This window comes from Antedon mediterranea, chromosome 1, assembly GCF_964355755.1.
Source record: "Antedon mediterranea chromosome 1, ecAntMedi1.1, whole genome shotgun sequence".
Classification (NCBI taxonomy): domain Eukaryota; kingdom Metazoa; phylum Echinodermata; class Crinoidea; order Comatulida; family Antedonidae; genus Antedon; species Antedon mediterranea.
In genome coordinates, this window is record NC_092670.1 from 35,516,381 (window position 1) to 35,752,410 (window position 236,030).

General features: G+C 33.9%; 16 protein-coding genes across 26 annotated transcripts; 6 read left to right on the forward strand and 10 right to left on the reverse strand.

Moving 5' to 3' along the window:
* Positions 1 to 1,104: 1,104 nt before the first annotated feature.
* Positions 1,105 to 15,343, forward strand: LOC140044910 (uncharacterized). 2 transcript variants are annotated; one of them, XM_072089649.1, is made up of 20 exons: positions 1,105 to 1,231; positions 3,179 to 3,355; positions 3,874 to 4,101; positions 5,187 to 5,354; positions 6,327 to 6,512; positions 6,944 to 7,045; positions 7,570 to 7,818; positions 7,951 to 8,184; positions 8,309 to 8,533; positions 9,532 to 9,759; positions 9,908 to 10,138; positions 10,231 to 10,461; positions 10,554 to 10,784; positions 10,876 to 11,106; positions 12,016 to 12,246; positions 12,339 to 12,569; positions 12,652 to 12,882; positions 13,486 to 13,707; positions 14,131 to 14,364; positions 14,718 to 15,343. In XM_072089649.1, the coding sequence occupies exons 2-20, from the start codon at positions 3,179 to 3,181 to the stop codon at positions 14,835 to 14,837; spliced, it is 3,990 nt and encodes a 1,329-aa protein (XP_071945750.1). In that variant the 5' UTR covers positions 1,105 to 1,231; the 3' UTR covers positions 14,838 to 15,343. The 2 variants fall into 2 exon arrangements, with proteins under 2 accessions (XP_071945750.1, XP_071945822.1); XM_072089721.1 differs by lacking the exon at positions 10,231 to 10,461.
* Positions 15,344 to 19,001: 3,658 nt separating this feature from the next.
* Positions 19,002 to 27,402, reverse strand: LOC140049573 (dickkopf-related protein 3-like). The gene is made up of 4 exons (XM_072094477.1): positions 26,981 to 27,402; positions 25,297 to 25,471; positions 20,839 to 21,034; positions 19,002 to 20,435 (listed from the first exon to the last, which is right to left on the reverse strand). The coding sequence occupies exons 1-4, from the start codon at positions 27,182 to 27,184 to the stop codon at positions 20,375 to 20,377; spliced, it is 636 nt and encodes a 211-aa protein (XP_071950578.1). The 5' UTR covers positions 27,185 to 27,402; the 3' UTR covers positions 19,002 to 20,374.
* Positions 27,403 to 30,423: 3,021 nt separating this feature from the next.
* On the reverse strand, positions 30,424 to 34,713 carry LOC140049580 (glycoprotein-N-acetylgalactosamine 3-beta-galactosyltransferase 1-like). Its single transcript, XM_072094489.1, has 3 exons — positions 34,667 to 34,713; positions 32,831 to 33,957; positions 30,424 to 32,170 (listed from the first exon to the last, which is right to left on the reverse strand). Exons 2-3 carry the CDS (start codon positions 33,842 to 33,844, stop codon positions 31,994 to 31,996), a joined length of 1,191 nt encoding a protein of 396 aa, XP_071950590.1. The 5' UTR covers positions 33,845 to 33,957; positions 34,667 to 34,713; the 3' UTR covers positions 30,424 to 31,993.
* A 979-nt stretch (positions 34,714 to 35,692) lies between these two features.
* On the forward strand, positions 35,693 to 45,618 carry LOC140045058 (apicoplast pyruvate carrier 1-like). The gene is made up of 11 exons (XM_072089823.1): positions 35,693 to 35,875; positions 37,810 to 37,877; positions 38,203 to 38,324; positions 38,854 to 38,980; positions 40,029 to 40,177; positions 41,519 to 41,627; positions 42,258 to 42,551; positions 43,028 to 43,150; positions 43,704 to 43,861; positions 44,395 to 44,549; positions 44,959 to 45,618. The coding sequence occupies exons 1-11, from the start codon at positions 35,776 to 35,778 to the stop codon at positions 45,012 to 45,014; spliced, it is 1,461 nt and encodes a 486-aa protein (XP_071945924.1). The 5' UTR covers positions 35,693 to 35,775; the 3' UTR covers positions 45,015 to 45,618.
* On the reverse strand, positions 44,947 to 77,213 carry LOC140045326 (uncharacterized). Of its 2 annotated transcripts, XM_072090296.1 has the most exons (9): positions 77,100 to 77,213; positions 59,165 to 59,234; positions 56,310 to 56,326; positions 56,136 to 56,210; positions 50,384 to 53,624; positions 48,937 to 49,014; positions 48,225 to 48,241; positions 46,765 to 46,845; positions 44,947 to 46,473 (listed from the first exon to the last, which is right to left on the reverse strand). In XM_072090296.1, the coding sequence occupies exons 2-5, from the start codon at positions 59,222 to 59,224 to the stop codon at positions 53,465 to 53,467; spliced, it is 312 nt and encodes a 103-aa protein (XP_071946397.1). In that variant the 5' UTR covers positions 59,225 to 59,234; positions 77,100 to 77,213; the 3' UTR covers positions 44,947 to 46,473; positions 46,765 to 46,845; positions 48,225 to 48,241; positions 48,937 to 49,014; positions 50,384 to 53,464. The 2 variants fall into 2 exon arrangements, with proteins under 2 accessions (XP_071946397.1, XP_071946318.1); XM_072090217.1 differs by lacking the exons at positions 56,136 to 56,210; positions 56,310 to 56,326; positions 59,165 to 59,234; positions 77,100 to 77,213 and having other exon boundaries at positions 50,384 to 50,528.
* Positions 77,214 to 82,124: 4,911 nt separating this feature from the next.
* On the reverse strand, positions 82,125 to 85,081 carry LOC140044589 (uncharacterized). Its single transcript, XM_072089163.1, has 7 exons — positions 84,974 to 85,081; positions 84,622 to 84,641; positions 84,434 to 84,499; positions 83,456 to 83,521; positions 82,772 to 82,837; positions 82,540 to 82,617; positions 82,125 to 82,287 (listed from the first exon to the last, which is right to left on the reverse strand). The coding sequence occupies exons 1-7, from the start codon at positions 85,058 to 85,060 to the stop codon at positions 82,125 to 82,127; spliced, it is 546 nt and encodes a 181-aa protein (XP_071945264.1). The 5' UTR covers positions 85,061 to 85,081.
* A 7,775-nt stretch (positions 85,082 to 92,856) lies between these two features.
* On the forward strand, positions 92,857 to 95,993 carry LOC140049586 (CMP-N-acetylneuraminate-poly-alpha-2,8-sialyltransferase-like). 3 transcript variants are annotated; one of them, XM_072094514.1, is made up of 5 exons: positions 92,857 to 92,863; positions 93,383 to 93,543; positions 93,900 to 94,103; positions 94,503 to 95,042; positions 95,524 to 95,993. In XM_072094514.1, exons 1-5 carry the CDS (start codon positions 92,861 to 92,863, stop codon positions 95,783 to 95,785), a joined length of 1,170 nt encoding a protein of 389 aa, XP_071950615.1. In that variant the 5' UTR covers positions 92,857 to 92,860; the 3' UTR covers positions 95,786 to 95,993. The 3 variants fall into 3 exon arrangements, with proteins under 3 accessions (XP_071950615.1, XP_071950625.1, XP_071950605.1); XM_072094524.1 differs by lacking the exon at positions 92,857 to 92,863 and adding an exon at positions 92,961 to 92,964; XM_072094504.1 differs by lacking the exon at positions 92,857 to 92,863 and having other exon boundaries at positions 93,345 to 93,543.
* Positions 95,994 to 96,111: 118 nt separating this feature from the next.
* LOC140049598 (uncharacterized) lies at positions 96,112 to 99,022 on the reverse strand. Its single transcript, XM_072094530.1, has 4 exons — positions 98,944 to 99,022; positions 97,778 to 97,864; positions 97,368 to 97,611; positions 96,112 to 97,080 (listed from the first exon to the last, which is right to left on the reverse strand). Exons 1-4 carry the CDS (start codon positions 98,948 to 98,950, stop codon positions 96,978 to 96,980), a joined length of 441 nt encoding a protein of 146 aa, XP_071950631.1. The 5' UTR covers positions 98,951 to 99,022; the 3' UTR covers positions 96,112 to 96,977.
* Positions 99,023 to 99,326: 304 nt separating this feature from the next.
* LOC140045139 (uncharacterized) lies at positions 99,327 to 103,671 on the forward strand. Of its 3 annotated transcripts, none has more exons than XM_072089943.1 (5): positions 99,327 to 99,396; positions 101,272 to 101,578; positions 101,766 to 101,939; positions 102,343 to 102,472; positions 102,599 to 103,671. In XM_072089943.1, exons 2-5 carry the CDS (start codon positions 101,347 to 101,349, stop codon positions 103,401 to 103,403), a joined length of 1,341 nt encoding a protein of 446 aa, XP_071946044.1. In that variant the 5' UTR covers positions 99,327 to 99,396; positions 101,272 to 101,346; the 3' UTR covers positions 103,404 to 103,671. The 3 variants fall into 3 exon arrangements, with proteins under 3 accessions (XP_071946044.1, XP_071946203.1, XP_071946128.1); XM_072090102.1 differs by having other exon boundaries at positions 101,769 to 101,939; XM_072090027.1 differs by lacking the exon at positions 99,327 to 99,396 and having other exon boundaries at positions 100,656 to 101,578.
* A 2,615-nt stretch (positions 103,672 to 106,286) lies between these two features.
* LOC140044597 (late histone H2B.2.2-like) lies at positions 106,287 to 106,664 on the reverse strand. The gene has a single exon (XM_072089176.1). The coding sequence runs from the start codon at positions 106,662 to 106,664 to the stop codon at positions 106,287 to 106,289; it is 378 nt and encodes a 125-aa protein (XP_071945277.1).
* Positions 106,665 to 110,402: 3,738 nt separating this feature from the next.
* Positions 110,403 to 111,032, reverse strand: LOC140045886 (histone H2B-like). The gene has a single exon (XM_072090570.1). It carries the CDS (start codon positions 110,949 to 110,951, stop codon positions 110,577 to 110,579), a length of 375 nt encoding a protein of 124 aa, XP_071946671.1. The 5' UTR covers positions 110,952 to 111,032; the 3' UTR covers positions 110,403 to 110,576.
* Positions 111,033 to 111,136: 104 nt separating this feature from the next.
* Positions 111,137 to 112,177, forward strand: LOC140046046 (histone H2A-like). The gene has a single exon (XM_072090600.1). The coding sequence runs from the start codon at positions 111,333 to 111,335 to the stop codon at positions 111,705 to 111,707; it is 375 nt and encodes a 124-aa protein (XP_071946701.1). The 5' UTR covers positions 111,137 to 111,332; the 3' UTR covers positions 111,708 to 112,177.
* Positions 112,178 to 112,329: 152 nt separating this feature from the next.
* Positions 112,330 to 159,840, reverse strand: LOC140046287 (rho GTPase-activating protein 18-like). Of its 2 annotated transcripts, XM_072090909.1 has the most exons (18): positions 159,552 to 159,840; positions 152,389 to 152,534; positions 148,562 to 148,627; positions 147,999 to 148,216; positions 139,651 to 139,798; positions 133,934 to 134,046; positions 128,576 to 128,647; positions 128,032 to 128,200; positions 126,310 to 126,401; positions 120,802 to 120,879; positions 119,537 to 119,696; positions 119,210 to 119,292; positions 118,669 to 118,875; positions 118,258 to 118,332; positions 117,292 to 117,348; positions 116,742 to 116,938; positions 115,955 to 116,040; positions 112,330 to 115,297 (listed from the first exon to the last, which is right to left on the reverse strand). In XM_072090909.1, exons 1-18 carry the CDS (start codon positions 159,596 to 159,598, stop codon positions 115,206 to 115,208), a joined length of 2,106 nt encoding a protein of 701 aa, XP_071947010.1. In that variant the 5' UTR covers positions 159,599 to 159,840; the 3' UTR covers positions 112,330 to 115,205. The 2 variants fall into 2 exon arrangements, with proteins under 2 accessions (XP_071947010.1, XP_071947085.1); XM_072090984.1 differs by lacking the exons at positions 152,389 to 152,534; positions 159,552 to 159,840 and adding an exon at positions 150,368 to 150,642.
* Positions 157,562 to 227,622, forward strand: LOC140046139 (sterol regulatory element-binding protein cleavage-activating protein-like). 2 transcript variants are annotated; one of them, XM_072090794.1, is made up of 24 exons: positions 157,562 to 157,737; positions 205,381 to 205,588; positions 206,189 to 206,336; positions 206,678 to 206,835; positions 207,359 to 207,567; positions 208,059 to 208,173; positions 208,449 to 208,545; positions 209,135 to 209,213; positions 209,498 to 209,624; positions 209,860 to 209,972; positions 210,625 to 210,719; positions 211,511 to 211,609; positions 212,055 to 212,297; positions 213,136 to 213,467; positions 213,642 to 214,011; positions 214,234 to 214,349; positions 214,770 to 215,448; positions 218,195 to 218,280; positions 218,742 to 218,842; positions 219,197 to 219,354; positions 219,612 to 219,692; positions 223,873 to 224,088; positions 224,643 to 224,705; positions 225,249 to 227,622. In XM_072090794.1, the coding sequence occupies exons 2-24, from the start codon at positions 205,470 to 205,472 to the stop codon at positions 225,423 to 225,425; spliced, it is 3,981 nt and encodes a 1,326-aa protein (XP_071946895.1). In that variant the 5' UTR covers positions 157,562 to 157,737; positions 205,381 to 205,469; the 3' UTR covers positions 225,426 to 227,622. The 2 variants fall into 2 exon arrangements, with proteins under 2 accessions (XP_071946895.1, XP_071946815.1); XM_072090714.1 differs by lacking the exon at positions 157,562 to 157,737 and adding an exon at positions 202,906 to 202,969.
* Positions 164,751 to 179,878, reverse strand: LOC140045464 (uncharacterized). 2 transcript variants are annotated; one of them, XM_072090420.1, is made up of 6 exons: positions 179,635 to 179,878; positions 172,397 to 172,963; positions 171,473 to 171,505; positions 167,875 to 167,958; positions 167,314 to 167,620; positions 164,751 to 165,750 (listed from the first exon to the last, which is right to left on the reverse strand). In XM_072090420.1, the coding sequence occupies exons 1-6, from the start codon at positions 179,704 to 179,706 to the stop codon at positions 164,753 to 164,755; spliced, it is 2,061 nt and encodes a 686-aa protein (XP_071946521.1). In that variant the 5' UTR covers positions 179,707 to 179,878; the 3' UTR covers positions 164,751 to 164,752. The 2 variants fall into 2 exon arrangements, with proteins under 2 accessions (XP_071946521.1, XP_071946604.1); XM_072090503.1 differs by lacking the exon at positions 171,473 to 171,505.
* Positions 180,144 to 201,012, reverse strand: LOC140045621 (phosphatidylinositol 5-phosphate 4-kinase type-2 alpha-like). 2 transcript variants are annotated; one of them, XM_072090562.1, is made up of 10 exons: positions 200,748 to 201,012; positions 197,965 to 198,062; positions 192,768 to 192,864; positions 190,826 to 190,978; positions 190,337 to 190,522; positions 189,599 to 189,712; positions 188,811 to 189,057; positions 187,214 to 187,317; positions 186,151 to 186,243; positions 180,144 to 184,506 (listed from the first exon to the last, which is right to left on the reverse strand). In XM_072090562.1, exons 1-9 carry the CDS (start codon positions 200,865 to 200,867, stop codon positions 186,163 to 186,165), a joined length of 1,200 nt encoding a protein of 399 aa, XP_071946663.1. In that variant the 5' UTR covers positions 200,868 to 201,012; the 3' UTR covers positions 180,144 to 184,506; positions 186,151 to 186,162. The 2 variants fall into 2 exon arrangements, with proteins under 2 accessions (XP_071946663.1, XP_071946658.1); XM_072090557.1 differs by having other exon boundaries at positions 180,144 to 186,243.
* Positions 227,623 to 236,030: the final 8,408 nt, after the last annotated feature.

A 236,030-nucleotide genomic window follows, 5' to 3' on the forward strand; every position in this document is an offset into this window, starting at 1 on the left:
TCTTCCCACCATTTTATTTATGTTTCTGGTCATTTCTTATGGAATCAATTAGATTCCAGTATTGTTAACTCTTTTTCTCTCTCTGAGGTTTTCGTTGAAAACTATAGATCACTAAAAATCACCTGTATAATTAGACCTTTTTAAATATTTATAATTTTCATAGACCTTAATTTCTTCAAATGCATTTGAGACGAGTAGGGGGTTACTCCGGTGTATTAGTACATCACAGCCACTGATCACCAACTGGGCCCTCTGGGAGACCAGTCTTTGACTGAAGAGGTTACCCAGTATAAATATATATTTCAATCAATCAATCAATCATCATTTGTTCTTTTTGTGTATTGATCTATCTTCTGAAAATTAATGGTTTTAAATGTTTCTGTTGAATTTCATATAATATTTAATCGCTTTGACCAAAAATTACAATATATAGGCCTATATATATGAAAAACTGTAGGGCCTAACTTAAAGCAAAAATATTGATATAATTTAACCATTTATTTATATTAAGTTTTTTTGTAAGTGAAAACATTATTTCTAAAGTTTTTTTTCTACGGAAGTGATTAATAACATTATTAAAACTGCGAAATGGCATAGGCTATCAAAGTATTTTTTTCATCAATCTGCATTTTTCACGTTTTTTTATTAAATCTTTATTGGTATTGTATTATAATTATACAATTGTTGTATTGTTGACCATTAAAATTAATAAATGTTGAATGTTGAATTATAGGCCTTACGTCTACAGCATTGACATAATAATAACACTAGGCCTATACTGAAACGGGAAGCAGTAAAAACACGCGATCTTTCTAAGTAAGTGATTTTTTGTACTAATTCGGGTTACTATATTAGAAAATACGATTTGTTTTGTCCAATGATAGCAGCTAGTGACTATGATTTTATATTTTCTTTTGCGTTGTGTTTGTTTAATTTGTTGATTTGTATATTTTGTAAAATGTATCTTTTGCCTGAATAAATAATAATAATAATGATGATGATCTGTGAGAAGGCTGCTGGTGGCGCTAATCCCCGCCATGTGTACTCAGTAAAGCGAGACAAGAAATTTAAATATGTAATCCCACGTGGTTAATCAGGTGACTAATCCGGTGTCACGCGCTTCGGTTTTTACATGGTCCAGCTGAGTTGATCATTTACTACCACCACCGCGGTGTTTTAGTTCTTGGTCATTTGCAAGTTATTAACGTCTAAGAACAGACGTTGCTGAAATGTAAGTTATTGCAACTTTAAATACCATTTATATTTTCTGCATTGTGTGTATTTTTGACGACTTTAGCTGCTAGTCTTTCTAGGGAGAACGATTCGCATAGAAGGCCCAGCCTATTATTATTAGATTGCATTTTTGAAGAGGGAGGTGATATGTATTTGACCGTTTATGATAACTGTATTTGTTAAGGCTACCCTGCCCTCTGTAAATACTCCTTGCAAAACCGTCTAGGCCTCTACAATTATAATGCAAATAGCAGATTAGAAGCCTAGATGGTTTATTGTCACATTTTTTTTACTCTCTTTGTACATTTTGCAGGTGATTTTATCAAGTCTGCAACTAATTAACTGTTTAGTTACTAAGTTTTTAATCGATTTAAATACACCGGTAATATGATACAAGCCCTGTGCTGTGTGCATAAGTTTCAGGCCTATCCGGCATAAGATCACATTAAATTTAAATTACTGTACATGCATCCAGTTTCTGATGCAGAAGAATTACAAAAAAAATGTGTTTTAACAAATTACATAAATAGGTCTAACAAATTAGGCTCGGGTTAGTCGAAAGTCAGTGACAAAACTGATTATTGTATAATAGGCCTAGTATTGTAGTATAATTACTTTGTTCATGGCTTATCAGATATTATGATTGTTCTCGGTTATTAATAAATGACAATGGGCTGGCAACTATAAAATTGTTTGTAATAATTTTTAACCAAATAATCCCCACTGTAGCTTTCTATTGTTTTTATTGCATTTATTGTTTTGCATAGTTGGCAATTTGCTACGAAAATTTTAAATCAATTTGTACGGAACAAAATTTAAAAAAATGTACAGTACTTAAGTCTCAAATTACATACTGTAGATTGTAATGGAGGAAGTAGTTATTCACCTAGTAGGGATTTCCCCTTTTGGGTGAACTCTGACCTGTGGTGTCAATTGATGATCACAAGACATTGAGTACTATAATCTGGTATACATTTTGATAATTTTATCTTTTCTAGGTACTGTTTGGGTCATACCTCTCAGATACTGTAGTAATTAATCCAAAAGACCAATAATTATATCTACAGTATATTAAGGATAATTAGTAATTTACGTATAATTAACAATTGCATTGTTTTGCATAACAATTGATATTGAATAAACAATCATGTGAGCTGTGGACAAGAAATTCAATTGAAAACCTTCTGTTCATAAATTGTTTAATTGCTTTTATTTTCGTTGGCTTGTTCCTTTTTATTGTCATATGATTTTAAATGTACTTATTTAAATGATATTGTAGCAATTGTTTAATCGATGCAGGAAGTGGTGCTTACTTTTAAATTAAAGATTTAAACCCGAAAAACATGAAAAACAAAGATTGATTAAAATGGCATTTTTGCTGTTTTAATAAAGTTATTCAATTCTATAGGGAAAAAAATGAATATATTATTTCACTTGAAAAACTGTTAATTTTAACCAAAAACTCAAATTTAAAATTGTTTGCTTTTTAATTAAATTAATTAAATTTTTTCAGGTACTGTAAAGTGTAAGTAACATTTTTCGATCCCGTTTTTGGTCAAAGTGAATAACTATTATCGGACATTAAAATGACGTTCAACAACCAATAAAAAAAAAAGGGGACAATATATCTTTAAAGATGTAGTTATCCACTTTGACCAAAAATGGGATAACAAAAAATTAAATATAATTTACACAAAAAATAGTCAAATTGGCTGCCAGCCAATGGACTTTTGGTTGATTTTACCCAATTATTTTATCGTATTTTTATCTACGGAAGTAATTAACTGTATTAAAACTACAAAATAAACTATTCAAAATCGGATTTAATTAATCTTCATTTTTCATGTTTTTGGGGGACAATACATCTTTAAAATTAAATAGGATATAAACTGTTAATTATCGTCCTTTTAATCTAGTTTCTGATCAAATACCTTTTCTTCTTCAGATGATATTCTTAATGGTACTGGCCCTGCTGGCCAGCGTACATGCAGACCCTATTCTGCGATTCAAGCCCAATAACCTCAACAACCAGATCACTTGCCCAGACAAATCGGTTTGCGATGATGACAACACATGTTGCGAGCTAGAATCTGGGGAATATGGATGCTGTCCATACGTCAAGGTCAGTATAAAATAATACAAAGGATATAAAAAAAATATATTCAAGGATAATTGTAAGCCTATGAAAGTACTGTACTAACATTAAGAATAAGTATCAGTTTCTGAAATCTTTTCCTTGTATAGGTTTTTGACCACAATACAGTAGTTTTCCAGGACAATAGAACTCATGATACTCTTCAACTACTTTAAATACACTTAACATTATAATATATATATACAATCCACTTTATAAAAATGATTTTGGTATCATTATTATTAAAATTACTGGAAACAATGACAATTCTGTGTGTATCAGTGGCTGGATCTCATTGGAGATACAAAATAAAATAAGCAAAAAGCTAAATCAAAACGAAAAGTAAAACATCCAGAAAAATTAGCATACAGTGCTGTCCTTTTGTAAGTTGTACAGTAGTGTTTATTTGTCCAAAACCATTGGAAAGTAGTGTTGGTTAAAAAATGGTGGGTAAAAGTTAACCTAGACTTTTAACAGTTTTAAAATGCTTAATATCAAATCCTTAGGCAACTTGTTGTTCGGATAAGGCACATTGCTGCCCAGAAGGAACTACATGTGACATGGCGGAATCAAAATGTCTAAAGGGAGACATTTCTTTTCCATGGATGGAGAAGACAAAGGCATCTCCTCCAGGAACTATCATGTGCCCAGATCGTCAATCCTACTGCCCAAGTTCACAATACACATGTTGCAAAGCGAGCATTGGCAAATATGAATGCTGCCCTCAACCTAAGGTTTGTTTATTTAATAATAATCTTCAGTATTTATAAATTGCCTAATGTAATGTACACACAGACAGAGGCAAAGAAAAAGTAATGGGAATGCGCCCTCGTCGCTATTGAGTGATCGGCCAAGTTGTGCAGCTTATTTATCCATGACTTGGGAGCTTTCCAACCCTAGTAAATAAAAATAATAAAGAAGCTCAGTGCAGTACATAAGTGAACAGATGTGTTGATTCGATCTGGCTGCAAGAGTGGAGTTGTGGCTTGGTGGTTATGATGCTTGGCTACCAATTCAAGGGTCCTGGGTTCATGTCCTGTCATATGTCAAGTTTTCTTCTAATGACAAATTTCAACTCCTAAAAACTTGTAATAAGACTTCGTTTATGTAGAGCATCTTGTGTATGTTTGTCATGTGAACAGGATTGCCGTGAGGTGGTTTCCCGAATGATCGTAAAATCAAAACGGTACTGGGTATGACCAACTAGCGTTATTGTCACCGGCTAGTCATCCATTCATAGAAGTACTAATGTAGTAGCCTACCTGTACGGTGACCATAGAATGTGACCCGAGGCATGACTAACTACGACTTTTAGATGATAGAAAGTTGAGAAAACATGTTACGAGTAGTTGTACGACATGAAGATGTTTATGAAATTATGTCAATAATGTTTACACACTAGGCATACAAATAGTAATGTTTGTTAGTAAAAATAATTTTGAGTTAATAAGAATAAGATATAAGGAAGAAAAGCAAAGAGACTATGGAGCGGCTATTCCTGAATATACAATACTAAGTATCGTAGATTTAAATTATAAATTTTAGGCGATCTTGTCAAAGAAGGATAGTGAATGAATTTGCTTATGGTTATCCTTGGCAATTTGCCTAAATATATAAATAATAAATAAAAGAATTCTAAAGTGATGGAGCTGTATACAGCTCCGTCTTTTGTACACAATACATTATGAAACCATAAAGGTGTAAAGCTCAATAAATGCTCGGACAAACTCCTACTGCGTCTGAAACAAATTATCTACAGTACGTCTGGCTACTTCTTCAGCTACAATTTATTATCGCAAATGATATTTTTTACCTACAGGCAACCTGCTGCAGCGATGGTCAGCACTGCTGTCCCACTGGGTATACTTGTGATGAAGCCACGTCAATGTGTACAAAAGGCAATATAGAAATGTTTTGGTATGAAAAGTTGCCAGCACAGAAACTACCGAGTCTGTTTGAGGTACAGGATGTAAACTGTCCTGATGGGGTGAGTCACAGTCTAATAATATTTTATGCAATTTGAAAATTAGACTGGACTGTATGGTGGTCTATTGTAATGTAATTTTACAGTTTCCAACAAAGTACAGTGTTAGTGAGCACAATAGATATGCCATGTAATAAATGTTTTACCTACAGTACTGCGTGCATTCATTTACTCATTCAATTTTTATTTCGGATTCTCTGGTCCATAGAAAGCAAACATTACATAAAAATTAACAAAATTATAAATAAAAGCTGATGATATCGGCCTGGAGAGCATCTTTTACATCTATTATCATTGAGACTAAATCATTTTCACTTGAATTAAGTCTACACATGTATCTATTTTCGTAAAAAGAAGGAATTCTACATTCGGTAAACATAAAGCGGACACTACAATGTCAAGGCCTTTGAAACAACATTCTTGACTCATTATTGTAGCATGCCTAAATAATAAATTTACACATAGGTGTTTTTGATAAGGAGGAATTGCCACTGTGACAAGCAGAAGAATGACTATCTGGTTACTGTTCCTATGTATCTATTATGTTGTGTTTATTGTTTTATGTTTTTATGTAAAAGGGTCCTGCGAAAACAGAAGTGTAAACTTCTCTATGCAGGATCCTTGCCATCATTTATGCTATGAAACTATATTTATAAAGGATGAGTAAATAATAATTATAATTATTTAGTCCGGGACATACAGTACAGTACCCAAACTTATATCTGCCATTGTGACAGCCAGTTCATCTCTCTGCATACCAGTATTCGTCTCTAGTACATCAATGTATGCGAGAGCTAGCCTTCCTTGTTTTGCAAACCCATGTTTTGGCTGCCACAGCAGAACATAATTTCCTCGTTACTGTACTGTGAAGAGGGTCCAGAAAAGTTCATTCTTATTGTTTGTTATTTTTGGTATGACCAAAGAGCCATAGTACTTTGTTATCGATTCTCTCATGTCATTTACTGTACTTTTCAGAAATCAACTTGCCCTTCCGGCTCATCTTGTTGTGCATTAAAAGATGGTTATTATGGATGTTGTCCTTTCGATGGTGCCGTTTGTTGCGATGATAAAAAACACTGTTGTCCATCAGGCTACACTTGCAGTTCTTCATCCTGCATCAAAGGCATTGTTACACTATCATTTACTGAAGTAATCACAAAGGTAATAGAAATATAGAATCTTATGACCACTATACACACACAACGCAGATCGGACAGGCGCTTTCCGCTGAGGATTCCATGGTTGTCAGCTTACCGTTACCGCTCGTCTGTGTAAATTGGCGTTTAGGCGTATTCTACGGTTGATTATGAGCTCCTCAAATTATTTGCACTATTTGGATAGAAATGGCAAGCTACTGTAGATTTACTTCGTAGAAATTATTTGTCAAAATAATTGATAACTATTACTTTTACATTATTCAATTCCTATTCAGTAATTTTTAAAATTCTTTCGTTTTTATGACAATTGACATAACACAATTTGTTTTTTTTAATAAAACATATATTATAAATAAAATTGGGTAGTTAAATTTTATACAGAAATTTTTCTGTCTATTTTGAAATCATTTACCATGTTTATTCTCTTTTAAAAAGAAAATTGGTAATGTTAAATGTCAGGATGGACAGTCATACTGCCCTCCAATGAGCACATGCTGTAAGCAAGATAATGGGTACGGCTGTTGTCCCCTGGAAAACGTAAGCAATTTATGCATGATCACATTAATAGTTATGCTAAATCAGCCGATTCTCGGTACTGTATCTATTTCCGAAGTATCAATAGAGAAGGAATCTTTGGTAATACACCATCTCATGTGTTTCACATGTACAGTACAGTATCTAGTAGTCGGCAGTATAATTAACTTACAGGATTCAGGCAACGCAAGTGAATGACATGCTGTATTTAATACCAAATATATATATACAGTATAAAGATTCAGCACTGGGAATCTGGTGGCAAAATAGTAATTTGTATAATTAAAATAGGAGGAAAGAGAAAGGTAGAGGGTTTGCATTTATTTTGATATAAGTTTCACAGATTTTCTGTTCTGTTTTAGATGTTTATTTTTTATTCCATTTTAACTAGCATTTATATGTTGGTATTTTAATAGATTGAAATTTCATGACAGTGAATGAGTGATTATGAATCTAATATCTATCTAATATGTATAGTGCATTAAGGTGTAATACAATATTTCAAGTGAAAATTATTTTCAATGTAGGCTGAATGTTGCAGCGATGGCTTGCATTGCTGTCCAGAGGGCTACAAATGCGATATTGCTGGTGGTACTTGTGAAAACTACTCATCAACTGTTGAACTAATAAAGCACAGCCCTGCTCAACTGACCTTTGAAGCAAATCCTGTTACGCTTGAGGCGGTGATGTGTCCTGATGGTCAGTCTCAATGTCCAGATGGCAATACTTGTTGTAAACTAAGCAGTGGTCAATACGGATGCTGTCCACTACCTAGCGTAAGTGTCATCAAATATTCGTTAATACAGGAGTTATTTTCTAAGATACTATATAAAACGATAAGGTAACATGCATATTTGAATTACATCTTTTTGCTTATGTGTTTTTGCTTATGTTAATTTGTATTTTAGGCCGTATGTTGTAGTGATGGTCTCCATTGTTGTCCAACTGGCTACACATGTGATGTCTCGGCAGGCACCTGTGCAAAGAGTGCCCTCACTGTCCCATGGACGATCAAAACTGAAGCTAAACAAGTTGTAACCACCAAGAACCCAGTTTGCCCTGATGGTCACTCACAATGTCCAGATAGCTACACTTGCTGTAAGATGTCCACAGGATTATGGGGATGTTGCCCACTACCAAATGTAATTTTCATATATATTTTTTTCTTTCTACAAGAAGCCAAATATAATAAACAGTAAAATAAAGACTTGTAAAGCATTCTTTTTACAATGAATTTCATCTTGTGCCTTTTTAATCCGAATGTAGGCAGTATGTTGTGAGGATGGAATACACTGTTGCCCAAAAGACAACATTTGTGATGATGCCACGCCAGGTTGTATACATGGTGATATCCACACACCTTGGTACGAGAAAGTTCCAGCACTTTCTGTAGAATCTGTTGTATGTCCTGATGGTCAGTCTCAATGTCCAGATGGTAATACTTGTTGTAAACTAAGCAGTGGTCAATATGGATGCTGTCCACTTCCCAAAGTAAGATACGGTCTTGTCACAATATTATTGCCCGACACAAACACAAACTAGTAATAATATGTTTAAATGATTTAATAGTCCAACAAATACAGTTCGTTTCAAATGGATATATTCAATGCACAATAACAGTCCACGCGACTCTGATCGTGTACTTCGGCGCTCACAATGAATTGTTCCATAGTGTTCCAGTTCCAAGGATCTGTGAGTGAGTGGCCGAGCGGTTAAGACAGTGGAACCGTAATTACGTAGCCATAACATCGGCAGGGGTTCGAGGCTCACTCACTCCATGGTTCTGGTGGTAGAACGAGTCTCCTCGGATAAGGACTATAAACCGTAGGTCCAGTGTAAACATCTAGCTCGTGTGCACTTTAAAGAACCTAGTACATCTTTCGTGACTGAAGAGGTCACCCAGTATAAATATATTTCAATCAATCAGTGCCTCTACACTACTTATTACAAATAGATCAGCTTCTCCTCCGACCATCTATAGTAACATAAAACATGCATTTTCTAATATTTAGGATTCCATAAGTAGAACACACTAATATATAAATAGTTTACAACTACTCTTATAACGATAGTAGTGCTCATGGTCGTTAGTTCCCCACTTTGGCTTATTTGAGTGCACAAGTTTAATACCTGCTGTCGCATAAGCTACCTTTTATTTACGTACTCTGAATAATGTGCCTTAGCTGAAGTGTACATCAACACTCGCTTAGCCCACATCTATTCTATACCAGTACTGTGCAACTACTAATCTAAACCTGTGGTATAACATTCTATCCTGCTAATTTGCATAACAAGTGGTACCGTGTGCGCAGGTGAGCATCCAATCAGAGACTGCCATTTGTTACATACATACAGAAAAGTGTTCTACACTAATTAACTTGTATTGTAACAAGGGTGTAATGTAACTGAAAAACATAAATCTATTTTGTAGAACTTATTTTCTACCCATTACATTTTCTTACGGTTATTATACAAAAATCTGTTTACAGGCCGTATGTTGTAGTGATGGTCTCCATTGCTGTCCAAGTGGCTACACATGTGATGTCTCGGCAGGCACCTGTGCAAAGGGTGCACTCACTGTACCATGGCTAGAAAAAACTGAAGCCAAGTCTGTTATGCTTGAGAATGTCCAGTGCGATTCAACCCATTACTGTCCAGATGGCTCAACTTGTTGTAAACTAAGCAGTGGTCAGTATGGTTGCTGTCCAATTCCAAATGTAAGTTTATATTTTCATCTTCTCGCATCAAACATTTATTTCTTCAAATTATAATATAAAATCGTGAGTAAGAGTACATCAAATTGAGATAAATCCTTTATCAATAGTTTTTGTGAAATGTAATATTCATTTACTGTCTTTGTTTCAGGCTGTCTGTTGCAGTGATGGTCAGCATTGCTGTCCAAGTGGCTACACATGTGATGTCTCAGGAGGCACTTGTACAAGAGGTGCCCTCACTGTACCGTGGTTAGAAAAGACTGAAGCAAGATCTACTACTTTGGAATCTGTAGTATGTCCAGATGGTCAGTCTCAATGTCCAGATGGCAATACTTGTTGTAAACTAAGCAGTGGTCAATATGGATGCTGTCCACTTCAAAGCGTAAGATAACTTAGCATTTTTAAATTAAAACTTATTCAATACAATTTTCAATTGTTGCAAGACTGTTAGTATACGTTAATTTGTATTTTTAGGCCATATGTTGTAGTGATGGTCTCCATTGCTGTCCAAGTGGCTACACATGTGATGTCTCGGCAGGCACCTGTACAAAGGGTGCACTGACGGTCCCATGGCTAGAAAAAACTGAAGCCAAATCTATTAAACTTGAAGCCGTTATGTGTCCTGATGGTCAGTCTCAGTGTCCAGATGGCAATACCTGTTGTAAACTAAGCAGTGGTCAATATGGATGCTGTCCACTTCAAAGCGTAAGATAACTTAGCATTTTTAAATTAAAACTTATTCAATACAATTTTCAATTGTTGCAAGACTGTTAGTATACGTTAATTTGTATTTTTAGGCCGTATGTTGTAGTGATGGTCTCCATTGCTGTCCAAGTGGCTACACATGTGATGTCTCGGCAGGCACCTGTGCAAAGGGTGCACTCACTGTACCTTGGGTAGAAAAAACTGAAGCCAAATCTATTAAACTTGAAGCCGTTATGTGTCCTGATGGTCAGTCGCAATGTCCAGATGGCAATACCTGTTGTAAACTAAGCAGTGGTCAATATGGATGCTGTCCACTTCAAAGCGTAAGATAACTTAGCATTTTTAAATTAAAACTTATTCAATACAATTTTCAATTGTTGTAAGACTGTTAGTTATGTTAATTTGTATTTTTAGGCCGTATGTTGTAGTGATGGTCTCCATTGCTGTCCAAGTGGCTACACATGTGATGTCTCAGCAGGCACCTGTGCAAAGGGTGCACTCACTGTACCTTGGGTAGAAAAAACTGAAGCCAAATCTATTAAACTTGAAGCCGTTATGTGTCCTGATGGTCAGTCGCAATGTCCAGATGGCAATACTTGTTGTAAACTAAGCAGTGGTCAATATGGATGCTGTCCACTTCAAAGCGTAAGATAACTTAGCATTTTTAAATTAAAACTTATTCAATACAATTTTCAATAGACACGTTTCGCGCTCGCGACCAATCAGAAATAGTGGGTATAGATTTGTAAACAAACCGAACACCTCTCGCCTAGTGCGTGTTGAAGAATAGCGAAATGGCGACTGCCGAGTGCTTTTGTTGCAAGGTACATCATAAATGTTGCATATGTTGGATAAATCGTGAATTTAACTACACAAAATCACTGAATAATATTCCTGTTTTTAATTTTCAAACACTTGCTGAGTGGTTTGCGTCGGCTCCGAAGGATAGTGGCGCAAAATCTTGGAAATTTTTTAAGGACAGTACGTCCACGATGTGCTCGTGGCTCTCCGCCCGCCCGGTGGCGTTGCCTGATGCGGTACTTCGTCTACTAAGCCTAGGAGGCTTGGGTGTCTGTTTAAGCGCCGAAGAACATCACATAATACATGGAAGATGCAATAGGAGCATGAAGAAGAATGAAAGATAATAATTAATATATTTACGCAACATTTGTAAATAAAATCAACAGTTAACATGTATTAAATGCACTGATGTAGTGTAATACTAATAATATATATATGTGTCAAACCAAAAATGACAATACATAAATAAAGTCGATGATTCCGAACCAAATGCCCAAATAATTCTACAGTGAATATAAAACATAAGTTTAGAAAATAAATAACATCCTTACCATGCCATTCCATCAAAAGGCTAGTTTTGACGATTGCTTTTTAAGATGATCATCTCTCAGTTCTCCCATGCTTTAACATACCTCTCGCTGTGTTTGTTTACCATTGTATACCCACTAAAAGGTCAAACTGACGGTGACCTCGCGACCGCGAAACGTGTCTATTGTTGCAAGACTGTTAGTATACGTTAATTTGTATTTTTAGGCCGTATGTTGTAGTGATGGTCTCCATTGTTGTCCAAGTGGCTACACATGTGATGTCTCAGCAGGCACCTGTGCAAAGGGTGCACTCACTGTACCTTGGGTAGAAAAAACTGAAGCCAAATCTATTAAACTTGAAGCCGTTATGTGTCCTGATGGTCAGTCGCAATGTCCAGATGGCAATACCTGTTGTAAACTAAGCAGTGGTCAATATGGATGCTGTCCACTTCAAAGCGTAAGATAACTTAGCATTTTTAAATTAAAACTTATTCAATACAATTTTCAATTGTTGTAAGACTGTTAGTATACGTTAATTTGTATTTTTAGGCCGTATGTTGTAGTGATGGTCTCCATTGCTGTCCAAGTGGCTACACATGTGATGTCTCGGCAGGCACCTGTGCAAAAGGTGCCCTCACTGTACCATGGCTAGAAAAAACTGAAGCAATATCTATTAAACTTGAAGCCGTTATGTGTCCTGATGGTCAGTCGCAATGTCCAGATGGGAATACTTGTTGTAAACTAAGCAGTGGTCAATATGGATGCTGTCCACTTCCAAAAGTAAGATACTGTCTTTAGATTTTAACTTATTTTCTACCCCATTACATTTCGTTAAGGTTATTATACAAAATTCTTTTTACAGGCCGTATGTTGTAGTGATGGTCTCCATTGCTGTCCAAGTGGCTACACATGTGATGTCTCAGGAGGCACCTGTACAAAGGGTACACTCACTGTACCTTGGGTAGAAAAAACTGAAGCCAAGTCACTAAATCTGAAATCCGTAACATGTCCTGATGGCCAGTCTCAATGTCCTGATAATCATACATGCTGTGAACTTACTACTGGTCAATATGGATGTTGTCCACTACCAAATGTAAGAAACGATATATTTATAATCCTCTATCATGCCTCTTATCTTAAAACATGATTCTTTTCTCTATTTTGTACCATTCTGGAACAGTAGGTTGGGTTTAAGGGTATGTTCAGATCCATGGAATTATGCTTTCGTATCGCAAGCAATGTTATATTATAATTAGCGTCGTAACAGCCAAGTGTTCAGATTTGAGCAAACATCTGGTATTCGGGAGTAAATTGATTGGTTAAAGGTAAAAATCATGCATGACTTTCGTATTTTAAGCGTTGAGCTGTTTTAACGAACGAAAGATCAGTGTCGTAAGAGGTGGCTTCCACGAATCTTTTCCTGATTCAGACCCGTACACTTCGTACAATACAAAAGCATAAATCAGTAGGTCTGAACAGGCCCTTAGAGGCATATCGATATGGAAATGGATTGGTATAAGGTCAAACTAGGCTGGTGTGTGTGACGGCGCTGCACTGTGGCAATCAGGTTGATTTATACAGTATTTGTCTGAAACCCAATAAATACTATCGTATCGTTAGCTGACAACTTTCATGTTACAAAAGTTACTTATCCATTATGAATTTGTAAAACAATTGTTATTCATTTTAATCTTAGGCCCAATGCTGCAGCGATGGCCAGCATTGTTGTCCAAAGGGATACAGCTGCGACAGCATTACAGCGACATGTCTCAAAGGCCTTCACACTGTACCATGGGTGTCTAAACAGCCTGCAAGTTTAAGAAACGTGATTTGTCCTGGTGGAAGAGCAGAGTGTGATACTGGGAATACATGTTGTAAACTCTCTAGTGGTGAATATGGGTGCTGCCCATTACCAAAGGTAATAATAATTATATCGAAATACTATTGAGCCAGTATGAGGCAGCCAGTATAGTTGCCTTCTATGAAAAATTCAATTTATATTAATAAGTAATAAATAATTATTAACTTCTCGCCCATAAAATAGTAGGCCTGACTATTTTGAAGGCACGGGTGCTGTTTACCATACCTTAAGAGCCAAAAATATTGTCATGGGGTAGAGTCCGACTCGCTTCTAGTTTTGGTAGTGGAACAAGTCTTCTCGGATAAGGACTATAAACCATAGGTCAACAAGTGTACACAGTTATAAAATGTGTGCACATTAAAGAACCAAGTTCATCATTCAAGATGAGTAGGTGGTTACCTCGGTAAACTGCTATTACTATTGGTAATCCTTGACCATGTGCCTTAAAAAATGAATTATTAAATTAAATTGTTTCTGAAGGCTGTATGCTGTAGTGATAAGCTCCACTGTTGCCCAGAAGGACAGACTTGTGACACTAGTGAAGGAAAGTGCTTAAATGGTGACCAGAGTACACCATGGCTTACAAAGACAGCTGCTAGACCTGTCACTGATATACAAGCTATTGTCTGCCCTGATGGACGTTCACAGTGCCCAAATGGAAATACCTGCTGTGCGTCTAGGATTGGAACATGGTTATGCTGCCCTCTACGCAATGTAAGTATTTTTTTAGCTGCCATAAATCAAATTAATACTGACTAAAAAAGTTGCCATTTCTTTAAAGAGGTATTGTCTCCCAAAAACATGAAAAATGAAGATTAAATCAGAATTTGAATAGGTTATTTTGTAGTTTTAAATAATCACTTTCGTAGGAAAAAAAACCAAAAACACTAATAAAGTAACATAATACAGTATATGGTAAATTCAACCAAAAATCCATTGGCTGGCAGCAAATTTTTGCTTTAAATAATTTTTTTCAGGTAAATAAATTTTGTTTAGATCCAATTTTAAATAATTATTATATATGACAATACATCTTTATTAATCATTTTTATTAATCATTTTTATAGGCCGTTTGCTGTTCCGACGGCGTAAACTGTTGCCCATCTGGCTACACATGTAATGTGGTGCAAGGAACGTGTGTACGACAATCGGATATTGCAGAACTAATTTCTTTAATAAGTAATTAATACAACTCTCTACATTCCTAACATTTTGGAGCTAATATTTAAAATAAATTGTTAAAGCAATAGATATGTCGTAATCCTGATGTGCTACGTGTAAATGCAAAATAAATTTGGTGATTTACTAAAAATTAGTTTTGTCTTGAAATGACTTGACATATATAGGTGTACATTAGGCTTGAAGTATCATTGTTGCAATAGGCCTTATACATATTGACAGCTGACTAGACAAAAAAAAATTATATTTAGCAATTTTTATGCCCAAGATTTATATTTCCTAGTTTTTGATAAGTGTGTTAGTTTGTATGGGTCCAACCGACCAGGGTTTTTCTATTTAAAAACTTAAACCAGAGCTCTGTAATAGAATTTTTACATATCTGTTCAGACAGTTAAAATATCAATGTTTTGTACAAATTAGGTTTATAAAATCATGTTCAAATTATTTTGTTGTCGGAATTGTTAATTGGAATAAACGGGCAGAGCAATAATTTTGTAAAAGCCCATAGATCACACACGTTTCTGGTTATGTCATTTATTTATTTTTTTATTTCAACAATATTTTATGCGGGTGGTCCATCCAGCCGAAGCTGATCATTAGGGACCCTCACAAAATACGACGAGACATAAACATGTAACAATAAAAATTAAAATAAAAATAATTTATAAAGATAAAATAAAAATAAATAAAATAATAGGAAAAGGAAGCAACTAAACAAGAAGATGGTTTGATAGTATGGAACGCCAAGGACCAAATTGTTTCAAAATAGAAATATTGAGCCACTAAACTTAGTTACTTATCCACTGCATAATTTAATGTCGAATATTTCATCAAATTTGAATCCAGCAAAATCCGCGAATAGAAAGTGCATTTTAATAGACTAAATACATACATTACCGGAATGCAGATAATTTTCTCCGGACATGATCGTAAATTACGGTGCCATCGTAACTTACACAATTGCATCGTAAACTTGAAACCGTAAATTAAAGAATAATAAACATGTTTACAGAGCGTTTTACTTGACATGAGTATTGGGTCTGTTACAGTTAGAAAGAAACCGTTTTGGGTGATATCGTCTGGGAAGTGCAGTATTAGCGGGGGCGGATTTCAAGGCGTGGAAACCGGCCCGGGCCCCCTCTAAATTTCACAAATTTTAATGCAAAAGATAGGACGTCAAAATTCACTACGTTTAGTACTGTTCTGGCCCCTCTTCCCCCTCCAAATCTCCGACATCTATAAAAATGATACTTTTTGGAAACTAAGATCAACTTCGAGAATATTTATTACGGGTTTTTAGTTTGGAAACCAAAATCTTCATCTGTCGCAAAAACCACACAAAGCGTACATAATATTTACTTTAAATATACGTTTTCAATCCATTATTTTAATTCATAGAAACTGAATTAACGTGGAATCCGGAAGTTATGTTTAATTATAACAACTCGACACGACACATATATTAAACTGTTTGTTTGGTGTCAGCCATAGAACAAACATATGTACCAAAATGAAAAATGCAAGTTGAAAATCTTGCTGAGACGAAATGATTGACATGACGCATTTACGGATTCAACCTAAAGTTATGACATCCAAGTGCTAACAAAACGAGAAGTGATTGCATCCGTTCTAAGGAAAACAAGAACCGGAGCCTGATCCAAGTGTTTAACGTCGACTCCCCGTCGCGGACCACTCCCGTTTCAGCCAACCACGTACGTCCCCGACTTGACACGTCACTGGTTATGCGGTCTGCACATCACCAGGACCAGTCAGTTAGGTCGCTTAGCTATGCAAACATTATTCTTGTGTGTTAAGCCTATTGGGAGGCAATCAGTGCTACTCGGTGGTCTTGAGCAGGAATACTGATGGGCAGATGTAGACAAACCTACATTACAGGTCCGTCTTTATCGCAGCGGTATTGTTGCTATACCCGTCACGTGTCGAATTAGTCACACTGAGATACAATGTACTGACAATTTATTCCTAGCTATACCGTTAACATGAGAGAAATTTCGAAAAATCGAAAAAATATATATATTATTTTCATGTTTAAAAAAACATGAACATACTACTTTTTTGTGTCCATTTTTCGTCAAAAAACCCCGATGACTTGGCTCATGACGTACGTCTATGCCCTATATAAATCTTAAATAAAGGTCGTTATTTTTTTTGTTTTGCCTTTTAACTAAGCTATTGGTTATCAATAAGGGACTTTTTGAAACACCTCAAAATAGGGCTACCATATTCACGTGTAAGTCCTAGCATTTCGTACGGCAGTATCGAAAGTTTTATCAATATGAATTTGTGGTTTAAATATTATGTACAGTATTCAAGGGAACAATTAGAAAACGACCCCATGAACCAGCAAAGTCTCCACTGAATAGGGATTGGTCGTATTAGTGTTAAAACATATTTCCCTTCGTTCACTTCACGGTAAAATGTCCTCTTTTTAGGTGGTGTGTGTCCCTTTCCCCCTCACAACAGAGGGTTTTACTGAAGATGCGCTAATTTTTCTATTTATAAGCGCGTCGTATATTTCACCCCTCCCTGAAATATTCTACGTGAACTGGCATACTTTGGAGTTCATTGGTGACACCATGTCATCAGTGATGAATTTATGGATCCGGTTAATAGACGTTGACAAATTGACATGACTGACAGTTAACGACTGCTGAGAGTCTAGATATCCCGTTGCTATGAACTTAAGCTATTCGAACGTACGTCGTTTTTATAGCCTTAAGAACAGACTACCACAAGAGAACTTTATTACACATGTTATGTTATGGCATGGTAGACCTGAACTCATAAGCTGCACGTAATATGAAACAGCTTGTCACTATTAAAAACACAATGATTTTATGTCAACCCGTTCATCACCAACATCAGCACATAGGCCTAATGTCATTTAGGCCCGCAGTATGGTTAGATGCAATATTTTACACATTAGCACGTTTTATAGCGCAACATAACCCTTTCCACCCCATTCCATTCTTTTTAACTTTTCCTCTATTTTTTACGTTCGTAAAAATGAAAGTAAAAACAAACATGAAAGTCCCAGTGGTCTAATATAATGGTTAGGACATCTGCATATCAAACAGAAAGTTTGGGTTCGGTTGTGTCGAATTTTTTATCATTCTCACAGATTTTCTCATCTTATCGTTTTAATTTAATTATTTAAATTTCAGTATGTCAGTGGTGTTTATATTATTGTTATATTTTTGGGGGGTTATGGGTTTTATGTGACAAGCATTTTCTTCTTGTAAAATCCACTGTTAGGCTTAATGGTATTTTCTTGATTTAGTTGTTGTTATTATATGCACCAATTATAAAAATAAATGTTAATAATAAATGAAATTATATTTTCTGCAGCTGTCACTAAGGAGATGTTAACTGACTATTGACAGTCATCTACATACGAGTCTGTAGCGTTATTCACCAATCACTCTAATACCCCTTCCCCACCAAACCTCGCAGTGATCTCCAGCGACACCCTGACCATTCAAATGCCGAGAAACTCCGGAGATACCCCATTCGCATCAACCTAGCAACACCGAAGAACATTCAGCTGTTCAACCCCGGTGTTTTGAACTCCGGAGTTCATAAATAATTAAGCATTTCCTTTAAATTGTATTCTCAGATAAATATTTGTGTGTTTCCCCTGGCCGGAGTGTAAATGGTGAATACGGCCATACACTGGTGAAGTACCGTACCCAATGGAGAGGTACTTATGCACGTTAAAATGTGAATGGGTGCCGAGGGGGAGGCCACTATAGCACGTAGAGAGTGTTGGCGCTATACCAAACATTAGACCCATGCTAATAGCACGGGTATAGGGTTGGCGCTATAGTATATGAACTGATGGTTTATGCATTTAATCATGGAAGAACTTTCCCTGGTTAAATATTCCAAACGGATGTGTTTTAAACAACAAAAAAAGTGTGATGTGCATGCTCAAATATGGTAGTGGTATACCCAAATATGGTAGTGATATGACATCATCATGTCCATGTATGGTGTCACATCACTTGTTTTGTCACATTTGATAGTGTAGACAGAGCTTACTGTTTACTGTTTAGTCATCTCCTAAACGGTATAAACATGTTCGATGTAAACCAGCAAATTAAAAAAGCACAAATATCACATTTTTCTTTCAATAATATTCTCTATTATTTCTCATTAAAATAAGTATATACAGTACAAGAGAAACAATTGATTGGATCACATATTACATTTCTACAGTAATTATATAGATTTCTTTCAATTATTTTTGTTCGAATTACTGATACCCCTTTCACGTTGTTTCACACACGGCCAACGTAGTGTACGCCTATTGTGCGTTCAAACTTCGGAGTTTCACACACGGTCAACGTAGTGTACGCCTATTGTGTGTTCAAACTTCAGAGTTTCACACATGGTCAACGTAGTGTACGCCTATTGTGTGTTCAAACTTCGGAGTTTCACACACGGTCAACGAAGTGTACGCCTCCTAGCGCCTATTGTGCGTTCAAACATGGGAGTTTCACACACGGTCAACATAGTGTAGGCCTATTGTGTGCTCAAACTTCGGAGTTTCACACACGGTCAACGTAGTGTACGCCTATTGTGCGTTCAAACTTGGGAGTTTCACACACGCTCAACATAGTGTAGGCCTATTGTGTGTTCAAACTTGGGAGTTTCACATACGGTCAACGTAGTGTACGCCTATTGTGTGTTCAAACTTCGGAGTTTCACACACGCTCAACATAGTGTAGGCCTATTGTGTGTTCAAACTTCGGAGTTTCACACACGGTCAACGTAGTGTACGCCTATTGTGCGTTCAAACTTGGGAGTTTCACACACGCTCAACATAGTGTAGGCATATTGTGTGTTCAAACTTGGGAGTTTCACACACGGTCAACGTAGTGTACGCCTATTGTGTGTTCAAACTTCGGAATTTCACACACGCTCAACATAGTTTAGGTCTATTTTGTGTTCAAACGTCAAATGTTTTGTGGGCATCAGTGCAAGTAGCCCAATCATGTGGGCCTTCTTTATCATGTTTAATGTTCTATAAACTCGTGCTCAATTCAGTCAACGATTAATTTGTACCTTTTCTATAATTTACATAATAGTCTGATATATACAACTATACATACAATTGCTTAAAGCGTGTATATTTATAATAAAGTACGAAATATAATAATAATAATAATAATATACTTTTTATAATTGATAAAAATATCAACAATTTATATTTTAGCCTTGCTTAGCAAGATTTGTGAAAGATATATAATACAACTGATGACGACTCTTGGGATTTCCAGCTGTTTTCTTCTCCAACAACGAAAGACTTTATTTCATCACAGATTTCATCGTCTTCGCTGTTCGTATATTAATATTCCTCTTATTAAAATAGTCCAATACACAAATAGCCGATTTGCCTTTAAGACCACATCGGTGTAGTTCGAGTTCACACGTCGTCGTCGCCGAGCAACGTTTTTATCGTTCGAGTTGTTTCGGACACACACTTCGTCAACTTTGTGGAATCAAATACAAGGCTAACGTGTCATATTCGTTGGCATCGCATGTGATCGTAGTCAGTCCAAAATCGCCATGCAAATTCTTCCCTATAAAAAAGATAATAAGAGTGAAATAATATGTAGGAAAGCAGAAAAAAATATCATAAAAAACGATGCATTAAGTTTGTTAGGGAGCATATAGAAGGCATATGAAATAACCCAACTCTTAAACTTGGTTCCCACTAGCATCCAACGCCAGGACGCAAGCGAATTGACCAATCAAAGCGATGGATCATTCGGACCGTTCCTTGTGATTGGTCAATTCGCTTGCGTTGCGGCTTACGTCCTTGTGTTGCGTTATAGTGGGAACCAAGCTTTAGTATGTACTGTAGGCGTATGCACTTGAATACGTAAACGCGGACTACTGGATACTCCCCATACAGGGGGTGAAGGTGAGGGTTTTATTGCAATCTAGTAGGCCTAATACTAATAGAGATTTCAGTCAACTCACTCTCTTAGTGGACGTGTTATCCTGCAGACATGACCGTCCTCACAGGGACAGATACTATCTATCGTATAATCTACACCTCCTTGTGGTACAAAACACTTTGTGTTCACTTTCAACTTCATTTTGCAGATTGATTCGCCGTGCTGTTTGGCACAGCACATATTGCTTCCACAGTCTTTATCATTCTTGCACCTTGCCCCTGAAACACACGAAAACAATTAGGAATAAGTTTCAATCTAAAAAATAAAAACATTGCGGATCGGAAAATACGTCTACATCTTCTTGCACCTATTTATGTTTGCAAAAATAACTATGAAAAAACAGGTCACGAATATTAAACGTCATAAAAATATGAATAACTATATACAATTATTATGTCTTTCTATAACATTAAATGAATTTAAAGTTGGCCTTGTTAGCTGTACATGCTTACATCTTCTGTTATAGACATAGACATAGACAATTTTAAAATACGATAGTGTGTCTTTTAATGTTCTGTTCTGTATGAGTGAATGTATATGGTTAGTATCCAAACAGAACCAACAGATTAGTATTTGTGCTTTTTGTAAATGTGTGTAAAGATCTGTCTACACTATCAAACTAGTTTGACAAAAAAAAGTGTGATGTGGCCAAGTATGGTAGTGATATACCCAAATATGGTAGTGATATGACATCATCATGTCCATGGGCACATCACATATTTTTGTCAAGTTTGATAGTGTAGACAGAGCTTTAGATGTTATACGGCCGGCTTTTTTGTGCGCATACTCATCATTTACATTAAATAAAATCATAGGCCGTGAGCCTTGGGAATAATGTCGACTCCAACATAGGCCGTGAGCCTTGGGAATAATGTCGACTCCAACATAGGCCGTGAGCCTTGGGAATAATGTCGACTCCAACATAGGCCGTGAGCCTTGGGAATAATGTCGACTCCAACATAGGCCGTGAGCCTTGGGAATAATGTCGACTCCAACATAGGCCGTGAGCCTTGGGAATAATGTCGACTCCAACATAGGCCGTGAGCCTTGGGAATAATGTCGACATCATCGCAGCTTGATTGTAAAAAGAATAGCAGCTTGCATCTGCTAAAGGCACCTTTGGAATGTTCGATCAAATCAGATGTCGTATTAAATAATAAAACAATGGCACATAATGTGGACAATGAGGATTTTACCAAGATTCGAGGAATCTTACTCTTCCTAGATTTATCATTGAAATTAAAGAAATTAACTTAACAATTAACAATAATTAAAGCAATCTTAATATAGGCCTACTTTATACAATTTGAATTTATTTTAATATCTTGCAATATCACAGCAATATTTCGTTGTTTTCTCATCTCACCCGACATGATTATAAACTAGATATAGGCCTACTATGGACATGTACATTTGTTGTGTAGCGGTATTATTAAACTACTGTAAGTTCGAAATGACATATAGGCCTAGAAGAGTGGTGTTTTCACCTATCAATTGCAAAAACAACGTATTATTTTTGTGAAAGAATCGGACAGTCTTGCAAACAACAATTACCTAAATATGACACGACACATTTAAAAAGCCATTCCTTTCTGAAGAGTTGTAATGAAATTCGTTCTGTATGATTAACGATTGTAGATAAATACTCAAAGATAGAAAGACATGGTTTTAATGGTGATTTATTGTACCAGGCTGACTGGTCTCATAACTCACAATACAATTTCGATGGTTTAACCTTGCTTTTATTATACTAGCCTTTTAAAGTCGAGGAGTAAATCTGACAGAAATGTATGAGATCGGCTTTAAATTAGACGTCAATCAAAGTGATTGGCGGGGAGGAATGCCTGAGCCAGTTTGAGGTCTTGTCAGAGTTGTGTGTGATCCAACGAATAGATTAAATAGCAAAATACATTTCTTTTTTTTTAAATCTTTAATTTAAATATAGATATTTTAGCTCTAAAGGAATATCTTTGCTTTTGAGTAAATATTAAGTGTTTGTTCCGTAGTGTAATAGGTTTTGGCAACATTTTCTAACTTGATCTGTGGTAATATAGGCAGACAATAATATCATTTTAATACCGGTATTACCCCTGGCAAGCTATCCAATTTCTTTACAAAATAATCTATCTGCATAATGCTCAATCATAATAGAGCGATACAGTAACATTTATAAAGGTTACTATCTTCTTTTTCCTCTATATTATTTAGTTTATCCTTTGCTATTATTTTAATATATTTTGGTAACGTTTTACTTGAATCTAGCCCTATATTTACAATTCAGTCTGAATGGAGTGTTCTAAATTAGTAATACATAGAGTAGTTTCTTGTTCTTAATGCACAATGGAACAGTCTTAATAGGCCTACAACATAATATCGATCGAATGCTACCGGTTTGAATCCGTTTTAATTACAATTGTCCTAAACTTCCTAACTAATTCTCCATCTAAAATTAAAGGATTGAAATCATGTCACGTGATCTCAGACTCATTCAATTACCAAAACTTATTTTATGCCAATCGTGGTAGAAAATATAGACGTATTTATAAACTCGTTAACTTATTTTGATTCCATTAATGGTTTGGGGTAATTAGTGTTGACAGTTTTGTCTGATGAGACAAAAGGTCTTTACACGCGACACGCGCAATCCAAATCAACGTACCAACACCTAAACGGGTGACTGGCTTGACTACCACCTATATTAAGGGTAGACCTGGATGAAAAACTGTCTTTTGTCTGACCGGAAATAAGAAGAAAAGCATGGTATTTTTTAAAGTATTGGTGGTCTAATGGTACCAAACCGTAAGGCGCCTATTTTAAAACACCTGAATTTCACGTGTCTTCTGCTGCGCCATCTTAAAAACCCGTTAAAACACATTATAACTTTACTATAATTAATCACGGTATATATAACATAATCATCATCGTATAATATTTATACCGTACTAATTCTTTCTTGTTTAGATTTATATAGTTCAGAATAATTAGGTAAAACCGGTTAGAATGTAGGCCCTATTGAAATGCTTGGCAAGCAAGTCCCATTACATACAATAGAAACTGGGTATCATGGACAATATTGATAATAGCGCATTCTCTAGGAATTACGTTTGAGGTTAAAAGCTTTAGCTGTGTCTAGGCCTAGATGCAAACAACAACAACAACATAAGAAATAATGGTGATGCTACAGTAATCTGGTATTGCCACCTGTGATTTGTGTGCTGTTGGGGTGCTGTTTTCAAAGTTTTCTTTGGTAAATCTATAGAAACTTTACATGGCTATTTAGTTCTGTAGAGGAGGCTTGAAGTTTGAATAGACGAGACTTAGAATAGTGTCTCGCTTAGCACACGATGCTTTTCAGCTACCCTACTGTGTAATTAGGCTTGTCGTATTGTAGGTTTAATGGTCAAAACAGACAGTTGTACTCGTGATTGATTGCGACCACACAGTTATATAGCAAGATGACGAGTGACAGCTAGCCATTCTTTACTACGCGGGGCCATCGGGTTGGAATTCGTCAGAAATATAACTCATCTTTTCACGTGTCATTTGCAGTTATAATAACTATTCATATTATTAATATAAGATGGTTCTTAATTAACCACAAATTATTATTACAGATAATATAAATCGAAATATAGATGTTTAGTTTGATTAGCAATTATTGCTAAACAAAATTGTGAAATGAATTTTTTTCAATTAGCCATACTGTACTAAAATCATATAATGGTGGTCTCTCACTCAGTAATTTTGCGAATAACATTTTCTAAAATTATTACTAACGTTAATCGTTTACGAATAATGATGATTATTTTTGTTGGAATCTTGTACGATAATTTAGAGTATTTTCAACAGTCAAAATACATGCATCATGCAAACTTTTGTAAACAATTCCACGCATGCGCAGTCTCTCTTCTCTTGATTTTTTTCGTTGCCAATGTTCGCGATATAATCATGTGAAATTAAGAAACATAACGGCTTTTTTTCCAAAATGTTTCTGTTTAAAAAGTGTATGGTTTAAAACATTGCGCCGACCGGCCTAAGCGCTTATACGTGTTATCGTTAAAAACAATTATGGTAGGGCCCAAGCCTGTCAGTCCTAATGCGATGAACAATTGTGAACGTTTTAAATTATTGCTCTTAAACATCACTCAACACAAACACTATTATTTGTTGATGTGTCTGGTAATGGATAGTTTGTCACGTGTATCTTTATCCAGTCTTATGATTTACAATCCGGGACATTAAAGACCCTAGATATTGCGACGTTATGCCACATAGATTTATGTTCCATCGATGACCAAAGAACACTGAAACATACAAATCATTATCTTTAATTTCTAGAATGATTGATGAGAACATTGGTTGTGATGATAGAAAGATAATAAGCTTATGTGTATTGCATATCCCGTATGCAGTAGCTGTTCAAAATCAATAGTCTTCAGAAAATTGATTTACAATTTTGAATTGGAAAAATAATGCTTACCAACTGTTCCAGGTTTGATTGTTTTCTGACATTTTCCAAAACGACAGTCCAGACCTTTTCGACAGTGACTATCTCGTCGGCAGAGGGCGTTTTCTAGCTTGTGATCGAGACAGTTACCATAATGTTGATCACAGAATTTTCCGCGTCCGCACGCTTTATCGCTTCTGCAAGGAGCCTGGGAAAAATAAAACAAATTGGTTAATATTACCTCCATGATTAAGTTAAATAAATTAATTGTTTTTAATAAATCAATATTTATAATTGGTAGCAGATTGGTTCTAAAGTTACACATTGATATAATGTAAGGCCTATGATGAAATTCCGATGCAAGAAAAACAATGCGTCTATCCTCATAACATAAATTGTTCATCAAGTTTCATTATTTTGTATAGTGACGAGTGTTCTTCCGTTTAAGAGGACAAGCATTGTAAATTTAGAAGACGTCAGCTGTTTCTACAGTTGGGCTACGTGGGTGTTGATTCCAAATCAAATTAAAACAAAGAAATATCTAGGCCTAATTGAATATATTTGGCACATTATGAATCATTTATCATTTTTGAAAAAGGCAGGTTCAACCAATATCGAACGTACTCGTATTATTAGCAATCTATACTCAACAACAGTGGGCCTATGTACACTTTTATAACTTTGAATGCTGTTAGTGTTGCTTCAATAAACAAAATAGGCATAAATAAAAATATAGGCTATTATACTGTTTATTATGTATGTATGTATTTTTTATTATCTTTTAATAAATCGAGGTTGGTTGTTTTATTCAAATCCATCATTCATTAGGCCAATTATTAACATACACAAATGTAGTAGGCCTAATTGTTGTTTAATTAATCAAAATGAAGCATTAGAAAACGATATGGTAACATCACTAGTACTAGCTAGTATGCCTCCCTCCTATGCAAGGTTAATAAAACATTTTGCAATGATAAAAAATCACATAACATAACCTAGATGATTTATATACAAGGGTGTTATAAGCTGCTCTATGTAGAGATTTATCCGTATGACGAGTGATATCTACTTTGAACATTATGCTGCACGAGTTTTCTCATTGCACTCGGAACAAGCGTTCAGTTTTCAATTCATTTATTTACTGTAAAGCCCAACATTATTTTTCGTGGCCCTAAATTTTCGCGATTTTACATTTCCAACTATTTCGCGGCCTTTTATTTTCGAGATTTGAGTTTCTTGTCGTCTTAATTTGGCGAACCAAAAGTCTGGAGCCTAAAGATTCAATGAAGCCCTACTTACAAGCCACAAGTTAAATTTCATTAGTATGACTTTTTTTCTTATTATTTCTAAAGAGTTTACTTTTATTCTTTAACAAGTATTATTAGCCTCAGTATAGGGCCTAATCAATTTCTTATCATTCATTAAAATCGAGTAAAATATTACGTCATCGTAGTAGGCCTACCTAACGAGAAGTGTTACGGTACTTACACCTACAGATATCGAAATTAAAATGAGAAAATTATCTGCAACCTTTTTAGATAATTCATAATATTTTGTAATAATTATATTGTCTAGAATAGATAACGCTACAGTTAATTTTTTTGTTATGTTCTCGTTTGACACAATGTGAATAGTGTTCAATGGTGGGAAAATATTGGAATTAAACAATTAATTAGGATTGCTACACGTATGTACAACAAACAAAATTCTGCCTTACCTGAGCATGCAAAGTCGAGTTGACGTCAGTGGATACATTTCGTTTCTTTATGTTCAGATTCCTCGGATGGCTAATAGCCTCGTCCGATTGTTGATCCTGATTCGGGTAAGGTAAACTCCACATCCATGGAAAAATGACAGCAGCAGACTCTTGCACTAAAACCGTGAATGAAATGACGACGAAAAAGCCTTGCAACGCATACATTGTGATTGGAAATTTCCAGGTCAGATCCGATAAAACGGTTCCTTCGTGTTAATTAAAGAATCGGTTGGTATCAGATATACTGTACTCAGTTAATGAGATAACGAAAGCTCCGTTTCCAAGTGTCTCGTGTCTGTGAAGATTATGTTTCGAATGACTCTCCAACAATCATGAGATTTCTCCCAGGTCATCAGTGTTGCCAAAAACTGGTGGTAAATGATCAAATCCTTGTAATGGGACGTTATTTGACATACGTCCATGGATGGAGATGTCCCACTTCTGATGATTGGCAAGTGTCACTCTTCATCTAGCCTCATGAGCTTTACGTTTCAGCCAATCAGAGGAGAGTATTAGCTGTCAATCAATAGGATAATCCTCATTTACGCCCAATTGTTGACAGGAGCCATTGACTGGGTGTGGATTCCTGCTGTGTATGGTTGTTTTCATTGCTATAACCCTACTGTGATCTTTACACGATTGGGTAAACATTACGAGATCCTTCAGTCTGCCTGACATCTGGATGGTGACAGGACGATTCAACTATGTAGTAGGCCTACCACTTGATTATTATAGCTTAACCGAACATCGCCGAACTTAGCCGAACATCGACAGTATAATAAGTAAAAAGTTGAAGTGTTAATTAAAATAGGAGATCCTATGTATAATTGGGTTTCTTTTCTACATTTTTCTATTAGTAAACTTTGAAAATACCCTCTAGTAGTAGGCCTATTAATAAGTATAGGCCTACTAAATTGATTAGATCAATTATAACTTTGGTTTAATTAACATCTGCAGGTAGATCTATATAGGCATTTTCTCATTAAAATATGAGTAACATTGTTTATGTGTTTCTTTAAAAAATGAGCCTGATGTTAAGTATGGACCCTCTAGTAGTAGGCCTATTAATAAGTATAGGCCTAAATTGATCCGATCAGTGATAACCTATCATATATATCTAATAACTTTGGTTTAATTAGCATATACATGTAGGTCTATATAGGTCTATTCTCATTAAAAAATGGGTAGCATTTGTTAATGTTTTGCTTTAAAAATGAGCCTGATGTTTACTATGGATCCTCTAGTAGTAGCCCTATTAATAAGTATAGGCCTAAATTGATCCGATCAGTGATAACCTATTCTCATTAAAAAATGGGTAACATTGTTAATGTTTTGCTTTAAAAATGAGCCTGATGTTTACTATTATGGATCCTCTAGTAGTAGCCCTATTAATAAGTATAGGCCTAAATTGATCCGATCAGTGATAACCTATCATATATATCTAATAACTTTGGTTTAACTAACATCTGCAGGTAGCTCTATATAGGCATATTCTCATTAAAATATGAGTAACATTGTTTATGTGTTTCTTTAAAAATGAGCCTGATGTTACTATGGATCCTCTAGTAGTAGGCCTATTAATAAATATAGGCCTAAATTGACCCGATCAGTGATAACCTATCATATATATCTAATAACTTTGGTTTAATTAGCATATACATGTAGGTCTATATAGGTCTATTCTCATTAAAAAATGGGTAACATTTGTTAATGTTTTGCTTTAAAAATGAGCCTGATGTTTACTATATGGATCCTAAGTAGTAGCCCTATTAATGAGTATACGGTAGGCCTAAATTGATCCGATCAGTGATAACCTATCATATATATCTAATAACTTTGGTTTAATTAACATCTGGTAGGTCTCTATATATGCCTTTCTCATTAAAACATGGTAACATTTGTTAATGTTTTGCTTTAAAAACAAGCCTGATGTTACCATGGACCTAGGATAATCTATTTTATATAGGTCCAAGTTACCTTTTTGGTCTAAAATGGTCTTTACTTGGAGACGTGAGCCGTTGATACATTCCGATAATATCCATTAAAAAATAATACCCACATTCACATTGGCATGTTGAGACATCTTAATGATGTCTATACGTTAATTAAGATAGAAGTGTGAACAACTAACATGTCAGGCCTCAACACTAAAACAACTCTGTTCGCCGATTTCGATTGAAATAAGTCATAATTAAAATAGACTGAATTTTGTTTTTATTATGTCAACATATTTTTTTTTCATACTCATCCAACAGCGAGAGAAAACTCGCTAATAGGACGGATAACTATTTTATAGTTTATCGTACTTTGAAACTAAGTCTCATTTGAGGTTTATGGAGTGGAGTTGAAATAGTTGTTACTTACAACCCTGGCACTAGGTTAGAATTGGGACTGGAAGGCAAGCACGTTAACCACCAAGCTACAGCTCTCAAATTTGTCAATAAATTTGATTATTTGTGCCAATCCAAATAACGAATAAAATGAAAATCATTCGCTCATATTAAAATAGACTGAATTTTTGTTGTTCAACATATTTATCACGTCATTAAATTGGATTATTTTGGGTCAAGACCAAACGACGATATCAAATCTTGTTTGTTTTTTAATTTATTCATTTTTGTTTGGTTTTCGTTATTCACTATAAACCAAACTTGTTAAGTACTGTATGTTCGGATTGAAGAGAAAATTGCATTATACAACAATCACACGGACATACCTTATTATAGAGGGCGCAAAGCATTATTTAAGTAAAAGTTTATATTCGGTTTTTTAGGTTTTCGCGTATACAGTATTAACTTCTGTCTAAACCATTAAACTAGTTTGACAAAAAAAGGTGTGATGTGTATAAATATGGTAGTGATATGACATCATCATGTCCATATATGGGCACATCACATAAGTTTGATAGTCTAGATAGTATGCTTTACAATATTATTAGTCTTCGGTTTCCATCAGTCTAGCATAAAGCCCTGTCTACACTATCATCAAACTTTATGTGGCAACAAAACGTGATGTGCCCATGGACATGATGTCATATCACTATCATATCTGGGCATATCACTACCATATTTGGGCATATCACTACCATATTTGGGCATATCACTACCATATTTTGGCATATCACCACCATATTTGGGCATATCACTACCATATTTGGGCATATCACACTAGTTTGATAGTGTAGACAGAGCTCTAGAATGGGGGATTATGGTTTTATTTCCCAAAGAAGATGATTGTTATCTGCAGTTCATTAATATGTAGAGGAATAGGCAGTCATTAGAAGAACTCCTCACACAATATAAAGCACTGTTTTTTAAAGCTGTAATATTGAATGAACTGAAATGAAGTAAAATATAATTGAATTTATTTTGTTTTTAATTAAATGTATAATTTGATATAACATGATATTACTATTACATAGTACATACTAGGCTTAATTTATAGCTCTAAACGGCATAAAAAACACTGTAAAATAAATAGATTTAACAAGAAAGATAGTGATAGTGAGAAATTCGCTAACTAAACTCTTTTTTTTGGTCTTGTTTATCAATTATTGAAAAAGTGTGCATATCATGCAGACAGTGTACAGTACTTAGTTTAGACGACACAGTGTTTAATTAGGATTTCATAATTATGAATAATTCAATGTTCATTGGATAATAAATGATCACAATTGCATAAAATTTACATAACAATACTAATTAATTCATGATTGTTAAAAAATTAAGTGAAAAAACAATATAATACTGTTTGTAAATATACAACCTCCATCATTGGGGAAAAGCAACGCATTATTCTTAGACGTATCCACTTATTGTGTCATTGTGTATGACTGGCCAATATTGTACTAAACACAGAACGACCATAATAACGATATTGTAATCATAGTTATAGCAATAATATACTATAGAATAATAGTATATTTGAATCATTTTTAACCCAGGTTAACTTTAAATTTACAACCAATGCAAACCTCTCTTTACATCTCCTACAATTGTTTCTAAGCATCATGCACCCTTTGTACAATAGCACCCACCCAAAGCCTTACATAAAATACTCTTTTAACACTGCTACTAAAAATGGGGCGTTGCATAATCCAATACTGTGTAACCCTGGCCATACCCGGAATGTTGAAATGCGGAATTGTAGGCCAGCGTTACAACGTAAACATTTACTGAACCACTCGGGTAAGTGATGTGGAATGCATTCAACATCAAGCCAACCTAGGTGTACTTGTGTTCGCAATGTAAACAGTCTTGTGTTAGCTTTACCAATTGGTTATTATCTTCCGTTACTATACTTTTTAATTTACATACAATGATTATTGGTTTCGTTTGCTTATATAAAATAAGGTTTTATTTTATTCATTTCAACAAATTAGATTCTTCAAGAGTAGATTTAGTTTTTATAGGTATATGAGTTTTTGTTTTGATTTGTTTTTATATATTTAGGCAAATTGCCAAGGATAACCATAAGCGAATTCATTCACTCTCCTTCTTAAAGGTGGCAATCCTGTTCACAAGACAAACATATACACAAGATGCTCTACATAAACAAAGTCTTATTACGGAGTTGAGTTGTAAGACTGTTGTTACTATGTATAAAAGTAGGAAATATTTTTTAAATTTGACATGGGTTTCATCCGACAATGTATTACAAATCCTGTGTCATTAGAAAGTTACTGAATCTGATGTAAAAATGAAATTTATGTGGATGTTGTCACAGGTTAGTTTTAGCTTGGCCGTGTAAAGAGAGTAAATTTCATACACTACTAGAACGTACACGTCACAGATGTGTTTTAAACTCTGTCATTGTCAACACTATCAAACTTTATGTAACAAAAACAAGTGATGTTCTCATATATGTCATATCACTATGATATTTAAGTATATAACCACCATATTTGGGCACATCACATTTTTTTGGTCAAACTAGTTTGATAGTGTAGACAGAGCTTATATAACAATACTGTATCTAGTCTGCGTTAATGCCTTTAAACAAGGAATCTAATTGGATATCCTTGTTGGCAGGGCAGTTGTAGTAGCCGATCCCGTATGGTCGCATGTGATAAATCATGTATTCTAGTAAATACATATTGTTGCGTGAAGCGTACATGTAAGAGATGGCGTAGTCGGAGCAACAATCGGGAAGCTGCAAAAACAAAAAAATACATCTTTGATCAATGTCACTAAATATTACAAATTTTAATTCATAACAATTTAAACAAGATTTTAGGTAAATTTGTGAAGTGAAAAATAAGAAGTTAAATTAAGCACTTGGTATTTTGTTATAATTTTTTCCATAAATTATCTTTTCAGATATTCTTTCTGTTGAATGTTCAATTAGGAACTATGGACAGCTACTAGGATTACAATTCATATTAAGGAAAGGAAATGACTCGGTAAAAATAGTAAATTTTGTTCATGATGATATAATTCTTTTTTTTCCATATACATCCAGTAGTGAGTACAAACTCAACAATTACAGGCTGGATAAATTATTTTATTTAAAAATTTATCGTGCAATTCAGTCTTAGGGAGTGGAGTTGAAAGATTTGTGAGTTACAACCATAGCACTAGGTCAGGATTGGAAGGCAAGCACATTAACCACCAAGCTACAGCTCCACTACAAATCTACAGCTCCACTACAATTTACATTATTCAAATGTTTTACTTAATTTTTTCTCAGTATGTTTTTATCGTTTGTAATACTGTACTGATAATGAAGCTTACTTAGTAAAAATTAAAATTTTCGATTACTGTTCTATTTAGTACCTGTAGGATTGTTCAATAATTAACTGGCATAACTTACCTTTTGACCCGGTTGCTTAATAAACCTCCAATACCACACGACAAACTTAGCACTAGTCACTGGCACTTCATGGTTTGGAATCAGCAATTGAAAACGGTTTTCACCGGTGTAATCACGGCCATCTTCACGTGGATAAACTTTGACCTTGTTAAAGCAGTTCTGTAACTCCTCATCATCATTTTGTCCATCTTTTTCAGCTTCACACAATTGAATAACCGGACTTAATTTAGTTAAACCTTCGCGACTTAACGCTATCGTAGAGGCTCTTCCTTGCTTACCGGCAAACACCTGCCCTATGTAATCTTTAATACTAGTACTGTGCATGATTAGCATATATCGTAAATTCTCAAGAATTAAAAAAGTGTCGTACTCTACTTTAACAATCCAATCATAATTATCGAGGTTTTGTTTTAAACACCACTGTAGACTTGATTTTAATCGATTCCAAGAATGTTGTGCCCCGTTCGGCAAACTAATTACTTCAACATCATTTCCTGTTTTCCCTCCCGATGTTAAAATAACAAACTTATCGCAATGCTTTCCCCACGTTTTTAACTGGTACTGTGCCGTTGGCAGTTGATTCTGTGGCGTTATTGTGAAACACAAAATCCGCACTTTGGAATTTAAAATCGTTGAGTTTAATCGAGGATCGAAATCGTTTCTTTTTAAATAGTTTACAAAATGGCTATCCAATGCGGGATTTGATTTTGGCGCTCCTAGTTCACTGAGGAGTGTACCTTCCGGTTCATTCTGCTCACTAGCTTGAAAGAAGTAACTTTTCCCATCAATTGAATATTCAACTGGAAGACTTTCATGACTTCCGGAAGGATAACCTATATTATCAACCGTATCAGCCGTAACCTTTGAACTTAGGTGGGATGATGATGAGCCTATTGTCATAACTGGCATGTGATTCATCATGTTAACAATATCAACATACCTATTGTAAACAACGACGGAACAACAACCAACAAACAGACCAATGAACAACGAGAACAAACCCCGTTTCTGCATTTTTGCTGGATAAGATGATTGAATGGTGAATTACCTTAAATAATGCTTGCCCGAAAAGTATCGTCACATTATTATAGATTGATGAGCGCCACCAACTGTACACATACAGTAACCTGTAATATAATTTAAATCTTTTTATTATTCTTAATTGTTAATTGAAATAAATATTCCCCTACTCCAACTCTAGTATTAGCCCTATACATAGTTAAAACACCGATACTGGTTGGAGTGAGTGTAATTAATGGATAGGCCTACTGTATGATTCCTGGGCAACCATTTTCAAGGCCTACTATGGCTAGAGCCATGGGTAAGATTAGCATACAGTTGGGTAAGATTAGCATACAGTTGGATAAGAATTCTATAAAAAGTGCAACTAAATTTTAATTAGGCCTAGACCCATAACTAAATATAAAACATTTTGTTTTGTTGAAAAAAAAAAAATAATAGCCTAGGCCTAATTAAAAATAAGTTCAATAACTTAAATAATTAAGCATAAACAGCCGCCTACTATATAGTAGGTCAAATCTAGCAGTAGGTAAGCACTAGCTAGTGGTAAATTATATTAGTTAGAAAATCCTATCTCCTGCTTACGAGGTGCGCCTGCATATTCTCCTCCTCCCAGTCCTACAACTCATCATAAAAGTAGCTAGCCTAGGCCTAGAGGGCCTAGGCCTAGCCTAGCCTAGAAGTAGCAAGAGGGCTAAGAGTTTTGTCCCTTCTTTTTTATCATTCTTCTTAATATACTATATTTGGCGGCCATAATTGGCATTGACCAGGCCTTTTTTTTCTGTCATAAAACATTGTATTTAATAAAATACTCACAAATATTAAGACACCAACTTTTTTTCCTTCTTCTCTTCGTTTTATAAGAAACCAAATCAATATTGCGCCCTCTATATCCAACACAGTTTTTTCTACTTGTTTTAGGGCCGGCGTCTGTTTTGTTTTTATATTCAATATAATATTGTAAGGGATTTCACGTTCAATAATATATTGATTACTAACGGATTACTATTGCCTTATATGGGATGTTCAACCAATACGAATAACCTGAATGTTATTAATTATTATAAATATTAGGATCATTTAGTAGTGGCGGTATGCCTACATGGTGGCTGTAGGCCTAATGATAATTGTTTATATTTGAAAAATATCAAATAACAACGTTTAAAACGACGACTGTATTTTCAATTATATTATGCTGCTGTTCCACTAGATTGTTATTAAACGACCCCATCACAAGAAAAAGGTCCACAGTTTATTGCTTTTCTTGACACCATCCCAGGCCCTTTAAACGCAATATTTATCTTAAGTTCGAGAGAGATCTTTAGAGCACTCGACCACATGGAGAAATAAGTTGATGGCAATAATCGTGACTCAAAAGCTTGGTAGGATGTATAATGATCTTACGTTATTATATTAATTTTTAGAAAGGTAGCCTTAATTTATTAATATAATTATTAAATGTTAATGCTTAGAGGGACTGAACTTGATTAGTTTTAACTGTTTAGCCCTTCCCTTGATTTTTATGTTACAATGTTAATTTCCTTAATATTTATGGGTAAATAAAAGAAAGAAAGTAACGTTGCGCTTACGTCCTTTGATCCTATTGGAAACCAACATTGCATGGTAAAAAAAAAGCTGCACATTGTATTGTATTTGTATTGGACCTACAGTAGGCCTTTTAAGTATTTTGACGATCTATTGTATTTTAGGCTACAGACAGACTCAGCGGATTTGTGGCAAAATCAGTCGCTTTTGAAAATTATCGATTCAATAGATCCAAACAAAAGAATCTATCACAGATGGTACGTTCTCATGTCACTTTAAACGGAAATATCATAACGATTTAGTGAATCACTATAAAACAACAATACACGCTATGAGAAGGGTGTAGAAGTGCCCAAAACTTGCTTCTTAGATTTTCTGAGATGATGACGTCACGTTTTGCGAGCGTCCGATGGAAGGCATGGTTAGTTATTTTAGGCGGAGTATTGATACATATAACGTTAGGCAGTCGTTACACATTTGGTAAGTCTAAAATAAATCAATATTTTGTCGTCCATTACTAATTAGACAATTATAGATGAATAGGATAATAAACAATGTATAGTCATAAAATTAAAGAGCTAAACGCTTAAATACATTTGTAAAATTCATTAATAAACACCATAATGTAATTCAGATGAAATAAACAAAAAATGTTTTAAAAAAGGATAGTATAGAATAATGCTTATTCTACCCAATTCCACCACAACTATCAACCAGGAATTAAGCTGTGTTGACGTGAATTGACCATATTGCTGTTGATCTACCATTAGGCACTTGATCTATAATTACATTTACCCCATAAAAACTTTTTTTCTCGATATTTTTCAAAAACAGAGACCTCCTTTATTATTAGCGAAATATTATGTAAGGGGTTTTTTTTGGGGGGGGGGGAGGAGGGGGCTCTGTTTTTTAGATTTCAAGAAAATAGAGACCCCTATATAAGGTAATTATTCGTTTTTGTTGGGGTCTCTGTTTTCGATATTCCAAAAAATAGACACCTCCTATGATATAACGTAATGTTGAGGATAGTTTTAGAGGAGGTCAGAGACCAGAAAGAGGAAGCCAGTGACAAAACAGAGATCGTGGGTACCTGTTCTCTGGCCTCTGTTTTCAATCGAGGTCTGCAAGTATAACTTTTAGGCCTAAATGGCTTCTATTGGATTGTTTAACTAGTACAATAAGTATAGAATCACTATCATCTATAGCTATATGCTCTATTTGTTAACATAAGAATTTCTATGCAATTATAACCCCGTGACCATAGTATAAATGGGGATGATGAAAATCAAAAAGCCAACTGAATTGCATATAATTGGTTATAAAGCAAGTAAATGTCATAAGTTTATCAGGCAATTATCTGACATCGCATATAGGCTATGTTGAAAATCAGAATGCAGTCAGGGACCATGGTTAGGACCATGGAGTAAAGAATGAGAGGAACATGACTAGATTAGTAAATTTATATGTTTACCGCTTCTTTAAGGCTATGTCGTTACGTACAGCAATAAAGCTTGGTTCCCACTAGAACGCAACGCAGGGACGTAAACGCAACGCAAGCGTTTTGACCAATGACATGCGACAGTTCGAATAATCCATCGCTTGTGATTGGTCAACTCACTTAAGCGTAGTTCCCACTAGCGACGCAACTCAAGGACGTAACGCAACGCAAGTGAATTGACCAATCACAAGCGAATAAGCCATCGCTTGTGATTGCTAACTGTCTATAACTTCACTTGTCATTGGTTAAAAAGCTTGCGTTGCGTTTACGTCCTTGCGTTACGTTATAGTGGGAACCAAGCTTCACGTTGCGTCTACGTCATTGCGTTGCGTCTCTAGTGGGAACCAAGTTTTAGCAAATTACAATGTTTACTCCATGGTTATATTTATAGGACAGAGGAATAATCCTGAGAACAAAATGCATTACTGAGGCCTAGAACGAACATTAAAAACAAATTCAACGTGTAGTTACTGTAATAAATATCGAATATACAATAATTTGATATACTTTGTGTCTGAGTATTATACTTATAAATACCATTTTGGGCGACGTATTGACTATGGATCTTATATCTCCCGCTTTATAAGATAAATATTAATCTTATTTCTGTCATCCCGGATGATTTTAAAATTGTTTATATTGTATTTTTTCAATTATGCCTTCATATTATATTGTCTGTTATGCGGATATTTGCCCTTGATAGCATCGTTAGCTAATACAATTGAATTTAATTGAAACATTTGAATTGAATTTAATAATAAAATGTATCTAATCAATCATTCAATTTATTGTTATATACCACCAATAGCCTAGGTGGAGTATTACAATTGCATATGTATATAGACCTTTCAGGAGTCTCACATCCGAAATTGTTTTATCTTTGTTATGCTTCTAAATTAAGATTTCCTCTTTTCAGGTAACCTTACGTCATACATCACTTCCTATCTTCGAGAACGAACACCATCAGAGGGAATAAGATACAAGGTAGGCCTACGTTGTTTTGTTTAAAGGAGAACGGTCTATAAAATTTAGGCCTACGCGGACAATATGCCTTTAATTTAACCTACTATTAGCCCAATTTACACAGAGAGTGGTAACGGCAAGCGGAAAACCGCGTAGCTTGTCCCACGTAGAATCCGTACCTTTTCTGAGCGGAACTTTGAGCGTTGTGTGTAAATGGTCATAAGTAATAATATAGATTCTATATTTATAGCACTGTTACTGCTCGTCTGTGTAAATTGGCTTCTATGCCTGCATAACAGTCATCGTTATGATCATTATGTGATGAACATGAATTTCTATCTTGTAGGATACCACTTCTATCTTTTTGTTGTTAATAACATGTTATGGAGCAACTGTTCCGTTAGGGGGAGTCCTAGACGAGCGTGTAGGTCCACGACTGGTGTCTATCACAGGATGTTGGTTGGCCAGGTACCGTCTTTTTTTAAATGTAATGTTTGCATGTTATTAGTTTCATGCTTTAAAAATACTCTATGCTTTAACAATACCCGTATATGTATTTGAATTCAGAGATTTAAAAGAAAAAGTAATACCGTTTTGATTACATTTTTCATTGTAATTACAAAATATCTACCTAACCTGCCTACCCATATTTAGTATTTGGGGGAGGGGATCGGGGATGGCGGGTGACTGTTTATTCTTTATTCTTTAAACTAATGTTCTCCCACAGTGCCCGTATAACATATAACAAAAGCAGTAACAAGAAAAAGTCGAACAAGTACAATATAAAAGTAAAACTACTAAAGGTAGTAACGCTTCATAGTAATACACTGTTAAACTATAGTATACACTCTTAAGCCTATGATTCACTGTTAAGCCTAGTAGTCCTATACACTGGTAAACGTTGCACTCCAGCAAACTCCAAGTTTTTCAAGAATACGCGGTTGCGGCTCTACATCAATGTTTTTGTTAAACTTTTAGACTGAATCTTTCTCCACAGCTTGGGTGTATTTTTGACTTACTTTAGTATACAGGACTCATTTTATTCAGTACTTCTAACGTATGGATTAATCTTTGGTATTGGTTCTGGTATAGCATACATACCGGCGTTGGTGTGTGCTATGAAGGTAAGCAATACGTTTGTGTAGGTAATCAAGTGATGACTTTTTATGAAAACTATCCATAAACAATAAAAAAAAAAGGTGGGGAGGTGGGGGGATGAATAGGTGAATTAATGTAAATACCCAGAAAGATGACAAAATCATTGTGTTGGATATTTCTTAGATTGAAAATAAATTAAAGGAAAGAAAAAACACATTTTATTAGGCGCTAAGAAACTTTCCGTAATCGCAAAATCAAAGAATTTTTTCTAATCTTTCGCAAAATGCAAAGAGCGACAGATAATAATATTCGGCCCATTTGGATAATACAGATGACGCAAGATTTTAATAAGCTTTTGTGATGTCACCAAATAGTATAGATCTTCATGAAAATCAATAAGTACGGTTGCATATGGTACATACAGTGTCAGTATATAAATTCAAGAGAAATACACATTCAGGACGATAACTTTAATTGTGAAAGTTACTGTAAAGCAAGTAATTTCGTTGGTAAATTATTACGCCAATTAATCAAGAAAAAACAAGAAAATCGGTCTATAGCTTCATTTAAAAAAAAGTAAGCTTAAACCCACTAGTTCGTTCTGTTAACAATTTAACTTTTTTTAAAAGGGGATGAGCTTTTGTTTTTTTAGTGCTAAGTCTATATCTGTAATGTAAACTTTTGTCAGATTGTTAAGTAACTTTTGTTTATTATGTATGTTTATGTATATGTTCTATGGATATGAAGACCAAAATATAGAAGAAAAATTCACCCGACTGTTGTATCTTCACATAACTATCTATTTCCGAGGTATCGTATTTGGTAATACAGCATCTCATTCATATCACGTGTGGTGCCTTTATCATGAAAGGTTATGTATACATGTGATGTTGTATTATCAAATATTCCCATGATAGGTACCTCGAAAATATATGCAGTACCCAGAATCGGCTGAAAAATAAAAGAATGGCATTATGTCAATAGAATGAGTACCGTATAATTATAGGCTTCGCAATTTAAACGAATAACGGTATTACAGCGTTTCTAACCACGATTTTACTCAATTGTATTCAGTGGATGCCGGAGAAAAAAGGACTTGTAAACGGGTTGATAACTGGAGGTCATGGGATTGCAGCAGTTATCTGGAACCCAATAGAAACAGAGTACATCAACCCAGATAATCTATCTCCTAATTCATCACTGAAAGAAGAACCTACAGAGAAGTACGTAATATTCTTCTTTTTTTAATTTAACGATGTATTGTCCAACTGAATTTGTTTAAATGTTTTGTTGAATATGCCATTTTTATGTCACATAGTAGATTTAAAAAAATTATTAACCTGAAAAAACTGTAATTATATCGACAAATTGACTGGAAGGTTTAATTTAACTGTATATTTTGTCTTTTTACAAGAAACTTCTTTTTCTACGGAATTAGTGATTATTAAAACTGCGAAATGGCCTATTCAAAGTCTTTCCTAAAGATATATTGTCCCCCTAAACGGATATTTTTTTAAACATTTTTTGTTGAATTTTAATAATATAATAGTAAAAATACCTAAATAGTCAGACAATGTTTGGTTAAAATTAACCGAAGTGAAATCATTATATGTGTTGGTTTTTTTAGTCGCGTGGAAGCGACTCTATAGTTCACTATGTCGGTCGGTTGGTCGGTCTGTCTGTCTGTCTGTCTGTCGGTCCGGTATCACTATGCGTTTTCAGTTTAATCTAGCTAGGTCAATTTTTCACAGTATATTCCTTATGGCCAGGAATCAATGTGGTTATGTTTTCACGGTGCGCAATAAAAAATTACGCGGTCTACGCACGATTTAACGAAATCACGTTTGTAATCATATCTTCACAACCATGAATCACAATTAAATAAAATTTGGTACTCATAAATTTCAGGGCATAAATCATCATATGGCAATACAATTACGTGCGTAGCGCATGTAACGCATGCGTACGCGCGCTTAAAATTTTCAAAATTTATTTTCGATGAAATAAGAGTACATTTCAGGCAATTTTAAGCGTTTACAAAATTGCCATGAGTGCGCATATTTTTGCGTTAAATGTTATTGCGCACTCTTTTTGCCCGATTTCTGTTTTCTTGACTTACTTTTCAACTCGAAATTACGTTATACGAGCACGTCGAAAGTGACAGGCTACGCACGTGTAAATTAAAAAAATATAAATGTTTTTAAACATTCAACATTTTTAAACATGTTCAGTAATTTCGGTCAGTATAGTTCACTATGTCGGTCGGTCAGTCTGTCTGTCGGTCTGTCGGTCTGTCTGCCGGTCTGTCTGTCGGTCTGTCTGTCGGTCCGGTATCACTATGCATTGTAGCACGCGACTTAATGGCTGTTGGCCTTGTTTATCAAGTAATTAACTTTTAAAACTACAAAATAACCTGTCTAAAGTCTGATTTGATTAATCTTCATTTTCATATTTTGATTCTTCATTTTCGACACATCTGTAAATCCACGTGTTGCTGGTCATTGTTTTGTTTAGTTAGTTTTAACGAAATTGGAAATAAAACGAGTATTAATTTCTATCTTCAGATATTTTGCGGAAGCTGCCGTTTTGGACAGAGTGCCGTCTTGCTTTCTTATCCTAGGAATTACATTCGCATGCATTCAGTTTTTCGGTGTGCTGTTATTATTTGATCCGGTTAGTACCTACTATAATGGTGTGATCAACTTAAATGATGATCTTATTGCAATAAACTTGAATGATCAGGTGTAGCTAACTATGTAGCACCACACTAAACAATGTAGGCCTAAGAAGAAATTATAGCTTTAGACTCAACTTATTGCAATGCCTTCCATACGATTTGATCCGGTTAATACGTATTATTGATCAACAGGTCTTATTCTAAAATTGAAAAAAAAATACAGCACAATAAACTATGTAAAGATAAATGTTAGCTTTAGACTCAATTATTGCAATGCCTTCGATGATAGTGCTTGTAATGTCTATTTGACCACTATACTGGCTTTAAGGACAAATATCCATTTTTGGGTTCTAGAAAGCCTGACTTAATGGACTGTCCTTCTTACCAAGACAATTAATCTATTATAGGCATATCCACCAACCAAATAATAATCCTTTCACACCAAAACGCAGTTCGCCCCCCCCCCCCCGAAGAACGTTCAACTGTTCAACCCCGGTGTTTTGAACTCCGGAGTTGTTTGATTCTATACCTTTCACACCAAAACACACGAAGCGTCAACTCCGGACTCTCTGTAAAAGGGGTAAGTTACAATCGGTTTTGAGCGTGACTCCATTTCTCCTTTTTAGCCCATAGATGAGCCAAAATCTAAGGAACCTAGCCAGGAAGACGAGAAACACCTGACCGATGCCGATGGTGGAGAACCTCTGCAAATTGGTGGAGAGTATAACACGTTTGCAGTCCAAGAAGGAGATTCAGACAAAGAGATGGACACCGAAGAAGAACGTGACTTAGTGGATGAGAAATGGACGGGTCTTGATATACCGCCATTTGAAGTTTATACAGAAACATCATTTTGGATTCTTTGGTCGACGCATCTGATAACTGTGTTAGGAATAGTTTTTATAATGGCTTTATATAAGGTTTGTTATAGAATACATACACAATAAACATTGACCTAAAACTTTTTCCAACATAATTGAAGCTTAAATTGATAGATTGATAGAAACGGACTAAGGGCCCATTTACACTAGACGATAAAAATAAATAAATAAAAATTCATTTTTCATACATAAAACAAAAGAAATCTAACAAGTTTTCATCCTATAACTATAGGATAACCACCTACTCTATGCTTTCCATTGATGAAAATGATATTTTCACACACGTCCAATAAAATTACATCTTGATTGATAAGAGCAATATTATCGTGACAATAAAACGATTTTATTGTTTATTTTAATAATGACGTCATTTGATTGGGTTTTAAGAAATAATTGACCAAATGAGTGGCAAAACTATCCAGGTTCACTTACAAACTGCCCAAACCGACACAGTTGTTAATTACCCACCTATAATTTTATTTACTGTTTAATTACATGTTTGTTTTCTATTTTAGGCATATGGACAGACGATGATTAATGATGATTATTTTCTATCACTAACTGGGTCCATAAGCGCTGTCTTTAATGGCGGTGGACGAATATTTTGGGGCTGTATGGCTGACAAATTCTCATATAAGGTATGTTTACTCTAAAAATATATTGGACTAATCGACTAAAAATACAGTGGCCGTATTCACCCATCAATTTTTCCTTTAAATATTAAGTATTTCACTTAACTCAATAAAATTAGTATTTTTAAGTATTTCCCTTAAATTGTATTCAATTGGATAGGCGATTTTTCTTTTATTTTAAGGGTAAGTATTTCCCTTAGCCTGAGTGATTTGGTGAATACGGCCACAGGTCTTTAGGTTGGTGGACCTTCTTGGTTCCTACTAGTACTAGTTCAACGCCTGGCAGGCAAACATTGCAGACATGATTTTCAGATTTAGATCACAGAAAGGGCCGGCCTACTTTACTTAATTAAGAGACCATTTGTATGACTGCATAGACCTCTTTATCTAAACAAACAAACAACAAAGTCTCTGTTGAGTTTGTAACAATGTATAAATGTTGCATGCAGGGCCTCAATGAAAACCAGTTTAAACTGTTTGGGCTACTCTGGTTAAAGAAATGTAATAAATAATAACAACATAATCATAATTGATTAATTACTTCTTTCAATTTCCACAGGGTTCCACGTTAGCCATGTGTGGCTCTATGATTGTGTTTCTTCTGACACTCGACGTAGTGTCGAGAAGTGGGGGTCAGTATGCCTATCTTGTGTGGATATGTTTGATAAACATCAGCATGTCCGGGACCTTTTCATTAATACCTACAGCCACTGCAAGGTAAGTAGGAATAAATTAAAATTACGAGCGGTAACGGTAAGCGAAAACCGCGTTGTCCCACGTAGAATATGTATCTATATATCCTCAGCGGATTTTCGCTCAACCGCCCATCCTCTCCGCGTTGTGTAAATGGTCATAAGAATAACATAGAATTTTCGCTTACCGCTACCGCTCGTCTGTGTAAATGGACATTTATGATAAAATGGAAAAAATGATGGTTAGGTATCCAGCGGCATCATTGGTTTGAGCTGCTGGTCAATCAGAACAACAGCCACGTCGTGTGATAAGGGGAAAATTACATTGACAAAAGACAGATATTTTAAAGGACATTTTAAAAAAGAAGCTCTTTGTACAATTTTCGTATTTTGGAATTTATAGCGCCCTCAAAACAAAAATCGCGTATTTGGATTAGTTTACCGCCCACAAGTTGACATATTGTGGAAACAATTATGCGTATTTTTTACTGATGTTCATCAACCCAAATAAAATATATAGTTATGTTATGCTATTTTTTGTTCTATGTGTTTCTACAGAGCATTTGGGGCAAAACATGTTGGTGCAAACTACGGGCTTGTATACTCATCTCAAATTATCACGGGACCATTGGGGGCGCTTTTAGCAACAACGCTTACAGACCGAATTGGTTGGTTCGGCATGTTTATTCTATTAGCTACTTTTTATTTGGGTGGTAAGTATTTTATTATATTTACTTTTTAAAATAGCTTTGGTAGTGTTAGGCAAAAAAAACATATTTAAACAAAAGCAAAAATTACAATTAAAATTAGAAAATAATAAAGCACCCATAACCCACTACCCCCGCCAGCAAACAATTTTCTTAAATCTGTTTAATATGAACTTAAGGCTTTTAAAATAAGGTAGGCCTACATTATTTTTTATTCTGTATAATTATAATATTTTGTTTAAAAGATAAAAGAATTTTCAATATTTTCGATCTTTGTCCCCCAAACTAACAATTTTATTGTTTGGATTAATTAAATTTCCTGTCATTTCAAATTTAAGGTTTTTAACAAAAATCCATAAAGGATGGCACATGTTACAATACACAAACATATTAAGTAAATGCCTCTTTTTTTCAGCTTTTATTATAACATTATTGTTTAATGTGAAGACGAGGAAAGGTGAAAACATCTAAAGCTCTGAATACACTCAAACTTTATGTGATGTGCCCATATATGGACACGATGACGTCAGATCACTACCATATTTGGGCACATCACACTTTTTTTGTCAAACTAGTTTGACAGAGCTTTACAATGGTTGATATTATAACCTAAAGAGGGGAAGAACGTAAGCCTACTGTCTTTTCAAAATGAAAATTGCCCTACAGCTATTGCAGCCGACAGCCGACTCTCGCACAACTCTACGTCTGGAAGGTTATAGTCAGGAGACAAGAACATAGTACGGTACCGTACGAGTGTCGGGTTCAGCTATTATTCCGTCGATATCAATCAATACAACTGTATGTGCTATCACAGAAGATGAAGCTACACAGGCGTCACCTATAGCCACAGAATCAAAGTCAAATCGAATGTTGTTAGACCCTATGGGTTCAAAAGACTGTGTCGAGAAGGGACGTTTTTAATGTTTAAATAAAGAAAAAGTAACTTTCAAAGTTATTTCAAAATTAGCAATAATGTGTCGTATCACAATTTCATTAATTATTAAGGTATTCTTGGGACGTGAGTACTTCTTGTTTAATTGTCTTAATGTATGAAATAAAACATCTTCAGTGATAATGCGTTGTGCTGAGTATGATTCTATGAGTTTATTATACAACCAAAACAGTCTTCTGAAGATCTGAAAAGTTATATTGCCTTCCTATTTTTTTTTTAAACCTAAATTTGATTGTCCAAACAATTATTTTTTTATTTTTTTTTGTGGATAAAATAGTATGTTGCTCATAAGTCTACGTTATAGAATCGCTTCTTTGTATTCATATAAATCCAAAGGCAAATTACTGAAAAATAATGGCAATGCTCTGGGTATCAGTGGCTGGATCTCAATGAAGCTAAATCAAAACGATAAAGTAAAACAGCCAGAAAAAAGTAGCAGAGCCTTCGGGCAACACTAGCCTTTATATACATGTTGCACAGCAAACGATATATACCGCTGTGGCTGAATACAATACATTGTATAATGCATGCTAACGACTGTTAGTATAAACATACATGCAAAATTAAAACAATACGCATGAAATACGGTGATTCAAAACTTGGCTTATTTTGAACGTAGTATGTCGCGCGACACAATTTACTCCGCTAAACTCAATGATTTTCAATGATTTTCGAACGGATTATGTATAAAATGTCTACGGCAATTTATCCCGCCGCCGTATAAATTCGGTTTGCGATGGCTTGTTTTGAAACCGTCGGGTTTACTGTATATCGCGCAAAATATGACAATTCTCTCCGTGTAAATAGGCTTACAATGGTTGGTTTTGGAACTGATTGTAACCAATTGTACTTGGATTGCTTGGCTGTACTACAATCACCCTTTCGTTGTTGTCCATCATCCGCGGTATCATCCGACAACAAAGGCGGACACAAACTCCTACGATCGATGTGGAAAAGATGATCACGAAAAGAAAAACCCTGCGAAGGAACAAAAATGACATAGAAATGCATTAGAAAAATGGCAGTTGTTTCAAATGTAGTTCACAGTATGCGTACAATTCCAGTTATGTTCGGGTACCGCATTTTTATAATAGATGCTTAAATATTTCTATATACCGAGAGGTGCCGCATTTACGCGATATATTTTCGTAGGCCTCATAGGTACTGTTAGTGCATAAAGTCTAGAAGTGGCTGCAGCTGCACCCCCTCGCTGTTTGGTTTCTATGCTTCTGATCCAGAGAATATGACACAGAGTAATTGTATACATACCACATAATCCCATTCTGGGAGGATGAATTTTCAGCCTTACAACACGTTTCCCAATGACAGCAATATTCGTCATCAACGCATCTAGAATAAAAAATAAAACAGGCCTAGTATTAGTACGCCGCGCCTTTAGGCAGTTATATTCAAGTGGAAGGAATAATTAGGAAACTGTATTACATTTCATTTCAAAAGACATTTATTTTCCTCCATAGCAAAACAATACAAAATAATAAACAGAAATGGTAAGGTATATTAAAAATGAAATAGATGATTGTTGGATATACAAAAGAAAAGTGAATTTAAGAAAATTGGCTATGGAGGAAGGCATAATCCCAAGAAGATGAGGAAATCTTGTGCTGGGTATGCCTATGCAAATAAAATGGATAATTGAATAAGAGTGGAAATTAAGAGAAACAAACAAGACAAAAAAACGCACACAAAAGGAAAAAAAAATAAAAAATAAATAAATAAAAATAAATTAAAAAAATTAATAAATAAATTGAAAAAAATAGATCAATCAAATTGTAGAATCAGAAAATAAAACTCAAAAACAGCAGCATAAATCAAATTGCGATATTCGATTGTTGTCTTTTTAATAGTTTAACATGCATTAGGTGTTGTTTTAATTTTTTGGAAAATAAAGAAATTGAAACAGCAAAGAACATAGAAGCTAATAGTTTACTATGGCTGAAAAAAAATGGGCATGCGCAAATGGGCATGCGCAAATGGGCATGCGCAAATGGGCATGCGCAAATACCAAAGCATGTCTGTGAGAAGAGTGTCTATGATGTATGCAGGCTGTCGTCTGTAAAACCTGTTCAATAAACAATGTTTTCGTTTGGCTGTAAAGTATTATCGAATAATGGTCTAACAATCGTTCCTCTACGGCGAATTATTTGTAGGCCTATATAGTAGATGAAGAATATTATTTGATTATGCTGTACGACGAAGGTTCGTGGTAAATTAGACATTTTTTTTACTGGAATGTTGAGGGTGGGTAACTACGACCCTAACTTTAGAGTAATTCCTCTACCCTACGAATATGCCTATGCAAAATACAGTAGGCCTACTGTGTGTATAGTTTAGTTTATAATTATTTTTGTTCTGTACAGAGTAGAATTTGAAATAAAAACGTTGCTTGTTTGATTGATTGATTGATTGATTGATTGATTGATTGATTGATTGATTGATTGATGATAGCTTAATCAAATCCGGTACAGAAAGAAACCAATATTTATGTATTGAATACCCGATAGACTTTATAGACTTATAGGCCTAGACTTTATAATTTTTAGACTATATTTATCGTAACAAAAAATGTTTACTACCGACTTCACTACCAACAAAAAAAATATTATTTCTTATATAGGCCTATATAGAAAGAACAATAATAATAATAATGTTTTTAATTAATAATAATAATTAAAATGTTTTTTTATGAAAATGAAGAAAACAGTACTCACGGTTTAGAAACACAGGACTGAAAAATACAAAGTAAAGTGAAAGAAAAGTAAATATACGTTTCTAACATATTCTGCATTGTAATGAAAATAATTTTAAGCAGAAATATTTAAACGAACTATCGGCCTAATAAATTTAATGTATAACTTAATAAGTTTAATTATCTACTATTCTTACGAGTTGCAAAACACAAAATTGTTTGATTGTAGTTGGAGATTAGGGGTGTCTAGAAAACTTAAATCTAGAAAACTCAGATCTCAGAAATATCTGTTTTGAGTTTTCTAGTAAACTCTAATCTCCCTTTACAATCTTGCATAGGTACCCTTAACCTATACATGATTTTGCCGAATGAAAAAAGACCTATTAGATTCAAACGTATCGGTTATACGTGTTGTAACGCGGATACGTGTGCGTATACGTAAGTTTGCCCAAACTTCCAAGTCAAAAGTCTATGTGGCTTATTATATCATGGATGTATTCATTATTATGTTGAACCATGGAGGAAAAAATAAAGGAATAATATACGATCTGCTTGTTTATTCCAGAATTTTAAAAAAAGAAAGAAAGATAAGATAGTTTATGTTTCTAGTGCGGCATTTAACATTAAGCTTTTGATCACAGGTTTGAGAGATCTCATTTTATTTTTTCCTCCATTGTTGAAGTAAACCACGGTTCACTGGTTCCCCCCCCCCCCCCACCCCAATAAATACTTACAGGATCATCTGCAAGAACGGCTGGTAAGACAATTAACAATGTGAAACAAAGTCCAAACATAGTTAATGGTGTGAAGATCTGAAATTATATATTTAAGACAGATTTAATTATAGGCCAACCAAATAAAGAAAAATTATACCAAGATTAGCAAGGCAATTTAAATGCTACGAACGTGTGTATTACGTTACGTAAGTTTTCCAGAAAAGGTGCGCGCTAAGTTCGATTTGCGACTTAAATTTTATTAAAAATTCACAGATATGTTTATCATCAATCAAGTTGTAATTACGGCGTCATCGTTATATTATGATCACACTCTGAGGACCTCACATTCAGGCAGATTTGCCAGGATAAAAGTAACGTTATTTAGGTAATATCATATTATTGTGTTCGTGTCTATATCCCACTTCATCTTTAGAGGCCTATAGAAAACATTAACCTGTCATTTAAGCTCTAATTGTTTCTTCCTGAACTTAGGCCTACATGCTCAAATGCTTGTGTCGGAGTCCATCCTCTATAGTAGGTCTACACGCTTTATCCATTTTTACAATAAATCATAGGCCTACATTAATTAATAAAACGTTTCTTATGATTTCTCGAATTTTAACTCAATTTATTCTCAATTGTTTTGCAATTATTAGAAAAGTGTAGGCCTAAAAACTACAGATGTTACATTCTAATCTATGAACTTAAGTAAGATACCGTATTGTTTACAAATCATTTGTTGCATATATCTAGGGAGGTTTCGCAACCTTACGAATACGATAACGAAAACGGATACGTCACACATTTGTGAAACCATGGAGGAAAAAATTAATTTATTTTTTCCTCCATGGTGAAACTTTTGAGCTATTTCATATTCGTAAAGCGTATTCATGTTGACGAATATCACCAGTCATATTCGTAACTACAAAACGAGTATAGTTTTTGATCTATTTTGCACATTTTGTATTTCAATCAGGAATGATTCATGATTATAATATAATGATACTTTTATTTGAAAGTAATTTACTAAAGTAATTTACTAAAATGCCAGGTCAATTATGATAAATAGCAGTTTTTAAAGTCCTCACTCGCTTTGATGTTACGCTAGGCCTAGGCAGCCAAGCACCAAGCAACACGTACCCGCGCTTCGCTCAAATTTACCGCAGTCATATTTTGAACGGGGCCCTCAATAATATTTCGTTGCCATGCGAAACAGATTTTTACTGGCTTACGAAAAACGAATACGTGTGCGTGACGTATTCGTTTTCGTTATCGTATTCGTAAGGTTGCGAAAACTCCCTATCGTATACTACACTATACTGTAAACACTACTGTATGCAATTTTTACTATTTTTTTTAGCAGCCCTATCTAAAATTCAAGAATACAATGAACAAAGAGAGTGTTAACGAAACATCTAGTCGAATAAATTGGGAGTTTACACCAAAAGATAGAAAAAAAACTTACGTAAAAGTTTTGTACAAAGTCAAGTTTGCTGAAATCACATTCGCTTGCAGTCAGCAAACATAAACAACAAATACGGTTTTGCGAAATAAAATGGACGACAGACGGTATAAGTTACAGAACGAAGTAACCGGAAATGTTTGGTTGATTCACTGGTTCAAAACGTTGGCATACAGTCAATTCAGTGAGTTTATAGTCTCCCTAAAGGGGAGAGGGTGAGGGGTTCAGCTACCGATTATAATTTGACCTAACTTAAGACTAAGAGGGTGCACCATTTATCATCTTCTCTCAATACCGTCATCTAGTTACGTCACTGATATCTTTAAACATATTTCTGTAAAAGTATACATACCATACCCTGCTGCTGTTTTCTTCTAAATTATAAGTTAGGCTGTCGGTACTTCAATTTAATTTAATGGCAATTTTTTTAAAAACTTGACGCTCCAAGTTTACGCACAATATTTTTATTTTATCATTTCTTTAATTAGGTGATCATTTAGAATAAAATGATCACCTATTGTTATTGTATCAAATCTTTGTTATTATTGTTTCTGGGCACTATTTTGTGTAACAAATATCTAAAAAAGTTTAATGTCAATGATTACCAAAATTTCACAATGTCTTTCAAATACTGTAACTTAGTCCTAATAAGCTTTTCAACGTGATCACTCATCCGTGACGTCACGTATACGCCATTTTGTGAAATAACATTATCAATCATATCTCCATAATTCATTATCACATATTAATGAAATTCACTATACATAAACTTCAGGTCAAGGGTAAAAATATTAGCAAATAAAAACGCGCGTGCACGTAGGGTCATGCGCGTGAAATTGCGCGTTAAAAATTTAAAAATCTCAAAATTAAGTTTTGATCAATTTAGAGCATCAATTAGGCCATTTGCGTGTTTCAAAAAATTACTGCGCAAAAATGCGTTTTTGCGCGCGCGATTCTTAAAAAGCGTAAAAATACGATTTTTTTTGTAGAAATCGCATTCTACTCACCATCCTTAGTACATTCACCAAATTTGAGTCTGTTCCGACTTAAAATAACGCTATACGAGCATGTTATTTTTAAAAATGACAAAATGCGCACATTAATTGCATAAAAGTGCTGAAAATGATGAAAAATAAGGCATGTTTACAATGAACGTTATTTGAGCCCGATTTTCGCACACATTTTAGTATGTGCTTGCTCAATTAATTATCTTTCTCATGAGTTGTCAACAATTTCATTTTGATGACGTCATCACGTGTAAAAACTTGAATAACGTAGGCCGTGTAATTTCACCTTCACTATATATTTGAATATTTGACAGCTCTTCAGAATTAAAGGTGACCTTGAAGATTATTACTTATTATGAAAGCTGATGAAATGTAGATATGAATTCATATAAAAATTAAGCCTATCGGATGTTGTGATGTTATCACATGGCCAGTTGAAGTTAAAAAGTAGTTTTTAAATTTCTTTAGTCAAAGTTATACAAATTTCAAAGAGCGCGCATTGCGCTTCTACGTGTCAAATTCTCTTCCAATCCTTATATTTATTTGCTCAATTCATTATCTTTTGAAATTGTCATCTTAGAGTTTATTTTGATAATTCCATCATACCAAAAATTTAGAATATGATGTGGGTCCCGTAATTTCACCTATGCTACACTGTATATAGATATAACTGTTGGTGTGGGTGTGTGTGTGTGTGTCTGTTGATCTTTATGTGTATGTGTAGTTATATGTTTACATTTATATATATAAGTATATAATCTTCTTACATGGCTTCCCAACATACAAGTTTCAATTGGATTTTTGTTTCCAATTGATCGATACTTTCTTGGGTTTTTTTTGCCTCTTTCATTTTGTATATAACTGAATCATCTTTTTATACATTATGACTTACTGTATTATATCTCTAAAAAAAAATATTTATTTAAAAAATATCAGAAATTATAATGTTTTTTACTCAAATATGAATGAAAGAAATAAATGTTTATTTGAATTTGAATATACAGTATATACTGTACATATTGTATATGGCACATAATAGGTACAACTCAGCACTATAAGTGTATATGCATCATGTCATAGCATGGCGTACATCAACTTTTTACGATCGTTAATTTCATTAAAATGATAAAAATGATCACCTATAATTCTTCAAAGTGACGAATTAAATTCTAGTTCATTTTAAATCGTTTATTTTTATAGACATATATGTATATTGTATTGTTGTAAACGTGCTAATATATCTTATTATTATTTCGTGTTTGTCGCTTATAGATAACGATATGCGATGCGTCTATTTTACTGCATTCTATGCCTATATAATATAATATATACAGTACAAACAATCGACCAGGTGTTCGAACTTGAAAGTAAGTCTCTAGAACACCGCCACGAACTAAAGTTACACTCGGCTATCCGCAATTGTAAATTCACACTTTCGAATAAATAATGATATGTTTTTTTCTATTGTTTATTACGTTTATTACGGTGAATTGTTAGTTACTCTTAAAGATGTATTGTCCTCCTGAAAAGATAATTTTACATTTTTTGTTGTTGAATATTCCATTTTAATGTCACAAACTGTAATTTAAAGCAAAAAATAGTAAAACTGGCTGCCACCCAATAGGATTTTGGTTGAATTTAAGTGAAAACAATTTGTTTTCGCTTTTTTGTACAGAACTGATTAACTTGATTAAAACTACAAAATAACCTATTCAGAGTCTGATTTAATTAATCTTAATTTTTCATGTTTTTGGGGGAACGTATATCTTTAAGCAATAACAGCGTTATACTTCAATTTAAACAAGTCTTAATTACCAATTTTACAACAGCTACGCATAAGTATTTGTTTCAAAAGCCCCTATACTAGACACACTGCAAGTCTACACAAAGTTGCAAAATAGAGGTAGGCCTACTATGGCCCTGAACTTAAAATGTATTAATTTAATAAGGAAATAATTAATATTAGAGGAATCGATGACCATGACAGAAACTAGGGTTGGCAGAATGTATTCATTTCTTCTGAGTTTACAAAACATATTTTCTCAAAAGCAAAGTGCAAAAGAAATTTCTTTTCACTTTACACAGTTTTGTTTTCGAATTGGTTGTAACCAGGAGGTACAGTCTGATTGGGTGACTGATGAATCACAACAACACTATCTGGTCTTCGTCTGCAACAGCAATAACAGCAAGCGATGCATCCACCGATGCTAGCCAATATTCCAAAGGTGAATAAAACCCTGGTAAGAGAAAAAAGAGTTTAAATAATGTAAGATACTCTCAGGAAACATATTTTTCCGCTGCACAAAACAATTCGGTAATTCGGCTCAGAGATCGGTAATCATCTGTTACATTATTCGGTAATTCGGCTCTGAGCTCGGTAATCAACTTTTACATTTCGGTAATTCGGTTCAAAACTCGGTAATCAACTTGTATTCGGTAATTCGACTCAGAGCTCGGTAATAAGATTGTACACTATTCGGTAATTCGGCTTAGAGTTCGGTAATCAACTTGTAAATTTCGGTAATTCGGCTCAGAGCTCTGTAATCAACTTGAAAATTTTGGTAATTCGGCTCAGAGCTCGGTAATATGACTGTAACTTGGCTCAGAGAGCTCGGTAATTAACTTGTAAATTTCGGTAATTCGACTCAGAGCTCCGGTAATAAGATTGTACATTATTCTGTAATTCGGCTTAGAGCTCGGTAATCAACTTGTACATTTCGGTAATTCGGCTCAAAGCTCGGTAATCAACTTATGCATTAGTCGGTATTTCGGAACAGAGCTCGGTAATCAACTTGTACATTAGTTGGTATTTCGGCTCAGAGCTCGGTAATCAACTTGTACATTTTGGTAATTCGACTCAGAGCTCGGTAATCAACTTGTACATTAGTTGGTATTTCGGCTCAGAGCTCGGTAATTAACTTGTATATTTCGGTAATTCGACTCAGAGCTCGGTAATCAACTTGTACATTAGTCGGTATTTCGGCTCAGAGCTCGGTAATCAACTTGTACCGTACATTAGTTGGTATTTCGGCTCAGAGATTGTAATCAACTTGTACATTTCGGTAATTCGCCTAAGAGCTCGGTAATCAACTTGTACATTAGTCGTTATTTCGGCTCAGAGCTCGGTAATCAACTTGTACATTTCGGTAATTCGGCTAAGAGCTCGGTAATCAACTTGTACATTAGTCGTTATTTCGGCTCAGAGCTCGGTAATCAACTTGTACATTTCGGTAATTCGGCTAAGAGCTCGGTAATCAACTTGTACATTTCGGTAATTCGGCTCAGAGCTCGGTAATCAACTTGTACATTTCGGTAATTCGACTCAGAGCTCGGTAATCAACTTGTACATTAGTTGGTATTTCGGCTCAGAGCTCGGTAATCAACTTGTACATTTCGGTCATTCGACTCAGAGCTCGGTAATCAACTTGTACATTAGTCGTTATTTCGGCTCAGAGCTCGGTAATCAACTTGTACATTTCGGTAATTCGGCTAAGAGCTCGGTAATCAACTTGTACATTTCGGTAATTCGGCTCAGAGCTCGGTAATCAACTTGTACATTAGTCGTTATTTCGGCTCAGTGCACGGTAATCAGTCAATGTAAATCATTGAATAATTTGGCCCACAGATTATTTTTAACTTCCACATTAGTTTATTCTACATTGTTGCTTATTTCTAATTTGTTTCCCTACTGCAGCAAACGGATAAAAACAACTTTTAGTTATATTAATATTTATTATTCTACCAGGGAAGAGTGAAATTCAATATTTCCTGATTCTACCAATAGCGTGACACCTTACGTTAAAGTTAAAAGATTATGTGATTTTGTATCATTTAAAAATAATAAATAACATATTGAGAGAAAGATAACTGTTTTTATGAAATAATATTACAGTAGGCCTATTAGTTGAAATTATTGTGACATTTTGTTTCCTTCAATTTTGATGAACCGCTGTTTTCTTCAGTTTTTAGTCGCGTGAAAGCGACTCTATAGTTCACTATGTCGGTCGGTCGGTCGGTCTGTCTGTCGGTCCGGTATCACTATGCGTTTTATCGCTTTCTAACCTTATCTTGATATCAGTTTAATCTAGCTAAGTCAATTTTTCACAGTATATTCCTTATGGCCAGGAATCGATGTGGTTATGTTTTCACGGTGCGCAATAAAAAATTACGCGGTCTACGCACGATTTAACGAAATCACGTTTGTAATCATATCTTCACAACCATGAATCACAATTAAATAAAATTTGGTACTCATAAATTTCAGGGCATAAATCATCATATGGCAATACAATTACGTGCGTAGCGCATATAACGCATGCGTACGCGCGCTTAAAATTTTCAAAATTTATTTTCGATGAAATAAGAGTACGTTTTAGGCAATTGTAAGCGTTTACAAAATATTGCCATGAGTGCCAGGCTACGCACGTGTAAATTAAAAAAAATATAACTGTTTTAAAACATTTCAACATTTTTAAACATGTTCAGTAATTTCGGTCAGTTGGTAGGTTGGTCGATCGGTCGGTAAACACTAAGCACGCGACTGCAGCCATCTATATGGCCTTGTTAATTTGCATATACGTTTTTGCACATTTTGGCTCTGATGATTCACCTCTCCCAATCTCAGTATAGCTTTGTTTGAGCACCAAGTACAAAGGTATATGCGAGTCAAGATTCTTATTAGTAGGAAATGAACTTGTCACTTTACCGATAATGAAAATTTATAAAATTAATGTAAAAATTATACATACCACACCCACCACAATACTCCGTCGCCGGTGGAACAACACGTTTCATATTCGCAGCAATATTCGTTACTGAAACACCTACAAATAATGAAACAAAAAATTATTTAAGGAGTGAACTAAATTCATTTTAATTTGGTCTTAGCTAAAAACAAAGTTATAAAAAAATGATTTACTCACTGGTTTATAAGGCATACCTGAAAAATAAAACAGTGTATTCAGCATATTATTATTCATTAATTTTTCAGAAAGACATATACAAGATATACATGAATAAATTAAAAGATATTATTGTAATGTTTTGCATTGTTATATGTCACCCTTCAACTTAAGGCTAGTAGGTTATATTCAATGGAAATACCCTCTAACATTAAGGGCCTTTCACACCTGTTCCGGCACGGTTCCGGTCCGGCGAATCGAACACAAAATGTTTCGTTGTTACGACGCTCCACGCGGCCAAGCACCAATCGATATGCGCGTAGCCGCGTGAAAACGAAACATTGACGTTCGATTGGATTTGCCGTCGCCGGACCGGAACCGTGCCGGAGCAGGTGTGAAAGGCCCTTAACTGGCACCGACGTTAATGGTTTTTAATTTGCACAGCGCATAATACAAATAGTCTCTATGCGCTGTGGACTCGTGTTACACTTTTCAACATGCTTCTCCCCAAGTCGCGATTTTGTTTTCGTACATAAATTGTGGAACCCCTTATGTGAAAGATAGCCGAACTATACTTCCTAAATATAACTAAACCAAACTGTGGGATTTATAGAAAATCAGTTTGTAGCGCGTACCCAATAACTACGTCAGTTGCTAACCCGGATGTTGAACGAGTGTGAATAATGTCGTAGATTGAAAAGGACTGTATAGGCCCTAAAGAAACTTAATGAATGCTAATCAGTACCAGTATGATATTTTACAACTCCCTGGTATGATGTATGTTTAGTTAGTAATGATTGTATTTTGACTGGTCGAATGTATGACAGTAGGCGTATGCTAGGGATTTGCCTGACAAACAGTGAGTTATTGAACAAATGTTAAACAATAATGTTATAATAGCCGTTCAGTCATAACGTGTAAGTTATGACTTATATTTAATGCTTTCAGATTTGAATGAAATCTTTTTTCTGAATAAATCATCTCAAACACAGGCGAATCTCAGTGCTTATTGTTCGTTATAAAAGATACTTTAATCCTTACACTAACCCTCTAAATAATCTCTATCTCACTATAAAATAAAAGAAGTTGTTCATGAGATTCAAACCCAATACGTCGACATTCAAATTGTCTGGACTACACAGACGGCTCGAATTGTAGTTAGCTCAATTCTTACGCACACCTTATGGATTATGACTAAAGAATATTCATTCATATTTTGTGACTTTTCATGAGGGATCCCCAACTTATGTACGAAAAGAAATATCTCCCCCTGTGCGAGGAGGCCTATTCTCCTTGAAAACAATGTTGTTAAACATTAATTTAACAGCAAATGACATTAAATAAGCCATGGAAAGGTCACGTGCACAAGAGGCCTACCCAGGAAAGGAAACAAGTGGAAAAAGTTTACAAGAAACTGGATGTGCCACAATGTATGCAAATCTACAGACACATTATTAATAATGACGTATACTTTCCACGAGCTTATCAGATAATCTAATAAATTCTTCGGAGCCAACAGTACCAAGGAAGAAACGTTTAACCTCTTTAATTCTCTGAGGTGTGGGGTTATTTAATTCTACGAGAAACTTGAATGTATACAACAATGCAAATCTACAGACACATTAATGACGTGTCATGACATGACATGACATGACGAGTTTTATCAGATACCGTAATCTATATTGTTTTGACAATACTTGTAACATGACCACACAGTGTTGATTTTGACATTTTGACCCTAAACCAAAGAATATATCACCTATACAGGTACTAACTGTTGAAGCATTGAACAGAAGGAGTTTGAGGAAAGAAAGTCGGGAATATCGAGATATTTAATGAACGGAGGGAATACATAATAATAATATTAATAAAATCTTTATTTTAAAACGGAGACTCGTTCACAACAAAATGTCCTTCCACGAGGCCGTATGAAAGAAATAAAACTACAATATCACAATTATCAAACTGATAAACTAACAAGAAAATTATACATTTTTATATTAATGAATTAATATATTTTCTAGTTAGTAGATAAAATTAAAACAGAAAAGCTAAACAATTATAAAACTCACCACAACAAAACAGGCTTAAATTAAGGAGAAATTAATCTTTTGAAATTGTTTAGGGAAAGAGCATTTTTTTGTATTACATGTATATCAATTTCGTTCCAAATTTTTGCTCCACGGTAGGAAAAACTTTTTTTTATATTCTGTGTCTGGCTTTACTAGACATAGGTCATTTTTAGATCTTGTATCAGTTTGAACACACTAGCCTGGGAAACATGATCTGGAGAAACTTCTTTGGATAAGATTCAATTTCTTGTAGATACATTATTATTGATATTATATTGTTTAAGGTTTTACAGTATTTTCATGGGGAAAATAAATACGTTAATATAAGTGTTTTCGATCATACTCATGAGTGCTGAGGATCGGAGAGGACGATCAAAGCATATTGATCCGAACGTCAAGAAACAATTCTTTTCAGCATATAAAATTGGTTGTAACCAAACGAATCTTACTATAGCAACAATCAGATGGTTCCAGATGAGTGATTTGTAGATGACACCAAATGCATAGTCAATTTAAAATTATATTGTATAATTATGCACTTTTTTTAAAATTTCACATGGAAGTAATTTAAAGCCAGAAAAAGAATATTAGCTGGTTTAGTCAGAAAAAAAATGCAAACTTCGTTGGTAGAGGGTTTGTTTTCGTTCGAGGTTTCTGAATTTTATGTTATAGTGAGGAAATCGAATATACTATACTACTTTACTAGAACTTAATCATAATCATACTAATTAATTTTATATTCTATATATAATGTTAAATTAAAAGATCTCGATGTGATTTTAAATAAAATAAAATTAGTCTTACGTAGTCTCCAAGAACATTTGGAATACAAACAACCATAAACAATGTCAACAGTCTGAACATCTTGATCAGTCTAAAAATGAATTGACGGAAGATTAAAGGGGTGTCTAGAAAACTTAGATCTAGAAAACTCAGATCTCAGATATATCTGAGTTTTCTAGATCTAGAAAAATGGAACTAGAAAACTCAGATCATCATTGATTGGTTGGTAGGTCATTTGGATCGTTCCATTATTAATCAGCAGGTAGGTCATTTGAAATACTAGAAGTATTATTAAAACTGATTACTGTGTACGTTTTCTTACTAATATTATTGTAACATGTAGAAGCCGCCTACGGCTTAAATCATAAAGAAAATACAGTGCATGTTACCGTTAAAATGTAGGCATGTACGAGTTGGTGTGGGTGGGTACGAGTTGGTTGAGGTATGAGTTAGCCAAGTTGGAAATAGGTACGAGTTATTTTGGGTACGAGTCGACCACTTCTAGTCTAGTACTGTAGGACCAGGCCTACTCTTCGCGATACATCGCGATAGCGCCCACACGTTGAGCCTTGAATTGAGTTTGCTTAGCTAGGCCTAAATGCTAAGCCTACATTTTAAAAGGTGTATAGTATTATTATTAGTAAGAAAACGTATAATACTGTGTAGTATTTAATATATGCTACCCCTCTAATAACAATGGAACGATCCATTTGATGATCTGGGTTTTCTAGTTCCATTTTGGAACTAGAAAACTCAGATATTGAGATCTGAGTTTTCTAGATCTGAGTTTTCTAGACACCCAGATTAAAGGGGTGTCACGAAACCTAAGACCACGGAAGCTAAGACCCCCTAAGACACAAGATTTACTCAACGAGCGAAAATAATGTGAGTTTATCTATGTTTTGCGGTAGTATTTAATTATATTTATGGTAATAAATACTGTGTTTAAAATTATGTATGGATAAACAAGTATTGTTTTTAAGCTGTAGTATATCTTAGAATTTGTTATTTTAGGTCTTGGGTCTTAGCTTTCGTGATCTTAGGTCTTAGGTTCAGAGACAGAGAGGAAACCACAAACCAAACGAAAGTTGCCTAAGCTTCTGGTAAATGCTTTGTAGCATTCACAAATTAAAGATTAATTAAATCCGACTTTGAATATGTTGTTGTAGTTTTAATAAAGTTAATCACTTCAATAGATAAAAAACGAAAAAAAATCATGTTTTAATTTATAAAATAACAAAATAAATTTTAAAATTCAACCAAAAATTCATTGGCTGGCAGCCAAATTTGACCATTTTTTTGCTTTAAATTAGATTTTTTCAGGTAAATACATTTGTTTGTCGTTGAAGAACTATTGTGTTACATTAAAATAGAATATTCAACAAAAAGAATTATTTTTTCAGAAGGGCAATACATCTTTAATAATAATAATAATGATATTTATTTGGCAAAAGTTCTTAAAAGTACGTTTTACATTTCATATTGCCAGGAGCAAGTAATAGGCATGAGCCCAAACAGAAAACTGCTCTTACTCCATCAATACAAAAAAACAAAACAAAAAACAAAACTATCTAGCTTAGTACAAATTAATTAAAAACAAAACAAAGTTATAATGAAATACACCAATTAAGAATAAGCTGCATTGAATAAACATCATAAACAATTTAATATTTTGAGATCAAATGTTTGGTGAGTTGGGTTTTAAAGTCTGAAATTGTAGCTCATTGTTTAACTTCATTCAGAAGTTGATCTCATAGTCTAGGAAAAATAACAAACGATGAATATAAACATGTATTGACCTATAGTCTTACAATGTATTAAACGCCCTTCCCACCTCTGACGCTTGATCTCACAAGCTCATTAAAGGAAATGGGAGGGTATACACTTTAAATATATCTTTTTCAATTTAGATTGAATGAACTCTACATTACATTCAACACCTTTTCTGTAACTATAGTTAAATTATGTTTTAACGTTTACTCATGGAGGTGTAAATTATTACCTCCATGGTTGATTTTTGTTATTTGATACTCAGACTTTTACATATTATAGCCTACTTAATGTTCGGAGAGAGTCATTCAGATTATTTTCAAAGAGTAGGCCTATATAACATTAAACCTAGACCGGCGTGAAGTTAGTTACTTATTCCTTATTCGATATTCAATTTTTTTTGTGAAGTTGGATCCTTATTCGACATTCACATTCACATGTATGGGGCGCAATAATGTAATATTTTAATTAAATAATTTTATACTTACGGCTTAGATTAATTAGGGCTATGATTTATAGGGCTATAACTTCGTTATAAACGGCATGGTTCGGGATGACGATACATGGGTTCGGGCTAGTAGGGTCCAGTCGTTTCAGAAAAATACCACTTGCCCCGGTCCATGTCGTCTAGCTGCCATTTTACGCCATTTTAAAACCTTACTACAATTTAACGTTTTTTAAAATAAAAAATGCAATATAACCGGATGATTTATAGGGCTATAATTACGTGATAAACGGCATGGACCGGGATGACAATACATGGGTTGGGGCAAGTAGGGTCCAGTCAATTCAGAAAAATACCACTTGCCCCGGTCCATGCCGTCTAGCTGCCATTTTACGCCATTTTGAAAAGTTACCACAATTTAAGTTTTTTTTTTATAAAAAATGCAATATAACCGTATGATTTATAGGGCTATAATTACGTTATAAACGGCATGGACCGGGATGACAATACATGGGTTGGGGCAAGTAGGGTCCAGTCAATTCAGAAAAATACCACTTGCCCCGGTCCATGCCGTCTAGCTGCCATTTTACGCCATTTTGAAAAGTTACCACAATTTAAGTTTTTTTTTTATAAAAAATGCAATATAACCGTATGATTTATAGGGCTATAATTACGTTATAAACGGCATGGACCGGGATGACGATACATGGGTTGGGGCTAGTAGGGTCCTGTCGTTTCAGAAAAATACCACTTGCCTCGGTCCATGCCGTCTAGCTGTCATTTTACGCCATTTTAAAACGTTACTGCAATTTAACGTTTTTTTAAATAAAAAATGCAATATAACAGGATGATATATAGGGCTATAATTACGTTATAAACGGCATGGACCGGAATGACGATACATGGGTTGGGGCAAGTAGGGTCCAGTCATTTCAGAAAAATACCACTTGCCCCGATCCATGCCGTCTAGCTGTCATTTTACGCCATTTTAAAACGTTACCGTTACTACAATTTAATTTTTTAAAATAAAAAATGCAATATAACCGAATGATTTAAAGGGCTATAATTACGTTATAAACGGCATGGACCGGAATGACGATACATGGGTTGGGGCTAGTAGGGTCCAGTAGTTTAAGAAAAATACCACTTGACCCGGTCCATGCCGTCTAGCTGCCATTTCACGCCATTTTAAAACCTTACTACAATTTCACGTTTTAAAAAAAATTGCAATATAACCGGATGAAATATAGGGCTATAATTACGTTATAAACGGCATGGACCGCGATGACGATACATGGGTTGGGGCGAGTAGGGTCCAGTTATTTCAGAAAAATACCTCTTACCCTGGTCCATGCCGTCTAGCTGTCATTTTACGCCATTTTAAAACGTTACTACAATTTAAGGTTTTCATAAAAAATGCAATGTAAACGTATGATTTATAGGGCTATAATTACGTTATAAACGGCATGGACCGGGATGACGATACATGGGTTGGGGCTAGTATGGTCCAGTCAATTCAGAAAAATACCACTTGCCCCGGTCCATGCCGTCTAGCTATCATGTTACGCCATTTTAAAACGTTACTACAATTTAACGTTTTTTTTATAAAAAATGCAATATAACCGAATGATTTATAGGGCTATAATTACGTTATAAACGGCATGGACCGGGATGACGATACATGGGTTGGGGCAAGTAGGGTCCAGTCAATTCAGAAAAATACCACTTGCCCCGGTCCATGCCGTCTAGCTATCATTTTACGCCATTTTAAAACGTTACTACAATTTAACGTTTTTTTTAATAAAAAATGCAATATAACCGAATGATTTATAGGGCTATAATTACGTTATAAACGTAAGTGGTATTTTTCCGAAATGACTAGACCCTACTCGTCCCAACCCATGCATCGTCATCCCGGTCCATGCCGTTTATAACGTAATTATAGCCCTATAAATCATACGTTTATAGTGCATTTTTTAATTTTAAAAACCTTAAATTGTAGTAACCTTTTAAAATGGCGTAAAATGACAGCTAGACGGCATGGACCGGGGCAAGTGGTATTTTTCTGAATTGACTGGACCCTACTTGCCCCAACCCATGTATCGTCATCCCGGTCCATGCCGTTTATAACGTAATTATAGCCCTATAAATCATTCGGTTATATTGCATTTTAAAAAAAAATAAACGTTAAATTGTAGTAACGTTTTAAAATGGCGTAAAATGACAGCTAGACGGCATGGACCGGGGCAAGTGGTATTTTTCTGACACGACTGGACCATACTAGCCCCAACACATGTATTGTCATCCCGGTCCATGCCGTTTATAACGTAATTATAGCCCTATAAATCATTCGGTTATATTGCATTTTTTATTTAAAAAAACTTAAATTGTAGTAACGTTTTAAAATGTCGTAAAATGAAAGCTAGACGGCATGGGCCGGGGCAAGTGGCATTTTTCCGAAATGACTAGACCCTACTCGTCCCAACCCATGCATCGTCATCCCGGTCCATGCCGTTTATAACGTAATTATAGCCCTATAAATCATACGTTTATAGTGCATTTTTTATTTTTAAAAACGTTAAATTGTAGTAACGTTTTAAAATGGGGTAAAATGACAGCTAGACGGCATGGACCGGGGCAAGTGGTACTTTTCTATAATGACTGGATCCTACTCGCACCAACCCATGTATCTTCATACCGGTCCATGCCGTTTATAACGTAATTATAGCCCTATATATCATCCGGTTATATTGCATTTTTTATAAAAAAGTTAAATTGTAGTAACGTTTTAAAATGGCGTGAAATGGCCGCTAGACGGCATGGACCGGGTCAAGTGGTATTTTTCTGAAACGACTGGACCCTACTAGCCCCAACCCATGTATCGTCATCCCGGTCCATGCCGTTTATAACGTAATTATAGCCCTATAAACCATTCGGTTATATTGCATTTTTTATTAAAAAAAACGTTAAATTGTAGTAACGTTTTAAAATGTCGTAAAATGATAGCTAGACGGCATGGACCGGGGCAAGTGGTATTTTTCTGAATTGACTGGACCCTACTTGCCCCAACCCATGTATCGTCATCCCGGTCCATGCCGTTTATAACGTAATTATAACCCTATAAATCCTATGTTTACATTGCATTTTTTATGAAAACCTTAAATTTTAGTAACGTTTTAAAATGGCGTAAAATGACAGCTAGCTAGACGGCATGGACCGGAGTAAGAGGTATTTTTCTTAAATGACTGAACCCTACTCGCCCCAACCCATGTATCGTCATCCCGGTCCATGCCGTTTATAACGTAATTATAGCCCTATATTTCATCAGGTTATATTGCATTTTTTATAAAAACGTTAAATTGTAGTAAGGTTTTAAAATGGCGTGAAATGGCAGCTAGACGGCATGGACCGGGTCAAGTGGTATTTTTCTTAAACCCTACTAGCCCCAACCCATGTATCGTCATTCCGGTCCATGCCGTTTATAACGTAATTATAGCCCTATAAATCATTCGGTTATATTGCATTTTGTATTTTAAAAAATTAAATTGTAGTAACGGTAACGTTTTAAAATGGCTTAAAATGACAGCTAGACGGCATGGACCGGGGCAAGTGGTATTTTTCTGAAATGACTGGACCCTACTAGCCCCAACCCATGTATCGTCATTCCGGTCCATGCCGTTTATAACGTAATTATAGCCCTATATATCATCCTTTTATATTGCATTTTTTATTTAAAAAAACCTTAAATTGTAGTAACGTTTTAAAATGGCGTAAAATGATAGCTAGACGGCATGGACCGGGGCAAGTGGTATTTTTCTGAATTGACTGGACCCTACTAGCCCCAACCCATGTATCGTCATCCCGGTCCATGCCGTTTATAACGTAATTATAGCCCTAATCATTCGGTTATATTGCATTTTTATTTAAAAAAAACGTTAGATTGTAGTAACGTTTTAAAATGGCGTAAAATGATAGCTAGACGGCATGGACCGGGGCAAGTGGTATTTTTCTGAATTGACTGGACCCTACTTGCCCCAACCCATGTATCGTCATCCCGGTCCATGCCGTTTATAACGTAATTATAGCCCTATACATCATACGTTTACATTGCATTTTTTATGAAAACCTTAAATTGTAGTCACGTTTTAAAATGGCGTAAAATGACAGCTAGACGGCATGGACCGGGGCAAGTGGTATTTTTCCGAAATGACTAGACCCTACTCGTCCCAACCCATGCATCGTCATCCCGGTCCATGCCGTTTATAACGTAATTATAGCCCTATAAATCATTCGGTTATATTGCATTTTAAAAAAAAATAAACGTTAAATTGTAGTAACGTTTTAAAATGGCGTAAAATGACAGCTAGACGGCATGGACCGGGGCAAGTGGTATTTTTCTGACACGACTGGACCATACTAGCCCCAACACATGTATTGTCATCCCGGTCCATGCCGTTTATAACGTAATTATAGCCCTATAAATCATTCGGTTATATTGCATTTTTTATTTAAAAAAACTTAAATTGTAGTAACGTTTTAAAATGTCGTAAAATGAAAGCTAGACGGCATGGGCCGGGGCAAGTGGCATTTTTCCGAAATGACTAGACCCTACTCGTCCCAACCCATGCATCGTCATCCCGGTCCATGCCGTTTATAACGTAATTATAGCCCTATAAATCATACGTTTATAGTGCATTTTTTATTTTTAAAAACGTTAAATTGTAGTAACGTTTTAAAATGGGGTAAAATGACAGCTAGACGGCATGGACCGGGGCAAGTGGTACTTTTCTATAATGACTGGATCCTACTCGCACCAACCCATGTATCTTCATACCGGTCCATGCCGTTTATAACGTAATTATAGCCCTATATATCATCCGGTTATATTGCATTTTTTATAAAAAAGTTAAATTGTAGTAACGTTTTAAAATGGCGTGAAATGGCCGCTAGACGGCATGGACCGGGTCAAGTGGTATTTTTCTGAAACGACTGGACCCTACTAGCCCCAACCCATGTATCGTCATCCCGGTCCATGCCGTTTATAACGTAATTATAGCCCTATAAACCATTCGGTTATATTGCATTTTTTATTAAAAAAAACGTTAAATTGTAGTAACGTTTTAAAATGTCGTAAAATGATAGCTAGACGGCATGGACCGGGGCAAGTGGTATTTTTCTGAATTGACTGGACCCTACTTGCCCCAACCCATGTATCGTCATCCCGGTCCATGCCGTTTATAACGTAATTATAACCCTATAAATCCTATGTTTACATTGCATTTTTTATGAAAACCTTAAATTTTAGTAACGTTTTAAAATGGCGTAAAATGACAGCTAGCTAGACGGCATGGACCGGAGTAAGAGGTATTTTTCTTAAATGACTGAACCCTACTCGCCCCAACCCATGTATCGTCATCCCGGTCCATGCCGTTTATAACGTAATTATAGCCCTATATTTCATCAGGTTATATTGCATTTTTTATAAAAACGTTAAATTGTAGTAAGGTTTTAAAATGGCGTGAAATGGCAGCTAGACGGCATGGACCGGGTCAAGTGGTATTTTTCTTAAACCCTACTAGCCCCAACCCATGTATCGTCATTCCGGTCCATGCCGTTTATAACGTAATTATAGCCCTATAAATCATTCGGTTATATTGCATTTTGTATTTTAAAAAATTAAATTGTAGTAACGGTAACGTTTTAAAATGGCTTAAAATGACAGCTAGACGGCATGGACCGGGGCAAGTGGTATTTTTCTGAAATGACTGGACCCTACTAGCCCCAACCCATGTATCGTCATTCCGGTCCATGCCGTTTATAACGTAATTATAGCCCTATATATCATCCTTTTATATTGCATTTTTTATTTAAAAAAACCTTAAATTGTAGTAACGTTTTAAAATGGCGTAAAATGATAGCTAGACGGCATGGACCGGGGCAAGTGGTATTTTTCTGAATTGACTGGACCCTACTAGCCCCAACCCATGTATCGTCATCCCGGTCCATGCCGTTTATAACGTAATTATAGCCCTAATCATTCGGTTATATTGCATTTTTATTTAAAAAAAACGTTAGATTGTAGTAACGTTTTAAAATGGCGTAAAATGATAGCTAGACGGCATGGACCGGGGCAAGTGGTATTTTTCTGAATTGACTGGACCCTACTTGCCCCAACCCATGTATCGTCATCCCGGTCCATGCCGTTTATAACGTAATTATAGCCCTATACATCATACGTTTACATTGCATTTTTTATGAAAACCTTAAATTGTAGTCACGTTTTAAAATGGCGTAAAATGACAGCTAGACGGCATGGACCGGGGCAAGTGGTATTTTTCCGAAATGACTAGACCCTACTCGTCCCAACCCATGCATCGTCATCCCGGTCCATGCCGTTTATAACGTAATTATAGCCCTATAAATCATACTTTATAGTGCATTTTTTAATTTTAAAAACCTTAAATTGTAGTAACCTTTTAAAATGGCGTAAAATGACAGCTAGACGGCATGGACCGGGGCAAGTGGTATTTTTCTGACACGACTGGACCATACTAGCCCCAACACATGTATTGTCATCCCGGTCCATGCCGTTTATAACGTAATTATAGCCCTATAAATCATTCGGTTATATTGCATTTTTTATTTAAAAAAACTTAAATTGTAGTAACGTTTTAAAATGTCGTAAAATGAAAGCTAGACGGCATGGGCCGGGGCAAGTGGCATTTTTCCGAAATGACTAGACCCTACTCGTCCCAACCCATGCATCGTCATCCCGGTCCATGCCGTTTATAACGTAATTATAGCCCTATAAATCATACGTTTATAGTGCATTTTTTATTTTTAAAAACGTTAAATTGTAGTAACGTTTTAAAATGGGGTAAAATGACAGCTAGACGGCATGGACCGGGGCAAGTGGTACTTTTCTTTAATGACTGGATCCTACTCGCACCAACCCATGTATCTTCATACCGGTCCATGCCGTTTATAACGTAATTATAGCCCTATATATCATCCGGTTATATTGCATTTTTTATAAAAAAGTTAAATTGTAGTAACGTTTTAAAATGGCGTGAAATGGCCGCTAGACGGCATGGACCGGGTCAAGTGGTATTTTTCTGAAACGACTGGACCCTACTAGCCCCAACCCATGTATCGTCATCCCGGTCCAAACCGTTTATAACGTAATTATAGCCCTATACATCATACGTTTACATTGCATTTTTTATGAAAACCTTAAATTGTAGTCACGTTTTAAAATGGCGTAAAATGACAGCTAGACGGCATGGACCGGGGTAAGAGGTATTTTTTTTAAATGACTGGTGGACCCTACTCGCCCCAACCCATGTATCGTCATCCCGGTCCATGCCGTTTATAACGTAATTATAGCCCTATTATATCATGCGTTTATATTGCATTTTTTTTTTTTAAAACGTTAAATTGTAGTAACGTTTTAAAATGGAGTAAAATGACAGCTAGACGGCATGGACCGGGGCAAGTGGTATTTTTCCAAAATGACTAGACCCTACTCGTCCCAACCCATGCATCGTCATCCCGGTCCATGCTGTTTGTAACGTAATTATAGCCCTATAAATCATACGTTTATAGTGCATTTTTTATTTTTAAAAACCTTAAATTGTAGTAACCTTTTAAAATGGCGTAAAATGACAGCTAGACGGCATGGACCGGGGCAAGTGGTACTTTTCTATAATGACTGGACCCTACTCGCACCAACCCATGTATCGTCATCCCGGTCCATGCCGTTTATAACGTAATTATAGCCCTATATATCATCCGGTTATATTGAATTTTTTATAAAAAAAAGTTAAATTGTAGTAACGTTTTAAAATGGGGTGAAATGGCCGCTAGACGGCATGGACCGGGTCAAGTGGTATTTTTCTGAAACGACTGGACCCTACTAGCCCCAACCCATGTATCGTCATTCCGGTCCATGCCGTTTATAACGTAATTATAGCCCTATAAACCATTCGGTTATATTGCATTTTTTATTTAAAAAAAACGTTAAATTGTAGTAACGTTTTAAAATGGCGTAAAATGATAGCTAGACGGCATGGACCGGGGCAAGTGGTATTTTTCTGAATTGACTGGACCCTACTTGCCCCAACCCATGTATCGTCATCCCGGTCCATGCCGTTTATAACGTAATTATAGCCCTATAAATCATATGTTTACATTGCATTTTTTATGAAAACCTTAAATTGTAGTAACGTTTTAAAATGGCGTTTAATGACAGCTAGACTGCATGGACCGGGGTAAGAGGTATTTTTCTTAAATGACTGGACCCTACTCGCCCCAACCCATGTATCGTCATCCCTGTCCATGCCGTTTATAACGTAATTATAGCCCTATATTTCATCAGGTTATATTGCATTTTTTATAAAAACGTTAAATTGTAGTAAGGTTTTAAAATGGCGTGAAATGGCAGCTAGACGGCATGGACCGGGTCAAGTGGTATTTTTCTGAAACTACTGGACACTACTAGCCCCAACCCATGTATCGTCATCCCGGTCCATGCCGTTTATAACGTAATTATAGCCCTATAAATCATTCGGTTATATTGCATTTTGTATTTTAAAAAATTAAATTGTAGTAACAGTAACGTTTTAAAATGGCTTAAAATGACAGCTAGACGGCATGGATCGGGGCAAGTGGTATTTTTCTGAAATGAATTGACCCTACTCGCCCCAACCCATGTATCGTTATCCCGGTCCATGCCGTTTATAACGTAATTATAGCCCTATATATCATCCTGTTATATTGCATTTTTTATTTAAAAAAACGTTAAATTGTAGTAACATTTTGAAATGGCGTAAAATGATAGCTAGACGGCATGGACCGGAGCAAGTGGTATTTTTCTGAATTGACTGGACCCTACTTGCCCCAACCGATGTATCGTCATCCCGGTCCATGCCGTTTATAACGTAATTATAGCCCTATAAACCATTCGGTTATATTGCATTTTTTATTTAAAAAAACGTTAAATTGTAGTAACGTTTTAAAATGGAGTAAAATGACAGCTAGACGGCATGGACCGGGGCAAGTGGTATTTTTCCAAAATGACTAGACCCTACTCGTCCCAACCCATGCATCGTCATCCCGGTCCATGCCGTTTATAACGCAATTATAGCCCTATAAATCATACGTTTATAGTGCATTTTTTAATTTTAAAAACCTTAAATTGTAGTAACCTTTTAAAATGGCGTAAAATGACAGCTAGACGGCATGGACCGGGGCAAGTGGTACTTTTCTATAATGACTGGACCCTACTCGCACCAACCCATGTATCGTCATCCCGGTCCATGCCGTTTATAACGTAATTATAGCCTTATATATCATCCGGTTATATTGCATTTTTTATAAAAAAAGTTAAATTGTAGTAACGTTTTAAAATGGGGTGAAATGGCCGCTAGACGGCATGGACCGGGTCAAGTGGTATTTTTCTGAAACGACTGGACACTACTAGCCCCAACCCATGTATCGTCATTCCGGTCCATGCCGTTTATAACGTAATTATAGCCCTATAAACCATTCGGTTATATTGCATTTTTTATTTTAAAAAAACGTTAAATTGTAGTAACGTTTTAAAATGGCGTAAAATGATAGCTAGACGGCATGGACCGGGGCAAGTGGTATTTTTCTGAATTGACTGGACCCTACTTGCCCCAACCCATGTATCGTCATCCCGGTCCATGCCGTTTATAACGTAATTATAGCCCTATAAATCATGTTTACATTGCATTTTTTATGAAAACCTTAAATTGTAGTAACGTTTTAAAATGGCGTATAATGACAGCTAGACGGCATGAACCGGGGTAAGAGGTATTTTTCTTAAATGACTGGACCCTACTCGCCCCAACCCATGTATCGTCATCCCGGTCTATGCCGTTTATAATGTAATTATAGCCCTATATTTCATCAGGTTATATTGCATTTTTTATAAAAAAGTTAAATTGTAGTAAGGTTTTAAAATGGCGTGAAATGGCAGCTAGACGGCATGGACCGGGTCAAGTGGTATTTTTCTGAAAGTACTGGACCATACTAGCCCCAACCCATGTATCGTCATCCCGGTCTATGCCGTTTATAACGTATTTATAGCCCTATAAACCATTCGGTTATATTGCATTTTTTATTTAAAAAAACGTTAAATTGTAGTAACGTTTTAAAATGGCGTAAAATGATAGCTAGACGGCATGAACCGGGGCAAGTGGTATTTTTCTGAATTGACTGGACCCTACTTGCCCCAACCCATGTATCGTCATCCCGGTCCATGCCGTTTATAACGTAATTATAGCCCTATAAATCATATGTTTACATTGCATTTTTTATGAAAACCTTAAATTGTAGTAACGTTTTAAAATGGCGTATAATGACAGCTAGACGGTATGGACCGGGGAAAGAGGTATTTTTCTTAAATGACTGGACCCTACTCGCCCCAACCCATGTATCGTCATCCCGGTCCATGCCGTTTATAACGTAATTATAGCCTTATATTTCCTCAGGTTATATTGCATTTTTTATAAAAACGTTAAATTGTAGTAAGGTTTTAAAATGGCGTGAAATGGCAGCTAGACGGCATGGACCGGGTCAAGTGGTATTTTACTGAAACTACTGGACCCTACTAGCCCCAACCCATGTATCGTCATCCCGGTCCATGCCGTTTATAACGTAATTATAGCCCTATAAATCATTCGGTTATATTGCATTTTGTATTTAAAAAAACGTTAAATTGTAGTAACATTTTGAAATGGCGTAAAATGACAGCTAGACGGCATGGACCGGGGCAAGTGGAATTTTTTTGAAATGAATGGACCCTACTCGCCCCAACCCATGTATCGTTATCCCGGTCCATGCCGTTTATAACGTACTTATAGCCTTATATATCATCCGGTTATATTGCATTTTTTATTTAAAAAAACGTTAAATTGTAGTAACATTTTGAAATGGCGTAAAATGATAGCTAGACGGCATGGACCGGGGCAAGTGGTATTTTTCTGAATTGACTGGACCCTACTTGCCCCAACCGATGTATCGTCATCCCGGTCCATGCCCTTTATAACGTAATTATAGTCCTATAAATCATATGTTTACATTGCATTTTTTATGAAAACCTTAAATTGTAGTAACGTTTTAAAATGGCGTATAATGACAGCTAGACGGCTTGGACCGGGGTAAGAGGTATTTTTCTTAAATGACTGGACCCTACTCGCCCCAACCCATGTATCGTAATCCCGGTCCATGCCGTTTATAACGTAATTATAGCCCTATATTTCATCAGGTTATATTGCATTTTTTATAAAAACGTTAAATTGTAGTAAGGTTTTAAAATGGCGTGAAATGGCAGCTAGACGGCATGGACCGGGTCAAGTGGTATTTTTCTGAAACTACTGGACCCTACTAGCCCCAACCCATGTATCGTCATCCCGGTCCATGCCGTTTATAACGTAATTATAGCCCTATAAATCATTCGGTTATATTGCATTTTGTATTTAAAAAAATTAAATTGTAGTAACAGTAACGTTTTAAAATGGCTTAAAATGACAGCTAGACGGCATGGACCGGGGCAAGTGGTATTTTTCTGAATTGACTGGACCCTACTCGCCCCAACCCATGTATCGTTATCCCGGTCCATGCTGTTTATCACGTAATTATAGCCCTATATATCATCCTGTTATATTGCATTTTTTATTTAAAAAAACGTTAAATTGTAGTAACGTTTTAAAATGGCTTAAAATGACAGCTAGACGGCATGGACCGGGGCAAGTGGTATTTTTCTGAAATGAATGGACCCTACTCGCCCCAACCCATGTATCGTTATCCCGGTCCATGCTGTTTATCACGTAATTATAGCCCTATATATCATCCTGTTATATTGCATTTTTTATTTAAAAAAACGTTAAATTGTAGTAACATTTTGAAATGGCGTAAAATGATAGCTAGACGGCATGGACCGGGGCAAGTGGTATTTTTCTGAATTGACTGGACGCTACTTGCCCCAACCGATGTATCGTCATCCCGGTCCATGCCGTTTATAACGTAATTATAGCCCTATAAACCATTCGGTTATATTGCATTTTTTATTTAAAAAAACGTTAAATTGTAGTAACGTTTTAAAATGGCGTAAAATGATAGCTAGACGGCATGGACCGGGGCAAGTGGTATTTTTCTGAATTGACTGGACCCTACTTGCCCCAACCCGTGTATCGTCATCCCGGTCCATGCCGTTTATAACGTAATTATAGCCCTATAAATCATATGTTTACATTGCATTTTTTATGAAAACCTTAAATTGTAGTAACGTTTTAAAATGGCGTATAATGACAGCTAGACGGCATGGACCGGGGCAAGTGGTATTTTTCTGAAATGAATGGACCCTACTCGCCCCAACCCATGTATCGTTATCCCGGTCTATGCCGTTTATAACGTAATTATAGCCCTATAAACCATTCGGTTATATTGCATTTTTTATTTAAAAAAACGTTAAATTGTAGTAAAGTTTTAAAATGGCGTGAAATGGCAGCTAGACGGCATGGACCGGGTCAAGTGGTATTTTTCTGAAACTACTGGACCCTACTAGCCCCAACCCATGTATCGTCATCCCGGTCCATGCCGTTTATAACGTAATTATAGCCCTATAAAACATTCGGTTATATTGCATTTTTTATAAAAAAAACCGTTAAATTGTATAATAATATAATAATAATAATAAGATTTTTATAGCGCACATACCACTCCAGAGTGCTCAAGGCGCATAACGTTTTAAAATGGCGTAAAATGATAGCTAGACGGCATGGACCGGGGCAAGTGGTATTTTTCTGAATTGACTGGACCCTACTCGTCCCAACCCATGTATCGTCATCCCGGTCCATGCCGTTTATAACGTAATTACAGCCCTATATATCATCCGGTTATATTGCATTTTTTATAAAAACGTTAAATTGTAGTAAGGTTTTAAAATGGCGTGAAATGGCAGCTAGACGGCATGGACCGGGTCAAGTGGTATTTTTCTGAAACTACTGGACCCTACTAGCCCCAACCCATGTATCGTCATCCCGGTCCATGCCGTTTATAACGTAATTATAGCCCTATAAATCATTCGGTTATATTGCATTTTTTATTAAAAAAAACCCGTTAAATTGTAGTAACGTTTTAAAATGGCGTAAAATGATAGCTAGACGGCATGGACCGGGGCAAGTGGTATTTTTCTGAATTGACTGGACCCTACTTGCCCCAACCCATGTATCGTCATCCCGGTCCATGCCGTTTATAACGTAATTATAGCCCTATAAATCATACGTTTACATTGCATTTTTTATGAAAACCTTAAATTGTAGTAACGTTTTAAAATGGCGTAAAATGACAGCTAGACGGCATGGACCGGGGTAAGAGGTATTTTTCTGAAATAACTGGACCCTACTCGCCCCAACCCATGTATCGTCATCCCGGTCCATGCCGTTTATAACGTAATTATAGCCCTATATTTCATCCGGTTATATTGCAATTTTTATAAAAACGTGAAATTGTAGTAAGGTTTTAAAATGGCGTGAAATGGCAGCTAGACGGCATGGACCGGGTCAAGTGGTATTTTTTTTAAACTACTGGACCCTACTAGCCCCAACCCATGTATCGTCATCCCGGTCCATGCCGTTTATAACGTAATTATAGCCCTATAAATCATTCGGTTATATTGCATTTTTTATTTTTAAAAATTAAATTGTAGGACCGGTAACGTTTTAAAATGGCGTAAAATGACAGCTAGACGGCATGGACCGGGGCAAGTGGTATTTTTCTGAAATGACTGGACCCTACTCGCCCCAACCCATGTATCGTCATCCTGGTCCATGCCGTTTATCACGTAATTATAGCCCTATAAATCATCCGGTTATATTGAATTTTTTATTTAAAAAAACGTTAAATTGTAGTAACGTTTTAAAATGGCGTAAAATGACAGCTAGACGGCATGGACCGAGGCAAGTGGTATTTTTCTGAAACGACAGGACCCTACTAGCCCCAACCCATGTATCATCATCCCGGTCCATGCCGTTTATAACGTAATTATAGCCCTATAAATCATACGGTTATATTGCATTTTTTATTTAAAAAAACTTAAATTGTGGTAACGTTTTAAAATGGCGTAAAATGATAGCTAGACGGCATGGACCGGGGCAAGTGGTATTTTTCTGAATTGACTGGACCCTACTTGCCCCAACCCATGTATCGTCATCCCGGTCCATGCCGTTTATAACGTAATTATAGACCTATAAATCATACGTTTACATTGCATTTTTTATGAAAACCTTAAATTGTAGTAACGTTTTAAAATGGCGTAAAATGACAGCTTGACGGCATGGACCGGGGTAAGAGGTATTTTTCTGAAATAGCTGGACCCTACTCGCCCCAACCCATGTATCGTCATCCCGGTCCATGCCGTTTATAACGTAATTATAGCCCTATATTTCATCCGGTTATATTGCAATTTTTATAAAAACGTGAAATTGTAGTAAGGTTTTAAAATGGCGTGAAATGGCAGCTAGACGGCATGGACCGGGTCAAGTGGTATTTTTTTTAAACTACTGGACCCTACTAGCCCCAACCCATGTATCGTCATCCCGGTCCATGCCGTTTATAACGTATTTATAGCCCTATAAATCATTCGGTTATATTGCATTTTTTATTTTTAAAAATTAAATTGTAGGACCGGTAACGTTTTAAAATGGCGTAAAATGACAGCTAGACGGCATGGACCGGGGCAAGTGGTATTTTTCTGAATTGACTGGACCCTACTCGCCCCAACCCATGTATCGTCATCCCGGTCCATGCCGTTTATCACGTAATTATAGCCCTATAAATCATCCGGTTATATTGAATTTTTTATTTAAAAAAACGTTAAATTGTAGTAACGTTTTAAAATGGCGTAAAATGACAGCTAGACGGCATGGACCGAGGCAAGTGGTATTTTTCTGAAACGACAGGACCCTACTAGCCCCAACCCATGTATCGTCATCCCGGTCCATGCCGTTTATAACGTAATTATAGCCCTATAAATCATACGGTTATATTGCATTTTTTATAAAAAAAAACTTAAATTGTGGTAACGTTTTAAAATGGCGTAAAATGGCAGCTAGACGGCATGGACCGGGGCAAGTGGTATTTTTCTGAAATGACTAGATCCTACTCGCCCCAATCCATGTATCGTCATCCCGGTCCATGCCGTTTATCACGTAATTATAGCCCTATAAATCATCCGGTTATATTGCATTTTTTATTTTAAAAAACGTTAAATTGTAGTAAGGTTTTAAAATGGCGTAAAATGACAGCTAGACGGCAAGGACCGGGGCAAGTGGTATTTTTCTGAAACGACTGGACCCTACTAGCCCGAACCCATGTATCGTCATCCCGGTCCATGCCGTTTATAACGAAGTTATAGCCCTATAAATCATAGCCCTAGTTAATCTAAGCCGTAAGTATAAAATCATTTAATTAAAATATTACACATATTGCGCCCCATACATGTGAATGTGAATGTCGAATAAGGATCCAACTTCACAAAAAAAATTGAATATCGAATAAGGAATAAGTAACCAACTTCACGCCGGTTAAACCTAGTGTTCTGTATGTAGGCCTATTACAATCACACTGAACTAAAAATAAGTTATATTAAACATTGCTGATAATTAACCTAATCATTAACTGTAGTTAGAAACCTGATAATAACACCTAACTTACGTTTATCAGCTTTACAAAAGAACAGTAAATACGTAAGTTTAGTTCTCGACTGCAAGTGAGGAACAAAGAAAAACGTTTACACTAGAACTTGGAAATTCCAATTCGTTGTGCTTTATCACGTGATGTTTTTCTTTCAGAAACGTCACTAGAATAACGACCTGTGATACGTCTAGTCAGAGGCAGAGGGAGGTGTAATATGTTATTAGGCCCTATATATATGTTATGTATTATGAAATAAATGCCTCTTAGATATGAAATACCTGTAATAGAACACAATTAATATCAAGAAGTGACAAATACAGTTAGGGGCCTACCAATTGTATCAAAATGCAGGATGCATGCTTGATAAATTGCAGATCACACATTCTACTACATAGAAATGTGGTATAATACTATAATATTATGTATAATGCATGTGGCGGGGCGTTCAAATGACGTTGTTTACTGTTTCGTACATTACCGTATCACAACGAAAATGAATGTTTAGTATCTAGCAGTAACAGCTGTGTAGCATACATTGTTAAAACTGTAGTTATAAAACCGGGAAAAACAAAGGCTTACTTTCGTAAGTTCAGTTGAGTCAAATAAGGTTTTACTATGAATATTAGTTTTGGTAGAGAAATTTCGATTTTGTTTTTAATTTACCGATTTCAATTACGCATGATATCTAACGTGTAATCTTACGAACCTTTCTAAATGGTTATGAATTTTTAGAGCGTAAAAACAAAAGTATTTAAGCGCTGTGAAAACACGTGAAACGGAGTATTAAGCTGAGGTTAAAGTTATAGAAACGGTCTTGAGCAGGCAAATGAGGTTTTAAAAATACAAACAAAAGAAGTAGAAAAAATAATGCTAGCGAATTCTACAACTTTGGTGGAGAAAACTATCAATATCGTTCGCCGTGACTTCATACAGGTGATAAAGATAATGTGAAAGTTCAGACATTTAGCGAGTGAGCGGTAGACAGTGGACAGTAGCCATGACATCGGCAAAGGGTTCGAGGCTCACTAACTGGTTCTGGTGGTAGAACGACCAATCTTCTCGAATAAGGACTATAAACCGTAGGTCCAGTGTACACTTAGCTCATGTGCACTTTAAAGTGTGCAATTAGGAATGGACCATTTACCACCTGTTGGTACAGATCCTTCACTATAAGAGTTAGTGAGAAGTTGAATAATTTGTGTGTATTTGTAACGTTCGTCATTGGAAAATGATGCCATAATATGATTACATTTATGAAAATGGGTACAGAGGCGAGGTAACGAGAATATTGTTCTCAAAATAACATCAAACTCGGCTAAAACATATAAGCAATATAACATGATATATAATTTATAAGAGGGAAATAATGATGAAATGCAGAAATTCTTACAGTTTCGACAAATAATATTTATTTTTCTGACTTTACATGTTTTTAGCCTAAATTAAACAAGCAACACCGCAGCCTAAAACGTCTTTCTTCAAAATTTACAAAGGACTGTTATGGAATTGATCGTAACCAGATACATTCTGATTGGGTGGTGGCGATGTTTGAACCACCACAACACTCCTTCCCCAGCGGCGACAACAACAGCAATAGCAGCACGTGATACACATAAGTACTACCAAACTGACAATAAACCTGTGGAATGAAGTAGGGGGAGACAGTGAGAGGAGGAGGAGGAGGAGATATAGAAATGAGTTTCAAGTAATAAGCCTTCAATAATAATGTATTCATATGAATCACATATTTATTTTTGTATCATTCTGTTTAGAATAAACTCGAGAGAGCACCATACTCTCCCAATTATCCCGTCATCTTGTAACAAAACGTATTATAAACATTATACATACCACACCCACCACAATGTGACAATGGAACAACACGTTTCATAATTGCAGCAATATTCATCACTTGAACATCTAAAATAAACAGAAATTGAATTATTTCATAATTTGACTATTCTACTTCCTCTTGGATATAAATAAACTCTTGACAAATTACTAAACGATAAATATACTCACTGAATTATAAAGCAATTCTGAAAAATAAAACAGAGCTTATATTAATAATTACATTTTGACTCAGAAATATTATCTTCCATTGGTGAACAACATTAAAATCACAAGTTTGGTAGTGTTTATCAATTGTCGGTCGTTCCTTTTTTTTTCATTCAAGTTTATTCAAAAAAATAATCACAACTGGCAGTAGTAAAACTGAATTACATGTGATGTACAAATGATAAAATATTTAAAAAGGTGAATATAGATAAAAACATGTAAAGTTACAAGTGAAAAACGCCAAAACACCAACAAAGTTAATATAAAAATGAACATATGTAAAAGAGGCAACATTAAAAAAGATTTTGGATCAATTTGGATACTTATACATTGGTTGTTTACAATTTAGACATAAAATAGTTATTATTAAAAGTTGCTTTGTCTTTCATTGCATTGGATAACTGGTAAACAAGCAGTAGACACAATATTTTCACAACATGTATCACATCTCTGTCATACTATTCAAAGGTTACAGAAGTACTTTATGGCAAAATAAACGGATTGTTTTCGTGCGATTCTTTCTAAATGCTCTTATTCAAGATTCAAGAAATGTTATTTGTCCATAAAAATGGAAATTCACTTGGCTTGGTAGATTAAAACAACAATATTGCAACAATTTAAAACGTGCAGTATTATAACAGATTAAAAAAACAAGATAAAAGTTAAAAATACTGTTAAAAATGTAAAACTATTTAAAAATTACATTGTCGTCTTACATTAGAATTAAAAATATGAATGCTATTTACAACGAAGGATTTTCTAGTTCTACAAAGATTTGCTCTTGGAGGTTGTAGCCTAATACCTGATCTATTTAAGTTATAACAGTAATGTAACGGATAAGTGGGGTCTTTCATAATATTGTTTACTTTTTTCATAGATAAATGAACAAGGCGTTAGATCAGCTTTAATAATACGTTGTGCAATTTTACGTGGTCATATCCTCACACCAATTAACAAATCTTCCAACTTCATTAACAAATTCATTTACATTATGCTTACTATCGCAAAGAAAACCACTAATTACAGTATCGTCAGATAGGATATGTTTAATTAAGCAATTGACGACTAATCAATATAGATCTTACTGTTGAATTTATGAAAGTAATTTTTGAAAATACTAAACTTACGTAGTCTGCAAGAACATTTGGAAGAAAAACAACTAGAAAAAGTGTTGGCAGTTTAAGCATCTTGATCAGTCTGAAAAGAATAATAATAAATCTGATAGGCTTATACAAACAGGCATATAGGTGGTGGAGAGATTAGAGAAATAGAAAGTGTAACATGGTGGGTCCAAACCCTATTAGTCACACAGGCTATTCACCCCTTACTCTCCTCGATGTTTACTTAACTTGGAACACTACTACTACTACTACTACTACTACTACTACTACTTTGTGTTGTGTCTTTCAAAGAAAGTCAAACAGGATGTGATACCATTTAATTAGTCATCCTTCCTGTGTCCCCTTAATATAATTTTTTTTAAAGTTAAGTTAGTTAGGGTATTGATTTCTAAGACTATAACATCAATCAGAATCACTACATTTTCACATTGTTTATAATCTTGCTGTTGATTAAATAAATATTATTTTGATGCATTTAATAATGTTGTGCTATCGTTATTGTCTTGACCCTCGAGATGAATTTTACATCGTTTTAACTTAAGAGGCTTTTAAAATGTTCGATTAAATTGAACATTTAAATGATAAATAACTACAGTTAATTCGGTTTCCGCTATTGAAATAATTCATCTAACCATAGAAGAATAAATCATAGCCTAACCCATAACAACATATTCTATAATTTAAATTACAATACTGATAATATGTCAATCTAAAATTCTAGTTAGGCCTATAATATATAATTATAATAATAATAAATTACTTACGCCTCATAAAAACTAAAAACCAATTGATACAATGTTAACCTGAATACTCAACTGTGAGGTTCAAAGATGAGAATGACCAAAAAAAGAACGTTGTACTTGGAAATTCCAATTCGCGCTGCTTATCACATGATGTTTAATTTGTTTAGATAACGTACGTATACTCTACTCTGATACGTCATGAACCAGCTTACATTTTTTTAAATAAATTTTATAAGTTGTTTGTATTGGAGAATAATTTTCTAACCTCTTGCATTTAAAACGGACCGAAACATAGACCATAAGTGAATGCAATTTTCGTTTCGTGGAAAATTCGTTATACATGTTAGTATACACTATAAAGAATTTACAGATAACACACATTGAATTTCATCGAACTATACCGTTCAGAATTCTAAGATGTTTTTAAACAAGGTCATAATCATACACATGGCTGCAGTCGGGTGCTCAAGTTAGTGTTCAACGATTAACCGATCGACCAACCGACCGAAATAGTGAGAAAATAACAAGGAATTGCACAGCGTTATCTTGTAGTAAATTCTATCAGCTGTATACCTTTCTCATGTTTAGTACAGTAATCTACCATTTCAAGAACTAACTCGGAATATATATATTAAAGATATTTCTAATTATTGAATATTAAAAATAAAGTCGTGTTTTAAACAACCCGGTGATGCAACTTGTTTGCTGATAATATTATTAGCTTGGTTAGTGATCCTATGAAACAGTTTGCTTTTGTGTGTTTTGTGTTACAAATTCCTTTGTGTTATTAAACTCTATTTAAGATAAATTAATTATTAACACAAGGTTCAGTTTTACATTTCTTGTTTTGCCGTTTTTACATTTGATTTACATTTTGTATAATTTCACCAAAAAAAAAAGAAATGCGTTATCTATAATTTTTAATAAATCTTTTATTTAATTGAATAATTGAAGAACAATTGGATTTAGACAGTGTTTATGAAATTATTTTAAAAGTAGTTTTTATACAGTTATTATAGAAATATCAAGTCCCAGTTGAAATTTTAATAATAGCAAAATAGATGCATTATAGTGCAGACGCCATTTAAGACTAATAGAGCAAATCAACCGTGGACATTTAGTTAAAATTTCTCTGGACATGTCATCTCGTTTTCAAAACGATGATAATCGTTAGCTTCCGATCTGTATATCACAACTTCTCTTGGCCTGCTGTAGCAACACGTACGGCAGCAGACGGCGATGCAAGAAGACAAGAGAAGCAGAAATCCTAGACTGCTTATAGCCCTGTGGAATCGAACGAAAAATGGTTATACTCTATTTTACAAACCATGGCAAATCCTTCTCTATTAACAACCTCGAGTTAAAATCATTGAGTACGGTACAGCCTACAGTATATTCTTTCTTTTTGAAAATAAAAAATGCTGATAAGCAAGAGTATTAATTGCGTCACAGGTGCAAGCAATTTGTAATGCCCAGTTGTACTAATATAAATAACTTCACGTTCTGACGGCAAGAAAAAAATCCCGGCATACGTACCACAACCACCACACTGTATACCATAGCTGGTTGGCACAGCATAAGTCTGTACCGCAACAAAAATGATCATCATCGCACCTTAAAGTATAAAGACATATTATATTTTAAGACTAATCTACAAAAAAATAACGTATATGACAATACTTTGTTTTACTGGGTGTCTTCATGACCTGAACAGGATGCTCGAGCACACTATATTTTCCACCATTCCACCAAAGCAATCTTAACTCACCCGCCATGACATTTGTATTCGCAACATTGGTTTTCTCCACAGCAGTATTCGTTCCTAGGATCGCAACTAAAGGAAATGACAACAATAGAGTTGTCAGTATTACATAGTATGGTCAAGTGTGGAGAAACAAATAACCAAACATTATCATATGTGAAAATCAATGATACTGTAGATCTTATAACAACTTTCTGGTAGAGACTAACAGAGTGATTACAGTGCATGGAATATGATGGCACAATACGTGTGAAGAGTGGGATGGGCGTAAGTCTCTTTCTCAACATGAATTAAACTGTTCCATTTTCCATGATTCCAGGAACACGGTTGAGATACAACAAAATAACCCTAACCCCTGGGTTAAAGATATTGTCCCCTAAACAATGTTTTTTTCACATAATATTCATTCACTTTGACCAAAAACTGGATAAAAAAAAATTGTTTACCTGAAAAAAATATAATGTAAAGCAAAAAATGTTCAAATTGGCTGCCAGCCAATGTTTTTTTGGTGGAATTTAAACCATTTATTTTGTCATTTTATAAGTGAAACATTATTTGTTTCCGTTTTTTCTACGGAAGTCTATTAAAACTACAAAAAAAACTATTAAAAGTCTGAATTAACTAATCTTCATTTTTTCATGTTTTTGGGGGACAATATATCTTTAATGTTTAAATGTATAATATCCTTACTACGAAGAATGACATTCGTGGTCACAACATCTCTCGTTACCGCAACAATATTCGTCAATTGCACAACTGTTGAAAAAGAAACAGCATATAAGTTTATACCATCGTACACTCCACAAGCAAAGTGAATTATAACATAACAATGTGTACCACTGTGTCCTTAAACATTCAAAGTAATACATTATTAGTTTATAGCCTATACATCACAAGTACTTCCTTTTAACGAAGGATGTGTTATATAAATGTTGGTAGTTTTCAAAGTAATAGAAGTGTTTTAGGATGAATGTATATTGTTTCTATGGGGTAATTAAAAAGTGAATGTTGGTCAAAGCAGACACTTTATCAAAGTTGTTTTATTTTACTTTTATTTCTGTAGACCAACGGGTATATCTAATAGTGGAACAACAAAAATGTAAAATAGGCTAATTTCTAATTGACAACCAATGAGAATTCAGAGTGTTTTTAGTTATTTACTAAGATGCATACTAGCACACTTCATTGTTAGCCTTTCAATAGTTTAATACTTTTCAATCTTCCCACTCATCCCCCGGTACCACCCAACACCTAACTTCAAACAGGCGCTACTCATATGGTACTAATTTTATTCGCTCATTTGGCTGGTATAATTCTGGGGAATTATTTTGCCCCCAAATTCTACAATTACCCAACGGATGTCACTTACATCTTTACCGATATACTTAATAACAACCATTTGATTTACTGACTCCTGTCTGGACCTTTAATACAGCGATGTCATATGAGTGGTGGCCTCCAAGAGGCCAAACTGTAGTTTATTAATCTTTAGTATTAATTATTTAGCATTGCTTGTACAGTATCAGTAGAAATAAATAGTATGTATTGTTAAAAATGTCTGAATAAACTGGGGAAGCTTAACTTACTTTTGTTGTGTAAATTGTAAATGTACGGTTATGTTTTTCTTAGACTTTTTTAAATAAATGTGAATTAAATGAAAGTACTTACTTTGTTGAAGAACAATCTGTTAAGCAGCACTCGTGAGGTCCACAGCAAAACTCTGCAGGACCACATCTAGAATAATAATAAATGATTATTTACAATCATTAGGCCTAAGATAAGAGATAAGCGTTTATAAACAATTCCATCTCTGATTATTTTTCATAATTAATTTCTTTTTAGTATGTAATACTTACTCATGTTCAAAACATTGAGACTGAAATAAAAAGAATGTAATATTTTAGTTTTTAAATCAAGTAACAACAGGCGGATCCAAGGGGCAGCCGCCTCTTTCCCTAAATTTCATCACTTCATTTTTACACCTTTTGAACATAGGCCTATTTAGTTCTAGATACATTCCTAACTTTCACATATAATTGAATAGGCCTATTTTATTTACCAGTTAGAATGTTATTATAAGATTTAGGTTACATTTGTGAAAATCATTCATGTCAAAGAAACACCGGTAAACTAAATGTATGATCCTGAATCTGAAGTAATAAACAGCAAATACATGTAGGAAACCACTTATGAAACCAATGTACTTACACTTGAGGAATAGTGGGAATAAGCCACGGGCAGGATACAACAGAGTACTATGAATATGAGTTGTTTCTCCATCTTGCTTGTTGTCATCGATTGAAATGTTCAGAGTCCACGGATATGAAATCAAGTTTGTTGATAAGAGAGGATTATCACCTCGTTATCAAATCAGTTCATATTGGTTTAAGCATGTAGAAATCATTTAGATAATTCTTCTATAGTTTAAGTATATGAAAAGAATATGGTATGCCAGCGTACGTAACGCGACCAAAGAATACGGTATACCAGCTGTGTACGTAATGCGATCAAAGACTACGGTATGCCAACAAACGCAACACGACCAAAGAATACGGTATACTAGCGTACTTAACGCGACCAAATAATATGGTATACCAACGTACGTAACGCGACCAAAGACTACGGCATGCCAGCGTACGTAACGCGACCAAAGAATACGCTATGCCAGCGTACGTAACGCGACCAAAGAATAGGGTCATGCCAGCGTACTTAAGTTAACGTGACCAAAGAATATGGTATGTCAGCGTACGTAACGCGACCAAAGAATACGCTATGCCAGCGTACGTAATAGACTAGTCCAGATTTGAGAAAAATGAAATGCTGTAGGCATTTTGTGTTAAAAGCAGATAAACATGTGTTTTAGGGTAATTTTGGGGTGCTGAATTCAAATTTGCTGTTTACCCGGCTCAATTTTTAGATCTTCACCCTTAAAATGTGAAAAACAAAATGGCCACCATTTCAGACTTATTTTGGCTTATAACTTGACTTTTAAGTGACGTAGCAAGTTAAAAATGGTGTCTATACATATGTTTGTGATAGTGAAGATTCCAACTATATTGTTATTAAAGTTGAAAATATTCTATTTCAGCCGCCATGTTGAAATCCAAGATGGCCGCCATTTTAAACGTATTTTGGCTTATAACTTGACTTTTAATTAACATAGCAAGTTAAAAATAGTTTCTATACCTATGTTTGTGATACTGAGGATTCCAAATATATTGTTGTTGCAGTTGTAAATATTCTATTTCAACCTCCATGTTGGAATTCAAGATGGCCGCCATCATTTTAAACGTATTTTGGCTTATAACTTGACTTTTGATTAACATAGCAAGTTAAAAATGGTTTCTACCTATAGTCCAGTAACAGTATGGTTGAACCTAGAACAAATTGCAACATAATTTGTTTTTGTTTTGTCTGGTTGATATGGTCCAAATTAACATCATATCCAAAGTTTACCAAAATCGGACATCGTGAAGTGGGTTCATTAGCATAAATTAAAAATGGCCGAACGGTTGGTTTTACTTATAGACCACCTACTGTAAGTGAATTACTATTAATTATTATTAATCAGATGTCTTGTTAATTTTGGACTGAACCAAAGATGCATGTTTCGAATTCATTCATAATTCATATCTTTGTTTCTTTGCAAGTACAGATCGTTTCTCATTCGAAATGCCATTGAAGATGTTGCCATGCTCCCCAGTGTTTTCTTTAACTACAGATTTTCCAATATATTGCTTCTTTTGTCTTAAAATATTTTTTTAATAATGGCAAAATAATAGTAGGCCCCTAATAGATTTAATGCTCCATCTGCATTCAAAGTTTCGATTCCATTTCCTGAAATTTTTTGCCAAGTAGTTAAGTTAAATACTGCTTGTTGTAGATATTTAAATACTGTAATTAAGTACCAATTATCAATTTATTTACCATTTCAAATTCATAAAGATTTATAACAAATGCTGGTGTGGATGACATAAGAACAAAGCTTGTTTACCGGTCACCGGTAGTGATGGCAAGTTAGAAAATTACCCAAACCCTTTGAATATGCAGTATCTTTAACTGATGGTTCTTCATCCTTGTTGGCACAATATAATGTCCTTTATGCTCGATGAATCTTGGAAACAGCATTATAATATAAGCCAAAAAATTTGTTGACTTGGTCACCAAACAGGTAAAATTCTGGCAATGAAATAGCAACTTTGATTGCAGATGAAGATGCTCACTTGTTATACCAAAAACTGCAATATGACATTATTTATTTCATGTGTCATTTCAATTTTGGATGTTTCCATACACGTGTGATCCAATAGACTGGGGTAATAATGTTTCACAACATTAGGCGCTATATAAATCCACGATATTATTGTATGAAAACTATTAATTTGATATCTAATTATTATACTATAAATTAAATTTATATTTATGTGTGTAGGCCTACATATTACCACTAATTGCAAAGCATATATAGCTTAATGTTTATTGCGTAATAATTGTTTAATGGGCTAGGCCGGGTAGCGGCGGCCGGGTATGTGCAGGTGTTCACAGGTCCCCAGGGCACAGAGAACTACATGCACAACAATCCTAGGATATGCGCAAAAGCAAGGCAAGTCAGAAATTTATGCGAGGCATCGTTTTACCATCATCAAAAAATGCGAGGCATCATTTTATTATTTCCCAAAATTTAGGATCGATTATTATTCTTTGAAAACAGAACAGTATCAGCAATAACATATTACAGCATTTTTATTGACAAATTAACAAATATATTGAGATTAAACGTGTTTTTCACCAATAAATGCATGAGAAATTGACGCATTCCACTTTGTTTTAGTCCTCTATTATCATTTTGGCCGTGAAGCTAGTTAATTCTATTTCCTTATTCTGAATTGAAGGCATTATATATAATACTGTAGATGAAAAAACCTCAAAACGAAACCTCTACTTCCTCTGGTATCCAGTATCATTTACTACTATGGCTAATGCTATCATCTTACACTATTGATAATTTTATAAATTACAGTACCTTTTTTTTGTAAGCATTTTGTACTGTACTTTTATAAGTGTTACCCCAAATGTCACAACAATCATTAATATATGGTAATATCAATGCATAAATAAAATAAATTATACACTACTTTTCATCAGTTTTCTCAATTTATATATTATTATTATTATACTGATTTCTTTATCAATTATTGTTTGTATACATTTAACATGTTTGTTTTTTTACCAATTTTACAATCTATTTCTATTCCAAGAAATGTTTTGATATAAATACGTTGTTGTTGTATTGAATTGATTCTGTGAAGTCTTTTTGACCAACTCTTTCATTATCATTATGAACAAACAATTTGAACATTGTAGTCAACTTATACCAGCCACGATATGACTTGAATGAAAAAAACAATCGTTACATAAAAATAAACAACATAGCATGATGAGTGTATATACGAATCTATTTCGATACGCTAGGCCTATTTTAAAAATATAAATAATTGATTATTAGGCCTATAATATTGCATAATAGCACGTTAAGAAATGCCTCGCACCTTTTTGAAATTGTAAACTATATGCCTCGCACCTTTTTGAAATTGTAAACTATATGCCTCGCATGCCTCACACTTATATTTGGTGTGTCTCGACGTTGCCTCACACAATCGAATTGGAACAATACAATGAAAACTCCAGTGGTCTAATGGTTAGGAGATCTGCATATCAAGCAGAAGGTTCCGGGTTTGAATCTCGGAGAGGGCTTTTTCTCATTCTCACAGGTTTCGTCATTTTTATTTTCTCTAATTAATTAAATTTCATTATATCGGGAGGATTAGAATTTATTCTGTGATGTTTATATACTGTATATATATATATATATATATATATATATATATATATATATATATATATATATATATATATATATATATATATATATATATATATATATATATATATATATATATATATATATATATACAGTATAAACATCACAGAATAAATTCTAATATATATATATATATATATATATATATATATATATATATATATATACTGGTATACGTTGTGTTGTTTTTGTATTTAACATTACGGAATGAACTATTGTGTGCGTTATATCTGCATTTAAATGTGTTTTCGGTTAGTCCGACATATGTTTCAACTTTATCATCATCATTTGTTGTTACTGTAGCCTGATAAACAACACCACTGGTTAGGCATTTCCCATCTAATGGGCATTCATTTCGACAGTTGCATTGCTTGATGTTATCACAGGGCATATCATTACGTAATACATTTTTGTTGTGGGCCGATATTACAGACCCTATATTAGGCATACAACTATAGCTGATTTTAATGGTGTTTCTATTAAATATTTTTCTGGTGGTATTGGTCGGGTTGTACTTCAGATTGTGGTCGTATCCACTTTCATACAAGGCTTCTTGGTACGGTTTCTTTGATTCATTGAAAACAGTTTCATTCGAAGAAATGTTTGATAATCTTTTGTTTATGCCTTCAGGGATGTTCTTAATTATTGATGCTGGATGATTACTTTTGCAATGAACATAGCGTGGTTTGTTGTTTTCCTTTAAATAAGGCTTATAGCTTCCATCGTTGAGATTAAGCGTTACATCTAGGTAGTTTATAATTTTCTTATTCGCTTCGATCGTTATCTTTAGATTATGTTCTTTGAATGTGCTGCAGAGATCTTTTTTTATTTTTTCAATAACATGAGGAGTTTCATTAAATGCCGCGAGTCCGTCATCCCTGTACAATCCTATGTTATTACCGTACTTGGGCTCCAGTTTGGCTAGCAGAAACAGACCAATTAACTCGCATGTTTCAGCACCGTCGTAGCTACGAGCTATATAGGTCTTATATATATATATATAAATCAATGATGTTGCGTAGCACTGTGTAAATTATATATAAATCATACTGTAAATTATAGAAACAGTGCTCATATGAGCACTGTTTCTATAATTTACAGTATGATTTATATATATATATATATATATATATATTCTCTTTTGTGGCGCAAACACTACTATAAATGGTCCAATGATGTGTCCGGTCTTTGTACTTTATGTGGGAATGGTGAAATTGAAGACATTAAACATTTTTTATTAAACTGTAAAGCATTTGATAATATTAGAATGAAAGAATTATCCAATTTACAAAATAATCTTGTACTCTGTAATGATTATGACACATGGAATCGTTACACAACAGCAAGTGCTGATGATAAATTACAGTATATTTTAGGTGGAGATTCTATCGCGATTTGTAAAGAATCTGAGACCTTTTTTGATTTGTTTTGTAAACAATACACAAGAGCTGCATGGGAGAAACGGTCAGAACTTAAATCTCCCAATATATAGATTGTTTTTCTTTTGTATTGTTGCTTTTATATATGATTTGTAAATATTATACACCTGTGATAACAACTATAGGTCCTCAGTACCTGATGTTGAAACACAATGGTTTGTATTGTAAACTCTTTACTATATTTTATGTTTATTTTTATATACCTTTTTATCAACTCAAACCTATGATACTGTCGGACAATTTAATACAGTACCTATATTACCATGTTGGTAATGATTTATCTTTTATATTTTTACAAATAGTTTAAGAACCTGTATCCGTCATATAATGTATTGTTTTGATGTATTATGTTAAATTGGATGCACCACTTCTGTGTGTGCCACCGATGCAAAGGTGTCATTTCCTAATAAATTATTATTATTACTACTTTTATTCACATTCCTATTATCTCATGTCATTAAATCATATTATTTAACACATTTTTGTTAATTCCAAATGTCATCAGTAACATTTTTACATTTATGAATTCCGTATTACCTCCTTTTTTCATTAATGTTCTTATCTTTTTCTAAACACTTGACAATGATCATCATTATCATCTATCTCGTTTTAAAATATTTTACACATAAAGAACAATCCCTTTTTGAGTTTTTCATTTTCATTTGTTTGTTTGCCTCGCACTTTGTTACTACCCTGTGTGTGTGTGTGTGTTTAAAATAGGCGCCATCTTTGATTTCAACATGGCGGCTGTTTACAACTTTAATAACAATATATTTGGAATCCTCAGTATCACAAACATAGGTACTGTATAGACATCATTTCTAACCTACTATGTTACTTAATGTTAAGTTATAAGCCAAAATACGTTTTAAATGGCGACCATCTTGAATTTCAACATGGCGACTGAAATAGAATATTTACAACTTTAATAACAATATATTTGGAATCCTCAGTATCACAAACATAGGTACTGTATAGACATCATTTCTAACCTACTATGTCACTTATATGTTAAGTTATAAGCCAAAATACGTTTTAAATGGCGACCATCTTGAATTCCAACATGGCGACTGAAATAGAATATTTACAACTTTAATAACAATATATTTGGAATCCTCAGTATCACAAACATAGGTACTGTATAGACATCATTTCTAACCTACTATGTCACTTATATGTTAAGTTATAAGCCAAAATACGTTTTAAATGGCGACCATCTTGAATTCCAACATGTCGACTGAAATAGAATATTTACAACTTTAATAACAATATATTTGGAATCCTCAGTATCACAAACATACTGGTACTGGTACTGGTTCAAATAACCGTCTCACAGAGACATCTGGTAGCCATTGACTTGAAGTTGGCATTTGGATGTGTTACTTTTAAATGTAGGCTTACAGTATGAGAGTGACTACTACCAAATTACACAGTCACAAAACAACTTATAAAACAGTTCATATATACAGTTAAAACATTGCTGGGAATTATAAATTTCTGTTGAAGCAGGCTCTAATGAAGTTGCATAGGTACTGTATAGACATCATTTCTAACCTACTATGTCACTTATATGTTAAGTTATAAGCCAAAATACGTTTTAAATGGCGACCATCTTGAATTTCAACATGGCGACTGAAATAGAATATTTACAACTTTAATAACAATATATTTGGAATCCTCAGTATCACAAACATAGGTATAGAAACTATTTTTAACTTGCTATGTTAATTAAAAGTCAAGTTATAAGCCAAAATACGTTTAAAATGGCGGCCATAAGTAAGTAATATTTATTGCTTTCCAAATACAGTACAAATAAATAAAACAGAATAATGTAAATGAAATAAAAAGAGAAACATAAAAATATAAAAATACAAGACTAGACAAGAAAATAAGCATGGAAAGCAGGGGATGGCCCTTTAAGCCCAGAGGCTTGTTTCCAAAGGGGTCCCATCTTGGATTTCAACATGGCGGCTGAAATAGAATATTTGCAACTTTAATAACAATATAGTTGGAATCTTCACTATCACAAACATAGGTATAGACACCATTTTTAACTTGCTACGTCACTTAAAAGTCAAGTTATAAGCCAAAATAAGTCTGAAATGGCGGCCATTTTGTTTTTCACATTTTAAGGGTGAAGATCTAAAAATTGAGCCAGGTAAACAGCAAATTTGAATTCAGCACCCCAAAATTACCCTAATAAAAAAAATGTATTCGCTTTTAACACGAAATGCCTACAGCATCTTATTAGAGTGGACATATGACTATCTGGACTAGTCTATAAAGCGAGCAATTAAACACATATCAACACAGATATATGCATTATGGTTTATCAGCAGAGGATTTAATCATTATTTCTAAATAATTCCTCCTTGTTAATCGGGTAACTAACTAAACTCAACAAAGGGGCACATCATCCCATCATAGACGGTACCGACATGGCACTTTTTTAGTAGTGATATAGACGGTACCGACATGGCACTTTTTTAGTAGTGATATAGACGGTACCGACATGGCACTTTTTTAGTAGTGATACATCATAACATACATACTATCAAACCATTTTAGTAAAATTCGACCAATCATTAACAACATATTAAAGGCCATCAAAGGGTAATAGTAATGTTGACGAAGTTCTCACGATCATAAATATTTTCCGAGATTTACATTTTAAAAGATGTTGGTTCTGCTTGGCTGCTTCTGAATCTGAATGCATGACTAATGATCTCTAATTTTAACTAAAATTTAAAACTCGACCGGTACAACAACAGCAGAATGGTAAGTTTATACACAAAACAAACTATAGTTATGCCTTTTTCGAATCGATGTTATAAGCATAGATTATGACTCACTCTAGTTCTGAGTTGAACAAAGTGACAGTTAGGTTTAATGAAAACACTACGACCATTATAGATTATTGTTTAAAAACAAATAATTAAGCCTAAATTCCAATGACGGGGACTCAGTACAATTCCACACGTGTTTTCTTCAAAGACGAACATTAGGCCAACTGGTTCTATGGGCGAGTTCAGGCTTAGCAATTTACACGGATAAGTTGGTTACTGTCCATCAATAGCGATAATGCTAAAGCTTAGTAAATTAACTAAACTTGAACGTGTCCTAAAAAGTCTGTACACCTTAACTCGATGATCGATTGACGAGAAGGCATTTATTTATTAGAACTTGGCAGCAGACTTCCCCAAAAGGAATCACACAGAATAGGAATCTCTTGTTAAAAAATGTAATTTTCTAATATTTAGTAAATTATTATTACATAAAAATAATGTTATGTTGCAGGTTGTCAATCGTGGCCGATGCTGTGTTGCAAATTCATTAAAATCAGTAATAGTGTTTCTTCTTTTGTGGGGAATAATATTAGGCATCTATGAATTGTCTTCGATAAAAAGCAATCACATCAAAGTTAAAGATGTGTGCATAACTTGTCGAAGTATGAGTAGGTGAGTTTGAAGTTTAACAGGTCATAGATACAGTAGTTTCCCTTTTAGTTTAATATTTGTTTAAATTATATTGAATATATTTATATTAAACATAATTGTTGTACAATCTTTAATATGTCTAAAGCTCTGTCTACACTATCAAACTATTTTGAAGAAAAAAAGTGTGATGTGGCCAAATAATGGTATTGACATGACATCATCATGTCCATGTATGGTTTGATAGTGTAGACAGAGCTAAAAAAGGAATGCATCACCACATCGTCGTATCAAGTCAACAGATAATTCTTTGTTTTCTCTTGTTAACTGACAATACCATATGATGTAAAACTATAACACGATTATTTTTCTTTTTAAAGCTCCGTCAAACTGAATGAGCTTCCAAAACTTAGGATGGCCTCGTCGAATCGACCATTATTACCGACAAACCGAAATGAATTCATCAATAGGCGTACATCGAAAAAGTCTAAATTGAGTAAGACTACCTTACACACAGATGCACACAACAGCCTCAACTCAGTATTTCGTAAGCAAATCAACGCTACAGCTGTATCACTTATGCGGTAGGCACATCTTTGATATAATAGCTTTTAAGTGTGTGAGGTGGTAACGATTGACTTGTTGATTATCTACCAATACAGTATAGTTCGGTCTTACCATTGCGATGGGGGTTTACCAACAATGAGGTATTGATATATCGGTGATTGGTGGTAGTGAATAGTTATGGTAGTGGTGTTGATTATGTAATTATTTTCGGTTCAAACCGAGACGACGCATTTTGATTGGAGGTTACTGGTGGTGTTGAAAATTACCCTAACGATGACAATTGTGGTGATGGCAGAGCGATTAGCCACGTATGGATATGCGACAAAACCATTATTTGAATCATCAGCGTTTTCACGCACGTGGAAGATACGTGTTTAGAAAGTCTGCAGTACTAAACAATGTTTTTCTTTTTTTAGGCAAAAATTAATAACCAACGGCTTTTCGCCAAGGGATAGTGTACACATCTATAAAATAACCTACAGACGTGGAAAAGGCGTAGCCGGCGTATCGTTCCCGGAACATTCCAAACACTGGACGCGACCAGATGGATCACCATGGTTGTCTGAAGCTGAAACATGTGCTGTTGTGGGAAACAGTGGGATATTGAAAGGAAGTAAATGCGGTAACGAAATAGACTCGCACGATTTGGTTTTTAGAACTAATATGTCGCCTATTGACGGTTTCGTTAAAGACGCCGGACGAAGAACGACTCTGAACACCGTGAACAGAGTGGCAGCTGACAAGATATTCAAGTGCTTGATAGTTAAACAGAGACAATGCCGCACGCCGGCTTTGGATTATGCGAGTAGCCACTTAACTGATGCCATAATATGGATGCCTAAGATGAATACAAGAGCAAATCAGTATTACAGAAGAGCCATATCGGAGTTCCAGAAGTACTTCAGAGGATTCGTATTTGGATATCCAAATAAAAACCTGGAATTACCTATACGCAAGTTAGTATAAATTCTCTTTAATACTCATACATAAACCGGATATGTCTATACTATCAAATGCTATGTGACAAAAAAATGCTATGTGCCCATGGACATTATGATGTCAAATCACTACTATATTTGTGCATATCACTATCCTATTTGGACACATCACACTTTTTTGTACTGTTAAACTAGTTTGACAGCAGAGCTTTAAAAGAGACAATTTTTGTTTTGTCGTCTTACTAAACTGAAAGTTTACAATAAATTAGATTTAACTCGCACTTCGGCAATTGACGCAAGGCAGAGAGTTGTTGTTTTTTGATTTCTAATTAACAAATCTATAGAAAAACGACAGGATTGAAAACATTTTGGTAAGGTCTAATAAAAAAAAATTAGTAATATGCTTATATGACCATCATTCACAATAAATCAAGCAACGATATAAAAAGGTATTTTTAGGTTTTCTGTAACCATATGATTTGTTTTTGTTTTCTATCAGGCTGTGGAACCTAACTGATGTGCCTACGTCGGGTCTCTATCTATATGCTATTGCAGGTACGGTGTGTAAAAAGATATCCTTGTATGGGTTCTATCCGTTCACACATACAGAATCTGGACGAGCATTAACATATCACTATTTCGATGAAGAAACTATCGTGGACAGAATCATACCTCATAACATGACAAGGGAGTATTTGGAGTTATTAAAACTAAACGAAGCAGGTGTCGTACGATTAGTTACTGATAATTGTAAACAATAGCCGGAATGATTGATTCCGCAACGACGTCTGACGCAAGCGCAAGACCACTCTAGAGCTTGGTGCCCACTGGAAATGATGCAAGGACGCAAGACCAATCAAAACCGATGGATTATTCGAATTGTTGCTTGTGATTGGTCAATTTGATTTCGTTGCGGCTTACGCCCTTGCGTTGCGTCCAAATGGGAACCAAGCTTGACTTTCGAAAACAACCGGGATACGCATGTTGTATGGTCAGTAACGTTTAATTTCATAAACATAACATTTGGACGATCTGCTATTTAACAGTTGATTTTCTTTTAAAAAACCGAAATGGAAGATTAGATCAGATCTAAATATTATATTTATTGACTGAATTGTGTATGAATCTTGCTGGCTGTAACAACATGTAGTAGGCCTAACATGCCTACTCTATTAAAATGGAAAATGGAAACAAAGTAAATTATTGTATTTTTTCTGTACAATAACATATTTATTGAACATTATAACTTTGAACTTGATAGTTCCTTATCAGGTACTGCCTCTGTTTAATGGTTCCCACTAGCGACGCTACGCAGCGACGTATCGACGCAAAGTGCTGTATTGTGTAATTACAATTGGGAACCGACGACGCAACAGTGCTTCCAACATCGTTGGTGAGGTTTCACGCAGGCGGGGGCAAACTCAATGATTGGAAGGGCATTTTCTTACGTTGCATAGGTTGCGTTGCTAGTGGGAACCAAGCTTTAGTGACATGATACTGACGACGATGTTTTTCATAGCGCTTTTGTCGTTTGATGATATTCATATTTTTTAAGTAGTTTATATCTGCTGCTGCTTTTACGGATTTTTTCGAGAGCTTTTCCAACTTTCGTTAAGTCCTTGCCGATAGCGTAGAAAAAGTAACATAAACTTGAGTAAAACAAGCAGCAGCTGATATAAACTACTTACAAAATTGTAAAACTTTTTCAAAATGTATAATACAATAAGCAATTGTTAATGATGTTGATAACGACGACGATATCATCTGTGACAAAGGTGAAAACCATCTGCGTTTATCAATGGGTCAGTTTACTCAAACTTCAGGTTGGCCGCAAATCGAAAAAATAACCATTATTAATCATTGTATTGAATAGAATATTATTATACAATTTAATTTCCTATACAAAAATATTATACAAACTGAAATACAATAACCAACGATTGTGATGTACAACTACACTTCCAGCTTAAACTTAAGACCAGGAGCAGCTCGATTTCGAAACGTGCCAACCCAAACTTGTCTGTTCGTATCTGTAAAGGAACCATCGCCCTCCATTCTGAAAAATAGGAAACAATGACAATAATAATAAATCAGCAGTATATAATAAAGCTTTGTCTAAACTATCAAACTTTATGTGACAAAAAAATGTGATCATCATGATGTCATATTACTACCATATTTGGGCACATCACACATTTTTGTCAAACTAGTTTGATAGTGTAGACTTTACATGGGATATGCTTTTCCACTTACTGTTAACGCTGATCTGTGTAAATTTGCCTTACAGCTTTGTTGATGAATGGATGGAATGAACAAGTAGAGTAGTATTTTGATTATTCTCACCTATTTTCATTGAACTCTCCTTCATAAAACGAGCCATTAGGCCATGTGTACTGGCCTCTACCATGAAATTGATTGTTACAAAAATGCCCTTCATAACTGCTTCCTCCTGGGTGTGTAAGAGTCCCATGTCCGTTCATCTTATCTTTTTCCCACTGGCCTTTGTAACATGTACCATCTGCTGAAGAGTGAATTCCTTCTCCTTGCCTCTCAATTGACCCATCATCTGTCAAGCAATACTCCCCTTCTGAAAATCGTATATTTTTTTATAAAATTGTTTAGTATAAAATAATTATAAAACATTTCCATATTAATAAATCTTTCAAATTTACAGAAGAAAAGATGCAAGGATTATATAAATAAAAGTTTTCTGGGTATAGCCTTGGCCTAGTAGTATTATACAATATACATACCATATTTATCTCCATTTGGAAAAATGTAAATTCCTGATAAAAGAACCTCTTTTACGTCTTCCTTTGGTTCACTCTTTTTCCCTTTAACTGAAATGAATGCAAACAAACACACTATAGTATAAAAATGAATTCACTCACCTTGCATCATTCTAAATGAGTGGTGCAAGAGGCTGGTGGGCCAGTCGTGGCCCTCCATTATTAGCCTCCCTCCCTCGTCTTCTGAAATTGTCTTTTAAATTTTTTGTTTATAGTTGTGTCGACTTCTACTCTGTACTGGCATGGCAGGGAGAGCATTCCATCATCGCTAACTAAGGCCTAGGCCTAGCCTCTATTTAGACTAGGCCTAGGCCTAGACCAATTTTATTTTATTATTTCGTTAATATCAAGTCTTTAATTAATTTTACGCCGTTGCTAAAGATACGGTACCGTATCCATGCTTTTAAAAACTAAAGATACGGTAAATATAGAGGGCGCTTCCGTTTGCTAAAAGTACGGTAAAATTGCATTCCTAAAACTCGTACCTAAATATAAAACTCATTCCTAAATATAAAACTCGTTCCTAAATATTAAACTCCTTCCTAAATATTAAAAACCTAACCCTCTAAATAATCTCTCTTAAATTAAAAACTAAAAAAAAAATTAAAAAAAGACGTCAAGAAGTGTATCGAACCCCCTACCCCTTAAGCCAAAGCCTCATCACATGCCCACTAGGCTACACAGCTGGCTTGCAGAAACCCAATGCAATAACCTATTTGATTAACATCCACATTACATAGCGCCCTCTATAATTACCGTACCTTTAGTTTTTAAAAGTATGGATACGGTACCGTATCTTTAGACATAACGTTAATTTTAATACTTATAGTTATACCCTATAGGCTATTACTAATTTAGGCTAGGCCTAGGCCCTCCTCCTATAGCAAAAGTCTAGTTAAAGAAGCCCCGGGTAGGTGAGGCCCGCCTAATAGTAATAGGCCTACACTATCTAGGCTAGGCCCTAGGCCTATATAGGCCTAGGCCTAGTCCCACCCAGGCTCAACTCAACACCAAAGTCAAACGAGGTATAAAGGCTAACTAAACTACGCCTAGCCTAGGCTAGGCCGAACACCTAACTTACTTAACGAGCTTTGATTTAGCCTATTACTAACAATTTGGTCTGTAATTACCTGGCATTTCAGCAGCACAATATGATTATGTTCTTCCAATAAATTTCAATTTAACTGTGTCAACTTTGTGCTTGATGTATCTTGGTTACGTTTCTATGACACGCCCATGGTGCCTGGATTTTAATTTTTTGTTTATGTTTATGTTTATTTTAGATATAATGGGTAAGTTTAGGCGTTTAAAGTTTATATTATGAAATTACACTTTAAAAGGTAATATAATTACTTGTTTAGATCTAATATTAATTAACCTGGAATTACTAGGCCTAGGTATAATATTCCTATTTATTCGACAAACATAAGGCACATTCATCACACCATAGCCAGTTAGAATACTGCCCTCACCCTGTAACAAAACGAAATTATACGTACTCGTTTGTTTTGTACACGACGTACGTGTATGTGATGTTGTTCATGCGTCAAATTTTAGCTGTCATTTGTGTTTTTGGTATTCATGTAAGTTATATATACGAATAAATAGGATTTCCTAAATTAATACAAGATTAGGATATCCTCAATACATTATAGGCAATATACTTTTAAGCAAATAAAAAGCTAGGTTACTAAAAGAAGGCTAAGCCTAGGGCCTAGCTAGGGCAAAATCTCAAATACAACGTTTGCAGCGCTTGCAAAATATGGCAGCTAGAATTGTAACTTATACAAAATCAAACGCTCACATAACTCCTGTCCTGATGGATTTGCATTGGTTGCCTGTTCAACAACGTATTAAGTACAAACTTGCGTTGTTTGTATTCAAGATCCTAAATGACAGTGCTCCTGCTTATTTATCTGACCTTGTGGATCGTTACGAATCATCCCGCAGAGGCCTACGATCATTGTCACAAAACCTTCTTCAAGAGCGTAGAGCGAAAAATCAGTGGGGTCAGAGATCTTTTTACGTTGCGGCCGCAAGTGTATGGAACAGCTTACCAGCAACAGTTAAATGCTCAACTAGTCTAAACAGTTTCAAGACCAACCTAAAGACGTCGCTATTCGCTGATGTTCTCGCACGTTGTTAATGCACAAAGCGCAATGAGCGCCACATGGGTGGAGGATACCGGCGCTATATAAGTTTTCATTTATTATTATTAGGCCTAGTTAGGCTCTAGTCTAGGTTACTAGGCCTAGGCGGATGACGGTCGAAGCGGCCGCCAGTTCAATAACGGTAATTTGTATGGAACTCCGTGTGTGCTTTGATTGTCGTTGTTTTGTAATTTTTGATTGTCATTGTTTCGATCGACAGGTTTTCTTTTCCTCGGACGTAAATAACAACCTACTGTACATTATTAATATCTATAGTAATTTATTCTCTTTTTTTACAGATTGAATGTGATACGTTCTTTTAAACGAAATGGCGAATCGATGATTACTTCCTATAGGCTATATGTTTAATAAAGTCAATAAAATACATTGTGGTGTTTGTATTGTATATTAATATAATATATAATAAGCCAATTATTAAGAATAATGTATATATTTTTTCAATAAAGTATAACAAAATATATATATATTTGTTATTGTATATTAATATATTAGTAAAGTAACTACTGTAAGTAGTACGTGTTCGCAAACATAATTTAATTACAATAACATGATGACATCAATTTATTTATTTAATATCCTAAATTGTTTTATACCTTCAGATATATAAATATTGATCAATTTAAAATGAGTTTTAAATAATAAAATAACATGCAAGTGTCTGTACGGTACGGTAATTAATTACGCGAATTTCTGCTAATAACTCGACTGGCGGCCGGCCAGGAATAGTGCTGTAGAAGGTTGCGTTTTCGTCTTTACGTTGCTTTATTGAAAACACAAACAATGTATTACAATGGAATAACACTTAAATGTATAACACACCCTATTACTAATCAATAAAAACAAGATTCGATAGTACAGTGTAAACTAAACGAGATATAAAAATTCTGCAATACCGTACGTAAATTATTATTGCAATAATGTATAAAGATTCGATGTAAATGAGATATAAAGATTCGGCAATACCGTACGTAAATTATTAATGCAATACTGTATAAAGATTCGATAGTATGTAAATGAGATATAAATATTCGGCAATACCGTACGTAAAGCCGTAGGCCTAGCTAGACTTTCTGATTTCTAGCCTGTGGTGTGCTACGAATTTATCCAGCGCCTCTTATTCTAGGCCCAGCAGTAGGCTAGGCCTAGGCTATCAATCATGGTGGTAAAGTACATGTTGTACTCGATTAACCCTCCCACTTCAGGCAAGCAGGAGTAAATTAATTAAGAATAATTAATAATAATAACAAACATTTTATTTTACAGTAGGCCTATTTCTTATTTTTTCAGACTTTTTAAACCTTGATTGATATGACGACAGGTAGTAAATAGAAATAGGACGAAAGGCAGTTTAGAAATAAATAAATGGCAGAACCAGAACCAACAAAAGAGAATGACACATGTCCTCTTGCAACCACAAAAACAAAGAGAAATGTTGGACCAAAGTCTAAGAGACAGAAAATCAATCAAAATAAAGAAGACATTCAGAATGATATGACTGATAACCATGAAGAACAGAAAGATGAAGAAAATAGTGTGAAAAATAATAGCAGTATTGAAAACCAAGATTGGCAACCTCTTGTATTTCCGACTAAAGGTAAAATTAAATTTGAGGATTTTAAAAACATAATTCTTGCATTTGGAGGTGTCCCCTTAGGTGTTCTCCACTACGTTTTAACATTAAATAACATTAAACAATGTAGGGACCAATTATAAGGTTTAAAAGAGAGATACCGTAATATTTAAGTTTAGCAATTTAATTTTTTTTTTTTTAATATCTTTAGTAGATGAAACTATGTTACCACTTCATGTTGTCGTCGAATATATTTCAACATTTGAGCCAGAACGCAAGCAACACTTTTTGTTCCTGGCACACGACCTATCCTTACGGAACCTAACACACACAGTGCTCAATAAAGTTGGATTCCGCAATCTGGATAAATTATATACATTTGAAGGTATGGATGAGATAAGATATGCAGTGGTAATGGCTAGGGAATTTCTGCTACAGTAGAGTGGCATGAAGACCAATAAGTTACAAAATTTAAGTTTTTAATTGAAGAACCGATACCAGAAAAGAGTGGGTTCAGTAGATATAATACATCCGTAGATATAATACAAATTCATCCGATTATCTGTGCTGTATCACCACATGCTAGACACATAAATTCTGTAATACACTACAGTGTCAATATGTACTGTTTCATATGTGGTTTCTGTATTGTATTAAGGTTAGATGTAAGACCTCTCATACAGGTATCATGTGGTACATATTTGACACTTTTATAGAATTTGCCTATGATATTGGACAAATTATACATACCAGGATTTAACTAACCAATGTATTATAAATATTTACAGGACGTCTTCAGATTGGGTCGTTGAAACCGCTTACTTTCAGTACTATTACAGACAACCTTGATGACTCTATTGAGAACTTGTTTAAGTCAATTATTTCCAATGTAATTCTGTACATCAAAGTAAAAAAGATGTAAGTTTCTTTCTATTCTTTAAAACTTTCTTTGATTCTGTAATAATCTGTAGATCTTGAATTTTGTTGACTGAGACTTCTATGTCATTGTGGTAGAGTTCATAGTATTGTATATTTCAATTTTAGACTCGATGACACCAATGAAGAAGAAAGACTAAACTATCAAGAGGTACGGCTGATACGTGGCACAGGATACCTTATTAATGATTACTTCTATGTTAGCGATCGGCAAAGTGATAGAAAGGACGTTCTATATTTGCGCTGCAATCGTCAACGACAAGGTAACTGTCCTTCTCGTGCTCGGATTCTTCGTGAGCTTGGATGTGCAGTGTTGGCAAATAAAAATCACAACCACCCGCCACCTAATGTACATAAGCACGAGTTTATGCATCGTTGCCGGAACGATTCCCGTGACCCTAAAAAATTTAGTAGAAATTTAAAAGATATATATGATGAGATTTGTGAAGATGTTTTAAATTGTAGTGATGAACAATTATCAGAAGCTCAGCAGGCAGTCCAGGACTGGGACAGTGTTAAAAAAATTATGCAGAAATGCCGCAGTCGTGGATTGAAACTTCATCGGGCGAATTTGAAGGACAGCGATTCTCTTTCAAACTTTTATGTTATGGCTAACAAATCAAAACGAATGAAAATGGAAAACGATACACCAGATAATTCATCTAGGACTGAGGACAACTCTACAAATCAGGAATTTATTTCACTTCGGGACACTACCTTCTTTAGTGCTGTGCCACAAATAAATTTACCATCAGGTAATAGTGTACCGCTAATGGTTGATGGTGTTAGGAGTGAACCTCTTCCAGTTAATAATGCACATCAGACATATAATAATAGTCAGTACCACATGAATACAAATTGGACTACAACAGAAAACTTTATGGTGCATGTGCAGACATCCAGTACAAATTAAACAAAAGTGGTGTTTATCGTTGGTCAGTCTTTTTGTATAAAGCAAGTGGATAAGATGGATATGCTATAATGCATTGCCAAACAATAGATTAATAAAGAATAAATGTTGTGTTATTGTACCACAGTTTCAATTTATTAATTGGTAATCACTAATAAAGTCAAACTACTGTAAATAATTAAAAACCTGCAGCTCCTTGGATAGATTTTTAAATAATTTTGAATAAATAATAATAAGGTGGCAGTATTATATGATACTCTGACAAACTGTACATTGGACTGCTGCTTTTATATTGCTTTATAATGAATAAAAAACATCTGTAATTAAGTTTTTATATCGCTAGCGACATTAAGAACTATCGCCTCTGCTATCAGGCCAATGGCATTTAACTCCTAAATATTAACTCTAAATAAATAATCCATCGATTGTTGCATTCACCAAATAACACCAATCTTTAAATCTGGAGACAAACCTAACGTTAACAATTACCGTCCCATTTCTGTTCTTTCTATTTTTGCCAAAACCTTTGAACGTATAATTTATGATAGGACGTATTCCTTCATTCAAAAACACCAAATTCTCTGCGAGAATCAATACGGTTTTCGTTAAGGATACGATTCAGCAATGGCCCTCCTGCAACTCACTAATGATATTATGCCATTGAAAACAATAAATTTGCTTCTGGTATTTTCATAGATCTTTCTTTGACACCATAGACCATTCAAAATTATGGTATTCGCGGAATCACTAACAACCTCTTTAATAGTTATCTCTCAAACAGACTCCAATTTACCAAATTCAATAATGCTTCCTCCAAATTCCTTCCTATATCTCATGGTGTCCACCAAGGTTCTTTACTAGGCTCTCTACTTTTTTTTACTTTACAAGTCCTTGTCCTTTGAAACACCAAAAAAAGAAGGTCAAAATATTCTAAATTTAAAGTGGCCATATCAAAGTAATATTAAAGTTATTCACTTTAAGTCGAAAATTTAAGCCAAAAACAACAAGTTTACGTAATTAACAGGTAAATTAGTTTGATTACATTTCATCTGGAAAATCGTCACGAGCGAAAGTAAACAAAGATTTCAAACCATGAGTACGCATTATGCATATGCTAAATTAGGATTGTTTACAACTCGTCACGGTTAAGAAGGTATTTTCACACACAGATCATGAGGAAGTTTTATGATTATGCATACAGGGTAGCCAAACAAGCGTATTTCATTATGGGATATGTTTGGATTGAAAACTTTGACTGGAAGTCAAAGTTATTTTTTTAACAAAAAAACGTCTGTATTTCAGTAAAAAAAAATTTTTTTTCAAAACATTTTTGGTGATAGTTAATAACTATTATCAAAATGACCCACCTTTTTTCGAAATCTTTAATTTTTTTATTTTTTTGGAATTAGTCAAAGGGACAATACATCTTTAATGATATTAACGCATCCTCTAATAAACTTTCTTTTTTCCTTTACGCTGATGATACCACCGCCCTTTATACCAATAAGAACTTCCAGTAACTTGTTAAAACTGTTAATCAAGAGCTTGTTTTTAATTATTTTTCAGAAAATAAGCTTTCAGTTAATACCAAAAAATGCTGTGCAATTTTTTTTCGGAATCCAAACAAGAATATTCCTTTGATGCATGGACAGATTGAAATTAACAAATATATAATTCAAATTGTAAACAATACTAAATTTTTGGGCGATTCAGGGATTCAGGTCTTGTGGAAACCGCATAAAAAGATCTCCAAAAACATTGGTATTATTGTTAGACTTTCTTTCTTTATTCCATGCCATATCCCCTCCGTACCCTTTACTGTAGCCGAATCCTTCCATATCTTAATTACTGCAATATTGTATAGTGCAACACACCTATGATCAATCAAACACAATTAATAGCCTCTTTGTTAAGCAAAAGAAGGCCGTTCGCATTATCACTGGCGCTCAACCTTTAGCCCACACTGACCAACTATTCTCATCTCTTAATTTACTTAAACTTAAAGACATTAATATACTCCAACAAAGCAATTTTCTTTATTCTTTAACCAACGGCTTATACTCTCCTCAATTCTGTACTTTATTTCATTCTTATTCTTACTACCATACTTACCCTTACTAGAGAGAGCCGCAACCAACTTGCATATTCCCCAGCATAAAAAACATCATTCCAACTCAACATCAGATTCAGTGGTCCCAAAATTTAGAATAATTTACCCATCAAAATCAAGAATTTAACAACGAAGAAAAGCTTTTCATATAATTTCAAACGCCATACTTTCATTCAATAATAAAAAGGGGAAAAATACCGCTAGGCTACTCATTACAGTTACAGCTGCTTTTGTTGACCCTTTCTGTTTTTCTGTTTTACACTTCTTTTAATGTTGTAATCTCATAATTTACAAATGTAAATTTAAAGAAATGTTATAAGCATTTATTTATGTATTGAATTGAGAGGAGTTACTGTTTTAATTTATACAAGATATATAATGTTTTAACCGAGCGGTAACACGCAGGTTTAATAATGATTTTGCGAAATCGCTTAAAATTAAATGAAAATGTTTTCCTTAAAAAAATGCAATTTAAAGCATGGTCTAATTGGCTGCCAGCCAATGGATTTTATAAGTGAAAACATTATTTGTTTCCGTTTTTTTTTCTATGAGCGAGTAACATTTAATTAATCTTCATTTTTCATGTTTTTGGGGGACAATACATCTTTAAGCTTATAAAATACAATAATCCGAACAAAAGCCAATTTAGGTTGTATAAAAACATTTATTAACTGACAACACACATAAAATACAAGTCAAAATATTGGTCACTATTGCAGTTCAAATTATTCAATTCCAAAATGTTCAAAACGGCAGCTCATTTTCAAGTCCCTGGATCAGTTGCTGCTGCTTGTGTATTTTGTGACCGCCTTCGTTCCTTCACTGACCGCATGCTTAGCAAGTTCTCCCGGCAAAAGTAGTCTCACTGCCGTCTGCACTTCTCGGCTACTTATGGTAGATTTCTTGTTGTACTGAGCCAATCTTGATCCTTCATTTGCAATACGTTGAAATATATCGTTCACGAAACTGTTCATGATTCCCATAGCTCGGCTTGAAATACCAGTGTCTGGGTGGACTTGCTTCAACACCTTGTAGATGTAGATATTGTAGCTCTCCTTTCGTTTACGTTTGTTTTTCCTGCTTGGATTCGACGAAACCGCCATCTTAGAACCAGATTTATTAGCAGCTTTTCCAATGTTACTCTTTTTCGGCATTTTGGTAGATTCAGGTTATAACTCACAGAAGATACAAGAGAAGTGTTCAGTTCCAGTTCAGTGTTGGATTTGACTGAGAAGACGTCAAATCATTGTATTTATAGTGAAGCTCATTTGCATAAAGGTGCAAATTATTTTTCGTAGCCTTGATTGGTCGAAATGTATAGCCAGGTGTTTCCTCTTGAAAGCGTAAAACACTAGAGGTATGTTATTTCACACAAAGGCCGTTTAAGTAAACAAAATGAATTGTCTACGCCGTGGATGTCAGGCATTGTGTCGAAGTATACGGTTCTACGTGGTATATTTTGATTATCATAAAAAACACTCTACGAAGTTGTATGTAGATTATAAAAAACACTGTACAAAGTTGTATGTAGATTATAAAAATGACTTTACGAAGTTGTATGTAGATTATAAAAAACACTGTACATAAAAGTTGTATGTAGATTCGTATTGTGATTGCATTGACAAATGGTAATCAAAAATTATCATAAATGATTAATAAATTATTGGCCTAAATACAGTAATCCTAAATGAGTATTCATGATGATTATTATTGGGGGTCACGGTTCATACTAGGACGCCACGGAAGTACATATATAATATAACGTATGGACGCAAATAAACAAGTTCCGTGCGTGAGCGCGTGTGGGAACCGATGACGTAGCAGCACGGTGCCGTAGACGTAATATTCAAAACCGTTTTCACATTTGCGCGTACGTCACAACCAAAACTTGTCCTCATAAATATGTCAATTGTATTAATAATAGTAATAATATTCTTGGATTTAAAGCGTAGGCCTAAAGAGAGAGTAATAGTAAATAAATGAAAAGCAAATTGTTGAAACGATGCGATGACATTAATGTGCTTATTAATACATTGTATTAGTTTATATGTATGTGTATTGTTTCTGGGGTCTTTCTCGAGACAAGAAACTTGATTTCTTCTAGAGAAGACCCCAAATGATGGCTTATTACCTTGTTTTCGTTTAAATAATGTACACACCTATATATTACACTGTAAAATAATATGCCATTGTTGAACAAATAAATGTTTTTTGAACTGAACTGTTTTTTAGTAAACTGCACGCATTATCTGGCATTTGTTGGCCAAATATCTAGTAATTTGCTTAATGATCTTTGATACAATAATTTTATTTTGTTTTTACAATGGTTCTATGATGGTACCGAAACGTCAATCTCTATTTTGTCATTAAACATTTTGTATTGAAATTATTACTTCTTTCGAGTCGGAATTTAATTTTTACAAAAATTACGCCGAATTTCCGCAATTTGAGAACATTTTTCAAATCTAAAAAACCGTTCATTAATATTTTTTTGCTATCCCTAGTAAATACTGTAGGCCTACCGGTAAAGTTTTAGTTGTCTTGGTGTTTTGAATTTGCCATTTTGTAAATTTCAATCTGACAGTTTAGATATGTAGGCCTACTTACTCAATTGTTTTAACTTTATCCGTTTTCAATTCGTTATTTTAATTGGGTTAGTTTGTATTGACCGCACCATAGCTTGATGTGACGTTAAATCATGGACCAAATGAATAAGTGTGCTCATGGTCCTACGAATCATAAAGTGAATATAACTTCAAATGTTTCATTATTTCTATAGAAATTAAATATATTGTCTACAATATTTATATTATGAGAAAGCATTTCTTCTGACCATCTACAAAGAAATATGTTTTCAATTTTACATGGGATGTAGGACTGTGCATATTTAGGCGTCTTTAAAAGGCCTAGCTAGTACATACTTAAAACTAGCTAAGACAAACAAAGCGTGACGAACACAACATAGCGATTAGCGTAGGCCTAGCCTCGCCATAATTTCGTTTTTTGAGACACGCGCTGAAACCCGACAACAGTGTGTATAATAGTGGTAGCGTGCTGATGCAGTGGTGGCGCCAGCGGGGGGGGGGGGGGGGGCTACGGGGGCTCTAGCCCCCTCGTCGGAGAGCCTAGCCCCCCCCGTCGGGGAACACGGGTACTTTTTGTCGGGGAATATAATATACAGTAAAAAACGTTCGCGTTCACTTCATATAGCTTCAGCGCCTAGAAAACCACGACGTTCCATTGACCGTGAGAGTACGTCAGAGGGCTATTATGCACTTTATATGCATTCATTATTGCCAGCAATCTAACTTACTACTAAACAATAGCTAGGTTCGCACTTGTCTCTCTGGCGGTATCCCTTTGTACGAATCGTTCAACGTTGGGTCGAGACGCGTGATATCATGTTCCATCCAGGGACCAAAATGTGTACTGTAGTTATTTTCCAGGCGAAGTTTACTGACGGTTACGTCGTGTACTGCGTCGACGTACGGTACACTACAGCAAAAACGAATTACGTTAATTGTTCGTAAGTTCACCAATTTTTTTAATTTACAAGTAACCTTCTGTACCGTGGGGCACCTAAAATAAATTTTTCATCCATTACTATAAACAAAAAAACATGCCATTTTCGCTTAGTCAACATCTTATTATAGCTAAGTTATTACATTTTCAATGTCCTGTATGTCATGAATTTCTCACCACTCGGAAGTCCAGATGGCACGCACGCATCCATACACTTGGGAGGAATAAACTTATTTCCCCGACTGAAAAAGGTCTACGCTTGCGTTTTTTAAGCCTCTAGGCCTGATGTTTTCGAAGTATAAAATGCAATTTTTTGAAGACCTGCAGCTATAGTTTTAAACAGTTTCTTAGCTCAGCCCCAACAATAAAGCTGGTCATATTTCGAAGTACAAGAAGTGCATTTTCCGGGACCTAACATCTCTATTTTTCAAAACATTTCTTAGTTCAGTCACAACCTTGATAGGGACTTATATATTTTGTTTCATGTTTTGAAGTATAGGCCTAATAAGTCCAATTTCCGGGACCTCCAACTCTATTTTTCTAAATTTTCTTTGAACTTTTATTTTTTAAATTGAAAAATATGGATTGAAACAGTCATCGCGCATCGTTTTTTTTGCACGCAGTATTTTATTTATGCATTATAAAAAATGGAAAAAATGGCTACCCTAGATCTGATTAAAATGACCTCAAATGACGCTAGAACGCGTTGCTTCCGGGGGCTTCGCCCCCTGGACCCCCACCGGGGGCCCTTGGCGGCCCCCTGGCCCCCAGCCTAGTGATGCTCGCTTCGCTCGCATAGCCCCCTCGTCGGGGAATGTAGCCCCCGCGTCGGGAAGATCCTGGCGCCACCCCTGTGCTGATGGTACGATACTATTTATTAAATTATGATAAATATGCCTAAATTGTCGGTTTATTTCTTTAGATTTGTTGTGGTAGTCCTACTTGAGCACACATGCTAGGTCCAGACCACCTAGCCCAGTTAAAACCAACATGATAGGTCGAAATGCAAAAACAGGGGCCAGCGAATAGTCTAGGAGTTCTACAACTGACAATTTAGGCATATTTATCGTTTGTTAAATATATAATCCACGTAAGTGAAACACATGAAATAATATTTGTATTTGTATTATTGTATTGCTTATTCTTAAGCCTATATTACCCACTTTGTTTTAATTCCAAAATTAGAAATAAGTTCACCTAGTGCTGCTCGATGGCGGTTTTTATAATAACGATCGAGCTAATCTTATTGGTCCGAAGTCGGGTCACACTATCCAGCTGGTATTCGATTAGTTGGCATACTGCCATTGGTTAATAAGGTTAGTGGACATGCGAAGATTTTTATATTAAAAAGGAAATACATAACCACAAAGTACTTTTATAAAACAAGTTTTATTCTAATCAAATAACACAAATAAAATATACAAAAATTGGCTGTATACACAGCCTTAATAAATAGATATATAATAAAGTTCCATAGTGTGAAGTTTTTCATTTACTGCTACAAGGTCTTTAGTACTGCTGTAATGTTTCTAGTTCTGCAATGTCTAGTTGCAACTTGTGTATTTTGTGACGGCCTTCGTTCCTTCACTGACCGCATGCTTAGCAAGTTCTCCCGGCAAAAGTAGTCTCACTGCCGTCTGCACCTCTCGGCTACTTATGGTAGATTTCTTGTTGTACTGAGCCAATCTGGATGCCTCATTTGCAATTCGTTCAAATATATCGTTCACGAAACTGTTCATGATTCCCATAGCGCGGCTTGAAATACCAGTGTCTGGGTGGACTTGCTTCAACACCTTGTAGATGTAGATATTGTAGCTCTCCTTTCGTTTACGTTTGTTTTTTCTGCTTGAACTACTGGCGACAGCCATTTTAGTGCCAGCTTTCTTTCCTGCTTTACCAGATGTTGGTTTTGGAGCCATGTTGATAACTAAGGTTTTGTTTTTCACTTCAAGCAATAGGCATATATCTATGAGAACTGTTTGGAACGGATCATTTGCGGTTACTGTATATAACAAACTGTTATTACTATTTATATCCTTGCTCCCAATATAATTTGCATATCACCTGAGCCATCCAGCGAAAGGGTAATCTGATTGGCTAATACAAGTAGGACGCTAGAACAATGATGGACCGATGAGGATACTAATTTGCATACAGCTTTACGGTATGGGAATTCGATTCGCCATATAAAATGCAATAACACCGCGAAAATCGACCAAACCTGTTGTAACCTTAAGTTGAGGGTACCGTACGTCTTGTTAATTTTAATTTAATCAAATTATACCCGTTTAACGTGCAATATGTCTGGACGTGGTAAAGGAGCTAAGGTTAAAGGAAAAGCTAAGAGTAGATCTAGCCGAGCAGGTTTGCAATTTCCCGTAGGAAGAGTACATAGATTTCTGAGAAAGGGAAATTACGCCCAGCGTATAGGTGCCGGTGCTCCGGTCTACATGGCTGCCGTATTAGAATACCTGACTGCTGAAATTTTAGAACTTGCCGGTAATGCTGCCCGGGACAACAAGAAGACTAGGATTATACCACGTCACTTGCAACTTGCCATTCGCAACGACGAGGAATTGAACAGATTACTAGGATCGGTGACGATTGCTCAAGGTGGTGTGTTGCCGAACATTCAATCGATACTTCTACCGAAGAAAGCTCAATCCAAGTCGTAATAAATGCATAAACTGTTCTAGAAAGAAAATACGGGACTGAACTTTATAAACTGGACATTTAACTATTGATGAGGACACTTTAGAAACTTAGTTTTGCCGTTTTATTTACGTTCGATTCTGGTAATAAAATAATTATTTTACCTATATTAAATTGTGTACGGTTTTCCTTATTTCTCTGATCCGCTATTGTCGTTATTTTAAGGCGTTTCCGATCGTAAATATTGTGTGGATTCCCTCCCTATTCGGGCCAAAATGTTGTATCGTTTAAAAGTTATTCACTCAAGAAGAACAAATTCTACTTTTCGGCTAAATTTATTTTGAAGTTTTCTATTATGTGACCAAAAATCTACAACTACACCGATATTGTCATAATACATAATACAGTAGTTCACTTTGACCACGTTTTGGGTTGAATTTATTTTGTTTTGTGAAGTGGAAACATTTACAATGTGTTAAATAATACGATGTTATGTTATATGAGATAATATGAATTAATATGAATGTGAATAAAAGTGGCGTTTGCGCCACAAAAGAGAAAAAAAAAAATTAACTACGAAAGTGACTTTATTGAAACTACGAAATGATTATTTTGAAGTCTTATTTCCTTTCAACAATTTAATTATTTTGCTGTTGTGGCAGGTTACAAGAGCTGTCAAAACAATATAGATTATCTGATAAAACTCCTAGAAAGTAGGAAGCCTTTAGCCATTGTCCCCTGACTGATAAGCGAAATAATTATTTTTGTTGACTTTTTTCTGTAGAAGTGAAACTGCAAAATGGCCTATTCAAATTATGATTTTTATTTTTCATATTTTTGGAGACAATACATCCTAAACAGAAAAAACAAGGTGAAACTTTTATATTTTCAATTTTTATTTCTTACAATTTGCGTTGCCATTCTTAACGGACGAATATAATAAACATCTGTGTGTAGTGTTATTGCTAAATCAAAATAAAATAACTTAGGCGTGAAAGACAATTGGACGAGACATTGCCGTATATTTGAAAAAATAAAACACTAAACGCTGCAAAGAAATACTTTTCCATACGGTTGTTTACAACTGAAAGATACTCTGTACTGTATCTCTGTATAACCTTAACATGGTATCACATGTGATTGTATTACAGAATAGGCCTACTGCAGATCACTCAGTGTGGAGATACTGTACAGAGAATCGGATGTCCGTAAATAATAATTGCACACGCTTTGTTTCATGGAAGAAAGACACTATATAATTATAACAACATTTGTGCAAGTCGTGGTATATAATACAATACCATATTTAAAACAATAATTAGGCCTATTTTCTTCTTCCTGAGAAGAGTTAACACGCACACACATTTGTCTTAATAAAAAGAAGTACAATAAACAGAACCATATTAAATTGGTAGAATTTATGTACCACAATATGAAGACGAAAAATTACAAAGACTTTGACATCTATTTGGACCACTAACCACAAAAAAAACTATTCTTTAAAAATAAATTCTATATAAATATTTGTGTTCATTTAACAATTCGTATACCACCATATATAAATCTTTTAATAATGAAACATAGGACTGTTATTAGACCATAAATACTAATTTTGGAAATTAGTTTCATATCTGGAGATGTTGCAAATTCATGAATATTTAATAATTATGTAAGAAAATATAAATATAACTTAATACACTGTGTGAGTAAAATTAATTTATGTAGAAATTTATTTTAAAGACAAATTTATTTTTGGGACTTATTTTCCAGAAGATTAATACAATATTTACATTATTTTTTACAAATATATCGTAGAAAACAAATGGCAAACAATACAGTTAATTAACTTTTCACACATTTTAGCCACATAATCCCCTTTGACACTGAAATTTTGTAACATACAGTATTATAGATATAAACACCATAAAGGTAAAGGTTCACATTGGTGAAAAGCACCAAAAATCACAAATTAAAGTGTTGTAGTGAAAAACAAACACTACACATTACTAAAGGATGATTCACACTTTAAGCACATTGGTGTTATAAATATCCAGATTTCAGGTGTGGGCTCATTGGTGTGATCTTACAGTGTGAAAGGCGGCAGAAAAGAAATTATACATAGGCATACATTTTGAAATCAGCTGCTGCACATAAATGGCTGTGTAAGACACTATTAGACCACCTATGAATGTACATGTTACAGAGTAAACAGAATAGAACATATTCTGACAAGATCCACTGTATCCTTGATGGTGCCTTTTTTTGTAGGCCTTTCTGGTGACTTTTCTTAAGCCTTGCTGGTGCTTTTTCATAGTCGATCAGTAGTGCCTTTTCGTGGACCTTTCTGGTATCTTTCCAAAGGCCTTTTTGTGTCTTTTCGTAGACCTTTCTGATAACTTTTCTTAAGCCTTTCTGATGCTTTTTCATAGTCAGTGGTGTCTTTGCAAAGGCCTTTCTGGTGTCTTTGCAAAGGTCTTTCTGGTGTCTTTCCAAAGGCCTTTCTGGTGTCTTTGCAAAGGTCTTTCTGGTGTCTTTCCAAAGGCCTTTCTGGTGTCTTTCCAAAGGCCTTTCTGGTGTCTTTCGTAGACCTTTTTGGTGTCTTTGCAAAGGCCTTTTTGGTGTCTTTGCAAAGGCCTTTCTGGTGTCTTTCGTAGACCTTTCTGGTGTCTTCGCAAAGGCCTTTCTGGTGTCTTTCCAAAGGCCTTTCTGGAGTCTTTCGTAGACCTTTCTGGCGTTTTTGCAAAGGCCTTTCTGGTGTCTTTATGTCTTTCCGATGTCATTTCGTAGCACTTTTTTGTTTTTACACAGTCCTTCAATTTATGGCATGTGTTTGTATGCCTTGTTTTTTGTACGCCTTGTTTTTTGTTCACCTTCCTCAAATGTTTTACTGGCTTTTAATGTGATCCCAACAGCTAAAAACTCACACTCTTACTGTGGGTTTAGTGATAATACACTGCTTTATCCTATAAAGATTCTCTCTTTTTAATTATTTAAAACCGAAATGGAATGAGTGTTGTGTTTTTGTATTTACATTCAGGAATAAAAAATATTCATTAAAAATCCATACCCTTAACAATTAAATAGAGGATGTAAATGAAGTGGACCAATCTCACCTTACATAGATTAGTACCATCAATATGTTTTCTTAATTTTTAATTTAAATTAACCATATCAATAGTCAATAATTAAATACTATACTGTATCAAATGTCGGTAGACAATAATAACAGAAAATTCTGTTAATGCCATGTTAAACAGTATTATTACTGTTCATAAACCAGCTATTCAGCCCATTTACATAACTAAAGTTAGTGTAAACCAATGCTAAATCTTTGAGGTCAGAGGTTTATGACGTTCCATTACATTGTACAAGCCGTTAAGGGAAAACATTTGCTTGTAAATACCATAATGAATAAGGTGCCAACAACAACACATTTATGTAATCTTTAATGCCACTAGATTTCTTGGTCACTATCTGTGATTGGCTTGAGTTTATATTGTCAATAACATTTGATATTTGAACTATGTGTGCCGTGATTTTATGATCCATTCTGCTGTCGGATTTATTTTTACTATCGTTAACATGTCAGTCTCAGGATCAAGACATCGTCCACCTAAAAAAAATTAAATCATAAGAATAATAATATTTATGAACAGCAGACAACATATTACATTGAGTAAACAAACAATAGTTTAAAGGTGGGTGGCATTTCGTTTATAGGTGCTCCAGACAGCCCCTTTAAACACAACCTTGTTCATGGTAGCCATTGGCTTTATGTTGATACTGCTTTTGGTAATAGCTTTAGATTGTACCGCATGGGAAAGGTTTTTTTTCCTTGCTCTATTCGATGATAAATCAAATGCAATTTGGACCCCATTGGAAATGGGCTGGTTTTTTCCGGCCTAATGGGTGTTCCTGATGCGTTATTTTGTCTTTTAGCATCAAATAAATTCAATCAATCAATAGGTCACCGGTTCTATCAAATGGAAATCTCCCTACCTTGTAATGAGCGACAGCCCATCATGTATCAGTACCTCGACATCTTTAAATGCACATTTTTACTTTTCATTATATTATATATTTTGTTTTTGGACCAGCCATAAGAAAATCTCTAGGGAAGGTAATATTATCATGATATTACTACTATTGTAGGACTAAAGCTATGTTCATATTGAGCCCGGATACATGTACCATTTGTAGGGAATCTGAAATGATTTCAAGGCTCCCAGCTCAATGTGAACACAGCCTTAAATAACATAACATTACTTACATAAGTTTCCTCCTATTTCGTAAAGGTAGAATTTATTTTTGTACATAATGTTACCAACTCCACAATCATCAATTGAAGGCTGCCGACTGAAAAAAAAGTAAATAACAACAATCACATTATTAAATTTAGAGACATTGAACTCCTGTATATGACCAATAAATTCAAATTATAACACTTCCATTATTAAATTAAAAAACATTAAACTAAATACTGTATATGACCAATTATAATCCCATGCTCCTTTACCCTCTTTTAGACAAAATTCCGACACAAGAATCCAATGTTAATTCAACTCAAGGATAATTTTTCAGTTCATTTACGGTTACCTTATTATTCCAGATGATCATATAATTATATGATCAAATAAAGTCACAAATTTCCTCAACTTATAGTTTCAAATTTAATACATTTTCAGTATATCCCCGAGCGGTTTAAGATTTGTATTATATATTAATACCTATACCCTTTTCACATCAATTTGTAACAAGTTGTAACCAGATTTGCATAGTGTGAGTCCCTTGTGAATCCTCGGAAGAAAAAAAACACATCAACAATAGGCCTGTGTTTTTGTCCCGAGATGTTCCGAGTTCTTACTGCGCATGCGTGTATTGCCCTAACTGACCAATCATAGTAAGCAAATAGCGCAACTATTCTTTCCTCCCGAGATTTCACGCATATGTATGTGTGAAAACATGTAATAAGTCGAGAGATCAAACCTGGTTACAAGTTGTTACAATTTATGCAGATGTGAAAGGGTATTATATTAAATTCATTTTTAGATTTTTACCTTTGTAACGTTGCTGCTTTCTTTTCGTATTTTGTTTGGCTTGGCCGCCTTGTTGGAAGTGTTATAATAGGTTCTGCATCGCGGATAAACTTAGCTACTATATCTCCGGCTGTTGTTTTCTCACTCAGTTGTATCGTCGTACAAATCTTTGTAAATTCTGGCGCCCTCACACGTATAACACCATCCCTTGCATCTTCCTGAAAGAAAATACATGAAAATTCTTAATTTTGTTATGTTTTGTAGTATCTGACAATGACATGTACATACTACATGTACTAAACAATTGTTTGTTTTGTTTTGATATATTTAGGCAAACTGCCAAAGATAATCATGAGAACAATTTTTCATTATCCTTCTTAAAGGTGGCAATCCTGTTCACAAGATGCTCTACAAACAAAGTCTTATAACAAGTCTTTGGGAGTGGAGTTGTCAATTTTCATTAGAAAAAATCCTGACATATGACAGGACTTGGATAGGTAGCCAAGCATCATAACCACCACAATGTAAATAGAATTAGAGAAAGTGTCTGATTCAGGTTTGAGAAGCTTACCTCATACTGGCTCATCTTCTTGTCACCTTTTCCTCTACCTTTAAATAATGTCATTACCTGAAACAAATAAACCAAATATTAATTTTATGCTACTACAGTATACCAACTATATTTTGGAAAACCTTACTTGCCATGTAAATCTTTTTAAAACCCTTGGCTTGGTAATAGCTTAATTTATAGCTCATAAAGCTTGTATTTAATTACTAGCATCAATTAGTAGAATGAGAAAAGTTTAATAAAACAAGATTTTTTACTGTATTATTAGTGCATGAAAATGCATGAATATACACTAAGGGGCGATAACCTCATGTGTAAAGTGAATTTACGAGTATAGCTAATAGCTTATAATCTGAACTAATTTGTGAGTTATCACGTATCATTTATAATATTGGTAAATCCACACTGGCTTTTAACGATTTTAGTAAAATATTTTGTCCTCTGTCTCTGAGCACTTGCTCATCTGTGGAGAGATAGGAACTTTGTATATTCTTTTCATAGTGTTCAGGGTAGCAACAGAGTGAGGTCAGATTTCTAAAGCTCTGTCTACACTATCAAACTTAATGTGACAAAAAAATGTGATGTGCCCATATATGGACATGATGATTTCCATATATCATCTAATATATTTGGGAATATCAATACCATATTTGAGAATATCACTACCATATTTGGGAATATCACTACCATATTTGGGCACATGTTTTTTTTAAAACTAGTTTGATAGTGTAGACAGAGCTTTACACTCATGTGGGGCTTAGGGCGTGGAGTAAAAGAGTTGTGAGTTACAACCCTGGGTCTGAACCATTGGAAGGCAAGCATGTACTTTACTTGGTTCCTGATGTATTAACATATAAACTTAACAATTATTTTGAGCCCTATAAGGCATATGAATGCTTAAATAATATTCTTAATTATTTCCTCTTTCAGTTAAAATTCTAAAGGTAAAATAAAAAAAAAATTACTTACTGATTTACTATCTTTAGATTTCCTTGTCTCAGCTTCATAAATCTTCCTAACTTGTAGTAACATCTTAGTTGGAACCTAGAAATTGTTTTCAATATAGTAATCACATATGTATTTTTCATGAAAGTATTGTACATATAAGAAACATATGATTTTTATTTCTATCAAAACATTGTATTTATTTTATTTTTTTTTTAAGATCATCAAGTCAATCAATCAAAATAACATTGAGTTCCAATAATGGTGGCATCACAAAGAAGTGTCAAGGACGACAAAAGAAAACAGAAAAAAGCAAAAAATATATATATATATATAAATCACAGAAATGAAAATAACAATAAGTGAGGTTTAAATGAGGAAAAATTTTAACAATCGGATTTGTTTTCTAATTTGTACACAACAAAAAATACTTACGACCCATAAGATATGATGATACCGGATGAGCATTCGCATCACATTGGAAATTCCCGCTGCCATATACAACTCATCAAAGACTGGAGATTTCTTGTGCGAAGCTTTTGCGGTGAACAGATTTGGCGCCATGATCATTGCAACGTTATTTAAGGTCATCTTGTTATACCTCTCATTCGCGACTACTTTACTTAAGAACTGAAGTAACAACTGAAAGATGATAAACAAATTGAATTAAAATCATCGGTAAATTGGACTTTATTACATTTAACAAACATTTATATTTATTTATATTACAATATACTATAAAATGGACATTTGACTATCAATCCATTCAACTGTAAATGAGTAGGCCTACCTGGGTAAAAAATATTAAGGATGTTTAGTCAGTATGGAAAGGAACTGCTCCCCCACCCCCCTACCACATAAGGCTTAGTACAACACTTCCTAACAGCTCATTTTCTTACGTTCAGACTGAATATGGGAGGGACTTCACTACTTTCATAAACAATTCTGTTCTACAAACGGATTTAATTAACCTTACCTTTAATGTAGCCCTGTGAACATCAGATAAGACAAGAATAAGAAGATTTAGACACTGTAACTGGCGTTTTCTATCAGGAATTCCTTTAACAAAGAAAATAAATATTAGTTAATATTAATACTGCTTGTTTGTTGAGAGCTCAGAACTAAGCAGACTGTGGCGTACTCACAGGCTTACAAGCTTAAGTTACACCATTTGGTTTAGTCACGGTTAATAGCGTTTGGCAGAATTTTATTTACATATACTTGTTATCATCGATCAATAAATCTTAGGCACATTAAGTTCATGATATCCAGATTATTTTCATTTATTTTAAACACATCTTACGTTCTATTTGAGCAAATCCACTTATGTACTCCATCATCAGAATTGGTGTTGGTAGTTCTCGCAAGAATTGTTTCAGAAGCCCTACCATGTCGTTCACTCGGATTTCATCAAAATTAAATTTGCCATCATAGAAATTTTCCTCAATATCTTGTTTAAGAACCTGCAAAACATAAATAAAAATAAAAAAATAAATATAGATATTTATTAAAACAAAATAGTATTTACTTTTTATTTTTCAATGTACAATACTGATATACTTTGTGGTCATACTGTCTAACAAATAGTTTTACAAGTAGGTGATTGGTTTATTTGTAGTCATATGACACATCTAACAACTAACAGTAATGTTACTTTAAATCAACAATTCTTTCTACTTGTTCAATGCAGTGCATCAAGATAATTACTGCAGTCACATGACAAACAATCTAACAACTAACAAGATGAGACTTGGAGAGGAAGTTCACAAATTGGGACAGGCTGATAATTATTGCACAGCCTGCAATTACGGAAACCATCAATTTGAGTGGTAAATCCGCAGAGTACAAAGAACTATGTTTTAAAACATGTACTGCTAGTATACGTTTGCAGGACACTGTACAATACGTGTGCCCATGGGTAAGGTTTGTATGCCCTTGAATGTTACAGATTAAACATCTTTGTTAGACCAAAAGCGAGGGAAAATGGCACACAGGTGTGTTAGATAGGATGGCATAGGATTTGGTAGAAAATTTGTTATTGTCCTAATGCCAGTGTGTTAGCAATTGAGTCATTATATCATCTCTTTTGCTACAGTTTTAAGTGGTATGATAGAGTCATTCAAGTGCTAAATGTTCCATCCTAATATATAGATGAAAATACCAGATTAAATAAATTATTAAAATTATTGATAATTTCCTTATTTACATTACTTGAAAATTTTTTCAACCTTAAATACAATTATGACAATGATGATGATGGCATAATATTGTTTATTATATTTTTTGCATTGATATCTTTTGAGTTTTTATGACAAATGATGATGATTATTTATATTAATACGGCTATAATGGTGGCGGTTTAATAGGATACTGATTCATATACCTGTATCTGAAAGTAATATTACAAATATATTTTATGATGATGGATTATTAAGATTATGATGATATGATAATGACGATCATCACATTTTTTCATTCATTTGGTCATGATAAAGAATCTTTAATTTAGATAACAATGTCAGCTAGAACTACCAAGATTATTGAAAGTTTATAATGTTAAATTCTCACCCTGATTCTTGCAGCAGACCCTGGCACCCTAAGTACACCTTCATCTGTTAAAGCTTTCTCTTCTAATTTGGAAATTAACTGAAAAAAAAGAGTTAAAGAAAGAACACTTTATTTATATGATATAATATAACTAAATAATTAATATAAAAGTATTAAAAGACTGTTCCAAGATTTGAACAAAAGACCTTTGAATTAGAAGGCAGCCGTGTTCTTGTTACCAAAAAATGACAAAGTAAAAATAAACCGTACATCATCCATCCACATGGTTCCTTACCACACAAATTTGAAAACTACAGTAATCACCAACCTCTAATTTCCTATCTTAAAAACAGGGTATATACCTGTAAGAAAGGTAATGACGGTGCAGAAGCGCAAACCAGAAAAATTATCAAATTACTTTGGTGCGATCACTGCGTTTCTTACTGATCAAAACAGGTAACATGGTACAGGTGTTGGGTGATTTGCGGTTGCAATCTCAATTACGGCGGGCCTTTGAATTCATAGTACCCCAGGCTAGCTCCAGGCTATTATACAAGTTTAATGCAGCTAAAGGAAGACGCTTATCTATCTGTGCCGCTTTACTGATTAAGAACGTTTTTATCAAGGAAACGTGTTAGAAACTACACTGAATGGACACTTTCTATCAGTAATCATATGACACAAGGGAAATATGGGTCTATGTTAGCCGAAACTAAGTGTTGGCCGACATAAATATTTTCAAACCTTAATTAACCTATAAATAAATTAGCCTCGGTCAAAAATTGTAATGGTGAAAGTTGAAAATAAGGCAATGATTAAAAGACTATTATCTAATAGTACACTGTCAAAATTAATGAAAAAAAACATTCAAAATTGTATGTTTACTCTAAGTAGTCTATGCAATATTTAGCAAGTTTTAAGGGGTAATCATACACACCTTCTTGAACGGCCTCATAAACTTTGAAACAAATTAAAAACAAAGGTTCTGGCAGTAAAGTATATAGTTACTGCAGTAACTGCAGTATTCCAAGACACGGCTCCTATTAGAGTGGTATTAAAACAACAGAGCCACTACGAACAAGATTCACGGTAGCAGAAAACAAAGTGCTGTCATTAAATTCAATCCCTACGGTAAGACCAAATTAACAATCACTTCAACAACCAAATCAAAGTTCATGACATCAAACAACATACCCGTTTGTAAAACCCCCATAAAGGATATTGGACACGAAAGCAGTTTCCACACCACCAAACCAAGCCAATAGTAGAGAAGCTTTAATTAGCTATAGAAAGTATATTAATGCGGTTTGTAAATCAGTTCCAGAAAAGTAAGTGGAAATGCGTTAGTGGAGTCATTTGGTCCTTCAATTGACCATGTTGATGATGGACAATGGGAAGTTGTTAATGTATGTTTGTTTAATTTTAATACTTTACCACCTGGTTAGTCGGCTTGGATTTTGTAAATGTTTTGATATATGAATGTCTATTTAATGAAGTTTGATTGTTTTGTGGAGAAAAAAAACTATAAATAATGAATGACATCCTATAGCAAACATTTTATCTGTGTGCGGCAAAAATAAAAAACAGCCACACCTACATCTGCGGACTGAACAAATTGATAGGACAAATAAAAATAATTTACACAAAAAATGTCAACTTCAACAAAAATAATATACTAAATAATCAATAACAACATTATTAATGCACATTAAATACTAAATTTTCCACTTTAGAAACTTTCCTCTTATCAAGGTCAATCCACTTTAGAAACTTTCCTCTTATCAACGTCAATCCAGAAAAAAAGCAAACATGTGATGTAGTAACATAAAACCGTAATTTAAATTTTTAAACAAAATGTATTCAACGTTTAAATAGTTAACTGGAATTCAATGGATTTTTGGTTGAATTTAACTGTATATTATGAGCGAAATCATAATTGTTGTCCTTTTATTTGTCATTAAAAGTGAATAACTTGAATAAAATTAATAATTTCATTAGGTTTTACTAATTTTATTCAAATAATAAAATGAAATGAAATCTTTATTTTTCATGTTTTGGTGACAATACATCTTATTATTTGATATTATTTTTTCTTTTTTTAAAGTAGCCTATATACTGTATTTAAAAATATAAAAAATTTCCTTGTTCCTTAAAATTCATTTACTTAAATTCAATTATTAAAATTGGCTCAATATCAGTATGGGATATAAGCTGATTACACTTGTTTATTCGAATTGTTGGTGTCTGTGTCTACATATCAGATACATTTTATCCTAAGTTTAGGAGGATACAATCCAGATGAATGCTATAGTCATTGCAACTCCTATAAAAGTACACACTGGGGATAGCCAGATAAAAACCAGGTACAAGTTCACACAATATTCACGAACACAGGAACAATTAAAATCATCGTTTAATTAGTAATGGTTACATTTAAAACGTTTTACCCGTAATAACAAATATGTGGTCAAAGTGAGAATTTGGTGAAATTGGTGACAGGCACCTCATTAAAATTATCAATTATAACTGTTTTGTCATTGTAAATTTGCAATAAAATTATTTTATTTCTATTATCGTTGCATGTAAACATAAATCTAAATTTTTAATATTACTCAATTTGATTTATCTTCAAACATTGCATTTGGAGACATACTACTGTAGGTGGTGATTAAGTTCAATTTTTAGAAATCCTGTCTCTGCCTGGTGGCTGTATTTGGTTTTTTGTTGTTGTTGCATTATATTTTATTTATATGTATTTTTTAGGCAAAATAAATAAAATACGTAAAAATAGAAATTGATAAAGATGTATTGTCCCTTTGACTAATTCCAAAAAAATTAAAAATTAAAGATTTCGAAAAAAGGTGGGTCATTTTGAAGTATCATATAGTTATTAACTATCACCAAAAATTTTTCGAAAAAAAACCAAATTTAACTGAAATACAGACGTTTTTTGTTAAAAAAATAACTTTGACTTCCAGTCAAAGTTTTCAATCAAAACATATCCCATAATGAAACGCGCTTGTTTGGCTACTCTGTATGCATAATCATAAAACTTCCTCATGATCTGTGTGAAAATACCTTCTTAACCGTGACGAGTTGTAAACAATCCTAATTTAGCATATGCATAATGCATACTCATGGTTTGAAATCTTTGTTTACTTTCGCTCGTGACGATTTTCCAGATGAAATGTAATCAAACTAATTTACCTGTTAATTACGTAAACTTGTTGTTTTTGGTTCAAATTTTTGACTTAAAGTGAATAACTTTAATATTACTTTGATATGGCCACTTTAAATTTAGAATATTTTGACCTTCATTTTTTTGTGTTTCAAGGGACAATACATCTTTAAATAAATTCAAAACTGAATTTTTACCAAACTTTCCAGAAATTTCCAATTCCAACATTCCAAACGTTTCAGGTTTGGGAACAGCTTTATTTCAGTATATTATTATTCAAAAAAACGTAGTGTACTACCTTCACTCAAATAACACTTGACATTTTTCTGTGTGTGGATGTCTCTTTGAATCTAGAGTGAAGTGTCAAATCAACCACAAACTTCTCCACAAGTCAAATTGAATGAATTTCAAAGTACTTTAGGTTCAGTATCCTATGAGCTAATTACCACTGTTAATAAACCCACTCATAATTAATTAGCTATGCATGTTTATTGTTGTATGAGTGTTTGAATGTCTCCTGTGTATTATTTTAAATCATAGGACTGTGAGATACTGTACAATAAATAGATTGGCCAATTATTAGATGATAAAGCAGAAATTATATTGGTAAATACACCTCATTGGGTCAGGAAATGGGGGGGGGGGGAAGAAAGAGGGGGTGGGGGTGTCATTCTAAAAAGTTTCAAGGAACTAGTATGGGGTTTGGGAGAACCTACTACTTTACTTGTTGCAACCCATAAATATGTTGAAAACTGTGTTAAATTACAAAACTTAACATGTAATATAATTTGGCAATGGTACTGGAAATTAGTAGACAACATTGCAAAATAACCATAATTAAATTTGAAAATTTTATGGTCTTCTGCTCATCTTGTTTTCATTTGTGATGTCAAATTTGCTTAGGTTTAATATTATCCTGGTTTATAGTTTACTGTACTTTTTAATAGCACATTAACTAATTTTTAACTTCCTCGTGAAATTTGATATGACATTCCACATAAAAAAAAACATGCCTTATATATCTTTCGGAAGTTTAATAATACGATCAAGGCTGAAAAGTTAATTTTGCAATTCTGCAAAAATTGATTCTCTAAATCAATGAGTGATGGATACAAGTCAGGTAGGTCTAATTTAGAAGAAATATATGTAGTGTTTTCTAACAATTAATAGTCAATGTAATGTTATAATAGCCCTTAATGCTCGCACTTGTGACAATGAAACGATAGCATTTGATTTGATTTGCCGAGGCCGGACTGGCAGGTGTGAAAAACCCTTTACTGTGGTCTACGGTATGGAAAGCTCCTGTAACCAGCGCAATGGTGTTTGACTCAACCAGGTTCTCATTTAACACCTGGGTGAAGAGAGGCTAAGTGTCTTGCTTAAGAACACAAGCAATGCGACGAGCGTTGGTCTCTATGTCAATGCCTAAAATAACGTGCCACATGCTCTTCACATATGATTACAAACCATACTGTAGTATTTCAATACTGTACAGTAATTTGTATCAAATTTTACAAATCAATTTACCAAAAACAATTACTTGCAGACATTGACCTATTTAAAATGTCACACCACAAATTGTCATTCTAAAATGCTTTAGAATTTGCAAATTATAATAAAATACAACCAGTCAATGATGTCACCATTAGAGACAATAATATTTATATTAATGACCACCATATTAAAATTTTCTGCCATACACTGTCATTGTCATTGCGAACTTCCTTTTATTTACACAAACTTCAAGAGACAAAGGCAAGCATGTCTAAAATGTAACATCTCAAGGTGGGCCTAATTACATGGGTTGAAATTGGCTATCCTGTTATTCTATTGCATTGCCACAACACTAACATCCTTTCAGTGGGACGGAATTGTCTACCCTGGTCCACAAGATTAACCACTGTCAAAATATGCTATAAAAAAAGGTCATATAATAATAAAGAATAACCTATGAATATTCATTAATGGCCATAATAACACCTATTTACTATGAATAGAGTGTCTCTGTATATAGGCATATCCATTACATTTAGAGGCTCTTCATCTTTGTTCATAAATAAATCTTAAGACTATTTGGCATCAATAATAGTTGCATAATAAATGTATTGGTACAAATAGTCTTAAGATTACAATAAATACAATATAGGTAACACATTTTAAACAGATAAAAAGCTGGATATGAAATAACAAATAAAAGCACGAAAATGGAAAATTGTAGGAATGACAGCTCTAAACTCAAACTGCCTATCCTCTTTTCATTCCGACAAGATTTTCTGATAATAAATGATGTTTTCACAAAATTCATAAATGAAAAAAGTCAAATAAACGTAAACAAAAAATAAGAAACATACCTGTTGTAAGAATAGTGGCACCCTAACATTTGGTTTCAGTTTTTTGTCATTTTCTATTAACACGTTTAGTGGTACTCCAAAAATGCCATTCTCTACAGAAAAAAAAACAACCAAATCGTATGCAATTGTTATTTGTGCAAATCTGATGCTTATACATTTAAAAATATCAAAATAAACTAGTTTGAAAGGTACTGTCAAACTACATTTTCAAAACACATAAAAATGTTTCTGACATAATTTGTACCTTAACGTAACAAATCTCCTTGAACCCAATTTGAAAACATTGACCCAGTTCATACCGCAAACTACCAACAATTTTACCCATCGTCGCAAGTCTGAATACGAAGCAGATTGCCGTCTAAGAATGTAATAATTGATATGATGAAGAAGGACAGGATAATGTCGTTTTGGAAGTGATAATCTTGGGTGGGTAATTTCTGCCGTGAATGCTGTGGTACAAGTAATTAATTTTAATTTTTCTCAATGATAGGCCTCCGGACAAGAAGTGGCATCATTTCCACAACTAAATCATCTCCATATTTAGTATGTTTATCGTATTTTGTACAAAAATATATATATATATATAATGTTAATCTACAACAGTTTTCACTACACTCTGAATATAATATTTTTCAAAACATGGAAGCCATATTGGTTCATGGAGATACCTCTATGATTGGTCTAATGCTAAGACGTTTAAGGTCAATTCACACAGATGAGCGGTAACGGTAATAAAAATATAGAATCCATAGCGGATAGATACAGATTCTATGTGGCATAAGCTACACAGTTTTCCGCTTACCATTACTGCTTGTCTGTGTAAATTTTTTTTTTTTATACTGTATATCAAGCAAAGGTATACATTTAATGTTTTACACATTATCATGTATTTCAACATATTTAGAAATGTAATACTAGTAAAAGGCTACAATATCAATTACATCTAAATAAACAGAACTTATACAAATGTGCCAGCATCTGATTATTTTTGGATGTACTAATCTAAACGTTGATTTTAATACAGCGAATGCCAACAAATCAATTATATGATCTAATTCCTATTACGCAGTATTATTCACTGTCAATCATGATAATAAAGATTGCAGAAAAATGCCAATCAAGATGGGTGTTTATCGTTGATATCCTGGCAACTTATTTTTGGTTCGTTCTTTCAAATGCTTTGTATACTTTCATTAATGTATTTTGTTATTGTATAATTATCATCAGGGGGCACTACTGGTTGCTTCATGCCACTGTTGCAAAAGAGGTATTCCCAATAAAGTTATTTATTATTATGATAAATTTATTCTTTTGGTTTTACCGGGAATAAATTAATTTACAGAATAGGTAAATAAATAAAATTGTAAAGTTATTTTATTATGATAAAGTTATTCTTAATCCGAGGGATTCATTAAATTTATTTACAGTATATGTAAATACATAAAATTGTAAAGCTCTGTTTACACTATCAAACTAGTTTAGCAATAAACATATGATGTACCTAAATATGGTAGTGATCCCCAAATATGTAGGAGTGATATAATCATCATGTCCGTATATGGGCATGTCATATTTTTTTTTACATTAAGTAGACACAACAACCTTAAACTTACCTGCTAATATTCATAAAATAACTAGTATAAAAGATGAGAAAAATAATAAAGTTTAACACTTTTGTATGCCAGATAAAATCAGTTAGAAGTAAAATTTAATTTGTTTTACCCTTAGTCTTTTTTCTGTTTTGTTTTCTTGCATGTGGTAGGGGCAGGCCATATTTGTCAAACAAAGACGTCAACTCAATGAGTGCTAGTGATCGAACTTTCGACCTGTCTTTCTGCTCAAGAAAGTTGATAGGCGTTAAACCGCATTTGTCACGTGCTAATGTGATATTCTGTAATTAGATGAAAAACATGTTTATTATAGTATTGAAATAATATAGAATTACAGTGGAACCACACCCTCGGGAAATTCCTATTCAGGGGACACGCTTATCATGGGGGAAAACTTTTCTGTAAAATGAATGTGAGGAAGTATATATTATAACACTATGGAGAAACCATTTTTTGGGTCCTCATGAGAAACCATTGTCATTCATTTGAACGATGTGTCTACACTCTTCAGTTTTTACTCTAAACCAAAAATGATTATTATTCATTGATTTTTCTGCATACTTTTTTTTTACCACAGAAGGAACAACGGGAAGGGTTTCAATAAAATAAATTTGTAAAACCCAATAATATTATTAAAAAAATATGTGTATACTTACTGGTAAATTGCTAGCTAGACTATTCATAATTTCTTCTTGTTTTCTAAAATCACTTTCTAATGTTTCAAGATCCTGTTAAAAGTATAAAATAACTAACATTAATAAATAATTTAATAATATTAATATTGGAAGGAAGGATTCTCACCCAAAAAATATCCACACATAAGATAACATTTGTGTAAATAAAATCGTGAACATGATAAAAAAGCATTAAAATGTTTGACAATATTTTGTACATATCATATACAGTAACTGAAATAATCATATTATGAATAGTAGATTAATTAGTGGCGCTTTAGCAGTCCTTAAAGCTTGGTTCCCACTAGAACCTAACGCAAGGACGTAAACGCAACGCAAGTGTGTTGACAAATGACAAGCGAAGTTATAGACAGTTAGCAATCACAAGCGAATAAGCCATCGCTTGTGATTGGTCAATTCACTTGCGTTGCGTTACGTCCTTGCGTTGCTTCGCTAGTGGGAACCACGCTTAAGTCCTTATTTTAAGAGTTCTAAGTTCACATCTTTTCCCTGTGTACGATACAATGTTTGCAATACTGTACATACTGTATGGTATTGGTATGTCTTACCAATAATTTATATTAACTTTTGGCAGTTAAAATGTACAGTTTAGTTGTTAAAATAAATAAAACAATTTAAATAGAAAAAAAAAAATAACAAAAAACTGTTTTTATAAAAATCTTTCTCAACTTTGGTGAGACAATAATTTAGAGAATTCGAGTGGAATAATTAAATATCTAGATTCTTACAATATCCTATTGTCAAAATGATGATTATGATATCAATTAGATTATCCTATTAGCAGGAAATTTAAAAAAAGGATACATCTAATCAACATATATTAAAATATATGAATTAATTAATTATATTATTTCAACCTATTGCATATTATGGGAACAACTTTAGTTTCTCATCCAATACTGTAGTATAATAGTAGAAAATCACATGATTCAAATGGATGTCTAGAAAACTCAGAAATGCTAAGACTAAATTTGAACAGTAGCATGTACTATATTTTCTTTATGATTTAAGTCCTAGGCCGCTACTACAAGTTATAATATTAGTAAGAAAACATATAATACTGTAGTATTTCAAATAACCTACCCTCTGATTATAAATTAATGAAACAATCCGTTTGATGATCCAAGTTTTCTAGTTGAAGAATAAAACTAAACAACTCAGATCAAGATATCCGAGTTTTCTGGATCTAGGAAACTCAGATAATCTGAGTTTTCTAGATATGAGTTTTCTAGACACCCGATTCAAACAATAGTACTATTATTAACCAGTAGGCTACTTAAAAAATATATATTTTCTTTTAGTTCCTAGTAAGAAATATAAAAGTAGTGATAATATTTGATCCAGGGTTGAATGATTAATTTATATCATTGTACTGTACTGCCTTAAAAACTACATTATTTAGGGAAACCGACAAAGTGTGCCCGGAATAGAGGTTATTATTGACTTGATCCCGGATTAACTTGTTAAGATTAATTTTTCAGTTTCTTTACAATTTACTTTAGTTTACAAATATCAACACAAAAATCTAAATAATTTAAATTAATTAAACCAGATCACATTTCAACCGTTGAATGTTTCTTGGCTACCGCACATTTTAGAAATGCATATGGGGGGTGACAACCTCTGGAGACAAATCTACTAACATACGCCAACAAAATGGAGGCAACACAGCACAGTAATTTGTTTCAGAAGTGATTAATTTAGGAAGCTCTCCCCTGAGAGTTGGATACATCCACTTGTTGATTGTTGAAAGAGAATCGAAGTTTAGCATGCCGCACAAAAACGTAAAGAACTTATTTTATACTGGATAAATGCAAGCATATAACCAATGTCTTTTATATTTTCATTTAGCAAAATTAGTTTCATACTACCTTAAGTGTCCTAACCACCTTAATTTCTGCTTGCTCTCCCTAAGGCCATGGTAATAGATTGATTCAAATTTTATATTTATAATTTCGGAATAAAAAAATCTTCAGGTCAAATTTAGATCAGTTTTCATCTTTGTTTTTTTTTCAATAAATAAATACTAAAATAGTTGGTAAAAAATAAAATCAGGGTCTAGGAGTAAATTTAAGTTAAAATAGCATGCAGGAGCATTTAAATGTGCTTTGTTCATCTTGATGTTTTTCCTTTGTAAATTTGGATTTTACAAATATTGTAAAATTTTCATTCATTCTAATTTAGGTGTATATTAGGATTTTTGGTTTTAGTTAAACTCTTGTTGTTAATTGTTAAATTAATTTGTGTATGATGTATTATAGCCTCGTGGAAAAACACCATTGAGGTGAACAAGTGTTACTGTTGTTTTATTATTACTATTATTCCCCCACACTCATGTTGAGTTGATGCTATGTGCTGAATGTTTGTACACGCGATTTTTTCATATTTTTCTTTGCTTATTCTTATAATATACCTCCAGAGTTTTTTAAAATGAGATCCCTAACGAAAATCCCTATTTGGTCATCCAAAAAATATAAAGTAATGATTTCTGCAGTTATATTGAGAACAGTCGTATCCCACCGAGTTATTTTTCTATATCATTCCGCAAACCCAATGCCGAGATTAACCCTCCCGGAAGGCAAGAACCCTTGCTGAAAATGAGCATTTCACAATCTGCTAAGGACAATATTCAAAGTACACTATAAATGCAAAGTTGTTATGACAGTAAATTCAATGAGATATTAATTTGTAATTATAACAGGAACCACGGTAAAGCGACATTGTATGAAATACGAAAGATGTTATTTAAAATGGCAATAACAAACACAGTGTCCTTTAGTGTAACAATAACAGTTCCAGGAACCGAAAGTGTTTTATATAATTCAACAGCGTACATATTTTGTATTTGTACTGCTCCTTGATACTCAAATACAGATTGCCGTCATCTCCTGTTTGTTTTTACGTTTCATTCAGTGTAGCCTTGTAAATATCTATAATGCATTTTCCGTTTTTCAACAAACATATTTTCAAGTGTTTTGATTTAAACACTGCCTTGTAAACAGAATAGGGTAGAACGCCATTCTGGACCCAACAAAGTATTCACTCCCCTCAATGATGTTGAAACACAAATTTCCGCTCGTTCATTTCATAATAAAGTGTCCCCTAAATAAGGAATGGCCAAATAAGGGGGTTCTATAGTAGTTGAATTAAAGAGGAAATTCCTTATCAATATCAATTGCTACAATATTTTAACCTATTGGAGAAAATATCTACTGTATAATATTATATATTATATAACACCTATATAAATTCCTGTCATTTGATTGGACGAATGTGGGTCACATGGCGTGCAATAGTACGCACTATTCAACGATCGTTAAATAGTACTTTTTGAAACATTTTTGTTTGTTATTTAGATGTTATATAAAACAAATAATGAATGTTTTGTATTCGTGTAATGGTACAAATAATGGCACTTGGTGAATGATGAAAGGTTATATCAACTCGGCTTTGCCTCGTTGATATAACCTTTCATCATTCACCTCGTGCCATTATTTGTACCATTGCACTCATAAACATTCATTATTTGTATAATATTATATAAGACAGACCAGTTACCATGGTTACTGCTGGTCTTATATTATGATATTGGAAAAATGTTGAATATTTTTTTAAATGATAAAGTTTGTAGTGTTAAGCTTGGTTGCCAGTGGGACTCAACGCAAGGACGTAAAGCACAAAGAAAGTAATTTGACCAATCACGGCATGATGATCATCAGCTTGGTTCACTGGGACTCAACGCAAGGACGTAAAGCACAAAGAAAGTAATTTGACCAATCACGGCATGATGATCATCAGCTTGGTTCACTGGGACTCAACGCAAGGACGTAAAGCACAAAGAAAGTAATTTGACCAATCACGGCATGATGATCATCAGCTTGGTTCACTGGGACTCAACGCAAGGACGTAAAGCACAAAGAAAGTAATTTGACCAATCACGGCATGATGATCATCAGCTTGGTTCACTGGGACTCAACGCAAGGACGTAAAGCACAAAGAAAGTAATTTGACCAATCATGACATGATGATTATCCAAATTTTGTATTGTGATTGGTCAATTGTCCAAGATATAGTATGCTTCAAGTGAGCATTATCCTACTATCTACAAAATATCACGATTTTCTTATTTTTACAATATTATGTGATAAAAGCATGAAAAAAAATATTTGTTTATTTCACTGAAAATGTAAAATGCATGAAAATATCAAAATCTAGCTGTTTCCCTAAATTATTCTCAAATAACGAAAAACAAAATTTGAATGAATTTTTTCCCCGATTTTATACTTTTTGACAAATTTATTCTCTGTGACTGTTTTGTAAATCAATTCGTACCAGACATTTCTATCCATGTGGGACTACAGAACAAAAGAAAACAATTTTATAGATAAAAACATTATCACAGATTTGACCTAAGGAAATGGTATTATTGAAAACAAATGTTCTTTTGTCTTTGTTTAAACAATAACAGATTATTCACAAAAAAATTATAGTTTTCATGTTTTTACATAAAGAAAAATATCATAAATAATAATTTCCTTTTATCATTTAAAATAATTAAATTATGATCATGATGAGGAGTACATATTCTGTTAAATATTAAACTGAAATTTATGATCTTCTATGCTAATACAATACCGATAGATAAAGAAGTATATTGAATGTAGATGATGGGATTTATTTCATTTTCTAAATACGCACACATAAATAAATTTATCCTCTCATTTGGACATTCCTATTCAGGGGACATCATCATTCAATTAATACTTTCATGTGAAAAGCCATAATTATGTCTAAAGCTCTGTCCACACTAGTTTGACAAAAAGAGTGTAATGTGCCCAAATATGGTAGTGATATGCCCAAATAGACAGAGCTTAATACTATTGCAGCCAACCCATATTTAGAGCTATTAGGGGGATATTCTTTTATTTTCATTCATATTTCCACCACTAACAGAATGGATTAAAAATATATAAAACAATATAAAATATTTTTTTCAATATTAAAATATACACAAACCAAAAGTGGTGTTGGTAATCTATAAGTGCTAGCTTTACCTGGATAAACCAACATTGGCCTATCCTCTCCGGAAAGAGAGCTACAACTCGAATATATAAAAAAAATTTAAAAAAACCCCATCAGTTAATGGTACATTCCATGAACCCTGCCCTCAAGTGGGAACATCCCAACATACCACCATCATCATTTCTTTTCTAATTATTTGGTATTAAACTTTGTTTAATGCTTACCAATATTGAATCTGGTGTCGATGAGATCATTTCTTTTCTAATTATTTGGTAATAAACTTTGTTTAATGCTTACTAATATTGAATCTGGTGTCGATGAGCGGGTATCGTCTTTAGATGCACCCTCCTCGTCTTTTGCACTTGGAACTTGCACTGGTTGTGTATTGGTAATGCTTAAAACTTCTACTCCTGGAAAAAGAAATAATATTATTACATTACAAAATGTGACTGACAAAACCAACAGCATTGAACACCACATTTTGATAGGAAAAAACATCTAGGTATCAAATTGAAAGAAAAAACAACAAAGGAATTTTTTTTTAAATGGTAAAGAAATAGAAAACAAAGTACTGTAAAAAAGAAATTCATGAATTAGGTTTTTTTAAACAAAATATTTATTTAAATTTATAACATTTATATCTACAATAATTGTCATTAAATAAATATTTTACCTACTAGAAAAAAAATGTTTAAATCCAAATTATGAATAAAATTATCAGCAATCAAGTCCAATATTAAAAATCCATGAAAAGAAATAAATAAAATCAATATGTCATTTGAAAGTCCAGTATTCAAGAATTAAGACAACTCATATTCGTTATGTGTTACTGGCTACGCGTCAAACATCCATGTGTTCAGTAGCAATATCTTGGTAGATATAGCCAGGCCTACATAACCGTCCGGCTGAGTCACCATCAAACTGATCTTCAAGCACTGCGGTTGTCACTGACTTCTACCAGGATGATTTTAGAGGAATTGATCGTCTATGTCACGTTAAATGTATAAGGAAACTCTAATTGTCCAGATTACCCTGTTGTGAAGTGTGTAAATTAACTTAACTGTGTGTTGATTAAGTTTTCTTAAGGGTCAATTTTGTAATAACAATTTATATTAATTAATTTATACGTAGACTACAAAATCATAACAGTTTTATACTCGTACACTTTTGTAACAAAATGATATTCATCGTCGTGGTCTATATGTTAAGTTCACCCTGTAAGGAAGATGATTGATTTAGTTCAACTAGTAGTATGTATTAGTTTTTACAGAACTTTCCTTTTTTAGATATGACCAAATTAACATTTCATATTATTACAAAACAGTTTAAAGTCCACTTTGAAAATCAGTAGGCCTACTGTGATACTGAAAGTGTTATCACATAAGACAGATATAAAATACTACCAACCATTCTCATAACCACAAATAAATATTAAAATAATAATTCAATGGTTACCATATGATAAAAAAATAGTGAATTAAACTTATGAATATTATACTAAATATTGTATTTTGAATTTTGAGTTAAAATCACTTTATCTTTTTGATATTAATACTTGTCTGCAAAAATATACGGTGGTTTGCTGACAAATAAAAGAAAAAATTCTTTGATAGTATTAAATCTATAATAAACTATAAGTAATACCACTCACAGTTCCCACTAGGATGAAATGCAAGGATGTGCATGTGAAACGCAGGTTATTTATTTATATAGCAGCAGCTTGCTTGTGATTGGTCAAATTACTCACATTCTACATACTTCAGTGGAAACTAAGCTTTAGTTGGAAAATAAGTTTAACAGATCAATTAATCTAAATATTATTTATCCGGAAAAAAAAATTAAATTAAATTTGAAAACAGATACCTACAGGAAAATTAAGACATCAATTATTACAGTTTTTATTGATTACTTAAAATCAAGTTCAACGGTTATTGACCTGTTTACTAACAGACAGGACATCTTACAGTAAAGTCCATGAACACATATTCCGATGACTAACCTACTTATCCAACAGCCCAGATGTTACGAAACTTCATATTTTTCCTTCCTTGTTTGATGTTTTGTAGTGTGTCCCCTCAATAGGTGTTGGCCGTAGTTTTAACATACTGTTACCGATTCATTTCACAGCAAAGTGTCCGTTAAAGGGGTCCCTTGAATAGGATCGGCTATAGTGTTACCATATTGCTACTGATAATAATGATTCATTTCACAGGAAAGTGTCCCAAATAGGGGGTGTCCCCTGAATAATGGACATCACCCTGAATAATGGACATCACCCTGAATAATGGACATCACCCTGAATAATGGACATCACCCTGAATAATGGACATCACCCTGAATAATGGACATCACCCTGAATAATGGACATCACCCTGAATAATGGACATCACCCTGAATATTGGACATCACCCTGAATAATGGACATCACCCTGAATAATGGACATCACCCTGAATAATGGACATCACCCTGAATAAGGGACATACTCCTGAATAAGGGGTGTCCCAAAGTTCCACTGTATTTAATGATGGATTGTACTGGTTTACATGACATAATGGAGAGTAGACATATTAACAATAGAACTGTATGTCACTTTCAAAAAGATGATATGATACAGTATTTTATCAGTAGGCCTAATATAATAACTACAATTGTAATATTAATTTTGTATCACAAATATTTGGTATTACCTAGCTCAATTAAAAAATGTTTTGTTTTAATATGAAATTGTTATCTCAAAATTTTTTTTATGCTTTAAATTAATTTAATAATAAAACAAATAAACAAATAAACAAATATTTTATTTAGCATACCATATCTATTAAATTGCACTGTAGATTATATGCCTAGCATTATTTTGTAGTGTGTCCCCCAATAGGGGTCCCTTGAATAGGATCGGCTATAGTGTTAACATATTGCTACTGATAATAATGATTCATTTCACAAAGTGTCCCTTAAAGGAGTCCCTTGAATAGGATCGGCTATATTGTTAACATATTGCTACTGATAATAATGATTCAAATAAACAAATATCTATTAAATTGTACTGTAGCTGTGTAGATTATTATATGCCTAGCATTGTTGTTAGTGTAATAATGGTCACAACCAGTAAATTGAGTGGGAAAGTTGATGAAACATTTAAGGTCGACAAATTCCCAGAATGGGAGAGCAATAATCCCTAGTATTTAATCCCACACTAATCCTCAATGTACACTGGCTTAATATTCACCTGTATGGCAATATTATTAAACCTATTAAAAGTATAGGCCTATATTTTTTAAGATTATTGGAAAAGAAAGGTATAGGCATATGTGGAAAAATGGAAAAATTAAAACGTAACTGCGTAACTAGTTATAGTGTTTAAGGTTATTTAGCACATTTTCAATAATGTAAAAGCAAATCCATAAACATATTCAACATTTAATCTGGACAAAACTCAAAATATCAACAACTCTGATAAACAAATTTTATTTGTTTACATTAGATTATATTCATAATTAATACTTTTTTTTTAGAGAGTAATTCAATTTATTGTTTAAATACACAAACTCTCTTGAAGACATGTCTACTTTTTCATGTGCCAAAAAGAAATGATGCTGGTGGTTTGTGGGGAAGCTCCCACCTGAGGGAATAGTTCATGGACTATACCATTTGTGGAGAGGGGTGTCCAATGAAAATTTCTACTTTTCGAGTTATAACTTGCTCTTCAAGGAGAAAGGGCTATTATCGGTTTATCCATGTAAGCTAGGCATGAAATATACTTAGCAAATTAACCAGGATTCTCTTAAAGATGTATTGTCCCCAAAAAACATGAAAAAATGAAGATTAATTAAATCAGACTTTGAATAGGATATTTTGTAGTTTTAATAAAGTTAATCACTTCGTAGAAAAAAAAAATAAAAAAATTATGTTTTCACTTATAAAATAACATAATAAATGGTTAAATTAAACCAAAAATCCATTGGCTGGCAGCCAAGTTTTTGCTTTAAATTACAGTTACTATTATACATTAAAATGGCATATTTGTTAAATTATTATTCAGGGGAATATATCTTTAATAAAACAAAGAGGAATGAATATGCCTCTCCTGATCCTACTATCTTGTCTTATAAAGTAAGGTAAATCTAAACTATTTCCCATAATTTTTTGCTTGTTAAAACACAGATTTGTCACTATAATTTACCCCCAACAAAGTGTAGCTATTTTTATATCATAATTCATTTTTGACATCTTCTTCACACCATTGTCTTTTAATTTACTTAATTATAAAATTACCATTATGATTTAATTTACACACTCTAAATGTTATGCTAAGCAAAATGAATCTTTAGTGGACCAATAACATGTCTTGAATCTTGCAAAAATAGAAAGTTCAAAAGGTTGCCAGAAATCATGAGCAAACTCTTGACAGATTGACCACATACGGTAATTAATAATTAATAATTAAGAATAAAAAATTAAAAATAAGAATACCATAATGCATATTAATATACCTTATAGGACACTCCAAGAGTGCATCCCTAAGTATAATTCCCCTACACATTATTTCCCCCAAATTTTGTTTTATTTTTGTGTCTTAGTTCCGAATGTGATTAGGCTAATTGCACTAAAAAGCTTCTGAATGTGAGTTTGGTTTAATCTTTATTATATCCAGCCTTACGCAGTTGAGATCCCTGGTTCAAATTCAATATTTTTTCATCATCTTTTTTTCCCAATCTAGTTTGTGTGCAATTGCTTGTAATCGATTTCAAGACTTTAAATCCATTGTTAATGCAGTTTAGAATTATAAACCATCCCCTTCCCTCCAACCAATTTTTGCCAAATATACTCTCCCAGGCACGCCCCATCCAAAAAAAAAACAAAAAAAACTGAGTCTTAATAATGTGTTCATATGGAGAAAGGTTTCCTTAATAATATTATCTTTGTATAATAAATTAAATCGTATTTTCAAATAGAAACTGCAATTAACTCTATAACCTATATTTATAATTGACAACAGAAAACAAATATATTCATTAATTTTAACTAAACATCAGCTGCAGATGTACAATCTACTCCTAATATATCTAGAGCATTGCACTGCAGTTCAGCTTTGATTAATATCATTCATGATAATGCAGTAAGGATATCACCAAGTTGTGTTTTAATTAAAATTGCTCAATCATACTTTAAACCATAAGGTACAAATTATTAAAACCGATTTTCACCAGACAGATTCCGAAACTGTCTCCAAAAGTACACAAAACATAGTCGCAATTTTAAGGCCTGTTGATTTTTTTCCCACTTTTAGTAATCAGAAGCAATTGATTAAAAAAATAATATGTATAAAGGATCGTACATTATGATTAATGCAATGTTAACACTCTCTCAGGCGGGGTAGTTAAAGGAGAGTGCTTTGATTATGTACAGGTCCCTGGGGATTGCATGCTTGACTTGGCACATGTCATCGTACCTTTGTCAATGAGGTCAACAAACAAAATCAATGTCATATTAGTGTAACAGTTTAAATCGTAGTTTATGACGGTATAACCTTTAGATTAAACATGTTATTCAAAGAAAATGATATAATCGTAATTTGAAACTAAATATTTAATCAATATACATCACTAGGATAAGAGTAGGCTGTGTAGATCCATATTAGTGTACAGTATCCGTTATTCATCATTAGTTAGGAAACATTAGATAGTAGGCCCTTTACGGACCCACAACTACTGTAATCAGCACACAGTGAGTGGACCCTTTAATCTTTTCAAATACTGTATACCAGTTCTTTATCATGCAAGCATTGCTTGTATACAGGACCAACAGCTTTACATCCCATCCGAAGGACAAAGTAAGAATACACTAAAGCATCCTGCCAGGGATACTAGCAATATAGTACAGACAGGTATTGAAACCATGCCTCTCATATGCTACAGTAGTCTGGTTAACTTAACATGCTATATCGTTTTTGGAATCAGACATGATTTGAACCCAGGGCTCTGTAAAGTGTACATTTCTATGGTATATATCTTACCGGTGGCTCCTCCTTCACCAAGCCCTGGTACACCTTTGGAATCTCGACTCTTTGAAAGTGACCTTCTACTGCTGTCGTTGCTATCACTCCGCCAACTGTGTTGGTTGGAATTGGTTGGGTTAGAGTCTGACACTGGCACCGGTACATACTGTAAGAAAACATACAAATAAAAAATGTTATGTTTTTTCTCTAGCACCTATCATAGTATCTACATGCCCCGAAAAACAAATGTTAATAGGAGACTTCTCTGAAAACAGTGCACATGTGTGCCTGACCACAATATTCAGTTTCCTGTGTCCTGACCTGTGGCCATTCAAACAAAAAATCTCCTATCTAAAAGAATACAATTTAAGGGAAATACTTAGTATAAGGAAAATATCTGGTGAATACGGCCAGCCACCGGTGTTTTTTTTCAATATATTTGAATGTATAGAATTCGATTTGGAAAATATTTTGGAGGTATGTCCTAGCCTAGAGCTTTAGACATAGAGGCCAATTTAACTTCTAAGCATACAGTACAAGATATAGGTATTACTCATGATTGTGATTGGTTTCAAACTGATAATTTGCAAGGCTGGATCCTTAGGGCCAAATTGAAGTTTTAAGTTGATAAATCTATTAATATATAATGTATACAAGGTTTTAGAAACAGAGAGTTTAAATATGGATTTGTTTTTAATGTGTGGTAAAGGTAAAAAAAGGTAAAGGTTTTTTATATTTGTCCTCAAGCTTAACTGGAAACTGAGGAAATTCGGATTAGGCCCTCCACGGACCCACGGCAGCCAGCAGTGCAGCGCCTACCAGATCAGCACACCGGCAACAAGTTATTCTCAATCAAAGAAATGTTTACTTTTAGTGTTTGAAAGGGATGTACAGTAACTATAAGAAACCAGTTTTTCAAGAAAAGAGAACAATCTCTGTTCAAGCCACTTAACTGTGTTGTCAAAAGCCTCTGTAAAAAAAGTGGTTCGCAGGTTGAAACCTTACCAACCATACTGGTGACTATGACCTGCCCTGACTTTTCGGAAGGAGTGGATTCTTGGTACTGGTTAATATATTAGTTGTGATTTATCATGTTTAGGATCTTAGATTTACTGGTGTAAATAGAGTACTGTACGTCAAGAAAGATGATTATTAATAAAAATAAATATACTACTTGATTCCACTTTGAGTTCACACACTCTATGATATGACACCTTGAATGGAACTTCTCTAGATCATTCAGTCTATGACCAGTTCCAGGAAATGAAGGTGATTATGAATAAGCTTATCCTTATTAAAACAAGGACTTAGTACTAATTAATGGGATATTAAAAAGATTTAATTACAATAATGGAGAAATCAAAAAAGCTTAAGAAGTAACTGTCTATTATAACAGAGTATAAGAGAAAAATCTTTTTTTATTTATACTAAGGTACCATTTGAATAGGCCCATTGGTTTTATTTAGGATCAAATTCATGTTAGATTAGATAGAAGTGTGGTTCTCACTAGTGACACAACGAAACGCAATCTATGCAACGTAAGCAAATGCCCTTCTAATAGTGTTTTCCCCCACCTGCGTGAAATCAAACTATTGCGTTGTTGTCTCCCACTTGTTATACTGCAATACAGCACTTTGCATCGATACATCACTGAGTTGCGTCCCAAATCATGTACAGTAATAATCTATAAATGTCTGTACATGTTTTGCTAGCTAGAGTATCGTAGTAAAAAATGTATCCTCTTGATAGCATAATGCAATTACATACTGTACACCATACTGGCTCAGATATAAGCCCACTTCATATTTGCATGTGATGTACTATAAACTGTAAAAATATACCGGCCCAGTACATTGTCTCGTAGACAGAAGCCAAATTTATTTTCAATTCTCAGTATGGTGTACACTTAAGTTTATTGTTCGTTCATTCAACTCGAATGGTGTTTTTGTTTTTCAAAAACAACATTCAAATAAACTTGAATGTGTCATTCTCAATTTTGTTTAAATGTCTATCATTGAATTGTTTAAATACTCTAGTTTAACATATTCTAAGAAAGTGACAGTAATCCAGAAACAGTTAGAAGAAAAGCAATGGTTTATACTCTGAAGACTTGTACAATAATCAAACTAAAAGATACAAACTAAATATAAACATCATAAAAGTCGGTGGTAATATCTTTGCTTTCATAGGAATAACTCCAGTATGGCAATGAACTTAATATGAACTTCTTTGAAAATGTCTCAAAATAGTAACGATAATCTTAAATTCAACGTCATAAAATAAATCAAGTTTTAGATAAATTATCCCTCTATTATTATCCAAAAAAAACCCCAAAGTTTATTGACCTTCATATATTTTTAAAGAATACAGTATAGTCACAAGCCTATACTAAATACACATAAAAAAGACATTGGAGAGAGCAATGGAAGGTTAATAACACTAAAGTACAAGATTTAAAATTTAGTAGTAGACAATCTTATTTGCCAGCAAACATTTGTAAATTATAGTAATTGTTATATTATTAATATAAACTACAATAAAGAAGAAATTATACAGTAAACTTTATATTTACGACATCATTCAATGGACATTTTCTTGTTTACATGTAGTGTAGCAGTGGTTCTCCTGTTAGTATCAATATTTTTTTTAAAGCAGTATGGAATAAAATATATGGCTAAATGAATAAAATATTTAACAGAATGATAGATATTTTGTATTTTCAATTTGCAATGAAGTATTAAATTCTCCGTCAAATCTTTTAGCTAATTTAATGAAATGTGAGCCTTCCAAATTTTTCTAGGATTAGGCTTAATTATGGACGACATATGAACGTGCTATCCATACAACTTTGCCTGCTAAACAGTGAGTTTCCCTTGTAAATCATTTTTCTGTATTGATACAAAAAGCTGTCAATAACAGCACTGTCCATCAATACTGTATATAAACAATCAGTTAAAATCTTAATTGAGGACAAAATTATTTTAGTTGATGAAGACAAACAAATTTTAAGATCAAACTGTTCCAGCTATTATACAAAAAAACAAGCACAAATGTGCGATACTCGGGGTACAGCAAAAGAAGCTGTAATGACGTCATAAGACGGGATGTAACGTCACATACACATCGAAAAACTCACTACCAAATACGGCTATATTCCGAAAAGTTAAATCACATGAATTTTTGCTATTTCCGGTAGCAGAAGTGACGTCACAATATTATAAATAGGTTTTACTCTATATATTTTTATTCTCCAAGTCAAGACCTTTGAAATGAGACCAAATATGGCTATACTACGATGAAAATCGTTTGGCACCAAGGTACCATCCGGTTTGAAATTTAAAAAAACGGCTCTACTTTGAGGACGTGTGCCTGTAGTATACTCATGTCAAATCCCAGTTCAATACTACAACGAATAAGGGAGGAGTAAGTAGTACTTTATAAATCGCAATTTTTTGCGATTGGTACCATGTTTATGACGTCGTAATTCTGCATCCGGTTGAAGTACGAACATTTTTTCTCTATAGCTTTGTTCACCTATTCACCCTAGTATATGCATGCCATGTTTAAGAGCCATCAGACGACGCGTAAAGAACTAGTAGGACTTGAAAGTTGGCTCAATAGTGTCCAGATAGAAGAGGAAGAAGAGGAGAAGATGAGCAAATCCTAGACTCGGGTACCCCAAGTAAAAACATTACAAATATTGAATATATTGCATTGTTAAAAAAAAGGAAAATACAAGTTGTTCCTTCAATAGGGGTGTCCACTGAATGAGAGTGTTCGTAGTGTTAAAATACACATTGTCCCTCATTTGTTCCACGGGAAAGTGTCCCCTTAATAATAGTGGTATCTCCTTTGAGTAAAGTCCTAAAAGAGGAGATCTATTGTATTTAATATGTGATAAGAAAACTGATCACCCACTTTATCATTCACCAATAATAGATACATTCTGATATAGAGAAAAAACAAGTCATTATTCAATATACAAGACCAGAGGTTCAATGTGCTGGTTAAAAATGCAGTTTATAATGCCCTTCAATTTACTTGATATCCTGTCGTTGTACATGCCTATAGCATAATGTACTTACTACGTCAATGTGTAATAAACATACTAGTTATTTAAAAAAGGATGTCTTTTCATCATAATGTGCAATGTTCTACGTCATAGTATAACAAACAAACTATGTTTATCTGATAAAGAATGTTGTTTTTTCATCTTTAATAGTAATATGTGCGTCATAGCACCTGTACATTATTTTGTTAAGCAAGATACATAACAACCTAACATTTTTTTTCATTACATACAATTTTAAGAATTTTATTTGTTAAATTCTAAAATGTCCAAAATTATTATCAACTTTGCTGGTTCGCAAATAGAATTGAACATAGAAAATTTAACATTAAATATTATAAATACAGTAACAAAAATATTTAATGTTTGGTGGATTTATATTCAATGATCAAAACTAGATTTTTGGTCCATCCAGCAGAAGCTGATCATTGGGACCTTCACCAAAATACAATATGACGAGACATAAACAAGTAACAATTAAAAATTGGTGCAATCTTGGTATATAGTCTAGCATGAAAATAATTCAAATGTAACGGTAGTTGATGAGGCTTAATACTCTAGAATACAATGGTATCTGAAATCAGGAAAGACAACTATAGGAAACAGTTCTAAGTAAAACCAAATAATTGACATTGATGAATACAAAATATAACATAGTGACTCAAATAAGTTAAAAAAACAAAAAACAAAACAACAATAATTTATCTTTATGTCTGAATACAAAATATATAATATAACTCTAATAAGAACCCAAATCTGCTATAACACATCTACTGTACATTGTTTTTAAATTGGAAGTATTTATTATTCTTATTTATTTATTTTATTTATAAATTTATTTAAGACCCTAAAGTGTGTCAAAAACACCAATAAAGGATTGTCATAAAAATACAATATGAAATTTATAATGTATTAAGATTAAAAATAATAATATTTATAAAGCGTACATTACAGTATCAAAGCCCAAGATGCTTGTGAAAACTATGAAAAATTGAAGTAAAATATTTTACATATTAAAATACCTAGTTTTATTATATAACCTAATTTTGACCTATTGTTTTGTTCATTCTGACAACATGATGATATAATAATAAAACCATAATGAACAATAAGCTAATACACATAGATTACCATCAAGCTTTTAAACAATGAAAACAACATTTAAAATAGACTTACTCTTCCCGATCGGGCTAGACATGGACATAGTGCCGAGATGACAGATTTAACGTTTGTGTGCTCCCACATTTTAAAACAGATATCTCTAAGATGTAGTACGTTTTGATGTCTCTATTCAACACATGGTTTATACTAATGATATGAGTTACACAGAATAAAACTTGCCGTCTATGGATCCTGGATTAGCGGTTGATAATGGTGATGATGAGTTTAGAGTTCAAGCCAGGTACAATTAATGATTGTATCAGACAAGGAAATTCTTACACATGCACGTATGCTGGGTTGTAAACACATAAATTCTAAAACAATCTATATCTGGCATCATTGGTCCAGGAGCACTTTATTCTTCCCATAGGGTAGAATAAATAAATAATAATGATGTAATTATGTAAATCCCCCCAATATAATCTCACCCAATTTTATAATAGTAAATTTCAAGCAATATGATCCAAGTACTTACTGTAGCTATTCAATTTACTGTAATGCAATTATGGTTTTTAAAATAAATGCAAAGAAAGTACATTAAATTTTAAAATTAGAATATAGTATTAGTATATAGAATATAGTGTATTCTTATGTACAGTGGAACTAACTACATAAGCTGTCACTTGTTAAACCAGAGCTTAAGGGGACCCCGGAACAGTAGAACAAAAATCCAAATAAATTAAATCTCCAAGTTGGAGAGCTTCCTAGAGGTGCTAAACTAGAGGCCTTTTCTCCCTTAAATATTATGCCACTGTTAATTGATCAGATGTGTTGCCCTACTTTGAAATAAATTGTATTTTGTACAATTGAGAACAACAATTGTGAACAAATGTGTAATGTAATTATCTTGAGGTTATGGGTTAGGGTCCCACCCGAGACATATTTGCGAATTTTTTTGCATACTGTTGTATAGAGTACAATTTATGTCAGAGAGTTCAAAATATTTGATCAATAACTGTTCTGTTGACATAGCGTATATCATTTTATACTAAAAAAAACAAATTGTGTATAATTTTTCTCACAATTAATTACAAAATATGGTTGTAACTGCAAACAATAATAAGTAATAGAAATAAATAAATAAATAGGAAAAGATGTTTCTCTACTGTCACTTTGGAAATCAATGCTTTATTTATTTATTCGACTTCTCACTAACTCAGTTAGTGAAGGATCTGGACCAACAGGTGGTAAACATCTCTAAAACGGTCCAGTCCCAATTTGCACAGTGGCTGTGTGTGACAGTGGCTGTGTTTGTGTGGACTAGTACACCGGGGTGACCCCCTACTCGTCTCGAAAGATGTACCGGTACTAGGTTCTTTAAAGTGCGCATGAGCTATGTGTACACTGGACCTACGGTTTATAGTCCTTATCCGAGAAGACTTTAGCAATGAAAGTGTCTTAAAGTATAAGAACAGAATAAATAAATAAATAGAAGGGTTCACTCTTCTCTGGCATAGTACAGTCACATTAAAGAGCCTTCAGGTGAAATGATAACATAACAAAATAGTGCATATAGAGTAATTACATCACATCCTTTATTTGTACTTGAACAATACACATGCCTTCCTGTTATGATTCAATACTATATGAATGGGACATGGGTTAACCCACAAATGTACAGCGCAAGTCACGTTGCTACAGTAGATCTGGCAATTTTCGTTGTTGTCGTCACAACATTGACGTTACAGCTAATTTAATTTGTTATTAAGATTACCACACTATTTCTTTCCTTGTAAATAAGTATAATCAAGTTAGTACAAAGATGTATTGAACCAAAGTATGTACTTTTAAATACTCTATAAACGAACTTCTTGAAAACTTTCTGACCATACTCAGTTTAACAGAAGAAATTTATTTATCATCAAGTTCAATGTTTAAGTATGTGAATGTGTTAAATATACATAACAGCAAAAACAAAAAAAAAGAAAGAAAAACACATTTTATACAAATATAATTATATACCAATATGTTATTCACTTTCGTTTCAGTTTGATTGGCATTGAGACATGAACGTCTTTATCTGATGAACACTGGTGCACACTAAAGTTTATTCTGGAACCACACACCAAACAGACACATGTGGAACGCACCTTCTTAAGGGTTTTTCACATCTGTTCCAGCACGGTTTCAGTTCGGCGATTCGAACATTAATGTTTCGTTTTCACGACGCGTATATCGATTGGTGCATAGTCGCGTGAAAACGAAACATTGACGTTCGATTGGATTTTTCGGTGCCAGACCAGAACCATGCCGGAACAGGTGTGATACAGTAGACCTTTTACATGAGTTTTAGTAAATGTGGATTAAAATATGAAAACAAAGACATCAACTATGGAGATTCAACAGGAAATAAAAGACAGTCCGAGTAGACAAAGCAAAATTATCTAAAAGCAACACTAGAGAAAATATTTCTGTGCACTGCTGGTGTGAGCTGTGTAACTGTTACTGAGCAGACCCAAAGGTGGGAAGGAACCAGCCTGCCTGTCAATAAAACATACATTGCCCCTCATTTGTTTCACCACTCCCCACGTTAACTAGGGGTGCTTAATACAGAGACCTTTTCCCCTGTGTTACGCCACTGTTAATTGATCAGATGTTTTGCCTTACTTTGACGATACACCTTTCACACCTGTTCCAGCAAGGTCCCGGACTGGCACCCGCAAATTAAATGTCAATGTTTTGTTTTCATGCAGCTATGCGCATATCTATTATTTATTTTTATATTATTTGTTACTATTTATACTGGGTAGCCTCTTCAATCTAAGACTGTTCTCCTAGAGGGCCCAGTATAATATATATGATGAGTTTGTGACAGTGGCTGTGTATGAACTAGTACACCGAGGTAACCTCCTACTCATCTCGAAAGATGTACTATGTTCTTTAAAGTGCAAATGAGCTAGTATGTGTACACTGGACCTACGGTTTATAGTCCTTATCCGAGAAGACTTATTCTACCAACAGAACCATGGAGCAAGTGAGCTTCGAACCTTTGCCGAACCCTTATCTATTGCCGCATAACCGCATGGAGCGTTGTGAAAATGAAACATTCACGTTAGATTTGCTTTGCCTGCGCCAGACCGAAACTGACTATTAAGGCTGTCCCAAATGAGAGGTAAACAAGATAAGCTAAACTTACTCTATCATGATCTGGAAAGATATTCCTGACATCCTTACGACCACTATTTGAGGTAGGTGGCACAGCTTGACCGGATCCACCGCCGAAAACCATCGACTCTCTTTTGATTCGTATCGTTTCATTGAGGACGGCGACTCTCCTCCTGACAGCCTCGGCTTGTGACCGTGTCAAAGATGACGTTACTTCTCGTAAACTTGCATCGTCACATTCATCCCCATCTGCATAAAAAAATGTTTTATTGTATTATTATAATTTGTAATATAATAACATGTGTATTTCCCTGTATCATAAAGTAATACAAAATAAAATAATATCCAAAGAAAAGTTGATTGATTAAAAAAAATATGTATGTTTGAGGTAAAAGATATAAAACATGTAATTTGACCTAAATAACTGATCAAATTTTATAGATATACATTTACCTAACAATGAAAATTAATATTTATAAAAGTATGGGAAAAAAACACAAGAAAACGATATGACTATTGCTCTTTATCCCACAAATATATAATACAAATATTTATAATTAAAAAAAATTAATATTGAAAACAAATACATGTTACCTTTAAATCTATGTGTAAGTTGATGGAAGCCAGCTTCCTTTAGCCAATGCACTTCTTGTTCTCCATCTAGAGGGCAGCAAATAGAAAATACAATTAAATTTCAATTCAAACTCAAATAAATGAAAGTAGCTCTTTATAAAAACTTAATTGTTTATCAAAATCAAACATTAACAGAAACAAATCAAAGTTTTCTATTTTATTTCTTGTAAAACGATTTCACCATTGTTTTTTTTCTTGGAAAAAGGAGCTGGAAGAAAAATATATAAGTAAACTAAAGTTATTGTTTTATAGCAAAACATAAAGATTCAAGAGAAAACAGTACAGTATGCAATTAAAGTGTAAAAGCTACGGAGAAATCAATCAAAGTAACATTTATTTTCTTCAAATTAAAAACAGTATACAAAATGGTGTAAAGAAAGGTAATTAAATTAAAGAAGGCATGTTCAAAAAAAGTAAAAAGCTTGTGACAGACATGCCTAAACAACAACTGAGCACTTGGAAAAACCATTGGTTATTAGTTAAAATTAAATGGTATGGAGTGTAGTTTCATTATTTTTTTTATTTATTTATTCGGTATATAAAAATATATTACAAAACGACAGTCAAGGACTGAAATGAAATGTATTACAAATGACTAAAAATTAGTTAAAATTGCTATAAAAATAGAAACATCTTAATAAAATTAGATATCGTACCATACAATTAAAAACATACAAGAATAAAAAACCAAAAAACATTCACTTATTACATATCTAAAAAAGAGCTAGTGGTGCCTATTAATTATATCCACCATGGTGGGAACTGGAGACGACCTAAGTCTGCTGGTTTTACAATGAGGTACTTCTAGAAAGCGGTTGAATCTTGAGAGACCGAGCTGGCTTATGAAGAGGGGGAAGTATTTCTCTAAACAGATCGGATTTTAATAAGCCTTTCCCGAATGAAAGACAACACAAGTTTGTTTCTTCTCTCAACAAGAGTAGGTAAACTAGTAACAGACAATGCATGATCATAGCACAAATAGTTGTTACCTAGACATTCATTGTATGTACTGTATGTGAGTAACTATTGTATAGAGTTAATGCAGTGAAGAAAATGACATACTGTAGTAAACAAAAACAACTTGTACAGTATTCTATTCCCATGACCTAGGCCAATTAACCATACTATACAAAAGTTTGTACTTAGACACAAATCAAGGTTATACTGTTTGCAAAAGTATCACATATTTTATCAATGGACAAAAAAACAAGACAAAAATATGGTAAAACTTGTTAAAAAAACAACCACTATGCTAAACTAATACTGCATCTATCCAGTTCAATATTGTCACTACCTGTACAGTACACTTTCGAAAAGAAAATGTATGCAAGAATCACAATATTCAATATTTCTCAAAATGAAGAAACGGGCAAACAAACACCGTCATATTATAATGTGGTATAGTGTATCATTCAAAGAGAGAGTTTAGTTAATATAATAACTCCTTGCATCAGATGATGTATGTTGTTTATAGCCAAAGTGTGGATGTGGACATAGAGGGCAGCTACAGTAATTGTAATGCATCACTAACAATTTAATGACACTCAACAAACTCCTATGCAAACTACTGTAAATAACTGTATAAATATTCTTTCAACGAGATTCATATTTATTGAAAACGAAGTACAAACAAATTTGTCTTGCAAAAAAAAATCCAATATCAAATCGCTACAAGAATACAATTATTGTAATATTTAATAGTAAACACAGTTTTTTATTAAAAAATCAAACTTATTGGTTAAATTAATATGTAATCAGTTTACATACCTAATGTAAAATATACTATTCCTGATTGAGTTTTACTCCTAGGCCTACAGCAGCAGCATAGCAGTGTATGGGCCTCTTTCAACATGGCTCTTGCTGCTCTGGGCTACAATTCCTCATGACTTTAGAACTAATTTTTACTACAGTATAAAAACTATAATTCCGAATCTTATCCTACTGACTGAATTGTGTTAAAAGGACGCTATTCTAACTCTGTAACCTCACTCATGTGTGCAATGAGATCATCGAATCACAGAGGTCATTTAAAATACAAGAGAAAGGGAGCAGCATAGCGCATCCAAGTCTTATGCAAATCACTCAACAACAATAGACAGTTACAATTATAATATGCCACAGCTTGACAGGTACTACCTTCTTCATCTGAGAAACTTTAAAATTCTGTTTTTGATTTATATATGATTGAGTAAACAATAACATAGCTTTATTTTCCCACATTCAGGTGATTTCACAATGGGTTGTACCAAACAATAGGATAGTAGCGCACTAATGGAACTGTCTACTGTAACAATATGTCTATAAAACGTTGGTTGTTGAACCCTATCAACTAGTATAATCAAAAAATCATTATTTATGTCAATGTTAGTGTATTAAATGTATGGATACTAAGTTTTTTGTCTGTGAGAGGAAAGCAATGTACAGGTTTATTACAATTTAGACATTCATTACCCATCTCTATCAATCAGGCAACTTCCATTGCTTGAAAACCCACATTTGTTACTGTTACTTTTCTGGCATTAGTTATTTCTTTATGTTAAAGCTTTATCTACACTATCAAACTTTATGTGACAAAAAAATGTGATGTGCCTATATATGGACATGATGATGTCATATACTACCATATTTGGGCATATCACTACCATATTTGGGTACCTTACACGTTTTTTGTCAAACTAGTTTGATAGTGTAGACAGAGCTTAAGCGCAGTATCTTCGAAATGACTAGTGCATTTAATATACAACTTCTAATTAACATTCAATCAAATTAAAAAAAATTTAAAACCTTTTTAATTCCTCTAGGATAAAACCTCTATTTGAACAATGTTAGTGTTAACCTGTTAAATACAGCGAGACCGGCATTTATCACCATCTATGACAAATCTAAAACTTTATTTTATTACTCTGATTATCATAGCTGAAAGCTAATTTATTGTTGGCCTTATTGAAAATTTTCCTATTTTGTTTATATTCTACTCATTTTTTAAGTGGGTTCACAATAAAGTCAATGCACTCAGTTGAAATCAACCAGCACATAATTCTTTTTTGTGTTCTCTACAGAAAAATTGTTGATCTTTGACCTACTGTACAATACAAGATGTGTAAAATATATGGTTAATAAAAAACTTCATATTTCAGCAATAGAGGGTGCTATCAGATTGCTGAGGTTTCTGCATCAGCAGGATTAAGCGTGGTTCCCACTAGAACGCAAAGCAGCGACGTATTGACGCAAAGTAATGTATTGCGTAATCACAAGTGGAAACCGACGACGCAATAGTGCTGCAAAAATTGCAGGTTTGATTTCACGCGGGCGGGGCAAGCACAATTATTGGAAGGGCATTTTCTTACGTTGCGTAGGTTACGTTACGTTGTGTCGCTAGTGGGAACCAAGCTTTAAAGAAACCATACAGTACACTAAATAATAATTGTACACTTTCGTGGATGCTACCATTATCCGATAGGGGTGCACACTGCTGTTAGTGTTATTGACCAATTTTTTTTTTGCTGTTTGGTTTCAAAATAAAATAACAGAATTTCCTCTGTTCCTAATTGTATCCTTTCTTCAAAGAGGGCTATTGTTGGTTTATCCAGGTAAGGAGGCACTACTGCATATAGACTACTCTGTAGGAGATGTAAATAGAGTAATAAATATAAAAATACATCTGTGTATCCTTGTGATTTTATTGGTTAATTTTGGTTGTTCAGTTTTAGTTCTATTGCACTCACAGGAAACATTTGTTTGCTAAACTGATGTATTAACACAGTCTCAGAAAAATATTCTAAACTAACCTTCAGGGGCGTGTTCATCTTCTAAAGCTTCAGATCCATTTTCAATTCTACTTGGCGATGTCTCTTGTTGTATTTCTTGAAGTTCTTTGAAGTAAACCTCCAATTGTTGGCTTGTCTTGCTGCGCCGATCAACTAATGGAGATAAACTGTAAGAAAAAACAACAAAACAAAAAAATTTATTACTAAAACCTCATCTTGCTATAAACAACATAAAACAAACAAAGAAAATATATACAGTTCTTTTAAATAAAAAACTTCTAAAAATAACAAAATGTTAATACCAGGTATTACATGTAGATTTCCCCATAGAAAGAAGGTATTTACTGTAGATACGACAGGCTACTTGTATATGATTCTAAGTTTTTAATACAAATTATTGATAAATGCATTTTTGACTGAGGGTTACAGCCATGGTGATAACCCCTATTAATATTTCCTCTCCTATCATCAGGAATAGCATTTTAAAATTGGTGAGATCTACAAATGCTGGCAGAAGTATGTGTATTCAGGATTCAGTACACCATGCGTTTCCAAAATATAAAGAAAGATTGAAAATATCTCAACATTTCAGTTGTTTTGCTACAACCATGATGTTAGAGTTCTAGAGTAATTAATCACAGTACAGAAAGTATTAAGTACAATACTTGAAGCACTTTACACCTTCAATTTGAATAAGGGCCTACTGTACAATGTAAACTACCAATATACAGTACCCTTTTGAGAACATTTTGCAATGGTACTAGAAAGGTTAACTACAACCTCTGTTATTACAGCATTATTCCTATTGAACCAAACAACCTTTGTAGCCTCAATGCAGTTGTTTGGATCTTATTTGTTTAGCAATCAATCCATTTCATATCATATCCTTCCTATGCCTGGTACTGTAGAACTATGAATATTATAGAGGTTATTGTGTGTGAAATTTGACAAAATGTTGCAATTGATGACATCAGCTTTAATAGATTTAATGCTAAGTAATAAATTGGTTGACAAGAAAATCAGATTACATCCAAAATACCCAATTCTTTCATTGAAATACATTTTCAAAAACTGAATAAAACTGTTAAAGTTAAATAATGTGTTGACAGAACTATAATCTTGTATTTTTAGGGGAAAACAATTGGATCATGTATTTCTCCTTACTGTGGGTAAAGTTGTTTTTTTCCGATAGACCAATAGCCGCCAGCAGTGCATGGCCTACTGTACCATATTCATCAGCACATGACCATCACCTGTTTTTTTCTGAGGACCAATACTTTATACTTTTAATTTTTTTTTTCCAGTGCCATGCAAATTGGGTACATTTTATGTAAATTGACACACTTGTTTTGTTTGTTTAAATCTTTTAATCTAAATATTGAGAGAATTTAGATTGGGCTCTTAACGGATACACGGATGGACCAGTACATTGGGTAACCCCTAATCTTCGGAAAGATGCAGTGGTTTCTTTATAGTACATACAAGTTTAATGTGTACATTGGACCTTCAGATTAAAGTCTTTATTCGAGAAGACTTGTTTTACATCATAACTATGGTAAAAAAGAGAGACTTGAACCCATGCCGATTTTATCGCGATAACAGTTTGCCGCACCCTTGCCATAACAACTCAGCTACTTGTGTTGATAACAGAAACATAGATTACTGGATGATATCTTACCATATGTCAATACAGTACTAGTATCTTTGAAGAATTATTTATGAATATGAAATTTAAGTAAAAAGGAACTAAGACAAAAGATTCAGACCTACTTACAATAAATTGCTTATTCAAACTTACTTGCTCCCACGCAATTTCATCTAATAGAAATAAATTGATATACCAGGAACAATTAAAATGGCTTGACATTAAGCCAGATCTGATTGTTTACCTCAGCAAAGTTGCCTACAGTATAACAGTACCAATACAGTTACGGATATATAGCATAGTTTTAGAGAACATTGGTTATTGGTGATGGCACACCCTCAGGGTTGAAGCATGCAGAGTACAGTAATAATAATAAAAGTCAATTTAATATATTGTTGCAGGTTCTTTTCAAACAAGAAATCAGAAGCGAAAGTATGGTAAAATAAATATGCTTTAGCCTACTGTAGAATGGCAATTATATTTTTACATTTTGTAGAAAACGAACGACCCAGTGTAAAATTCCTGGCAATGGATTTGGAAATGATGTCTATTGTTGTTTTTTTTATCAAACTAAGAAGTTGCCTTTCACCATTCACAAACCCTTAACAATAGCTGCATCCATCATTATTATATTTTACATCAGGCCTTGTCTTTTAAGGCGAGCGAGAGTGATCACTCACCTAACACACTCCTAAACTGCTATTAAGGAGTGCGATTTACAACACGCCTAAATTTGGTAAACTTCTACACACCAAAGTACAAACAGGACACCTACAGCACCCCTGAATGTATTGAGGAGTGCAATTTGTAGCACACTTACAATTTTGAAAAGACATGATCTGTTTTACGTCTTACAACATGCCACAATTATTGTTCTGTGTGTCCATGGGGGTTTTGTTTCTTGTTAGTAAAATTTTCTATTTCATATCAATAATATTGTTTAAATTTTTCATTCAACTTTTTTTTTAAATTGATAAAAATTGATATAAGTTTTAGTTATATCTATATACAGTACAGTATGGATATGAATCATCATCAAGTTTGGAAATCGCCACATTTGGCCTGATGACACGACCTGGATAGGTTGTGAACATCCAGTTGACTAGTGTTAATTGTCTACAAACTACATATGGTACTACAGTAATTTAAAAATGAAATTCTAAAACAAAAAGAAATGAAAACAAAGAACTATGTATTCTCTTCAGTACAGAGTATACAGATTGAAAATCAGGAGAAAAACACTTGAAAGAGGTACTTTAAAAGCTAAAATACAATAATCATGATCAATCGCAAAAGGAAATAATTTAACAATGTTTACAGTTGCCATGGTTATGGTGCAAGCATTCAAGAAAGCAAATATAGATTTATAATTATAAATTAAAAGTCTGGATTAATATGATGATTGCTAATGAAAAAAACGTTTGTTATTTGGTTTAATAAAATTTAGACCATCACACAATTGTTTTCTATTTTGAAAGAAGATTTGTTTGTGCTCAGAAAAAATATAATACTTGATCACTGTAAATAGATTAGAAGATACATAGGTAATAATGGTAAAGAATCATAATTTTGTGACGTGTGAGGAAGAAATGGAGATTAGAAGGAAGAAAATGGAGATAAGAATAAAATTTAGGAAAATGGAGATTAGAGGAAGAAAATGAAAATTATAGGAAAAAAATGAAAATTAGAGGAAGAAAATGGAGATTAGAGAAGAAAATGGAGATTAGAGGAAGAAAATGGATATAAGAATAAGATTTAGGAAAATGGAGATTAGAGGAAGAAAATGAAAATTAGGCCCTGTTTCTGCTGCCAAGAAAATACCGAATTTTATACGGTATTTTTTGAATACCGTATATATACCATATTTTTTTGGCAGCAGAAACTGTGCTCATAAAAAAAATACCGTATTCTGTATACCATATTTTTCCCACAAAATGTGTGGATAAAATACGGCATTTACAAATTTATACCATATTTTTTGTACCCTTTTCTGCTGCCAATAAAAAATACCATATTTTTTTTACCTGCGACATGAGGTCAACATCGTGTTTTTATTTTCTGTCGCTGTCAGCTGTTTTACACACGTGTATAGATATATTCGGCGAAAATGTGGAGCGAAGACGTCACAGTATTTACTATATAAATCTGTGTGGGGAAAGAGGGGTGGATAAGGAGGGGGTGGGGAAGCTAAAATGTCCGGCCAACTAAAAGGTAATAAAAGGGACAACCACATTTATAAAGACATTTCTACAAAAATAAAGCAGGAGTATGGAATAGACTTGTCTCCAAAGCAAGCAAACTCAAAGCTGAAGAGCCTGCGAAAGCAGTACAACATTGCAAAAGACAATAACTCAGGGAGGGAACGAATTACTTGTCCCTATTAGGATGTTTTCTGTGCTCTCACCACATCTCTATCACTAGGGCTAGGCTGTTGAAAGTGAGGCGTAAAACTTCCTTTAAGGCGTAAAACTTCCTTTAAGGCGTAAAACTTCCTTTAAGGCTTTATTGCGACTTTTAATTATCGACCAAATAAATGAATGGCAATTTGGTAAAAAAGGATGTTTAGTTTAACACGACCACCCAAGAAGTATTGTTAGCAGAAACGGGGTACTAAAAAATACCGTATTTTATACCGTATTTTTATACCGTATTTTAAGCAGTTGAAGCAGAAACGGGCCCTTATAGGAAGAAAATGAAAATTAGAGAAAGAAAATGGAGATTAGAGGAAGAAAATGAAGATTAGAGGAAGAAAATGGATATAAGAATAAGATTTAGGAAAATGGAGATTAGAGGAAGAAAATGGAGATTAGATTAAGAAAATGGAGATTAGAGGAAGAAAATGGAGATTAAAGTAGAGGGAAAGAGAATGAAGATTAAATGAAAACAAAGAAGTTTCCAGGTATTCCTGATTTTGTTAAATTATTATTTTTAAATCTCATCAATGTTTTTTCTATCTTTTCAGCTCATTTATATAGTTTGGGCCGTAATTTTTAGCGTTCAAGTTCCCTAGTCATATTTGTATTGTACTGTATTCATGCAGGTCTCAGGAGTTTGTATACACTTTCTATACAGGTTAGTTTAAACTGGCCTCAATAAAGAACAAATGAAAAAGTGAACAATATGACGTATTTATTATAATATTATGAACATAAACAATTGCTGATGATATAAAAACTTCAACTTCCTTGGGAATCCATTCAACTGAAAGATAACAGGATATATATGATAATCAAGGACAAACATAAAAATAACAATTTCCAAAAATAATTACAGATCTAAAAAAAGGAATATATCTCATGATGAAATTAATATTGTTTTGTGATTGAAAAAGGGAAATTCTACAAAATTCTACTGTATACTTTCTGCTATTAATACAGACTGTAAAAATGAATGCCACCTATATTCTCTGAGTCATGTGTTCTCCAAACATTTCCAGTTTTATCCATTTTCACACTTCTAAACAAATTAGGTGTATTACCATATTAGATCTATTATTAATGATATACTAAATCATGACTAAACTTAGCACTAAGCATAACAACACCATATGTTTATATCATAATACTCCTATCCTAGATTGTTAATTATTATACTGTTTCAGAAGCATGTCATACCAGTTCACTAGACCATGAAAAGGTCATTTTATAACTGTTCATCAACTTCCTAAATGGGGCAGGTGTGATTTTTAATTGTGTAGAGGCAATAGACTGGTACAAATACTAAAGGTGAGTGTGACACCTCATTCTATCAAACTTGGGGAAAAAGATATAGAATACTGTAGGCATAGTATTTCTTAATAGAGAAGGGGGTGTTGAAGAGTGACAGAGAAGGGATGAGAAAGAGAAGGATGAGGAAAGAAGAAAATTATAATGGAAAATTGAATGATTCTTTCAATTTGATTTTACTAAATATGATCATCTATTTAAAAATAAAATATTGAAGAATATCTGAACTTTGCAATAGGTACTGTAATGTAAAGAAGGATATAGTATATCGCATACAATATAACACAATGAAAGGCAAACACTATACACCTTTGGTGACATTTTAATATAGTTTGTGTATAGTTTGTTTTTTCATGGGAGAGAAATTTCATACTATATCAGTTAATATTTGAACACAAAATTCTGGTAATCACCTTTTTTAACAATCAGTACAAGCTACAAAATAGTCAATTCATAGAATACGATGTAAACTTTATCCTAATGAACTTCAACCGACAAGAAAAATTATTTTACGGTGACAATCACAAAGTAACTTTAATATTTAGTTAATGACATGTTATTAATGCATCAGTACCAGATTTATGACGAGTTTTAATATCATTCTCAACTTTAATTAAAAACTCATTTATTGAAAGAAGACATACGATTGTACTTTACACTCGGATAACCGTACTAAAATGCTTTAATATATTTTTTCTCGGTTTTCTTGTACTATAATTAAGGCCAGTGAGCTTAATTAATGTTAAATAAATTAATTGCAACATTGTGTTTTATTAAAAAAAGCTTTAATTAAACCACCAATTAATCAATCATTACCCACTGGATTGAACACTGTACTTCACAAATAGAAATGATCAAAGCTACTTTTAATACCAATTTAAAGGGAGAGGTGCAAACATTGGGTTATACAGGTTTTTTTATTTGGATTCATTTCTTATATTTTATATTATTATCAACAAATACCATAGAAAGAGGAATTAGGTAATTTTGTTGTATTTTTACTTTCTTGACACAAACTAAAACAGTGTGAATTCTAGAATCAATCAACTTCTTACTGTCTAATACGGTTTGAGATGACTATTATGTGTTTTATGTGATTATATGTTTTAAAGGCTTCAAAATTTAATATTTATTTATTTTCTATCATGGGACATTGAAATCCAATAGGCCTATTGATAATTTCGCATTCCATGATAACTTATCAATATTTACATTAAATAAACCATAGAGATATTATAGTTCACTATAATATCTCTATGAATAAACCCATGATTATCTATTTAAAGGACAGATTAATATTTTGACCTTTACAATACTGGATAAGGGTATTTCTTTTAGGTATGATATTAGTACTATTGTAAGAATAATTACAGACTGTTCCTTTCCCCACTTTCTGTATGTTTATATTCAATTCAACAAACATTTATTCAATCAAAAACACAAAACAATACAAATATAATACAAAACATAGGACCAACCTCGAAGTAAACTTGTCTTAGTTGGCCCTTTAACATGGTTACACAAAATCAGTGCTTATGTAAACTACTTAGATTAGTACTAGTAGAAGTAAGTAGGCCTTATCGAGGTAAAGTAATTTTGTAGAAACTATCTATTTATCAATAGTTAAAAGACAGTTTCATTATTTCGTAAAACATAATTTTTATTTAATAATACCACGACACTCAGCTCAAATTGTTGGTGAAGCCGGTGCCCGCGAAGAAGACTGAACTACAGTCTGCAGCAATAAAAATAAACAAACATGAAAGATTAAAATCATAGTATCCTATACTGATATTGTTGTAAATACAACTTACTGTTTTCTGTTATGAAGAGAAACATCTAATTTGTCTGATGCTTGCATTATACTGCATTTATCCTTTCCAGTTACGTTTAAAACCGGACGGATTTATAAAATAGGGCGAGAAAGCATCTAAGCCCGTCGTCCTAGCCCTGAGAAAAACCAGCAATATCTACCTATTTTTAGCAGGGCGATAGCCTGATTGAGCACTGGTAGGCAAGTTCTATTATTGGAAAGAGCGCCACCAGTAGGTTGTATCGTCATCACACCGGCCATGTTTACTGTGTTTTTACAATAGGCAGAGATAGGGGCGTGTCCATGACTCATCATTTGTGATTTGATTTGTTACTGATATTATTTCTGTATGGATAGTTAATTCCACATCAATCACCAGAGTTTAATTGCAAACTACACTACCGACGTACTTTCAGCAATGATTTTATACTTAATACTTTAAACGTTTATATTGTCGATTTAATATTTATACAGTATTATTAATATATATATTAAAGATAATAAAAAATGTTTAAAAATAAATAAATTGTAATTATCTTTAAATAATTTTATTCATTTTCTCCTACACATATGACTCATTGTGTTTTGTATACATTTTTTAAATATTTATAGACTGAATTGTAGGTCTATAAATTGTTTTAAGTTGTATATCAATCATTTTATCTTTTAATATCATATGTAGGTAAAATTTAATAATTGAATATCCAATGCGTCTGATTGGTGTTCTGCCCTCTATAGTGAATGCGCATGTATTGCATAAAACAACTTTTTTTTATAGGCCTATAGACTCTAATGAATAGCTTGTTTTAAAGATTTCTTCTTTTTACAGAGAGTGGTTTTTGTGTGTTCATTTTTAGTCGCGTGGACGCGACTCTATAGTTCACTACTATGTCGGTCGGTCTGTCTGTCGGTATCACTATGCATTGTAGCACGCGACTTAATGGCTGTTGGCCTTGTTTAACTACAATTGAACTCATCCCAGTAGTACAGTAATCGGAAGCGCGTCCAGCATTATTAGCGCACCGGATGTGCGTGTATATGCGATACGCGCATTGAGACGCTGCTCTGGAGACTGTGGTGTACGCGCAATAACATTTTTAGACCGTCCGTACGATCCGATCGAATGCAGAGCTGCAGCGGTTCAAGCTGGCTGACAATATTGTTTTTTTATCTGATTCGGCTCAATCCACGAAGAAATATAGTAAAAAAAGGGGGAAATTTGTGAATATCAATCTATGCAGACTTTTTGAGAAAAAAAAAAGTAAACAACAAATTTAATTAAAATAGATTTATTCAGCTAAAATATAATGGTCATAAATGTTTAATATTCGGCAATTATAAAAAGATATCTTAAAATCACTTTATTAACATAACAAAACCTACTATAAGTATACATACAATATTTATACTCATGAAAAGAGTCCAGATTACCAACAAACTTGACATCACAATACATCCAGCAAAGGAGGGTATTATTATTTACAAGTATTTTAAATGCAGTATATACGGCACGGGTTTCATTAACCTCTTCATTTGTTTCTGCCCCAAACTTTCATTATCTATTATCAATATCATTAAGTTGAATAAATAAATATACTGTACATAGGACACAGATATAATTACTGTCGTACAAATCATTACTGTACACGTGACAAATACTTTATTTAAGTATAGAAAATGAAATATATAGTAAAATCAACTCTATGATGCAAAACCAAACACATGAGCGGCCAAAAACGTTATCAGAATAGGCCTATAGAGAAAAAAAGAAAACGTTTTTTGGTCGAATATTTTTTGTGAATGTTAATTTGAGTTGAAATCTTGAATATTACAGCTTAATTATATATTCAGGCCTACTAAAAATCACTTTAGCCCTAGTAGAGTACAGAATTATTAGTACAACAAGACTGAATTCTAGTTATTTATATACATGATCAGTGCAATAATCAATAAAAACAGAAGATAAAATAATGATGGGTTTCGTGTCCGGTTTCGTGTTCGATTAGTGTTAAAAACATGTATTTCCCTTTCCTTAAAATGGCCGCGTTCGCTGAATAAAATAATAATTTTAGGCGATACATTTTTTTTTCATAAACACCAATATTATGTATGTGCATTATATTGTTTCAATACAAATTGAGTTTTGTCTTTATATCGGACTTTACCGGTAACCATAGTTTGACAACGGAGGGATGTAGGCCTATATACGATAATATCATTAGAGAAAATTATCATTTAAGCGTGGTTCCCACTAATAAAGCGTGGTTCCCACTAGAACGCAACGCAGTTTCGACACAAGGTGCTGATTGATTGAAATATATATTTATACTGGGTAACCTCTTCAGTCAATGACTGGTCTCCCAGAGGGCCCAGTTGGTGATCAGTGGCTGTGATGTACTAATACACCGGGGTAACCCCCTACTCGTCTCGAAAGATGTACTAGGTTCTTTAAAGTGCACACGAGCCAGATGTGTACACTGGACCTACGGTTTATAGTCCTTATCCGAGAAGACTCGTTCTACCACCAGAACCATGGAGTGAGTGAGCCTCGAACCCCTGCCGTTGTTATGGCTAGGTAATTACGGTTCCACTGTCTTAACCGCTCGGCCACTCACTCATCTGCTGTATTGCGTAATCACAAGTGGGAACCGACGACGCAAAAGTGCTGCAAAGGTTTGATTTCACGCAGGCGGGGGCAAACACAATTATTACGTTGCGTTACGTTGCGACGCTAGTGGGAACCACGCTTTAAAGCTTGGTTCCCACTAGAACGTAACGCAAGGACGTAAACGCAACGCAAGCGAATTGACCAATCACAAGTGATGGCTTATTCGCTTGTGACTGCTAACTGTCTATAACTTCGCTTGTCATTGGTTAAAACGCTTGCGTTGCGTTTACGTCCTTGCGTTACGTTCTAGTGGGAACCAAGCTTTAAGCGTGGTTCCCACTAGAACGTAACGCAAGGACGTAAACGCAACGCAAGCGTTTTAACCAATGACAAGCGAAGTTATAGACAGTTAGCTTAATATACAACATTATTTTGTTTACCTTAAGCCACTGAAAAAATTATTAATGCATTCTGCTACTGCAGGCAAAAACAAGACACTGTACAGTCATGAATGCTTTAAACTGGTTATTAGTTTTTTAAACTAGTTTAAAATATATACACAGTTCTCCATTTTGGAATCGATATAACTGGCAAATAACAGTAGGCTAGTAAACACTAGATATAACACTCGATCTAGCCTACTTTGGCAAGAAAAGGATTTCCAAAGTTTTCTAAGTGTAAGAAGACCAAATTTCTAAAAACTACTGAAAACTAGTTTGCATAAGTTCATCAGAAGGTTTTACATTAAGCACCTTCTTGACAAACTACTGTAGTTTCTGAGGGTGTAGTGGTCAGAGACAGCCTCCAGTAGCAAAGACTGTAAAGACATTCCTTTTGCAAAAAAAAAGGAGTTTTGGTTAAATTTGCTAGAGTTTGGCATTATTATACTGAAGGTACGTATTTTAATGTATACTGTACTTATGAATTTCATATTGACGATTTCCAGATCCATCTATAAAGCGTGGTTCCCACTAGAACGCAACGTAACGCAGCGACGTATTGACGCAAGGTGCTGTATTGCGTAATCACAAGTGTGAACCGACGACGGAACAGTGCTGTAAAGCTTGGTTCCCACTAGAACGTAACGCAAGGACGTAAACGCAACGGAAGCCTGTTGACCAATGACAAGCGAAGTTATAGACAGTTAGCAATCACAAGCGAATAGGCCATCGCTTGTGATTGGTCAATTCACTTGCGTTGCGTTACGTCCTTGTGTTGCGTCGCTAGTGGGAACCACGCTTAACTTTCATAATTATATATAATCAATGCGTTTATTGACATACATCATGTCAGTTTTAATATTATAAATCTATAAGTAATAATAATATATTTATTCAATAGTAATTTAGACAATAAAATGCTATATATAAAATAAGTTTATAAAAATATTGTATTCCGCTTTTCATAAAAGAATGGAAATGTTTCTTAAATACTATCTGAATATAACAATAACAGTGTCAGAGTCATCTTCTCTTCTATGTTGCTGCAGTCACTCGGCGCAACATGCTGTAAAACGATCTGTCTAAGAATTGTACACAACTGTATACATTTTCATACTCATTTTTTCACCATACCTTTCATCTATCTTATGTCTCCAATAAAAGTTGATAACTACAGTATATAGTAAATGTAGCATATTTGATATAAAGAATTAATTTTACAAACATACTATAAAGTATTTCGAATAAAATAATGAGATTTTGTGTTATACAGAGCAACAAAGTATTTAAAATACAAGAGTTTTACTAAGGCAGCCACCGACCATTCCTGATTGCATCTGCTAAAATTCATGGAAACAGCAGCCTCCATATAAATGTCCACATGATTAACAACTGTGTCCACATGTTTAACAGCAGTGTCCACATGTTTAACAGCAGTGTCCACATGATTAACAACAGTTTCCACATGTTTAACAACAGTGTTCACATGATTAACAACAGTGTCCACATGTTTAACAGCAGTGTCCACATGATTAACAACAGTGTCCACATGATTAACAACAGTGTTCACATGATTAACAACAGTATCCACATGATTAACAGCAGTTTCCACATGATTAACAGCAGTGTCCACATGATTAACAGCAGTGTCCACATGATTAACAACAGTGTCCATGCGATTAACATCAGTGTCCACATGATTAACAACAGTGTCCATGCGATTAACATCAGTGTTCACATGTTTAACAACAGTGTTCACATGATTAACAACAGTGTCCACATGTTTAACAGCAGTGTCCACATGATTAACAGCAGTGTCCACATGATTAACAACAGTGTCCACATGATTAACAACAGTGTTCACATGATTAACAACAGTGTCCACATGTTTAACAGCAGTGTCCACATGATTAACAGCAGTGTCCACATGATTAACAACAGTGTCCACATGATTAACAACAGTTTTCACATGATTAACAACAGTGTCCACATGATTAACAGCAGTGTCCACATGATTAACAACAGTGTCCATGCGATTAACATCAGTGTTCACATGGTGTTTTTGGAATTATAATGAGTTTGGAATGTACAAAATGGAGAATCAAACCCAATCCAAAAACATGAAATGACTGTTAAGATAGGAACAGTCTATGATCAGGATCTGTACAATTTGGTATAGTTCTCTTTTAGAGCAGGGTTTCCACTTTTATCAGCCTTTTGATTGTAGTAGTCACCATGTTTTGGCATTCCTTTGAAGCTTACTGGTTGATTATAAACATATGGTGCATCATAGACCTGATTAAAGTCCTCTGCTGGTGGCTCTGCTGGTCTCCGAGGAAATTCTTGCAACTGTATGCTTGTTGTATTTTCATATATACAGTCAAAATCTAGATCATCTGGTTTTTCTTGTAAAATAGGTGTTTCATATTGGTCGCCATAATCTTGTTCTGGTCTCATAAAATTTGTAGTCATTGGAGCCTCATAATTGTCCCCATAATCTGGTTGTCCTGATGGTTCTTGCATTATCGGAGCTTTATATGAACTTCCTTTGCTACTTTGCTTTGCTTTTGATGGTGAAGATTTCTGATGTAGGCCTACAACTGGCTTTTTCTTTACAATTGGTGGCAAGACCTTTGTCTTTTGAGGTGAAACGAACTCATAAGTGTCACCATAATCACTATCAGGAATTTTTGATGGTGAAGATTGAAGAGCAATTTCATAATCTCCACCATAGTCTTTATTTTCTGAGGGAACTGGAATTTCATAATCTCCACCGTAGTCTTTATTTTCTGAAGGAACTGGAATTTCATAATCTCCACCGTAATCTTTATTTTCTGAGGGAACTGGAATTTCATAATCTCCACCATAGTCTTTATTTTCTGAGGGAACTGGAATTTCATAATCTCCACCGTAGTCTTTATTTTCTGAGGGAATTGGAATTTCATAATCTCCACCGTAGTCCTTACTTTCTGAAGGAACTGGAAGCTCATGTCGACCTCTTGCACTTGGACTCTTTAATTGTGTTGGTACGTAATCGTTTCTTTTCTTGTTCGGATTTCTGTGATTTCCTCCACTATTCTGTTTCTTTTGAGGTTTCATTTCAACTTCTCCAAAAATGTTGCTATCATCAATTTTCCGTATTACAGTTTGCTCTACAAACAAAAAAGTTTAAAATTAATTATGTTTCATATCATCTTTTTATTAGAATTTGTTAAATGTAATTTATTTTTTGTTTTGTTTTTTAAATTGTATAGAGTTTAATTTAGTTAAAGTTACTCAAATTTTGAAATTTTGAGGGCTCATGGATATCAGCTGGCCTGTGGATTCAGGTGGAAGGATTACCATCTCTAATAAAGTTGAAATAAATTTAAAAAACAAACAAAAACTGCAATGTCTACATGAGATATATTTTCATAATTTCCAGATTCACACTGAATCTTGACACACTGTTGGATATAAATAACACACCCTTGGCTATATAAAACCAAAACAAGCCCACAATTATGCATGTCTGGCAGAAAATATATACTTCACTTTTTGAGGTAATATCATAAAAAACATTTCACCTAAAACAGTAACAATGGTAATAAAAAAAAATAATTAAAAAAAATAATAGAATAAAAATAACATAAACAAATTATTGATAGCAGTCATATGAGGTCATCCAGGTTGTAAGACGGGGGAGGGGAGGGGGGTCGTGGTTTGAGTGATGTAAACTTTTTCTGGTTGGTTCATTTTATAAAGTGGGGAAGGATCAGCTCTAAATCCAGTTTTAAGAATTAAACAAGTTATTAACCATTAGGGTCAAGTTGAAATTGATGAAATAAACTGATTTTCCAAACACAGTGAATTGTTTTAAACTAAGCATTTAAAAAGACCAATGCAGACTTAAATAAATCATAGAACTTGTATAGTATTATAAGGTACTATAAATAAAAATAAAAGCTGTCAAAAAGTATAAGTCAACCAAGAAATGCAACCTTGTGAGTAAAAAAAAGAAGGGAATTTCCCTTTTGTTTCCTTTTCCTTGTTTGCAGAACTAAAGATCAAATTACAAACTTATACAACTATTCAATAGCCTTAAGTTTATTATAATAATGCATTATATTTCTATGTTAAAAACCTAGTTATCATTACTAGTGTGTTGGGTCATGACTTATAACTGGTATCTTATCTTATCAAATATAAATAATGTATAAAATAAGTAACTGTTTTACCACTGGAAGTCTTATTCCTAAATAGTTACGGTATACAGAATGTTACAATGTATTATTGCTTATGACTATGTAGTCACATGGAATGAATTTGTATGATTTTAAATATTTTAATGTTTTTATATACACCTGTCATATAGTATTGAGGCTACCACAAATAATTAAATGGTGCAAGTAACAATCAAACGCTTCTTTTTTTTAATGTTAACATGGCAAGAAAATGAAAATTCCCTATCTAACTAATCTAAAGCTCTGTCTACACTATCAAACTAGTTTGACAAAAAAAGTGCGATGTGCCCAAATGTGATATGCTCAAATATGGTGGTGATATGACATCATCGTGTCCATATATGGGCACATCAAACTTTTTTGTCACATAAACTTTGATAGTGTAGACAGACAGATCTTAACTATATTTGTTTCTCCAAGCAAACTTCCTCCAATCCCAAAAGTTTGCCAAATAGGTATTAATGCCTATGACTAGCTTATTTAAAGTTTTACCTAGTCTTTTTTTCAATAAATCTCCAAGCGGTGTATTAGTAGGTGGCAGAGGAGGAGGACTTGATTCTGGCATGGAATGCTGTTTTGGTAGACTTAAGGTTGAAGGTGGGCTAATTGCCATTCGATGAGGTTGAGGAAGTGGCGGTGCAGTACCCTGAAAAGCTTCATTGTTATTTCCAATGTTCCCATATTCATTTCCGTAATCCAAAGGCACCTCTGGAAGTAACCGTTCATTTTGATTTTGTGATTCCCTTTTTGGAGCATTTTCCATATCCACCTGTCCTAATACATTCACATTTCCATAGGCCTGAAATTAAATAATATATTTAATTATACTATAGTATTACAAATGAAAATTGTTAATTGACTGGAAAATGGAAGGAAGAACTTTTATACTTTATTAATTTCTAATCAGCCTACTTTTCCTAAAATTTAATACAGTACTCTGACCCATGGGCCTATACTCGGTCAAATGCAGTATCTTTAAATACTAAGGTTAAAATGTTGATGGAAAAATATAAGAAAAGTTTATTTGTTATTTTTTTGCATCAATATACTTACAGGCTCTGCATCGATCACTCGGGCAGGCATACTTGACGATGTTGAGGTTGGTAACAGATTTGGTGGTTTCTGAACTGGTGTTGGCTAAAACAAGAAATCAAAGTCAGTTATTAATTGCCAGTAAAATTAAGAATAAAAACAATATAAAAAAGAGAGAAGCCATGATTCGAGTTTCAATCTTTATTTGATCATCATCAGGAATGAAGATCAAAACGGTGAATCATGGTATTCCTCGTTATTTGGAGTGAGTTTTATACTATGTTATTTAAATTTAAAAAAATAATGTGGCAAATATAATGACAATAAACTTAAATAAAATTGATTGATAACTGAGTTCTTAATCAATTAAAATATCATGATACAGCAGTATAAAATTTGAATTTTAAAAAAGGTGGTCTATCACATTAATTCTATCACAATCACATTTTGAAATGCACCACACGTATTAATTCCAGCATAAAAAAAAACTATTATATTTTGTTTATTTTTTATTGGATTTTGAAATATACGGAAATTTATTTAATTTATAGTATTAATACTAAGTATTTCCCCATTATAATAAACTTAAAAAATAATAACTTCATAGAATAACATTACCAATTATGTGTTGACTACCATGTTTTATAGTATTAATACTGAGTATTTCCCCATTAATAACTTCATAGAATAACATTTAGGTGTCGACTACCATGTTTTATAGTTTTCAAAATTAAAATTATGTAGTACCGTAACTGAAGGAATTAATACATGACTTTAAAATGTATATTAGAAAGAATAGAAAAAGAAAATAAAAAATATTAATAAGTTAAACACGAGTGCTTTAAATCGGTTTATGTTATTCTGTGTTTTGTGCCGGTATAGCCACAAGAATTAAAGTGTTCACAAAAGGGGACAATCCTCTGTGCAGGCAACATGATTGTCATAGACCTCTGTCAAAGAGTGGTCAGGTTGAAACTATATCAACCGTACTGGTAGCTATGGCACTGTGTTTTTGTATAACTAAATTAATATATTGTACATCAGAAAAGTTTACATTGGATTTAACAACACAGAGACTGCAGGTCGCAAATTAGTAGACCGTCAGTAATTGTACCGCTTTTCTTTTTGACCTTACTTTCCTGGAAGTACATGGTAAAAAATCTGAATCTGTGTCGCACTAAATATACTATAGTTTCACAGTTGATTTTAGGCCAATTGAAATTCTTAAAAACTAGGCCAATCGCAATATAAAAACCACCAAACAATGCATTTTAATATTAAGCCTTTCAAATCCAAACCTTTATTCATGCTTTTGTTAAATAAATGCTTTTGAAAAATATTGTCAAAATTTGTTTCCTGAAAGTTTGTTTGTCATAAATGAAGCTGCTACTACTATGGCAGATATTAATGTTTTATTTTGTTTTTTTAAAAATGAATTCTAATGTGCCAATTGTTGGTTACTACTGGGTGATGATACTGATCATAGAGTATATTAGTGTACTTAGGCCTTTTTTTAATAAATGTTAAAGCTCAGGTACAGGCATGAATTTTAAATATAATATTTGGTTAATTGTACATAAATCAAATATTTGTAACAGAAATCGAGACGAAAAAACATGAATTTCCCTTAATATGGTCAAATACAAAATTTGGCAAAATTCTTCCATAAAAACCAGGAAGACTTTTTTCCAGTAGTTAGGTAGTTAACCTAATGTAATAACATGTCTGGTGACTCCCTAGACGGTGGAAAAAGATGGTGGATATACGGTGGATAATTTTTGCTATAGCATGAAAATAAAAATCTGAAGTTGAATAAAAATATCAGAAATGTAATATTCAAGTTATATTACCTATATTTAGTCATCTGATAACATTTTTTACCACACCGTTTATTTTTCATAGCTTTTTAAAATGCCTCTCTATTTACAAAATTTGTGTACAAAGGAATAGAGATTTTACTGTGTAATTTGAACTATCCCCCCACTGATAAGAAAGTGCTTATTTTCAACAAGCTCGTGTAACACAAATAAAATCCCAAAAATTATGAAACATTGGGGAAACTATAGATCGATAATTATTGGAATGTATGATCAATAGAAATTTTTTGCCCGCACCTTGCCTTTAAGTTTAATAATGTTATTAGTGTAACATTTTCCATTAGACACGTGGTGTGTACAGCATCCACATTATTCCTATTATTACTATAGTATACAAATAATGAATGTTTATGAGTGCAATGGTACAAATAATGGCACGAGGTGAATGATGAAAGGTTATATCAACGAGGCAAAGCCGAGTTGATATAACCTTTCATCATTCACCAAGTGCCATTATTTGTACCATTACACGAATACAAAACATTCATTATTTGTTTTATATAACATCTAGACGTTTTTTTTTCGTACACAAAAATGTTTCAAAAAGTACTATTTAACGATCGTTGAATAGTGCGTACTATTGCACGCCATGTGACCCACATTCGTCCAATCAAATGACAGGAATTTATATAGGTGTTATATAATAATGTATATGACCGAGTATAATCCCATACTCGAATACAGTAACCCAACCGTCTAATTTAAGCTAAATTTGGACACAAGTCTTTTGGCAGTTTCATTAATTATTGAATCAGAGTATAATCCCAAAATACCTGGGTTCCTGGCGCCATCACACACGTCCTCGCGTATTATTGTTATTACAGTGCGCCACCTTGCGCCCTATCGAGGGACATTGTTTTTTCTCTTAGAGTTAGTTTGTTCATGTTATATAGTCGCAGTCGGTTGGTATTATATTCGTTTATACTTTAATAAAGTGTTCATATCTTCATAAAATTGATGAGTCTCTATTGCCGTGGGACTATTACTAAGATTATTAAAATACCTAGCTTTAAACTATAGTTTGCTGTTGCAGAGCCTACAGTAATTGTGATTTGTGCAACTAAGGGTTTATACAAAATCTTACAGAGAGCTCATAATAAAAAATAAACTTTCTTGGCTCAGTGAGATTTACACAGTCGGGTTAAAACTTCTGAGCAGTGAAAAGCCAAAACACTCCCGCATATATGACTGTCAGAGTTTTTTTGGCTAGGTGAACCATCTCAAAAAGATTTACCAGAGGCAAGCGGAACTATTAAGAAAGGAGGAAAACTTACTCTGCAGTTTGATAAGTTTTTTCAAAGGAAAGTTTCTGTCAGGCGGCCTGTTCGCACTTAATATTCGATTGGTATTAGTCTTAAAAGAGATACAACTTTAGCATTTGATCAGGAACGGACTTACAGACGGCGGAAGACTGCATGTTTAACTAGGATATAGCTGGTGGCCCATTAGTCGGTCTTATCTCACTTGCTTTAATATAACTTTAGTACAAGGAAACAACATTCATGTATCAGGTTAAATAACATCAGGGAGATGTAATTGAGTTTGATTTATCATTATAGTGTAAATGTGAACATGCATTCAATGTGTAGTCAACATTAACATAAAAAGATTACAGTAATTGTTAATCCCTGGTTAAAATCAAAATACATAGCAAAATAGTGCAAACTTAAAATCAAACTCATGCTGCCAAATTAAAAATGGATTGAAATATAATATAATTATTGCACATATTTCGTTTATACCTCATCCGTTGCTTTCCAAGACTTGAATCTCATCTAAAGAACAGTAAAAGAAACATTTATGTACGGTCTAATATCTCAAGAACAAATATGCCTTCTTGTTGAACAGGGGCGAATCCAGCATTATGTATAAAAAGGAGGCCTGGAAGTGCATTTTTTTCAATTGAAATACAGTATAAAGTTGGCCCATGTCCGATGTGCCCACAAGTACATCCCCTCTAAAATAAATATTAAGACTTGAGTACTGCAAAAGGAGGCCTGGAAGTGCAATTTTTTCCCAATTTAAATACAGTACAAAGTTGGCCACTTCTGATGTGCCCATCCCCCACCAACACCTCTAAATAAAATATCAAGACTGCGAGTACTGCAACATTGTCTTGTGATAAACAAATATTGCCATTCTTCAGTTACTAATTTTACAAATTAAACGTGACAATGGAATTGGTAAGCGAACATGATCATACCAAACGTTTGTACATGAACATTATGTTGCACAAAATTTGGCCTACTTTATGGTATTTATTTTTTATTTCATATTCACTGATAGATATATACAGCTGCAATGGAAAGCTGACACCGTGCATGTCGCCTCTTTTTCGAAAGCATCTCAACGGTTTTTTATAAGCCAGTAGTTTGGCTGTTTGGCTTTACCTTCAGAAAAGTTTTGACCCCACCAATGTTGTTTTAAAAATGTTTATAGAGAGATTAATTTAAGGGTTAGTTGTAAATTAAGGATGGGTATGTTACCGACAACAGGTAGGCCAATCGTCGCTAGACATAGTACAACAATTTGACGTGAGGTATAGACTGCAATAGATCTGTAAAGGGCCTGATTTGCTAAAGTTATTTAAGTAAACCAGTAACATTGATTAGGCCTACATACTTATAAACATATACATATAATATTTATCTATTGGTTTAACTTACCGGTTCATCATTACGGCCACAGTAATAACGTATCAAACATGATAAGGAAACGATAAGTAGAACGACACCAACAATAATTGCAATGATGATAAATCCAAATATAAGTTTTTCATTTTTTAAAAAACATGCTAAAGTTTTGCATTTCGTTTTGCATTCACATTTTTCCAAATCATAACCATAATGACCACATGTCTCCTCAAAACATTTACAATCATCTGGATCATCTACCGAACAACCATGCACGCATTTTTCGTTACAAATCGTGCAATTTTCTTCAAAACTGATGTCCGTGCACGTATTATGTAGGCCTATATTGTAACAACAATTGTCCATCATTTCTGTTACCATGTCTGTGGCTGCTTCCATAGTCGTGTTTGCCACAGTTGTGTTTCCTACCACAGTTGGTGTTGGTCGAGTTGTTGTAGGAAGAGTTGTTGTTGCCACAGTTGTAGAAGATTCTGTTCCATTCAATCTGGTAGAAGTATTCACTATTGTAGTTAATATAGTTCCTTGTATTGTTGTGGTTTCAGAACATTTAAGTATATAGTATTCTGTTGCTGCACACATCTATTGAAAAAGAAAATAAAATTTAAAACCTTTGAAAATACCACCTCAAAATTCCCCTGATAACCTCGGTTTTCCTTGATTTTTTCCACTAAAATACAATTTCATCCGATTTTTTTTGGAAAACAACAAAAAGATCAGATAATAACCAAATGTACAATTATCACTGCTACAAGAAAGAACTATAATAAATAATATCCATGCGTTGTTGATTTATTATTATTATATTATACATTGTGTACCATAGCGCCTTCTATGGTTTTATCATTACAAATATTATAGCACACTCTATATTATTTTGTACATTGCTTTCATTGCGATATTTAATTTTTTTCAAGTTGACAGGGAGTCTACCTTACTTGAGTTTATCTGTCCATATGGATAGAAATGTTTTAAATATTGAGGAACTTAAAACTTAAAATGGTTTAAAACTTTAAACGAGTCATTTATACATTTTTTTTTTAAATCAATGAACTAAAGGCAAAAACAGAACAACTGTTTTCAACCTGTATGCAGTATGGCTGAATGTTTTACATACTTTAACTCTAGTGGTCTGGCCATGGATCTATACATTTATAGGTCCATGGTCTGACCATAGGGCATTCATATCTGTCTAGTTGATCTCATTTTTTATCTCTAAAGATGTATTGTCCCCTAAAAAATGAAGATTAATTAAATCAGACTTTGAATAGGTTATTTTGTAGTTTAATCAAGTTAATCACTTTGTGAAAAAACATTAAAATGACAAAATAAATGGTTAAATTCAACCAAAAGCCCATTGGCTAGCAGCCAATTTGATTATTTTTTGCTTTAAATTACAGTATTTTTCAGGTAAATGCTATTTTTTCCATCCAAAGGTTTTGATCAATGTAGATTAACTATTATGCAACATTAAAATGGCATATTCAACAAAAAATGTCACTGTAATCATTATTTTTCCAGGGGGAAAATACATTATAATCTATAACCATTCTTTTTTCAAGTTCCCAATTCTATATAGTCAGTTTTGTTGCCACAGGGTGACAGATGGATGAGGTTCTCATCAACATTCAAAAGTAACAATTATCTACTTGTCCAAGACCTAATTATGATATAAATGAAATTTAATAATCAACAAATCATTGGAATCCCCTCCTGGTCACAAAACAGATGCGGTAGGGGGGCTTGTAATGACCTAAAAAGATTATTTTTAAACATAATCATTGTGTATTGTTGTCAATTTAATAACTAGATATATTGCATAAACAATCATTGACTCAATCACTCTGAGTTATTAATATTAAATAATGCAAGCCATCCATTTGAAAAAAAATTAGAATAAAATAGAATTTTATGAAGTCATACAGTTTAAAATTAGTTTCCAGTGTAAGTTTTGTGGCTCGAGGAGGGGGTAACTTGTATGAACTACTAAACAGAGTACCACAGGTAACTGTTATACTTTTAGCAATTTTAAAAGAAGAAATAACTAAAGTTGTATAACATGCAACAATTGTAATTTTAGATTTGAGAAAATTTTATTTTTAGTTTCATTTAAATGAAATCTGTTTTGATATATATGTTTTGTAACTTGAAAAAGTTACTTTATTATTATTTTGTATTACTTTGTAATGTAACCAAGTTAAGTAATGTATACTGTTTTATGAAATACAGAAAATAAAATAATTAAAAAAAAAGTTTCATTTTGATGCTAGATAGCATTACCATAATAAAGTCACAAGGTAATGAAAACACATTATTTCCACCAAAAAAATTACAAATTTTCAAAAACAAAAGAGAAAGATACGGGGAAGTAGACCAGTAAATTAACGTAGATAAAAATGATTCTTCGATATTGACAATATAAAACATTGTTCTGGTAGCTGACAGAGACAGCAATATTTCCTGTTTAGATCCGTGTCTTTCCATTCTGATGATCTTCCTGTTATAGTGTAGGTGATTTCCTGCAACTATCGTACTAGAAAGCTACATTGAATATTAATCAATGTTAAGTACAAAAGTACGCCAAGGCAAAAATGAGTACTTTATACAGGGTGGCCCAGTGGTGTAACGCAGATGCCTTTAGGGCCCCTGGTTTAGGGACACAATAACGTAGCCCTTCAACACAAAGGCTTCTGGCATTCTTAGGCCGGTATTCATGAAAGGGGACTATCCTTAGTCCTGGACTATCTAGTCCAGGACTAAGGATAATCCTGGACTATCCTTGATATGGTATTCATGAAACCTGGACTAAATAGTCCTGGATTAAGCCATGGAAAATTACAGCAGCTAGGTGGTCCATGATGTTTCCTTCTTTTTTTTTTGACATAAGATAATGCCTTTTTTTCTCCGGGCGCTGCTCTGGGGCACCTTATAAGCTAAGGGTTTAGCCAGTAGTGCTTATAACTGTGACACCACTAAGGGTGGCTAACAATTGCTGTTCTACAGTATACCCCTTGTATGAAAAGAAATGCTTAACTCAAAATCATTCATCAATAATTTTAATGTTTAATGTACGTTTTTAAACATCATATTACAATGTGTGTTATCTATGAATAGTTTTGAAATGTATAAATAAATGGGAAATATTCTATTATTTCTATTTTATTTTTCTGCATGTGATTTATTTTAAACTTTTTATATTGACTTTGACATTTGTCCTTGTTTTTTACACTAAAAGTAAAACACAAAAGTATAAGCAACACAATAATGTTTAAAAGTCGAAGAAACAATAAAGAATTCTAAGAAGAAAAAAATTCAAAATGTGTGATTCACCATTCTGTACACATTACCAGGCTCTTTTTTTACTTTGAAATTTGGATAATAAGAGTTTTCATACACACACCATGTTTTTGCTAAGCCATTGAATTAAATAAAATTAATACCATTGCCATGTTTAACAGAATACTGTGTTATTCATTTTGAACAAGTGATAACCAAGTTAAAGCTCTGTCTACACTATGAAACTATAGTTTGACAAAAAAGTGTCATGTGTCCAAATATGGTAGTGATATGCCTAAATATGATAGTGATATGACATCATCATGTCTATATATGGCACATCACATTTTTCTGTCACATAAAGTTTGACAGTGTAGACAAAAAGGCTTAATAAAAAACTGTACACAAAAATGTCAATCCTCTGAAGCTAAGAGCGTATCGATCTGTTATATACATAGATACAAAGTGTTGACATGGTTTATAGTGTTATTTTAATTGTTGAACTTTAAACTACTCTACAGTATATTGTTTAATTAGTTATAAACACACACACGCAGTGAATTGACAATGGTGTTCTTTTTTTTGTAAAAAGTGATGATATTTACTTAATTGAGAAGATCAATACAAATAGGTTAGACTACACTCATGTAGATGGCTTAGTGATGTGTTAAGGTGTGCCATCCAATGCAAATGTTATCATCAGAAACCGTCACTAACTGAGGCAGCGCCACTGAATCTTAATTTCAAAGGCAGTTTCTCAGTACTATACAGTACTTTGTAAAATAGTAACCTATGTTTTAATCTTTAAGTACCTATGTTCTGTTGAATTTTCTACAACTTAATACCAGGAAATCCTGACAACTAAAACAATGATGAGGAGTAAGACCCTCGATGTAGTTTTAATGTGTAGATAAAGGCCAAAGATTGAGGAAGTATGTTTCTTAGGAAGACGAGATGTTTTTATTATGTACTGTAATTACCTGATTACAGGTGCAATCACCTTTAATTCATTATTATTCAGCTTCTCAGTACATATTGTAACTCATGTTATTTAAGTGCCGATGTTCTGTTGAATTTTCTACAACTTAATACCATGAAATCCTGACAACAAGACCCTCGGCCTCGACTCAATGTAGTTTTAATGTGTATATAAAGGTCAAAGATTGAGGAGGAAGTATGTTTCTTAGAAGACCACAATGTATTTTGAGATTTGTATTATGTAATTACCTGATTACAGGTGCAATGATCACCTTTAATTCATTGTGCCAGAAAATAAAATATGATAATTTTAAATGTACAATGTAAGTTTTCGCGCCACGATTTTAGGCAGTTATATTCAAGAGAACGGAATCATTAGGAAACAGTTACCATGCGGTAGCTTATTGTTTACTATGGCTCAACAAATTCCGGGTGTTTTGCCCATATAGAAAAAGATGCTTACAAAAAAATCAATATATTGTACTTTATCGATCCATTTGACAAGAAATGAAGCCTATCTAGGACGATAATGATTGATAACTAGATATGTATTTTTTATGTACAGTAGTAAAAAAAATAAAAAATGTTTTTATCATCGAACAATAGGATAACCATTTTATACTAATTAATAATTAATAATAATTACCTTCACAAGTTCAATCAAATGATGTCATCATTAGTTTATTAGTTATTTTCTTCAGCATAAATAGTTATCCTATAGCTAGAATAAAAACTGCTCTAATTTCTTTTATTTTATGTAAGAAAAATCTTATTCACGTATTGTTATTGTTTTTAGTACAAATAAATGTAATAAATGTACTGCATTGTGTTGAATAAAAATTATAACATTCTATATATCTTTTTATTTTAATTTTAAAAATAAATGTAAAAAACCAACAATAGATTCTGAAATTGTTTAGTGTTATCTGGTATAAACCAAATACAACTACATTTTACAGTCATTATTTGAATTTGTAATGTCCAAAATATGCTGTCACTTTGTCGACAAAGCTATTTTTCCAGTTTTATTTATCAATTCAATACAAAGAATAGTGTGCTTTTAGAATTAAGTTCTTTGAATACAAAAAAAAACTAGCCACGCATCAGTAAAAAATAATGTAACAAAACGTGAGATCATTTAAAAAATACTTTGACAATACTAGTTCCTCTTTTAACAACTGGTATTAACAAATAATAGTAATAGTTTCATGTGATCTACGTCAAAGTTTCACTTTAAGTAAAGATATAATAGGCAAAGCTGCTGACATAAATTGAAATCGTAAAGTTTTTTTCAGTATTTATTTAATTTTAATTTTAGTGACTATTAAGAGTGAGTGAGTGGCCGAGCGGTTAAGACAGTGGAACCGTAATTACGTAGCCATAACATCGGCAGGGGTTCGAGGCTCACTCACTCCATGGTTCTGGTGGTAGAACGAGTCTTCTCGGATATGGACTATAAACCGTAGGTCCAGTGTACACATCTAGCTTGTGTGCACTTTAAAGAACCTAGTACATCTTTCCAGACGAGTAGGGGGTTACCCCGGTGTATTAGTACATCACAGCCACTGATCACCAACTGGGCCCTCTGGGAGACCAGTCTTTGACTGAAGAGGTTACCCAGTATAAATATAAATTTCAATTCAAATGAGACTTGTGAAAATAAATACTAATGCACTTAAATGCACTAAAGGATGAACCACAATTTTTAATTCTGGGATTTTATAATTCAGACTAGCATGATTATGAAATTTTAGGGACCTAATTCCTACTGTATTTAACCAATAGTGTTACATGGTATAACAATCTATTAATGACACATGGTGTTACTAGTTGGATAAAGCTATGGCATGGTAAACTGGTTGATGATCATGATTTTAGGCCTACTGTATTATGTCGGCACAGTTGACCATCAATATTTGGTGTGGCGCTTGTCAATATTTGGTGTGGCGCTTGTCAATATTTGGTGTGGCGCTTGTCAATATTTGGTGTGGCGCTTGTCAATATTTGGTGTGGCGCTTGTCAATATTTGGTGTGGCGCTTGTCAATATTTGGTGTGGCGCTTGTCAATATTTGGTGTGGCGCTTGTCAATATTTGGTGTGGCACTTGTCAATATTTGGTGTGGCGCTTGTCAATATTTGGTGTGGCCCTTGTCAATATTTGGTGTGGCGCTTGTCAATATTTGGTGTGGCGCTTGTCAATATTTGGTGTGGCGCTTGTCAATATTTGGTGTGGAGCGGCCTATTGGCACACAGGTGACCATGCGTCTTTACACACTATAGGTTGTCTATCCGCACAGAGAACTAGATGCACAGTTGATCTACCTTGACTTTCTATCAATAGAAAACTTTACATAGACGCACAATCAACTGGGCCGGCTTTATCGAAAAATAATATTATGATATTGATTGATTGATTGATTCTTTTATTTTTCACACAACATTCTTAAAAATATAAATAAAAGATTAAGTACAATAAAGTGTGAAAAACAGGATAACCACAAGCAAGCAAAGCTTTTAATCTGTGGCACCCTAACTTAAAATATAAATTTACAAATATATTACAAAAAATGTATATGTATGGTTGACCATGCTGAAATAGCCAAATTCATTTATAACATTATAATAAAAACATTCCACAACATAGTTTGTGTATTTTAAACATAAAATTTAAAATGTCGATGTCTAATTTAGCAATATTACAAGCAAATTGGCTTCAAAATTAAAAGTTTGAAACGGAAAAAAATTAGTCTTGACGCCAATTTAGGCCTTGGCGTTTCAACAATTCGAACATTTATTGAGGGAGAAACCTCCATGATGTGGGCCTGATCCACTGGGGAAACCTCGGATAAAACTACATTACAATATACCACTGTATATAAAACTGTAAATACACTAGCTGAAACAATATAATAATCTACAATACAACCAGGCACAGTAGCACAAAGAATAAGGATGATTTAGAGATCATAAGGAGGAGGAAATAATCAATATTCACTTACTTCGTCGGCAACCACGACTGTCTGCCAAAAACTACCACCACACACCAACATGAGGAGCACAGCGTAAAACATTGTTCTTTCAAGTTCAACTAAAATAAACAGTTAAAATAAAACTTCATTTTCTCTAAATTGTCGCAAAAGATCGTACCAAAAACGAGACAAAATCAAAGTTTTTAACTTCTGAATTTTGGAGCCTTACCCGGAAATAAACTAAATAAACTTTTAAAGGCAACCGCGTTGAACTGTGCTACGATCTGAAGTGTTTACTTATCGTATGCTTGGTCAGGTTTAACCCGGAAGCTCAGTGAGTGGCCTTCTTCTTTGGTGTATGACGTAACCAGGAAATCCTTTTATTGGTCAATAGTTTATGATGTTATATACAGCCCACGGGACTAATAATAGCCTCTTGTTGATAATGATAATATAGTAGGCCATTCACAACATCAACTAAAACAATATTACAAAACGGATTTACATCTTACTTTATATTTTTTAATAATAGGCATCAATTTACAATGATTTTAATCATTTTCAATAATAATTCATTCAAAAATGCAAACGTTTACTACTTTCTAGCATAGGAGTAGTAAGCACATTTCTATATTTTCTGTAACCATGTTTCATAAGTATTATCTTGTAACACACAACATTGTCACAGTATGATAAACATGAAATAAACAAGTAGAAAATAATATATAACCAATGGAGTAATTTTGACAATAAATTGAATAAGTGTAAGACTATTAAGCATAGATAATACCTATAAATTAGTGGTAAAAATATTACAAATACTAGAATACAAATTATACACAAAAGTCTAAATTCAGTCATATAATAGTATTACTTAATAAGTGAATGTCTTTAATTTTCATAAGAATTCAATATTTAAAAAAACAAATATATGCATAATGCAAATAAAAATAATATCACAATAATATAATTTGTTAAAATAATACATTTAATGAAAATATATATTTAAATAAATAATATAATTTATTCAACTGAATAATTGTTCATAACAATTGAATTTATTCTAATACAATTATTATATTGTAGTACAGTGATTGGAATAGAAAAAACACAATACTGTACTAAGCAACATTATATCAACATAATAGAAATATAGCTTTCTATAATAACTACATCAAGAAAATCACTAAAATATGGTACGGATGCAGATTTTCCCTTTCCCTGCAATTCTGTTTATATCCTGTGCACTTAGTGAAATTGTATACACATGTGACCAACAACCCTGCCAATAATTCAATACTAACACACAAGAAAAACAATGTATAGAGGGATTAACTTCCTCCATCAATTGAGTCAATAAAAATAACATTATAATAATAATGGTTTTTTTTTTTTACCAAACCTGATAAAATGAGAGAAACAATGTACAGAAAACAACATAGGGTCGATTGTATTTGGAAAATAAGGTAATACTGTCAACATTATGTTTATCGCAAATAGTGTACACAACACATCGTGTGAAGGGTTTGGGAGCAAACGTCACGACACGTACGTACATGATTTGTTGTTGGTAGGAATGCATCATGACCTTTCCCATCATGCATTGTGCAATGACGTTCATCACGAAATCAGGCTATTTGCGACAAACCATATTCCCATAAATAAAAACTAAAAAACCTATTTCCAACTATTTCCTACTCTATAAAATGCCTTCTGGAAATTGTGTCTCGGATGAAAGTAGTATATCAACAGGCGACTGCATTATAACAAAAAAAATTAAGCACTTTCTATACGATTGAAAATATCAATTCATTTACATTGCACAGTTTTAGATAATCTTGTTGCTATTAATATTATGAGATAAACTACATAAAAAAAGAAGCGTTCTAAACATTTTATTATTAAGCTACTTATTTACCCTATCTTTGCTCCAATAACAAACTGTATATAATTGGTATAACATGTCCACAGATACAGTATCCATATTAAACAGTATTAAAACAAGTATTAAAGACCAGAAAGTTACCGTTTTTTTTATAACTATAAATTTTAAAAGCTTCTAAAATGTCATTTCCAGTCCGGTATTATGTTTCAGTTTTAGAGAGAAGGAAGCTCTATGGACTAAAAATAAAAAAGAGTACATCTCGACATAGGGAAGGTTTATGCGACAAGTTTACAGTGTGCGTCAACTGTTAGTGTACTTTAAACACACTCAGCTGAATGTATTTCGAACATTGTGCATTTTTATAAAAACTGTTTAGGTTGAGGTGAATCAGGAGAGTGGACCTTAGGATTAGCTTTGCACATGATCCTACTTAATTACAGACATAATCATAAAACATGTTAAATGTTGAGCTTTTCTTCTTCCCTAAAATATAATATAGTGTTGAGGAAGCTTTGATCAGACTAGAACTTCTATAATATATTATATAGTATAGGATAATAGGACATCCAGGGGTGGCCAAGCCAGGGATGATACATCCCTGGATTTGCCACCCCTGGATGGGTCATCCCTGGATGGGTCATCCCTGGATGGGTTGTCCCTGGCTGTGTCATCCCTGGCTGGGCCACACCTGGATAGGTCATCCCTGGATGGGTCGTCCCTGGCTGTGTCGTCCCTGGCTGGGTTATCCCTGGCTGAGTGGGTGGCTGGATCGCTCGCATCTGTTTCATCCTGTTCCTTTATAAACTCTACAAGATAACTACTTAGAAATTCACCAAGCATAACAGAACCTAATCATTAAAGCCTAATTATGTTATTTTAATTACAATTAACTAATGACTAAAGCATTAATGACATTTGAAGGCTGAAACAACTGTTCTAAAAATAATTCTGTAAGATTATTATGATGGTTTTAGTACAACTACAAGTAATTATTTCACTTGCTCATATAGTTAAATAACGTTTTTACTTTGAATAAAACAATGTTTTAGGTTAGATTATCTATTTTAGATGACAACTATTAAAATTTGCTGAAAAAAATAACTTTTAAATTTAAAAAGGATAGTATCAAATATTTAAAATAATATAAATTTATGTGATAGGTAAAACTAATCTTAATTGTACTGTTTTTGTCTATTGATTTTGTTAACTGCTTTCGGTTTGTTTATTTGTTTATATTATAACGCACAAACTTAATACCAAAATATATACTTTTTCAAAACTTTTAGTAGTATTTAGATGTATTTAGTATTTAGTGGTATATAAAATTGTTCAGACTGCTCTCAAATTTAAACAGTATTCAATATTATATATATTGATTTAAACTACAGAGGTTATATGATCAACTAGAGAGTCAAATCAATCAATGGCTCAAAATCCGAGTCGCCATGGAGAAGGATATGGCTACATCACATTGGTCAATCAGATATGCCAGTGTGAAGTCATATGCCCTATTCACTCATGGACAACCATGCTTCTATTACAGCGTGTTAAGCGTAAAGAGCATACAGATTGCCATTATCAATAGAGTTAATGTCTAAAAACTGTATTGTTTGTACAAATAAGAAGACCATTTTGAAAAGTCCCTGCACTCTCCACATGACTTTTCGTTGTTGCTTAGTTGACTCTAATTAATTTATTTAACCTCTTTGTTTTAAAACATACTACTGTATGACTGTTTAAGCACACAATATACAATCCTTTCACAAGGGTCATTTTGGATAAGAAGGTGTGTGGTCATAAGTGTATCTATATTCATAAAGCATTGCATTTATATTACAAGAACATTAATATTTTATCATAATGCATAACCAGAATATATAAATATGATAATGATATTCACAAATATTTTAGGATGAAAATCCAAGTATGGATATATAACACTACAGTGTGCTTTTTGGTGAATATAGCATAGTGTGAAGAACACCACACAAGAAGGTCTTTCAGCACAGCAAAGAACAAGAATATATTTGTACAAAATGGTTTTTAAAATACACATCTTTATATTTTTTTTATAAATAATTTGTATTATTAGAAATCTTTTTATTTCACAAGAGGAATGGATGAATGTACTTATTAAAACGTTGTGGATCATGTGACATACACACTCTATAAATGTATGAGTATTTATAAAAAAACGAAACAGTATGTACAGCAGCAAAGAATATGTCAAGATAACTATACTGTGATCTCCTATCCTGTAGTGTATGTCACAATTACTGTAGTAGTAGTAATGGAGATATTATTATTAATAATGTTATTTAGTCGTTTCCACAGGATTATATATTTTTTTTTTTTTTACATATTTGTTTAGTTAAGTTTGTGAATTTGTAACTTTTACTTAAGAACGCACCAATTGTCATTGATTGAGTGCCACCGATTTAAAGGTGTAAGTTCAAATAAATATATATGTATGAAAATGAGTAAGCATAAACCAAAACTTTTAGGTTGTAGACTTTCTTATACTTTACAATACAGTACATATAAACTTCATAACATTAACAATTGAACATTGTTATCGTTATGTTTATAAAAACCTTGTCCACATATATATTCCATGCGAACACAAATATACAAGTTTCAAATGGTATGGTAGTCAAAAAACATCATTAATGATGTCTGTAATTTACCTATCACATTTCCTAGCAAAACTTGAAGTTTTTACACACAATGAGACTTCCGTTTTGTATAGCATGTGCCCCATGTTTGTGTGAACTCTAGAATGTACACACATGGGGGAGCACACAATACAAAACACAGGTGTTGACAAAGTGTGTGTAAACTATCGAGTATTACTAAATGTAAACTTGTGTAATGTAAAATACAGTAGGTGTAACGGGTTATTCATAAGTAATGAATTGGGAGATGCTACTGTACTATCTTTTCGACTTTTTACAACATAAACACTTTCTTTAAGTCAACACTCATTCCATATGGATAACAGATACCAAGGAAGCACCCTATGGAAAAAAGTTTGGAAAAATAAAACTCACAATTTGATACAAAGTTCGCAAATTTGATCACTAAATGACAATCCGAAGCACATTACATATGTAATCATTTTTATGGAAACATGAATATTATCTCTAAAATCACATGATTTCATATTTTTTTGGTCTCACTTTTGTCTCCTGAAAAAAGGATAGAATAATGTAGAAAACTACATTGCATTGTAAAATTAATAAGGGTATATCTATCGTAATGCACATAAAAAAAACAATTTATTTGAAAACCTATCTACTTATTTTAGAGAAACAATTTATTGTGAAGATACACCAGCTCGTTATACGTCATATGCTGTCATTTCCATTGTAATGTGACCGTACAACAAATATTACTTCTGATGTTTGACAATTCATCACAGCAGTTGTAGAAATCCATTGAATGCTGATGTGTACTAAACTTGCTAGACCAAACAGGTCTCACCAATGACTGTTGGTTGGACCAAACACACCAGATGAAACCAGGTCACAATTGAGTGCTGTGCATACAAAAGTCACTGGACACAAGTTCTTCATTTAATGCTGGTGAGGACCAAACATCATTCATAACGTCTGAATGCTGGTGTGCAGTAAACTTTAACAGACCAGCATCTAGGTCTCCATTGAATGCTGGTGTGCAGTAAACTCACCAGAACAACCAGGTCTCCATTGAATGCTGGTGTGCAGTAAACTCAACAGAACAACCAGGCCTGCATTAAATGCTGTGCGTAAAAAAGTCACCAGACTAACATCCATAAGTTCTCCATTGAATGCTTGGGAGGACCAATCATCATCCACTGAATTTTGTGCATACAAAAGTCACTAGACCAGCATCCACAAGTTCTTCATTGAATGCTGGTAAGGACCAAACATCATTCATAACGTCTGAATGCTGGTGTGCAGTAAACTTTAACCGACCAACATCTAGGTCTCCATTGAATGCTGGTGTGCAGTAAACTCACCAGAACAACCAGGTCTCCATTGAATGCTGGTGTGCAGTAAACTCACCAGAACAACCAGGCCTGCATTGAATGCTGGTGTGCAGTAAACTCACCAGAACAACCAGGTCTCCATTGAATGCTGGCGTGCAGTAAACTCACCAGAACAACCAGGTCTCCAATGCTGATGAGTACCAAAATCCAGGTTTCCATTGAATGCTGGCGAATGCAGCCAAACTAATCTGGCCAACATCCAGAAGGTCTCCATTAAATACTGGTGTGTAAACTCACTTGACAAAGTAAAAGAATGATTCTATTGAGTGCTGATGTGTACCAACATTCACCAGATGTTGTCTTCATTAAACTGCAGTGTGTGATAAAAAAGAAGTATACTATTGAATGCTGTTGAATTCATCACTAAACTCCTTCAATTATATTTCTAAAAGAATAATTCTTGTAACAAATATTTGATCACCAATTAGTATCTGGTCCTTAACACTAAAGACATCATTTAATACTAGTTGTCCGCAAAGCTTTTAAAATGTCCAATCCACAGGATGTCCTGTTGAACACTGGTAGACGAAATCACATTGAGAGTCGCGCTAATAAATTTGACAATATATAAAGTGGTATATAGAAACATTGTTCGTTACTAACTGGCAAGTATTTAAACATAGTCTCTCACAGGTTTGTTGCGCTATTCAACTGCCTTTGAAATGAATTCTAAGAATCGCTTGGCATATTGTTCAGGTTTAACTGTTGAGATTTCCGCCCCGGCCTAAAAAGAAAGGATAGAATATTATATTTCAATACAGTTAACTTATTAACAATAAACGATAACAATTTTGCTCTCTCTTAAAACAAATTGGCTTAAATCTTGTATGTTCATAAGCACAAATTTTACTACCTTAAAATATTTTAATAACTTGCCCTGTACAAATTGGTCGCATATAATTTTAAAGGTACAGCAAAACCCCTATAAAGCTCTCTCTACACTATCAAAATAGTTTGAAAAAAAAAGTGTGACGTGCCCAAATATGGAGGTGATATACCTAAATATGGTAGTGATGACATCATGTTCATATATATGGGCACATCACATTTTTTTTGTCAAATAAAGTTTGATAGTGTAGACAGAGCTATAAAGAAGACACCTAACCCAACCAAATGTCCACTTAATATAATTAATAGGGGCTTGTAGTATTGTTAAAATATATATTAACCTTGTTCATTTCATGGCAAGTGTTCCTCGTAATAGGGGAAAGTCCCACAGAGGATATGCTTCCCCTTATCTTAACCACGGTCGCAATTTGAGAAATGTTAATTTGTTGGATGCCCCTTGTGTAAAACTAATCGTTGGAAATGCTTTACCATCCCTAACATTATTGATAGAATGAATGAAGCTTCTAAATCTAAAACTTTGTAGGTTTATAATATTAATAATAATTAACGAATTAGTGATTATCTCATGCTTTGGTTTATCTGGGTCTTTTGGCATTTTAAAGAATTTTAACGGCTTTTTAATGATCGGATTTATTGTGTACTTGTATATATTATATTGTTGTTAGAGTCTTTTAAATTTTTACTTTGTACGTTGTTTGAAGAATTATTCAGCCGTTGGCTGCCTTCTGTTTGTACTATGTATGTGTTTTTTATGAATAAAAATACCTATATATTCTAATGCTTGCCTCTTTGTGCTCATTTGTACACTCCATAAGTGTGAGATTCTATGCCTGTCTCCTACTTACCCCATGTTTTACAGTCTTGGCAGCCATTGCAGCTTTCTTGCGAGCACCCCAATGAGTTAAGATATCTATCAGTCCTAGAAAGTAGACTTCTTCTTTTGGTGAATCTGTCAATGGAAAAACATCATTTGTTAAAATAATAGTGAATTTTTTTGTAAAACTATATAGAGTAAATGTAAATATTCTCTACTTTTTATATTTCAATACAGTAGTCCCCTATCAACAGTGTCCCCAAATAGGGGGTGTACTCTAAATAAGTGTTGGACGTAATCCTTCCACAAACAGTAAAATGTCTCCATAAAGAATGAACTAATGTAGAAGTGTAAAAAAAAAATACAAATTTAGTGGGAGAAAACAAAATTCTGCAATGAAAAAAAACCTTACTGAATTTATGTGGACTTTTTGTTACATATTCGAAAATGATTAAAATTGTTGTAATGTGCATCTTGTGACAGCAAATACATTTGTCGATACAATACATTATATTTATTTTAATGCAAACAAAAAACCAAAATCACATTTGTACTTCTTTTACGCATCTCATATACATGCCATTAATTGCCATCAGCTTGGTTATAAATAGACTTAAAATTCAATAATGAAGGCAGCTAAAAACACATGCACAAAATCTCTTCATTAAACCCATTCACACTGGCTCATTAAACGCACCTTCCAATCATTATCTCTGGCAACGAAACAGCTTATGGGACTTACTAACCGAATTAAATTAGACCAGCTGAGTGACCATGGTGTTCTAATTAGCACACTGAATATTCATGAGATGAATGGCTAATGGACGAGCATGATGGATTGAAATAGAACAAATCAATTACCGTATCTACTAATTGATATTAAGGGAAGTATTTAGGTTAAGATTAACCATAGTGTAAATGCAATTTATACAAACTAATGGCAAAGAAGATGTTTACATCGTAGATCATTCTGTCTCTTTTAGATATTTATAAAGATAATGCATCTTGATCATGTAGCCCAAAGGAAGCTTAAAGTGACCTTCTGAATTCACAAGCACAATTATTTTTACACAGTATAATACATTATCCTATAAGAGGTAATATTTCTTGGAATTCATTTTGGTAAATTTCCAAATGAATACTGTAAAGTTGGAAAAAAGCATTTATAGAAATAAGCCTGTGGCTAGTGGTTTAACAGCTATGATCGCTTACTGCATAAAACCAGAGGCTATGGAGCTTAAGGGGCCCCAGAGCATGAGCAGCCAAATGCAATCACCCAGTATTGTGAAGGCCAATTTGTAGTGCTAAACAAGGGGCCTGTGGCAGGTGCATATCTACTGACAATGTGGGAGCAGAAAAACTGACATAATTTGCAAAAACTATGAAATATGGGTAGTGAGGTGATTTCCGCATTGATCATAATCAAAACAGTACTGTGTACGAGTAACTAGCGTTCCTGTGCTCAACAGAACATCCATTCATAGAAGCACTGATTAATAATGGGTATACGCATGACACAGTACTTTAATCAGTTCGGTTATCACCTTAGACATCCTTTTAGCTTTTATTCTTTCTTTTTTATTTTCTCATTTCAAACAGTTTAAATAATGTAGTAAAATAATAAATACCATCAGAAGCTCGAATAGCATATAGATCTTCACTAAGGTCACACTCTCCTGATGAGAGGAGAGCTGGAGACACATTCATGGGACTGTCAGGAGGGGTAAATGTTTCGCCACTTCCCGAGTCTTCATCCTCATGGAATCCATTCTTTTCTTCAGCTTCCAGCCTCTCGCGTTCCTCCTGCTCGGCTTTTGCCACATCATGGATGCCAGCTAATAAGCTGTAGTCCATTAATTTCAATTTGGCTAAGAACTTTTTGCAAAAAAAAGAATGTAAAACATTTATTATTACACAGACTAGTCAATAAATTTATAATTGTAATACTAATAGTTTGCAAACATTTTTTAAATAACGTTCCAAGTTCTTCTCAAATTTATTGGATATGTCTATCTCTAATTCTACTATCCTGTTTGGCCAATGAAGTGGTGACCTTTTATCCACAAGGCACCAAGAATATTAGTGGCGGATCAAGGATTTTGAAAAAGTGATGGGCACAGGGCCTAAAGATTAAGTGCTGAATTTTAATCTGATTTTCTATCTCTTGCATTCTATTTTTCAAAATTAAGGAGGCTCCCTTGAATCCGCCTATGAAAGTGGTGCTCGAAGGAGGACCATAACACTAGATTTTTTTTTTGGATCAAAAATCCCAGTTGCGACTTTTAACAAAACGTGACAAACTAGGTAGATGGTATTTGGAGGGAATCATATTAACAGAATTACAGGCAATAAACTGGCATTCATCATCAACTCAATTGGGAGATATTTTGTAGGTAAAATCATGTGCAATATTCACCTCTACATCGTGTTCCAATGTAGTGAGTAACTTCTGTTTGGCTTCAGCACCGACATATATTTTGTTGTTTTCTTTCAAGAAGTCTTGGTCCTTGAAAGTTGGAAAATCTTTAGCCTAAAAAAATAATAAAATAAGTCATTGTATTATTAAGTATTAACTGAAACGAAACAAAAATTGGAAACCCAACGTCAACAATTACCATTACACATCCTTTAATAATATAAATATCAAAATGTTGTAGTAAATGGAATGAACCTACACAAGACAAATGTTATTTAAGTGACATCTATACAAGGATTGTTATCATAACATATTTATTTGACTCATTATGTTGTGTATTAACGCACAGGGCAAAGGTCTTTGGTTTAGCACTCCTAAGGGGCCCTCCAACGCTGGGTAGTTGCATTGAACTCTTTATGATCTGGAGCTCATAGTTGTTATGCAACTGTGTATATACTGTGACCAAATGTTTTGTCAAAGATCTCCGACTACAGTTTTTTCCTATTAAAAAGCTATAGACATTGCCACTGTATAGCTCTGTCTGCACTATCAAACTGTATGTGACAACAAAATGTGATGTGCCCATATATGGACATGATGATGTCACATCACTACCATATTTGGGATTATCACTACCATATTTGGGCACATCACACTATATTTGTCAAATGAATTTGATAGTGTAGACAGAGCTATAGTCAAAGATAGGCAAACATATAGAAATTGACAGATACAAACCTTTTCTTTATCACTTGCTTGTCTGTCAACAGTTGACCCCTTGAGGTCATATTTCCGATGAATTGCCAAAGTACTACTGAAAACCCCCCTCATTATTATCATGTACGTTTCATTTCCATCAACTGTCAATCGATACATACCGAGGTATTGTGGTAAAAGCGTTTCACCGTGGATTTCTACAACATACTGAAAAATATTAAATCATAGCAACTATAACTGAATGCAACGTATCACTTTTATCTTTGTACGTCGTAACGCCTTCACGTGACGAAAAGAAATGATGACGGTGGTACGTTCCCACATGAGGGCGTGGTTGCGGACTAGACCATTAGGAGTATCCTAGGAACTAAAATTTTCCTCAGGGTGCCGGACCGATTCCGGGTAAGATGTGAAAGTAGCTTTAACTGCTAAGCCACTCAACTCGTCATTACTGTGGATCTAAAATTTATACAAGGATACACATAAATTTAACTTAACAACCTGTTTTACCTTATGGTAGGCTTTAAGCAGTTCATGCATGAGTCCAACCTCTTCGCTTGATATTGTTTTAATAACATATTTTTTGTCCGCGGACATCATGAACTTGGAACCACTTTTGCCAGAACTGTCATCGTACCCTGGTGCGGAGGATGTGAAAGAATTCTACAAAACAAGCAATCAAATACAGTTTTAAACAAATACAGTATAAATTTACAGTGTTAAATGTTCAACGTTGGGTCTGGTTAGAGCTTGGATGGGAGACCATCTGGATCGGGTGCTGTACAGTATATGGAGCTGGGTCCCATTAAGCATTTTACTCTTATGGCAGCCCCTGCATCTAGTATCTGCTTCTTTATTTCCTTATGACAAAATGAACAATCTGCCATACAGTACTAGAAATATGTGAACATGTGGAACAGTAATTAAGAAAATCTAATAGTGAAAAGCTGAACAAGGACTCTTGTGACTGATTGGCACTACTGTACCATTTCTGCTAAATACGTAGGACTATCATAATGTAAGTAAAGCTTGGTTGACACAACGCAAGGATATCGCAACACAAGTAAACATGGTGAATCATACACCGCGTTGGTATTTGTCTTGCATCCTAGTGAGATTATGGATAATATTTTAACTCATCTCACTCGAAAACATGGTACCATGTAGATCTGATAAGTTAACAATTTATAGAATATTTAAATTCTAAAGGTTAACACGATAGTTTGCACACACACAGAACGAGACAATGCACACAATTAATTTGATGTTACAATAAAATTAAATTATTGCACTGTTTAGTGTTACTGTTACATTTCTTGGAATTAACTAAATGTTAATTCCAAAAAAATGTGACAATTGGTGAAATTAAAAGGTTACTGTAATTAGTAAATATACTGTGATAATTCAAAACAAATAGGAAGTACTTTACAGTACTCTGGAAATGAATTCTATAATCATTTAAAATTAGAACAATCAAACTGAATATTGTAGATGAGAGACAGGTCCTTGTTGTGGGTGTATGCATGCCACAATGTGTTAAAGAAACACCTAAGTAACCTTGGATAATTGATATTTGACACCTCAAATTGTACAAAATTGAACTATGAAATTATGCAATTTATACAATATGTAGTGTATCACATATTTTAGATCAATGAAGTAGTGTACTATTTGGTTTTTGTAGTGGTAATTGAGGTTTTCATTTCTAGAAAAACAGGAAAGGATGGATAGTAATAATACAACTTCGGTGGCTACAGTATGACTGAAAAGGATTATTATACAGAAATTTTTTTTTTTGTTATCAAGATAAATATAGATAGACCATTGTGTATGCATGGAGGTACTTCCATCATGTATGGATGATATAAAATTATAAGGAAACCTATAGTCTAGAGCCTAGTACTAGTAGCACAGTAGTACTCCAAACTCTCTCAAAAGGTCTAAAGGGTACTCAAATTATTTTTAGTAACTAGTACTAAAAACACAGTAGGCCTAAAACCAGAATTTCTGGAAAAGCAGACATATTACTTAGGTCAGCCCAGAGAGTAAGCACTACAGTATCATTATAAATGATTAAACTGGCCAACTATCTCAATAAAAGTGAATTTTCACTTATGCCATTTTCACATCTGCATAGTAAAAACAATTTTGTGAAGAATCTCAGACAAGCACACTGATGAGAGGCCTGTTTTTTTTCCCTAAAATGTTTCGAGTTCTCACTGTGCGCACATGTATATTGCCCTGGTATTAAATCATAGTAATTAAATCAAATAGCGCACAACTACACTTTCCTTCCAGGATTTCTGATGGTTCGCGTGTACATGTATGAAAATGTGTAATAAATCACAGGAGATCAAATCTGGTTTATACAAGTTGTTACAATTTATGCAGGAAAAGGATTAGTGAAATCAACAAAAAATAATATCTTAAAAAAATTACAATTGGTACTCACAAGGAAGTCTACATCACTAATATTGAATCTTTCTCGAAGGTTCCTGAAGACCAATGGGCAGTATTCTTTAACTTTAAAATGGCTTGGTAAATTTTCCCTGCAAAAAAGGAAAAAATTTAATAAAATAAAATTCATATATTACTACTGTATTATCAAAATTATATAGAGAAAAAAATATCCATCTATATTAAAATTAATAGTTAATGTTAAATCTGTTTGGCCTTGACAATGACAATCCTATGAAGAACTTGATAACTGATATAGATCATCATTATAATAAACATTTATTTCCAAATAATGGTGGAGTCACCAAGAAAGCAAATGCTTGTGTCAAGGACGCCATAACAAAACAGACAAACGGAAACAAAAAATATATATTATAAAAAAGATAGATAATTATCTTTATTCATCAATAGCAAATTGTAGCAAACAAAAATAGCTTTTGCTAATCAATTATAATTTACTATGGCTGGCACAGAATCTTCATTTCTTGTTTTAAACAGAGAACCATCTGTAGTAATTAATATTCAATTCAAAGAGCATCGAATGTACAGAAAATGTTAATTGGGTCAAGGGCAAATAACAAAACAATGGTTTTTTTTATGAATTTTTGTAATTATTCATTTACAGTATTTATTATTTTCTTTAAAAAAATATAAAATATACCAGTAAAAAGCACTTTGACACGGTGTTCAAGAAAGTGTAACATTTCTAAAGCTCTGTCTATACTACAGTCAAGACAAAAACATGTGATGTGCCCTTATATGGACATGATGATGTCATTATCACTACCATATTTGGGCATATTACCACCATATTTGGGACAGTTTGATAGTGTAGACAAAGCTTTAAATTAATACAGCATACAGTAATGTATGCGATGTGCCCTTATATGGACATGATGTCATAACACTACCATATTTGGGCATATTACATTTACCACCATATTTGGGACAGTTTGATCATGGAGGTAAAAAATAAATTGAATATTTTTTACCTTCATGGTTTGATAGTATAGACAGAGCTTTAAATACAGCATACAGTCTGTAGGTCAGCAATAATTAATATGCCATCAAAGTGAAACCGTTTCTTTACATTAAGTCTGTACTAAATTCAAATGTTTTGCAATGCCGATTAAATATTAGATATATAAGATATTAAATCAGATTAATTTTTATCTTAAGCATAATATTAATAATGTTTGTTTAGTTGGCCTTCAATGTGAGTCAACAACTACTGTACAAGTACTGAGTAAATAAAATGAGATTGTTTTTTAAAACCATTCACATGGTTTTCTATTAAAATTATGTCTGACCACACTATGACTTAATAACTACAGTATGTATTAACAATTAGCAATCATTAAATGTGGTAGATTACTTTACTTTACTTTGACTCATTAGCTTAATGTGACTGTGAGTCATCATAAACAACAAGTTTATTTATCTCAAGTAGTGTGCACTTTCTGAGTGCGTTTTACGAATATGGAAGTTCGGGGGGGGGGGGGGGGGGGCTGTCCCCAGATAACTCTGTCATTAATCATTCCTTAACATGTTTTTAATTTATGTCTGTATCTTGGTGTTCTACCAGGGCTTCGAAGGTCAGAGTTCACAAATTTGCACAGTACACACAGGTTCAGACTGTGTACTGAATTGAAGTAATAAAAGGGTTTTCGTATCTAAGCCCTCCCTCTGAAGAGCATTGGCTAGTGTTGGTTTATCCAGGTAAGCTAGGCACGAAATAGATCATGCTACCTTTATAGGCTTATTGCTATCCGATGGCGTTCGATTTTCAAACATTTGATTAGATTCAAAGTTCACATGGTGGCAGTAGATTGTTACGGGTAAGAGTATTTAAATATTTTTGTAAACACATTACTGTATATTCTTTAAAATTACCAGTACTTTCATAGTAGTTATCTATTTGCATTGCAGAATATACTGTAATATAGGATTACAGCACTACAGTTATTTACCTCCGCCAAGGAGGTATATGTAATCGGTAGCGTGTGTTTGTTTGTTTGTTTGTTAGCAGGATTACTCAAAAAGTAATTACAAGATCTTTACCAAAATGAATAGACAGATATATATGTGGTCAAGGACCATTCCATTAAATTTTGGGAACCATTTGGGACCACAGTCCCAATTCTGGACCACTTTTTATTATACTTTTTCAGACCTGCTAGCGTTAAACGATAGGACAGAATTTTTCAAAAGCCGGCGAGCAGTCTTAAAGTAACAAGTAACTGAAATTGCATTTTCTCGAGAACTACTTGTCCAAAAAACTTCATTTTTTAACAAGAGGCAAGAGTTATAATTTGTGATTTGTAATTTTAAAACATAATTTGATTTAATGTGCACGTTTTTTGATGCGAGTAGTTTAAAAAACCTATTTCTTTTCAAATTCACTCGTTTGATTTTCGCGTTGCTGTTCTATTGTTAGTCAACTGAAGCTATTGTTAATTGAAAGGCTTGTTACATAACCATTACACCAAACTCGCATACACATGCTTGTAATGAAATTAACCTAAATCACAAACAGCATTAAGACACACACAAATATATATATTGTTTTTACTGGAGAAATCTTATGTAGGAGAATTTTACAGTAGGCGGAGTGGCTTTCTAGTTACTTGTAAAATGTCAATAATTCTCAGAATTCATAAACAGAATTTAACTTTCAAAGAAAAACTATATTTAGAACAATTCATTACTTAATAATTATAAAATAAAGATTTAAGTTCTTCGTGGTAAATGTACTTTCGAATAGAAATTTCCATACATCTTGATTTTTAACTAACTGTATAACTGTAAAACTATTATTGTGCTACATACAGTATTCCTGGTTATATTGTTTTAATAGAACTGAGGGACCAATGGGCAGTATTCTTTAACTTTAAAATGGCTTGGTAAAACTGGGCGGAACTTTGGAAAATGTTAATACATTAAATGTCCAATAATGAGATGTACAGTAATCCTAATTTTGAATGGATACAGTAGCTTTTTAGTTTTTTTTAGGCTGACTGAAGTGAATATTAATAGAAGAAAAATATTTTGAACATTTAATGATATCATCATCAAATATAGTTATTTGTTAAATGATTTTAAATAGACCAGAAATGTGATTAACTGCCTTTTAAAAATGGATACATATTTCATTAACTAAAAGTACTCTGTATTCTGCCATAACCATTGCTGCAGAATCTGACATTAACAACACCCTAGAGGGTTCAACTGTATCCAACTGTGCATTGCCTCACTTGTAATCATAGATTTAATATATTAAATTTAAAATAGCTTAAAGCCCCATTCCCTACGTTTTTTAGATCTAATTTAAGATCACAAACTATATTTAATGTAAAAATAATACTATATGGTCCTATTGCGATAACTTTTTTCGTCTTTAAACGGTTAAAAATGTGAAAAATAAGTCGATTCTAATAATTATAGCGGCCCGCTATAAATCCCAAAATGCATTGCGCGCGGATTGATATTTTTGTTTTTCTTCTGTAATTCACCCACTTTTCGATCGATCGTGAGGCCAAAACAAATGGAAGAGTCCTAACTTTTCAGCGAAAATACCGGGTTTTCCCCAATTTGTATCAACGGAGTCTGGCAAAAATAGAAAGACAATTAATGCAGCAACCATACAACGTCAGGCTAGGTATATAGCTCGCGTACGATGTTCGTACGTTACCGATGTTTACCAGCTAGGCCTACAAAACTAAGCCTAGCTAGGCTAGGCCTAAGACCGTCCACTAGAGGTCGATCGCCGCGAGCTACTTAGGTAGTGCATTGTTTCTCACTTTTTATCATAATTTACCATAAAACGTACATTTAAGACAAGGAATGACATGGTTTAATGTTTTTAAAGTGATATATATGTATTATTTTCCAAAAAACGTCCAAAATTGCAGGGAAGGGGTCTTTAAAGGCTGCTACACACTAGGACGACAATGATCAACATAATTAGATAAACATACATTTTTCTTGCATAAAACAAAAGAAATTAGAAAGGTTTTCATGCTAGAACTATAGGAACACAATGGTGTCTTTGATAAAAAATAATATTTTTTCAAATCCAATCAAATGACGTCATGATCAATAAAGAACAACAACACTGTTCTATCGTCACTATGGGCTAGTTTATAATTTCCTAAAAAAGCCTTTAAATAATTAATAGCCTGTAATGTTATTATTTTCAGGGAAATACAATTGCAAGTTTGAGCACTATATATATAGATAGTAAACTATCCTCTTGAAAAATAGAAATATTTAAAAACAATTATTATTTTTAGACTGTCTAATTTTAGGTCCATGGATTAAACCTGTACGCAGATGTGTACCCATCCGTAATTAAGCTCATTTGCATATATTGATCAATAACCTTGAGTTATATATAGTTAAAACAATTACTGTACAGTTAAATAATCTATTACTGTATGTTTTACAAAATATATACAGTAATTGGTTCATGCACCAATTACAGTATGAGCACTAAATAAAGAGCACAGAAATTATTAACATTGGAACCAAGGCAAATGGTACAGGGGGTATAGGTTGAAATATTCCAATCCTCTGGAATTATTCAGTCACTCCCTCACCCCACTTAGAGTAAAAAAGCACTTTAGGTAAAAACATCTTTCCAAAGTGTGTCTACTACTGTATCCTCCACCCTCTGACTTCTAAATCCACCTACAGTATGGCTCTCTGATCTCAGAAACCACCCATGGCCTTCCAAATCTCATGTCCACAAGTGATTGGCTCTAAATGTTATCATAATAATAACATTTAAAGCAAATACCTTAATCCAGTTTGAAGTAACAACCAATTGTCTGGAGCGATGAATGGAGATGCTCTTGTAATTAAAAAAGTATAATTACTTACAGCATTATTATTACACAAACCTACAGTACAGTGGTGTTAGTAGTCTATGAGTGCCACTTACCTGGATAAACCAACAATTGTCTTTCTCCTCAAAGATTATAACTCGAATAGTTTTCACTGAACTCCCCTCTCCATAAATGGTATAGTCCATGAACTATGCCCTCAAGTGTGAGCCTCCCACAAGCAACCATATATAACTCAATGAAAACTTCTACTTTTCGATATATACAGGTATTTCGCTCTTTGAGGAGAAAGGCTATTGTTGGTTTATCCAGGTAGGCTAGGCACGAAATAAACTAAGCAGTACTTACTTGTTGAATAGATGATTGTCAACTTTGACCTTACTGTATGCTTTGAAATCATCCGACATCAACATAACTGGAATGTTTATGTGATTCAATTCATTGATCTATATCAGAAAGGAAAAAAAAACAGTTTCTACTTTGAATCTATATATCCCTATTTAAATAACTCTCTATTCTACTAGACATTTGTGTCGATTTTGTGGTGGGCGGGTAACTACTGTAAATTTAAGATAGTCCTAGGAAATCAAGTGTACTCTACCACATACAGGGTACTTAAGAGAGTTGATCGTCATAGGATCGTGGTACAGTATTATTGACTTAAATTCAAATTGTGCACCGCAAGTTGTTTCTAATTTGAATCCCTGCATAGAGATAAATATCTTTATGATCTCTGTAACTTTAAAACACTGTACTTTCTATTCTTCTAGACACGTGTATTTTGTGATGGGTGGGTAACTACTGTAAATTTAAGATGGTCTTAGGTAAAAAAACAAGTATACTCAAAAGAGTAGGATCGTGGCAAAGTATTTATTGACTGTAATTCAAATTTTGTACCGCAAGTGGATGTAGCTATTTTGATCATTCATAAATGTACAGTACTGTATGTGATTGTATTTATAAAGTTTATAATATTATAATTTACTGTTAGTGGCGGTTTTCTGGATGTTGAATGTCACCAACAATAAATAGGTAAAAACCTTGAAGGTACCATAGAAAATATTAGTGACTTCACAACCCTCAACCCATCACTTCTACAGTACATACTGTACTATATAAAATACCATTGACATTGGTGTCGACGATGCATAAAGTCAAAATGGCACTTGTAATTGGCACACAGGAAACGGCCTATAGTATAACAACCCTTCAACCAGGAAGCCTTAAACAGCTTATGAAGTCATTTACTAGCAAAACCACTGACAGCCTATTATACATTGGGGACTATGATAATTGTGGTGTTGTGGAAGCTAATGATCTGCATGTCAAAACTATAGAACCGAATGTAAATTAATCATTTTAGCGTTTATTGCTTAGTGTTGATTATATTTAGTCAAAATTATGTTCATTACTGTTGGTCCTCGAATTTGTACGAATTACCAAATGAGGAAAATGTTGAATTGTTATGTAACAGTAGTATGGTATTAGTACAATAATTTTCCCATTTACTAATAATGGGCAAATAATAATAAGGCTGGGACGTCCCATCGAAAGCGATTGAGTTTACTGTTGGAGTCCCCCGGGTCTTGCATGTGTGATGAATGTGTTATTGTTTGTTTTGTAAAATCCGGAATAAATTGAATTGAATTTTCACTGTATGCTACAGTTATTAAAATGGCTAAGCAGTTCCCACCTTGCTAGACGTTTTACAAATATGTTAGTTTAGAATTTGTACATTGTTTGGCAAACACCACAGACTCTCAACAAAATGATTGTTTGTGCGGGCTTAACACCACTCAGTTGCGCATCACAACTCCCACTGCAAAATACAGTTAAAAGTTAGATGAAAAATATTCAATGTTTTGCCAAGTATGTTGCATAGCTTGTTGTCCGACAGTCGACCATAGAAAACTTTACATTCGGGGAACATGCTAAAGTTTGGTTGCCACTAATTGGAAACAATGCATGGACGCAATGCATGGACGTAATGCATGGACTTAGACGCAATGCATGGACGCAATGCATGGACGCAATGCATGGACGTAGACGTAATGCATGGACGTAGACGTAATGCATGGACGTAGACGTAATGCATGGACGTAGACGTAATGCATGGACGTAGACGTAATGCATGGACGTAGACGTAATGCATGGACGTAGACGTAATGCATGGACGTAGACGTAATGCATGGACGTAGACGTAATGCATGGACGTAGACGTAATGCATGGACGTAGACGTAATGCATGGACGTAGACGTAATGCATGGACGTAGACGTAATGCATGGACGTAGACGTAATGCATGGACGTAGACGTAATGCATGGACGTAGACGTAATGCATGGACGTAGACGTAATGCATGGACGTAGACGTAATGCATGGACGTAGACGTAATGCATGGACGTAGACGTAATGCATGGACGTAGACGTAATGCATGGACGTAGACGTAATGCATGGACGTAGACGTAATGCATGGACGTAGACGTAATGCATGGACGTGGACGTAGACGTAATGCATGGACGTGGACGTAGACGCAACGCAAGTGAGTTGACCAATCACAAGCGACAGTTTAGATGGTTTATCACATTGTGATTGGTCAGTGCACGGCTTCGTCCTTGCGTTGAGTCAAAGCGGGAATATAAATTAAAATAAGAAATTATATGTACTGTACAGCCGACCTGACAGAGCCTTTGTAATAGCACTTCTTACTAGTAGGCCTAGTAGAGTACAGGTAGTTAGTAGGACTTAACAGAAGTCTAAAAAAAGTAGCTTTAGTTTACACTAGCCTAGCCTAGAGCATGTATAGTTAGGCCCAGTCTAGCCTAGGCCTAGTTTTTAACTAGAAAATTTGTTCCTTACAATACATATCACCTCAACAAAAATCTTTCGTTGACAGCCGTAAACAATTAAATGTTGATTTACATATACTAAATAGGCCTAGGCCTATTGCAAAATATGAAAGAAGTAGGCCTATCTATGCCGATGGTACTGTGGGATATTTGAATTTGCTGTTAGGTCATGAGTGAGCCACTACCTCATAGCCTTGACTACACCCTTCATACTGCAAACCCATTAATATTTAGGCCTAGAACCTAGGCCTACTATCTTGCCGTGATCACACCAACTTACCGAATGGTTTATGCCCCACATCAAAACAGACAGCAGAGGATCGCTTGCTCGGAAGAGCTTAACTTTCTGCGACACAGCTTTGATGTGCTTTTTCTTCATATTTTTCAATCCCTGCGACATGGCGCAGATCTTTTTGTTGTTCACACAGTATTATGAAATTTAAAAACACGCGAAATGGCAAATTTGCAACAGGCAAACCCAGCCTTGTTTGTTTTGTTTTTCCAACTGTAGTGTTAGGCCTACACCCTTCTTTCCAATCACAAGATGGCAGCGTCCGTGTGTACTGCTGATGAGACTTTCGAACAGCATTAGAAAATAAAATACTGTGTACAAAATTACAATACCCACAATACTGGTAATTGAATGCTGCCATCACCGTCACAAGATTAAGTTTATTTCCAGAATATAATGTTTCGAGAACTAATATTTAATGTAATAATAATGTAATTTTAATCTCTTTTTTTTTCATTAAATTACATTAAAAAAAAACAATATTTTCCATAATAAACACGGTTTAAAAATCAATGTACTAGAGATGGATACTGGTAAGAAGAGAGATGAACTACCGTAGCTGTCACATTCACATAAAGTTTATATGGAGGAATTTAGTCTTAAATAAGTTTGGATATGTCCCGTGACTAAGTAAACGGCTCCCTGACCTTGTATAGCCTTGAAAATGTAGGCTGTGATGAAAAATATTGGATTTCTAAAAAAGGAAAATAAAAAAACCAAAAACTTTTGTGCATTAGAACCCATATCAGATGTGACCAGTAATTGGACTGGGGACGGGGGAGGGGGAGGGGTTGTGTGGGTAGGGTTCAACATCTGAACAATGTATAGATACTTTGAAACAGCTTTAAAACAACATTGTAATCAAATTCAAAATTGAATTATATTAATTAATGTTAAAGTATTTTGGTAACAAGTTTAGCTAATTAATAAGCTCTTTTGTAAACTTTCATTGTGATTACCACCAACACGAAACATTTAAAAAACTTTATTTAAATGTTATTTTTAAATTGTTTTCTTCACTAATCACTTAATAACCATGATTATGATAATTTTTTTAAGTAATTCTAGATCAATTATTAAATAATGAACTGTTATATAGGCCTATATTGAGAGTTAATTTAACTAAATCAAATGTTGAAATGGGCACCAGGAATTAAAGCAGGAGAACGTACTAAATTTTCATTATAAAAAGAAGATAACAAAAACATTATATTGCTAATTGGCCGACACTTTTTGTACAATTTATTTTCGGTTCAATTTTTGAATACCTACATTGTCCCTAAATTAAAAAAGTCGGTCATTTTTAACCAAGTAATAATGTGTATTGTGGACCATTATACATATTCATACACTTGTCGTACCAATCAAATTTTGAGTTTTTTTAGGAAAAATTTAACTGTAGGAAAAACAGCTTTACTGTTACCTATACAATTTCAAAATAGTGAACTACAAAATGTGACATTTGGCGATTAGTTGGCGAATGCAAATTATAAACTGTAGAGTCACATTGCAATAGTGTTATGCAAGTATAGTTAGCTAAACTTTTGTTTCCACATCTATCCTTCCAATTTAGGCCTAGGCCTATTACAATTAAAAGCAGAGAATAATATGATTAGGCCTATATATTTTTTCATTATCAAATCTTACAAAAATAAAACAATTAACTAACATGATGCGGTTTTAAGATGCTTTGTCCCCCAAAGAACATGAAAAATGAAGATGACTGAAATCAGACTTTAAATATAGGCTAGGCCTGTGTCATTTAGTTTTGATAAAGTTTCGTAGAAAAAAAAATGTTTTCAATTATAAAAAGACCGAGAATTTGAATTTTAACCTAAAACCCGTTGGTTGCCAGTTTTTCAGTCGGCCTAAATAATTTTTCTTTGATCCAATTTTTGGTAAAGTGAATAACTAGTATAACAATTTTGTTTTAAAAATTTGAAAAATACTGTTTCAGGGAGACAATATCTACAGTAAGCCTATGTCTATTGGTGAGACGCGGCACAATGTATCACCACATGGCTCTCTCACCAACGAAATTCAACGGGAAAACCCCCCACCACCAGAGAGAGAGCGGGCCCGGCGGCCGGCTCCAGAGGGGGTTGTAAGTCCAGAGGGCGGTATACCATTTTCTAAATCATGGCGGCTTAATAATTGGCTGTATAATTATTTATGGGTAAGAGTGGAAATTGATTTTGTTAATCTTATTGGTAAGTTGTAACGATGATTTTGACATCATCACCCTTGTAATATAAAGTTTACAAACATGATAATGCCGTCTTTTAGAATGATTTACACAGGTCTGAGGGTTAACATAGATCGAGTCTAGCTAGCTAGAGGCCTACTACTAGTCTATTAGGCCTAGCCTAGGCTAGCCCTAGCTAGGCCTAGGCCAAGCCAGGCCCTAGGCCTAGATCATAGATGGACCAGAGAGGCCCACACACTCTGTGGCTGTGGCCCTCACCCTAAGAACAGGTGGTGCCCATCCCTTCATCCTAGCTAGAAGAGATGCATAGGCCTACATTAGCCTACTAGATGACGTTTATGGACTGTGTTGTGGTATTAAATCATGGGAGTGATTGACTAGACCTAGAGGGTAGCCTAGAACTAGGAGAAGCTTTAATGCCAACCGACGTGACAGCAAAAAGCAGAATGTATTTAAATTATTATAACTTAAGTTAAGTTGCCTAATATTTGATAAGATTTTGATATTAAGTTAAAACTTAAGTTCATGATAATCAACATCATTTTAATAAAAATACATCCAGCGCTACTGCAGTTTCGCAACGTTTATATCTGTAACTAAAACTGACTCTAAAATAAAATTTAAATTATATTTAAAATTTAGCCAAATTTCCGAAAAGGTGTGATAATGCCAAAATTTTAACGACATTTCAGTTTCCTGCATAAATGATGAATCCGTATCGTCATGTCATGATGACTGACTTTTGTTTGATTATTAATACCACCAGTAGAAACCAAAATATGTAATTCAGTACTCAATATAAATTATATTATTACCAGACTATATTCATCATGCTGGTACATATAGCTGTAGAACTACAAAGATATTGAAAACAGTTTCGTAATACTTGACCATTGACACTCCTGACAGGCTGGTGAGAACCATGTCCTGAAAATACTTAGAATTTACTATAACTTTTTGTATCATTTCTCTATACAGTTAGTCCCTCAAGTATAGACATCCATAACCATAAAACTAATAAATACCATACACCCTGTCACCTACTGTAATCAACCTCTCCCAAAAATATAATATTAATAATAATACGAATAATTATTCATTGCCTACAGTAGATATCACTTAAGGGTATTTCACATCTATACCGGCACGGTTCCTGGTCCGACGAATTCAACGTCAATGTTTCGTTTTCACGATGCCACGATCACGGCTATACGACAATCAATAGGCACATAGCTGCATAAAAATGAAACAGTGACGTTCGATTGGATTTATCAATGCCGGAACTGTGCCTTAACAGGTGTGAAAAGACCCTTTAGGGTGAACCTAACTCTTCCTAACCTAATATTCCCTGTTCTAGAGTACAAGTGCATTAGTGGTGGTACTATACTGAGAGTGAGACTTGTGTATATTTTAATAATAATTGTGTAGTGTTTTAATAGGATTGTACTGCATGAAACTAGACTTTATGGTCCCGTCTAAAAATGAAAAGTACTGTATATGACCATCTGCAAACAAATTCTATACTTGTAAATATCATATTAAAAGGTGTATTAATCCAATCCAATGTTACAAAATACCACTGGTCTTGACAGAACATTAAATAACATAACTCTTCTGATATTTTAATGGCCATTCCAAGAATGTAATGTGATGCATGTTTAATATCAGCGCTACTGTTAATAGTAAAAACATAGCATGGTTCTGTGTTAAGACAATATCGGTTATTGTTTATAAACTTTTCCGGTAGTGGCGTTGTAGGATTTACAGGACAGGTAACAAGATTCCACAACATTGGAGACAATGGTGCATCTGCTGGTACTGCTCAAACTACTTAAAACTCTTACTTTTGTGTATGAAAACCAATTCATTTAAGAATCTGCAGTCGGTTACCAACAAATCAACATGGAAAATATATAGTTTTTTTTTGTGGAAAATATATAACAATATGTTTAGGAACAAGCACAGTTTTGGGTTTCGCAAGCCTAGGTCTAGGTTATTGAATTATCGGTTTTTCAAATGCCCGAATGCACAGAAAAGACATATTGAGCGTTTTAGCAGTGATGGTATTTTTGAGCAGTGGATGGCTTATCGTATGTATTTTTACCATAACTAAGTTCTCATTTCATACTTGAACCTACTCCCTCCAGATTACAAAACGGGAATCATACTTTTAAACAACCACGCTTGTAACATTTTTGTCACTAATGAAATTTATTATTCTATACTTCAGCTCTGTCTACACTATCAAACTAGTTTGACTAAATGTGGTAATGATATGCCCAAATATGGTATTGATATGACATCATCATGTCCATATGAGGCACATCACATTTTTTTGTCACATAAAATTTGATAGTGTAAACAGAGCTTACATTTCTGATGATTGATAGTAACATTTGTTTGTCTATTTTTCAGATGATTTAAGAAACCACAATAATCAGATCAATAGTAAGGATTTCTTTAGCTGGGTGGAAGATGAATATCCACTTGTCGATTTGCTCAAGATGGTGATGCAAGATGTCCGAGATCTGGTAGCGAGAGCCTACTATCGACATGGCCTCTTCTGTTCCAGCCACCCTTTGGCTATCATTGTATCGGTTGGATTAGTGATTTTTCTCTGCGCGTAAGTTACAATCCTCCTGTCCTAATTTCTTTGTACCATAGATGTGATCTACAGATATTCTACCAAATAGGGAGCCACCTCTTTCAATTAAGGACAGGCTACTCACCTATAATGTTGGAGGAGACATAAAAGTAAAACTCTGTTAGAAACCAAAAACCTGTAAGACCATCTTTATACTAATTTCTAATGGCATTTTAGTAAGGGATTGGGAAGCATAGGTTCGAATCTGTCTTTTTAATATTGATTGTAGCCTTAGACACTCGCTTCTCACATTGCATTGTCCTTTGGATCAGATGTATTGTACCATTTACATACGTTCATTAGAGAACTTGGGAGCTGCCCAGCTGCCATGGGACCATAGAGAGATTGGGCTACAGTATCACTGAAGCATAGATTCGAGTTTTAGATACTCTTCTCGCATTGCATACTCCTTCGGATGAGGATGAGATGTATCGTTTACATATGTTCATTTTAAACGTGGTGGACTAGTCCACTGTACTGCCAGCTGCCATGGGATTATACATAGAGCCTAATCTGAATGTTCTCAAGTCAAAAATAAAGATGTTAATAGTTACATTTACACATTTTTTTTTACTGCAGATCACCAATGGTCAAGCTACCAATTGCTAGCAATGCTCCCCATGTGTATATGACACCAGCTGAGGGGTTTAGCATACCGCAACATCAGGCTGATTCAACTAAGCCAGATGTTGATTCTAGCACTGACCCACAGGTCAAACCTCGTTGGGTAAATATTGATCCATTAAATTACAGTTCTGGGACACATACAAATCTGTCTGTATTTAAGAAAACTTATAATTTGTCCAAATTTTAAGTTGTGTCATGTAAATCCTATATTTGTGTCCGACATGCATTTCTGTTCGCAAAACAAACATACCCAAGATGCTCCACATAAACAAAGTCTTATTACAAGTCTTTGAGAGTGGAGTGGAGTAATTTGTCATTAGAAACAATCCTTACATATGACAGGACTTGAACGCAGGACCCTTGGATTGGTAGCCAAGTATCATAACCACAACTCTATTTCTGTATTTAAAATAAACATATCGTTGCCTTTTCTTTATATAGTTTGTTGGTTCTCCGTTAGCCTTTGTTCAGCAGTTTGTCGTTAGGGCTAAGGTGTCCCCGTGGCATGGTGATTTAACAGCAGAAGATGCATTCCGTGCACCTTTATCCAGAGCATTTCAGATTGTTAATGATATCAATCAATATCAAGATAAGTCAGGGTAAGCCATTCATACTGTACATACATTTCTTTCAATTTTTTTTATGGGGAATACTGTATATAAAGCTTGGTTCCCACTAGGATGCAATACAAGGACATAAGTGCAACACAAGTTATCATTGTCATTTGCTTGAGCTTGCATCCTAGTGGGAACCAAGCTTTAGCTAGTGTTTGTGGTTTAGTTGGCTTATTATATTTGTTTTATAGATTTATTGACAATTAGACGTTTTAAAATGTATTGAACACAATAAATAACATCGTAATTTAAAAGTTAAAATATATAAGTTTCCACTAAAAAATAAATGGAAAAAGTGCCTCGCCAACATGTTAAGTGAGAGTTTTTGTTTCTCTTAAGTTCTATCTAGACTATCAAACTAGTTTGACAAAAAAAGTGTGATGTACCTAAATACGGTAGTGATATGCCCAAATAAAGTTTTGATGGTGTAAACAGAGCTTAATGTTGAGTATGCAAGTAAATATAATGTGTTACTAAAAATAAATAAATATGCATATTTGTTCTTCAGCGTGCCTATACAATCGTTTTGTTTGTATGTGCTTGATGTACACAATCCTTCTGAATTGGCTGGCATCCTTCCCGAGCATGGATGTCTTGTAATCTCACCAGCTGCCCTCTGGAAGAATGATTTAAAAGAGTTTTCGGAAGACAATGATCTAGTAGAAACAATTTATAGGCATTTAAAAAAGAAATCAATTGAAGCAACTAATATTAAAGGTAAATTATATCAAAACCTATTTTTGTAATTTTTTATCTTTATGTTTTTTTTCTTGTATAGTTTGTCTGGAGTTGGAGAGACATGCCCTTTGGCGATAGTTGGATTTGAAAGCTCTTGTCTCTCCTCAGAGCTCCCTTTTTATGTTTCACTAAAAGGAATAAATAAACCAGATATCAGCTCAGATATTTAATACCAAACTTTCTATTGAATATGGAAATACAATTTTGAGGTTATAATTTTTATTATACAAATAATGAATGTTATTAGTGCAATGGTACAAATAATTTCATGAAGTAAACGATGAAATGATGATGAAAAAAAGGAATATTACACCATTATTAAATAGTACGTACTATTGCATGTCATGTGACTCACAACCGTCCAATCAAAGGACAGGAATTTATTTAGGTGTTAATATAATACCCTTTATTTAATTATGAATATTTCTACTATACATCTTTATTAAAAATATTATGTTGTTGTTTTACAGATGTATTGTTTGGCATACCCAGCAAGTACAGTGGAATTAATAGGTTTTATATTCGCAGCAGACAGAGACTAATTACGTATGCTGTTACGTTAGTACTGAAATCATACAATGAAAGGTAACGTATACTTTCATTGTGACGGAGTTGGTGTACACATTTGCCATGTCATGATCTTTACATGTGAATTCATGGGTTCAAATCACCTCATCTTCACTCCATATTCAATCCTTAAAGAACTGTAACATATCAACTTTTTTTTTCTCTTAATCAAATTTCAAATTTATTTATCAAACGGAACATTCTAAACCAACAAGCAAATTTAAGTATTGAATAAAACAATAAAGAAGGCCAAATATCTATATTGTTTTAATTTTTTTTCTTCATTTTTACAGTTTTATATTAAATTTAAAAGACCACCTACAAAAAAAGTTTGGATTCGAATTTCTAGAGAATCCAGAACCACGTGAAATTAAACATTTATATTTTAAGGTAAGTTATTTTTTAAGTCGGAAATTGTTTTGTATTTTTAGCTGGTGGTCAAAGCCAATGAACTTGCTTGACCACAAGCCTGACACGTACCAGGAATAATCTATTTCAATATACTATGACATTTCTTTAATCCAATATAATCCCCAACCCTGCGTTTCAATATTTATGAAGCTCTGAGGAAGATATTTTAGCATTTTTAACTTCTTCAGAACAGGGCTTCTAAATTTGTGTTTCAGTCAAGGAAATTTAATCATGTCTCTCCTTTGCTTTCACAACTTCACTAGTTGCCTGTTAAAGAGAATTGTGTCTCTATGGCATTGTTCCACATTATCTTATCAACCAAACCATGTCCCACTACGTAGAGGGCTTCGTTCTGAAATGGATCCTCTTATGTTAACACCACCTAGAACCAACCTTAAATCTGTGCCAAAGGGCTTCTTTGCTCAGGCACCAGTACACTCCATCTTTTAATTCAAATCTCTCCCGAAACTCACCTATTTTAATAGTTATTCTTTTCATGTCGCACTGTAAATATTATTAAATGATATTATTTTATTATTAAGTCTTTTTTTTTTTTTTTTCCTTACAGGAACGACGAAACATTGTTGAAATATCACCTTTAGTTTTTGTATATTGTTTACTTTTCTTGTACATATATTTTTCTGTCAGTAAGTACTAGTTATTTTTTTGTAAATTTAAAAATGTATCAATCATTACGTAATCTTTTAAAAATTATTTAAGCAATACTTAACTTAAATTTAATTTAATAAATATATATAAACCTTCTTTTGTCAATTTCATTTATGCCTGTGTGGTCCTCTTGTGCTGTGACACTGAGAGTACGAAAACAAAAATTTAAATAAACACTTTAATACTATTGCTATATTATATTATTATTATACTATAATCATTTGCCTACGATCATTTTATATTTTGTTTTCTTTATTTGCAGGTAAAATTGAGATGGTGAAATCTAAGTGGGGCTTAGCATTCAGTGCTGTGTTTCAAGTTGTGTCATCTTTGGCTATGTCTGTCGGTATATGTTTATTGTTCGGACTGACACCAACACTTCATGGCGGGTTAGTTTCAATATAAATAAAATCCGTTAAATTATAATATAAATACAGTACAATACTTATTGTGAAAATATTTTTGTCGTTATTATTGTAGAACCCCTCATTCAGGACTGAACCTCTATTATATATACCTCTTTTCCCTGAAACAAATGGGTTGAAATGTTTGAACACAAATTCGCTCCTGAAGTTGTCCTCTTGATAGGACACTACAGTAATTATATTATTTGTTTTCTTGTAGTGAAATCTTTCCATATTTAGTGATAATTCTTGGTTTGGAAAACATACTAGTGCTGACAAAATCAGTGGTTTCTACTCCTGTGCACCTAGATGTCAAGAAGAGAATTGCTCAGGGTCAGTAATTTGATAATTTCATTTTGTATTTTTCACTGTCAAAACTTTTCTTCTAGATCAAATGGTTATGCAATCGGTGGTGCTATAACACTACACACTCAATGTAATAATTCCTACTACCCCTAAACACTAGAGGGGCAGTGATTGCACAACAGCGTTTTAACTGTGGAGTATACTTCACCCTGGCTCATGTTAGACATCTTATTAGCAGCCGATTCCCAGTGCTGTATCTCCACATACTGTCTATTTTCTTATTAGCAGAGTGACCTAACCCTTAACCTAACCTAATACAGGCACAACATGTGATGCTGTATTACCAAATATTCCTATGATACTTCTGAAATAGATAGTATGTGGAGATACAGCACTGGGAATCGGGTGTTATTAGAGTATAATTATCATTGGCAGTCAATGTCTTACTAATGCTTGGTTCCCACTAGATGCACAACACAATGACATAACGCAACGTAGGGGATTCTATCAATCACAATCGGTGGATTTATTCAACTTTCTCTTGTCATTGGTCCACTCGTTTGCATCTACGTCCTTGCGTTGCATCCCAGTGGGAACCAAGCTTAAATTAGAACTCTGTAAATATAAATGAAGGATTAATACATCCTTTTGATTACAAAAATGGTTTTTTTTTGTCTAGGGCTTGAAAAGGAAAGTTGGTCAATCACTAAAAATCTATTTACAGAACTGATGATAATCCTAATGGGGTACTTTACATTTGTTCCAGCTATTCAGGTACAAATATAACATGTTCCCTCCTTCTATGAGTACATTCGGAAATCAATTTTTTGTTTCAAAACAAAAATTGAAAAAAGCTGTAATACTTTAATTTCATGTGTTTTTTCTCGTATTCTAAAAGATTCAAAGTTGCATAGAAAATGGATTGAATTGCTTTATATATAATTTCATGTATACTTTTACGTGTGTTAACTAGTATCAGTATAGCCATAATAATGTGTTGTTTTGTAAACTATAGTAATCAATAATATAATAATGTCTACAGTCTACATCCAATAAATCCCAAAAGATAATCCACATGTATTTTAAGAGGCACTATATCTCAACAAATAATTATTAGTCCTTTCTCCATGACGGTTTTCACATAATGCTTTGTATTATGTTTTATTGTATTTATATGTTTCACATTGACAGTTTGTCTGAAATAAATTTGAATTGAATTGTTGAATTGAATTGAATATTGTAGAACCTTTGTTTTATGTACCCTATTTTTACGTTCCCTGAATTTTACTTACGCATAGTGACAGTTGCATGCTGTAAAGTAAAGTAGGCAAACACAGCAGCCTTTTTAGCCAAGATTACGTATTTGGGGGTCAAGTTAAGGTCAAAATTGATTTTATGAATCCCATGTTTTACGTATGTCTTTCAGTCCCATACCGTACGTAAAATGTAGGTTCTTCTGTACAATAGTTCCACTGTACAATATAAAGTATGAAAAAGAATGCTGTACAAAATATTAGAACTGGGTTTATATTCATCATTTATTTATTTAATATTTATTTTTGCAGGAGTTTTGTGTGTTTGCTGTTGTTGGACTCTTAACTGACTTCTTTCTTCAGATGTTTTTCTTTGTAACTGTGCTTTCAATTGATATTCGACGAATGGAAGTAAGTTTTGGTGTCATTCATACGACTAACATGCATACGATATTTTTTATACGAGTCTTGGAAAGTGAGTTACTTTTGGAAGATATAAATGTGATAATGTGTTTGATTTCTTTATGTCCAGTGTTTACCACTGTAAGATATTTCACAAGATCTGTCTACACTATCAAACTTTATATGACAAAAAAATGTGATGTGCTCTTATAATAGATGATGTCTTATCACTACTATATTTGGGCATATCACTACCATATTTGGGCACATCAAACTTTTTTTGTCAATCTAATTTGATAGTATAGACAGAGCTTCACTTTAGAGAATTGTTTATGTGTAAATGGTTAATATGGAACCTAGGATTAGTAGGCATGTTATAACCACTAAACTCTAAACAATCACTATGATATTTTAAAACGCAGTAGTATCGAACAGCCATTTTATATACTTACAGTTATCAGACCTCCAGAAAACAAGCATACAAGAGGAGCTACAGACACCACCGGTTACCATGACACCACGAAGCATATCTCGTACCAAATCCGTCCCCGACTCTATTAATATGATGTCTCCTGGCAAGCAACGTATGCTGCAGACTCGTTTACCACCAGCTACTCCCCTGTTTCGCAAGATTCCAAAACGTTTGAGACTTGTGTACTTCTGGGCGAGTACGCGTGTTGTACAAAGACTTATAATGGTAAGGAAATAATTTATGGGTAAAATTTAAAATTGTGTTTTGTAAATAGTACATAAAACAATAAGAGCCTTTCACACCTGCTCCGGTCCGGCGACGGCAAATCCAAGCGAACGTAAATGTTTTTACGCGTCTACTCGCATATCGATTGGCGCATAGCTGCTTGGAGCGTTGTGTAAACGAAACAATGGCGTTCGCTTCTCCGGACCGGAACCGTGTCAGAACAGGTGTGAAAAGCCCTTTACTAGAGACAAAGGTTTTATTGTCAAACAGTGTGTGTTTCTAATTCAAAAAGTTAATTATGTTAACAAACTAATTGCTTATTTAACACTTTCATCAAAGTGTTTCACTATAGATTTGTTTTTTTTAATGCGTTTTTTTATATAAGTTCAGTTGACTAGATGATGTCGCAGGACACCTGGTAACCACCTACACACATCTTAAAGTGTTCTAGCACGATCTAGATGTGTACACTGAACAAGTTTTAATAAAAGGACACAAGATTTTTATGGTTATTATTTGCTGCACCCCTGCCCTAACCGCTTGCTATCTCCATAGTGGAGCTGTAGCTTGATGGTTTACATGCTTGTCTTCAATCCCAAGGTCCGGGGTTCAATCCTGACCTAGTGCCACGGTTGTATTAAACTCAATACTCTTTCAATTCCATACCCTAAGCCTTAAATAAGCACGATAAATTATTAAATAGCTTATCCATCCTGTAATTGGCGAGTTATTGATGTTGTATGTGTATGACATAATATAAAACATTACTAAACACTGTTTCTACTGACTGCTTGCCATCTCCACATTACTAAGACTGTTTCGATTGACTGTTCTGCAGGTCAGTACTGTTTTATGGATAATCTTCACAAGTTTGTTTGTGTACAAGTCCGGTCTGGTTGACCATCTCACCGATATTAACCACGCCAACTACACTAAAGCTGACGTTTCACTTCCCACCAATAAAGGAGATGCAGTTTACCCGCACGACAATTCTGCGAAACCCAATCAGGATGTTTTAAGACAAAATGGAGAACGCAAGGATACATCACTGGGAAAGTCACATGAGGGTGGTACAACACAGAATCTATTTTTGAAAGAGTATTCGAATGAGTTGTCGCCTCTTCAGTGGCCTACACTCTTTGGCTACTATAATAAAACTCTTAAAGGAAGGTAAGCTGATCAAACTACATTGAAAACATACATGGCAGGGTGTATATAGCTTGAATGACTTGTTTTGTTCATTCCTAGGCAAGACATTATTCAGGAATATATTTTAGACCCATCTACAATAATATTAATATCTTAATTCTAAGTAGTAGTTAATAATCACTACGTTCATTTCAGATACATAAGTTTATTACCACTAGAGCACATATTTATAAACATCGATCCCAAGGAAGCAATAGCTATGAGAACGGTTGGATCCCATCATTTACCTGACGATCTCCTCGATCCAGAAGGAGGCGAGGATTACGACTACCAAACACGTGCCTACAGGCTCCTGCAGGAATCACAGTGGGATTACTACGTGACCATGTCATTAGGAGTGGCTAGCGGCGCTTCGCTTGTTATTCTTATTCTTCTACTTTGCAAGTGCGTATCATTGAAGCGGTTACGTAGACAACGGTACAAGAAGTGCCATCATGATGACATCATCAGGTCGGTTCAGAACGCTAATGAATCGGTGCCATTAGTACTACAGGGTCATAAACAGGTTAGTTGTTTTGTTTGATTTGTCACATTGTTCGTAATCACTTGAAAAAAATTAAATGACCTTACAGTAAAGTAATTTCACGTTTTGTCCAGCTTGCAGCCAGACACCAGTTGATATGTCGTTAGGTTACCAATTGACTCCTCTCACCTTATAGTAGCCAATATACTAAGTTTAATTGCATGTAAATTCCTCATGTTAAATCTCCGCTCTGTCATTGTTCAGGATGTCGAATGTATTGTAAGTGAAGCTGGATGGATTTTCAGCTCTTGTTTATCTGGTGAGATCAGGAGATGGGATCCAGCTACTGGTGATTGTATGCTGGTCATTGAAAGAAAGAGGTAATTAGTAGCAGGTTCCCTTTTAATGTATATTGGAAATAAACTGTTTTTCTGGAGAGATGGGTTTCCAGAGGTCCTAAATTCTCCAAAATAAGTGTGTTTTCCCTGATTTTTAATGCAAATCCCAGCCTCCCAAAATGAGTTATTTTCCCCTGAAAATCTGGACTATTTAGCCTAGAGAGGTTTTTCATTGAAGACATCTTAAAACATGTTATTTTACAGTTAACACCCCTGGCACTGTTTATAATGATGCCCAGTATTTAAATCAAGGTACTGGTAACTGTATAAAGAGAACAGTCAAATTGTGTGTTTAAAATGTTATCCATTATTCTGGTGAGATCCTGCTAGTCATTTAAAGAAAAAAAATATTTGTGAATGAAGTTTTCATGATAATTTAACTCCACTGCTTTTTCCTTTCAGCAAACCAAAAAATCGAATTGGTCATACATGTCCCTGCTATGACTCGTACCCAACACCTAGTGTAGGTTATACACATACACCGAGACGACGATTGTCCTCCGCACCAGATAAACAGTCTATGTATTGCCAGACTTGGAAAGATGTCCTAGACAACCAACCAGATCTGACTGAAAGCATCAGGACAAATTTTGGAGAACCTGTTAAATCTGAATATTCAGAAGATTTATATGGCAGCTCTCTTGAGTGTGGAGGTGGAGATGCAGGACCTCAACCGTCTCCTTCTGGTGGCTACTGCTTTAACCAAAGATTTCATTCCTATTATAAAACCCATCCAACCAGTCCCAAAGACAGTGCAGCCAAAGGTTTTCCACGACCACACAACATGCCATCCAGTATATATGGATCTCACACCATTACACAACCACAACCGAATCCTCCTTTTGTGCCTGGACATAACCGTAGTAGATCTACTGGTGTTTTAAAAATTGACACTGTGAGTCAGCCTCTGCGATCGCCGCGGAATGTCTCTTTCGAGGATCAAAGGCCAGATCATGAGCATGTGTTTGATCGTGGAGGAGTGTCTGGTGGTTCACCTGAGATGCAACTGGTGCCACCAATATGGTGCTTAGCATGTAACGATACTGTTATTGCTGCAGGTTGCAGCAATGGTAGAGTAGAGGTAGGTGTTTTTTAAAGAATCATAATTTTATTGATTATATGTTTATGTCAAATCATTTTATTTGCAAGGCATGAACGAACTGCTTGATACAAATGCAGAGCAAATTAGATAAATAAATGAAATGAATTTTATTTCGACTGTTTCTTGAAAAATTAATTAATTATCTATATATAAATTTACGTAAGGGCAAAATTCGGTAAATCGCGCCTTACTTCTAGAATTTTCACTCGATGGTATGTAAAGTTGGTTCGTACTTTCGGTACTGATTTTAACCGCCTGATGTAACCCTGTTTACTAATTAAATTGAGTTAAATAATTAGTTATTGACGATTAAAACGAATTTAGGTTCAACGATTTGCCCCAAATAGGGGTGTTTTCCGATCGTGGTATACACTGTCTAATGGATGTCCATCTTGAAAAATACCCGCCAAAAAAATGCGAGGAGGCTTCGCATTTTTCTATCTCCTCCTACGATAATTGTTTTTAATAGCTGAAAACCGGTTGAACAGCTAGAGTAAACCATCATAATGTTGAAGACAGGCCGATTTTCTTTAAAAAATACTATTTTGATAGATTTAATAAACGATTATACAAATGTATTGATTTGCGATGAATGGAACATCCCAATCTCTCAGTCTGCCAGAGTTTGGTTTAACACAAGTACTGTAGGTAAATTTATGAGCCCTTTGAGAATAAACTTGCAATACTTTGACAATACTGTAAATACCTATTAACTATTTTTCATTTGAATCGAACATTTCTTACTGTGAATGTTCGTACTGTTAGATGTAATATAAAAATATATACAAATAAACTTTATTACTGAGACTGTGGATAGGCTCTACTGTTAGATATACAAATAAACTTTATACTGACAGTTCCTTCTCAACGTTTGTATTAATTAATAATTACCAAAAATATAAACGTCGTAGTGGTGTATCGTGACATGTACTTTAATATTTCAATCGATTATGACAGTGACAGTTTTAACAAAGTATTAAATCGCAAATGTTTTAGGCCTACTGTATTTAGAGGTATATTATTTATAGGCCTATAAAACATGAACAAAATATTTCGTTACTCAGTGGATAAAGAATATATTTAAAAATTGTTCCTCTTTGTACCTATCCGCTTTCCCATCCCTCAACCCTAATGTTACATAGCGAGGAGGCTTCGCATTTCCCTATCTCCTCCTACGCTAATTGTTTTTAATAGCTGAAAACCGGTTGAACAGCTAGAGTACACCATCATAATGTTGAAGACAGGCCGATTTTCTTTAAAAAATACTATTTTGATAGATTGCTAGAGTACACCATCATAATGTTGAAGACAGGCCGATTTTCTTTAAAAAATACTATTTTGATAGATTTAATATACGATTATACAAATGTATTGATTTGCGATGAATGGAACATCCCAATCTCTCAGTCTGCCAGAGTTTGGTTTAACACAAGTACTGTAGGTAAATTTATGAGCCCTTGGTTTAACACATACGGTAGGTAAATATATGGGCCCTTTGAGAATAAACTTGCAATAGGTTCGGAAAATGTTAAAAACCAATTTCTATTATTTGAATCGGTAAACAGTTTCCATTTATTATACATTGATAATGAAACATGAAATATTCCTATTTATGTCCCTCGAGGTTCATTACAATTTATATTTAGTAGTCCCACGGACTTCATCTTAGCCACTCCCCCGAGTGCTAAGGCCAAATTTATGATACCCTACTTTCTATGTAAGTTTAGTTACAGTTAGTTCTTGACGATAATACAACGAATTTAGGTTACACCCTTCGGCCGCGAAAACGTTTCTGTACAAATATGATACCGATTGGCTTTATTTCATTCAACAGCGACCATAATCTCGCCAATTACAGGATAGATAAACTATTTTATTATTGATGTGCTTATAAATTAAGACTCATGTAAACAGCTTGATTACATCATTTTACAGACAAACGAAACTTTTTTAAACCTACTGTTTCAATAACTGAGTATAATACTGTATACGTTTTCATTGACGAGATTGTAATAGTAACTTCAGTAACTATTACAGTACTTATTTATTATACGACACAAGACAATTGTATCTGACAGGTACGTACATTATTCTAAAAAATAAGTCTAGATAGATCCCTTAGGCGTCATAAATCACAGGCCAACAAATCAGTACTCATGACAGAAATTCGACCCAGTTTGGTTCACACAAATGTTTACAGGAATTTCAACACCACAACCGATGATTTGCCCTAAATATTTAGGTAGACTACAGTTTAATTTTTCACTGAATAGGAGCTTGCATTTCCGATTTCCATTTCGCAGAATGTCTAGGTCTATTTATTTAGTTTGGTTCTTATAATATATAAATACAATCAACTTTATTACTGCGGTTCCATCACCACCACCACGTGTCGCCCAATTCCCGTACATACATTTCCATTTCTCCCTAATTTCTTTAATCCACATAAATTAATTGTCCTTTATGGAATCCAGTATTGGTTTTGTTGTCTCTATTTCTGAATACCCCAATTAGGGGGACACTTCCGTTTTTGTTTAGTGTCCCAAAAAAGTCCCCGTCCGTGGATTCTACTGTATTCGAGAACCATCTGTGAGCACCCCTAGATGGTACGCGAGCGAAGCGAGCGTGCCATCTAGTATATATAATTTTGTGTATGAAATTCAACTTTAAAGTTATTGCCAAATAGTTTTGTTTATGTTTCTTTATATTGTTTTCTTTTATTTAGATATGGGATGCTGGGAATGGTTCATTACTGTGTTATTTTGAGTCATCATCGTCTGGGGTCTCTGCTATGTGTATATATGGTAACATGTATGTATTTCTTTTTGTAGTTTGCTGGACAATTCCATTATTTTTTTACTGATTACCAGAGCTAGTATTTTTTTCTTTTTTCAAGTGTTTGCCTGAAAAATGTATCAAGTTTAGTTTTCTTATATGGAATAAAGTGTGTGATGTAAGATTTCAGAAAAAAAACCCAATTACTGTACTGTATATTGACAAATAATTACCACATATCTGTAGGCCACTCTCTAGCCAGTTCAAATGAGTTTTTACAAGAAATACTTACTAATTAATTTTCATGAATCAGGGTTTCCCTGGGTACCACCTCAAAGTCGGCCCAATTTCGTGTTCTATGATTATACCAGAGGATCTATGGTAAGCAAAATCAATGTTTAAATTATTTAAGATGATAATTTTGCAAAGCATGTTTGGTAAATCTACCCCTATTGCTACCTTAGTGATATTAATGATTTTGTATTTATTTTTCATAGGCTTGTTGTAGCTAGGTTAGATGGTACGTTAGATTTCTTACACCTTGTAAATAGCAGTTCAACTTATGTACAAGATTTCACAGATTCCTATGAGAATAAAGGTAAGATCTCATTAAGATCTGTTATCCATGTCACACTATCAAAAACAGTGTGATGTGCCCAAATGTGGTAGTTATATGCTTAAATATAGTAGTGATATGCTTAAATATAGTAGTGATAAGACATCCTCATGTCCATAAATGGGCACATCACATTTTTTTGGTCACATAAAGTTTGATAGTGTAGACAGAATTAAAAAATATATTACTGTAGACTGTTAATTATTAACAAAATTGTTAAACCGATATTTCATAATCATATTGATTAATAATAGGCTACACTAGCTGTCGAGTTCTACCATGTAAACCCCATTTATTATGGTGAGAATAACACTATACTATTTTGTTTGTTTACAGGGTCTTTTAACCGACATTTTGTAGAGAATGAGTATTTTTCCGGGTCAATGTGGGAATGTCACCGTGTTTGTCAAATGCGAGCTCATCAACTACTGATAAACGAAGTGGTCATCTTGACTGGTCAGGTGGTCACAGCTAGTGATGACCACACACTTAAGGTACAACAAGTTTAGTTATATTTTCAGAAGATCTATAAATGTATACCACCTGAATAACTGTACTCGGCCAAATATGGTACATGTATCAGATCTATATAGCACCAGTATATTAATAAAGACTAAAATCAAAACTAGAAGAAACCTGAACTATTTCTACTTTCAACTACTCTATTTATTTTTGTTGATTGCTTAATAATTGTTGACTGTATGTATCTTTGTTATTAAAAAAAAATATACTAAACTATTATTTTTAATAGGTTTTTCGCCTTGAAGATTGTTTGTATTTATCAACATTACGGGGACATACAGGTGCAGTAACCGTGGTAACAGTAGATAAGGTAACCTTAAACATATACTGTATATATTGTATAATTAAACAGCTTCCTACAATTTGTGACGTTTTGTAAAAATAATACATATGAATACTTTAAAAACATTAAACTAGGTCATTTCTTGTCTTAAATGTACGTTTTATGGTAAATTATGATAAAAAGTGAGAAATAAGGCACTGCCTAAGTAGCTCGCGGCGAGTGACCTCTCGTGGACGGTTTTTAGGCCTAGCCTAGCTAAGTTTAGTTTTGTAGGCCTAGCTGGTAAACATCAGTAACGTACGAACATCGTACGCTAGCTATATACCTAGCCTGACGTTGTATAGTTGCTGCATTAATTGTCTTTCTATTTTTTCCCGACTCCGTTGAAACAAATTGGGGAAAACCCGGTATTTTCGCTGAAAAGTTAGGAGTCTTCCATTTGTTTTGGCCTCACGATCGATCGAAAAGTGGGTTAATTACAGAAGAAAAACAAAAATATCAATCTGCGCACAATGCATTTATGGGATTTATAGCGGGCCGCTATAATTATTAGAATCAACTTATTTTTCACATTTTTAACCATTTAAAGACGAAAAAAGTTATCGCAATAGGACCATATAGTATTATTTTTACATTAAATATAGTTTGTGATCTTAAATTAGATCTAAAAAATGTAGGGAAAGTGTCTTTAAACTATTCTTTAGTAAATTTTATACTACCTGTTGTTACAGTAGAGTTGAGTTGTGGCTTTATGTAGAGCATCTTATGTGTATGTTTGTCTTGTGAACAGGATTGTGTACTTGTCAACTGGTTTAACTAAAAGTTAATCTGTATTTATTTAATATCCATTGAAACCTCACCTTTAAGATGGATAGTGAATAATAAGTAATTCAACAATTACAGGATAGATAAACTATAATTTATCATGCTTATAAGGTCTCTTTTGAGGCTTGGGGAGTGGAGTAAAAAGAGTTGGGAGTTACAAACCATGGCACTCAACCATGGAACTAGGTCAGGATTATCATGCTTATAAGGTCTCTTTTGAGGCTTGGGGAGTGGAGTAAAAAGAGTTGGGAGTTACAAACCATGGCACTCAACCATGGCACTAGGTCAGGATTATCATGCTTATAAGGTCTCTTTTGAGGCTAGAGGAGTGGAGTAGAAAGAGTTGTGAGTTACAAACCATGGCACTCAACCATGGCACTAGGTCAGGATTATCATGCTTATAAGGTCTCTTTTGAGGCTTGGGGAGTGGAGTAAAAAGAGTTGGGAGTTACAAACCATGGCACTCAACCATGGCACTAGGTCAGGATTATCATGCTTATAAGGTCTCTTTTGAGGCTAGAGGAGTGGAGTAGAAAGAGTTGTGAGTTACAAACCATGGCACTCAACCATGGCACTAGGTCAGGATTATCATGCTTATAAGGTCTCTTTTGAGGCTTGGGGAGTGGAGTAAAAAGAGTTGGGAGTTTCAAACCATGGCACTCAACCATGGAACTAGGTCAGGATTATCATGCTTATAAGGTCTCTTTTGAGGCTTGGAGAGTGGAGTAAAAAGAGTTGGGAGTTATAAACCATGGCACTCAACCATGGCACTAGGTCAGGATTATCATGCTTATAAGGTCTCTTTTGAGGCTAGAGGAGTGGAGTAGAAAGAGTTGTGAGTTACAAACCATGGCACTCAACCATGGCACTAGGTCAGGATTATCATGCTTATAAGGTCTCTTTTGAGGCTTGGGGAGTGGAGTAAAAAGAGTTGGGAGTTACAAACCATGGCACTCAACCATGGCACTAGGTCAGGATTATCATGCTTATAAGGTCTCTTTTGAGGCTAGAGGAGTGGAGTAGAAAGAGTTGTGAGTTACAAACCATGGCACTCAACCATGGCACTAGGTCAGGATTATCATGCTTATAAGGTCTCTTTTGAGGCTTGGAGAGTGGAGTAAAAAGAGTTGGGAGTTACAAACCATGGCACTAGGTCAAGATTATCATGCTTATAAGGTCTCTTTTGAGGCTTGGGGAGTGGAGTAAAAAGAGTTGGGAGTTACAAACCATGGCACTCAACCATGGAACTAGGTCAGGATTATCATGCTTATAAGGTCTCTTTTGAGGCTTGGGGAGTGGAGTAAAAAGAGTTGGGAGTTACAAACCATGGCACTCAACCATGGAACTAGGTCAGGATTATCATGCTTATAAGGTCTCTTTTGAGGCTTGGAGAGTGGAGTAAAAAGAGTTGGGAGTTACAAACCATGGCACTCAACCATGGAACTAGGTCAGGATTATCATGCTTATAAGGTCTCTTTTGAGGCTTGGAGAGTGGAGTAAAAAGAGTTGGGAGTTACAAACCATGGCACTCAACCATGGAACTAGGTCAGGATTATCATGCTTATAAGGTCTCTTTTGAGGCTTGGGGAGTGGAGTAAAAAGAGTTGTGAGTTACAAACCATGGCACTAGGTCAGGATTATCATGCTTATAAGGTCTCTTTTGAGGCTTGGGGAGTGGAGTAAAAAGAGTTGGGAGTTACAAACCATGGCACTCAACCATGAAACTAGGTCAGGATTATCATGCTTATAAGGTCTCTTTTGAGGCTTGGGGAGTGGAGTAGAAAGAGTTGTGAATTACAAACCATGGCACTAGGTCAAGATTATCATGCTTATAAGGTCTCTTTTGAGGCTTGGGGAGTGGAGTAAAAAGAGTTGTGAATTACAAACCATGGCACTAGGTCAGGATTATCATGCTTATAAGGTCTCTTTTGAGGCTTGGGGAGTGGAGTAAAAAGAGTTGTGAGTTACAAACCATGGCACTAGGTCAGGATTATCATGCTTATAAGGTCTCTTTTGAGGCTTGGGGAGTGGAGTAAAAAGAGTTGGGAGTTACAAACCATTGCACTCAACCATGAAACTAGGTCAGGATTATCATGCTTATAAGGTCTCTTTTGAGGCTTGGGGAGTGGAGTAGAAAGAGTTGTGAATTACAAACCATGGCACTAGGTCAAGATTATCATGCTTATAAGGTCTCTTTTGAGGCTTGGGGAGTGGAGTAAAAAGAGTTGTGAATTACAAACCATGGCACTAGGTCAGGATTATCATGCTTATAAGGTCTCTTTTGAGGCTTGGGGAGTGGAGTAAAAAGAGTTGTGAATTACAAACCATGGCACTAGGTCAGGATTATCATGCTTATAAGGTCTCTTTTGAGGCTTGGGGAGTGGAGTAAAAAGTGTTGTGAGTTACAAACCATGGCACTAGGTCAGGATTATCATGCTTATAAGGTCTCTTTTGAGGCTTGGGGAGTGGAGTAGAAAGAGTTGTGAGTTACAAACCATGGCACTCAACCATGGAACTAGGTCAGGATTATCATGCTTATAAGGTCTCTTTTGAGGCTTGGGGAGTGGAGTAGAAAGAGTTGTGAATTACAAACCATGGCACTAGGTCAAGATTATCATGCTTATAAGGTCTCTTTTGAGGCTTGGGGAGTGGAGTAGAAAGAGTTGTGAGTTACAAACCATGGCACTCAACCATGGAACTAGGTCAGGATTATCATGCTTATAAGGTCTCTTTTGAGGCTTGGGGAGTGGAGTAGAAAGAGTTGTGAATTACAAACCATGGCACTAGGTCAAGATTATCATGCTTATAAGGTCTCTTTTGAGGCTTGGGGAGTGGAGTAGAAAGAGTTGTGAATTACAAACCATGGCACTCAACCATGGAACTAGGTCAGGATTGAACCCTGGACTTTAGATTTGGAAGTTACAGCTTCACTACTTGCACACTAAAGAATCCAAATACAGTTGATTGTAGTGTTACATATTTAAGGGAACTACAGTAGTATATTTGACACTACAGTGACCCCTATTTAGGGGACACCCCTTTTAAGGAGACACTTTTTCATTGTTCCTGTAATGGGAAAGTGTCCCAAGTTCTGCTGTAAAACAATCTGGATGTTGAGTATCTGATATACATACCATCTTTCATCCTGTGCGCTACGATTTTAAAACAAAAACTACATTATTCTTTTATCTACAGAGATCTGGAACCAACTTCCTCGCTCCATCCGTTAAACTCCATCCCCTTTTCAATTCAAATTCTCTCCTGCAAACTCGCCTATTTCAATAGCTTTTCTTTTCATGTTGCGCTGTGAGACTCCGGTAACGAGCGCTTTTATATATGTTGGATATTATTATCTTCTACATATTTCTATAATTTTTTTTAGTCGTGTTCACACACCATAGCGAGTGGTTCAGCCGATGGCACTGTACGTGTTTGGGACTTATTGAAATGTGACCCCATTTATGTTCTGAATGGTCACATCAGCTCTGTGCTCTCTGTGTGTTGTTCGGATGACTATGTTGTCAGTATAGGCTCCGATGACAGACTGTGTGTTTGGAAGAAGACAACTCGAGGACGATTGATACATATTATACAACTCGTAAGATATTTCTTGTTTTACTGTGGTAAATCACAATACTACTTTATTAATAGTTTTTGTCTGAGTTTAGTTTTTTGTGGTAAAATATTGCTTCTTTGTGATTATTTACTGTCTTCAGTCAAAGACCGGCCAGTTATGATCAGTGGCTGTGTGTGTTACTAGTACACCGGGGTAACCTCCTACTCATCTTGAAAGATGTACTAGGTTCTTGAAAGATGTACTAGGTTCTTTAAAGTACACATGAGCTAGTATGTGTACAATGGACCTACGGTTTATAGTCCTTATCCAAGACGATGTTGCAGCTACGTAATTACGGTTCCACTGTCTTAAACAAGCTCAATTTTCATTTCGCACCACATATCTATGCAGCTGTTGAGTGAAAAAAAGAAAAGTCATTCTGTGCACATTTAGAAACATATGAGCATGCACAGAATGTCTCTTAGATTCAATCGCTTCATACTCACATGGTGCGTTTTGTAAATGGAATGTCACTGTTTAACAAAGGCTACTTTATTTTTACTTTATTTATTTTAAATATTTTTTCTTTTTAATAGGACTCTGGTTGTGGCAGCAGTGTTATCACATTAGCAGATAAAATAATGGTTACAGGGGGCAAGGTAAATTCTTAATTTTAAATTTTGAAAATTATTTTTTGAAAATGATTTCACAATATTATGAATAATATGGAAAATACAATTGTATTTGTGTTATTTGCACAATAACATCATATATGTATTGTACAACTGTTTATCAAAGTCCTACCATTATAGTATAGGAAAGAAGACAAAAAAAAGACAAAAACAATTACATACAAAATCCCAATTTGATTATTACACAGTAGACACCTTTTATAAGGGTACATCTTTTAGCTTTGTCTACACTATCAAACTAGTTTGACAAAAAAATGTCTGATGTGCCCAAATATGGTAGTGATATTCCCAAATATGGTAGTGATATGACATCATCATGTCCATATATGGGCACATTTTTGGCCACATACAGTTTGATAGTGCAGACCCAACAAAGTTTTCTAAAGGAGGAGGTTCCACTGGAGTTAATACAAAATTTAAAAAAGTTTAAATAAAATAAATTCCAAACGTAAAATGTAATAATACTACTAATTAAACTAGTTAAACTTATTCTTTACAACTTTATTTTAGGGGTGTCTTGTGGTTTGGGATATATTGGCTGGTGAGCCGCTACGCAAGGTAGATATGGGTAGCACATACCTAACCGTCAATCAAATTACAGCCATTGATCACAGTTCAATTGTGTGTGATTGCGGAGAAGAGTTGAGGGTAATTGCATTTCCACCACAGCTACGCAAGGATGAATGAAACTAGTTACTGGTGGACTATGAAGATAAGAACAATCGCAACGAACCCTGAGAGCCTACAGTAGGGACTTCTATATTTTATTGAATGAAGTGAATGAAGTCAACGTCCACATCGTCGTAGGTCGTAGTCGACTGTTACTCGTCGACAGATACCTGAACGTTTAGATTAAGTGGACATTTACGTTGACGTACTAGTGAACGTATGACGTAATGACCTTGTGATCATCTGACCTTGTAATCTCTAGTAGGGCTTGCCCACGTGGAGCTATTCCACCTCGCTGGACTGGTGGAAGAGCACAGGCTTAGGCCAGGCTAAGTGTGTATCTTTGACCCAGACCATAAATCCATATCAATATTATTAAAAGGCTTTATTTATAATAACCAATTAAAATTAATAATCCACAGTTTGCGAATATATTTTTACTGAAATTTACTTTACTACATTCTCAGAAGATCATCGTGAGATCAGTCTCCATCATGATTTTGGTAAACTTTTGTAGTGTCACAACGTCATGCGTCCACTCGTACTCATGTCACAGAGAGAATGCCCCAAAAAAAAAAACTGAACAAGTGCCCAAATTTGCCAGTCGACGTTCCAGTCGCCTAGTGCATGCGCATATCATTAAAATTACATATTAGGGTAGCGAAGAGAATCTAAAAGTTCCTATTATGCATGAAGATGCCTTGAAGGTACTCCATGTCTTTGGCGCCTGAATAGAAAGTAGAAAAAAAGTGCATTATAATATACAAATACGCCTAAACAGATATGCAACTGTTTATTAGACAACTATGCATTTTAAAATACTGGTGGATAATGAATATACAAATAATGAGTGGAATGGACAGAATATTTTTATAAGTTTAAAAATGGACTGGTCTATTAAACGATGTGGATGGAACAAAAAAAACCATTATTTATCGTCTAATACATTTTTAAGTAGGTTGCCAAGTTGCCCTATTTTTTATGAACCCTTTTTTTTGCGCAACAATACTTTTAAAACAAGATACAAGCTGTAAAAACTTAAAAAGCACAACACTTATTAAATAAATAAACAAATTATTTTGTTATTTGGTTTGTTTGATCATGTTTACTGACTAAGATTTTTTTAATGATGTGGTACATGATAAGTTGATTCAGTTTTAGCTTCAAATTCAAATTAGCTTTTGGTTTAAAATTGTAAATCTTTCCCTATGCGTGTAGTTACCCTTTCACACCAAAACTCTGCAGTGATTGATCTCCAGAGACACACACCAACCTAGCAACCTCAGTGTTTTGAACTTAGTTTTTAAACCAAAACTGCGGAGTGTCTTCGACAGAGTTTTTCTTTTCATGTGAAAAGGGTATAGTAAATGTTTAATTTTGTTGTTTTGACGTTATTCTGATGTGGAGTTCGCTAATCGCATTGCTTGTGTCCTAGGCAAGACACGTGCGTTTGCCTCTATCCATCCAGGTGTACAAATAAGTTCACCTGTTGCGCTGACTAGCTGCTTCTTTATGAAAGTGCGTATCCATACGCGGTGTCCACATACATCCAAAATGATCAGGGTATAGTATAATTATTACCAGATCTTCCCTTCATTTTTTCATACATCTGTGTAATCAAAGTTCCGGTAGTAATTTCGGAATGATGACAACTGCCATTTTATATTTGTTTGAAAAAAAAAAATATGTTGAATTGTGTGAGTAGTGATACGGTGATAGAGAGTATTTTCATTTTAAGAATTGTTTTTAGCATATCATTTTTTATCGTCAAATATGTTATACAGTACATACATTGTTAGTTTTGCAGCTGGGCATTAATTTTTGTTTGAAATTCAATTCTAATCAAAACTTAATTGTGTCAAATTAAATGTAAGAAATGTTTATTCAATCATAAAATCTGAATTTGTTATCCATGATAATATTGGCCAAATATTGAGTTGGGATATTGGAATATTTGTAACAAATGCAATTAAATAAATGTAACGAAAAAAAAACAACATTTTGTGGTAACGCAAGTGCGTTGACCAATCACAGGCGACAGTCTTGATAAGTTTTGGTTAAGTTGCTTATGGTGGGCTTGCGTTGCGTCCAAGTATCTAGCTTTAGACATAAGCTATACAATGGTTATATGTAACTGATGAAATTCGTATAAATTAATCTGATTATTGTATGTAAATATATTTTATAAATAAAATGTATGGTCACGTTAAATCAATTGGAATGCGTCTCTCTATGTAAAAAGATTACTGACAATAGAATGACATTAGTTTGCGTTTGAGCGCAGCTAGGCCTATATGCATAAGCAAACCAAGTATAATAGTGTATCAACAGTCTGTACCCGATTCTCAGTGCTGCATCGGTGCTGTATCTCCATATACTACGATATTTGCTCAGTATCAGTCATATTTGGTAATACAGCATCTCATGTTTATCACAGTGGTGCCTGTATCATGTAAGGAGATGATAGTTTATACTTGTGAAACACATGTGATGTTGTATTACCAAATATTTCTATGATACTGAAATCTACTTAGAACCAGGTGCTATATTTTTGTTCGTACATAAGTTAGGGACCCCTCCTGAAACGTCACAAAAAAATACATGAATATTTATTAGTCATATCCGTAAGGTGTGACGTAAGAATTGAGCCAACTACTATTCGCGAACCGGTTGCAGTCTGAGTTTGCTGGGCTAAAATGTTGATCATGTTTTGTAAATATTCTGTAATTAGGCCTATTATATATTTAAACACACTTTTACTATCATACACACGTAACCAGTGACGTATCGCTCAGCACTAATGCTTAAAGATGCCGCCCGATTATGTAACGTATGAAACTTATTAAGCATACACTTACAATTCGCTTTTGATCAATTTAACCACAGCATTTCAGCTACTATGATTTTGTCTCCTCTTTCTTCTTGTACTGTACCTCTGATGTTGGTATACATAAATATGCTACATCAAGTTGTATTAATAATCGTTGTTTAATTTATCTGGCAAGGTAATTTGCATGAATCAAATTAATTACCATAACATATCACAACAAACGTCACGCCTGGAACTTTTAATTTACTTACACAAACATCAATTACAGATAAAATTAGATACTCCCAAACTTTTAAAGTAAACGTCGTTTCAATGATGTATAATGATAAAGTAAGTATTTGAAAGTCTACAAGGGATTGTCGACATGTGTGTGTTTCTAAATAGTAATTTAGTTATGAAATTAGTGTATACAAAATCAAAAGATCACGTGGTCTTATGGGAATACTAAAACAAACACTGATAATTATCAATGAAGTATTAATTGCCTTTTTGTTGAGTATAAAAACTGTAGGCCTAGAGATTTTCCAAATCATTTATACTTTATCTTAACGCACCGACAACTGCAGCTTGTCTCCTCTTCTGTTGCACCGTTTGACAAAACACAAGGTAGGCCAGCTTAATATTCTAATAATGTGTATAGGCATTTAGATTTCTGCTTTCAAGCTTCCACCATGTCCAACTATATTTGAGATTTTTCACATTTCTAGTTTATTCAATTTCTAATCTAAGTTTGGTAACTTTTCTTTAATGATCTACAAGATATATTGTCCCCCTGTAAATTTGTTGTTGTTGTTCCATACTAGTAGGCATATTCACTTTAACCAAAAATTGGATCCAAAAAAAATTTACTTGAAAAAACAATAATTTAAGTCTTTTATAGGCCTAAGTGAAAACATTATTTTTTTTTTCTGCGGAAGTGATTAACTTTATTTAAACTACAAAATAACCTATTCAAAATCTGATTGTATTACTCTAGGCTATTTGTTCATGTTTTTTTTTCTTTAATCACTGTCACTGCTTAAATTGTCAACTGCAATAATAGTTCCATTTGTTTTTAGAAACATGAAAGTTACAATTGTAGTTCTGCTTGTTGCCGCTGTTGCCATTTGTTTTGCGCATGCTCAGCCATACAGATCTGATGGTAAGTTACTGCTATTTATTACTAAAATGTGATTGTTGTAGTGTTTTGTTTTTATATTTTAAATTTGCAATTCGCCTACTACATAAATTAACTTACTTACTTAAGCCTTGTTACAGCTAGCAGTGCATAGGCCATCAACTACACGTCTCCATCTCACACGGTTCTGGGCAATTCCTTCCACCTCTGTCCAGTTATAGCCAGCATCCTTCACCTACTTATCCAGTTCTCTCCTCTATGTGTTCCTTGGGCGTCCTCTATTTCGTTTTCCTTGGGGATTCCATGTTAGGGCATGCCTAGTTTTGTTGTGTTGTGTAACATAACATAAATTAAGAAACAGCAACTTTGTTTACTTGTATATTACTTTATTTTATGCTGTTGCTCTGTGTATAATTTTGTACATCGCTTTTTATGTAAAAATATTCAAGTTAACCCGATCGAAATGCACTTGTTGCTTAAATACATTTTAAAATAATCTTTTATCAAAATATTATTTTAACTTATTTAACAACATTTGATTGTTTTGCAGATCGCCAAAAAAGAGGAATGTTGAATGGAGAAGCAATGACAATGACGGATGAAAGTAAGTATACATCATCTTAACATTTTTGTAATACTAATAGTGCTATAAATGTATTACCATAGAAAAAAAACACCCCAAATAATTGGAAAAATAAATTGGCAAATCCAAAACTATCTCTTGATATTGATTGAAATCATGAAATAGTTAAAGATGTATTGTCCCTTGAAACATAAAAAAATAAGGTCAAAATATTCTAAATTTAAAGTGGCCATATCAAAGAAATATTAAAGTTATTCACTTTAAGTCGAAAATTTGAGCCAAAAACAACAAGTTTACGTAATTAACAGGTAAATTAGTTTGATTACATTTCGTCTGGAAAATCGTTACGAGCGAAAGTAAACAAAGATTTCAAACCATGAGTACGCATTATGCATGCTAAATTAGGATTGTTTACAACTCGTCATGGTTAAGAAGTAAAGGTATTTTCACACAGATCATGAGGAAGTTTTATGATTATGCATACAGAGTAGCCAAACAAGCGCGTTTCATTATGGGATATGTTTTGATTGAAAACTTTGACTGGAAGTCAAAGTTATTTTTTTAACAAAAAAACGTCTGTATTTCAGTTAAATTTTTTTTTTCCCGAAAAGTGTTTGGTGATAGTTAATAACTATTATGATACTTCAAAATGACCCACCTTTTTTCGAAATCTATTATTTTTTATTTTTTTGGAATTAGTCAAAGGGACAATACATCTTTAAATAATGAATTGTCTAATTAATTTGTCGTTATAGTAACAGAGAACAAGCGAGGCTGCAGAAGACCCTGTCAAACAACAAAAGATTGTGGCTACTACACTTACTGCATGAATTCATGCTGCAGTCGCTTCAAATTCAGTGGAATGTACATGTAAACTAGTAATGTACATTATTAACTTCGTCAGAGCAGAGCATGCATGCTTCAATATGAACACTATGCTACATTTGCCATGTGATCTGGTGGTGTAAAACATGCATGCAGCAGCGAGTACGACGCGCGCGTACCGGATGTAAGTGCGGCAGAGACAAGCTAAAATCAAGTTAATTTGTGATCTAATCAAACAGGACTTACTCAATTTCTTCATTTTTTTAGTTTAGCGATTCTACACATTATTTTTAATTGTAGTCTAAATCGAACTATTATTACAAGAATTGATGTTCGGTAAAATATACATTGGCGGATAACATGAGCTTATTGTTGGAATTTATTCAAATTCAGATGGTGAGTCCAAAGCACATGCACAGAGCACATCGTCGTACCACAGCGAGACAGGCACATGTTTTCTGGTGGTGCGACATTTAAAGCTAGGCTCGGCTGGTATGGTAGATAGGCCTCAGTTAAAATTATTGTTTTTTCATTAAATAACCTATGTTATTAGGCTTATATTGTGACTTCATTCAATTTGAACTATAGATCAATAGATATTGTTTATTTAAAAACTTCAGTCATGTCGGTTATAAATAGGCAATTCTAATGATAAAAATAACTCGTGTGACATTCACATGACACGCAATGATTATACTAGTTTTATATATCTCCCTTTAATATGGTGTCTAATAGGTTACAGGCCCCATGTTCATGAGTACTGTCCGTGTCTGAAATGTTAATTTCACTTTCAGTCTCCAATAAAATACAAATCGATTGCTCTGACAATTTAAGAGTGTCATGTTTTATATATCCTGCTTTTTATTTTGTTTATAATTTTTAAATAATTTAACAGTTTCGTATTGGTCACGAGTGTTAAATTACGACGTTTCGGTTGTTTCCAATTTATAACCTTCTGCTAAAGAAATCTTACTCTAAATGAATATTGTCAAGCTTTTTAAATGTTCATGTCGATAATATCAGCCTTCACATGTATTGAATACCGTACTTTAGCTGTGATTGATAAGGCATGCATGTAATAATTATTATTACTCCCATGTTTAAATCAATAAACAGATTATAGATTGTGCGAAAAAGTAGGCTTATGTACATACGAAAGGGGTTGCGAATGTGCTAAAAATAACCCATTATCTACAAAATTGAATTTTCTGTAGGCCTATAATTAACGTAGTTTTTTTTTCTCTCTTTCGTTAAATTTATACAAATTTCAAAAAGCGCGCAATGCGCTTCTACGTGCCAAATTTTCTTCCAAATCTTATAACGTTTTGCTCAATTCATTGTCTTTCGATCACCTATAATTCGTCACTTTGTATACTGTAACAATAACAAATCTACACTTAAAGAAATCAATATTGGTGTTCCACAAGGAAGTGTCCTGGGACCCATCTTGTTTCTCATTTTCATAAATGATATTTCGCAGTCTATAGTAAATGGAACTTGCAGCGTTTTTGCTGATGATGTTGTTGTTTACACCTCAGGTGATACTGCTAAGATAGTAAATGATTCATTACAAATAATTATTGATAACATTGGTAAATGGTATGATGACAACCACCTCTCTATAAATACTGAAAAAACAAAGGTTATGTTACTAAGAAACAATCATACAGCTGACAGTAATGATTTAAATATACAAATTGGAACCAGTAAATTAGAACAAGTTGATAGTATAAGGTATCTGGGAGTCGTAATCGATGAAATGTTAACTTGGAAACAAAATACTCAATGTATTAGTAAAAATATTGGATATAAAATAACAATGCTAGGTAAAATGGCTAGTAGTTTAAGTAAACCGTTACTTGAAACTCTATATATAAGTACAATTCAGCCTTGTAGTGATTATGCTATAACAGTCTGGGGAAATACGACAGAGTTAAACAAAAATATTTTAAAGCGACATCAAAAAAGAGCTGCTCGAATTGTAACTAACAACTTCGATTATATTAATGTAAGGGGTGACAACATCATCCAGAACCTATCGTGGCAAACTCTTGAAGAGAAACGAGATTTCTCCCTAGCATGTCTAATGTATAAATGTGTTTACGGCCTTGCACCAATTAGATTAGTAAATGAAATTGAATTGACTAGATGGTACGCTCGCTTCGCTCGCGTACCATCTAGGTCGTGCCCACAGATGGTTCTCGAATACATAATAATTTCAGCGTTAAAAAACTGGCGATTTCAAATGTACGTACCGCAGGACAAATACATGTCGTTTACAGGAACGAATAAATAGACATTGTGATTTATGTACTCAACTAAAAATAGCACCCTGGGAATTACTTCCGAAAGAGAAACTTGTCAAAAAATGAGACCAATTGTTTAAGTCAAATTTAAACAAACTTAATAATTTGTGTTTTGTATGTAACATTAGGGTTGAGGGATGGGGAAGAGGATGGGTGCAAAGAGGAACAATTTTTAAATATATTCTTTATCCATTTAGTAACGAAATATTAATTGTTTTCATGTTTTACAAATAATATACCACTAAACACAGTAAAACATTGCGATGTAATACTTTGTTGAAACGATCACCGTCCTAGTCGATTGAAACTGTACAGTATATGTAACGATACATCAATACGACGTGTATATGTTTATATAATGTAAAACAATTTGTGAAAACCACCTCTATTCGGGGCAAATCATAAATTCGATTTAATCGTCAATAAATATTAAATTATCTAACTCAACTTAATTAGTAGGCCTAATGGTTTTCAATTGTTTCTTAGAGCCAATCATACTTTAAGTTGGTTCCTACCCTACCCACCAAAGTTGTTCTGCGTTTAGGGCATGTGATGCACCGTAGGCCTATCCTCTACTGGCTTTACAACGCTACTCGTGCCAGTGAGGGAAGGGTGATGATGTGGGTGGTTTAACTGCAATAATAAATATTTGTACATAATATACGGCGACTGAAAACGCTAGTTCATTATCCGTTAAAAAAAAATCTATATCCAACCTCTGCAGTACAGATTGAAAAAAAAAATGGATCAAATTTCTGTTATGAGTAAACAGTACTTGCCTTTACGACGCCTGAGGGAATAGACACTTGAATTGTGGAACAGAGATTGGAATATTCCATTCATCGCAAGTCAATACATTTGTATAAACGTATATTAAATTTATCAAAATAGTATTTTTTAAAGAAAATCGGCCTGTCTTCAACATTATGATGCTGTATTCGAGCTGTTCAACTGGTTTTCAGCCATTAAAAACAATTATCGTAGGAGGAGATAGGAAAATGCGAAGCATCCTCGTATTATTGTCTGCGGGTATTTTTCAAGATGGACATCCATTAGACAGTGTATACCACGATCGAAAAACACCCCTATTTGGGGCAAATCGTTGAACCTAAATTTGTTTTAATTGTCAATAACTAATTATCGAACTCAATTTAATTAGTAAACAGGGTTACATCAGGTGGTTTAAATCAGTACCGAGATTCTAACCAACTTTATATACCATCGAGTAAACATTCTAGAAATAACGCGCGATTTACCGAATTTTGTCCTTACGTAAATTTATATATAGATTCGCGATATTCACACCCACTTAACGCGTGGAGTAGAAAATTTGAATGTAACAATACCTAAATACACCCTTAGTAAAATGAATTCGTCCTTTAAAGTTGCAGGCGCAAAAATATGGAACAATTTACCAATTAATATTAAATCGGCACCAACAATTACGTCCTTTAAGGCTAGATACAAATCTCATTTCTTTTCATAAAAAACTGACATGTATTATATTTAATTAAGTTTCTCTTTTGTATATTTTGATTAAGACAGGACCACAATGTAAAACAGATACACTGTTATCTGATTGTTTTATCCTGTATAAATATATTATTTATTATTATTATTATTATTAAATTCTAGTTATAATACTATATAGGCCTACTATATTATAATCTGTATGACACCTTTTCTACATAAAACTGCGTTTTACATTAGAATCATAGGAATAGATAAAAATAACTGAGTTCATAAACTGAATGATTTGAACCGTCTGAAACTATTAAGTTTATTCTCTACCATTGACTTCGGAAACAACGACGTCACTCATAACAATTAACATAAGCCTGTCTGTTGACCTTGGTGAACAATTACCACCTTTCATTATCAACACATTAGACACATTAGATTAATTGGTGTTGCTGATAAAGAGGCCTATTAAAACGCCATTAATTGTTTTCAAAGTCAAAGTTTTAATTGTCAAATCAGTCGAGTACGTGACTCTGATAGTCTGCTGAACTTGTTTTAATAGTGGTTATGAAATTATTTATAGATGTTAAACGATGTAGTACTGTAGTATATGTTTAGTAAAATATGAAATAATTATTTTAATTCAATTGAGTGGCACCTGACTAACAAACATTTCTCTAAAAATGGTCAAACACAGAATTTGGCAATTCGCTACAAAAGCCAGTCAGACTCATGTTATAGTGAGAAAGTGTCAGTTCGGTATACCAATTGGATACATTTTTAATTAGCGGGTAAATAAAAATATGAAGCCAAATATGCACCAAATATTAAGAGATTATAGTTATATACATTTTCCACGCGTTTTTGTCCTCATAATATTTTTTTCTACAACTGTGTACAAATGAATAGGAATTTTGGGTAATTTGAACAACTGTATCCCCATTGATAAAAGAAAAGTGCTTATTTTAAAACTAGAAAGCCACTCCGAGAGTGCATACCTCCGCCTACTGTAAAATTCTCCTACATAAGATTTCTCCGGTAAAAAAAATATAGGGCCTATATATATTTGTGTGTGTCTTAATGCTGTTTGTGATTTAGGCTAATTTCACTACAAGCATGTGTATGCGAGTTTGGTGTAATTGTATGTAACAAGCCTTTAAATTAACAATAGCTTCAGTTGACTGACAATAGAACTGCAACGCGAAAATCAAACGAGTGAATTTGAAAAGAAATAGGTTTTTTAAACTACTCACCGGTGAACTACTCGCATAAAAAAACGTGCCATTAAATCAAATTATGTTTTAAAATTACAATCACAAATTATAACTCTTGCCTGTTGTACAAAAATGAAGTTCTTTGGACAAGTAGTTCTCGAGAAAATGCAATTTCAGTTTACTTGTTAGGGTACTTTAAGACTGCTCGCCGGCTTTTGAAAAATTCTGTCATATCTTTTAACACTAGCAGGTCTAAAAAATATACAAAAAAGTGGTCCAGAATTTGG

Excerpts from the sequence above, each read along its gene's own strand:
- LOC140044910 (XM_072089649.1), top strand. The coding sequence starts at position 3,179 with ATGATATTCTTAATGGTACTGGCCCTGCTGGCCAGCGTACATGCAGAC. Across the intron at positions 4,102-5,186 it reads AATGCTGCCCTCAACCTAAG|GCAACCTGCTGCAGCGATGG; the intron begins GTTTGTTTATTT and ends TTTTACCTACAG. Across the intron at positions 10,462-10,553 it reads GATGCTGTCCACTTCAAAGC|GCCGTATGTTGTAGTGATGG; the intron begins GTAAGATAACTT and ends TTGTATTTTTAG.
- LOC140049573 (XM_072094477.1), bottom strand. The coding sequence starts at position 27,184 with ATGTATGCGTTGCAAGGCTTTTTCGTCGTCATTTCATTCACGGTTTTA. Across the intron at positions 25,472-26,980 it reads ACTCGACTTTGCATGCTCAG|GCTCCTTGCAGAAGCGATAA; the intron begins GTAAGGCAGAAT and ends TATTTTTCCCAG. Across the intron at positions 20,436-20,838 it reads ATAACACGTCCACTAAGAGA|GGAAGAATTTGCATGGCGAT; the intron begins GTGAGTTGACTG and ends TCTTTTTTATAG.
- LOC140049580 (XM_072094489.1), bottom strand. The coding sequence starts at position 33,844 with ATGCAGAAACGGGGTTTGTTCTCGTTGTTCATTGGTCTGTTTGTTGGT. Across the intron at positions 32,171-32,830 it reads TTAAGCAACCGGGTCAAAAG|CTTCCCGATTGTTGCTCCGA; the intron begins GTAAGTTATGCC and ends TTGTTTTTGCAG.
- LOC140045058 (XM_072089823.1), top strand. The coding sequence starts at position 35,776 with ATGATGACGTCACGTTTTGCGAGCGTCCGATGGAAGGCATGGTTAGTT. Across the intron at positions 38,325-38,853 it reads ACAGGATGTTGGTTGGCCAG|CTTGGGTGTATTTTTGACTT; the intron begins GTACCGTCTTTT and ends CTTTCTCCACAG. Across the intron at positions 44,550-44,958 it reads AGCTACTTTTTATTTGGGTG|CTTTTATTATAACATTATTG; the intron begins GTAAGTATTTTA and ends TCTTTTTTTCAG.
- LOC140045326 (XM_072090217.1), bottom strand. The coding sequence starts at position 48,996 with ATGTTTGGACTTTGTTTCACATTGTTAATTGTCTTACCAGCCGTTCTT. Across the intron at positions 46,474-46,764 it reads TCCCAGAATGGGATTATGTG|GGTTTTTCTTTTCGTGATCA; the intron begins GTATGTATACAA and ends GTTCCTTCGCAG.
- LOC140044589 (XM_072089163.1), bottom strand. The coding sequence starts at position 85,060 with ATGACAACAAGCAAGATGGAGAAACAACTCATATTCATAGTACTCTGT. Across the intron at positions 84,642-84,973 it reads ATTCCCACTATTCCTCAAGT|TCTCAATGTTTTGAACATGA; the intron begins GTAAGTACATTG and ends TTTTTATTTCAG. Across the intron at positions 82,838-83,455 it reads CACGAATGTCATTCTTCGTA|TTGCGATCCTAGGAACGAAT; the intron begins GTAAGGATATTA and ends CATTTCCTTTAG.
- LOC140049586 (XM_072094504.1), top strand. The coding sequence starts at position 93,374 with ATGTTGCAGGTTGTCAATCGTGGCCGATGCTGTGTTGCAAATTCATTA. Across the intron at positions 94,104-94,502 it reads ACAGCTGTATCACTTATGCG|GCAAAAATTAATAACCAACG; the intron begins GTAGGCACATCT and ends TTCTTTTTTTAG. Across the intron at positions 95,043-95,523 it reads CTGGAATTACCTATACGCAA|GCTGTGGAACCTAACTGATG; the intron begins GTTAGTATAAAT and ends GTTTTCTATCAG.
- LOC140049598 (XM_072094530.1), bottom strand. Across the intron at positions 97,612-97,777 it reads TCCAAATGGAGATAAATATG|AAGGGGAGTATTGCTTGACA; the intron begins GTATGTATATTG and ends TACGATTTTCAG. Across the intron at positions 97,081-97,367 it reads GGAGAGTTCAATGAAAATAG|AATGGAGGGCGATGGTTCCT; the intron begins GTGAGAATAATC and ends CCTATTTTTCAG.
- LOC140045139 (XM_072089943.1), top strand. The coding sequence starts at position 101,347 with ATGGCAGAACCAGAACCAACAAAAGAGAATGACACATGTCCTCTTGCA. Across the intron at positions 101,579-101,765 it reads TCTTGTATTTCCGACTAAAG|TAGATGAAACTATGTTACCA; the intron begins GTAAAATTAAAT and ends TAATATCTTTAG. Across the intron at positions 101,940-102,342 it reads TAAATTATATACATTTGAAG|GACGTCTTCAGATTGGGTCG; the intron begins GTATGGATGAGA and ends AAATATTTACAG.
- LOC140044597 (XM_072089176.1), bottom strand. The coding sequence starts at position 106,664 with ATGCCGAAAAAGAGTAACATTGGAAAAGCTGCTAATAAATCTGGTTCT.
- LOC140045886 (XM_072090570.1), bottom strand. The coding sequence starts at position 110,951 with ATGGCTCCAAAACCAACATCTGGTAAAGCAGGAAAGAAAGCTGGCACT.
- LOC140046046 (XM_072090600.1), top strand. The coding sequence starts at position 111,333 with ATGTCTGGACGTGGTAAAGGAGCTAAGGTTAAAGGAAAAGCTAAGAGT.
- LOC140046287 (XM_072090909.1), bottom strand. The coding sequence starts at position 159,598 with ATGCAAGCATCAGACAAATTAGATGTTTCTCTTCATAACAGAAAACA. Across the intron at positions 126,402-128,031 it reads AAACAGAAAAAAGACTAAGG|AGAATGGCATTTTTGGAGTA; the intron begins GTAAAACAAATT and ends TTTTTTCTGTAG. Across the intron at positions 116,041-116,741 it reads AAAGCAGCAACGTTACAAAG|TCGGCAGCCTTCAATTGATG; the intron begins GTAAAAATCTAA and ends CTTTTTTTTCAG.
- LOC140045464 (XM_072090420.1), bottom strand. The coding sequence starts at position 179,706 with ATGTTTTACGCTGTGCTCCTCATGTTGGTGTGTGGTGGTAGTTTTTGG. Across the intron at positions 172,964-179,634 it reads CAGTCGTGGTTGCCGACGAA|ATGTGTGCAGCAACAGAATA; the intron begins GTAAGTGAATAT and ends CTTTTTCAATAG. Across the intron at positions 165,751-167,313 it reads TTTATTGAAAAAAAGACTAG|AGCAAACTGTAATACGGAAA; the intron begins GTAAAACTTTAA and ends TTTTGTTTGTAG.
- LOC140045621 (XM_072090562.1), bottom strand. The coding sequence starts at position 200,867 with ATGTCGCAGGGATTGAAAAATATGAAGAAAAAGCACATCAAAGCTGTG. Across the intron at positions 192,865-197,964 it reads GACAATCATCTATTCAACAA|GGAAAATTTACCAAGCCATT; the intron begins GTAAGTACTGCT and ends CCTTTTTTGCAG. Across the intron at positions 187,318-188,810 it reads TGCTATTCGAGCTTCTGATG|ATTCACCAAAAGAAGAAGTC; the intron begins GTATTTATTATT and ends TTCCATTGACAG.
- LOC140046139 (XM_072090794.1), top strand. The coding sequence starts at position 205,470 with ATGGTGATGCAAGATGTCCGAGATCTGGTAGCGAGAGCCTACTATCGA. Across the intron at positions 210,720-211,510 it reads CATTTGTTCCAGCTATTCAG|GAGTTTTGTGTGTTTGCTGT; the intron begins GTACAAATATAA and ends TTATTTTTGCAG. Across the intron at positions 215,449-218,194 it reads GCAGCAATGGTAGAGTAGAG|ATATGGGATGCTGGGAATGG; the intron begins GTAGGTGTTTTT and ends TCTTTTATTTAG.